This window comes from Colossoma macropomum, unplaced genomic scaffold (assembly GCF_904425465.1).
Source record: "Colossoma macropomum unplaced genomic scaffold, Colossoma_macropomum, whole genome shotgun sequence".
NCBI classification, from domain to species: Eukaryota; Metazoa; Chordata; class Actinopteri; order Characiformes; family Serrasalmidae; genus Colossoma; species Colossoma macropomum.
This window is the reverse complement of record NW_023494806.1, coordinates 10,828,057-11,116,414: the sequence shown is the minus strand read 5'-3', so window position 1 is coordinate 11,116,414 and position 288,358 is coordinate 10,828,057. Positions and strand designations below refer to the sequence as shown.

Genomic DNA, 288,358 nt, shown 5'->3' with positions numbered 1-288,358 from the left:
TGACTCTCAAACAGCTTCCTCCTCAACCGACGCAGAGTCAACATTCAGCAAACATCTCGGCCTGGAAGTAAAATGCACTTATTCGTCCAAACAGTCACCTGTGAAAAGACACTTTAGAGTGGGAAAGAAAGGGAAAGAGGGGTGTGGGTGGGGGATGTGAGGGGCTAGATGCAGAGGATACAGCAAAATTACCGTTATTTTTTTTCCCCCCACTCTCTCTTTTCCGTTCTCGTCATTTTCAGTGACACTTAGGTGACAGCTTCATTTTCACACTTAAATTTTTCATTTGATTTATTTTCTCTCCATGTTGTTCCACCCCTCCCCCTCTGCTCATAACCCCCCACCACCTCCTCCTAGCAGTACAGACTTAATTGTAGGGTTACCGGAGCGCGTATCCCTGGATGCTAGGCGGCCGAACGGGGCCCTACCCTGTCATTTAGCGACTTCAAGCGCCGCTCAGCCACGGGGAAGCCGGAGATTTTCGCGGCGGGCCCTGAAAGTGGAGTGGACTTGTCTGCCCCTCAGCAGGGCCGTAATGACAGATGCCTTTTAACGAGTGCACAGGGAGAGGGGAGAGGGGGGAGAGCCACGGGGGCGCTCGTCAACTTGAAGGGGGATCATTTTTGTCACCAACGTTAGACTGACTCCCCCACAGCTCCCTCGGCTGGCTTTTTTTTTTTTTGTGGCGTGTATGACTCCACATACACCAGCAGTGTGTGTTGGTGTTGTGTATGTGTGTACATGTGTTCTCATGAGTTGTCATTTATGAGAATGACAGTGAAGACTGAGTATCTGCCTGCTCCAAAATTTAACCATCATAGTAATTAGGAGATTATAGATATGTCCATATACTTAAGTTTTGACTTTCGGCGCTAATACTTAACTTCATGATACAGTTTCAAAGTCTACATTTTACAGGAATAGTTAGTTTTGTTCAATATATTTCAGTATTTCTTTTTCCTGGCAGTGTGCACTGGTTTGCACTAGTAAAATCACACTTATACAATTTCACTTCATCTAAATAGTCTGAGCAAATTGCTAATATTAAGTTTTGCATTTATTAAAATGTCTTGCTTATGACATTTTAAGCCCTTGGTCTAGCTCCAGCATATCTTACTGATCTGCTGAAGTATCATAGACCATCCAGCAAACTCCTAGCATCACTCACAGCTCAGTTGGTGGGAGGTCATTTTCTAACATATCTTCTAAACTCTGGACTAGCTTTCAGAGAATAAATCCACACTATAAAACATATATGTTCAGGCTAGAATAGTTCTAGTTTGAGGCTTGTTATCCCCTTATGTTTATAATTGTGCTTTCATTTCATTCAGGTCAGGGAATTTTATCTGCAATATGTTTTACATATTTTCTTCTGTAAAGCACTTTAAGATTTTGTAGCTAAATTAAATAGAGCTGTATAACTTTATTATTATTATTATTATTATTATTATTATTATTATTATTTGCTTTTATTGCACTGGTGCCACAAGGCAAATGTAGCTTATAAGTATTGGAACTATGTATAATGTAACAGTAATGTATACACCTAAATTGAGGTGAGTAATGAGAATTTTAATTAATCTCTTAAATTCTTAGGTCCAATACATCCTAGAGCTAATTATTCAGTAATAACATGGCAGGCAATGCAAACTAACTGTTTTATTCCTTATTTATATGTGTGATGAATGGAAGCCTGGACCCTGGCCAGTTAAGGCATTTAGTTAAAAATTTAACAAAATTATGGACCAAATTTGGGCTCCAGAGTTACTGTTACTACTGTTTTTAGCTATGCAATATACAAGAATTTGATGATTTAGACATGTAGTTTGTATTAAGCAAAGTCATGGTGTATAATTTTTTATTACTTTGTCGCAAATTTAGCCTCATAACTCCTGTACAAAAGTAATGAAGCTGAAGTTTGGACACCAAACAAGTCTTGGCTGCTTGAATGACTACATTTGATTTAACTTTGTGTAAATTTACTTTTCACCTCACTTTGTCATTTCTGTCATAAAAGTGCAAAATATATTTTAAAAAGCTATTCAGAAGCATTTTTTCATTACAGCGTGCACTCGTTCAGAGATAGTGCTCGAGATGAATGTGAGAGGTTCTTCTTTTTCTGTCCTCAGGCAGTGTATGTGGGAGTGTGTATGCGATGACCGCAGTTAGGGCTGTTGTGAGCTGGGCAGCAGAAGGAGCCAGATGGTCCCAGTGAAAGCCTCCATTGTTAGGGCCTGTCCTCAGGCTCTGGTCCAGCTGCTGGAGAGCATGCGGTGGGAGGGAAAGGTGAGCCTTACCTGCTGAGAGAACCAGAAACAGGCGACATATGTGTCCGAATCACTAAGCTCATGAAGGAATGGAGCAATGTCGTGGAGTTTGAACCCCTCCCTGTGGGATACAGCTATCAGGGAATGGACTCGGGGCAGGATAGAAACAGCAAACATTACAGAGGTGTGGGATTAGGTCACCTAATGGTCATTTATTAGGCACTTAAAATCTGTGGAAGCTACTCTTTGAAGCTGAGTGTTGATTCGTATGGCACATTCTGTCAAATTGATCTGTTTTGGCTGAAGTGATTCTAAAATTTAATCTATGTTTATCTATATTAGCCCTTAGCTAGAAGCCCAGCTTACTCTCTTCAGAGTTTATGCTTCTATATTAACCCTTTAAACCCTAAGGGCCTATAAGTATGTCCACATTGACCTGACCATGTTCTGCCCACAAATGTGCTATTTTGTAGCAACTGTTGCAAGGTTGAGCAAGATCTAAAAACATAATTTAAAAAATGAAATTTAGACTAGAGTTTAGACTCTCAATATATCATTGAATTTCCAATTTATGGTTTAAAATGCTGTGCTACCAAGCTGGACAATGTAATTGTAGCAAATTAAAACTAGGCAGGTTGGAAACATCAGCAAATTTGCCACCATGCTAACATTTGCTTGATAATTTGAAGGTAATAACACACTCTTATATTAACTGTGCATTACAATTTCTCTTTAGGTTGAATGAGACTTTTGCTGACCTTCTGTAAAGCTTGTCCAACCTCACAACAGTTGCTACAAAATACTTTATTTGAAGGTAAAGCATGAATCGGGCAATTTCACACTCATAACTACTAGTTGGGAACCCTCAAGGTTTTCTAAGCCTTCAGATAAAGCCAGATAATTTCTGAGAAGTAGAAAATACCTGTCAGTGTTGTTTAGTTTAGTTAGACAGGAGCTGTATTGAAGGCCTTGAATGTTAGATCCAACAAAATTACCAACATAATTAAGAAGTGACAGTGGAATCAACCAATCATGTCTTGATTTCCGATTGGTAGGACCAATTCTGTAGCAAAAAAACACATCACTCTAGGCCTTCTTGAAGGCCTAAACATCCTCAAATGTGAGCAGTGATGTCTAAAGAGGTTGAGAGTAAGCAGAACTAGTTGTACTGCACTCTTAAAAATTAAAGTCCCAAAGAAGAACCAGTTTTGGGTTCCTGAAGAACCTTTGAGTTAAATTTTTTGAATGAACCATCCTTTGAAAGTTTCTTTAGGGAACCAAGAATGGTTCTTCTATGGCTTTCAAAGAAACCTTTTTGGCAGTTTTTTAATAGCGTAGTCATTAGCAATAGGTCCAACCAGTTTTTCGTGTCTTGATTCTGTGCCCTAAGGCTACATCTAGAAAGGCCCCATCTGTGTAAAAGCCTCCTCAGACGCCCTCAGAGTTATTGGAAGTGGATGCTTTTGCTTACAACTTTGTTATATCTAACCACTTTCAAACCTGTCGTCCACTAGGCTGTTTGTTCTGTCATCTGACTTCATAACATGGCAAGGCTGTGGAGCAGACAGTAGCAGGAGGTGAAAGCTACTCCCTCCGCTCCACTAAAATGCTGAGATCAGTGTGGAAAAAGCACAAACACAGTCCCCACCTCTCCTCTCCAGCTATAGGTAGAGTTTTAGATGTTCTCTCAGCTGATCTCCTTCACTTTCATGACGTTTGTCACATCCTCTTTGTCCCTCCCCACTTCATCGGTGTCTGTTGATTTCTGCTCGGCTGCTCTCCAAAGCCTTTGAGTGACGGCGTCACATTAGGCGTGGAGCGATGCCTTCGTGCGGCAGAGAGAGGGTGAATGAGAGAGAGATAGAGAGAGAGAGAGAGAGACAGGGAGAGAGAGAGGTGGGAGCTCTTTGGCGCAGTAGGTAGAAAGTACCGTAATTATAGATCACACACGCACACTGGGAAGGAGAAAAGCACGCGGCTCACATTTAAAAAGAAAGGCGCAAATATAAAAGCAAGTGTGTTTTTTTTTTTGCATCGAAAGAAAAGAAAAGGAGGACATAAGGGGGGAGAAAGAGAGGGAGAGGGAGAGAGAGAGAAGCTTTGAGTTTGTAATACAAGGAGAAGAGCTTAAACTGGGCCCGAATTGCTTGTTTGTGACTGATGCGTGGAGGGCTTTGTGGAGACTCTGTGAGGGTGACAGTGTGTGTTTAGTGCTCTTAGGATTGGAGATGCTTTTCTGCTTGTGGATGGAAATACTAAAATCGTGTGTGGTGGGTTTCAGACATCAGCTGGCCTTTTGGTAAAAACACAAGAAAAAGAGATATTTATGGCATAAAAAGAGCAATAGTGAATGAGATCGGTCTGAGCTTCAAAGAGAAATGCACCGCAGACAGGAGTAAATGACTACTGATTGAGCCACATTGATTTTCTAGCATAAAACCTCCTCACAGTTCAACCTGTAACAGTGGCATAGTTAGGATTTTATGGGCCAAAAAAACTGAGTGCAAAAAAATGACATTGTAATTTGCTTGTTTACTCACTATTGACTGTTTGCAAAATTTGATTGACACACCTCTCAGGTAATCTCAATTGCCTTTATATGTTTTTTCCTCTGTGAAGAACACAAAAAAAAAAAACGTTGACAGAACTCCTCAAAACAAACCTGCAGTGAGAATGGCACTGGCAATACATTAGCTATGATTTCCAACTGAGAAATGAATCTTGATTTACATTTCACCTTGATTTTAAAATGCTACGATACGGAGCTGGGCTATGTTTTTGTAGCTAGAAATGGCACTATAACACTTATTCTTTTCTGATACCAGAACAATATTGAAACGTTGAGTATTGGCCAATACTGACACTTATATATACACGCTTATATAAATATGAGTTATGGGTTAATCCCATACTGATGCTGAGTTGAGCACCACAGCCATCATTTGGTTGATTGCACATCTAATATGCTGGTTACTTTAAATAGAGCTATTTTTTAATTGAAGCGCTTCAGCTAAGATGATCATCAAAATGTAGGCTTTCATGCAACCATTCAAATACTCTACTAGCTGACAAGACAAAATACACAACATCACATCACACAATGTGAGTGTGTGCTATTTCAGACTTGTTGAAGCTACATCTTCAAGTCGGGCTATAAGTGTCAAAATTTAATGAAAACACAAGGAAAAAACCCATCTCTGCAATAATGCTAACTTGTGCTAGCAGCCCTATGGGATTCTAGTAGTTTGCTGGCACTAACATAACAGTGATTCATATAAATATGTTTTGGCCATTCTAAATTAAACAGAAATCTGAAGCTTCTAAAAGACAATCTGTGTTTTTCTTGAAGCTTGTAAGATACATATTAGCATGTGTTTAACCATGTAGCTGTTTCACAGTGACTGTTTAAGTAGAGAGGCTGCTATAGAACTGCTGCTGTTTTCCATTCCTAACAACCTACTGATTAGGCTGCTGCTCATATTAATACTCAGTAACATATGTAGGACTTCCAGAAGACATAGACTGACATTTCTCACAAAATTGGTCCTGCCTACTGGAAGTCAAAACATGATAGGTTGATTACACAGTCACTTCATAGTTATGCTGAATGTAATTCTAAGACATTAGGACTTTGCGTCAGCTATTGAAGTTCTAATCAATAGGAGAGCTTGTAGGGGTGGACGAAGTACACAAATCATGTACTTGAGTTAAAGTAGAGATACCCAAGGTAAAATATTACTCCAGTAAAAGTCCTCCCTTTAGAAATCCACTTGAATAAAAGTACAAAAGTATTTGCCTTTAAATGTACTTAAGTATCGAAAGTAAAAGTACTAAAAGATTAAGTATGACTCTAATGTCCTATTACCATTTTTGCAACAAGGCTTTATCAACTCATTTTAGGTAAAAAATACTCTAGTGTCACTCTTGTTAAACCAAATCTTTTAATAGAATGTCATTAATTAGTCTGTCACTGATTTCTATTAAAATTATCATAAGCACAAAACACTGAAGGCAAACAATTTCCCTTAGGTAGAACTAAGCGGCTCTGAAATAACCTTTTGCAAACAAGCAAAGTTTCAGTTTAATATTTATTTGCAACTTAGTTACAAGTTTAAATGTAATAAAAACTTTAAACACAGGTTCACAAATGTGTTTTCCTTTGCTATACTGCATGTTTAGGTCTCTGTTCATGAACATAAACTAGCAAAAACAAATTTACTATAAAATGAAATAGTGTTTGTATAAATTCAGAAAAAAGACACGTGCCAGTCACAACTGCATATGTGTACATATTTCTATATTGTGGTCTATTTACACAAAGTTAGGTTAGTTCCATCATTTATGTAGGAATAGGCGCTCCCAACATTTTACGCTGCTGCACTGACATTGAACCGTATGCTTGCACTGGGTAGGTATGTCCAACAGGTCAAAACAAGCTCAAAACAAAGCGCGCTGTACCCTGATTGGTGTGCTTGCTTTGTGCTTCTTACTATTGACATGTTATGTTTTTATGCACACATAAGCCAAAAGGAACAACAGATTTCGCATAATGTAGTGGAGTAAAAAGTAAGATATTTGACTTTGAAATATAGTGGAGTGAAAGTTAAAAGTCGCCCAAAATGGAAACACTTCAGTATAGTACAGATACACAAAAAAACGACTTAAGTACAGTAACAGATTACATTTACCACAGAGAAATAGTGATGGGCAAGTTTCTGCTGAATGTTTCAAGAATTTATTTTTTCCACCCTAACCTTAACACTACTGTAATACATGCAGAGGTTAAACACAACAGTTCTACTGAATAAAAATGAAAAATGTAGTTCTCAGAAATCATTAGGCCTTATGTAAAGGCCTAGAAGGTCCTTTGTCCATTGATACCAATATGCCATCTTGAGTTGTAGCTAATTTAAACTCGGCAGGTTGGAAACAACAATGATGAATTTACCTCCATGTTAGCTAGATTAACAACAATGAAAGCTACACCAAACAGTGTGACTTTTCACACACATACAAAATAAATATCATTGAAATATTAAAACATACATCTTGCTACAGTTTATTGTCAGGTTGAGTAGGATTTTTGCCAGTGTTCTGTAAAGCTTCTTTGACCTGACAACAGTTGCTACAGAAGAATGCATTTGTGGGTGGAGCATGAATAGGTCAATTCTAGGAATGCACCGAGATGCAAACTGTAGGGCCAATGCCAACATTTTCATGCTGATACTGTTGCTAAAACACTTTATTTTGAGTGGTCCTTTTTAGATTAATTAAACTTAACAGACTCTCAGTAATGTATCAACAACTTATCAATGATGTAGCAGCAGTGAATACATTCAGTAGATTTTCAAGAGACTTAATTAACTGTGTGCAAAAAATATGTTTATAATATGCTGAATTCAGTTGTTTTTCACTTTAGGTGGAGTGTCCAAATTTGAATCTGTAGGTTTTAATCTGAGAGGTCACTGAACATGTAACAGGTCTAATACAGACCATCTCAACATCCTCTACAAGCTGTTATAGACATGTTACTGACACCATTCAGTAACTAGAGCTTAACTGGATTAGGTTTTGGTTGAAGTTAGGGTTAGGAATAGGGCCAGAGTGAGGGTTGGGATTAGTTTTTGGGTTACAGTTAAGATTAGGGCCAGGGTGAGGGTTAGGGATTGGGTTTTGGGTTGAGGTTAAGATTAGGGCAGGATTAGGGCCAGGGTTAGGATTAGGTTTTGGGTAAGGTTGAATAAGGTTAGGTTATGCTTATTGTAAGTAACACATTCACTGATATGTTGTTCATGTGTTACTGATACTCTGTTATGAGTATATGAATCATCTACAAAATAAAGTGTTACCCTTTAGGATGTTATTTGCAATAAAATAAATAAAATGGAGACATTTTATTAAAGTAGCCCAGACGTTCTGCTCTTCCGGAATATAATAAAAATGTCACCAAATATCAGTTTGGGATATCGACCATATCTAAACATCTGTCTGATGCCAATAATTGTTTTTTGAGCAATTAGCTACCATTACTGATATGATTCCGATATCATTGTGCACATCTTGTTGATTCAACATCAGGCATAAAAGATGCATGAACTGTATGCTGTCAGATAACATATATGATCCAGTGGACCGGTTGAACCGTTCGGATTCCTGCTGTCCTGTTCTGTCAATAGTCGGTGCCCTTGGATATAATGGGTCATGCACTGAATTAGATAGTTCTGTCAATAAACAGAATAGATGAAGTCAAAGCATCTTGCTGAGCCCACACAGACCTCAGTGACAGGGTTAGCAACCTTGAGGGCAATGTCAAACACCATCGTTCCTTCAGCGCAGCCTTCATTCATCTCCTCTCATTAAATGAAGCACAGAAAAAAAGTGCTAAAACACTGTGAAAGGCCGTGCACTGCACGACCGAGTCCTGACATTGATTAAACAATGAGCTACATCTGAACTGCTCTGAAAAACAAATCAAGCAAATCAACGTAAGAAAGATTTAAAAATACATTGTGAATTAACAGCTAGTACTTTTATGAGTATTCAAATTACATTTCTAACAAAATCTGCTACCAGCCATTTGCTTTATAACTTCATAGGCTGTAGCAGTGAGTCTGCAAGATGTTACAAAATACTTGAGTAACGTTTTCATCATATTGATTCTGATTATGGAGCTGATTGCTACTCACAATGAAAGATTTCTTGGTGGTAAACGGGTGGGAATGGGAACACTAAAGTCACATTGGATTTTTTTGGGTGGCCATTGACTATAAAAGCCCACCCAACCCTCTCCTCATTTAGTGCTAAAGATGTTTAAGTGAATCTGAAGGTCGTTGTTTATAGCTACGGCCATGGCCAGCTCTCTTTTTTCCCCCAACTCGTGCCCTAATGGCTCTTAGCTGCTGGTGCTCAGCCCGTTTGTAAAAGATTCAGAGGCACCTGCTGCACTTTTGTGTCCAGTATTAAATGCAGTCATGGTGGATCTCATAAAAATAGTGCTCCGATCTCGCAGAGCACGTTTTGTTATGGATTATAATGGTTGCGATGTAAGATTGATGCAGTTAGTTTTTGGAAGAGTCCTAATTCATCCTTTAAGACAACTAAAGTGTTTGGTGTAAAGCATCAAAACCAATAAAACACATTGCCGCTAATAAAAATGAAGTAATAACTATGTTTGTCACTAGTTGTGACTCTTTTATGCTTTTAACATAATTTTATCTGCCTTCTAGCATGATCCCAAGTCCTGTTTATGATTTTTCCAATAACTCAAAGTCCATCTCATACAGTAAAAATATTAAATGGGGCTGAATCTCTACAAACTGCTGCACAATTATTGAAAGCATGTAATGTTTTCAAGCCTGAACGCTTACACTCTTACTTTTTTCATTTACTAGAGAAACCAGGTTTCTGTTCTGCAGAGCAGTCAGGTGTGTGTGTGTGTGTGTGTGTGCGTGTGTGTGTGTGTTTTCATTCATTATCAGGACAGAAATGCCCTGACGTTGATGGAACATCAGAGGTTAACTTATAATGTTAGGATCAGCCAAATGGTCCTGACTTTATAAAATGCTTTATAAAAACTCTTTCATTTTCTAAAGTTAACCAGGTTGAGGTTAAGTTTAGTGTTATCATTACATATATAAATGATCATTACATACAGATACTTACTTATATAGTATATATATATGGGGTATATTGTTATCATGCATAGGTACTTGCATATATGTAGTACTGTACAAAAGTTTTAGGCACTTCAGCAAATTTTAAAAAAACATTTATCTCAGCAGTAACTAATAAATCTTAAGTAATAAGAAATTCTTGCTTTTCAAGTTGTTGATCTTTTGTGAGCAAAGTTTGGTACAGATACAGATACAATGACAGACTTAAAATCACTGCTTATGTTATTATTGCTATTTGTGTTTATTATAACATTAGTATTTTTTTCTCAGCGAACAAATCACTGCTGTCAGGACTTCCGTTTTTCCGTTTTTGACATAACTTGAAAAGGCCAGTTGCGCTTTATGGTGTTTCAAAATTTCATGATGAAAAGACCAACAGAAATGGTCCAAAATTACTTGGAAATAATTATTTTATTAAATAATCAATTATTACTTCCATTTAAAGTTAAGAACATTTTTCCTCATCCTGTAAAATTACCTTTTTAGAGATGTAAGGTTTTGTTCTGACAGTAACAAAATGCTTATTACCCAGTTAAATACCTGTTTAAATATAATTTTCTGGTATGCCTAAGACTCACAATGTTGTGTAATACATTTGGTACACACCTATGTATTTACTATATACAGTAACATATTGTATACATATGAGATGAACAGACCAACAGATGTGCTCCACAATTGTGAAAAAAAAGCTTGTTCTATGAACTTCCATTTTGAGGAAGTTAAGAACATTTTTCCTGCTCCTGTAAAGTTGCTATTTTGGAGATTCAAGTTTTATGTGTGGTACATACAAATTATATGTGCATATATAGTACATATGGGACGTTACCACATATAGGTACTTGCAAATCATTGCTGTTGCACAAAAACCTTGTATCTCCATTTTTGGACTTTTGAAAAGTCCAGTTGTGAATTATGTTCCTGGATGAATTTTGTTACTTTTTTTTTCCATTACATGTTAGGAATGCTGGAATGATATCTCCTTCTCCTCTACTGTTTGGCACATAGGAGGTTTTGTAATATTCTCTGTTACGGTCTGTAACAGCCGAAGGTGTGAATGTTAACTGTTAATCTGCTGTGTTTTAAGAAGCTTTCCAGTTTTTTCTGGATAGTCTGATCATTTGATAAAGAAAGCTCAAAAAGTCACCAAAAAAGCAGCCCATATTTTGAAAAATCCATTTATCCTTTGCATTGTGTTAAAAGTTCAGGGTGATTTTTGTTACATTAACCTTCATTGCAAGTTAGGAATGCTTTTTCCTTCTCCTCTACTGTTTGGCAGATAGAAGGTTTTGTTTTGACAGTGATGATCTGAACAATACATAACAGTCAAATATTATTATATGCAGGTACTTGCATTTATGTAATATGTGTGGTGTTTGTGGTGTTCATGTAAAGAGATTTTATTTCATTTTATTTAAATATTTAAATAATAAAGCATTTCTGTTAGTCCATTCATCATGAAATTTTCACTCAATGGAAAAGACTTCTGTGCTCAAATGGTGGAGAAAAAGAGCAATAAAAATAGAAAACAATGAAGAGCAATGATGTATATGTAATGCATATGGGACATATCATTATATCATAAAGGTACTCATGTCTATGCATATATAAGACATATGATTCCATGTGCTGATATTGTATGAAAACAAGTGTGTGTGAATGTGTGTGTGTGTGTGTGTGTGTGTGTGTGTGTGTGTGTGTGTGTGTGTGAATGTGTGTGTGTGTGTGTGAGCGAGCTGCAATTGACTCACGTTGCATATATCTATATGTATAAAGATGTGAGGTCAGGCCTGGTCGATAGGCAATCTCTCAGCTGTAGCGGAAGTGATAGCACTATTTGAGGCTGGAATGGCTCTGCTCTAGTGGAAGGAAAGGCTAATCTGGTGCAGATGGGAGAGAGCCCAGCAGGTGTCCGCTGGTCATGCAACCTGTTCGGACATAAGCTCACCGAGCGTGTCTGCATGCATGCCACATCAGCCGCTCTGCCCTTCTCCTCCAAAGGAGCTATTTTAGAGCAGGATTTCTTTCACGGCACTGGCAATTGCTAGGCTGAGGTTTACACTGTCATTTTTGTGCCTGGATGAATAGATTTTCTGTTGTGCAAGTTCAAAATGGTCTCGCTTTATGACCCTTTTCCCAGCTCGCTAGCTTGTTCCCAGAAAATAGGTGCAACCTATTTTTGCTATAATATTCTGTGTTGTGCTCTCTAGCAGCAGAAGGTGTGAAACCTTGACTGTTAATCCGCTGTGTTTTAAGCAGCTTTTCAACCTTTTCTGGATGGGCTGACATTTGATAAGGAAAGCTCAATAAGTCACCAAAAAACAGCTCATTCCCTGAGGACTCTCCATCTGCCTAATTAAGCGGTAATTAGCTGTCTGATCCAATCTCTCAGTGAGCTTATCTCTGTCTTTAACCAGCCTCTCCATTACATCAGAACACATCATTGCATAATGAGTGATGCTTCATCAATACCTCTTTAAGAATTGTTTGACTAGACCACACTTGTTCATAAATTCATGTATATATATATATATATACATATTTTTTTTTATATGTTTTTGGGCTTTTATATCATCACTGCCATAAGAAAACCTCCTGACTCCGTTTTGTTAAGTATAAAGTTAAATATAAAGATTGTAAAACAGTTCTTGGCCTAATTCTAGTTCTAGATTTATAGTTCTAAGGAAAAATCTTCAAACTTATGGAAACAGTTCTTCACACTTACACATTTCAGCATAATTAATTGGTTACGATATACATCATTCACATGGTTTGATGTGAAAACTGTTCTAATGAAACAGAGTCAGAACTGTTTACAATGGTGGTGGTAAAACTCACCAAATAAACTCGGCAAATAAATAGAAATTGTGCACTTAAATGTTTAAGGTTGTTCTCTGTAGAGGATGTGTTATTCTATCATTTGACCAGAGGTGTTCAAACCTTTACATACGACTGTTGTTAGTGTTACAAACTCAGAAGATACATGTAAGTTCACTGGTTGTTTTGGATAGTAAATAAAATGACTGTATTTGTGCTGGAGACATTGTGATGCCTGGTTCCTATCACCACCACTGTAAAGAAATCAGAGTCAGTAAGTCTGAATGAATGACTTTCAATGACTTTGTTTACATCTCAGTAATTGAAATGTGCAGAAATTTGGAAAAATAGGTAGAATTTCCCTTTAGGAGAGGACAAAAATTTCTTAACTTCTGTAAACAAAATATCACATCGAGTCATTTATAGTATTGAGTATTGAGTCGTTTTGGATTGGTCCATTTGTCATTAAATGTTCACATGATGTAAAGGCTGCATGCCATTTTCAAACTTTGTAGAATGAATGAATGAACGAATGAATGAATGAATAAATAAATGGAGTTACTACACAGCAACAATATTTTGCAGAACGGTAATTGTAAGCTAGTTGTATCACAGTCTGAAGACACTAATAAGCTACCACAAGTTTAGTGGCATGATTGTGGCCTACAGTGTGGCTCAAATGTGCTGTAAATAATGAAAAACATACTAAAGCTCAGGTACAGTGATGCATTTAGGCATCGAATACCTCAGCTTCTGTCCCCACCTCTGCTCCATCTTCCTCTCAGGTTGCCCGAAGTGCCTGTGGCTATAAGAGCTACCTGTCAGAGTGAGTGAGAAGAGCGGCTTTGAGAGAGGAATTAATGATGCTTGACTTACATCCATTATATCTCATTAACAACAACATGCGGCCCCTGCGACCTCTCATGGGAACCCTTCAAACAATGATGAAGATATTAGGTGCTGTTTTGGGGGGCGAAATAAAGATTGAGGTGAGACACTTGCCCCCTCTTTGTAAATTTCTCTCTCTCTCGCTCACCTCTTGAAAGGTGCCATTGTGCTAGTTTCCATTTACTGTCAACAGAACAGCCATTTCTCCCACAGCTGGAGCTGGAGAATATATATAGTCTCTAAATTAGAACTTCTGATGCTTTGAATGAGCAGCACTTGAATGGTTTGTTTGCTCAATGAGTGAATCCTTGGAAACAAGCCTTGAAATCTAACATAGGGTATTTATTTCTTTGATTATTCATTTAACCTTTATTTTGATAATGAACTTCTATTGAGGTCACAGATTATTCAAGGATACTCCGTTTACAAGAATGAACCAAAAATTACAATTTCTATTTTATGATACAGTATTAGAGATGCATGTAGGAAAAGCTCTTTAGAAATGCATACATTGCTCCATAGTTGTTAATAAATGAGAATTGTACTTTATATCACATGTACATTGCCACTAAAACCCATGCATTTTCCATAAGTTTCTTTATAGGGCTTGGACATATCTGCTTTAAAGGGGTGCTGAAATTTATAGTAATTAAGTAGCGCTTTCTTAAAGGGGAATTCCACTGCTTTTTTCTAAATGTCTGCATAATTCAACTGTTAAAAAGTAAACAAAGTTGCTGAGTCCGATTTCTTTACAGTGGTAGTGATAGGAACCAGGGGTAATGTCTCCAACACAAATATAGCCATTTTATTCAATATCCAAACCACTGAATTTTTATATGCATTTTGCAATTTTCAGAATTGTACAATAGCTTTAAATCTGATAAACAAATGTTTTCTTTGGGTGCTATTTTGCCTAACATCTTGGATGTACCTTTCCACCATGAATGTGCATGAAAAACATGTCTTAGGCCAAACACTGATCTTAAAACTATTGCAAAGCAATGCTTTGGAAATGATGTAATATATTTGTCAGTATTTTGTAACTTTTTGTGAGGCAGCTTTAGGGCATTAAGCTCTTCTGACATTTGGTTCCTATCACCACCACTGTGAGCAATTTTTAATCAGTAAATTTCTCTAGAATGGTGCATTCGGAATGACTTTGTTGACATCTCAGAGATTGAATTTTGCAGAAGTTTTGAAAAGTTGGACTCCCTTTAAGTTAAAAAAAAATTAAATAGCATTGTTCCATGAAGACTGTTATTCAGTACTGATATACTTCACTGTGCTCAAACTCCTATTCTAACACATCCTATAACATCTTTATTTACCTTTAGGGTTAAGTTAAAAATTTAAAACACACAGGGGATAAGATTCAGATTAAATCAACAAGCCATATGGACACCAATAGAAATATCTCTCTCTCTCTCTCTCTCTCTCTCTCTCTCTCCCTCTCTCTCTCTCTCTCTCTCTCTTGCCCACCCCCTCTCTCTCTCTTTTGCCCACCCCCACCCACCAAGACATTCAATCCTACCTGACCTTCATGTGCCAAGGTCCTAGTTTGTTGACCTCATCACTGTGTGCCAGATTCCACCAAAGCCAGAGAACAATCCTAGTGGGCACTCAGTTTCTAAATGAGGGCCAATAAGTGTTTGGCTTCGGTAACCTAAGCCCTGGGCCAGCACTGTGTGGGTGGAGGAGGAGATGGCTTTTTTTGACACAGGGTTAGGACATTAGTCACACTCTCTGCTCTTGTGGAACCAAACTGAGGTCAGAGGGCACTCAAGGTAGAAGCTCAAAACAGGTCAAAAACAAAAATGCACTCACATTTAATGCCCGCAAATGAGTTAGATGCACTATTTTTATGACAGTTCTGCTCTGTAGTTGCATTAGCCATCTATACACTGAATTGTCAGTTAACCTTGTATCTACACTGACTGGCCGTTTTATTAGAAACATCTATCATACAGGTGCACTTTGTAGGTTTACTGTTACTGACTGTAGCCCATCTGTTGCTGCACAGTTTATTAGCCTTCCTCTAGCTCATCCATCAATGGAAAGGGATGACCAAAAGACCACCACTGATCAGATCAGGGTTGCCTAATCCAAGTCCAGAAGATCTGCCACCCTGGAGAGTTCAGATCCAACACACCTGGCTCTAATGTTCAGATATGCCTGAAGGCTTTCATGACATATAACAGGTGTTAATTAGAGCTAAACTACAGGGTGGTAGATCTCCAGGACCAGGACTGCGCACCACTGGACCAGATATTATTTAAGAGGTGGACCATTCTCAACACAGCACTGACACCAATGTGACAGTGGCAAATTACTGTTTACACACTTCAACTGCTAGACTGAGAACAGTCAACCAACCAAAAATATCCAGCCGGAATTGGTCCTGTGGTCAGAAACTGACCAGTGATGAAGGGCTAGAGGATGAAAAACACAAATTATGTGTAGAAAAATGTGTGCTATGATATGTACACCTACAAGGTATATCAGAAGTAGGGGAGAGTGGGGTACAACCTAACACATTTTGGCTTTTGCTAAATATGTATTTTAATTATTTGGGTTAGATTCATATTTTTATATAAAAAACAAAGTTTGTGTGCAGCTCTCATTTCTGAACAATTCTGCTGGAAGTGGGTCACATACAAATAGTTCAACTTACCTTTAGTTTAATTGTAATTGTAGTTAATTATAACAGACTGAGGGACTAGTTGCTAAAAAGTCTGGTAAATCAATCCAAAACAAATAATAAAATTCTATGTTTTAGAATCATATAGAGGAGCTAATATCAGCACAATAAAAATGACGGCTATAGTATGTTGACTGTTTAAAAATGAACAGTTTTTATGTATATAGGGAGACGTGGACTCCTCTTTTTTACACTTCAGGAGTCTTGTTAAAACTAACCCTGCTGTGTGGAGGCTGTAATTTTCCCTGGCTAGATTTCGCTGTGAGTTATACACTACCAGTCAAAAGTTAACAGGTTTATGGACATTTGCACAATATACTCAATACTTAAAAATACTAAATAATGAGAAAATACTCAATATGCTCTGAAATTGAAGCAGAGAACAAAAAATCATTTGAAAATAAAAAAAAAAAGAAATCCTGGAATTATTTTGACAAAATTGCATCTAAATGTTTGACTTACCAAATTAGCCACCTTTTTGTATTACAGCTGCTGCAAAATGCCGTGGTAGCCCTTTTGGTTCAGGGTGACAGTAAGTCTGTGCAAATTGCTGACTCTCAAACTCTTCTTTCACCTAACAGAAGCAGTAATTGTGATAAAACAAAGATTTCAAATTATGATTCGTCATTCCACAAGATCTTCGAGTCTTCAGTCCACTGATGGTGCTGCATGGCCCAGGAAAGAATCTGTTTTTTTATTTGACATCTTAGCAATGTTTTTCTTCCTGCCACTCAACCTGTCAAACCTACAGCTCGAAGTCTTCTCTTCACAGCTGAAACTGAGACTTGCTTACTTTGACTTGTATAAGTGGTGTTAAGGAACATGTCTTCTGATGTTGTTGGGGCTTTGGGTCTGCCAGACCACTTTCTGTCAGAGCTTCCTCCCGTTTCCGAGTGGCTTTCGATGGTGTTAGAAACTGTACTCACTGACACCCTCGCTGTCTTTGCAGGAAAGACCTACTCTTTAAGGGTTATAATGATATGTTTCCTTTGTTAATTGCCTTTTTCTCATCATTACAATAGCAATATGCTACATCCTGCAGTGTAGCATTGTCCGAATACTGCCCTAGAGGGTGTAGTAACCCAATCTGTTCAGCGCTTTTTATACAGACAAAGGGTATATTAGTAATCAACAAGGGTTGGGACACCTGTATGAATTGTTTGCATCAACTTTTAAAGTTTAATTTACTTCTGTGAACCGATGACTTGTTCTGCGAAAAAGGTCGTTTTTATACAGTTTATTGTTCATTTTTTTATTTTTAAGCTTTGGCAGTTTACCACTTACCTTTGTACTGTTTCAGGTTATTCGCTGGACTTTGACAGCTTAAATGTCAATAAAAACTGAAAAATTATGGTGTTCTATAACTTTTGACCAGTAGTGTATGTTTAAAAACAGTGCTATATTACAGCCCATGTAAATAATGCAGGTGGAAGATCTGGAACTTACACTGTAACCTACACAATGAAAAAAGTTCTTTCTTGTCTTCATAGTAAATCTTGAGAAATTTGTCACATTGTCAAAGTTTGCAGATAAAGTTGTTTTGGGAAAATGAGAAGATGACCAGAAGTATGTTCTACTTTAATCAGTCTAACTGCTAAAAAGGTCCATGTTACATATACCCACTGTGCCTCACTCTTCCCTAAGTGTGTAAAAAAAGCAGCATGTTGGTGTCACTACTCTAAAAATGAAGTAATATCTGATCAATGGTCCTACAGTGATCCTTTCCATTGATGGATGGGGTAGAGAAGGGCTGACAAATGATAAAGCAAAAGATGAGTTGCAGTCAGTAACTTAACTCTACAAAGTGCACCTATATAGGGTAGATACTAGAAAGGTGTACCTAATAAACTGGCTAAGAACTAAGAAACAGAAGAATGTTACATTGCTGAAGAATCTGGTTCTCTGTCGGTTTTGTGGAATTCCCACGGATGTGTTTCGGAGCTTCCGTTTAGCGAGAGTAAAATGGGGGTCAGACATTATCAAGGTCAGAGATCTTTTACTTCAGGCCACGTGTGGGGCCATGGACAGAGTCCCAGTGTTCCCCAGCTCTGCAGGGCACAGGTAGGTATCTTATCAGGCCATGGAGATCTTCTCATCCCGAACCATCAGATTACTCACCTGCTCACCCACTGGGTCACTGGGGAAGTCTCTGATTTCCTTCATTTAGAGGAGTTGTCTTTTGGTACTGATTTCAGGCCAGTTTCATTTTGTGCTTTGTAGGTTTTGGGGTTAGAGTGGCGCTTGGAGAAGATGCCCCTAGATCAGAGCATTAATAGAAAGTTTCACTGCCATATCTTGCCCTCAGTAGGAAACCGACCTTTGTGCTGCACCCTTACAAGTAGTAATGACTCTTTTGTATTTTTTCTTGTGGACGTTTTTCCCCACTCAAGTTAAGATGTTGTCTTATGGAAGCCAATTTTTACCACAAAAAAGTCATATTAATGGGAAATTTCTCAGAATTATGACTTAATATCTCACAAAAATGGTTTCTCAGTATTACAAGATACTATCTCTTAATTGTGATTTTTATAATTGTACTTCATATCTCATTAGTATCTCATAATGAGTTAGTATCTCATTATTATGAAATGCTGTCACATAATTCTCTCATAATGCTTTTATATACTACTATTGTATTACTATACGAAGAAGATAGTATTTCAAATAGTCATATTTATGAGATTGTATCATCATTTTGAGATACTAGGTCATAATTACAATACTGCATAATTATAAGAACACCATGAGGTACTATTTCCTAATTATGGGAAGCTTTGCTGTTTTTTTGATTTTCTCTTTTTATTTAATTTTTTCAAAAACAAGCTTCCATAGCCTCAATTCAGTGTTGTTAAGTCAGATGGCACATGGCACTTTGCCTATTTCTAAAATTTAAGCTACCTTCTGAGAGATGTTTTATCCAAAGTAAAGCACTTTGCTGTAGTAACAAATAACTTCACCTCTTTCTGGCAGTCCCTGCAGTAATTTGTGTAAAAAGGGCAGAAGAGTTTATGTTTACTTCCTAGTTTTACTCTAAGAAGTGCATTACTGTACATTATTGGTCTACATGATGCATTGGGCCATAAAGCATTTGGCACTTACCATAATTTTGTTAGATCCTGAAATATTAATATATTCAGCAGCCAGTAAAGTGCTACATTTTGATGTCTCTGCTGTTGAATACAGCAAACACTCTGACTAATCAAAGCTGGTCTGAACTAAAGCTTTTCTTGCTTATATTCTTCAGAAATAAAGGTTCTTAAATGGTTCTTAGCTTAGACATAAGATTTTAGAAGAAAAATATGCCTTTTTAGGAAAAAAACCCTTAATTTAATTCACTTTCACATCTCATTTACCGAAAGGGTTCTTTAAAGAAAACAACAATGAAAGATTTGTTAAGGAACTAAAAGTGGTTCTTCTGTGGCATCACTCCAAAGAAATCGTTTTGGCATCTTTATTTTTAAGAGTGTAACCCTTTCAAAGCGATTTGTGTCATCTATTTCTTTCTTTTCATACAATCTGTGGGCAGCTCTCTGCCTCCCCTGTAATAAGGTTCTTATCAATCAGGCACGAGATGTCATGCTCTTCTGTTTTCACTCTGCCTCCTGCTGAGCACTTGCTCTGATTCCCAGCCTAAATCCAGTCTAAACGCTCATCTAAACCGCTCTCATGTGGACTGGAGTGTGAGTCTAGTGTCAACTATTGACCGGCCCCTGAATGGGGGCGAGTGTATGTTGGGGGAAGAAAGAGTAAGGGGCTAAAGAGGTCTCTAACCTCTCGCCAGCTGCTTTGGCTCTTCAATGGCTTTGGCCTCTGCCACACCCTGGGGTGGCAATAATGCAACACCAGCTTATCCCAATCAATATGCTCATTTCTCTTGTGGGGACTTTACTGAGTCCCCAGTGTCCTGTAGTTTGTTTGTCAGCATAGTTGATTGCAATGTTTGATTTGTTTCTCCTGGCACTTGAGCATGAGGAGGTTGCGCTTGAGTCTCTGAAGGTTAAGTTTGTTTGCTTAACTGTTAGAAGGGAAGGTGCAAAATGTAAATGGTCTGCAAGTTCAGTGCAGATTTTTGTGACTGAGATTGGAGTCTGTGTGTGTGCTTGCATGTGTTTGTTTTCATTGCACTTTCAGGACAAAAATATCCATTTCTTTTTAAAAACAGGCAAAAAGGCAAAAACATTTCTTTTTGGTTACTAAAGTTAATAATAGGGTTATAAAATTCTTATTATATATAGTACTTGTGTATATTATAGAGTACTGTGCAGAAGTCAGAGACCGCCCTTTATTTATTTATTTATTTTCCAATTAAAATGACTATTTAGTACAAGTTATTCATTTTTTAAGTAATTCGAGGCTGATCTCAGAAGTTGGCTGCATTTTCTGCTTCTTACAATACAGTTAATCCCAAACTTATTCAGTGATGTTGAGGTCTGGACTTTGGGGTGGTCAGTCCATTGTTCTGAGAACAACTGCAGCTTCTTTGTTTGAAATGTTCATTTTTGTGTAATTTCTTTTCTCAGTGAGGGCTTCTTAACAGCTACACATCCTTTCAGACTCATAGTGTTAAGATGTCTTGTTACAGTGGAAGGGTGGACAGAAACACTTGTGGATGTTTCAGATCTGAAGCAAGAGTGAAGCTTGATTTTCTCTCAAAGATGAACGCTTTAAGTACTATTTATTTGATGGACAGTTTTGGTGGTCTGCCAGGTCTTGCATGGTTGTTAGGAGTCCCATTTTCTCAAACTTGTACTTCATGACTTGTATACTTGCATTTCAAAGACTTGTGTGTATATATATATATATATATATATATCGCTGCTGTCTCCATTTTTTCCAAAACATATTTTGACGTTTTTCAGTTTTTGACATAATTTGAAAATACCTTTTGCCTTTTACATTGTGTATAAATTTCATGAAGAATGGGCCAAAAGAAATGGCCCAAAATTACTTGGGAAAATATCTCGTTCCATTGACTTACATTAAAAGTAAAGTCAGTTTTTTCCTTTTCCTGTAAAGTTACCATTTGGAGATACAAGGTTTTCTTCCGACAACAGTGATATATACATATATATATATATATATATATTTGGTGCTATATAGAACATCTTTATATGGTAATATGGTAATATGTGTTCTGCATACTGGATTATTTGTGTGCATATGTTCATTTGTTTGTATGCACACTGTTACATATGCTTTGTGAATGAATGAATGAAAGTTGTGTGACGTGTTTGCTTCGTCTGTGGTGCGTGAGGGCTTTGATGAGACACGTATAAAGAAGCCTCGCCAAGTGGAAAATGATGGTCCATAAAGTGCTCTTCAAACAAAAGCAGGCCAAACGCAAGCATGAGAGTGCCTTAGCAAGCTGTGTGGGTCCCATCTGACATCAGCGCATTCACAATGCCTCCGCAGCCCCTCAGCTCCTCTCCCCCCTCTTAATAAAACAATCATAACAAGTGGAAAATGCATGTGTGTCATCAATGGCTACAAGCTCTTGAGTATTCAGGCATTTCCAGATGGGACTCGGAGGATATCAGGGAGACAGTCTGTTAAAGTCACGTGTTTTTAAATAATGAAACAAAGTAGAGAGTAAGAGAGAGAGAGAGAGAGAGAGAAAATACCTGTGGTTTCAAATAGACAATTGTAAGCCAATTACTGCTAACAAACGAGATGTAACATAGAAAGGCATAATGACTCCACTAAAAAGCTATTTCTCTAGGAAATGGATTGACTTCTTTAGAAAACTGCTTCAAGGACAGACAGGCTTCCATTAGTGCAAAAGGATGGATAAAGTAAGCATGTTAATAGTCTGAAAAAAACTGTTGCATATACAGAATAATATACAGAGATACAGTCTATAAGTCTATGAGGAAGGCCAGCGAATTTCCACCCATTAAAAAGTAATGGCTGACTATCAACACTAATAAAGTAGTTTGTAGCAATTAGAGCATGAGATGGTATGAAGTGCATTAGCCACCTGTTATGCAATTGAAAAGGAAAGAAGCTAAAAAAACAATAGCTGGGATCAGTTATTCATTTCTTTATTTAGCTAGCAAGTTAGAAAGATTTAAAAATATTTTCTTTATTTTATTTTTTTCTTTATTAAAATTAGTTTCTATATTTCGTTTTTTTTCTAAAGCGTTCTTGGATTGGACATACAGTTAATTGAAAAACCTTTAATTGGTATAAAACGTTTTCATAACATAGAGGTCCTGTAAGGTTCTTCACACATCTTGGTGACATGGGTGGTTTATTAAAAACCCATGTACCCAGTGTGCTTAAAGGTTATTTGATAAACGGCTCTTCTATAGCATTGCTCCAAAGGAATCCCTTTCTAAGAGCGAGATATTCCACTTAATGGTCCATGGAAATTTGTAACTGATTCTGCTGATACTTCTACATCATTCAGTAATGTCAGATGTATAATGAAACAGATTATTAATCTCAAATGAATAACAGATTTCTTAAAGGTGTCATTTTGTGTCCCTGCATGTCACCATGCCAAAATGGCACACCTATCCTAAAGACATATGTTTCAGCTGTGAAATTGCATCATATATACCGAAATAATCACTTCTTTATTAAAAGAAAAGAGCTCAGGAACAATTTAATTTTGCCTCATATTTTTCCTGCGTGGACACCCACTCCATAATCAGCATGCATTTTGCAACAGATGGAGAAAGAAAAAGCGAGGTGGAGAGAAAGAGAAAGCGGAGGGAGGAGAGGGAGAGAGAGGAGAGGAGAGAGTGAGTGAGCGGGGGAGGGGCCGGGGCAACCTGAGGTCTCCCGTGTCCCAGGCCCAAAAAAGGAAATATGGGGGAAACATGTGTAATTTTCACCGCAGGGTTCTGGGTAATTGAGTCATTTTAAATACAGATACGTAGACGAATAAAAGCGAAGAGAGAAGGTAATAAGATGGGGAGAATGCGCTCAAGAGATCAAATTGAGGATTTCTTACAAGAACAGCAACTGTTTTCTTTCTTTTCATGGTGGAGAGCTTTTATGTGTTATCATTTCAGCCAGATACCTATCCTAAGTAATTTTGTTTTCATTTAGCTGTCTTTGTAATGCTCTCCTTTTTGTCAAAATGAAGGTGATTTGTCTCCTGTGGCCTCCCCCTCGTACCCTTTTTTGGGACACATTTCAGCAACCGAGTGCTTTTGTGATCGGTCTGCCAATAGGCTTTGTTCTGACTGGAAACAGATAAGCTATACAAATACATAAAAAAGATGTATTCTTGGAAAAAAAATTGTTCTCTTTGTGACAATATCAAGGTTGCGAGATTGTCAACAGCGTTATCTGAGAATTGAGATGAGCTGACTGATGTCAGTTGAACTCTTCTTTTTATTTTCTTCATCTCGTAGTATTCATTTTATAATACTTCTTTTTGCTGGGGCTTTTTTGACCATTCATCTGGTTGAACGGCAACTAATAATCTATTTGAGTGCCTTTTATTTCTGTAAGGATGCCTCCAATCATATGCCACTTTCACTCTGTTGGTAAATCATCGCCATGTCACAGTAGAGTAATATGATATTCCACTTTCTCTTGGCTAAACCAGTACTTCCACATCCAAACCACTCACACGCACACAGCGCTACTGTAAGAATGCATCTCTTATCTGCTCTATCTCTCCCATTAGTGCCATCTGGACCTATCTAGGCCAGGTGTCTGACCAGGGCAGGTATAAGGTCAGCCCTCTCAGAGACATCACACCATGGGGTCAGCCAAGTAGCTGCAGTGAGTGCATGCACTCCGGCTCTGGGGTTAGGCTTCTGACCAGTGGGGTAGTGGTAGTCGGCCCTATGAGTATCACCTAGCAAGTAGACTGAAAGGGACATTGTGCAGGTACACCTTTAAAAATCAGGGTGCCTGAAGTGTTCTTTGGAGCGATGCCATAGAAGAACCACCTCTGCAGAATCTGTAGCATATGATCAATTAATATGGACAACAGTTTGGACCCTTAGAAAAAAAACAGAAAAAGCACTGAAAACACCTGCCCATTAACTTTTATAATAAATGTGTTGTGAGTCAGTGTGTGTTTTCTATTCTTTTATTAAGTAAAAGCAAAAGAATTATTGTTTGTAATTGACCACAGCAGCTAGAGATTAGGTTGTATTCCCTTAAAGAATAACCCATTAAATTGTTCTTTAAGGAATATATTTTTTTAATTGCATTGCTCCGAAGAACCTTTATTTTGAAAATTGTACACTTATTTGCTAAAGAAAGTGCTTAAAAATCATAAATCAAAATTTTAAATCGTATTTTTTTTTAAAGTCCATCAAAATAGCATTGCTGTATTTAAACTCTGCAAATATTCTTTGTAATTTAATTTAGTTTTAGTTGAAAACAAAAGGGTTACATACTTACAAAGCCCAACAAAAAATTATCCAATTTTATTTATTTCCTCTGTGGTATCTAAGTAGATATAGCTCTCCCATTGGTAAGGACTTCAGGAGCTGAACAGAAGGCCTTACACAATAGATTAAATACCAGCATAAATAGGAACTGAGAACGGAATCAACTAATCATGTTTTGATTTGCAAATTTTGTGAGAAAATATGTTAACATAGGCCTTCTGGAAATCTAGTGCTAGCCTGACCAATGCATTTCAGACAGACGTTAGAAAATAAAAACAGTGGCACGTTCAGTAAAGTAAAACTGCAGCATATAAACTAAAATATATGTGAATATGTTTGATGCAAGCTTCAAATAAAACATGAAATGTCTTTTACAAGCTTCAAATGTCTATATCTAGAATGGCCAAAAAAATTTTCATGTAAATCACTGTTAGCTTAGTGCTAATATACATTTAGGATCCCATAGGGACATGCAAGTTTTGACATTTATGACCCAAACTCAAGGCCTACACTCAAAAGACGGTTATTCAAGAGTTCTTTAGTAAATTGAATGGTTCTATTTAGAACTATGAGTTCTATTTAGAACCATTTCATATTTAAATAGTTCTTGGCATGGTGAAATGGTGTTGCATATGGTTCTATAAAGAACCTTTTTGAAAGTAGCTCTATATAGCACAAAAAAGGGTTCTTCTGTTGTTACAGTGTCAGGCTTGTAACAATAGAAGAAACCTTTTTGGTGCTATTTTTGCACCACACTACCCTGTTCCTTTAGTCCTATCTCTCAGTCCTACCTGTTCGCCAAGGGCTCTGGCCTTCTAGCTTAGAAGCCACACAGAACTCCAGCCCAAGTTCTCAGAGTTCTCTCCCCAGTCATACAGTTTCCTACCATACTACAACCATACAGTGAGGGCATACTCCGAACAAGCAAATACTTGCTGAAGGCCATTTTTATAAGCAAGATTTCTTTAGACTGGAATTGTTACATACATGTATCCTCTCATTGTACTCCATTAGAGATGAATCATATGAAAGGAGCAAAATCATTACATTTGCATCCAATATAGATTGTGATGACAATAGACATAAAACACTTTCAAAAAAGTCATACGTATAGGGCTAAATGTTTTGCACTATACTTGTTACGATGGAGCTATTGCTTATTTAAAGCAAATGGCTGACGTGTTAGTGACAGTAAATGTATCTCATGCAGGTTTTGAATGTCAGCAGTCAGTAACCACTTAGAATTGTGAATGTAGACAGTATTTACAGTTGCTTTGAGAGGTGTGCTGCATTCCACTAAGACTGGAATATGAGTCATTAAATGTAATGTTATGCGGTTGCTTGGGAGTAATACCTCAGATACAGCATGTTTGTGTCTGCAGCATGAATGTGGTTTGATAGACCTTGCTGAATTAATTGAAACTGTCTGTCGTTTTAAAAAATTACTCACATTTCTGCATCCGAATGCAATTTGAGAGCTGGTGCATTTTTCCTTACTTCAAACATGCGGCTCATTGTGTTAGAAATATCCCATTGGCATCACTGCCAGTTTTTTCATAACTAACCACATTTTGTAAATTGTTTCTAGCAGACCTGCTAAACAGGCCTTTTGGCACTTGTGAGACAAAGTAAAAAAAAGAAAACAAGCAACAGTTGGTGTTCAGACACTTTTATTCATCGCACCATCCATCACGGCTGTGCTATGCTGGAGTCCTACCAGAGCAAACGTAAAAGAGACCTTGAGATGGCAAACATTTGGAGAGTGGAAAATCAGAGCCCAGCCAGGCGAGGGGGGGTGGTCTTTATGGATGCTGAGAGCTGTAAGGCTCAGAGTTCGCCAGCTTCTTCACTTGCAGTGCTGAAGAACATGTCCTGCAGAGAGAGAAAGAGTCCTCTTTTAACCAGTCTTACTGTTATCTCAGAGAGAGAGAGAGAGAGAGAGAGAGAGAGAGAGAGAGAGAGAGAGAGAGAGAGAGAGAGAAGGAGAGAGAGAGAAGGAGAGAGGAGGGGGGAAGAGAGAGATGGAAAACCGTGAAAGTAAAGAGGGTATATAAAGAAGAGAGAAATAGATAGTAAAAGGAAGAGAAAAATGAGAGAGAATGAGAAAGAGAAAGAAAGAGAAAAAGGGCAGAGAGGGAAAAAGCGATAGAGAGACAAAGAAGGGAAAGAGAGTACAGAGAAAGGAGATAAAAAGAGAGAGATAGTAGTAGAAAGAAGGAGAGAAGAAGAAAGAATGAGAAAGAAAGAAAAAGGACAGAGAGAGAGAGAAAGCAAAAGAGAGACAAAGAAGGGAAGAGAGTGAAGAGATTGAGATAAAAAGAGAGAAACTGAGAGTAAGAGGAAGAAAGAATGAGAGAAGAAGAAAGAGAGTGAGAGAAAAACAAAGACAAAAGCAGAAAAGGGAAGAGAGAGAGAAAAAAGAGACCAGGATAAAATGTAAGAGACAGTCAGGTGAGAGAGAATGAGAAAGAGAGAGAGAGAAATAGAGACAGAAAGGAAAGAGAGAGATGATAGAAGAAAAAAAGAGGAGGGACAGAGATTGAAAAAGAGAGGGAAACAAAAAGAGATAAATAAATAAGGAAGAAAGTGAATGATAGAGGGAGAAAAAGAGAGAAAGAGAGAAAGACTTGAAGTCACCACTGAGTGACAAATACCATTGTGCGCTATGATGGCACTGCCCTGCTGCTATGCTAAGTCATATCTTTTCGCGTATTAAGATTGCTGCATAGCTTATCGTGGGAAGAATCATACTGAGGCAGAGAGAAAGGAGAAGGGACACTTTTAATGTGGCTGAAAGCAGAGCCAAGAATCCAGTGGATTAACTTCAGATTGGGCTCAGTGTGAGCAGACATAGTGTAGAATTTAGGATGAGAGCTGCTTCAAAGGGGAGATTATAGAGCGCTCAAATCTCGCTTTTCACACCGTCCCACCACTAGACTGTAGAAATTCCTGAACAGTGAGTGTCCTGTCCCCTACTAAGAGCTATTATAGGATAAGCTCCATCAAATTTCATCTTGGTTGTTGATGTGCAGCATGTTAAGATTGTGTTTAAGAAGGGGTTAAAACTCAAAGATTAATTAACTTGGTATCTGCATTAAGTGTTTACTCAGAGTTAGCAAATTTACCCAGTGCATGTTGGGAAAGGTTTAAGAGTAGTAGGTGGTGTTAAATGAACGTCATGCTTATGTTCCTTTGAAACAGATTTTTTTTTTCCCACTTGACATTCTTAGAAATTCTTTGGAAGTCCAGGACAGGCCTCTCCTCCATGACAGCGTACAGGTTAGCAAGAGTGAATGCCAGCACAAGCCTCCTTTTCAAGGGTAGCCTGCAACTGTCCTTCCAGTTAAAATGTAAACTGAGTCATTCAGAGTGGTTTATTGTGAAGTTTATTATCCCTAAAAGCTACATCACAGAAAGTTATAATATGAAATGGTTTGGAATACATTGCCTGATGCGTGAGACATTATTTTAGGATCATTTTAAGTCAAGGTTTTGGCCTAAAACATATCTTTTTTTTAGATACATGCAGGGCATTGTATCTCAAAACGATATATTTTTTCAGATTTATCACAACTATATTTTAGCATCATCAACAGTAAATATAATAACTCAGAAGACACGTGTAGGTTCACCGGCGATTTTGAATTGTAAAAAAAAATGGCTGTATTTGTGATGTAGACAGTGTGACCTCTCGATCCTATCACCTTCACTATAAAGAAATCTGAGTCATTGATTTTCTACAGAGTACCATTTCACATCAAACCGCTGTAAATGATTTTCTTTACATCTCTACAATTTTATTATGCAGACATTTAGAAAAATCTTTGGAATTTGCCTTTAACCTGCTTTAAGGTTAAGTTGGGGAAGTACTGGGACAAATACTGTTAACCTTTTCTCTCAGTAAAAATGTGACCAAAGATGTTCTTAAAAGAGGGCGAACTCTCTTGCTATAAGTGGTATAAGCACTTGTTCAAGGCCCAAAGTCACTACTGAATAAGGGCTTAGTGTTTGTAAAAAGAAGTGCAGTGAGCTGATGTTTAAGCACTGTTGGCCTTGTTTTATTTGAAAAGATTCAGGAATGAAGTCAATTTTTATAGTTCACAGTAAGTCATACTGTGTCCTAAACTACATTTGCCAGTCTGCACAACCTTAATGAACACCTGGATGTGGTTTGTGCAGAGAAGTTTTTTTCTTTTGGGGTGTGTGTTTGTGTGTGTGTGTGTGTGTGTGATAAAATGTTTTGTATATTAAGTACAATACAAGGCTAGACAAGTTTATTTGTATAGCATCTTTCACAGTGGCACAGTGGCAATTGAAAGTGCCTCACACAAACAGAAAAATAAAAGCATTAGATGATAATACAAGCTTATAACATTCCCAAGATCTAGCACCTCAAAATAGCCAAAGTACATGCTGCAAAATGGAGCAACCAATCTCCCATCCCATGTTGCCTTTTACATTGTGTGTAAAAGTCATGATGAATGGACCAAAAGAAATGGGCCAAAATGACTTGGAAAAAAGTTAAAGTATATTTTTCTTTCTCCTGTAATGTTCTCATTTTTCCACTGCACTAGTACATATTGTACATATTGTAGCAGAGTCTAGCGAGTAAATTGTTATATTACATATCAAGTATATATAGTACTAAATTTGGAGAATTGTATATATTGCAGCGTTATTATCAAGTAGTTTACTGTGTACCATATTACCCCACATGTGGTCTCCTACATTGTATTATTCTGCACATAGTACCGCACCTTTCTACACTGTATATTCAGTGGTGTTACTGAAAATCTACGTGATTTCTCACCGCCAGTCACCTGTACTGTGTGTGTTTTATATGTAGGAGCATGCTGCTGTAGTATAAGGATTTCATTGCATTCTTGAATGCCCTGTGTTCTGAATACATATGGCAATAATCTTGAATTTGATTCGTGAAAGGCTTGTTGCAGTTCAAATGAAAAAAGTTAGCAGCTAATTAGGAAGAATCTTGGATAAAAAGAGGCTTAATTGCTAGCTAGCTAACACCCTTGGATAAGAAGTGTTAGGCTAATTGCTTGCTAGCTAGCTGACACCTGTCTTTGAAAACAGTAGCCCAATAGTGTCATAGACTACATTAAATGATACTTCATTTGTTCAAACAGTAAATATGTTTTTGCACTTTGACTGTAAGAAGTCTTGCTTCTCAAAACAGATGTTTTGGACGTTTTATTGTGTCTACCATAGCATTACCTTAGCATTTCTGAAACTGGGCCCCCAAGTAGGGATGTCAGATAGGGTCTTCAGAAGTTTTGCAGTGGCCCTGGCTGTTGTGGTGCCAGAGAGCCTTTATTTTTACTCGTACTGCTCAGTTTTGCGCTCCCTGAGGTGTTTCTCCATTGATCTCCACAGCCAAACTGTTCATGCCGTCTTAACTTATCTGTGTTATCAGTGGTCAAGCCGTAAGACACTTTATACTTCACACGACCAGTCTTGGACTCTCCTCTGGTTTGTTTTTGTAATTTGATCTCATCTCTGAGCTGTACTTATGAAGCTGCTATACTGTTTCCCAAACCTTTCACCACCCCACACAGCTGTAACTAAGCTAAGTGTGACGCAGCTAGTGCTATCAGCCCAGCTTGCTGTCTCATCTATCGGCAACAAGGGGCTGCAGTACCCACCGTTAAAGCCTGCCTGGATCCATCATGTGCTCTGGTGAATCGACGGCTGCACTAGGCTCCCCGACTGAGAGTCTGTTATAGAAGATATTGACAAAGCCATCTCATTCCATTTTCATCAAATCAGCACTGGGTCATTACACTTTCAATTTAGCGCTTTGGCACTGCGGTCGCTAAATTTGTTTTTGTATTAAGTTTTTTAAGGGAGATGAAAAGTTTGATTAACTTATGATATGATCTAATCTCTCTCTCTCTTTCTCTATTTCAACTTCTGCCTCTACCTTCACAGTAGGTAACCAGCTTGAAGCGATGGTATATCAAAGGTAAGCGAAGCCTGCTCAATTTACCCAATGTACTGACAAACTGTAAATAGGTATTGATTCAGACAGCTCATGAATTCCTATTCCAGAGCACGCGCACACAAACCATATTGTCTCACCATCTAAACAAGTGTGGCCAACTCTCAGCGGGATTTCGCCAGACTATTTAGACAGTGGAATAATGTGTTCTTGGCTGTATTGCCAAGCCATTCAATAGTGCTTATGCACTTGCTTGTACTTTCACCATTTAAATATTTCAACAGCTGCTGAAATGGATAATTATTACTATAGTAGGCTGTATTCACCTTAAATTCAGCTACAGCCTTCACCCTCTATTGCACAATGCTTTAGGGTAACAAACCCATTTTCCTCAAATACATGATTCATATTTAATGACAGATTAAATGATTACAAATAAAGAGAGGAGTTTGAGTAAACCAATATATTTTTTGTACTTGGTCACAATATCTCCTGGTGGGAGTTTTGAACCTCTTTTATGTGGGTGGAATACATTTCTACACCAGAAAAATTCCCTCAGAAAAACAAATTTTCATCACATTTATCCATCCAAAAATATAATTCATGTCTGTTGGAGTGTGACATTTACCTTTGTAACATTAGTGTCCCTTAAATGATTTTAACATTATGAGAAATTGCTTACATATGTTTGTTGCCTAGAGGCAACATTGTGCAACAGTGGAATAGATATAGCTAGTACAGTGTAGTAGCCACTTGAGAGAAGCTGCAGTTATCATTTAGTTTTTCATTTAGAATTATTATTGTGAATTTATTTCTGTTTTATCGGGAATAATTTTAATATTTATAGATCCAAAAATGTGTGCTGTTTTTGTCTCAATATTTAGATTTTAAATTCCATTTTTCACATGACACTGTGTTTCATTTCTTCCCATTGTATTACAATGAAGAGTAGCCCAAAAGAACCCCTGTACACATTATTTAAAAAAAAATGTTTATAATAATCAGGCCTATGTTATGCAAAATGAGTGAATCAGACATTTTTAGACATTGCTCTCATAATGTGTGTGAAAGAAGGTTAAAAAACCTGATTCTTTAGTAAAGGCAATGATTATGCATTAAACTGCAACAACCATTTGAATGCATAAAAGGCTTCTTGCATAGTTAAATGGTGACACTGAAATCCTGTTGTAAGTGGTTCTCTAAAGAATCCTTAAAAATGGTTTTATGTCGTACCAAAAAGGGTTTGACTATTGAACCTTTTTTGGTACTATATAGAACCATTTTTGCTAAAAGTGTAATAAAAGGATAAGACCTTTTTGGAGCAGTAGATATTTCCATTAGAAATGCACTGAATTCCAGTATTTTATCATAATGATACTTTTTGATGTTGTAGGCTACTTTATTTTTTTCTCTGTCAAATACCCGAAGAGAGCAGAACAGTGAAAATCAAGACATGTCATGAAGACATGTTGAAATGGAAGCCTTCCATTGCCAGCCAATGTCCTAAAGATTTCCTCTCATCTTTATTATAGGTGACAAGTGCAGGGTTGTACTTTCTAACTACACGTTGACTTTTCTCAAGTCAGCCTTGAGTAGCATGAAAGGCCTTTATTATGTTAATCCTTCTCAATATGCAGATTTTTTTTCCACATTTCATCTCTTGTAAAGGAAGTCATTTTAAGGTTGTATAATGAGACTGAAGCACCTGGGTGGCCATCTTTCTCTTTCTCTCTCTCTCTCTCTCTCTCTCTCTCTCTCTCTCTTTCTCTCTCTCTCTCTCTCTCTCTCTATCTCCTTCTCTCTCTCTCTCTCTCTCTCTCTGTCTCAATCTCTCTTTCTTTCTCCTTCCCTGGCTCTACTCATGTATATATGGCTTTTAAAAGTGCCATTGGGTCCCTACGTAAAGTGCCTAATGAAGGGGATAATGCATTTAAAGTAATGTGACATTAATTGTTTGAGGTTCATAATAACAGCCCTCAATCATCTGGAAGATTGCCTCAGGCTTTTAATGAGAGCCGTTTTCAAGGCGATGGACTCGAATGAGGGAATGACAGAGTCAAATTAGCTGGTTTGCCATTCACGCTCACTCTATTGCCTGCTATTTAAAAGTCATTGACCATTTAGGGATGGGCCATTGGTCGCAGTGAGCGAGCAAGATCCGCCGGCGCTTGTGTTTGTGTTTTGCAGGGTGGAGGATGGATGGCTGGGCGGCAGCTCCACCTATGATAATGCTTAAAAAAAAGCAGTAGAAATGTCAAGTCCCTTCTGTGTGGAGGAGAATGGGGCAAATAGAGGCGATTTTCAGCGGGCCCCAGCCCTGCATTAACATAAGAAAACGGGCCAATATGGATGGAAGTCAGTCGGTCTGGGCGCTGTCAGTGGAGGCTTTTGGCCGCGAGTGATTAATGTCTTTACGATACCACACGCAGCCGGCGCCACGGCCGTCCCGCCTCCATCAGCCTAGGCTCTCTCTCTGGAGTGCACTTACCAAAGCTGGAGCTGCCCAACAACCTGCAGCCTCCAGAACACAGCATGCAAAGGTTAATGTTTACGAATGCATGTAGGGTGAAGTATCTGTATGCTGTCTCAAAAATGAAAGTGCCGAAAAGGCTCCTTTGGAACGATCGCATAGCTTTCAATGAATGGTTTTTTAGAGAACCATTTTTTATAAATGAGATGTGTAAATGTAAAAAAAAAACTCCTTAAAGGTTTACAAAACCTTCACTTAATGTGATGGACCTACAGTAAGTAAATGTTTCCTCTAAAGCTGTACACCCAAGCTAAGAGGGACCTTTTTTTAAATGGACAGTTCTTTAAAAGCAGTTTAAACCAGTTGGGGTATGCTCTTAAAATAAAGATGCCAAAAAGGGTCCTTTGGAAAAGTCCCATAGAAGAATCACTTCTGGTTCCAGAAGAACTGATCCACAGATGGTTCTTTAGAGAATGATTTTTGTAAATGAGATGAGCCTTTTTAAAAGGTTTGAGATCCTCCACATGATGGAAAGGTTCTGAAAAGTTTTACCTAGAACAAGCTAAGCATCATTCAGGGCTGGTTCTTTTAAAAAAGCTTTTTGAAACCAGTTGTGGTATACTCTTAAAATAAAGGTGCCAAAAGGGTCCTTTGGAGTAATCCCACAAAAGAACATTTTGGTTAGCTCATTAACATTTTCATGTATGGTTCTTTAGAGAACCATTTATTCTAAATGAGATGTGCAAGTAGGACAATGCCTTTTTTTTTAAGTTTGTAGATCCTCCACATAATGTTAAGGTCCATTGCCTAGAACTAAGAAACATTTAGTAATCTTACTTGCTCAAATTTCTCATACATTCATTTGCTTTGGGTACAGCTGCTTGTCCAGAGCCAATTGTTGAATTTCAGTCACTGCTTGAGTCTTGGTAAGTAAAAAGATGACACGTGACATCTTGCGTACCTAACAGTGTCAGCTGAAAACAACTTTTGTGGAACGTTTTGTTTTCACAGTCTTTTTTAATCACGACTTTGCAACTTCTGGAATTCCTTCACATGCAGCAGTCATCCCCCTCTTTCTGCCTCCCTAAAAAACCTGCTTCATTGAGAGTCTCTTATTATGTCCTCTTGCCAAGGCCCACTCCATGAATTGAATAGTCGGTGTCTTTATTTCTCTCATTCTCTGACTGCAGACCTCATAATAGGTTCATTAATGCAGAAGTTGCATTTGCTTGACAATGGGCTAGTGGCCCGAGGGTAGTCTATTGGCACCGGGGAAGGGCCAACAGTAGGAGGAGACTTTTTTTGCGGCCCTTTCAGCGTAGGTTCACCAGGGGTCAACCGAGTGTCACCCGAAAGTGAACAAACATGTAATTGATGTTCGGACATCTCTGGCTGCCTCTTTTGAGGCAAGGCTGAAAAAAGGGGGCTGCTGTCTGGGCTTTGAGTGTCCTTTGCGGAAAAGAGGGGAAACTGATTTGTGAAAGCGTGGGATGAAAAGAGGCGCAATCTGCCAAGCTCCGAAAAAAAAGGAGGGGATACGCTTGAATTTTTCTCCTCTGTCTCTTGCAGAAATGGTTGTGTTTTGCCTGGTGGTTAATTGCTACCCCCCACACACAGGTCGTGAAGAGGGGAGGCATGCACTGCTGGTGTTCCTTTCTCCTCTGTACTGGGACCAGTGTCTGGTTTTGTCTCTGATTTTCATGGTATGTTAGGGGAAAATGTGGAGAGGAGTTGCGGCCCTTTTATCAGGCCGTGTCTACGCCGTGCCTTTTCTATATTCACCTCTGCATAACAACGGACACCAATTTGTACACAAGGGGAAACATCTTGTATGAATGTTCCCCTCCTAAAAAATGGAACCAAAAAGGATTCTTTGGAGAGACGCCATAGAAGCACTTTTGGTTCCATAAAGAACCTTTTTTAAAATGAGATGTGCGAATGTGAAAAGCGTAAAGAATCTTCACATAATGCAACATTTCTAGGCTAATTAATGGTTCTTTAGGGAACCAAAAGTGCTTCTCTGGCATCGCTCCAAATAACTCCTTTTGGTTCCAGTTAAGACGGCAATGGAACTTAAAAGAGTTCTTTGGAGAACTTTTGATTCCCTAATGAATTCTTCAATTAATGGTTCCTTAAAGGGCTAATGTTATAAAGAAGATGCCTGACTGTGAAGAAACTTTTTAAAGTTGAAAAACCCTCACATAATGTAATCTTTCTAGGCCAATCGTACTTCGAAGTCAAGAACTATTTAGGAACCTTTTTTTAAGAGGGCTCCTCTAACTGATATGAAGAACAAAACTTTCTACTACATCAGTTTGTTTACTTTTAAAAGCTGAATGCCTCCAGCAATTTTCACAGAAAAGCAGCTTCCTTTAAATTGTGCAAAACTGACCTCAGATTTCGTAAATGTTTTTTTAGCCTTTCGGATTCCTTAATGATGATCAGGGGCCAACCGCAACAACCCCTAGAAATGTTCTGGAAATATCTTTGAGCAGGACTGAGGAAATTATTGCGCGAAAGGTTATTCTCTGAATAAGAGTTCAGGAACACGAAAGTCGTCGGTTTTTCTTCTTTGTTTTCGGAATATAAAGCAGGTGCATTTCCCAACAAAGCCGTCCTCCTAAGCCGCAAACCCGTCAGCTTGTGTGCCACGCGCCACCCCACTTTACCCTGCGGTCAGAGCAGAGATGATGTCAGCCGGCAAGCCCTTACCAGTAATTACACATCAGATGACAACAACTTAAAATTGATGTTCAGTGCAGGAGAGCTAAGTGGGCATTTTAAAAGTTAGAGACAGGAAGCCAGAGAGAGGAGAGAGAGGGGGCCACGTTATGAGAAAGGCAGCATGGGAATTGCCGGGGCAGCTGCACCGTATGCACACCACACTAATAGACATGAAGAAGCCATTGCTAAAAGCGCATTTGGCATCAATAGCAAATGAGTATTTATTCGGTAATGACCCAGAAGGTGTCCCTTAATTGAATAGTGAGGGTAGTGCCAAGCCGTAATAAAAGCAGATAGATTAGGGCAGGAAATATCTTCTTAAGTGGATCTGTAAATACATATGAACATGCATTTATTTCTCTGACCTTGAGCAAGATAACCACAGATTAAAAATTTAGCCACTGATGGGCTAAATAGGGATTTTGCTTTTAGTTCTTGAAAGTCCTGCGCACAGTAGACCTCCATTGGCTGCCTTGAATATTGAATTGTGCCTCTTAAGTGCATTAGGCATTAAATTGGTTTGTGGAGAAAAAAAACTTTGAATAAAGCCTTTCAAGTGTTGTTTTTGTGGAATGAGAGCTCTTTTGTTTGGAGATCGCATTTGCTGCACTTTTTGTCTTCTAAATGTCACAATCACACGGACCATAAAAATTACCAGAGGCTACCTGTCTCAGATAAATGATATATAAATTGTGTAAATTGGGGGGTGTGGTCAACCAAAGCCATGCTTCTACCTTCTCTACGTAGTGCTCTTATTATTAAAAGGTTTCTCTGGTAGTTCTGAATAGCTTTAAAGTGCAATTTTCTGTGTGTCATTTAACATGATGTGTGTGTTACAATATTGTACTTCTTTTGCTCCATTATCTTCTTGAATTCCGTTACTCTAACATTTCACAGTCAAAGGCATCGACATATGAAAAAATTGTTTGATATTAGTTTTGCACTTTCTGCTCCTCAGACTAACCTAAAAGCATTTTTCTTTACAAAGTTGGTATTGTGAGTCCTACACAAATGCAAGACAATTATTCAAACCTGTTTTCAAAGACCACTGGAGTTGTAGACTGCTTGTTAATCCTATGTCCTTCTTCAAAGAATTACTGTTAGCTGGTGGTTTTCTGTCCGAGCCAGTTGTTTTGTTGGTCATTCAGGTATGTGTAGGCTTTGGTTAGATTAAACCTAAAAATAAGTCATTCAGAGTTGTTTGATGAGAAAAGCAGCATTCTAGAGAAGTCAAAGTTGTTCAGTGTTCTATGCCTCTAAAGACAACCACACAGGACACTATTACATAAAATATGTATATAATGAATATAATGTGGGGGTTCCTGAGACTTTGCTTTAGGAAAGATTTGAGGTAAGATTTTGGCCTTAATTGTATAGTTTTTAAATCCATTCATGGCAGAGAGGTACATGCAGAACACTGTAAGGCAAAATAATAGTCCTAAAAGACAGCTTGTTTATTGTATTTACTTAAATAACTTGTAACTATATTGTACATTGAGGGGCTGTACTTGCACTGAGGGTTCCTAGGTGGTTCCTGTCACCACTACTGCAAAAAATCTGAGTCTGTAAGTTTCTCTGCAATGCACCATTTCACATCAAACCACCCTGAATGACTTTGCTTATGTCTCTATGCCTGAATTATACAGATTTCTATAAGAATTAAGTGAAATTCCCCTTCAAAAGGATATTCCTCGCTTAATACCTGCCCATTGGCTTCTATTATAAATGAGTTTTGAGTCTACAGGTTTTCTGATCTTTAGCTAAAGTACAAAAAAGTACAAAAGTCAAAGTGCTATGCTACAGGTATGGCAGATAGATATTAGGCTGAAAACATTGAAGTATTCCTTTTATCTTCATCACCCTTTTATCACTATCATCTGTATGTGTGAGTAACTGAGTTACTAAACTAGATGCTGTTTTTTTTTTTTGCATTTTCTTTTAATTTTGTGCCCGTTTATTGACATTTTCTGGCATATGCTTGCCCCTGAATTTTCTGTAGAGCACACCTTGAAACTGTTAGGCAGTTATTTCGCTGGCTTCGCATTCAGAGGAAGGTTTTTCTTTTTCTTTTTGCATAAACTCATTGAAACTTACTAGAATTGTATACCCACTGGGCATGTTACAGTTCTATGAACAGCTCTAAAGCATCGGATCTAAACAGCTTGGCGTTTTGTAGTGATTTGGCTTTTGTTCATCTCCCTGGAATGTTTTTCTCGTCTCCTCAGAAGCTGCTTTAGAGGTGCAGTTTTATTCCACAATAGGCTCTAGCCTGACTGGTCAAGGTACAGTTCAGTATCACAGCAAGATCTGATAGAAGATCTACAGTGAAGATTGTGTTCAGTACTGCAGTATTCCGGAAAAGTCTGGAGAAACAAGAGGTGCAGAATGTTCATCTGATCATCCTCATGCTCATTAGTGCTGTGTTAATTGATACCATTCTGACTCTTAATGACAAAGATTTGTTCGGGATTTTTTTAAAGAACCATTCAATGAAAGGACCCAAAAGTGGAACCCAAAGTGGTTATTCCATAGTATTACTTTAGTTCACTCTAAAGAACCTGTTTTGTCTCGTTTGTTTTTGAGAGTATATCCTTCATCTTGTATTTTTTATGAACGTGTCATACTGGTTTGTGTAAAAATCCTCATCTTCATGTCAGTGTTGATGTTGTGTCTCACTGAGTTCTTGGTTCATCCAGTAGCAGTGAAGCTTGCTTTTTTGTTGCCTGGTGCTACACTCAGCAGAATATAATGTATGATCAAATTGTTGACAAACTATGTGGTGAAAGTCAGCACTTTTAGGATAAGGATTAGAACCAGGATTACAGGTCAGATGAATAAGTATTAGTTGAATGTACAGTACTGTGCAAAAGTCAGTCACCACCCTTTGTTTATTTACTTTGCAGTGGAAACTTCCATTCACTATTGTTTATTTTTACAATGCAGAAGATATTTGTGCGGAGATAAGATATAAAGATATAGGTTCTAGCTTATTTCCTACTTTCACTGGTACATTTCTCATTCATGAAGGTACAAACAATGTAAATGTACCATCAAAGGTACAACAGTGGTTTTAAGGTCCAATTGTGCACCTTAAATATTTTTTTCCCAGGTGAAAAGTACATATTTGTACCTTTTCATAACCTAATGTTTTAAAACAGAACAATAAAATAAAAAGCCTGGAGACAAGATGGGGTGTGTGGAGTCAATACAACTTCGAAAATATAATTTCAATGGATTATGGTACAGTTATGTTCCCTGACTAAAGGTACTGAGATGTACCACCCCAGTGACAAGAGGGGTACTGCCCCAGTGACAGATTCATACCTTTTTTTCTGAGAGTGTTTAGTGAAAGGTTCTTCATGGAACCCAAAGTGGTTATTCCATAGTATCATAGTATTGGTAATTCCATAGTATTGCATGCGGAAGGGGAAAGACAAATGGAAAAATATATGTAGTTTCCAAAACTGGAGTTCAAAAAAGTATTAAAAGATACAGAGAAAATGGGAGTCCTAAAAATTGTAATAAAAGACCTGGTAGACCACCAAAACTGTCCCCATCAGAAAACAGTACTTAAAGCTTTCATCTTTGAGAGAGAGGAGAAAATCAAGCTCCACTCTTACTTCAGATCTGAAAAAGTCCTCAGATGTTTCTGTCCATCCTTCCGCTGTGAGAAGACAACTCAGCACTATGAGTCTGAAAGGATGTATAGCTGTAGAGAAGCTCTTACAGAGAAAAGGAAATAGACAAAAAAGAAAAACATTTGCAAATGTAAATGAATGTATTTCTGATTACTTGGATCACGAGAAGCAGAAAATGCAACCGAACTTCTAAGACTGAACTGTGGAGGTATGAAAAAATATCCCTGCAGATTTCTCAGAAATTGAAACCAAGTCTCCTGAAAAGAATAGAAACTGTAATAAAGGCAAGGAATGGACACAGTAAATGCTGGAAAATGTTTTATTAAATTTAGTTATTGAGGATTTTGTGTAATGTTCCATAAAATAGATGTTTTCTCTTATATGTCCTGACAATGAAAAATTAATAACTTGCACATAATAGCCATTTTGACAGGAAATTAATAAAGGGTGTCTCAGACTTTTGCATAGTTTTTGCATAGTTATGTAAGTTAAAAGCATGTTAAGCATCTACAAACCATTTCCAATGGATTATCCAAATGAAGTGTTGCCCCATTAATTAGTATAGGACTTTTATGTTATGTGCAAGTTCTTTCAACTTTAAAAAGATTTTTCAAACTCACACATCTTATTTACAAAACCACAGAATTGTTTTAACATAAGGAACAAACAAAAGAACACTTTTTGGCACCTTTGTTTTTAATAGTGTATCCATCAACTTTTCTTTTTAACATTGTGTCATTCTGATTTGCCAAATCCATCCACAGTGAGCTTTGTCATGTCCTCCTACTGAGCAAGCCTGTCTCCATCTCCCACTGACTCTGTCAGCAGCTGTTTCCAAATCCAGCTCCTCGACAAATAAACCCCTACCAAGCTAAATCTAGTTATATTGCATAAACCATTATATGTCATGTCATACATTTTGACCTTTTAGACCTTTCAATGAGATGAAAATCCAAATGTTTTAAGCCTAATACTTTTACACTTTTCTAAACACTGGTTTTAAAGAAGAGAACATTTACAGTGGCTCTAAAAATATTTAGATATTTGTGCCATACTCAACCCCTTAATACAACAGGGCCCACAAAGTTTTATTACACACTTCTATAACCTAAGAATAGCTCAGCCAGTTTGCATTTAAGTCCCTGTAGTTACTTAATAATGAGCCTTAGTATGTACTAAGCCTGGGATTTTAAGGGGTTAAACAGGCTATTTGTGTAAATCCAAATTTTCTTTGCTTTTTTGGAATTAAACACTTTGATTTAATATGTAAACACTTTTAAGATTGCAAAATGTTTCACTTCTCAGTCCATACAGTCCATATATAGAACATAAGTTGCAAAAACAGCCCATTTTTAATTTATTGCTTTTGTGATGTCATGTAAATCCACACATTTACATATATTCACCTATTAAGCTTACAGCAGTTTAGTCCCGCCCATTCAAGCTGAAGTTATAAGGAGTGTTTCAGCCATACTGCCATTCAAATTGAGGTCCTTTCCATATATCAGTCTTTAAAGGCACAGTACCAAAAACAGTTTAATTTTACAGAATGAAGAAAGGTTGTAAAATAGTCATGTAAAATGACAAAATGACCAGCCATCATAAGTGGATCTCAGGAGAAAAAATACAAAAGAGGATATGTACCTATTACAGGTGTAAAAATGTAAAACCAAGTGGCATTTATTTTAAACAGACCCTTCCAGGACCTTTCCAAAGGAGGCTGGTGTGTTTCAGATCATTATCCTGCTGAAAGATCCAATTCTGTCATTTGGGCTATTTCTTTGCAGACTTCTGCAGGTTTGCATCCGGAAAGCCTTTGTACACCTGTACAAGAAAAACAGCCCCAGACTTTCCACCTCTGTGCTTTACAACATAAATGAGGCGACACTGTTTCTTTTTTCTGACATTAGGCTGTGTTATTGTCCCTCGTGGCCACATGGTGTGCAGTAAGATCTTATTGTTAAGTAAATGTGTCCCAAAGTGTGTAACCTGAGGAATTGTCACTAACACAAATAATTTATGCAATTAAGTAAACCTTTTTGTGTGTTATTTGTGTACAACTGTTCAAAACTGTGCTTGCTAGTCATGCACCAGCCATCTTTGAGTTCTGCTCAACATTGTCATTACCGAAACATTTAGTTTCAGTTGTGACATGATTGCTTGGTAATGAAAAAATGAAAGATTCAATAATTTGTTTTAATCAAATAAACATAAATAAGGCATAATCTAAGCAAAAGGATTTTAGACTGAAGTTCAAGTCAGTTAAACATTTTTAATGCTGCCTTTGAACCAATTCGGTGAAGCGGTCCTTGTACTAATCTACAAAGTCAGCTGTAATAATGTGCTATCAATTCACCTAAAAAAGTGACGACATTCCAAAAATGAAAAAAAAAATCTATGTCACCTGACATAGGTGTTACGTCAACTTGACAATAAAGTTGACAAAAGCAGCCTTAACGACAAATGATGTCTATTAGACTAAGCCTTTAGAAATGCTTATTGTAGGTTTATATCAGTTGTTATGACAGTTTTATGTAGGTATCACGTAGCCTTATGAACACCGCCCTACAGTAAAGAAATTTTTGGGCCGCTGTGCTTAAAAAAATAATAATCAGGTGTTTATTTGCTGTTACAATTTGTTCTCAAACAGTGGAGCAGCACAATTAAACACCATCATGCATTAAAAAGTGTTTCAGGAATTGTTTAGAGCCTAAACTTTTGGATTTACAGCATGAAATGCAAAACAAACATGTTCATGTATCTGTAAGTGGATGTGGCAGTGTTAAAGTAAGTCCTCCATCCGTGTCACTTATGAACACTTTTCACACTCTTGCGTCAATCTGCAACTCTAATCACTGGTCACCAAGTTCAGTTCAGACAGAATAAAATTATCTAAGAAGAACATGTACCCAGTCACAGTGGGCTTAGCTCCCATGCTGGGCTCTGGAGGCTTATGATGCATGCTGATTGCTTAGCCTACAGGGCCATGCATTATTGCTCAATAATACTGCGAGTCAGAAATAACATGGAGCACTGGCACCGAATGAGTCTAATTAGCTCCCACTTTACTAACCATATCAATTAGTCAAAGGCGATTAAACCGCCCTGGTGGGTCTTGATTAAGACTGCTGGCTGGTGGGCCAGGGGGCGGGGGTGGTGGAGGGAGACTTGGCACATTCTTTCAACCTCTGTCTCCATCAGGTAGGTATTTTTAAACATGACTTTGATGAAACATTTCAGGTTTAAAAGAAAGTAGACCTGCAGCTGTGCAGGTGCAGTATGGACTTAATAGAGGCCAATAAAGGTTCTTTGGAGCGATGCCATATAGGAATCAAACCTTTTAATGGGCAGTTCTTTAGAGAATCATTTTTGTAAAGGAGATACGAGTGTATTTTTAAAGTTTAAAGAACCTCCAGATGATACAAAAAAAAAGGTTTCTCTAAAACCATACACCCATTTAGGAACCGTTATTTTTAGTCTATCTTGAAAATCAGAAAACCTAAAATGTTCTCCACAGAAAGCATTTGATTTTTATGAAGAACTTTAATCTCCAGCTGTTTATCTTCCCATTTGGGACTTTTGTTTTGTTTAAGGAATAATTTATATAATATTTTGAGGGAAGGATTAGTTTAGATTAACCAGAATATCAAAAAAGGAAAGAAAAAGTGTAGCATGTAACAACTATGCATGAACATTGATTTTCATTGTGTTTTAAAGCTACGCTGTGAGTTTAATGTGATTTTTGTTAACTTTGTAGGTCATCAGATGAGGTACATCTATCTATCTATCTATCTATCTATCTATCTATCTATCTATCTATCTCATTAAAAGATTTTCTATATGTAAGTGTCTCGTCCAACTTTGCCAGCTGTTGTTCATTGCAGGTAGCTGTATACAGTTTAAGCACAACTTCCACAAGCTTTGTTGAGTAGATCACTTTAGTGTAAAAGTCACTCTTCCTCTTCACATCACTGTTAATGTGGTGTCTCACTGAGTTTGAGTCATTTGGGGCAGCCAGTACCAGTGAAACCTTTTATTTCCCTGTTCTGCACACACCAGTATGTAATATATGCTCTTTAAAATAAAGATTCCTCAGTGGTTCTTGGATGCAAAGTTTTAGGGAAAACAATAATGATCCCATATAATTTGAATGGGTCCCTATAGATTATTTACAGATAATCAAATTATTAATAAACTATCTAGCGAAACTCAGTTGACTATATTGTTTATATATTATACTTCTAATAAAAATCGTTCTGCATAGTAGCAAAAAAAGTTATGTGACAATAGCAGAATGCTTTTTGGTGCTACATAGAACCATTTTTTAAAGGTTCTTTAAAGAACTGTATATTTATGTATTCAAATGGTTCTTTGAGTTGTCCTGGTTCTTTATGTAATCCTTTTGGCTTTACTGAAGAACCCTTGAAGAACTCCCTTTTAAGGGTGGTAGGATTAGGACCAGGGTTAAGTTTAGGATTAGATATTTGGTTGAGGTTAAGGTTAGGCTTAGGCCTAGGACCAGGTTTATGCATTAGAAAAGTCGAATTTCATTGATATTTAGTTGAATGTGTCTAGTTAGTATTCTATTTAGTTGAAAGTATATTATAGTAGGCTCTCCAAATAAAGTGTGACCCTTTTTAATTGTTTAATTGTTCTAGAGCATTTACATCATGTGAAGTTCTTTAAGCCTTGAAATAGACATTTCACAACCACACATTCCATTTATAAAGTGTTCCTTTTAAATAATCATTCATCAGTAGGATATTTAGGGAACTAAACTTGGTTCTTTTATGGCATCACTCCAAAGAATGGAGGCATCACTCCTGGTTTGGCGCTTTAAAGAGTGTAAATCAGACACTGTAATCAATAATAAAGATGTGATCATTATGTGGGTTTTATTTTTGATCCCATTTGTCAGTTTACTGTGTTTGATAATTGCAGTATTTGTTTAAATGCCTTGTTAATGCGTGCGCTATACGTCATCCATGTCATGCTTTTTATTTATTTACAACGATAAAGAATACCATAATAAATACATCTCTCCAGATGAATGAATTGCTGTCATGCAAATGTTTATTTTTATTTGTTTTTGTTTGTGTGTTTATTTTCTTGCATGTATTGACAGTAGTAATTAACTGAATGAAACCGTACTTGACCACCGGCCTCTCCACACACAGGTGCTTATTTTTCACCACTTTACTTCTCACCACACACACACACACACACACACACACACTCCCTTCAGAATATCGCTGATAGGATAAACCAACACACACCCCGTTCACACTTTCATCAGTCCGCGCTTAACGGCGACGATTAAGGGCCAATTAAGGCGCGCGCTAGCCGGAGACCAGATGCGCGCATTGAAATCGCGCACGTGCTGCAGCGCGGGCCCGTTTCCCCAGCATAAAGCCGCTCGAAGGACCGATGCTCGCCTTTATTATAGTTTTAAAAAAAAAAACTCACATGATGAATATGCATAATACTCGCGCGATGCTGCTTGATGTCCTTTTGGCGACAGGCTCCACACCGCCATGTGCGCGCGCTCCCAAGAGCGCACGGCTTTCTGTTTGCTCCTCCACTCCTCCACTCCTCCTCTTCTCTTTCTTCTCCATTCATTCTCTCGCCCGGGCCGGTCTGAGTGGGCCAAACCTGAAGAAACCTCTATTTATTTTTTCCCCTTTTTTCTTTTTTTTTTTCTTTTTTTGTTGTTGTTTTTGGGGTTTGGTTTTGTCTCCCTCTTTCTCTCTCTCCTTCTCGCTCTCTCTCTCTCTCGCTCTCTCTCTCTCTCTTTCAAATAATCAGCTGTGTGCCAAAAGTGTCCCCCTTGTTTTTACGCGTGCCAGTCACCTGCCGTCTGCCTCGCTCCTTCCCCCTTTTCTCTTAAAAAAAAAGAAAAAGAAAAAAAAACACAAAAAAGCAGAAGCTCGCCTTTCTCTCTCCACTCCTTTTGACTTTCCGCGCTTTGGATCCCCAAGTGAGATTCAGACTGGGTACATATTGAGCCCCCCCATTGTCTTTCAAGGGCTGTACTACGCTAATTAAATTTTATCCTCCCATTAAAAGCACCACGTCTCCTCCACGCTCCCGATTCAGCTTTTTTCCAGACCAGCTCTCCTCTCTCTTTTGCTTAGGCTGACAAAAAAAGCCATCCAGTGTTCGTTGAGTCAAATGAGTTGAAAAACATTTGCAAATCTCCATTATGGTGGGATTTCTGTCCCCCTTTTTTCTCTGCGCTGCGCTAAAAGCCCCAACAGCTTTACTGCTTTGTGCCCCTGCAGCGCCATGAATGCTGAGAGCGTTACGCACGGGGAGCTCCTCTTGCTCTCCTCCTCTTTTCCCTCTATTCCTCTCCTCCTCTCTTCAGCACGCTCTCATCGACCTTACTTTTATTTCCACGACTTCATTCGCACCTGAATTTTACATTAAATGTTAATTGAAGCCTCGTTAGTGCCCAGCTGAGAGCCTCTTTCTCTCTTTGTTTGTGCGCGGTGTAACTTCTCGTGCAACTTTTTTTGTCGCAGCGTTTAAGGCTTTATAAACGATGTAAAACTTTATTTATTTGTTTAGATTCTGTTACTAGTGCTTTTATTATTTTTATTTTTATTTCTTTTCCACTTTTTTGCAAGCAGGTGCGTCTTTTAAAAGGATTTAAAAGATGTCGATTAGATCAGATGTTCATAATAAGCAATAATCGATTTTTTTTTCAGCGCTCATGTTTGAGATTTGTAAATCAATAAAAATAAAACAGGGGTGTGGATCGTGTGGTAATGGCCATGAAGTTTGTACTAAAGCAGAATAATGACATTTTAAAGCTTTCCGTTTTAGTTTTGTCTCTAAACTTGAGAGCTGAACTGCGCGTTTTTACGCATAAGTGGAGACGGTGGAAAAATTCGTTAATTAATTAATTAATTAATTAATTAATATCAGCTTAGAAATCTTTAAAAGAGCACGTTTAGTCATTTACAAATCATTTACCTCACTCACATTTTAAAAACTTTTTTCCCAGCTTTTATGACTGCGTAATCAAAACGGTGTTATTTACTAAATAACACAAACATAAATAAATAAAAACAGTAATAAACCTGGTTGCTTTACATGTAATTTCTATACTGAATTTTAACCCAATGTTATCTATTTCTTTCTATTTTCTCACCTTTTTTTCACTATGAAATAAACGACACTGCAATAAATGTTTAACTCCAATAAATATAAATCAATCTCAATGTGTGCAAATCCTCTTCACTGGGGAGGAGCGAATACTAATGGGACAAAAAAGAGAGAGAGAAACCTGAAAGGGGTTTGGGGTGAAGGCCCCGAAAAAAGCAGCTGTTGAGTCGTATAATCTTTTTTCGTGCCCTGCCACTCACCTACACTCTCTCTCTCCTGTCCTGGTCCCCTCTCTTTCCCTTTCTCTCTCTCTCTCTCTCTCTCTACATTTTTGTTTTGGCCCCCTTCCCTCCCCTTGTAGGCAGTCCAAAGAAAAGACGAGTGCATGGATGTCAAATTGGCCTCAAAAACGCCGTGAAAGATTGATTTGCAGCACTTTTCATTCAAACAACATTAGTAGGGAGAGAGTTGAGTAGGAATAAAGATGTCCTCCCTGTTGGAAAAGAAGGAGGGGGGTGCCCATTTAGGCTCAGTCCATCAACCCTGGAAAAAAAAGAAAGAAAGAAAGAAAAAGAAAGAAAGAAGAGGGAAAGACGTGGGACTATTCAAAGAAAAGCCCATATTGCCTCCTCTCACAATGCTAAAGGACTTTAAATTAATATCCATGAATATTAAATCACTTTGGCCTGAAAAGGACTGAAAGAAAGATACACTTGACCCAGACGGCTTTGCATATTACTGAGCTCGAGCACATCATTAAAACCTGGTCTCGAGGAATCGGTAACATCTAAACATCATTAAAGTCTGCTCAGTTCTGGATAGATGCTTTTAACTGCAGTATGATTAGCGCGCGCTGGTAAAGATGACGCTGTTTTATATGTGCAGTATTAAGCGCAACTTGAACGCAGTTTATATCTACTGTATTAGGGCTATAATAGAACTAAAATATTGGGTTTTTTATGTTTTTTTGTTGTGAAAATGTGCCGTCATTCATTAATGTATTTTTTTATCTTTAAATATAATTATTTCCTAGAGAAATATACTTTATTTTATGAACTATGTATGCAACTTTTACGTAATATGTACTATAACAAAACATTATACATTGTAAATCAATTAGATTTACTTCTATTTTGTTTTTCTATACTCTAATTAATTCATTTATTTATGCTATTTTTTTCTTTCCTGCAGCAACGATTTCTTGTGGATTTTCTACGCTTATAAATTGATCACTTTGCCATTATAAATATTACATTTTCCTCCATTTCTTAATTTATTTATTTATTTATTCATCTGTCCATTTTTTTATACGTTTTCTGTCCAAAAACATTTACCTGGCATCCTTATTTTCTCTTAATCCATCACTCCAGCTTCGTTTTCATGCTGGGACTTTTCCCTGCCGAGAGCGTGCACGCGGGTGCGCGCGCTCCAGAGTCTTCTTATAATTATTTAAGCCAGAACGTGTTGGAACACTAACACCCCCTCCACCCCAACCCCAACACACACACACACACACACACACACACACACACACTCCATCCTACCTACACATACAACCCCCCACCCCTCCACGAGTGGCCACTCAATAAAGAGCGTCTCTCTCTCTCCCTCTCTCTCTCTCTCTCTCTCTCTCTCTGTCCGTTAGAACAAGTGTCTCGCACACAAGGGGAGCCTCATTAATAACTAATGACCGCACGTTGGACCTCACGCATATAAAGCCCACCGGGACCCTGCGAGGGCGACACATTTCCAAACTCCCTCGCGCACCCACCACCACGAGAGCGCCCACCAATCGCCTCCAAACTGCCTTTGCAGCCTCGTAACTCCAGACTCTGCCTCCTCGCCCGCAGACCGCAGTCGAGTCCTCGCTCTGCCATCATAAGGACGCTCTTCCATCAGAGAGAGGACGCGATGGGCTCTGTGCTGCCCGCTGAAGCGCTGGCCCTCAAGGCTGGACTCAAGCAGCAGAGCCTGGCCCTGTCCGACATCATCACCTCGGACATCCTGCACAGCTTCCTGTACGGCAGGTGGAGGAGCGTGCTGGGGGAGCAGCTGTATGAGGAGAAGAGCAGCACGGTCAGCCCCAAAACAGCCTTCACCGCGGAGGTGCTGGCGCAGTCCTTCTCCGGAGGTGAGCTTCCAGAAACGCTCCTGCACTTCCTCTCACTTTAGTTCATTTTGATAGTTGAAATTTAGCCTGTGTGCTTTTTAAAGCACTGCTCTCGTTTGTCTAATCTAGTTTAGTTTGTTAGTCTTAACATACACCCTTAAAAAAGATGGTTCTTCAAGGGATCTTTAGTTAAGAAATGGTTCTATTTAGAACCATGAACACTGAAAGAAGCCTTTGCATGATTGCATCGTGAAAGGGTTCCTCAGATTGATGGAGAATGTGCTGTGGATGGTGCTACATAGAACCTTTTTGAAAAGGGTTCTATATAGCACCAAAAGAGGTTCTTCTAATGTAAAAAGCTTGACATCGTACTGATGGAATAACCATTTTTGGTGCTATATAGAACCCTTTCACGATGCAAAGAACACTTTAATCATGCAAATGGTTCTTTAAGTGTTCATGGTTCTATATAGAACCATTTTATCTACTAAAACCCCTTAAAGAATCATCTTTTAAGAGACTAGTTTGCTTTGATTTACTTTAGTTTGTAAGCTCTTTCACATTCTTTCATTTAGTTTCATTTATGTTGTTTAACTCTCTTTTATTTAGTTTGTTCAGTTTTACAAGATATAGTTCGGTTGTTTTTTTTTATTTTTTTAAGTTTTGTAGTTCTGTTTAGTTTAGTCTCTTAAACATCGTTTTTCTCTAGTTTTATTTATTTGTCAGTTGTTAAAAAGCATTGTTTAACATTAAAACAAAAGCTTTTAAAAGTAAGAACTCAAAAGCATTATTTTTCTTAAAATAAACATTACTTTAAAGTGTAATTTTGTTTGTTTGTAAGCTTTTCAAACTGCTTTTTATTTGAGTTTTTAAAAGGGCTGTTTTAACTTTGTTTTGGTTTAATTTGTTATCTCAAATATTCACTACAGCACAGCTGAAACACGTAAATCTATTGTATCTAGTTCATGTGAAGCTCCCGTGCTTTCTGTGGAACTGGACTTTTTAATCTGATTTAATTCTTACAAACTAAATCAAACTGGACTAAACTAATTCAAGCTACTATCAGAACTGGTGTTTTTAAGTTTGATCAATTTTTTGACACAGCAAAATCAGTGTTGAATGACAGTGTCCACTTGGACGTATTTGAACAGTGTAGAGTTTCATTCAACTGAGGTAGAAAGAAACGAACCCATCTAGAACAATTATTTAAAAAGCTTCTCTGAACTCCAGTTTGTTCAATGTGTATCACTATGCGCCTCCATAAAAGCCACGCCGTTCTGTCAAACTGGATTTCAGGGCTTCGTCTGGTGTTGGAGCCTAACAGGAGCTGACTTAAATAAGGCTATTAAATTCATACGTTTGCAATGAGAGCAGCACTACAGACAGAGAAAAGCTCTATTCTTCACGATACCCCTCATTCATGAAGCCACGGACAGCCTTTTCTTTCTTTCAGCAGCCTTTAAAGTTTGCTGTCCCGCCGTTACTGTACCGTGAAGACTAATTCTGTTGCTATTCACACCATGTCACACCGCATCTAATCTCCTTTCCATTTTTTTATCGGTCTGAAATTCCTTAGCCATCTTTCTCTTTAAAAAAAAAAGCCCTCATTGCTTCCAGTGCAAATTCATTGCTCCAAACTTCTTTAAAGGCTAAATGAGTGTGGAATGAGCCATTGCTTTGAGAGCATGTCTGACCCGTCCCATTCAGGCCATAACTAATCGCTCCTTTCACTGCCTTAAAGGGGTATTTAACATTCATTTGGCAGGGCGCGAGGCTTTCGGGCTCCCGTTGCTGCTGCATAGGCGTGTAAAACGCGTTTAGACACCAATGTGCGCTAAAACTTATACATTCAAAGGAATTCATGAGAGGATTTGCGTTTGTACACCTTCAGTGAGTTGAGTGATCGCATGTTCTTGCACATATATCGCTGTTTTATTGGCACAAATTTGTTTGGTTTTATTGCTTTTATTTCAGCATTTGTGTTCATTCACACTGTTTTTTAAAACAAAGTCCCTCGCGCATCTGCAAAAAGTGCTAAAAGAAGGGTTCCTTGGAGCGATGCTTTGTTCCTTATAGAACCATTCAGTGGGTGATTCTTCAAAGAACCATTTTTGTAGCGTGACAGGAAAGTGTGGACCTTTTAAAAGTTTATAGAGCTTCCATATCACCGTACGTCCAAGCCTAGAACCATTAGGAACCTTTATTTTTCATAAACTTGTATATGAACTCACCAAATCACACTCTTCCTCTTCTTCTTTTGCAGAGGTTCAGAAGCTCTCGAGCCTGGTGCTGCCCAGCGAGGTGATCATCGCGCAGAGCTCCATCCCTGGAGAAGGTCTGGGCATCTTCTCCAAGACGTGGATCAAAGCGGGCACGGAGATGGGCCCCTTCACCGGCAGGGTCATCAGCCCCGAGCACGTGGACCTCTTCAAGAACAACAACCTCATGTGGGAGGTGAGCGCAGCGCAGTGCAGCAGGTGTCCGGAGCGCGCAGCGGAACAGTGCGCTCATGGCTCTGTGTGGTGCCTCGATATCAGGCTAACTCGGGCTGTTGGTTCTTCTAGGTCTTTAACGAGGACGGGACGGTGCGCTACTTCATCGACGCCAGTCAGGAAGACCACCGCAGCTGGATGACCTACATCAAATGCGCTCGCAATGAGCAGGAGCAGAACTTGGAGGTCGTGCAGATTGGAAGCAGCATATTCTACAAAGCTGTAGAGGTACGTTTGAAAACAACAGCATCAACAATAATAATGATAACAATCTTGATATACTCTCCTAAAAAGGCTAAATGTCCTGGCTCCAGTTACTTTTCTCGTTCGAAAAGTATGAAAATATACAAATATGCACCTTTTCCCTTGAAAAGAGAAGATAAAGTAAACTTTACACATTGTTGCACCCATAAAATAGAGTTTTTGGAAACTTTTCTAGTAAAAGCAATGGTTGTATGCAGAACAATGATTCAAAGTAGCATTTGAAGTACCATATATATAGGTTCTTCCATATATATATATATATATATATATATATATGCATGTAAGAACCTTTTTAAAAAATGGTTCTATGTAGCACCAAAAAGAGTGCTACAAGTCACTAGAACAGTATGAATTGTTCCTTTTTGCACCTTTTTCCAACAGTGTAATCATGCTACTAATAAGATAAGGATGCAGATGGGTTTGCAACATCTGCACCAACATCTGTCACGTTTTAAAGAACTCTGAAAAATCATTTTTTTAATTTGTTCTCCTCTTTAGACCATACCCCCAGATCAGGAGTTGTTGGTGTGGTATGGAAATTCCCACAATACGTTTCTGGGCATTCCTGGGGTTCCTGGCACTGAAGAAGAACATCAGAAGAAGCATAAGAATGGTAAGATGCTTCAGGGTTGCCTCAGGCCTGATGACTGTTTACTGGGCCAAGAAAAGCACACAGATGTTTCTTACAGCGCCTCCATGTGACAGTAAACAAGACCCTCTGGCCTTCTTCAGATCTTCTGAAGTACTTTAGTAGCTGGTCATGGCGTCTGCTCTGTCATGTGGTGTCGTTATCAACACTGTAAAGCCAAATGTTTAGCATCTAAACAACAATTTGTAACACTGGATGAGAGCATCCATGCTAATTCTTTTAAAATGAAAAGCAGCTGACCTCTTCCTTCTCTCTCTGCTCTCCTCCCAGAAGACTTCCACGTGTGCGACACGTCGTCCTCGAGCGCGTCGCTGGCCACCGCGGGGCGCATGCGCTGCGTCATCTGCCACCGCGGCTTCAACTCGCGCAGCAACCTGCGCTCGCACATGCGCATCCACACGCTGGACAAGCCCTTCGTGTGCCGCTTCTGCAACCGCCGCTTCAGCCAATCGTCCACGTTGCGCAACCACGTGCGCCTGCACACGGGCGAGCGCCCGTACAAGTGCCACGTGTGCCAGAGCGCCTACTCGCAGTTGGCCGGCCTGCGCGCGCACCAGAAGAGCGCGCGCCACCGGCCGCCCAGTTCAGGGCCCGTGGTGGGGCTCCAGACGCCCTCGCCTCCTCCTCCTCCTCCTCCTCAGTTGGCTGCGGTGCCCCATCCGGCCTCGCTGGTGCACCATATCCCCACCATGGTGCTGTGAACTCTGGCCACGGTGCTGACCACCAGGTTTAGAACCTTTACAAGCCCCAGTAGAGCGCTCAGCGGGGCGCGGCTAATTGCTAGCGCGCCTCAACACGTTGGCATTGTGTCTATGGATGCTGTTTGGTGGCTCGCGGGCTTGGCAGCGTGTTGCTCGGTGGCTATGAAGGTAGACTAACTTAATGCCCAGAGAATACAGATTGTGCCAATATTATCCAAAGCCCCAACATGTGTGGCGCACTGGCCAAAACGTCGTGACTGACCACGGTCTCATTAGCGAAGCGAGCGCCAGAGGGCAGCCTCTGCTCTGTATGGTCAAGCTGAACGTTCTCCAGAGGCAGAAATGGCAGCGAGAGCCGAGTGGAAGCCCTGAGCTAGGACGCACTGAGGCATGACGATGCATTGAAGTTACTTCATTGAAACGTAGAGAAAAAATGTTTGCGAACGCAATAGCTACGTTAAAAAGGAGAAAAAGTTGTGTTGGCGTAATATATTTTATGCACGCAAAAATTATGCGCACATCTGAATCCAGTAAATTCAACACATCACTTTTTCAGTCTGAGTCTAAAAGTGGTGCACTGAAGTTCATTCAATCGCGCGCATAATTTCCCAATTGAATAAAAAATATTCATTTATTGCACAACCAATTATCCAAAGTGAGTAAACTCAGAGGCGACATTGCGTTGATACATTTTATTCACGTGCAAATGAAGCAAATCTGATGCATTTTCAATGCTTTGGTGTTTTTTTTTTTCTATGCTAGGCTATGTGTTATGTCTGACTCACGAAAGAGAGAGCAATGTCACGTGCGGCGCTCAAATTGTGTAACTGATTTATCTTTGCATGCACAGTTGTAACTTACACTGCAGCCTGTAAAAATTACCCACGATTAAAGCCTACGAACGTTGTTTCATATGGTCATAACAAAATCTGATGTATAAAGAACTTAATGCCCATTAAATACAGATGGAGTCAAATCCACCTAAACCCCCCAACTTGCACACTTGAAGGCGCAACAGACCTTTGGCCAAATACTGATAAGTTTTAGTGGCGCCATCTAGTGACCTGTATGTCACTCCGTCATGTCCCTAGAGAGCCCCACCCCCCTCAAAGCTTCAGAGCACAGTATTGTAAATGATCAGTGTAAGGTATGTAAAGTAATGTGAATATGATTTTAAAATTTTACTTCCACAATTTACTGAGCAGTCACTTTATTTGTGTATGTATGTAAACCTAAAGTTAAATGAGAATATTTGGCTCTATTATATTATGTATACTATGTTTGCAGAGATAAAACTCTTTGATTATTCATCTTGTATGCTAATAAATGATTACTTCCAGAAATGTTTTTTAATGCTTTCTGTCACCTGCTTTGTTAAGTTGTCTTTCTTTCTTCTTTGATAGTGTCTTTGATATGACCAAACATACAAGTTTATCTAGACTAATAAGGTAATTTCACCAAATAGAAGAGGAGAAAAGGCTTAAACAAAAAAAAAGTAGATTTTAATAAGTGAAATACTAAATTCAAGGTTATTATTAGAGATTCTGCTGTAAAAGGTGTCTTCATGTTCTGTTCTCGAACGCAGTCAATCAATACTATGTTTGTAAGTTGCCGGACAACGTCAGCAGAGGTTAGTGTGTTATGCAATGCTGATAGGCCCCAGAGTGGGCAAATTCACTTTGATGTTTGTCTCCACGAAACCACCTTCAACCCCAAATTCACTCTCTGCATTCAACACCTACCCCAGGTACAAACATATGCAAATTTAAATGACCTCGTTCAGCTTACACTGATAAAAGGCTCAGCTGACCACTGCCCTTTTTGAACACTGAACATCCCCTGCATTGCACTTGCTTAAATATTTGCAGTTCTGTAAAACAACAAATGTTGATCTGTGGATATCCCAAGCATAATGTCCAAGATTTGGACTGAAAAAATAATGAAATACCTTATTGTTAAGAGTTCTACCACCACTACTTCAACTAGTACTACCACTAGTACTACTACTTCCACTACTACTATTGCCAGTACTACTTCTACGACTACTACTACATCCACTACTAGTACTACTACCACTACTTCCAATACTACTATTACCAGTACTACTACTTCTACTACTTCCACTATTCCTTTTGCTTCCACTAATACTATGACCAGTACTGCTTCTACTGCTACTGCTACTACTACTACTACTACACCCACTACTACTGCTACTTCAACTACTACTAATACCAGTACTACTTCAACTATTACTACCACTAGTACCACTACTTCAACTACTACTATTACCAGTACTACTTCAACTACTACTATTACTGCTACTTCTACATCCACTACTATTACCAGTACTACTTCAACTACTACTATTACTAGTACTGCTACTTCAACTACTACTATTACCAGTACTACTTCTACTACTACTGCTACTACTACTGCTACTTCTACTACTACTACCTCAACTATTACTACCACTAGTACTACTACTTCAACTACTACTATTACTACGTCTACTACTGCTTCCACTACTACAGCCACTGGTACTACTACTTTAACTACTATTTCTACCGCTACTTGTATTACTGCTAAAACTTCTACTACTATTACAACTGCTTATGATAAAAAATATCATAATCAGCATCATCATCATAAAATTATTAATACAGTACTGTGCAAAGAACATTTATTTAATTTCCAGCCATTAGGTTGTCCATTTTCAGGATATTTTTCTGAGGAGATTACATAAATGAGATAATCTACTTGCATAAGAAAGAGGAAAATCAAAGGGAAATGTGGGAAAAACAGAAAACTGAGAAAAGAAAACAGAGAAAAGGAAAAGTGCAAATCAAAAAAAGAAGCTGTTGGTGTTCTCAGCAAAATGGACTGACCTAGAAACAGAAAACGTAACCAACTTCTAAGACTGAACTTGGAAGGGGTGAAAAATATCCCAGTAGATTTCTTTGAAAAACTGTCTGCAGAAAAGAGTGGAAGCTATAATAAAGGAAGACACACAAAATACTGAAAACTTTGAAGCTTCTGTGTAATGTTTGCAATAAAAGTTTTTTTTCCTGATGCTGAAAAAATGAATAATTGTACATAATAACTCTCTTGACAGGAAATTAAATAAATGCTGTCTGCTTTTTGCACAGTACTATGTATATAAATTATATTAACAATAATGTCCTTAACCTATCTAATAAAAGTAAACAACCAGTTTATTTAAAACTTTACTTTATGACCTTTACAAGTTAAGTGAAAAATGTACATATTTTCCATTAGTGAGAATTTTGGAAGGTCTATATCCTCAGTTCACCTGCATTTGTGTTACAGAAATGAGTGCTCTGACAACATTTAACTGATTTAGGGTTAATAGTGCAGACCAAGGTCCACCTTTCGTCCCTACAGCTGTGTTTTTGGGAAGCTCTTACACCATGACACACTTGAGCTGATGATTAACTGAAAGCAAGCAAAGCCATCCAGAACACATAGCTGTGAGCTCGGGCTTAGTTTTTCACTAAGTGGATCAAACAGTAAATGATGGGCCTTTTATTTTTGCTCTGTGTTATGCATGTGCTGTGGGGGGCGGAGGCTCAGGAAAGAACGTAAGTGTGTACTAAATTCTATGTACATATCGTTTAATTGCACACGACTGCAATTTAATAGCGCAAATATGGTGTGTTCAGAATGGTGGTGATAGGAACCAGATGCCTGAAAAGTCAAACTTAAAAAATCTTTCATTTAATTTGGTATTAATGTTAATTCATTGCATTTTATTAAAAAAAAATCATATTTTTGTTAGCAGTTAACGGAATCACAGTCCTAATGTCAAGACTTTACTTTGTGCAGCTGAGACATGAACACTGAACTCACATGTTTGGTGTGTTTGTTGCACTGAGACAGCATTATTGGTGCTGTTTCAAAGCAACTTACTGATATATTGGTATACTGAGAATATTGTCTGTTTTATAGGTATCTCATCACGGCACCCAAACTGTGGCGAGTTGATTCTACTGAGACCGTATTGGTGCAGTTGTTTGGCTACGACCAAGAAACCACAGTGAATCTTTACATTAAGGACTCTCTGGCCAAAGATGCCAAAATATTTGCTTCGCAGACTGTGAAGCTCAATGCCCAGAATTACTACCAAGCTGCAGCTACTCTACGGGTATCAAATCACACCAGACAACATTAATCTGTGTGAAAATATCTAATATCACTGAACCTTATACAGTCTTATCTAAACCTGTACATCATTAGCTTCAGAAATATTTAATAGACTTTCCAAGGTGCTGGAAAGGAGACTATTTAAATATTACAAAGTGCCATCTGGAAATCCATTGTTAAAACTGCATAACCCTGTGAAGTGAGCACAAAGTGTAATGTAGATTGTGTCCAATTATTTATGCTCTCTTGAAATAGAATGACTACATAAAAAACTGAGATTGGTACATAGATTACTGAATATGGTCGCAATTACCCTCAAAATAACAGAATTAACAGAACAAACATTTTGTACATTGATCGCACAGTCAGGGTTTCATTTCTCATTAAATGTTCTGTAGCAAAGAGACTAAACAAAAGCTGTGTCACTGTCCGAGTGCACTCTGAAAGGGGAATTCCTAAAGGCCAAAAACCTTTCACAAAGCTATAGTAAAATACTATCTCAAGCATTAGATGATGTATTGATATGTATTTCATGTAATCACTTTCTGCAAGGTAGCTTAGAGGCATTAAAAAGAAACCACCAAATCCACCAATTTTTCAAAATTTCATATTTATGCATATTTGCATATTTAAATCATTATTGTGTAAACAAATTCATTCAGAGGGGTTTGATGTGGAATGTTCCACTCTAGAGAAACTCACAGAGTCAGAATTGTTCACAGCAGTGGTGATAGGAACCAGACATCTGAAGAGTTTAGTGCATCTGCAAGCTACCTCACAAAGTTATTGCATGAAATGGTTACAGATATGCTACTGCCTGATGCCTAAAACATTGTTTTGTTTGTTTTTTTTTTTCAAACAAAAAAGAGCGACATGTAAGGTGTTGTGAGGCAAAACAGTCCCCAAAGTTTTACCATTAACATTATTTTACCAATATTTACCATTTTTAGAGATGAAATCTCAGAAGAAACATGTAGGTTCACTGTTCATTTTGGATAGAACACAAAAGTGTCTAAATTTGTGTTGTAGACATTAGGACCCCTGCTTCAGTCAGTTAGTTTCTCTACAAAGAAGTATTTCACATAAAACCACTCTGAACGCTTTTGTTTATAGTTTAATGACTGAACTCTGCAGAAATTTCGCAAAATCCATGGAATTCCCATTTAAATTCTTCTGATGTCTGATTCCCAACACCACGGTTGTGAGCAATTCTGAAGTAAGTTTCTCTAGGAGCGTTAAAGAAAACATTCTTGCTTTGTTTACATCATAACAATTGAATTATGCAGACATTTTGAAAAATCAGTGGAACTCCCCTTTAAAAATAAAGGTGCCATATCTGTAGCTTAACATCTTTGTATTTTACCACAGACAATGTTTCCCTGCATCTAGTAATAGAATAGAAAAGCCATTAACTCAAAACACAATTAAAATGAAGGCAGTTTTTAAAATTGTATTTATTTGTTTATGTATTTATTTGTTTCTAAGCACATAAAAAGTATCTAAATTATTATTCATGATAATCTATCAAAAAATATCTCCATTTTGCTGATTTTTATTTTTCATTTGAACATGGCGGCTGTCCATTACAGGGAAGAGAATGATTTTGCTTTCTCCTGCAAACTTACAGTTTTGCTGCTGTCCAAACAAAAATCTCCAAAATGATAACTTTACAGGAGAAGGAAAAAACATACTTTACTTATAATGTAGGTCAATGGAACCAGACCTTTTACTAGGTCATTTTGGGCCATTTTTTTTGGTCCATTCATCATGAAACTCACATATAATGTAAAGGACAACAGGCATTTTTAAATGATCTCAAACACTGAAAAACGACAAAAATAGAGATACGAGGTTTTGTTCTGACAGCAGCGACATATTTTTATCTGACAGCGATAATATGCTAGTACAAATGCAGAAGAACGTTGTAGTATTACTTTAAAGAATCATCCACTGACAGGTTCTTCAGAAAGCAGTTACTTCTTTCACATTACTCTAAAGTATGAGAACTTTTTGGAACATTTATGTCTAAGATTGCACTCACAGACTGTGCAGTATAAAATGTTTCAAGAAGAAGAGTTACTCTTGTAAGGTTATTCACTGTTTATTCATCTCAGTTAATCAAAGCTGACTCTTTGCTCTCAGATTTTCCAGGGCATCCGCAAAGAGGACACTGAAGTCTACCTAGAAGCAATGTCTGGCAGCTTCTCCACACACATAATAATACCACTCTCTAGAGAGAACGGCTTCCTCTTTATCCAGACGGACAAGCCTCTGTACACACCCGAACAGAAAGGTCAGTATGTTGTGAACTATGTGTCATGTTTGTAACTTCATATGTACATTTGAACACCATACACAATGAAGAGAGAGATGAGAGCAGAGATCATTTCATGTTTTCTCCTGTCATTGTGGTTCTGCAGTTGAGGTGCGTGTGTACTCTTTCAGTGAAGAGTTGAGGAGGTCTAATAGACCCGTCACCCTCACATTCATGGTGAGATGATCTTCACATTCAAGCCTGATATTATCAAGATCTATGTGATGGTATACACTGATTACACCTAGACAATAGTGTACCAGACATCTAGGTTCTTAAAGGTTCCTGTTTGGTTCCAATGAAGGGACAAAGGTTCTTTATAAAAAATAACTCTCACTGGCATACAGCTTTTACATTGCGTCGAAGTTCTGTAACAAAAACAGTTCTTCAAACTGTTTTAACAAAAAAAAGGACTACAAGTATTATTTTAACAGCATTTCTCCTTCTTAGAGCCTTTATTTTTAAAGAGTGATAGATAATGCACCCATGATTGTTTGTGTATTACAGGACCCTGATGGTATCAAGATTGAAATGATTGAGTTGACAGACATCAATGGTGTGAAACCACTGCTTCCACCATTTAAAATACCCCTGAAACCCAAGTAAGATACATTTTTTCGAGTACTAACATTTTTACTACAACAAGGCTCTGATTTTTCAGTTCAAAAATTCTGCATTTCAGTCACTAACATGTAAACAAAGTCATTTAGAGTAGATTTGCATCATTTTCTTGTACAGTAACGTCCTGATTCACAATGGTCAGAAAGTCTACAAAGCAAATATAGCCATTTTTTTCCTATCCAAAACCACAAGTGAACCTTCAGATATCTTCTGAATTTTATATGTATTGTTGATCCTGTTAAAATTGTCATAGATCTAGGGGGACTTGGGGACTATTCTGCCTCAAAATGCCCTACATGTGCCTTTTCACCCTTGAAAGCAAAAAACACATTTTAGGCCAAAAGCTTATCTTAAAACTATCATAAAAAATGTCTTAAGCACCTGGCTGCATATTTATAGCAATTTTACAATTTATAACAATAATTTTAACAGTTCCGACTCTAATTTGTACTAGAAAATTAAAAAAAAAACACTCTGCATGTTTACACCTAAATAAATGGAGTTATAAGGGAAGGAAAACTGGCGATTTTTCAAAAATTCTATATAATGAAATGGTGTTGTACACAGACGTACAAAGTCAGAGGGTTTGATGTGAAACGTTTAATTCTAGAGAAACTTACAGAGTCAAAATTGTTCAGAGTGGTGATGATAGGAACCAGATGTCTGAAGAGTTTAAATTCTCTGAAAGCTTCCTTGCAGAAAGTTATTGCATGAAGTGGTAGATATATGCTGCCAGATGTCTGACACATTTCCTCGTTTTGTGATAAAGTTTTGGCTTACAATATATTTTAATCCATTTATTTTAATCCATTCATGGGGCACATGCAAGGTGTTGTAAGGCAAAATCATTATTTTCTCAGATTTATGCCTACCTTACCATCATCAACATTACAAATAAAAATATCAGAAGACACATGTAGATTCACTGGTGGTTTTGGACAGTAAACAAAATGGCTATAATTATGTTGTAGACATGGTCACCCCTGGTTCCTATCACCACCACTGTAACGTAAATCAGAGTCTGTAAGTTTCTCTACAATGAACCACTTCACATCACACCACTCTGAATTACTTGACATCTCAAGGGCTGAATTATTCTTAAGAATTTTTTAAAAATTGGTGGAAATCTCCTTTAGGTCATCCAAAATACCTTCACCTCTACCTTCTACGCCCTATCAATTCTTCCCTCTCCCTTAATTTTTCCTTGATAAACATTTCTAATCCCACCATCACCCTGTCTCCTCCCACTCTTCTATGACTGCTCTCTCTCTTGCTGAGGGACAGGGGGGTTAGTCTTCCCTGACCTCAGCAAGCCTCTGTGCCCAGCTCAGTTTCAGGTGTGATTCAAACATGTAACTGTACTTTTACTATTTAGTGCCTCTTGTTGCTGTTCTTCTTCTTTTACCTTCAACTAATCCAAGCATAATTGATTTTTTAATGAATTGGTTGTTCTTATAATACATCCAAAATAAGACTTTCAGTTTATCAAGTTTGATCAAGAATCCACTTGTTTGTTTTCTTTGCCATCCTAGGTATTATCAAAAGTCTTCACCAGCACCAGATTTGAAAGGCATCAATATTTTACCTGTCCTTATTTTTTTTTCATTGCTTTCACATTCATGAATGCCTTAATGATTTAATTATGCAGAAATTCTAAAAAATCCTTTACATCTGTTACTAATGCTGAAACTCCATCCTTAGATTTGGGGTCTGGAAAATAGAAGCTGCTTACACTAAGGACTTCAGTACAACTGCTACGGCGGAATTTGAGGTCAAAGAATATGGTAAGAACCAGAGCCAAAAAGAGCTGATCGCTGAATTGTTCTTTAAAGAACCATTTTTTATTAAGAAATGTAGGTGTGAGAAACACTTTGAAAGTTTAAAGAACCTCTACATAATGTAAAGACTCTATACCAGTGGTCACCAGCCCTAGTCCTGGACATTGACCTTCCTGTGGAGTCTAGTTTCAACCACAGTTTGCTCTGCCTGCTCCAGCTAACTAACTTCTTAATTTACTGGCTGGATCAGATGCATGCATGTTAGGTAAGGGGAGGGGCATTTTAATTGGTTGTAACCAAAATTTGCAGGAAAGTAGAAGGAATTGGTAACCTCTACTCTGTACCATTAAAAGTTTTTCTGAACATACTCCCAAACCACGAAACTGACTATTTGCAAAATTCTGCAATTGTTGCTCAGCTTCCTTAATTATTCTTGCAACATCTGTCAAACGTTCAGTACAGGCTACCAGGCAGCATCTGCAGTGCTTGTAAGATTCTAACAGACTAAAATCTTCAGAAGTACAAAGGAAGTAGTAGTACACAGAGGAGGACATTTGAAACATTTTATATTCAAAAATAAACGGCTTTAGATGATGTTCAGTGCAGAAAAACATGTTTGAGAACTGGCAGAAGTTAAATCACACAAAACAGATTCAAAACACCATGTTTACATTAATCACACCAGGGAAATTGTTTAGCCACACAACGTTACAGCAGTGGGTTTTCGTGTTCAATAAGAGGGAGGTTTTAGCGACAGAAGCTACATTTTCAGATGAGCTAATGCTAAAGCTAACACTGGAGCTAGTCAGAGCAGTACTAGATGCTGAGGAGGAGTCATCATCTTTTAATTGAGGTCTTGCAGCAAACTTGTGAACAATGACTGGAATGTGTATCAATGCATTAAAATGTATCTTTGTAAACAATGAGTCTCGTTCATCAACCATTCCTAAGAACAAAATTCTTCTTAAAACCCACTTATGCAGTTTTCACAAAGATTCTGACATTCACCACTGTTTTCTTATTCGGGATTTGTTCTTACTTAAGAACAGAATCTACGCACACTCAAGAGCACAAAGGTGTGAATAATTCTGCGATTTAAGAACACATCATGAATCTGACGTAGACTTTTTCTTAGGACCTTTCTCAAGAACAAATTTAAGAAAAAAACTTAGGAAGATATCGGTGAATGAGGCCCATTGTTTTAATTAAAAGTTTAAGCACTGTACAGACTGGTTTAATTTGACTGATGTATCAAGTTAACTGTTAGCAGCTAAGTAAAGCTAGCTAGTTAGCTAATTGATCTGAACAGGAAGGAACCTTTAGAGATCATTGTGACTGGCTGAGAGACGTGTCAAAGATAATTGTGCAAATGTCAAATTCCAACTACCATTCAAAATTATGTATGCAGTATTTATAAATGATAGTGACTGAAACTTTGCTTTTCAGTGTTGCCCAGCATCTCAGTGCGCATCCAGCCAGAGGCTAACTTTGTCAGCACTGTGAGCTATGAGGCCTTCAAATTGAAGATATTGGCCAAGTGGGTTTTCCTCATCTACTGCATCATATTAGACAATTTAAATAATGAATTATTACATTGCCATTTTCCAACCCCTCTTTTCCCTTAGAATGAAAAAAGCTGTTTTTGTTACTAAACCTTTATGACAGATATGTTAATGAGCTCTGTACTAATTGGATGCCATGGACAGTGCCTTGTTTAAACAAGTAGTCTAGAATGAAACATTCCTTATAATTTTAACGTGATGGGCAGAACTTAATTGCTATAAGCTAAATATGATATTTGTAATGTGTTGGTTTTCATGACATCACAAACAATGAAATTAAATTGGGCTAATTTCACAGCTTAGTTTCCTTATATGTACTGAATGGACTGGGGAGTGAACAGTATGTCATCAAGCTCTTATAAAAAAAAACAGTTTTCCATGATATGGGCCCTTTAAGCATCTCCATCGCCTATGAAAACCATGACATTATTGTACATAATCCATATGAAGAGATTAAAGAAATTCAAATGATTAAAAGACTGAATCAGTTGGTTGTAGGCTTTTATAGGTGTAGGTGAGGTTAGCAGCAATTTGTGAGTTTTATGTGTAATCCATGTGTATGTGTGTGATATTTCCTGGTGTTTTTCTCTGCAGATATATCAGTGGAGCAGTAGTTGATTCAGCAGAGGTTTTCCTAAAGTTTGGATACATCAGTAACCATGATGTGGTCATGATACCCTCAACCTTAAGACGTTACACGGTAAAGTCAGCATTAACTTAAATTAAGTGCTTTTGTTGATAAATGAACATATAAAACACCTTCTAAACCCCCTAGGTTAACTAGGTTATTTCCTCTTTTAGATGTACAATGGAGAATTGAATGTGGTATTGGACATTAAACGTGCTCTGTCCAAGATGGGTTCTGGGCCACAGGACCTGAGCGAAATGAAGGACCATTTCCTCCGTGTGCTTGTTTTGCTGCAAGAGTCAACTGGTCAGTCTCAAAACCTGCTCAATTGAGTGCAAAAAGTACTGATATGTGGTATAATCAATTGATTTAGTTTCAAAAGTGATTGTAATTGTTGAAAAATGTCTTACCTCTCTACTCGCTCCATCACAATAAAAGGTATCTTTGCTGATTTTTATGTATTGGTTAGTGTCCTGCAAGTGCAATCTCTCCCTTCATTGTTGTCAGGTGGTATTTCCCAGGAAGCGGTACTGTCCAATATAAAGTTTGTTGATGCTCCATTTACCTTGAGTCTAATAGCGACTCCTGCTTTCATCAAGCCAACCTTGCCATACAGCATTAGAGTAAGTCATCTGTAGACCACTGTTAAGAAGCAATGTGTATTTAAGTATCAGTTCAATGTTTATGTCTTTTTACATATGACAACTCTGTCAATGAATCTGTTCTTTACACTAGAAATGAACCAAGGGGATTTCTTGACTTACATTCTGAAATAAATTTAATTCATTGTAATTGTGTTTTATGCTGAGGTTACAAAGTCTGTACACTACACTAATGAAAATGTGACTTTTTTTTTTTTTGAGTAGGTTTTGGTGAAGGACCCACTAGGTGAACCAATAAGAGGAGTACCAGTGAAGGCGAGGGGAACTTTAACGAACACTAATCAAGAACAGGAGCCACTCAGATTCTTTGGATACCTGAATGAAATCACACAGAGATCTCAGCAAGATGGTGTCACATATTTCATTTGCAACATTCCAAGTAATGCAGCAAAAGCTGAATTTACTGTGAGTAAAAATGTGCAATTCTATATATTTTTATGTAATATAATAATAAAGATGTATTTTAATTCTATATATACACTTATGCAGAATATTTCGGCAGATACTTTTTTACTGTTTTATAAAGTACCATCAAGGAAAATTAATAACAAAACCTAATGGCAGTCCTGGAGATCTACCTTTCTATGAACTGTAGATTCAGCCAAATTCAGCCACAGCTGCTCCAGAAAAGGTTGGAATTAAATTCTGCAGGAAGGGTTGGTGACCACTGGTCTATTGTCATTTCATGCCAGATCTTTTTAATAAGAGGTCTAAGCAAAAAATGTAGGACATGATGTGGTGCTTGAACCCCGTGGATTGCCACTTACAGCTAAATGCTGAATTATTTTGTGTTTCAGTTTGAGACTGCTGATCAGCAGTACCCTCCTGATAGCCAGGCTCACCTTCAACTCAGAACTGAAGTTTACCAGTCTGTCAATCAACGCTATCTGTATATTGATTTACCCTCCGACTTGTCATCATTTGAAGTGGACGACTACGCCAATATCAAGATCCACTTTTCTTATCGTGATTATCTCCCACTGAAGACCTTCAGTTATCAGGTAATGAACACTAGGATGAACACTCTTCACATGAACTGCGTAAGAAGAGGAGTACTATCTTGTCCATTTTGTTTATACATTCAAGCACTTATTCATTCTTGCCATAGGTCATCTCAAAGGGGAAAGTGGTAAAGTTTGCCACAGAGCAGCGTGTAAGTGAGAAGTCCCAGAACATCAATTTCAAGATTACTGCTGACATGGTGCCATCTGCCCGCCTGCTGGTCTATTACATCCTGTCTGGAGAGCAGAGAGCTGAACTGGTGGCGGACTCCGTCTGGCTCGACATCAAGGCGAAATGTGTCAATGGTTTAGACGTAATATAAAAGACTCTTCTTGGCTTATATATCATACTTTTATTAGTATGTTTCATTTGCACTATATATTTCATTCTTACTGATTGTGAATGTTGATTGTCTCTTAAAAATGAATTTGCCAAAAAAGGTTCTTTGGAGCAATGCTATAGGAGAACTACTTTTGATTCCTTTAAGAACCTTTCAATTGATGGTTCTTTGAAGAATTGTTCTATGAGATATGTCTCATAAGGCTCTAATTCCATTGTCTAACTTCTCTTTATCTCTTAAAATGAAACAGGATGTTTTTGTTACTGTGCTTTTAAAACTGATGTAAGCCAAATGAGCTGTGTTCTGATTGGCTGTGATGTATCTCATTTAAAAAAGCACTCCGAGCTGAAACACTGCTTAGAACCTTAATATCAATGGGTGGAGAAAACTGCTATAGGCTGAACAGGTGGATAGCTGTAAATATGTTGATTCTCATGACTTCACAGAAATGAAGTCAGTTTGCAGCTTAGTTTACATATAGGGACTGTATGGGAAGTGAATGGTACATTTTGAAGGTTTAACAATGTTTACACTTTACTTCAATCTTCTTTACTCAAAAAAAAAACAAACAAGGGAATATGTTTTTCCATTATATGGGCCCTTTAAAGAATCTACATAATGTAAAGGTTCTAAACCAGCTTTAAAGTTTTTATTAGAAGCAAAAATCCAACCCATAGACTTTTATTTTCAAGAGTGTATTTCTCAGCATACTTATCAATTGTTTCTTGATGTACTTGGATCTAATATTAAATTCATAAGGAATATCCTATTTAAAAAAAAAAACATCTGAAACATCTTACACTTGATTGCATTTAGCTTACTGTATTGCCAAACTCTTAACCATTTTTTCTTGCCTCTTAGGTAAACCTGGTATCCACAGATAGGGACTACAAACCTAAAGACATGGTCCAGCTGTCAGTAACGACTAAGAGTGGTAGTCAAAGGCCCCTCGTGGCACTGTCAGCTGTAGACAAGGCTCTGTATGACCTGCGAGCCAACGACAAAGACCCAATGACCAAGGTCAATATGTTCTATCCTTTTAATCTTGTTCAGTCTCCAAGGCAGCATTCGTTATCCTAACAATGATCATAATAATGGTATAATACTAATAATGGCCATGATCTTGGAAGCAATGATGATGATAAATTTTGTGTTCATTGTGCTTTTCTCACTCTTACAGGTGTTGCGACACATCGAGCACAGCGACCTGGGCTGCGGAGGAGGAGGAGGCCGAAACAACATAGATGTCTTCTACCGCACTGGTCTGACTTTCCTCACCAATGCAAATGTCAAGGCCTCCACTGCGGGTAAATAAGGTCTTATGGCATGTATCTGGAAACATTATCAACAGTTTGTTGGGTCTTCATGTCCGGTTAATGATAGAGGCGAGTTGCTTTGGCCACAAGAAATAAATGTCACATATGTCACATTCTGTCATAACCTTGTCTTGTCCTCCATTTGAGCAAATAGAAATTTAATACTTTGTAGGATTGATGTTGAACAGATTTGGCCTTATCTTCCAGATGAGGCCTGCACAGCTGTGGTCAGACCAAAGCGCTCCACTATTCACCCCGAGGAGCTGCTGGAAGAATTAAGTGAGTTTAGATGAATGCTCAGTTTGAATTGATCAAAACTGTTAGAAACTAGCTTAATAAGGATGTTATAGAATGACTGAAATTAAATGAATGGAGGATAAATGGTAAAATGACCATCAGCTGCACTATGTGAGTTTTGGGGATTTGGAGACCTCTCTGGTAGAAATGTGTAATTGCATACAACATGCAGAAGAACACTTTCTAACGTGGGTTGTACTCAGTGGAAGATGTAGAAAATTTTGCCAGGGGTGGCAAAGGGGTGGGAGTTATGGAAGAGTAGCAATATGAATGTCTCAGAATCTCAGGCCACCCCTTAAAAACGTGCATAGTTGTACCTCGAACTCCTCCCTGAGCATACGAATCTGGTGATTGCAAGCGCACACTTCTACACAATTTAATGCACAATTACTGTTTATTTATTGAATTTAAAATCTTAGTTGTGGCCTGTGCAAAGGTTATGACATATTTCATGTTTTATTTTTATGAAAAAAAAATTCTCCTTAAAATGCCATATTTAAGTATGTTTCTTGCAGAGGATGTGTAACAAGTAAGTTGATGTAACTTTTGCATACAACTGTGTGTCTCAGCTAAGACAGCTTTGGAAATTGGTGGTAGCAGTCAAGTGGTGATAGTGTCATTGTTGGATGTGGGTTGGAAAGTCACATTTAGTCAGTGGCTCATATAACTTAGTAACTTTCTGTTTTTGCATTAAGCAGAAGTTGCAGATGATATTGATGAAACTGCACTCCAGAGTAAGCGCTCTACTACACCTCTGAGTGATCAGTTTGAGGAAAGAGGTAAGAGGTTACTGAAATGTTACAGCTACTGATGGCTGATATTTCAGTATATCAATACTGGAATACCAGTATTGCTGTCACATTAGTTAATTGTAATGTATGTCATTCACTTGGTTCTTTGGTTTTTATAGAACACTTCAAAACACACAAAAAAATGAATAAATGAAGGAATCTTTCTGGAAATCTGGTTTCTATCTGATTAACATTAGCAGTACTGTTTAAGGTTCCCTTTGGCGTGAACAAAACCAATGAGGTTTATGATCAATGCAAACTAATACTTAAGCATAGAGTAACATTTGTCTGGAAGAATGGGTTCATTAAATTTATTAATACATACTTAAATGATATCTGATACAGTGATACCACGACACAAAAATGTACTAATATTGAATTTTCTCACTAATACCCAGCACTACTCATTTCTGTGAGATTTTGTTGCTGTTTTAAAACAGAATTAACAGTTTCTGTGTCCCACAGCCAACCAATATGGGGTTTATAAGTTATGGTGCCTGGCTGGAACTGACAGTAGCCCAACTCTGGAGTCCTGTTTGGAGCGCACCAAGCGATTAACCACCCAGGACAAAACATCTAAGAAGGTGTTCTATGACTGCTGTAACTTCGCCCAAGAGCTTCGGGCAGAAACTTCAGTCAAGATCATTCTTTCAGGTATGTTCTTGTTCTTGGGTACAGACGTACAGTAAGAGTATCATAATGTCCCTGTTGCTAATTAGTTGACTTTTAGCATGTTTTAATTGTTTTTTTTTCCATCATCCAACCAAATTCACATTAGTGTAAAATAAAGCTGCCCGCAGCTGTGCTAATTCATCTTCATCTTCGCTCTTAATTGTATCAGCTAGTTGCTTTTATGTACTTGAGGATGTTTACATGACCATAATTTTTGACTTTGCCCTCAAATATATTTTTGGTCCCATTTTTACACTTTTAACTGAGTAAGTAGCCGTTCTTTCACGGAAATATAGTTTCTCTGTTGAAATATAGTTTCCAATATTGTTTCTACAGTTGTATATAAATGTTTGGGCACCCCTGGTGAAATGATCTGTTTTGTTGATTGTCTAAATGAAAATATGTTAACACATCCTCTACATAGAACACACTTCAGCACATTTTTAATGCACAGTTACTGTTCCTTTACTGAATTATTGCACTGAATTTATTCACCAAATTTACTGAAAATTTATCTTGTGCAAAAGTTATGGCACATTTTATGTTTTGCATTTTTTTTTTCAATATTTTAACCCCTTAAAATCCCAGGCTTATTACATACAAAGTCTTATTATATAGTAACTACAGGGACTTTAGTGTAAACTGGCTGAGCTATTCTTAGGTTATAGAAGTGTGTAATAAAACTTTGGGCCCACCAGTGGAGCCTGGCCATTTAAGGGGGCTAAACTCAGAAAACAAATTTTAAAATATGCAGAAATGTAAGTAAATAAATATAAAAATATGCAGAAAATGCCTATTTAAATTTGTTCTCTGTATGTGAGGTGTTAACTTATTATTACTTAGAAAATCAACAAAACATGTTATTTGACCAGGGGTGTCCAAACATTTGCATACGACTGTGTATCTCAGCTAAGACACATCTGGAAATTGGTGGTAGCAGTCAGTTGATGATGGTATCATTGTTGTGGATGGATGTGGGTTGGAAAGTCACATTAAGTCAGCAGCTCATACAACTTAGCAACATTGTTTTATTGCATTAAGCAGGACGTGAAAGTAAGCCTCATGAGACTGCAGTCAGGACAAAGCGCTCTACTACACCTCTGAATGACCAGTTTGAGGAAAAAGGTAAGTAGTTACTAAAATGTTACAGCTGGATGATGTATCAGTATATCAGTAGTGGAATAGCATAATTGCTGTCACATTACATTACTGATTTTTACTTTTATCGATATTGATAGAAGACAAAAAAATAACTTAATTCATTACAGTGTTTGTCATTTGCTGGGTACTTTTTTTTGAAAGAACAGTTCAAAATACACAAACACTGAATAAACTGTGAGTTTCGTTTCTGGAAATCTTGTTTCTATTTCGCTAATATTGTATACTGTATAATATTTCCTTTGGTGTAAAACAAAATGTAAAAGTTTTGTAATCAATACAATCCATATCAGGTTTTGAGACAATATTTTAGCGTAGAGTAGCAGTTCTCTGGAAGAATGGATTCATTAACTTTATTAATACATAATTAAGTGTTATCTGAGACTGTGATACATTTGGAAATGTTGTGATGCATAATTGTCTCACTAATGTCAAGCACTACTTATTTCTGTGAGATTTTGTTGCTGTTTCAAAACAGAATTAACAGTTTCTGTGTCCTGCAGCCAACCAATATGGGATTTATAAGTTATGGTGCCTGGCTGGAACTGAAAGTAGCCCAACTCTGGAGTCCTGTTTGGATCGCACCAAGCGATTAACCACCCAGGACAAAACATCTAAGAAGGTGTTCTATGACTGCTGTGGTTTCGCCCAAAAGCTTCGGGCAGAAACTTCAGTCAAGATCATTATTTTAGGTATGTTCTTGTTCTTGGGTACAGACGTACAGTCAGAGTATCATAATGTCCCTGTTGCTAATTAGTTGACTTTTAGCATGTTTTAATTGTTTTTTTTTTTCCATCATCCAACCAAATTCACATTAGTGTAAAATAAAGCTGCCCGCAGCTGTGCTAATTCATCTTCATCTTCGCTCTTAATTGTATCAGCTAGTTGCTTTTATGTACTTGAGGATGTTTACATGACCATAATTTTTGACTTTGCCCTCAAATATATTTTTGGTCCCATTTTTACACTTTTAACTGAGTAAGTAGCCGTTCTTTCACGGAAATATAGTTTCTCTGTTGAAATATAGTTTCCAATATTGTTTCTACAGTTGTATATAAATGTTTGGGCACCCCTGGTGAAATGATCTGTTTTGTTGATTGTCTAAATGAAAATATGTTAACACATCCTCTACATAGAACACACTTCAGCACATTTTTAATGCACAGTTACTGTTCCTTTACTGAATTATTGCACTGAATTTATTCACCAAATTTACTGAAAATTTATCTTGTGCAAAAGTTATGGCACATTTTATGTTTTGCATTTTTTTTTTCAATATTTTAACCCCTTAAAATCCCAGGCTTATTACATACAAAGTCTTATTATATAGTAACTACAGGGACTTTAGTGTAAACTGGCTGAGCTATTCTTAGGTTATAGAAGTGTGTAATAAAACTTTGGGCCCACCAGTGGAGCCTGGCCATTTAAGGGGGCTAAACTCAGAAAACAAATTTTAAAATATGCAGAAATGTAAGTAAATAAATATAAAAATATGCAGAAAATGCCTATTTAAATTTGTTCTCTGTATGTGAGGTGTTAACTTATTATTACTTAGAAAATCAACAAAACATGTTATTTGACCAGGGGTGTCCAAACATTTGCATACGACTGTGTATCTCAGCTAAGACACATCTGGAAATTGGTGGTAGCAGTCAGTTGATGATGGTATCATTGTTGTGGATGGATGTGGGTTGGAAAGTCACATTAAGTCAGCAGCTCATACAACTTAGCAACATTGTTTTATTGCATTAAGCAGGACGTGAAAGTAAGCCTCATGAGACTGCAGTCAGGACAAAGCGCTCTACTACACCTCTGAATGACCAGTTTGAGGAAAAAGGTAAGTAGTTACTAAAATGTTACAGCTGGATGATGTATCAGTATATCAGTAGTGGAATAGCATAATTGCTGTCACATTACATTACTGATTTTTATTGATAGAATACAAATATTGATAGAAGATATTGATAGAAGACAAAAAAATAACTTAGTTCATTACAGTGTTTGTCATTTGCTGGGTACTTTTTTTTTGAAAGAACAGTTCAAAATACACAAACACTGAATAAACTGTGAGTTTCGTTTCTGGAAATCTTGTTTCTATTTGGCTAATATTGTATACTGTATAATATTTCCTTTGGTGTAAAACAAAATGTAAAGGTTTTGTAATCAATACAATCCATATCAGGTTTTGAGACAATATTTTAGCGTAGAGTAGCAGTTCTCTGGAAGAATGGATTCATTAACGTTATCTGAGACTGTGATACATTTGGAAATGTTGTGATGCATAATTGTCTCACTAATGTCAAGCACTACTTATTTCTGTGAGATTTTGTTGCTGTTTCAAAACAGAATTAACAGTTTCTGTGTCCTGCAGCCAACCAATATGGGGTTTATAAGTTATGGTGCCTGGCTGGAACTGAAAGTAGCCCAACTCTGGAGTCCTGTTTGGATCGCACCAAGCGATTAACCACCCCAGACAGAAAGCGTAAGAAGGTGTTCTATGACTGCTGTAACTTCGCCCAAGAGCTTCGGGCAAAAGCTGAAGAGAAGATCACTCTTAGTCGTTCAGGTATGTTTTTGTATTTGATTGCAGTCATGAAAAAAGTACACTTTTGCAACAACTCAATCTCCTGCCAAAAAAAATTAAAGATTTAGTCAAAAGGCAAACTGTAACTGATGTCTCTTGAGTGCAGAAGTGGAGTTCCTGCTGGATATCAAGACAGTGCAGGTTCGCAGCTACTTTCCAGAGAGCTGGTTGTGGGAGGAACATGAAATTGACAGGTGATAATATTTCTATAACGTCTTCTTTAACCCCTTATTACTTCTCAAATCATTTACAGTCTTATATACTGCCTATCTCAACAACTCAACAATCTCAAAAAAGTGTTGTGTTTATTACAGCTGAGCATGCTATTAAAGACGTGTGTAAAATTATGACAATAAAACCTCAGGTATAATGATATATCACATGCATTTTATACATAATTGATTTGATATCAGGACTCCAGCGTTTAAATCACATTAGATTTTTTTATATGTGCTTTCAACAATAGTTTGGAAAACAAAACTGTTAAATCATTATTTGAAGTTATTTCATGACTTCATACCAAGGAAGACACTTTTTTAAAGTGTTAGTAAATAACTGTGGAATGTTTAGGTCATTTAGGTAAGGTAGGTGATCTTAACTGAAAAGTAAATGTTAAGTGAATAAATACAGTTATATGCAATAGTTTGAACACTTCTGGTCATATTAAGTTTTGTGGATTTTCTAGGTAAAAATTTAGTTAACACATCTTCCATAGGGAGCCAGCTTAAATCTTACTTTCTGAAAATTTTTAATGCACAATTTCTATGTATTTGCAGAGTTTAGCATTTTGGGGGAAAAATAAATAATTAAATGTAAAACGTAAAATGTGCCATAAGTTTTGCACAGGCCAGATTTTAGATTTTATTTTTCCCCAATATGTTAAATTCAGAAAATATACAGCAATTGTGCATTAACATGTGCAGAAGTGTGGTCTCTATAGAGTATGTGTTAACTTACATTCACTTAGAAAATCAACAAAACATGTCATTTGACCAGGGACTCCAAAACATTTGCATACAATTGTATATATAAAGTTATTGATATCTGAGTCAGAAGAATACAGGTTTGGTTCCTGACATTTTGGTGCACTCAAGGGAACCTGAATTCACTTCAGGACTCATGTATTAACTAAATTTTTACCTAGAAAATCCACAAAACTTAATATGACCAGAAGTGTTCAAACTATTGCATATAACTGTATTTATTTACAAGGACTCATTAGCCTATAACTCTAGAGCCTGTGGGCCTGTTGTGGATTTCCATCCAAATGTTCAAGCAAAATCTTCATTTTTATTCATGCAATCATGCAACAAAATACATTTACAAGAAAATGCCTACAAAATAGATTTTCAGAGGTTATTGTGTAGCTTTTTGATAGAAATTGGTAGAATTGTATCTTACATAAAACCTTTGTTTTGTAAATATAATTCTGAAAACTCACTCTAAGATTACATTTCAAAGATAAAGTATTGCACAATCATTTATCAAGTCCAAAGTTTTCCAATAAATAAACCTGTTGTAGGATTTTATTATTATTATTTTATGATTCAGTGAACTGATTTAAAGTGAAATATTATTCTTAGTTTTGTATTTATACCCAGCTAATATTTCAGCTCAGTTCAGTCATTCTGTAAGCAGTTAAACTCATGCAATATAGAACCTGATGGGACCAACTTGGAAAAAATAAGTAAAAGTAAAAAAGTAAAACTCTATAGTTAGCACTATTCTGCTATTCTAGCACATGTAGACTCACTGGTTGTTTGGGATAGTAAAAATAAAAATGGATATATATGTGTTATAGACATTGAGACCCCTGGTTCCCATCATCAGCATTATGAAGAAATTTGAAATCCAGTAAGTTTCTGGTTGGAAATGCAAGGATTAGGCTCATTAAACACCCAACAGAAAATGATCAGGATTTTCTTTCTCTGTAGTATCTAGGTAGTTAAAGCCAAGCTAGCTTTTCCATTGGTTATTATTTCAGAAAAGGGACTGAAGGCCTAACCTGTCAGATTAACCACTAACATAATTAGGAACTGACAGAGCAATCAAGGGTAAAAATTAATACTGCTTCTTTCATCAAATAAGCAGTTAAACTCATGCATAAACTCATGAAAAAATTGACACTTTTTCAAATAAATTAAAAGAAAAAAAACTAAAGAAAAAAATGGGAACAGCCTTAAAGGTTTGCATGACTTCATGCAAACTGAAGCTTTTGCTTAATTTTTTTCATAGAAATCCATAATATGACCAGGCAGGAACTAGGTGAATTGGCATAGAATGACTCCACTGTAAACAGTGGGTCTACAAATGGTTAAGCTAAAATTCACAATCATTATACTAATGTTAGTGGCTTTTTAACAAATAAATGCTCACCGTCCAGATAAATTGTTTTACATACCCTTTTTTCTCAGACTGCCTAGACTTTTACACGCCACTGTATATTGATTTGAACTTATTCTTCTAGGTCTGGATCACATGTTCTGACTAAAAGTCTTCCAGATTCTCTGACTACGTGGGAGATGAAAGCTGTTGGGGTGTTCAACAATGGTGAGATAAGGCAACTGCTCTGTGCTAGCACCACCAGGTGGTGAATGAAGGAGGTACATTTGGTAGAACTTCTTGACTGTTTAAACACTGACCCCAGTCAAACTGCAACTGCTGACAGATATTGAAAATAAACTATTCGGTATTAATTGAGACAGCGTGCCCTTAAATAAAGATGTTGATTGGTTTTATTGTGCTTTGGTGTTAAGTTCTCATTCTGTTTGCTCTGTGCGACTCTGCAGGGATATGTTTGGCAGATCCTGTGGAGGTGCGTGTTTCTCAGGCGCAGAGTATAGATGTACCTCTGCCCTACTCCATGGTGCGTGGGGAGCAGATTGAGCTCAAAGGCTCAGTCTACAATAAGAAAAACATAGACACAACGGTATGATTTCCAGCTTATTAATTAACATCTGCTGACTTCAAATGACTCTGAAAGTATCCCAAACTGTTGTAGTGGATTTATATCCTGTTTAAAAAAGGGCACAGCACTGCTCAGTTTGAGAATGAAATGGGAAAAAAATGAAATCATTACATTTAAGTGGCCCTTGGCTTGTAAAACAGGGAAAAAAATTTGAAATAATTGATTTGAAGCTTTAGTATGTACTGTTCATGCCCCAGTACATATACTTGTACGCAAATGTGCAAATGTTTGGGCGATCCTAGTCAAATTACATGTTCTGTTTGTTTTTCTAAGTGAAAAGAAGTTAGCACATCCTCTACACAGAACACACTGAATTAGGCATATTGGGAAAATAAATAAAACATAAAATCTGTCCTGTGCAAATGTTATGGCACATTTTATATGGTTTCATATTCATATTTCCAATTTAATAACTATTCTTTTCCAATATGTTTAACTCAAATAAATAAATAGAAAATTGCACTAAAATATTTACATTTGCTGTAAAGGAACCCATTTTTCTTCAAAAATCAATAAAATATCATTTGACCAGAGGTATTTAAACTTTTGCATACAACTCTATGCTTTATATATGGAAACTAAAAAACACATTTACTTATATCTATATATACAGACTAAAGCAGTTCAGTTTTATTGTTTTTTTTTTTTTAAATCAATAAAGCCATAACAATTTCTGTAAAAATACCAAGTGGCCAGCGTAGGGTTCTCCTTTTGCAGCTGTAGCCATTCAGCAGCCTGTCACTGTTGTCCACCCTCACACACACAAACACACACACACACACACACACTAACAGCAGGCCATGTAGGAGGAGAACAGAGTGAAGGGACACAGCACCTCCACACTTTTATTCCCCATGGGTTCACCCCTACACATTTATATTACACATGTGGTGTTGGGGTGAACCCGTGGGGAAAAAGAAGTGTTTGAACAGTGTGAAGTCATTGAAAATGTGCTATTTTATATGTTCTTAACAGAAAAAAGGCCATGGAATCTGAGGTTGAAATAATAATAAATCATATCTTTTTTTCTTTTGGTAAACATTGAAAATGGGCCCCACAGACCCGAACACCACACAAGGGTTAATTCTGTTGGTTTTATGTTTTTGATGCATAAAACTACACAATATCATAAGTGGACATCAGAGGGAAAACATATAAAACCCAAACAAAATGTAGAATATGAAGTAAACACCTTCTATCTTTGCTTTTCTTCTCATGGCCTTTAGAAATGTTTTGGACGTAATATTGTGGTCTTCTAATACAGGAAATTCAGCTGTACAGTTCTATTGAACCGTCTGACAAAACAGGCTGTAACTGTAACTGTTTTTCTCTTTCAATTATCAGTTCAGAGTAACTCTCTCTGCATCTGACGGAGTTTGTGTCTTTCATGGAACTCTGTGGACAGATGATGGAGACCCTCATGTAAACAAAGGCAAGATTGGGGCCCATTCTGTGGCACTGGTCCGATTCTTTATCATGGCGTTAGAAGCTGGCACTCATGAACTCACATTCACCCTCTCAACCAGGTCAACAGTGGATACAGTGGTCAAGAAACTGAGAGTAGTGGTAAGACAGATTGAAATGGTCATTATTTTAAAGGGAAATTTAACAGATTTTTCAAAATTTCTACATAATTACAGGGTTAAGATGTAAACAAAGTCATTTAAAGTGGTTTGATGTGAAATACTCAGTTCTAGAGAACGAAGTTCTTCCAAAGTCTTACAAAGTCAGAATTATTCACAGTGGTGGTGACAAGAACCAGATGTCCGAAGAGTTTACTGCCTCCCAAAGCTATATCACAAATAGTTATTACTTGAAACGGTTAGGAATATGCTGCTTAATTCCTGAGGCTTTGTTTTAATTACTTACTTAGTTATTTCCTTACTTATTTATTTACTTATTTATTTGGATTGGATTGGATTTACCATTTTTCTGCTATTACCAATAGTACATATAAAAACTCAGAAGACACGTGAAGGTTCACTGGTCATTTTGGATAGCAAATAAAATGGACGCACATGCATTCTAGACATTAAGACTACTGGTTTCTATCACCATTATAAAGAAATTTGAAATCCAGTTTCTCTACTATGCACCATTTTACATCAAAACACTCTGAGTGGCTTTGTTTATGATTTAGCAGCTGAATTATGCAGACGTTTTAAAAAATGGTTTTCCCCTTTAAGGCAGGTGATTACTTTAAATCTGATCTGCACTTGCACTCTTTTCTGATGCACTGAAAGAAATGATGCACTGAATCTGCTGAATTCAAATGTGTCAAATTTCAGTATGGCCACCACTATTAATTATGCTTCAGCTGTGCATTTCACTGTTACTTGTATATATGCACAACCCCGTTTCCAAAAAAGTTGAGAAGCTGTGCAAAATGTGAATAAAAATAGAATGCAATGATATTCAAATCATTCAAACCCTGTATTTACTTGAAAATAGTACAAAGACAACATTTCAAATGTTGGAACTGAGAAGTTATTTATTGTTTTTTTGAAAAATATATGCCCATTTTGAATTTGATGCCAGCAGCATGTTTCAAAAAAGTTGGGACAGGGGAATGTTTACTACTGTGTTGCATCACCTCTTCTTTTAACAACACTTTGCAAGTGTTCAGGAACTGAGGAGATCAACTGCTGTAGTTTTGCAAGTAAAATGTTTTCCAATTCTTGCTTGATATATGATTTCAGCTGCTCAACAGTTCAGGGTCTCCTTTGTCGTATTGTTCATTTCATAATGTGCCAAATGTTTTCAATGCATGTCTGATATAGAGCCATGCTGTTACAATACGTGCAGAATGTTTTTTTGACATTGTCTTGCTGAACTAAGAAAAAAGGGCTTCCTTGAAAAAGACGTTATCTGGATGGCAGCATATGTTGCTCCAAAATCTGAATATATCTTTCAGCATTAATGGCGCTTTCACAGATGTGCAGGTCTCCTTGGACCACAGGATGCTTTTCCTAATTGTCTCAGTCCATCTTAATTGAGTTTGGGCCCAGACAAGGTGGCAGCATTTTTTGCATATGGTTTCTTCTTTGCATGATATTGTTTTGCAGTGGAGAACTGAAGAACTGCAGTGAAGAACTGTGTTCACAGATGTTGTTTTTCAGAAGTGTTCCTGAGTCCATGCAGTGATTTCTACTACAGAATTGTCTGTTTTTAATGCAGTGTCTTCTGAGAGCCTGAAGATCACAGCCAGCCAATACTGGTTTACAGCCTTGTCTCTTGCATAGAGATTTCTCCAGATTCTCTGAATCTTGTAATGATATTATGTATCGTAGATGAGGTGAAGGAAGTTAATGTGCTGTGTTGTGTGTGTGTGTTTTGAAGTTGTATTTTAGGTTGCCTATTGTTGTCTTTCTCCTTATATGGTCATGTTGTCACACCTGTTACTTGTCCTATATACGCTGGGTCTAAACTTGGCATCAGTCCAGCTATAAAAGTGTGACAGTCCATTGTATAGGGGGGCTGGCTGGGTGTCTGGAACCTGCGCGCGCAACAAATAAACTTCACCTGTCCAGACAACAGATCGAGTCTCCCGGGTTTGGATTTTATCAGAGGAAATCACCAAGTTCTATGCTATTTTACATTGAGAAATGTTATTTTTCTACAAAATCTTTCACAGAGTGGTGAATCTCTCCACGTCTGGGCAGTCATGGGCTGGAGGTTAGGGAACCAGCCTTGTGACTGGAAGGTTGCTGATCCCCAGAGCCGACAGACTGAGGTGCCCTTGAGCAAGGCATCTAACCCCCAACTGCTCCCTGGGCGCCATGGATAGGGCTGCCCAACCTCCGGACAAGTGTGCTCACTGCCCCCTAGTTTGTGTTCACTAGTCCGTATGCACGGATGGGTTAGAATGCGGAGGTGAGGGAGGCGTTGTGGGATTAATAAGAGTCACTTAATCTTTACTTCTGAAAGACTCTCTCTGAAAGTCTCTCTGGGATGCTCTTTTTACACCCAATCATGTTACTAACCTGTTGCCAATTAACTAAATGAGTTGTGAGATGTTGCACCAGGTGCTTTTTAGCATTACACAACTTTACCAGTCATTTGTTGCCCCTGTCCCCACTTTTCTGAATTGTGTTGCTAGCATCAAATTCAAAATGGGCATATATTTTTCAAAGAACAATAAAATAGGGCTTAAAAGATTTGCACATCACCAGCGTTCTGTTTTTATTTACATTTTGCACAGTATCTCAATTTGTTTGAAAAGAAGGTTGTATATATAAACTCAATAGCAGTTTTAATGTTCTTGGCCTTTCACAGCCAGAGGGTGTTAGAAAGGAAATCTGGATTGGAGGTAGACTTGACCCACAAGGTGTCTATGGTAAGGACTTTTATACATCTATTTTATTTTGTTCTGACAACATTTAATTAACATATATATATATATATATATATATATATATATATATATATATATATATATATATATATGTTCTAGGGGAGTTGCTGTCCATCATTACTGATCCTATATATATATATATATATATATATATATATATCAAACATTAACATTATCTGGCTGCTTCTAAAAACACAGGAAAATCTGCAAATCGCGTTGAGCTCAGAAATTCCCTTCCTCCTAACCTTGTGCCCAAGTCAACTGTGGATCGCCTGCTAATAGTAAATGGTATGTTTGCTATATAAGTAATGTCTGCATTGAAGTATTATGTGGCGGCAAGTTCTGCTAATAGTTTAAGAGTTTATTTATACAATGCTCGTTTTCAATTAGTAGTGCAATTAGTAGTCAGAGTTGCGTTAGTATGAGCTGTACTTTTTTCATTGTGTCCTTCTGTTCAGGTGAGGTTTTGGGGGAGTTGCTGTCCATCATTACTGATCCAAAGGGGATAATGCAGCTGATTAACCTGCCCAGAGGCTCTGCGGAAGTGGAACTTCTGGGTCTTCTTCCCGTCTTCTATGTGTATGATTACTTGGAGCGGACCGAGCAGTGGGGGCAGCTAGGGACAGCTGTCAGTAGCATTGGTTTAAAGAGAAAGATAAAGGAAGGTATGACATGTTTTATACTAACTGGATTACATAAGCCTAGACTAGATTTAAATAGAATAGAACAACTTCATTCATTGAAGTTGGCACAAATTCACCTTCTACTGTATAAGTCAGCATTTCATAGTACTACAAACTGTGTAACATCATATACTAGTCCTAAATCAAGCTATGAAATAGACGACTGAAGTCGTGCATCATCCCTTATTAAGGACTCTGGATCTGAGCAGGATTTATCTATGGCATTTCGCAAAATCGCTGCTATCGTACCCTGTGGTGAACAAATACTTTCCAAACTCAATACGTTTTGTCCTAGATACATTTTTCTCTGAAGGTCACTGGATTCTCAGAATTACGAGGTTGTTAAGGAGACAAAATTGAACTTTGCTACATACGAGCTAACACTGCTGTGGACTGAATTAACATCATAAGATGGGTAACCTCACTAAAATACCTCAAACGAACTAGCAGGCTTTGTCAAGTAGTAGCAGTAGTAAAGTACATTTAGAATAGCTGGTGTTTTTATATAATAGTGCTGAAGTTTAACAGTAGACCTATTTTCACGCAACATCCGTTCTGTGCACAGGAGTAGTAGCTTGCTATTAGCATAGATGTAGCAAATTTCATGTTTCAATTCCTTGACATGGCCAATTGAAGACTAGAAACATTGTAAAATAATTTAAAAAACACATTTTCAACAGCACCAAAAAAATGCATCTGTAAATAATGCAGTAGTTTAAGAACAATGTACCTCAATAAGCAATTGCAAGGATTTTTCAGGTATTTCACTCTATGGTACATAATATTATTAAAAGATTCTGGGACAATCTGTGCACATCAAAGAGCAAGGCCAAAAAGCATAGTGGAATGGCTGTATTTTCAATCCCTCAGACAGCACTGCATTAAACACCACCATGCTTTTATGATGGATATCCCCACATGGGTCTCAGAAATACTTTGACCAATAAGCACTGTTTATCGCAGCAACCACAAATGCAAGCTTGCATGGCCGATTAATCAGTCCAGACCTAACAATTAAACTCCTGCCACCCAACCCCGCCCCTCTACTTCGTGTGTCCCTGCGAGCAGCGTAACAGGCGAACCAATGTTTCTGTGATTACACTGTTGCTACTGTCATAAACTGTAGTAATGCTGTAAGTGCAATGTATGAGGAAAATACTTTTTATATACAATCGAAAATGTATTTAAGTATGATGTATTTAAGTAGCTGGTGCTTCTCCTAGGTATCACCAGCATCATGTCATTTAAGTTAGAGCGGGAGCACGGTTTCAGTTTATGGAAGAACAAAGAACCCAGCACATGGTAAGTTCAAGCTTTTTTACTTATAGTTATCGACAGGGCTACTTCTGAACATGCGAAGGCCCTAAGCACCTAAAATGACACACATTTAACTGTAATTAAATGTATTGCACCTGAACCTTTGCCTAGGTTGACTGCTCTTGTGGTGAGAACTCTGGCTCAAGTGGACAAATATGTGACAGTGGATCACGATATACTGTCCAACACAATTCGCTGGCTGATCACACAGTGTCAGAATCCAGATGGCTCCTTCAGTGAGAAATCCAGCTACAAGCCAAAAAGACTCATGGTAAACTTGCCGAACTTTTTATACTTTTATTTGACAGCAGGTTTGTGAGAAAATCTAATTAAATTTTAATTTTTTTCCTGAGGTTCAATTATGAAGGTTGTATAGATTTACATACCTAAAGCAGGCATGCTAAATCTTACATGATCATTTTCTAACCTCTCTTCATTCTACAGAATTAAACAGGCTGTTTTTCTTACTGTGTCTCTAAAACTAATGTGTGTGTGTGTGTATACACCGATAAGCCAAAACATTGTGATCATAAATGAAGAAATAATGTTGATTATTTTGTAACAGTGGAGCATGTTATGGTCTGGGATATATTAGATGGTAAGTAAACAGTTCACATAGTCGACGTGCTGGATGCAGGGGAAACGGGCAGGCGTGAAGACCTGAGCGACTTTGACAAGGGCCAGATTGTTACGGCCAGACAACTGGAACATCTCCGAATCAACAAGGCCTGTGGGATCCTTTTGGTCAGCAATGGTGATTACCTACCAAAGGCTATCCTGTCTGTTTGAACTGACAGAAGGGCTTCTGAGGCACAAGTCACACAAATTTTTAATGATGGTTATGGGAAGACTGTGTTATAACATACAGTGCATAGCCCCATATATAGCAGGGTGCAATGTAACCACAGACTAGCCAGAGTGCCCATGCTAACCCTTGTCCTGCTTTGTTGAAAGCGCCTACAATAGGCATGCAAGAGTCAGAACTGGACCTTGGAGTAATGGAAGTAAGTCACCTGGTCCAATGAGTGCCGTTTTCATTTACATGTTCCATTTACATGGGGACGTGATGGCACCAGGATGCTCTGCGGGAAGAAGCCAAGCCGGTGAAGGGAGTGTGATGCTCTTCGCAGTGTTCTGCTGTGAAACCCTGGGTCCGGGCATTCATGTGGATATCAGTTTGACACATGCCATCTACCTAAACATCGTTACAGACCAGGTACACCCTTTCATGGCAATGGTAGTCCCAGAAGGCAGTGGCCTCTTTCAGCAGGATAATGTGCCTTGCAACACTGCACACCTTTGTTCAGGACTGGTTTGAAGAACATGCTCAAAAGTTTAAGGTGTGGACCTGGCCTCCAAATTCCCCAGGTCTTAATCTAATCAAGCATCTGCGGGATGTGCTGGAACACGTCTGGTCCAAGGCAGCCCCACTTTGCAAAGTAATGACTTAATGGATTTGCTTCTGATGATTTGGTGCCAGATACCACAGGGCACCTTCAGAGGTCTTGTAGAGTCCATGACCCAGTGGATAGGAGGACCAACAGCATATATACATGTTTTGGCTTGTCAGTATATATACACATTATATATATATATATATATATATATATATATATATATATATATATATATATATATATATATATATATATATATATATTTCAAACTGCACAGCTATGTATTGTAATATACTTACGTATTATATATGCACAAATACACTATATACAAACATGTACATTTAAATATGTATATATACATTAACATTATATGTCCAAAAGTATTCAAACATCTTTCTAATTACTGAATTCAGAGCTACCCATTGCTGACACAGGCATTCCAGTTGCACACAGTTTGTATAATCTCCACAGAAAAGAATTTCCAATAGAATGGGACACTCTGGAACAGCCACACATAAAGCTAAGGTCACCATGCCCAATGCTAAGCATCTCCTAGAGGGATATAAAGCCCCCCAGCACTGGGCTATGGTGCAGTGGAACTGTGTTCTGTGGAGTGACTGAAACGCCATTCAGTACCTTTGATGAGTTGTAGTGCCGTTTGTGAAAATATCAACATCAATACCTGACCTCACTAATCCTCTTGTGGCTGAATGCAATCAAATCCTCACAGCAATGTTCCAACTTCTAGTATGAAGCCTTCACAGACGAGTAGAGACTGTTAGGTTTAGAAATTAGGTTAAATTAGTTAAAATTAGGTTAGATAAATATGTCAACACATCTCCTACAGTAAACAAACTTAAATTGTCTGCAAATTTTAGAGCACTTACTTGCTGAATATAACATAGTAGAAAAAACAGAAGTGTGTAGAGAAAGTGCTAACTTACATTCAAACACAACATAACGTAATGTCAACAGTGGCACCCAAACGTTAATGTATAGACAGAGGTTTTGAAACTTTTCCATTGTAAACATATTACATTAAAGTCTGATATTTAAAAAAAGTGTGTGAAAAATCAGTTTGGGCCCTTTAATTAAACAATGTTTGATAATCAATTAGTTACACCTTGAGTTGATACTCTAAAGAGGTAGTTATTCTACCATTTAGTAAAAAACAAAAGCCTGGATTCACACCACCTACTACCTCTCTAAGACAACAGAATACCTCTTTAGAGTATCATGACTATGGATGAGACATATTGAAGTCATTCGTGTTTTCTTGTATTTCACAGGGTGCGGGAGCAGATGTCACAGAGCGAACGGTCTATCTCACATCATTTGTGGTAATTGGGATCAAAAATGCCTTAACAGTCCCCAAGTCCAATTTACAGGTAAGAACAGAACATTATGATAAAATCTTAATATAGAATACTGTAGTTTAGTCATTTTTTTTCACAGTGAGGTAACAAGATGTGTCTCTGCAGATATATCAAGATGCACTGGAGAGGGCTGTGCAGTACTTGTCTTTACAAGTGCCAAAACTGAAAAGTTTATATGTGAGAGCCATAGCAGCATATGCCATGACACTTATCGACCTCAACAGCTGGCACGCAGTAAACCTGTACGAGAAACTTAAGAAAGAATCTCAAATTAAAGGTGAAAGGTTATGATTTTTACAGTCATTCAAAGCTCACAACACTTGAATATACTTGTATATAAAAATTGGTAGGCTTCTTACACTATTACAATAACATTGTATTTCATACAGGCTACTACAATAAAATACTCCTTTGCACTAATTGTATCACATATAATTAATCTCTGGATATGTCCAGTGTAATTCTTCTGCATTGTTGGGGCCCAGATATCACTGCATGGTAACAACTCTTGTAATATCCAGAGATTTAATAGCTATTGGTTTGCTTTGTGAGTTTAGGAAGCCCAGTTATTGTTCGCTTCTGGCAAGAAAAAGATGCCCCTCAGGATCCACTAAAGCCAAACAAGGCCACAGCATTGACAGTAGAGACCACTGTCTACATCCTGCTCAGCACCTTGCTTCGAGGAGACATAACATACGCTAAGCCTATTGTTAACTGGCTGACCCAGGATCAGCGCTATGGAGGAGGCTTCTTTTCAACCCAGGTATTCAGCCACAGTGAACTTATTTAAAGGGTCCATATCCCACATTTTTGATGTATTTTATTTTTTGCTTGAGGTCCACTTGTGACGTTTATGCAAGGAGAATTGTTTGTGATGGTGGTGGTGATAGAAAACAAGCATACAAAAGGTTTAATGCCTCTAAAAGTTACTTCACAGAAAGCTTTTACATGACATGGTTCCGAATTTGCTGCCAGATGGCTAAAATATTGCTTTATAATAATTCTGACATAAGCTTTTGGCCTAAAATCCATTTATGGTGGAGAGGTACATGCACGGCATTGGTAAGGCACACTAGTCCCCAAAAAAACATATTTCTTCAGATTTACCACTATTTTACATCATCACATTACATCTGGTTCTTATCACCACTGCTGTAAAGAAATTGGAGTTGGTTATTTTCTCTACAATTAACCATTTTGCACCAAACCACTCTGAATGATTATATTTCTTTATACATGAATTATTAAATTATAATATTTTGCAAAACCAGTGAAATTCCCCTTTATAGAGGATGATATATGTAAATTATTTGTGTTGTGACAGGCTGCCCTGTACTGTACTCACTTAAACCTGGTATATTTGCGGTTATTATTTGTCTCTGTCTAAACAACAGAAAACAAACATTATTTATGAAGCCACTGCATGTGTACTAAGACTTCATAATCTTTAGCAATTCTAAAATCTGTTACTCTAATCTGTTGCTCTATTTTCTAGGATGCTATTCTAACACTAGAGGCTGTGACCAAGTACAGAATCTTAGCTCAAAAAGCCTTTCTGCAAATGGAGGTCGATGTGTCCTACAGAAGTAAAGGCACAATCGGCCATATTAGTTTGTCCCAGAGTAAGCCTGTGGGGAAACCTATAGAGGTAAGATTGCTCCTTTTTCCAATTCAGTAACAGCTGAAAGTTTTTAGTTTGTGTATTTGCTATTAAAACAGCTGTTTTATGTTACTTTGAAAAGGTGGCCTATGCTGATGATGTCATACTGAAAACAGCGTTCAGTTCTGGGGTGTCATTTGCTAATGTAAGTGCATGTCATGCAAATATAACCTAAATGTCTTTTAATATGTACACTCCTAAAAACACATGCCAAAAGGGCCTTTGAGCAATGCCAAACTTTTTTTCTTCGGGGGCCAAAGTGAATATTTCTGGTGGAAAGAGGGCCAAAAGGACAATCTGAATCATTTTACCAAATTTGGATTTTTAATTGACTTGGATTTTAGACTAAAATCCTTTTGCTTGGGATGACCATATTCCTTAATTATTTTGATTTTATAAAAATAAATGATTGAATATTCCATTTTGTCACTACCAAAACAATCATAACACTACCAACTTTCAATAGTGACAATTTTAGCTAATTTTGAGCATAACTAAAAATGCCAGCCAGTACATGACCAGCAAACACCTCTTTAAACTGTTGTAGACATGTAAGATCACAATAGTTTTCATTAAAACAAAATAAGTTTACTTAAGTGCAGAAAATATGTGTTTTGGTAGTGACCTTTCTTAAGGTTACACACTGATTTTCAGACTTTGGGACATATTTACTTAAAGAAATGGGATCTAACAGCTCCCCATGTGGTCATGAGGGACAGGGATGTAGTCTTACTTCCTTCTCTAAAATGCAGGGTGTGGCTAAAATAAGGTTCCTCCTGTGGAAAACTCTTTGTTTCTGTAGTGACATGAAAATGTGGCACAGCATTTTTTGAATAAAGCTCATGATGATTCTAAATCTTTCAACTTCACTTTAAAGGAAATTAAAAAAAAAAAAAACTTTTTAAAGTTTAAGGCTATTTTAAGGACACTTTAAAGAAAGTATTTTTGAAAATATTTTTTTTTCCACTGTGAGACCAGTAACTAATTTGGTAGAATGGTCCATATACACATAATAAAGGTAGGTAAGTTAAATGAGTATTTTTATAATATTACACTATATGTTGTTGCTAAAATACTTTAAAAAATTTGATTTCAAAAATAAAAATAAGAACCTAATAATTCATGTGAAGTATAAAAATATGTTTGTTCTCTTATTGGGTGAGGGTGGCATTAGGGTCACTTTCTGGCAGACCAAATCAAATGTCCTCTTGGGCCAACATTGCTCTGGGGGCTACATTTTTGCCAGCCCTGCCATAGAAAAACCACCTTTGGTTCCCTAAAGACACTTTCAAGACACACTCCAACATTTTTCAATCTAATTCATATTAGCTTGATCTGTAGTTAAATCAATAACCTCAGACACTAAATTAGATCCCTGTACTTAGTAAAAGAACAGAACAAACATCGACTCAAAATATTAGAGAAACTAATGAGCAGAGGTTTTGAGTCAATGAGTTTTCTATTCTTTTACTAAGTACAGGCAAAAGTGTCCAAATTACTGTCACTGTCTACTGTCTTGGTGGCCATACACTGCAGATGTGGCAAATAAAGATTTGGTTGGAAACACTGGAACGTCCCATTAAAGAATCATTCATTTTTAGTAGATGTTGAATGGCACTGTTCCAAAGAACCCCTTGGACACCTTCATGTGTAAGAGTGTTACTTAAAAGGTCTCTTTTAGGCAACATGTTGCTTTTATAGATTCAGTAAATCACAAACACACAGTTCAGTCAGTAAAAATACTTATCAAAACCACTGTATGAACACTAGGTTATGCTTTTCCTTTCACAGTTAAGAACAGTGTACTATGAAACCATACAGAAAGATGAAAACTGTCACTTTGACCTATCCATAGATGTTCACCCCCGTGACCCAGCTGCCGATGGTAGGTTTATATGTGTCATACAATCAGACAGGTTTTCTTTTTATAAATGAATGTAGTTTAATGTAAAGATGGACTTCTGTTTGATCAGAACCTATGAAGCGGTCACCACGGATTGTTGCCTGTGCAAAGTGAGTTCTCAATTCAAATCACTTCTTTAGCAGTTTATAGTTAATGTTGTTTTATTAATCTGAGTAAGAATACAAAAATTAAAAGGACTTTATTGTGGAAATAATTTTTGCTTGTTGTTTTTAAATATGACTTTGATGTAGTAAGTTAACACTGCTAAAGCTTCAAAACACACACTTCACTCCATAGTCCAAACTGTCCATATAATGAACCAAACTGCTGTTCATTGTTTCTGTGAAGTCACAAAAAAAAATAACAACACATATGGGTCATTCTCCATTTCGAGCAGGAATTCAGGTGGATACATTTTTAAAAAAAATCTATTTCTTTCATCCTAAAACTAAATATTCTTAATATGTCCATTAACATCTCATATTATCATATATGCAAAAAGGAGAGCTTAATTCCAAACATATTTTACAGTCACTGGTGTTATATGAATATGGTGTAACACCAGTGACTGTGACACCAGTGACATTCTGGTTAAAACTGAGGATTTTGTAAAATGGCTGACTCATTGGTGGTCAGGTGACCTTGTGCAACTATTTAAAATCAGTAACAAAAATTATATGTGGTATTTTTTGACAAAATTTTAATTATTCAGCCATTAAAGCACATAACACCTGTGACACACAGACGTTACATGCTGCTGATAAACAAAATTGTTAATAAATTCATTAAATATAATAAGTGTCAACTTGCCTTTTGATGCCTTGAGATGCTTCCTCTGATGAGCCTTGACCCAAAGAAGCAGACCTGAAAATACTGTTAAAATGTAAAATAAGAGTCCTCATAACACTAGCGACCGAAATCTCCATTTTTTAAAAATAAAATACATACTTTTTAAGCAGTATAACGTTGATGATATAAAAAGTAAACATGAATCTGTTTTATACAAATTACTAAGTTAAACCTCTTAAAAATATTGTTTCATATTAAAAATTATTTCTCAAATGTTGAAAATTGTGAAAATTGGTTTTGATGAGCTGTTTTACAGATGCAGAACAACTATGAAACAGGATAAAAAAGAAAAATCAGAGAAATCATAAGGGAAAAGTATTATTTAATCTTAGGTCAACAGTGTAAATGTACCTACTGACTTTTGGAGCTGTGGCTAATATTTTAAGCATCTTTTTAAGCCCTGCAACCTTTGTGACATGGTTTCCCACTCCAAATGGAGAATGACCCATTTACATATATCCACCAGTTCAGCCTACAGCAACATGGCTCCACACATTCACATTGTTCACATTCACAAGTTATAAAGAGTGTTTCAGATTGGACTGCTTTTTGAATGAGGCACAATACAGAACAGCCAATCAGAACTGAGCTCATTTACATATAACAGTGTTAAAGACAAAGTATGTTTAATGCTAATGGAAAAAAAGAGGGTAGAAATAATAATGTAAAAAACAAATTAGGACTGTTTCCAGTACATAAAACCACTATAAATAACCATTATAAATGGATAATTACAAATTGACAGATTGTACTTTTCTTTTATCTCACAGATATAAGCCACATGAAAACGAGGTTGAGCTAGAGGCAGGACACACAGTAATGGAAATAAATCTGCCCACTGGTGTGAGTCCAGTCCTAGAAGATCTAAAAAGGGTAAGAAACTCCCCTCAGTGTTTGTGTTTGATGTTGCTGATGCCCAGAGATATTCAGCATTTAAGATAACGAAAAAAACTTTCTCTTTACCTCTTTACACTTTCCAGTTTAGGGATGGACTTGAGAGTCGTATCTCTGACTATGAAATAAATGGGAACGTACTTGTTCTCCAGATGGATTCAGTATGTAACTGCATTTTTTTTCATTAATAATAAAGATAACATTGCCCATCAGTACTGATATGTAAAATTCTCAAGCGCTTCTTGTTTGTCTTCTAGATACCCTCAGACGAGTTCTACTGTGTGGGCTTCCGAATTCAAGAGGTGTTTCAAACTGGCATGAACAGTGCCTCCCTGTTCAAAGTGTACGAGTATCATGATCCAGGTAAAGTGTCTCCAAAAAGCTTGCACTGGTTCTTTCTGACAACGAGTTTTGTTCATAATAGAAGTATAACAGTTAACAGATTTCTAGGTTCCATGTGTTTTTTGATATTTTGTGTTTAAAAATGTATTGATTGTACAGAACTTTAACTGTACACTACATTGACTGGTTTGGCTCAAAGTATTACAACTTTTATTTTACAATAAAACACTTTAAAGCAGCAAACTTGTGTGTAAAAAGTGATCTTATAAAATAGTGCCACTTAAGCTATAAATAATCCAAAAATCCTAACTGCCAACTAAATATCAATACACCACAAACCACAAGTTAAATATAGGCAAAACCTATGCTGAATCTGACAGTAAAGCAGTAGAGCAGTAAAGAACCTATATTCTACAATTTTGTTGTATTTTATTATCTTTTCCCCTCAACACCATTTATAATATTTGTGAGGTTTTGCGTGCCAAAAACAGCCATAATTAATTTTTACATGACTATTTTCCAGCCTCTCTTTTAGGGAGAGGAATTTGTGCCAAATTGAAAACCACTACAGTGGAAAATCATGAAATGCCATTACTTTTTCATAGTGACATACAAAATACGTGAAAAGCATTGTTGTTATTGCATTGTTTTCACATTGATTGCCCTCTTTACCGAAGAACAATGCATGAGGATTTGCATTTTGAAAACAAAATGCTGAATTCATGTCAGAACTGAATGCAATCTCTTTAAAATGTAATGAGGGCACAGCTATATTGCTTTCCACTGTACTTTAACAGAATTTCCTCACTGAGGTGCAATAATAACAGTGAGAACAGTGAAATACAACATATACAACATTACTTTTTCATAGGTGACATGTGAAATATGTGCCAAAATGAAAAGTAAAACCTCAATTACAATGTTTTCACATTGCCCGACCTCTGTTTTGGACTTCAAATGTATTTGCCTAATTGAAATGCAACCAAAACAGTGAAATGCAATGCACACACAAGATCGCATTTAAAAAGTAACATGGAAAATGTGCCAAATGAAAAGTAAAAGATCCATTATACTGATTTAATGTTGTTTTAAGTACTGCAAGGTGCAAAATAAAGCAATATAGTTATGCCTTAATTACATTTCAAGATGCAGTGTAATAAATTCTGACGAATCCAGCATTTTGTTTTTAAAATACAAATCCTCATGCACTGTTTTTCAGTAAAGAGGTCAAACGACATGAAAACAATGAGATTTTGTTTTTCATTTTGGCACAAATTCTGCATGTAACTATGGAAAAGTACTGTTAAGCCTCCATTGCATTTCACATTTTGTCCACTGTAATGACTGCTTTTCAGTTCTGATTCCTCTCCATACTCTTCATCCTTTAGAATAAAACAGTATTGTGACGTCAGCAGACAGTAAGACACAGGGGTGGCCATGATCCGCTGCGAGAAGTGCTCTTTAGTAAACACACCAACAAAAAGACACATACAAAACGTCAACCCCATGAGGGAGATCACCTGTAGCTACACAGCTCTCCCTGACAGTGACCCCCCTACACAAAACACCCACACAATGACCCCATTTCCCAACACAGATTGACACATTACCACACATAACCTAAACTAACAACAACCAATACTAAACAACACAATAAGTCCCTTTGTCTGAAGGCGCGCATACCATGAGCCTTTGCATGTGGCCAGCTGCATAACCACACCTTCAGAATCTCTTGGCGCCAGCGCAAGCCAGTAGCCGGTCGCTAGAGTCGGTTCTTTTACTGCACCTTTATGACCAGTGGATGTGGATGAGCTCTGCTATTACGGGCTGCCCTATTTGTGCCTGACATACAAACTGACATAGTTAACACCTAAAATAATTTGGGCATTTCAGTGCCATTGTCTTGGAATGTCCGATGATGTTACCCAAAATAATTACCCAGTACTAAATACCCAGAACTTACGGGACTGTAAAAGTAACCAAAGAGTGTTATCAAAATTGTTCCACTCTGTCCATACTAATTAAATAAATAACATATGCTGTATGCTGCATTATAATAATGCTCTTTACTTGCTTTTCTACAGACAACCAATGTTCGAAGTTCTACTACACACAGAGCCGCAGACTTCTCCGTCTCTGCAGCGGTACACAATGCCAGTGCATGGCAGGTAACCCTTACTGTTTCAAACTTTTCCTTTGATGCTGACTTTGAACCAGTGATTGTGACCTTCATCAGTTTCAGCTTCAAGACAAACATCAAAAGTAATCTTGTGTAGCAACATTGACTAACACATCACAAACTAACACATGGCCATAATACAAAATTCAATGTATTTTATTGTATATGACTGTCACTGTTGATAATATTGGTAACTGAGAAATGTATCGATTATTTCCAAGATTAATTGATTCATCCGTTTTTTAAAAGCCAATTAAAAAAAATGGGATTATATGAGCAACAGCAAACTTATGCATAGCTTTACAAAGATTCTAAAATATTTTACTGGAAAGTAGATCAACTAAAATATATTTTAAAAGATTTGTATATAAATAATACGCTAAATGGCCAAACGTATGTGTATGTGAATTGTTGAGATCAGGGGTTTCAGCCCCATGCATTGCTAACAGGTGTATAAAATCAAGCACATAGCAATGCAATCTCCAAAGACAAACAGTGCCAGTAGAATGGGTTGTACTGAAGAGCTCTGTGACACAGAAATGCAAAATATTCCGACTATTCGAATATCTAACAAAAGGGAAACAGGAAACCTGTGACACTGTGCAGGATGCTTTCCATTTTAGAAAAGCAAAAGGTGAACGGAGAGTTTCTCTGCCTCATTCAGGAGCTAGCACCTTCAGGAACTCTCTCACTCACAGCTCGGAAATCAGTAAGATGTTGGAGATGAAATCTGATTGCTGTGTGGTATGAAATATGCAAATCTGCTCATTACATGGCAACAAATTACTGTTTATTAAGTCGTCTGCATTTTGTTTTGCACAGTAGTCTGTCCATATTGCTATTAAGCATTTGTCATGTTCCTCATGTTCTTCTGATCCTCAACCATGTGCTCACAGACACAGATCACATGCCCGGTGACGTACTGCATGGGGAAGAGTTTTGGTTGTACTGGGAGGGGTTTTGGTTGTCAAATGTGTCTTAGAGAGACAGATGCGTTTACACTGCTATAACATGTGACTCAATTGCATCTCAAACCACCTCCTGAAGTGGTTTGAGCAATAGGATTAGCATCTGATTTAAATATGTCTTGGGTGCGTTTATACTTGCATTTATATGTGGCTTGGCCTCATCCAGATATAATCTTGATACTCAAGACGCATTACAATGACCAGGTGTAAACGGGGTCTCAGGTATCTCTAGTTTGAGCTGCTTTTAGAGCTTCTAATCATTCTAATCATTCCAATAATCTAATTAATCATTCATCATTTTAGTTACCTCCATGCCAACACCAGAGACAACAGTGATTGTTCAGCATTTCCTGTCTCTGGCGAAAGTTCGCAAAAATCGAAGAGGGTGAATAAATTAATGACGCATTTTCATTGTCTGAAAAATCGAGTCTGGTGTACAAGATACCATATATATATACATGCTCTCATTAACTTAATGCCATCCAAATAAAGTGCACGAATAAGTCACATTTGGTGTATAAAACCCTTTGCTGTAATAAAGACCAGTAGGAGAATTTTAAATAGTTGTTATCATCAAATTGTGAACTAATCACTGCCAATTCATCAAAAAAGTCAATTTAATTGATGATTTTTTTTTTACACCAAGTAGTCATATCAACTCTAATGCATCTCTATCTGTATAGGTCAACACTATACATTGGAGAAATTTAGGTGGCAGTTGGAAATTGGTGACAGCTAACACCGTGGTCATTTTAATGTTGAAAAGATAATTTAACAAACTGTTTATTGTTAGTGCACTGATGTGAATTATTCTTGAACTGCTCTCTTCTGTAGCGGAATGCTGTAAGTTCAAAGCCAGCATTGATGATAAGATTACTGCTAAACAGAAAAAAGAGGACGTGTGCAGAGACAGCATAAAATATGGTAAATAACAACATACATAGTACATAATATATAATTCTATATAATTTAAATTTATTTGTCATTAAAGACATTCATGTTTTGAAATTTCCCTCAGCTTTTAAGGTGAAAATTACATCAACTACAGCCGAAGGAGATTTTCTGACATACAATGCAAATGTGGAGCAAACACTTAAAAAAGGTAGCTACAGTGTTTTACTCCATCTTCTGGAAAATACAGTACCTTGCTGAAAATTATCCTTATCTAATTTCCTACTCATATTCTCTGCCACAGGATCAGAGGACATTAAAAAAGACTCAGAGATCGGCTTTGTGAAGAAGGCAACTTGCAGTTCGACAAATCTGGAGATTGGAAAGCAGTACCTGATTATGGGTGCGGAGATCATGCAGCTTCGAGTGAACCGCAGTTACAAGTGAGTTTATCAACTTTACATAATTTCTTCTAGCACAAAATAATTCAAACTAACTAATCCAAAGATAATGGCCATAGGCATTATTCATACATTAGATATAGATATAGAAATAATTACATTTTGTTCTTGTAACCATGTTTTATCAGGTATAAGTTTCCTTTGGACTCCCAAGCTTCAGTGGAGTGGTGGCCAACTGACTTTGACTGCCTGGATAGCCGTTGCAGAGATTATGTCAACGTTTTAAATGACTTTGAATTTGATTTCACTTTTGAAGGTTGTAATGGCACCTAGATAGCTTCACTCTATAGATCTGCTTAATTCCATATTTACTATATTAATGCTGTAATTTCTGGAAGGAGATATGTTTAAAATATGTACATTTTCCTCTTTCTAGCAGAGTGGTTAGGTATCCCTGATGTTTTTGAACAGCATATGATAAAATACTACTACATCTGAAATTGTAGTTTACATAAAATGTTGCATAATAAAAGTCTTGATTCATTTGTCTGTGTCTTTCTTGCCAATTTATAGACTGTCTTTACAAAGGAAATATGTTACTGCACATTCAAGGCATTGCTCTAGCATGTTTTAGCATGGAAAGGAAAAAATAAATAACATTTTATATTTGATCATATTTGCTAATTCAGAACTGCCCTATTTAGTTCAAAGAAGACCACAACTGAAAGAAATTTTACAGTTTTCCACTTTAAATACTTGAAATGGAGACCATCATTATGCAGGGAAGCAGTATTGGTGGCCACATGTCCTACAATATATAACACATCATATTTTTATAGGGGGTGGGCAACATAATTATAAAATCAGTAAACTATAATGGAATTATGTGAGACTTACATTTTTCACTCACTGCTCTATATGGTTATGGAAAAAAATACATACCAAGCAGACTCTAACCGCAATGCAATGGGCATGCTTTGGCATGGCATGTTCTTTATGTGATACAAGGACACAAACTGAACACTCAAAGTTGCAAAAACATTCACTGGCTTGTTGAAAAGTAAATTAATACCATAAATATGCATTTCATTCCAACTCATTTTACACTGTATATTGCATTTATTTGCCCTGGATAATGTCCAGCAGAACATTAACCTTACAGAGTAAAATGGGTAATTATGAACCTCTTGGCTCGCCATACACAAGGTCACGTGACAAAAACACGACCGCGAACTATTTGATTTACAGTTGTTTTTAGTGAACGTGTCGTCGCATAACATGCTTACGAAATCCTGCAAGTTTAATTAAGCCTTTACTAATAAAACGGTGTCTGTTTATTGTATTTCTCTCACTTCCCAAAGATGCAATGCGAAAATATCTCTCTATGTTTACCTGGACAGCTAGCTTTTAGCTAACGGCAGCTAATGTACATCCCTTTGTGTATTTCAGTCACCATGGAGACGGCACAATTAAGTTAGCAATCCAGCTTTACCCACAAGCTAACGTTAGCCTGCTAATTCGCAAGCAGAACACAACGCTGAGGAATGGTAAGTAGCTAACTAGCTAAAATACTGTTTAAATTATGTTATTAACTTTACAGTCACTGGCATTAATAGAGTAAGCAGCCAGGTTGTTTAGCTAGCTAGCCAGCTAACCTAGCAGACGAATGGGCCATTTACTCAGCTTACTTTAGCTAACTGGGACTAAAGGGCTGTTATTAATTATAACTCTCACACAAACACGTTATCTGAGCCGCTTTTCCTCCTGGGTCGCGGGGGTGCTGGAGCCTATTGAACTAAAACAACATGACGTAATATTTAAACCAAAAGTCTCGTAACTGCTTGAAACATCCGCGCTAGCTAAACTAGCTAGCTAGCTCGCTAGTTAGTCGCAGCAACGTAACCTTAAGTTAGCTTTGTTGGTTTTGTGTTTAGGTTTGTATTGTAACTGCAACGAAAGCTATTTTTGACAAGCTATAAGTTAAACCTATCACAGCAGTTATTCTCTCTTTCAGTCGGTTAATATGAAACGAATAAGCGAGTCCCATAGGAACCCGTCCATGCAGAGACAGAGAGCCTCCCGGAGAGTGTTAAGGACAGGTTCCCCACCGTTCGATGACCGCAGCAGGTGTTTGACCTCATCCTACCTGAAGTCGGCTAGCCATTTGGATTTGACTGGAGAGAGTGAAGATGCAGCTAAGGATGCACTCAGTGATGATGGTAATCAGGACATTACATTTTTTTTTTAATCTTGGTTTGGCCGTCTGTCTGTTTCTTTGAACCTTTCTGGAAATTTTCAGAAGGTTCCAGATTGAGAAATTTTTAGTGAAATTTCCCATAACCTGTAATTTTAGCATCAAGTGAACACCTTATAAACGTACAAAATATGGTTTATCAAGGGTTCTTTAGTAAAGAAAATGGTTCTAGATAGAACCATGAACACTCAAAGAACCTTTTGCATGGTTAAAGGGTTCTTTGCATCGTGAAAAGGTTCTTCAAATTAATGAAGAACATTTTAGAAAAGGGCTCTATAAAGCACCAAAAAGGGTTCTTCTATTATTACAAGCTTGACATCTTCATAACTGAAGAACCCTTTCTGGTGCTGTACAGAACCATCCACAACACATTCTCCATCAATCTGAAGAAGCTTTCACAGTGCAAAAAACTTTAATCTTGCAAAGGGTTCTTAGAACCTACATAGAATTATTATTATTTTTTAAGAGTGTAGTATCTCTACAGAATCATAGGACTATAGAATAATGGCAGTGCTGGTGTCACATATACACACTTTTGGTTTGTAGATGAAAGGAAATGCATGGGAATAAGATACATTACAGAAGATCTGATTAAGAAGTTGACTAAACAAGATAATTTAGCCCTTGTGCAGTCCTTGAACCTGTCCAGTATTCATGGAGATAAATACTTCAGGGTAAGATTTTTTTGACTACATATATACATATGTTCATCAGACAGTTTGTTCAGTAATGAGATGATTTTTTATTGATTTGTTGTGCTTTTTACGTGTCCTAGTACATTGAAAACTTGGAAAAATGTGACCGTCTTCAGGTTCTCAACCTCAGTTACAACTGCATTGAAAAAATTGAGAAGCTGGAGAGGCTTCATAAATTGCGAGAGCTGCATCTTTCCAATAATAGGATAAAGTAAGTGGTTACAACATTATCCTTTTTTGAACCTTTTCAGAAAAAAATGTGATTAGTATATTACTGAAAGTGTATTTATAAGGTTATTTTCTATCCTACAGGAAAATTGAAGGCCTCGAGCATATGGCATGCCTTCAGATTCTGAATCTGGCCAACAACAGTATTGAACAAGTGCCTCTCTGGTTAGCAAAAAAGCTCAGATCCCTTCAGACGCTGAACCTACAAAACAACAAGATATTTTCGGTTGGTTCAGCTTTGACATCATAATTTGTGCTTGTTTATTTGTGAATGCCATGACATAACTTAAAACATACATTGTCTTGTGTTGAACAAAGGCTGGATTGTGTTGTTAAAATTGGAATTTAATGGTAGTTATATGATTATATGTCACTTCTCACTATCACTTTTTTATCTAGCTGCATGAGCTGTCCAGACTGAAGCATCTGAAAAACCTTACCAAGCTGATGTTAGCAGACAGTCCTGTATCTGACCTAGCCCACTACCGCCTCTTCTTAATTTTCCATCTGAGGTCACTAGAGGTGCTGGATGGAGAGAGAATCAGCGAGCATGAGAGAGAGCAAGCCCATCTGCGCTTTCACACTGGTACAGCTACCTATCCTATTGCTTTGCACATTAGCTCCCAAAGTAAATTGGTGTTTCACTGACTTGAGCCTCTGCTTTCTGGTTTGCAGAGGAGGTAGAGCGTCTGGAGCAAGAGCTCGAGGAGAGAGGGGCAGAGATAGAGCAGCTTCAGAAGGACAAGGCTGCAGCTCTGGAGGAACTGGAGCAGCAGGAAAAGCTCCAGCAAAGGCTGTGGGTGCAGAGTGAGGAGCAACAGCAACATCAGGAAGAACTCGAAAGGGAGCTAAATACCAAGTCTGAACTGGTGGGAAATAGAGTTTGCTTGCTCCCCCCAACATGCTGATAGTAATATTAGTGGCTAATATACTGTGATATAAAAAATGCTTATGCTTTTTCTCATTTCTAGGTTACTGTGATACAGTGGATAAGCTCCAGAATTTTTCAGACTGTTTAAAAAATTATAAGTTTAGGAGAGCTGCTCAATGTCTCAGTGCTTAAAGGAGTAATAGGGTGTTTTTTTCAACTACACCTCTGTCTACCACGTGTTTGATAGTGTCTATGGTAATTGAGACCAATCTCAGTATGTTTCCCTATACTTAGACTTAGACTTAGCAAATAGAATTCAAAACATACTAGAAGTGCTGAAAAAGCTGCCCAGTTACTTCTGTTTCAGTTGTTATTTTTCATATATTGACCGAACAATATAGATCCAGCAGATGGAGCTTAAATTGAAAAATGCCAGAATATTCTTTTAACTTAACTCTAACCTCTGCTTGCTTGCTTCCTTCTCTTTTTCCTTTCTCTTCTTTGGACCTTAGCCACTTTCTTCTTCCATTCTTTCTGCTCCCCCCTCAGTTCTGTCAGCTATTTTAAAGGTAGTGCTAAGTAGTGGATAGAAAATACGTTTTTTGTTGTATTGACATTCATCAAGCAGTCTTGCTATGATTCTTCATTCATATATTAACTCCATTAGCTCTCCATGCAAGCAGTGCTGTGGACCATTATTGGTGTTCTCCAGAATCTTGACCTGTCTACATTTCTGAATTTCCCTGTCTGTATATGTTATATAGAGTCTATACATGCTGTTGTATAAACAGTTTACATGCCTCTTCTGTGTGCATGACCTCTTTTCTGACTCTGCTCTTCCATGCTGCATTATTCTCAGCCTCCATTACCTGCTCTACTGCTGGATTCTTTCTGCAAGGTATTCAGTTGTGCCCAGCCAGTTACTATTGCATCATATGGACCAATGCTCAATGTCCTTGTGAAGTGACACATACATGACTTTCTCCTGTGCTTCCAGGTGCTTACTTAAAGGGTGATATTGATGGTATGGCACTGCCATATTCATAAGCATGCTCCCATAGTTCCTGCATGCTTAAGTCAACATGTGGAAAATGTTATTGCATAGACCACATACATCAATGTAACTCTTACTATTAATGTGTACTTTTGCTTACAACTAATACTGAATAAGATTTCATGGAATTTGTTTGCAGTGCAGTGCATGTGTTGAGGCTTGTAACTCGAAATATCGACTCTAAACCGTGCTTGGTTCATTTTCCAGCTGAAGCAAAAGACCTCAGAGCTGACCCGGGCCTGCCAGAAGCAGTATGAGCTGGAGCAAGAGTTGGCCTTTCATAAGATTGATGCTAAGTTTGAGCCAATTCCATTTTATCCAAGTCAGGTAAGCTTCATCAAAATCTTCTTCAATGGTTTGAAGCTAGTGCTATTAGTACATGTATTTGTTTAGAAATTAGCTGAGTATATTATAGATTGGTAAAGAGTTCCATAATACCATATGTTTAATTTTCTGTCTGCATGCTGTAGCAGCTGGGCATTGAAAAAGTGTCTGGTTTACTCTTTTTTATGTTGTTTAGGAACTAGAGGAGGACATTCTGCCAAATGAGAGTCCTTACATTGGAAAGGCTCGTCATAAAAGGAGCATGCTCACACCAGACAGCATAGATACGGGGGACAGACATTTAACCCCAGGGGGTTTGGCACTGACAGAAAGCCCAGGGGAGGATGCGCCCAGGCATGCCATAGAGAGAGGTACTGAAACTCAGTTCAAGTACGTGTTGTGTCCACTTAATGTTACTTGACCTTTAAGGTACACTATGTAATATTTGGCAATTTGGAGACCTCTTTGGTGGAAATGTGTAATTGCATTCAACGTGCAGAAGAACCTTTTTTTTAACGTCAGTTGTGCTTCTGATAATTGCAAGCATGTTGAACTCGAAACTTAAGTTTAGGACGTGTCTTCCGAGGATGTAAGTGAGTTATCTACTCTGGCATCATATCCTCATCAGTATAATGTTGATTTTGCATTCAAGACCTGAACATTGAGCCGGACCTGCTTTTGGAATCTGCATGTGACATTAATGTATTAATGTGATATTAATGAAAACTCCCACAAAATCCACCCTGACACATTTTTCAGTTGTTATTATTATTTTAGGTTTTACAGGGTGACTCAAAGCAGTGCACGCACACCATATTTTCATGTGTACTTTTTTCTCTTGACTCAGTAAGACTATTTTTTCCTGTTTTAGTGATAAAACATCTTACATAGTGCAAATTTGTTTGCATTGCTTTTACATAAGTGCTTAAGAAAGTAACTGATATATCAATATTTTTGCAATATTAGTAGATAACTGGCAATGAAGCCATTATAGTTACTGTCTCTGATGTCCCTAAAATAGACATATACTATGTAAGGGTTGGTCTGATTTTAAGAGAAGAAAATGGAACAAAACAGTCTAATCAAAACACACTATGTCAGGTTTGTAAGACATTCTTTTAGCATAAGGTACCAGCACTCTGCATGAATTTGTGAACTATTAATGTGAACAGAAATATTATCAATTCTTTCATACCATCATATATTTGAAAAATGTCATGATATTGGATTTCATCAGTAACGTCTAGCACTAAGAGTAACTGACAGTATAAAGTACATGCTTTTCCATTTGTACATCACACTTAACAATCTGGGTGTACCCACACTGAAAACACTTGCTAGTTTTGAATTTTTTTTGTTATCGGTATAGAACTGAATTGTATTACTTTTATGTCCATGTTAATAGTTTGTACATTGGACCAATAAAATTGACCCAGCATGTTTTTTAATCAGTAATACATGCTGCATTTGTAGCAGAAGAGAGGTTGCAGCAGCTGCATAAGGAGATAGAGAACAAAGAGCAACAGATCCTGAGAGCCAGCGAGGAGCTACGCCAGCTAGAAGAGGCAGCATCCCAGAAAAGAGTAAGATTGCTGTTGTCTAATGAATGTAGACAAAAGAGTGACTAATAAAGCTTGGGATCAATGATCAGTTCATAGACTTTAAGAGGTTAACTAGAAAATTCAGATTTCTTTTTAGTCCAAGGCTTAAGGTAAGTTTGTAGAAACTTTCCCACAGATCCATTTAAATTAAAATGTAATGATTTTGAATGTAGCTTGTGTTTTTGGTAATAGTGGCAGACATTGTAGTTCCACTACTTGTGGAATCTTACAGATTTCTGAGGCAGAGAAGGAACATCTGAGGCAGCAGCTGCGTGGGAAGATACAGGGGCTGGGGGAGCTGCGGAAAGAGGCGGAGGCCCTAGAGAAACAGCTGGAAAGGCACAGAGCTGAGTATGGCCAGACTCAGGGGGAGCTGGAGCAGCTCCAGAGCTTACTGCAGTCGCTGGAGCCAGAAGACCCCAGACATGTTAGTAACACTGCTGCCACCATGCCAGCAAGTTATACCTGTTGCTACCCATTAACTTTTATGTCTTATTAAGCAATATATCTTTGCTGACATATCAAAATCTCATCACTCAATTTCATATTTTTGTTTTTTTATATTTTTGGTCCCATTTGAAGACACCAGCTGCTTGTTACATTGCCCTGTAGAGCCTGAAATAATAATTAAAAAATCAGAGGTGTTGGGATGGATTTTGCAAGAGTTTTTCAGACCATATCATACATCTTTGTGTATTAACAGCACACACAAAGAGTCTGGATTTGAGTACTGTTTGAGTACTGTACCGCAAAATGTTGTTCAGCATGTTGCATGCAATTACAAATTTCCAGTTCAGAGGGCTCCAAATCCCCATAAATACACATAGAGAATTCAGTCAAAACTTGGTGAAGAATGTAAGTGAATTATCTGCTATTGTCTTCATAATATATATCCTAATTTAATGTATGCACATATTTAATATAATGTTGATTTTGTGTTTGAGACCTAAATCTCGAGTCTGACATTCATTTTAAGCCTGTCCGTGTGACTTAATGATGTATGACGTGGTCCAACAGACTACCACAAAATCAGAACCGACACCTCTGATACCTCACTCGATACTTTTTTCAGTTTCAACAAAACAACTTATATAGGGCAGCTGTAAGGACATTTTTTCTCTTTTAAGCAGCAATGCGTACAATATAAGATTAAAGGTAAAGGGGCAAAGATGCCTGTTTAAACTGCAAAGATGTTATGTTCATATATACCATGTCATTTTGTTTGCTTTTCCTCATCTTTTCTCTGACAGACTTGCTCTCCCAGATCAAACAGCCTAAAACAAATATTGAAACCTGGTTTCAGTTAGAAGTGTATTTGTTTATTGCTGAACAGTTGCAATGCAATAAGAAATTTCCTGCAGTAGGTGTTTCTTGTTTCCAAAACATAGTGAGCTTGAAAAAAGGATCATTTAAGTCTTAAAACAGATGTACTTGCAAGCTTGACAAAGCAGCTGCCCGTAATGTTGCCCTGGTTTCATACTGAAAACAAAACTTGTGCATGGAAAACAACATGATAGGCATCCCTATGGAATACATGGTTAGTTAGAGGCGCCTAATAGGAGTGTTGTAAGCAACATGATGTAGGTGTATGTCTCTTTAAGAAAAAGGGAAGACTGTTCTGTGGGGAATTTGGGAGGAGTCTAAAAAGTTCCTCACTCCCTCTTAGCAGGGTATTGTCATAGCCCAGTCTCAGGCAACGATTGGTGGGACAGAGAGTTTCCTGTGTTGATTCAAAGCAGGCGCTAGAGGGAGAGGGAGGAAAGCACAGAGGATCAGTGTGTGTGCATTGAAGGGGGGGCTGAAGTCCAAAGGAGGGGGCAAGTCAGACGAATGCTTCCTAGCTAAAAGTTTACAGGGAGAAAAAGAGGAGCTAACAGAGGCAGGAAATGCTAGAGCTCAGCACAAAGCCACCCCGTAGGCTCTCCTGGGGCAGTTACAGTGGAGAATGGGATTTGTGGTGATGTGAACCAAACAACGGCTCTGTTTTAGTAAGTACCCTACTGGAGCAAGGGAGGGGCGCATGGTTTGCTTCTGACATTTTTTCCGCATGATATGCACATCTGTATTTAATATGTTTCTGTTCTTGTGCTTGTTTTTCGCATCAAGTTGCATTATTTTATAATATGGCGTACACTGGCAGTAGTTGCACACGTCATGTAACTTTTTTTCTGTTTCATTCTGTTTGGTAAGTTTGGTGCTCTGGTTATATTCTGGGAATGTAAGATTTGAGAAGATCTGAGATTTTAGTTTTGACATGAGTTTTGCCTATAAAAGAATGAAAAGTTTCTTTTTAGCTATTATCAATAGGCTAAATAAGAGTTCTTGTTATCTATCTTTTAAAATAGGCTGCACCACAAGTACAGCGTCATGGAAGAAGCATGAAAAGATAACACAAAGTGTTCCTTCATTTGCACAATATGCAGCATAGGATCAAAGTAATGATATGTTGTTCATGCTGTGGAAGCGTGATGGTGGAAGTAACGGATGGGGAAGTTGATGAGGTGGTGTAATCTCAGAATAAACAGTGCAATGTACGGCGGTGCAAAACATGTTTGGCTATATGTGATTGGAGATCTTTCTTTTTTGGATGTATATGGTTAATGTAATGGGTTAAAGTAAAATATGACCCGTTTGACCATGTTCTGCACATTGCGCTTTCTTGTACCTAGCCCTTTGTCCTTTTGCTGTTCTGAAAAAATCTGTCCATTGACAGTTAGTAATGTACCCAATGTCCACTGATTTATTTATTTCTTTATTTTTTTAATCACCTGTTATCTTAGAGAATCAGCTCCTAAGAATAAAATAATGAGCGTAGATTATAAAACCCATTCCCAGTGTGTTAAACCTCTGTGCCTCCTGCTTTCTCACAGACTCATGTGAAGGCTCAGGTGGCCAGTAAGAGTCAGCTGCTGGCCATGATGAGCAGGAAGCATCGCGAGCTGGAGGGCCGGCTGGATGACATGCTTACACGCATCACCAAGGAGACACAAGAAATCAAAGATTTGGAACAACAGCTCACAGAGGGTGAGGTTGGAGAAACGCAAATTAAACAAAACAAATCCTTTCTATGTTTTGATTTTTGATCATCATAATTTAATTTCTAGCAAAATAAAAAAAAAACTCTGGGAAATTTACAGTGACAGAGTGATGGATCAACCCCTTAGGTGACCAGAACCTGTCAGCAGTTTCAGACCTTTACTACTATAACTTATAAATATCTCAGTTGGTTACAGTTGTTTTCCATATAATTCATGGAATTAGCCAAATAGTAAGCTTGGGAATTAAGGGGTTAAAAGGGCATCACATTCTGGAAAGAACATATGGACATTTTTCAGATTAAATTGTTTTTGATTATTTTCTTTACACTTCCAGGTCAGATAGCAGCTAACGAGGCATTGAAGCAGGATCTAGAGGGCATAATCTCAGGACTGCAGGAGTACCTGTATGGGGTGAAGAACGAAGCTCGACGGGCCCAGTCTGACTGCCTGCACCTACAGAGGGAGAGAGACGCTCTGCAGCGTCTCCTACAAGACAAAGAGCAACAGCTCAGCCAACTGCAGCGAGAAGCACTGCAGATTAGTGAAAGCACAAAAGAGGTGACAGAGGAACATTGTCGTATATATTTGCTTTGCACTGAAACGCACTCTTCCGACCTAGTAAATCAAATAAAGAGATTAACCAGCACCGGCTTTTCATGAGATCCATCCTTTCTGATAGTTGGAAAAGTCAGTACTTATTACAAGTAGCAGCAGAAACATGTGCTTGTGCTTTTTCTTACTTTTGCAGAAGAGTGATGTTGATTGTTTTAAACAGACTTGTTTGCATTAAAATTACATGATAAAGTTCAACTAAAGGTAGTTGGTGTGATTTGGGCAGGAATTGTTGCAACACCAGGAGGAGTTGGAGGCTCTGAAGAGGGAAAATGTGGTGCTGAGGCAGGCTCAAAGCCGGGTCAGCGCCTACGAAGCTGAACTGGAGGCTCAGCTGAGGGAGAGAGACACTGAGGCTGGCCAGCTGAAAGAAGAGTTGGGACATCTGCATCGGCTCAGTCAGGTGCAATACGTACCATAACCATATTATGAGGTGTATCTGTTTTTTATATCCATTTATGCATTGCCTGGTTAGCATGTAATCAAATATACATCACTGCTGTAAAATTGAATGGGCAGTTCTTTCTGAACGAGTAACAGCATTACTTAAAGTTGTCTTTTAACCCTAAGAAGGCACATTCTTGCATGCAATTTACAAAAGACTGGTCTAACTTGAAAGTATTGAAACAAGCAGAGAAATTCTGTAGAAAGTGTGATTTGTAAACTTTTATCTGATACCACTAGATAAAACATACACATTATGACTTGAACGTGATGAGTTATTTCTATGCAAAAAATCTTGTTAATCGAATACTTAACTAAATAATAATTGCATAATTATATAATTAATTTTATATACTATAATTTGATAGCTTTACTTCTACAAATCTACACTTATAAAGGTTAACTTACAGTTCATGGTGTACCATATATTCCAGTGACTGTTGTTACTGGTTGTAGCCTCAGATCTAACTTTGCATGCCACTTTCTAAGCTGTGTTATTACTTGTAGCTGGAGCATTCTGCGCTGCAGGCGGAGCTGCAGAAGGAAAGGCAGGCTAAAGAGAATGCTCTGGCCCAGCTGCAGCTGGCTGCAGAGAGAGAGTTGGAGAACAATGAGCTCCTGCAGCAGCTCAACACAGTACAGGTGTGTTCCCATATACAGGTGTAACAATTGGCAAATGCAGTCTTATCTGTTTGCTGTTGCCATGATCACTTGAGCAGAAATAATGTAACTCATAGACTGTAGGCTGTTTGCTTTTCCACCTAATGTGTCTATGTGTTACTGCAGAGGGAGAAAAGAGATCTAATGGAGAAGGTCAGTGTCCTCCAGAATGACTTGCAGAAGGTCAGGAGGGAGCTGTTGTGCCCTAAACAGGTGGCCAAACGTTTGGGTGAGCTAAGGAGAAGCATAACCAAAGGACCAGGAGAACTAAGGTATAACAACCTGGTAGTAGACAGAATTACAAGCCTGAACACAGTAGACAGCATTACAGGGATATGAATCTCTGATTTCGCAATAATTTGATTTGATTATTTTGGTATGATTCAGAATTACCTTTAAAAATACACTTGAAGATCTATTTACACAATTTACACAGTGGTTAAATTACAGTACACAAAGCTTTTTTACCTCTATAAATATATATCAATATATAACCCAAGAAATAAATAACACACGAAATAAGCACATTTATTATAAAACATCATTATAAACAATTATAATTGGTACTAAAATGAATATAGATGAATCATCACCTAGAGATTGAATTTTTTATGCCCCTAATGCATTAAGATATACAAATGAATAGGATGGTCAGCTGAATAGGCTCATAATTGATGGCTCTGCTCACAGCAGGATGAGTGAGGATGGAGATCTGCTGGGTGAGAGCTTGTCTAAACTGCAGGAGGAGCTGCATCGCACCATCTCAGCTGCTTTCAGAGACCGTGAAGAGGCCCAACAAGGTCAGGACAGACTAGCACATGAAGTGACTTCCCTCAGAGACAGGCTCAGGAACTACCAGCAGAAATACCAGAATGCACGTGAAGAGGCTGAACAGGCCAGGGTGAGTAGAATTTTTTTTTTTTATCTGGCCTTTCTCTAAGCACAATTGGCAAATTGGTAATATCAATTGTTATTTTCAAATGATTATTTTAGGTCACAGAGTGAGTGCTATAGTTTTATAGGGATTGCTAAAATTACAGTTTCTCTCAGTGTATTTTAATAAATTTGAACTCATGTGTTTTCCTAATATCTCCACCAGTGCTGGGAAGTGACGGTTCTACAGTTTATTGTTCTCCCCATCTAACATACCTGATTCAGTTCTTCAGCTTCTTAGCTAGTCATTATAAACTGAATTAGAAGTGAATCCAGCTGTTGCATGCAGGGATCTACTGTTCACTGGTCCATCCATCAAGCATTCCATATATGGCATATGTTTCATATGTAGTTGCCATTGGCTAGCTATTCCAGTATGATGCCACAGCCACTTTCTGTTCCCCCAGCAGGCAGCAGAGAGGCGTGGGGAGGAGGCTGAGCTAATCAGCCTGAAGGAGGAGCTGCAGGAGGCACGAGAGCAACAGTACCTGATGATGCAGCGTCTGCAGGAGGCTGAGAGTGAGAGAGACCGCCTCATCACTGAACTGGAGGAGCAAGACAAGCAGGTGTGTAAGAACAAACTGAATAGTTCATTTGTTGAGGAGGGGAAAAACGTATTAATATGTGATTGATTTAACCTTCTAAAAATGCTCAGAAACTAATGTGTATTTATTGAAGATATGTGTATTTGTGTGGGTAGATGAAGGATGAGGAGACTCACACCCAGGAGCATCTGCAATCTCTGGATCTGGAGTTACGGGAGCTCAGAAGATCCTTCACTGCTGCAGATCAAATGGCTGCCCAGCAACTAAACGCTGCTAAGGATCAGCTCCGCTCACTCCACAGCACTGTGCAGAAAATCAGCCAGGAGAGAGCAGAGGTACAGTCAAACAGTTTGAAACCAAATGCTTTTATGTTGAGGATTTCAGTCGTTTTGTATCCGACACACTGAGAACTTCAATTATGTTATTTGCGTGTATAGGATGCAGAGGAACTTAAAGAATCAAAGATCCAAGCTGCTCAAGCCATGCAAGATCTAACTAAGGCAGAGGCTGAAATCCAGGTTCTGCAGAAAATGCTTCAAGACAGGGTAACATAATCACTCATAATGTACATACCAAAGCACAGCCAGAACATTTACAGCTTACTTGAATTACATGGTTCTGAATCCCTACAGTTCTCAGTAACATTTGAATTTTAATCCATGTCCTAATTTATATTTTGTGTTGTAGGCTCATGTAATGGAAATGGATAGCCCTGGTGTCCCACACTCCAGCATGCCCCAAAAAGAGTTAGCCAGACTGAACCGAGCTTTGAAAAGACAACAGGCTCAGACCAAAAGGCTCAGAGATCAGTTGGCGCAAGCCAACGAAGGTAACTGTCTCAAGTAACAAATCCCATATCCTATTGCTCATAAAAGAATAGTTTGTTTTATTATTTCTATTTATTGTCTTTCTAGATAACAGTGGAAACTTGGAGGAGCTGCTTGAGGAGATAGAAGCACTAAGAGATACTCTGCTGCAGCAGAACAACTACTTGTCTAGTTTTGTGGATGCTCCACGCGATAAAGGCTACTGGTACTATGTACCACCAAACCAAAATGTAAGCGATTATATACAGTTTTAAGATCAGCAGTACTGGACAGCTTTGTTCATGAGTGGTATGAATGTTCATGCAAGACTTATTTTTTTTATGTAAATGCTTAATGCATTTTTCTGAATATCTGTTCCAACATTGTCTTGTTTTGAAAACTGATGCTTTAAGCTGATACACCTTTCTATGATTGCTGTTCTAGCCACCCAGTCTGGGTTCTCAGGGCACTTACGATTCTGGATTGGGCTCTCAGCATCTACCATCCCCAGATAGAGGCAGGCATTCCAGAGGCAGGCATCGCAAAGAGACAAGACCTCCTTCCAACACAGGATACTGGGTCTACTCCCCTTGTTCACATGACCCACTCACTCATGGAGGAAGAGGTGACACATGTAACATTGAAACTTCAGTCATGGACTGAATCTTAATCTTTGGCTAATTGCTCTCTATAAAATACACTATAGAGATAAACAGTGCAAGTCCAACATGGCAGCAACATACATTTTGCACTAATTGGATCATTCTACCTAATTAGTTCAATATTAATGATTCTGTACCTTATTTATGTTTATGATATTAAAATAAATGATTGCACATTTCATTATGTCACTATCTAAACTATAATAGTGCTACTGAAACTTTGTCAAATTTTTCAGTAGTGACTGTTGCAGTAGTGATTATTTAAGCTAATTTTGAGCATAATACAAAAACACTAGCCGGTACATGATTAGCAAACACAGCTTTAAACAGTTTACATAGTTTAAACAGTATACGTATTAAATCAAAATCATTTTATTTAAACACAAAAAAAGTTAATTTAATTGCAGAAAATATGTGGTTTGGTACTGACAATTCTTTATGTTACATACTGATTTTCATACTTTGGGACACATTTACTTTAAAACAATGGAATCTCACTGCTCATCATGTGGCCATGAGAGACAGGGATGCAGTCTCACTTCCTGCTCTAAAATGCAGGGGTGTGGCTAAAAAAAGGGCTCCGCCTGTAGACTAAAACTTATGTTTCAGTAGTGACAAGAAAACACAGGACAGTGTTTTTTGGATAAAGTCTTTATTTGAAAATTAAAATGATGATTTTGTATATATTTAGCTTGTTACTATCTCATTGGGTTTAAACAGAGAACAAAGTTGGCGTATGAGCTTCAGTCATGTTCTTAATTTGTCATGTTTTTCACTGCAAGTCTAACAGCACGTTGCTGAAAGACATTTACAACTTCTGTTGTAAAGCTCACCATTGTTCATACATGCTTAGATATACATTATAAACTTACCTGTGTTCTAAACCTCTGTCCCCCTTTCCGGTAGATCCTCCCTATGGAGTCAGTGATGGTGAGAGTGAAGAGGATAATGTTAGAGGAACTCATTTCACTCCTCCGCCAGGCTCAGTCATCTACACTGTGCCCCCTGATGGCACCCACCTCCCTCCAGGCACCGTCATCTACGCTCCCCCTCTACCAGGCGTGTCTGTCTTCCCTGGTGCAGTATTCTACGGCCCTCCTCCTGACGGGGCCAGGCTGGTGTTTGGCCCTCCTCCTAGTGGACTGCAAATCCCTCTGATTCCTAATGGGACTCTACACTGTAATGTGCCTGGCCATGAGGATATGGTGAGCCATATGTGGATCATCTAGAGGCTTTTAGTTATGTATATATCAATCAAGATCTATCGTGTTATGTCAGGTTTTGCCATATTGTGCTACACTACGTTCCACTTTGTGCTGTACGAAGTTGTGTTATCAAATGTTGCATGTTCATATTATAATGTGTTGATGATTTTTTTGTCTAGGAGCGCTCTCTGAGAGAGGCAGAGCTTTCTTTAAGAAAGCAGCGGTCAGGCACAGCTGTCAGTGAGCGAGAGCTGCTCAGGTTAGAGGAGCAGAGATCAGATCTACAGCTGGAGCTTAAAGAGCTGCGGCGCACTGTGAGCCGACTGCAGCGCCACAGGTTAGTGAACCCACCTGCTCTCAGCCTACACAACACTGACAGCTCTTTTCAGCATACAACAGTTAAACACCTGCTCAGCCTACTTGTGGTTGATTTCAGTGGGTGGATGATTTCCAGGACCTAGTGACATCTTTAAACCAAGATGTTCTGCATTCCTGACACCAATTTGAGTGAATTTTTATATAACTTTTAAGACTAACTCTCTCACTCCATGACACCCTGTTGCTTTATTAAAAATTCATCATATATGTGTGCATTAGCTTTATTGGATTTGAGCTGTGTCTGACCATAGGAGGCTGTTGGAGAGTTCAGTAAGTCGTGCAGAGGAGGAGCAGTGTGTAATGGGGGAGGTGGAGTGCCTAGAGAAGACTCTGGTAAAACGCAGAACTGAGCTACGAGAGGCAGAGCGCCTGCTGCTGGAGGCTGAGGCTGACCTGAAAGATGCCAGAGCTAAGGTCCAACATAACCTCACTGTACTAATTTTCCATGTATTGTATAAGGTGGCATATTGAGTCTTTATGACTACTTTCATTATGTCAAGTTTAAAATACTAATGTACAGTACTGGCAAAAGTAAGAGACCATCCTTTCTTTTGTTTAATTTCCAGCCCTTAAGTGCAAGTTATTCATTTTTTCCACAACATTTTTCATTCCATTTTTTACACAGAAGCCTAAACAACTAAATATGACATCACCTTTTCAGTTTTCAGAGTTTTTAGTATGTCCACTCTTTGCCTTTATTATCCCTTTTATTCTTTTAGTTTCATTCATTCATTCAGTTTCTTGCTTTCTGTTTTTCAAAGAAATCTGCAGGGGTATTTTCCACCTCCAAACTCCAGTCTTAGAAGTTGGTTACGTTTTCTGTTTCCCACAATCTAAGAAATCCCGATTACAAATTTAGACTCATCAGTCGAAACATCTACACATCTCAGAGGTCAAGTTTTGGCATTCTAGTTCTAGTCAAGCTTCTAGTCTAGTCTCCTTTTTTTGTCTATTTCCTCTCGTCCTTTCATGCCCACAGCATTAAGTTGTCTTCTCACAGTGGAAGGATGGACAGAAACACCTGTGGATTTTTTCAGATCTGAAGCAAGAGAGAAGCTTGATTTTTCTCTTCTCTGAAAGATGAAAGCTTTGAATACTATTTATCTGATGGTTTCAGTTTTGGTGGTCTACCAGGTCTTGCATGGTTATTAGGAGTCCCATTTTCCTCATTTTATCTTTTAATAATTTTTTCAACTGCAATTTTCAAAAACCATTTATTTGACTTATTTTCCTTTCCTCTTTCTTATGTAGGTGGATTATCTTATATCTTATCTCCTTAGAAATATCTCCTTTAGTCACTTTAGATACACATGAAAAAGAAATTTGCAAGGCAACTAAGGTGTGTTTGGGAATTTGCTTGTGTGAATGTTAGTGTCTTTTTGAAGGGGAACATAATGTCAGTGACAGTTTAGGAAGAGCTTTTGTTGGGAGGACTATAACCTGTTGGATTTAAGATTGGAAGGATTGAAGGACTTAAATTGTCAGTAAGGTGCACAAAAAAAAAGTGGAAACTGATTTGATGTTATACTTTGTGCTGGAGGCTTTTGTGTATTTTTCTGTTAAATATAGTTTCCTACTTTTTTCTGAAACTGAAAAATGAATAACTTAATGGCCCTTTTGACTGGGAATCAAATGAGCGAAAGTTGGTCTGTGACTTATGCACAGAATTGTATATTGCTAATTACTGTTGCATGTGTTGATTTGTATGCATATGTGTGCTTGTAGACCAAAGACACTCTGCAAAGCTGTGGTGAAGCTAAACAGCGGTTACAGGCAACAGAACATGAGTTGGAGGAGATTGAACTACAGACTCAAGACAGCGCCAAACAGCTAGTACACACCAAACAGCAGCTCCGGTACCACTATGACCACTCAATCAATGTTTTATCAGGATTGAACAATAGACTGTCCTACCTTTGCAGAGTATATCTTGGCTTTAAAATTTCATGTTCACCCCTTTGCCACAGGGATCTCCAGGAAGAGATTAAGGACCTGCACAAACAAAAGCAGGACAAGGAAAACACACTACAACAGATAGAAAAAGTGATTGCAGCTCAAGATGCAGAGTTTCAAGAAGTTAACAGAAATCTGGAGAGAACAAGGATTAAGTAAGGGTCCCTTTCTTGTACAAAATGACAACTCCTCTGAAGGTTTTATTTGTTTCTTTCTTATCATAACTATTGTCTGTCCGGGATGCAGATTAGACACAACGCAGGAGGAGCTGAAAGAAACACAGATCTTAGAATCAAAACTCCTGAAAAACTGCAGAGATGCAGAGGTCCTTTTAACCCAGCGGAAAAATGAACTGGAACATCTCAACACCCAGGTAACATTTACAGATTGTCTCAATATTGAACCATTGTTATCTGGTATATTGAAAAGAATGTGTAATGTTCTGCAAGAAATGGAAATTTGTAGTTTAGTAACAACTTTGAACAACAAACATTTTATTAATGTATACCTAGTGACTTCATTTAAAAAAGAAAGAATCTAGCCCAAACTTTATTATTAAAATATTATTAAAATTAAACTGTTCTAGACATTGTTTCTCATTAGTTACATTTTAATATGAATCCCCCTGATCCAATCTGATCCAAAATATATTTTCCTTAATTCAAATTCACTTGACCCACAGACAATTCATTGCTCACAAGACTCTGATACCACAGACACCACACTGCACTCCATCAAATAACCTGAATTATTTTCCCAGACATTATTCGCTATTTTTTGAACAGTAAAAAAGCAGTAATAACTACATACGTTAATCACAAACCTCAATTCCAAAAAATGTTGCTACACGTAGTATAGATACAGTATAGTTGCAGTATAGATACAGTTTGTTAAATGCACGTTTTAACATACTTAACGTCTGTTTGACATGTATTCAATTCAGTATGAATGCTGTTTATTGACAATGGTTTGTCAAAGTATTGAGTCCGTGTTGATGCAGGCATCAATTTCAGAATGGGCTTATGTTTACAAAAAGTAAGGTTTAATAAATAAAACATTAAACATCTTTTCTTTGGACTGATTAAAGTTACATTACACACTTCTATAACCTAAGAACAGTTCAGCCAGTTTGCATTTAAGTTTTTGTAGTTACTGAATAATAAGCCCTGGTGTGTAATAAGCCTGGGATTTTAAGGGGTTTGAATACAGATCAAAGTGGATTTACAAATCACTGCTTTCTGTTATTATTTGCATTTCTCTTATTTCCTAACTCTCTGACTTCTGTCTGTTTGCAGATGCTGCTGCAGCAGGAGGAGCTATCTCTGCTGGGCAGGAAGCTGGAGCAGTGGCAGGAGGAGGAGGCTGTAATGAGGGAAAGTGTGGAGAAACACAGGAAGGGCCTGGTAGAGGTGCTGAGAGAGGGGGAGCAAGAAGCACACAGCCTACAGAAACGTATTAAGGTCTGCCTTCACAGACTCGCTGATTATTGAGCTTCAACAAATATTAACAATGCTAATAATTAATACCAGGTAGCTTTGGTGCAGATAATGGTTCTCTCTGTCTCCTGTCAACAAACCTGAATCAAATAATGAATGATCAACCTCAACCCCTTAATGTCCATTCTAAAGCTGATGATTGTTATTCACTAACTGTGTGGGAAACAATGCAAAATGAAGTTATTCTTATGTTAGTAGTGAGGATGGAGTACTTTGATGTGGTAAAAAGTTTGTGTATGTGTGTGTAGGACCTGCGTGTTGATGTGCAGGCTCTGGCTGTGCAGAAGGGAGAGCTGGACTCTCAGCTCACAGAGAGGAAGAGCAGATTGGCTCAGTTTAAAAAGGAGGAGCAGCAAGAAGAAGAGGCCATGCAGAAACTGCGCTCAATCATTAACAAACATAAAGCAGGTAAAGTCAAGCACTGCTGAAACACATGAGCAAAAAGAGCTGTCCCTTTTCCACGCATAATGAGTTTGTACCCCTGTTCTATGAGCAGAGCTGAAGCATGTGTTGGAGATGATCCAGCTGAAGAGTGCTGAGCTAGAGGGAGTGAAGGTTCAGCACAACAAGAAAGTGGACCAACTGGAGAAGAGCCAGGAAACTCTGCTCCAGGTGAGAACTGTAAATGGCTTTGGGCTGTGCTTTGAGGTGGGCGGTCTATTTGTATCAGCATTTATACATAGTAATTTTTTTTTTGTTTGTTTTTACCCAATTTTCTCCCCAATTTAGTCGTTTCCAGTTCTGAACTTATGAAAAATACTTGCTATTCGCATACTTTTGAATGTACACATCAACTGAATTCAGTATTGATGCACAGAGAAAGTGTTTCTTGTATGGTCCGTAGAATGTAGCACTGATACGTTGATAGGCCAGGCATAAGTGTGTATATGGTGGAAAGAGCCCAAAAGTATGGTTTTGGGCTCTATGTGAATGATTGGGTGACCAAATGAAAAGTTGATGGAAAAATTTGAATATATAATGATGGACGACTGAAAGATAAATTTACCGTTCGATACTAACCTAAGGTACAATGATCATAAATACTATGACTGGGGCAGCTTCTTTCCACGTACCTCAGTAGCTCTCAAAACACATCCATGCCCACCATGTCCTTTTCTATAATTTTGCACATGTGGGATTTCCTCTTACTGCTGTGCTTCACATTTTCTCTCTCAGACAATAGAGTAAAAATAGTTTTATGTCTTATTGCTTGTGGATGTTTGCTTTCAAGATGGTAAATTGTAGGTTTGCTATTGTCTGAAAATGGTCCCTAACAGCACTATTATTTAGCTACATGCTTAATTTTTTTAGTAGGCCTATCTGACAGAACTAATTGCCTATTTTGCTCTCATACATACAGTTCAAAAACGTTCTTCAGCTCAACATAAATCCACCTATTTAAATACGAACAGTTGTTTACTGGAAATGACACGATTAAATGACCAATAGCCTTGGTCGAACAATTGTTTACTCATTGGCTGATGGTTAATCGCTTAATCATTTGTTTCCCTAGTTCATTTTATCAACTTTTAGCTCAAGATTTTTTTTTTTTTAACCTTTAATGTCGGAAGCCCAGGTTAAAACTGAAAGACATAAGATTGAAAAGATAATGAAATTAATAGAAGAACAAGGAGAAAAAAAAACATGCTAAAATATGATCTTCTTCATACATGAAGTAAAAGGTATCACTTGTCTTTAGATATTAATGTCACATGCAAATGCGCAAAAAGAATATTCAATGTTTAGGTCTCAAATGCAAAATCACCATTATACTGATGATGTGATGTGATATATGACATGATAGAAAACTCTTTCAGCACACACGCAGTCATCAGGTTCATACACTTGTGGAAGGGGTCCAAAGCACAGCTGTTGTTACAAAATGTTCTTCCATGCATTGCATGCAAATACACAATTCCACAAGAGTTCTCCAAATCTCCAAAAGTTACATAGTATTGCTTTTAATTCTAAGGGATGAAGAGAGATTGGAGATGTTAGTTTTTGTTACCTAAAATTACACATAAATGAACAAAAAAAACAAGAAAACGTAAAATATGAGCCCTTTAAGTTAGGTGTATATATCTTGCAGGTGCGTATGGAGCTGCAGGTGGTGCAGCAGGAGCTGCAGGAGCAGCAGGAGAGGCAGAGGAAGCTGCAAGAGCAGTGCACTAACTTGGAGGCTCGCCGCACGCACGCTCAGAGGTACAAACTCTGTCATCCAAATGTCCTGACTGATTGCTGGTTTACTTTCAGTGATACTGCTAATGCTGTTGCCTTTCCCTGATAATAACCACTATTGAAAAGTTTTAAGGTTGAAATTAAACAAAACAATATTATTCGCTTTATGAACTAAAGCATTGCTATGAGGGACTGAAGCATTGCTATCTGATTGGGCAGATGTTTGGAGGCAGCAGAGGAGGGAGCGCAGGCAGCAGAGGCAGAGCTATTGAAGCTGCAGGCAGAGCTGGCCAAGCTGAAGCAGGAGTACAGACATGCCAACAGCCTCAAAGAAGAGGTCAACAGAGATACTGACACGACCCAGCGGCAACTAGAAGGTACAGATCAGCATCATATTAAATTTTGTTGGATCTAGTGTGTTAAAATATGATGTGTGGGTAATTTGTGCCTGTTGTCTCCTGCAGAGAAGACTGAAGAGTTGAATAAGCTAAAGGAGCAGGTTGCACATTCACAACTTCAGCTAGAGGAGATAAGAAAGGTGAACTATAGTCTATGTGTTTGATTAAAACTTACATTGTTAGGTTAAACAAGTCCTGACTGAATTCATCTTGCTTTGATTTCTGGCATACAGGAAGTAGAAGACGTTCAGAGAGGGCGGGATGATCTGGTAAAGCAGCAGCGAGAGCAGAAGGCTGAGCTGCAAAACAAGACTGAAAAGATCCAGAGGAGACAGCAGAGAGTGGACAAACTGGAGCAGCAGCTGAAGGATCTAGAGGTGGCGTTGGCCAAGAAGGAAGCCCAACTTGAACAACAGGAAGAGGTGAGGGGGCTTTTTGTGCTGCCATCGAATGGCTGTCCATTGTAGTTTAAAGGAATGTTTTGACAAAAAATCTAATTTACACAATTTTCCACTTATCCCAGATCCCAGTCGATCGGCCAAGACATGTTTGGAGTTTTTGATTCTTTAGTTTGGAACTGGAACGGCAGGACAAACATTGTTAACAAACGCTTGAACTAAGTAGTCATCCAAATAGCCCACATAATTTCTGTAAAATACATCACCAAAATTTCTCTTATAAATTCTAATTACCTGTTTTATGTTACGTTCATTTCATCATCTGAACTGTTTCGTGATCAGTCATACCACTTTAAAGCATTTTATTTTAGATCTAAAGGATCCCTTTTCTGATTAAAACTGGATGTACTAAAAACATTTTACTGCAGTTCATCACTTACTCAGTACTTAAGAAAGTTTTTTTATCAAGTCGTTATTTCACCAAAGTAACAACAATTTTACTTAAGGCTACTATACCCACTTTTGCTTGTCAGGAGAAATAACACTGGATGACAGCCAGTCTCCCAGTACTATCAAAGTGCATTCACTGTATCCCTCTGACTTTTTTCTGTCTAGCACATGAAGTCGCAACAGCAGCAGAGTTTAGAGCTGGAGGAGCTGCAGAGACAGCAGCAGCAGAAGCTGCAGTCTCAGCTGCAGGCACTAGAGGGAGCACTTACCCAGCGTGTGGAGAAGATGGAGCAAGTCTCAGCTGCTGTGGAAGAACTGGAGGAGAAGAGATGCTTTCTGCAAGCAGATCAGCAGCACAGTGCTTTGCTACAGGACAGGGCAGCACAGCTTGGTGAGTTTAGAGGACAACCATTCATTTTATTTTGCTTTTGTAAAGAAGGATATGGTCTCAGTGCTAGTTATAACCCCTCAAGCCCTAAGGGCAAACATGGGCCCATACCTCAATTTCTCACTCTCACAGCTGTTGAAGTTACATATTAGTTTAATTATTTTTGTTATTAAACTATTATAAATGATTTAGCCGCTATTATGAAACTTTCATAGTAGTTATTGAATCATTGTTTAGGTGTTACTAGAGATAGTAGTCATAAGGGATGTAACGGTATAACATATTGCATTGCAGTAGTATTGCAGTGTACTGTATTGTTGTATTGTGACTAGCATATTAGTTGATGGCTAATTTGTTAGACTGGGGCTAACATATTATCTTGTGGTAGAGTATTAGATCAGGACAGTGTAAAGGAAAACTTTAGTTTGAAATATTAGACATTTATATAGTGAATGCTGTAATAAACAGAGAATGAAAAAAATATCATTGCAAAAATAATTTTGCAAATTGTTACACATCTAGTAGTTACTGCATAAGTCTTACGATTAATAACAGGGTATTGTGCTGGTTATTAATACCTCCACAGCCAAATGACCCTTAATAATTCAAGGATGTCTCACGGATATGTGTGTATGTGTACAGAAGAGGAGTTGGCTGACAGAGAGGTCAGGCTAAGGGCCAAAACAAAGGAGGCGAGGGAGGTCAGGGAGGATCTGGAGACCTGCCGCTCTGAGCTTCAGCGTCTTCAAGACACTCTGGCTGCAGAGAGGAGGAGCATGGAGGCACGGCTTGTAACTGCGAAGAACCTCAGTCTAGCTGAAAAAGAGAAACTGCAGCAGGCTGAGAAGGTGAGAAACACTGACCTTTCTACCTCTTCCTATAGCCTTTATGTAGTGTTAGTTGTTGATTTTTATAATTTTGCAATGCCTTGTAGTAGGTGGACTGAATACCGTGTATGTGTGCAGGAGCGGGAGAGATTGCACAGGGAGCTGGTGGTGGTGGATCAGGCAGCTCAGGAGAACCACGAGAGAGCCACAGGCCTGCAGCTGGAGCTCAACTCAACATCTCAGGAGCTTCTTTGCCTCAAAGACAAGGTACCCTAACCACTTTCTTCAGAGCAGTATTCTTCTGTGACTTGCGTACAGTTTGCACAACACAACTGAAACTAGTTGAAAGTTTCCAGTGACTATGGACAGTAGGGTTGCACAGTAAATCATTTGCTAATTGTAATAGTGATATCTGCCTTATTTTGGTCAAAATAACAGGCTGGTCCATACTAAGGGTGGGAAATTAATAGATTTTTAGATTCATCAAGTATCTGAATCAGTTCACAAAACATCAACAGAGTTTCCCCTACTATAAAATAAACATATGCGCTGCCAGGGACTTTATAAAGTTGTCTGGCTTAGAGGAGGAAAAAAATGCAGAATCTCACAAATGCATGCATGTTTGTAGTCACAAATTGCTCACACTTTTCGTGTATATAAAGTAATGGGCTTGAAATCATAGTAACTTAACGTACATAAGAAAGAGGCTTTGTTTAACAACCACCTTGGCAAATTGCTAACAAGCGAACAAGCTCAACCAGTAGTATTTAGAGTTAGGTATTAAGTTTTTACTGAATTTACTAAAGGATTTGGTTATATTCAGATTCAGCTTAGTTTATTGCAAAACATGACAGTCTCAATAAGTAGCAATATAATCACAATGTGCTATTTTGGCCAGATTTTGCATAGTTCTGTATTTCTTCTATATGCATTCTCAGCTACGGCACCAAGGAGAGGGGAAGAATCGTCTGCGAGAGATCAGGGGTACAGTCCGCTCTCTGAGGTCAGAGGTGAGAGCAGAGTTGGACACCAGTATGAAGGAGTTGGCGTTGCAATCTGCTGCATCCAACGATGCAAACGACCACAAGGAGAACCATGTCTTGTCACCATTAGCTGTGAGGAAGTCCACCTACAATACCAAAGTATGGGCTGAGTTTTACAAGGTTCAGCACTTGATTGCTAAATTTTTAGTTGTTAATAAGTAGAAGAATTTAAACTTATACAGTCATTAGTTAACATCCCTGGTCAAATGACGTTTTGTTTATTTTATAAGTGAAAATAAATTAACACATCCTCTACAGGGAACAAATTTAAATATGGCATGTTTTTGCTAATTTTAGTGCATAATTTCTATTCATTTGAGTTTAGCCAAATGTGCCATAACTTTTACACAGGCCACGTTTTATGTTTTTCTTCAGCAAATAAACAATACTTGTGCCTTAAAATATGCAGAAGTGCGTTCTCTGAAGAGGATGTGTTAACTTATTTTCGCTTAATCAACAAAACATGACCAGGGTCGTCCAGACATTTGCATACAAATGCAAATCTTCATTCTTGTCTGCTCTCATTCTTGTGTGCAGGACGAGCAGTGGCGGGGAGAAGCACAGAGAGAGCAACTGAGGCAGCGTGAAGATCATCTGAAGGTTACAAGTTCATCTTCTGAAAGTGTCATTTAGTCATTCGCTTCAGGATATATTAGCACTGTGTTTACTATGTAAGAACTTGTTCTGAAAGCAGTCGCATAAAGTGGTTTCTGCACTCTTTCATCTCAGGCTCAGCTGCGCAGGTCGATGTTCTCTCAGCAGGAGGTGCTGAGTCTGCGCAGGCAGCAGACAGAGGGCAGCATCCAGGGACTACGCAGACGGGTAGACAAGCTGGACCAGCTACTGGGCAAATCCAGCCATGAGTCCCCATATCTAAGTGACTCTGAAATCTCTGCTAAGTAGAGCTCTGTAAGTGAGGACTGGAGAGCTCCTCTTAATTACTTTAAAGCAGGGGTGCACAACTTCATTCCTGGAGGGCTGGAGTCCAGCACAGTTTGGCAATTTACATGCTCCAACACACCTGATTACACTTATCTGTTAATTGCACAGCTTTCTGATTCCTCTGCTCTTACACATCAGTTGAAGCTGGCAGTGTTTACTCAGTGTGTCTGAGCAGGAAAATTATAATACTGTGCAGACCCTCCAGGAGCAGAGTTCCCCACCAATGGATTACAGCCTCAGTTATACCCTTTCAGTTCTGCAAATCAGAGCAAAAAAGGCAACAAAAAAAAGGAAATAGTCTGTTTTGCTTTTTTTTCCTGCCCATTATGTGTGTTTAGCGCATTTGCACTGGTGAATAATAGTATGGTAAGAAACATACCAGTAGTTTAGTAGTTTGATTTGTGTTTCTTTAAACTTGCACAGAGAGCTGGCAACACCAGAGAAGATCGTTCTTATAGTCCTATTAGACTGGACCCCTCTGTCCCTGAGAAAGACTAAGCACACCTCCTGAGCCAAGTACACTAAAGCCATTCCTGTTCAAAAAGGAAAATTTCTCTTTCTCTGAAGTTCTGAAGCCAAGTACCTCTCAACTTTCAGAGGAGATTCTCCTATGCACTTTCACCTGTAAATGAGGAAAGTAAAATTTGGGGTGAAAAGTATTTTTTAAAATTAAGATTTACTTTCTCCTACCTCAGGCTACAAGGAGAGGCAGTACTCCTTTTTTGAGATATTGTTTGTGTGACCTGATTTTCTTTTATGATTTTGTAAAATGTTTTTAGCAAATTAAAAATTAACATAGCTGTGTGCCTTAAAGCTACATGCTACATGTAAAATAAGCATAATAACATCTAAAATGTTCTACATGGCGCATTCAGTACGTTATCATGGCAGTTGATGCAGGCCCTGTGGAAGTCTTTTTACTGTTTTGTACATGCCTTTCAGAAAATATACTGGTATCTAAGTAAATTATTTATTATCGCACTTAAAACATGCATTTTGTAACTTGTGTACTGTTATAATTCTATGTGCAATAAAATATGTACTATTTTCTATTTTTTACATCATCTTTTTCTTTTCACTATAAATACTTGTGGTCCTCAGCAGCGCTGCTAGTGTAATACAGTACAATGATGTATGATCAGAGACCGTCTACAGCATTGTCTTTATTAACATAATTACAAACAAATGTCACTTACAGAAGACATACCTCAGAGTTTCAGAGCAGGTTATATATGACTTTTTATAGTCACTGAGACATGGAAAAATGCAAGAGAGTGGGCTCAAAAAAAAAAAAAGAATTTTAGTTCACAAAACTCCACACACACTCCTTTACAATCTCATCATAAGACAGATTTAATACAATTTTCTGGAGTGCTTCCTTATGCCTTTCCATCCCCTCCAAATGTCTACCAGTAAAACATTCTGTTGCATGTCAAATAAGTTGTGTTCTTTAAGAAGGGCATGTATATTTTACTGGTACCTAAAGTCAATTTGAGTCACTTAAATTGACATGCATTTGGGATAATTCCCAATGCATAACTCAGAAATCCAGTTTATCTGAATTCACTGTGAAAAACTAAAGGAATGTTTGTGAAGGGTTGAAAAGCCAAAAATTAGTTCTTACTTTATAACGTTTAAGTTTAGTGATTTTTTTGATTATGTACTGTATATTACAAACTGAACAGGATTTACAGAAAAAAGGACGAGAGCAAACACAATAAGGCAACAGACGTTAAAATTCAAAGAATAATACTCTGATATGCTATGAGTTTACACTGAACTTGAAGGGCACTAAATTTCGACTGTAACAACTTAAGAGGTTCATTCCCTCATCAAGGTCAAATAGTTCTGGTCTGTTCCGTACATCTCTAAACCCAAAGTGAACATTTCATTGTGAATGTTCCAGGATGGACTTAAGACTAATAAGATGATAAAAAAGCTCCAGGCCTTTGAAAACCAACTACAAAGTGCAAAAACATTCTTATGGACTCCAAATGTGTGTCCGTTCAATATATTACTATCACTGTTCTACAACTTAAAACATTTTGAATCTGAAGCAACCAAAAGAACAGCAGATTTTTTTTTAAAATGGAACTTCCATTTGGTTTTTAACAATACTCATCTTGTATAGTACTTGTATGTTATGTCTTGAGTAGGTACAAACAGGGATAAATATGTGGTGATTTGTTACTTGTGACACTGCATAAATCCTAATTAAAACAATACAATATCAATTAAGTTTTTTTTTTCTTTTTAACAAAATGTACAATAACAGGTCATCATGCACCTCCCCTCAAGCACATTCTAAAATCGGATTCTGCCTAAACGTGTTTTTCACTTGAACGAGAATAACGTATATCAAAATTTTCATCTGTTTAAATTATCCCAATATTCCAACAGCTGCTGTACACGAGATGTTTCATTTACAGTTATGCACATCACTCTGCTTATTGATAAACTCAACATTTTTCTTTTTTTCAGTTTATCAGCCATCTAGATTAGTGTTCCGAGGAGGAAACTTCCTCCAGTGAGTGCTCGCAGGGTGCACTGGGACGTGTGCGTTATGAACAGGCAAAATGAGTGAGGGAGAAGAAAGGAGAAAAGAGATGAATGTGGTGGAAGCTGACTGCACTACTCCTCCGTTGTTTGGAGCCATCCAGCCCAAAAACTGTAATCTCCAACCTCATGGCCAATCAGAATGGAAGGAGGGAGGAAAAAAGAGAAAGAGAGCGACAGAGAGAGGCCAAGGTGTAGGGCTGGAGGGTAGATACGGAAAGAGAGAGAGAAAGAAAGGAAAAGGAAGTCTTCATGGTCATTAACAGCTGCAGCCCTCCTTCTGCGGCTGTGCGTCGCTGGAAAGCCGGCCACCCTGCGGGGCAGTGGGCTTGTGCTGGACCCCTGACTCGGCTGCATTCAGGTCCAGGCTACCATCCTGAATGTTCTGGTAGATCTTCTTGGCTGCCTCCAGGAACGCATCTTCCACATTCTCACCTCTGTGCAAATGACAACATTCAGCATTACTGAAAAATGCATAGCGATGGCAGTGTAATGTTGCAACCTTGTAAACTATGATGAATGCAGTGTTATTGTATACATGCACTACTAATAAACAAACATCAGGAGATTAAAACTTACGTTTTTGCACTCGCCTCGAGGAACAACAGGCCTGTTGCGCAACACCATGGGATAAAAATGAAAATTAAGACAATGTATTTACTGTAAGAAAGTAAATAATGCAGTGCCAGAAATTACCAGGTGCAAAAGGCAAAAATGTCCCACATTTAACATTCAACTCAAACACAGGGGCAACTACACCTCCAAAATAACATGATGCAAAATAAATCAATATGAACTTACTTCTAAATGCAATTATTTGAACTAATTTGCATTACCATGACAGTGTAAATGCACATCTGTAGATAGAATGGACTGCTATGTTATCTGTTACAAAGTAAGTCTCAATTCAAAAGTATCTACCACCACCATTCTGCATTTCTGTCCAAAAAACAGAAAGAAAATAAAATCTATGCACTGCTTAGTTGGTTGTTTTGGTAAATGAAACTGCTAGTTAGTGTTCTGATTAAGTTAAAACCATTTCAGTCCCAGATGGCAAAAACTGCCCTTTAAAAATGATCTCAGATCCTGAAATAGTATCACTGTATTGTAGAGACATTATATTCCATACACATTTTTCCTACCATTCTCTTCAGCAAATTGCTTGGCCTCCTCATATGTAACATCTCGCTGGGCTTCGAGGTCCGCCTTATTACCAATAAGAATTATCACCTGCAGAAAGAATGACCAGACTTAGAATCTATTAATTTAATGAATATGATTGTGCCCATACTTGACTGCATAGCAGCAAAGTTATGACGATTTTGCATGGACTCAAGTTAGAGGCATCGAGAATACAAACTTACTGTATTAGGGTTGGTGAGATTCCTTGCATCAGTCAGCCAGCTGCTGAGGTGGTTGTACGTGCTTCGCCTGCAAAGGAAGACCACCAGGTATCAGAGTAAGTCTTATAAGTGTTATTAAACATGCAATCCAATAAAAATAATGATGTTATTTTAGGGTTCTCTAGTTCTTTCATATGATGAGAGCATCCTTTGGTACAAGATCAATAAGAAGTGGTATTAAACATGCAATCCAATAAAAATAATGATGTTATTTTAGGGCTATCTATCTATCTCTATCTATCTATTTATTTATTTAGAAGGCTTTGTGCTGATGTCAGAGTTGAAAAGAACTGAATGAATGTAAACAAGAAGCCATGTTACCTGGTGATGTCATACACCATGAGTGCTCCGGCAGCTCCTCTGTAGTAGCTGCGAGTGACTGCACGGAATCGCTCTTGACCGGCTGTGTCCCAGATCTGCAGCTTCACTTTCTGCCCGCTCACCTCGATTATCCGTGTGCCAAACTCCACCCCAATCGTGTGTGGGCAGTCTGCCATAACTGATTCAGGCAAGAACAGGTGATGCTCAAAACAGTCCTTTTCATGACATGATGGCATTGCATGTTTCCTGTGTGCATCCAAATTGTTACACCTCCAATTCATGATGGCAAATATATATGGACCCATTTTTACAATAATAAACATCTGTACACTCTTTCCCTATGAAACAGCCAATGGTGTGCCCAGTTGAAAACAGGACAGGGTGGACAATAAAGACAATGTATGCCTGAGCCTAACAAACACATCTAGCTAGGCTATAATGATCCACGGTCCTTTGGCATGTGGTGCACATGTGACTAGCTGGCTATAAGTAAGTGTTTTCTGAACACTGATGAGAGTACTTACATTTCTTTTCTGTGAATTGGTGAAGCAAACATGACTTTCCAACCCCCATATCACCTTGAAGGATATGAAAAAAAAACAAAGTCTCAGTATCAAAAAACAGTAAATCTGGAAAATATGAAAACATTCAGTGGCATATGACTTAACACTTGCCATTTAGCCTTAAAAGAGATCTTCAAGGGTTTTCTAGTAAAGGCAATAGTTCTATTTAGAACCACAAGTTCAATATAGAACTATTTCATGCGTAAATCATTCTTCGGGACTGATGAAGAATGTATGGTATATGGTTATATAGCACCAAAAAGGGTTCCACTATTTTTATGATGTCAAGCTTTAACCATAGAACCATACACAACACGTTCTTCATCAATCTGAAGAATCATTACACCATGCAAAGAACCATTTAAGCATGAAAGCTGTCTTTGGCCTGTAACAATAGTAAAACCCTTTTTGGTGCTTTGTAGAACCTTCTTCAAAAAAGTTCTGTATAGAACCATCTACAGCACATTCTCCATCAATCTGAAGAACCATTTCACCATGTGAAGAATCATGCAAATGGGTTCTTTGAGTGTTCATGGTTCTATATAGAATGATTTTCATTACTAAAGAACCCTTACAGATCCATCTTTTTAAGAGTGTATAGGACTCATGGTTCTAATTATCTTTAAACGTGTGGGATGTCAGATTTTCACTCACCAATAATGATATATTTGAAAATATAGGAATAGTTATACGGTGCAGTCGTCATTTTGGGTTCTGAAAAAGAAAAGAAGATAAACCTGTTACAATTTAAGACGTCAGAACACAAATGGCAGCGTATGTTTACTCTATGTTCAACCTGAAGCTGAGCAAACATTGGGCTAAGAGGCTACTACTAATAATACCGCAAGCTAATGTTTATGTTAGCCAGCTGGACAGCTATTGTTCAGGGCATCAGCCAAGCTAACGTTAGCAAGTTGCATTCTTTCCAAATGGTTAGAAAACTAGTTAGCAAACGTTAAACACAAGCAGAGCAATAAAGTGTGACAAGGCTCGTCATCTCGGGACATTTATCTGACCTGGTTGACACGCTGACAACAGAATGATATACTACATTACATTTTCACAGAACAACAAAACACTTGGCTGTCTAGTTAGCTTTGCTTCCGAATGACATCTTATTAGCCGGGCATGTAAACAGCTAATGTTAGCTGGCTTAGCTAACTCCGAAGAGAGTCCAATGTAAGTGAACCTGATTTGCCATCTAGGTTAGCTGGTTAGCTAGCGAGCCTAGCAGAAGCAGAATCTGTTAAAAAAGGGCCGGGACAGCTGCTTTTCCGTGTCAGTGTCTAAGGCTAAATAAACCTCTGCAGCTTTCTGGTGAAGCGAAAATCCTAAAAAAAAAACAGTTAATAATCAACAACTCGGGCATTTCCGTGATCCTTCTGCTAGGAAGGACAGCTTAGCTGTGGCCACAACAAGCGCAGAAGAAGCCAGTCTTACAGAGCCGGGCTAGTTTAACCAAACCAGCCAACCAGAAAGATGCTAAAGCTGCGTGTAGCGCTGACCTTACACGCGATTCAAAAGCGTCAATCTTTATAGTCAAATGTTTGAAACAACAGTATAATGAAGGCGTTTACCTAAAATGTTAATATCCAGCCGGCTCTTCGAGATCTGGGCAGGTTCGCACGTATGGCGGCCACTTTCTTCCTACACGGCTTCTATCAAAACAGTCATTCAGGCGCCCCCTACTGGACACGCAGCGCCTCCCAGAGGACTCACTGAGCTTAGTGGATCCTTTAACCACCCAAACCGGCGCTCAGGCGCTTTTTCATTGTTCTGATTCCGAATATGAGAGGCGTCTAACTGACAGATTGGTCTCCTTTAGCTGATTAATGTACACGTTTACTTGGAAAAACAAAAATAAATTATGAAATATGTGTAAATCCTTTTAAACCCACGCTCCGGAAAGTACGTCACGATGTACCGAGAATGAAAATTTACATAAAATTAGATTTAAAAATGTAATGCTACATTTAATTGACTGTATTATTTATTACAACCAAAACATTAATATTTTTTTTCTGAAACATATTAAAAATACGTAAAATAAAAACAAACAATGAAATATATGAAAATTCTGACGTGACGTATCATTTTTTAAGCCCACTAACGCTCACTAACATTCAATATATAGTGATAATATAAAAATATAAAAGATAGTATACATTAAGGCGTAAAATTAAATTGATGCGCATTTTTATTGCTTGCAAATCATTTAATATAACAAACAAAACGTGCCTACATTCTTCACAGTCTGCTCAGAGGAAGCCAACGTAATGTATTTCCCCAGCGACCCTTTGTTTTCTTTGTATTTGTTTTTCTTACTGAATAAATGCAGAGTGCACAGTTTAAATAATGAATCATTTCTCCTCGGACATTTAGGGCGTGTGGGCGCGGTTTTGCCCCATTGGGAGGGGCCTGGAGTGCACGTCAATAAAGCCCACCTGCCCTCTGCAGAAGGAACCTTCCGTCTTCAGCTTATCCTGACTGAGGCGTGTTGTCTACACCGCTGGTAACAGGTAATCAGTGTCTTATGTGAAACAACAGATCAGTTGATCAGCTGAAGTGACTTATTGCGGCTCTGATGCTGCCTGAGATCTGCTGGCTTTTCTTAAACAATCAGATCTGTTCAAAATTTTAGCAGCCTCTGGGCTGTTTAACGTAGAGATGGGACACAGATGGGGATGCAAAAAGCCTATTCAGATCACATTTGTGCTAAAGGGTACCTCGTATAGTATTTATATATTTTTTCCACAGCAAATGAGGTTAATAGCTTTTTTCTTTTCTGCAGCATGGTTTATCATCCTGAGTTTAAGAGTGCTGGGCAGAAGCCTGGACTTCAAGTATGGAGGATTGAGAAAATGGACTTGGTGGCTGTCCCAGAGAATCTGTATGGAAGCTTCTACACAGGAGATACCTACATTGTCCTCAATACCATCAAGCAACGTTTAGGAAGTCTACAGTATGACCTCCACTTCTGGCAGGGTGAGACTGTGACCTGTTATTTGATACACTTATAAAGTTCTTTGTCTCCCTTTTTTTTGATGTGCACTAGGACCTAGACAAAACTGTATGCAAAAGTCTGAACACCCCTGGACAAGGCAGATTATGTGTTGTTGCTTATCTAAGTGAAAATAAGTTAACACATTCTCTACAGAGAGCAGACTTAATTATAGAATTTTTTGGTAGGTTTTAGTGTGCAATTTCTACTTAGTTTTATGTACTGGAAAAATAAAAACATAAAGCATAAAAGGTGCCTTAACTTTTGCACAGGCCACACTTTAATTTTATTTTGCCCAATATGTTAAGCTCAGCAAATAAACAGTAGTTGTGCATAGAAATATGCATTAGTGTGTTCTTTATAGAGGATGGGTTAACTTGTTTTCATTTAGAAAATCAACAGCATGTGATTTGACCACGGGTGCCTAAACTTTTGCATGTCCATACAGTGTGTTTTAACCATCTCCTCTTTTTTGTTCAGGCAGTAGCTGCACAATAGATGAGAGTGCTGCAGCGGCTATTTTTACTGTCCAAATGGATGATCACCTCGGGGGGACACCTGTTCAGTATCGCGAGGTCCAGGGCTATGAATCAAAAACATTTGTGGGCTACTTCAAATCTGGGCTGACGTACATGGTGAGCAGGACTACATGTTTAAGCATAATAACGATTTACATATGGGGGGAGGGGTATCCTGCCAGAGTGAAATGGGCAGGGAAGGGGGAGGGGCTTATGCTATGCACACACCTGGGCTTTTTTTCTGAAGTCACCCAGAAGTTGTAGTGGTTGCAGTTTTTGGGGACTATTTTGTTAGATGGCTGGTGCTGCAAGACAATTACAGTCATATGCAAAGGTTTAGGCCCCTCTGGTCAAATGATGTTTTGCTGATTTTTTTTAGGTGAAAATAATTTAACAAATCTTCTATGGAGAACACTCTTCTGCACATTTTAATGCACAATTGCTGTTTATTTGCTGAATTTAGCATTAAAAAAAGATAGTGTGGCTTGTGCAAAAGTTATGGCACACTTTATTGTTTAATTTCTTTTTTCCAATATGCTAAACTCAGCAAATAAGTAGATATTGTGCATTAAAATGTGCAGAAGTGTGCTCTCTGTAGAGGATGTGTAGACTTATTGTCACTTAGAAAATCAGAGGGTATTCAAACTTTTGTATACGACTGTGTAATTAGAGCTCCAAGGAGCCCTGCTGGTGACATAAAAGTATAAATAGGTACAAATAAAAGTAATGAATGGCCACGACTTAGTAAGGTGTGGGAATGAGATCCTAAAGTTGCATGGCCACAACTTTGTAAGGCATGATCTTATTCCCACACATAGCCACACATTAGGATGTCGTTTTCACGCTTTAATAAGGCGTGGCCATGACTTATCTCGTTCCCACACCTTACTAAGTCATGGCCACGCATTTTTTTTTATTTATATGGGATGTCACCAGCAGGGCTCAGTAAAGCTCTGTAGAATTAAGAAACACAAAATATCAAAAACTCTAATTAAATATTAACTCAAGATTGAAAATTGTCAAACTTATGTGAAAATATGTCTATTGTTACAACCCTAATATGGTACATCCTTTGGACTGTATGTTTCTTTATGGGTGTTATAACTGTCTCTTTTTACCTTAGCAAGGTGGAGTGGCCTCAGGGTTCAGACATGTGGCCTCTGGTGAAGTGGAGATACAAAGAGTCCTCCATGTTACCGGCAGACGAACAGTGAGGGCAACAGAGGTTCCTGTGAGCTGGGACAGCTTCAACCAGGGAGACTGCTTCATTCTAGATCTGGGAGAGGCAAGAGAACATCAGTGTTTCGTGTCAGTCTTGCCTTTCACTGCAAGCTGTTATTGTTTATATGCAAAAATCTTTGATATATTATAGTCATTGTATAATCTGCTATACTGTTACTATGAAATGCCCCAGGAACTATACCAGTGGTGTGGCACCAAGAGCAATCATTTTGAGAGATTGAAAGCCACCAATATTTCAAAAGCTATCCGTGATAATGAGCGGCATGGAAAAGCAAAATTGTACCTATGTGAAGAAGGCTCAGAGCCTGGCAAGATGCTGGAGGTAAGTTTGGACAGAGCAAGCATTCATGTCACCATTTTCCTGTTTATGGGCTAGTTTTCCAGAAATAGACCAATGTCATCTAAAATTAGGCCTTACGTGTCATTGTAAAATAGTTTCATGCTAACTTTTTAGATTATGCACACAAAGCTGCAATAAGCAGTGTATATTGTAATTCTATGTTTATTGAAGGGCTATGTATGTAATACATGTTAGGTATGTATGTATGTACAGTAGTGTGCAGAAGTCAGAGACCACCATTCATTTATTTAATTTCTGGTCAAAATGGCCATAATGCTGGATGAGAGGAGCTCCACTGTTGCTTCAAATATGAAAAAATCCACAGGTATTTCTGTCCATCCTTCCACTCAACACTATAAGTCTGAATGAATGTGTAACTGTCTGAAGCTCTCATTGAGAAAAGGAAATAGACAAAAAAAAACAAACAAGAAAACATTTGCAAGTTAAACAAAAAAGCTGCTGGTGGTCTTAGAACAATGGAATGACCACCACAGAATTCAGACTTCAGCCAACTTCTGAGACTGAACAGAGGTGTGTGGAAAAAATATTGGCTGCATTAAGTAATTGAAAAGTGGTCTTTGAATTTTGCACAGTATTGTTTGTATGTATGTATGTAGCAGCTTGTGACCAAACATAACAAATTCCTAATACATCGTAATATTTATGATCAAACAACAAGAAAGTAAATGTGGATGTTTAATTTTTCTGTTTCTGTGCATTATCCTAAAGCCATTTATGTAAACAGCAATCCTTTTATGACCTCTAAGATTCTTGGACCAAAGCCTGAACTTCCTGACACAGACTGTGATGACACTGAAACTGATGCATCAAATAGGAAAATGGCCAAGTTATACAAGGTAATGCTCAACCACTGCCATTTCTTTATTTGACTTTTTTTGTTTTTTTTAATAAATTCAACTGAAATTGGCGAGAGGGTATAATGCTCTATAAAATCCAACATCAAGGTGTCCGATGCCAGTGGAGACATGTCTATCACTCTGATAGCAGGAGAGAATCCCTTCTCTCAAGATGCACTGGAGTCCACTGACTGCTTTATCTTGGACCATGGCTGCAGTGGAAAGATCTTCTTCTGGAAAGGTCTGTAGTGAACTGTAGTGTATTTGTTAATAACCCCTACCTGTAAATGAGAACATTTTACAGATTAAGCATTAAAACAATCACAGGTAAAGAGGCCAGTCCAGAGGAGAGGAGCGCAGGGATGAAGGCTGCAGAGGAGTTCATCCAGAAGATGGGCTATCCAAAACACACGCAGGTCCAGATCCTGCCTGAAAATGGGGAGACTCCTCTGTTCAAACAGTTCTTCAAGGTTTGGCGTGATGTGGCCCAGACAGAGGGGATGGGGAAAGCCTATGTGCCCAACAAGGTTGCCAGGATTGAGAAAGTGCCCTTTGATGCCTCTACACTGCATGACTCAAGTGCCATGGCTGCTCAGCATGGGATGTTTGACAAAGGGGACGGAGAGAAAAAGGTAAATGTCATATTTAGGAAATGATTAAAACATTAACTTGTATATGTAAACATGTCACCTTTTAAAGGACCCATATCCAACATTTTTCCTTGAGGTCCACATACAGTTGTCTGATTTTCTGTACCATAGCTCATTTTTACATGACCATTTTCCAACCTCTCTTTATATTTAGAATGAATTCCGTAGAATTAAAAAGGCTGTTTTTGTTACTGTGTCTTTAAGACTGTTATAAGATAAATAAACTCTGTTCTGATTAGCTGCACTCTTATACATCATTCGGATAGTACCCAGAGCTGAAACACTGCTTAGAACTTCAGTATGAATGAGTGGAGCTAAACTGCTGTAGGTTGAATAAGTGTATACATGTAAAGATGTAAACCTTTTACATATTACTTGCAAAAAACATAAGGAAAATTTGATTGTTAATTCTATGAGTCCTTTAAAGAAATGGAATATGTTTAGAAAAACCCATTGCAATGGAAACAAGCTTTCCAAGAGAGAGCTTTAATGATTTCTGAACATATGAATGTCTTAGTATATCGTTAAAGCTGGCATCATTTAACTGCATCTCTCTGTGCAGATTTGGCGCATGGAGGGATCAAACAAGGTGGAAGTTGACCCCTCTACTTATGGACAGTTCTATGGAGGAGATAGTTACATCATTCAGTATGGCTACCAGCATGGGGGGCGTCGTGGCCAGATTATCTACATATGGTGAGACCTAAAGACACAGCTAGTGAACCACCCATAGTGAACAGCTAGGATGGTGTACGTTTTCAAAGGAAGATTTGGCTGTGGGCCAGCGGCTTTGTCTGTTCATGTTACATACTCTTGAGTAATAGTATCCGACAGGGTCACCTAACAGTATCATTTACCATCATTATATGTATCACTTGGCATGACTTCAGTTGTTGCAAGAGTGAGTCATGACCACAAAATGGCTATTGTGAAAGTACATAAAACATATAGTATTATAACACTCAGGCAAGGAGAGGATTCAAGCCAAGATGAGAAAGGAGCTTCCTCGATCTTGGCTGCTCAGCTGGATGAGGAGCTGGGAGGAGGAGCAGTGCAGGTAGAATACAGATTCATCATCTGTCTTATTGACATACTGTTTCACCACTATATTGTAGCTAAAATCAGGGGCAGCACAAGGTAAGCTTTAGTGGAGGGCCCTAAATAAACGTACATTACTAGTTTAATTAAAACAACCCATTTAGGCACATTTACCCCTTTATTCTTCATTACATAAAGGGCCCGTATCATGTTTTGCTTCTAATTTTTTTTTATTTTTATTTTATTTCATTTATATGCACCTTATAACGTATATATGATTTTATGTTCCCTCAAGGTCTTTTTATGAAGTTGTGTGGGTTTTTGTTCCAAAAAACTTTTTACAAGACCATTTTCTAACTTCACTTTATCCCTTACAATTAAACAAGCTGTTTTTTGTTATCGTGACTTTAAGACTGATATATGTAAATAAGCTCTAATTAGCAGCCCTGTATTGTGCCTCATTCAGAAAGCAGTTTGCTTAGTATATAGTATTTATCTATTTTATTTTATGCATTATTTATTTCTTACAAAATAATAAATATTATTATTTTTCTTAGCATTTATTAAACTTCTTTCCTAATCAAAATGAATAAAATATCAAGGTGGCCCCCAAGTAGTATGTCGCTTAGGGGCCCCAAATATTCAGGAACTGTTAGCGTTGGAGATTTATGCAATGGTAAGGAGGGACTTACAGAAATATCGATATAGCATATACTTGTCAAGATGTCTCAATGCTATAGGTGCGAGTTGTTCAAGGTAAAGAACCTCCCCACTTCATGAGTATTTTTGGAGAAAAGCCAATGGTGGTGTACAAGGGTGGGACTTCCAGACAAGGTGGCCAGACAGAGCCTGCAGAGATCCGCCTCTTCCAAGTGCGGTCCAACACTGCTGGACACACACGAGCCATTGAGGTAAATGGTTATGTAGATTGAAGCATTTCAGGGACTGTATTTTGTATTTTCATACATATTGCATTTATCCTGGAAAGCTTTTTCATTCTTTTCCACTCCCAATAAAGGTTGATGCAGTGGCCTCCAACCTCAATTCCAATGATGCCTTCATCATGGTGAACCCATCAGGCTCAGTGCTGTGGGTGGGTCAAGGCACCAGTGATACTGAGAAGCATGGAGCTAAATACCTGAGTGAAATCTTAGGGTTGGAGCTTTTTGAAGTGGCAGAGGGTGAAGAGGGAGGTATGGTGACAGTCTAAACCTAAAGGGACACTCCTTCCAAAATTAAAAATTTAATCCTGGCTGCATCTGTTGTGAACATGCATACTTGAGTGAGATTTTCTGATTAAAGTACTAGGAAATCCTCTTTCTGATAAAGTGCCTTGAAGGTGGGAGAAACCGCAACTGCTTTTGCCCCCTCTTGCCCTTCTTCTTTTCACCATTAAGCTCTTGATGCCAGAGCTCTAAGGGCTAAACATTGAGTCAGAAATCTTACAGAAAGCATAAAATTTGATTCAGATCTGAATTTCAGCAGCCATGTAAAACGAACGAAAACAGCCCTTTACTATTTTCAGAGTTTAAAAATTTCATGTCACAACAGGACTTAAAAACTAATTCATGCATTTATTTCCAGCAGGCTGGACTACTGTAATGGCCTCTTTACTGACCTTCACAATGCAGCTGCTAGAATGCTTACGAGAACTTTGAGATCTTAGCACATTAGTAAAATCCTTAAGTCACTGGCTACCAATTAAGTACAGAAGTGACCTTACGCTGCTTCTAATTGTATATAAATTGCTAAATGGCCTTGGACCAAAATACATTATTGATCAGCTGGAAGTATGTGAACCCAGTAGGCCTCTCTAATCACTCGTGGCCAGTCAGTTAGTAGAACCCAGAATCAGAACCAAATATGCCGAGGCAGCATTCAGTCACTATGCTGCCAACTGCTGGAACAAACTTCCAGATGAGATCAAATACACTTTAAATGCAGCCATTGAAAACGTTTTTTGCCTTTCGCTTTATCGTGATCATTTTAATTTCTTTTAAGCCCTTATTTTAGTTGCTATTTATTGTCTTTCATTTTTAGCTCTTAAAGTGCAATTTAAGTTTTTAACTTGATTTTATTGTGTTTTATAATTCTCTTTTATTTGAGCTATGTACATTCTTTTAATGAACTATCTTTGCAAAAGCCTTTCTGAGGTGTTAGATCTCAGGATATGATAGGCTCCCTTATTTTTGCTGCACTTTATCTTAGCACTTAAGTTCTTTTAATCCCTTATTTTATTTGCTATTTCATTATCTTTCATCTTTTAGCTAAGGCTGCTATTCAACTAGTTAAAGTGGTAACTTTTGGTGCTGTTCCCCACTGAGCAAACTGGAAATGACTGGAGTATGATTGCAGTAGCATTTCTTAATTCGTATGCACTTATGTCTTTGTAATAATCCTTGCAAAAGCCATTCTGAGGTGCTATTATTTTCTATTTGTGTTGAATTGCCACTGTGTATAAAACCTGCTATACAAATAAACAGGCCTTTCCTTGGCTTGCCAAGTGAATGCAGAAGGAAGGCAGATGCTAATGTCACTCCTAGGACACAGTATATCTTAGTGCAGCCAAATAATGGTCTTCAAATCATCATTATAATGGACAGAATAAATTACTGAAGTGATGTAAAAGAATTGAGACAGGGAGAACAAGAAGATACAAGCTAAAATTGGCAAGCTAGATACCTGGCTATCCAGGTAAGTTACCTTAGTTGCTTTTTTCCCTGTGGCTGAAATGGGGCAGGGACTCTGGAATCAATTTTGTGCTGAATAAAGACAGAATCACTATTTTCTTGCTCAACCACCACTAAAGCTAGCTTGTTTGCATTTATTAGCCTATAGATCAGTGCCTCTGCCAGCAGTCAAAACTGTTTAACACCATTGCGGTTTACAATGGTTGTAAGATGTGTTTGTATAATGCATGCTGGGTACTGTAGAGAGAGAACACTAAATTAAAAATAACCAATGAGGCTGAGCAAAAGAATTCTGCGCTACAGCATACCTTATACTGTGACAACAAATCCTAATATTAAACTAGTTTTAGGCCTGAAATGCCTCATTAGGTGATACCATAGCCATTTCTATGTGTCTATTCCTAATCACTCTTTTTAAACTGTAGAATAAAGTGGTTATTGTACAGGTGACATGCCTTTAAACTCAGTGTTTTTTTTTTTTTTGTTTAGAGAACTTCTGGGAAGCACTTGGGGGGAAAATGGAGTATCGCACCTCAGAAAGACTGAAGAGCAAAATGGACTTGCATCCTCCTCGCCTGTTTGCTTGCTCTAACAAAACGGGACAGTTCCGTGTAAGTTTTTCTATGTTCTCAACCAGCATGTGCCTATTAACCCCATTAAATCTAAAGCAAATACTTCCATCACAAATGACGGATAATTCAAAAGAAATGCCTCCCGACATGTCTCCTCACATCAGATAGAGGAGGTACCAGGGGAGATGACTCAAGAGGATCTGGCTCCTGATGATGTCATGATTCTGGACACATGGGATCAGGTAAAGTCTGAGGAGCTTCATGATCAAAACTTGTTTGCTTGTTTACACTATACAGTCCATATACACTGTGTGTAGGTGTATATGTATGTATGCATGCGTATGTATAATGTATGTGTGTGTGTGTGTGCGTGTGCGCGTGCATTTGCTTCCAAGGTCTTTGTTTGGATTGGAAAGCAAGCCAATGAAGAAGAGAAGACTGAGGCAATGACATCAGGTACAAAAAGAACTAAAATTAGTGTTGATTTCATAAAAGTCTTTTTTGAATAATTCAGCTTGCATGCAGTTATGTCATGAACAGTGAAGAACATACTTTCGTACCTTGCGACCATGTTCATTCATAGCTTAGTGCTCTTTCCTGTAGTTCCCAATCCTCAAGCTGTTCATTGTCTCCTCAGCTGCTCGATACATTGAAACGCACCCTGCCATCAGGGACAAACGGATTCCTATTGTGAAGATAATACAGGGCTTCGAGCCTCCCACATTCACTGGATGGTTCCTAGGATGGGACTATGACTACTGGAGCTGTGGTCCACTGGAACGAGCTATGGCTGCACTGCAGCACTGAATCAACCTTCGCAGTGGGAGCACCAGTTAGTCTGATTCAGTATAACTCATCAGATATACTGTCTCAAACAACAGTGTACTACTCCAGTTTTGTGGGTTGTTTCATGTAGTTATGTACTACGGTTAATAGGAATAAAATGCTGTATATTGTTATAACGATATGTGATCAGAATGCCAACCACTGGCACTATTCAGTATGAAGCCACAAAACATAGCACTGCAAGAGATGTCGCTCTTAAACTTCTGAAAACTTCTTGTATGTGGGTGTTGACAAATATGCATTAGACTGAACCACACCAATAAAGCAATTTCTTATAATCTATCATGTCAAAAGTCTCAAGAATTAAATGCATGTTTTAGTACAATAACTCAACTTACAATAAAATATAGATTTAAGTAATGAGACTAATTTTCTATTCACTAAAACTTTTAATCAAGTAATTGGCCTTGAGTTCACCACTTGAGGCATTGGATAATAATTTCACTAGAACTTACTGATGTTATACAGCTTCCTCTGTAAGAAAACCACATACACAAACAAACTGTCTAAACCTCTGGGTCGCAGGGGGGCAAAAAGCAGGAAACACCCTGAACAGCTCACCAGTCTGTAAGAAAACTATGATCTAATTTTTTCAGCGTTAAAAGGCAAGAATATCCACAGAAATGAGGCACAATCCTTGATGTTTCACATAAAAGTATATGTAGGGCAGATGGTTACACAAGAGATGTTTACAAAAATAGTACAGTAAAAAAATGACTGTGTCTCTTTCAATTAGAATGTAAACAAAAGTGACCATTTGGTCATAACAACCCTGTTTCATAGTGCAAATAATCCTGAGGCGACTCCTGAAAAAGGCTCTTTTTTAAAAAAAAAAAAAATCCGTCAAATCCTTTATCCTTTGTGTGTTCTCTTTTTTTTTGAAAGGTGACAGTCGTTTCTATTCATGTCAGTACACTTGCTGTTCTGTCAATGCTCCTTTTATCCCTCTGTATTGATATCAACTATGTACTGGATGATGTCCTCATCGTCATCATCATCATCATCCTCATTAATGTCCGGGAAGATTTCAGAGAGAAGGAAGGTCTCTTTTTGGTTTTCATTGAGCCGCGTCTCACCACCATGGTGCTCCAGTTCCTTTTCAAGGTGTGGCAGGACATTCTCATACAGAAAATCGATTGTATCTAGTAAAAACAAAACAGAATATATGAAGCCCAACATGAAATGTTTCCAGTGCTGAAAACGTTCATTTTCTCTAACTTTCCATGGCTTTTCTTGGTACCATTTCAGCACAAAACACTGTTTTAATCTTAATTAATTTAAGAAAGCCTACTCGGCAATGTAAACAGTGCTTGCAACTTTAATTACAATGCTTTTCTAAAGTAATAATGGTCTTACCTCCAAAAGACTTGTTTTGCCAGTTTGGCACATGACAGACTTTCAGTTTGTGCCATTTTCTTTGCACATACGATGGAGGAACATCCCTGTAGAGGAAGAAAATAAGAAACGACATTCCAGATAACACATGTGGACAGAAATAGCCATTAGAATTTTACACTTGACATGGACACTGATTTGATTATCTATCAAAAAATATGTCCTGAAACGGTGGGTATGCAATGTTCATACAAAAAAACTTCAAGATGTAAAACTGATGGGGAAACGATTAAAAACCTTAAGGATAACAACCTCTTTTCAAAGAGCTGTCAGATGTTATGATTAATACTACCCTGTCAACATAAACACACAAGTTTGGCTACCTACTCTAAATACTAAGAAAGCCTGATTTAAAAAAAAAAAAATTCCAAAGAAAAGTTGCTGAAGCTCACAACCTCCATTAGTCAGGGCATGTTGGAAGAAATTCAGCACTGTTGCTACCTTGACTATTTTACCTACTACAAACTTTCTCAGAACTGTAAATAAATTGTTCAACATCACATGTCATGCATAGCCATATATAGTTTTATGTTATTCAATGTGGGTGGCAAGAGCATCACATGAAAATAGTTGCTCCTCTATGATCATGCTTACCCAATCACTGTTGTCAGGTCATCCCAGTTGACATAGGCAACATCATCTACTTGCATTTCATACATCCTACAGCGCAAAGGACATATTTTAGCAAACAATACAACACAGCTTCAAAGTTAAGTAGACATCCCAAACAAATGCAAAGAGTGTGGATCTTGTTCTGCACAGCTCCACCCTCCAGTTTGGCTTTGTTAGTACAGCGAGGTAAATTGGATTTATTTCTCAATTCAGATTTTTAGTGTTCAGATTGCAAGATACAAATGACCACTTTGGTTGCCCGTATGGCCACATTGTCACAGTAGCAACACATGCATGCAGGCAAGAGTACACCTGGCAGATATTCCACGGAGTGAGCTTATAAAAGCTGCACATATTTAAATTAGCCAAACAGTTCACTCCAGACTAATCAGGTTCCACTAACACAAGGAGAGATATGCTCCTGCTAATTTACAGATGTTTAGTGTTTTATGCAAGTAAATAATACTTATAATAATACAAATAATACATACTTTGTACTTAAACATAATGCTTAAACTTTAGTCTAAAACGCTATAGAAAAATTACTGATTAAAATAGAGAACTAATTAAAAATTATTTAAAGATTTAATAATTTAAAGTAGCAATATTTATTAGACTAACTTTTATCCATTACTCCACTGAAATGATGTTAGAAGCAGCATGTATAAAATACACATGGCAGCAGGTGAAGGTGAAACATAAAGAGAACTCCAAACTGTTAAGTGTAAATGTAGATAATCTTTATATATATAGAAACCAAATGAATATTACATCACATATTACATCTAACCAAAATGAAGGCTCCTGTTAATGTCTCTGGTTGGGTGTGGCTCCCTCAATGGACCCGATTCCAGAAAAAAAGCAGCACTAGATTATAAATGGAGCTGCCCCATCATTTCAGAAACACACAGAAATTTTCAGAGATAATTCCCCCAGTGAAAGAAAAACATCTTCCAGTATTGGGAAATGTCCTGACTCTACTGATCCTCTTGGGGATGCACATTCAGAATTTGTAAATGATATTACTATGAAAAACCTGTACGATTGTGACAATGTTCCCCAGAAAGCCTGCAATGTTCAGTGGTACTAATTATCCTCTGATAATGCAGGACCATCCAGGATCAGCAAGGATCAGCAAGTGGAAGCACATACTCACATGACTTCAAAAAATTTGCTACAAAAAAACAAAGTGTAACTGCAAATGAGAAAGTTGGAGTGGAGCTGGAATTTAAGAAACAAAATGAAAATGAATATGCTCATTACATATAAAATTGAACTGAGGCTTTATTCCTGTCACAGACTCACTAATCACTTTTCTTTTCTGCTTTATTAAAAGATCTTTACATCATTCAGCCTACAGTGTTACCGTTCACACTATGTAAAATGCACAGGCTCTCTGTGGTGTAATTAAGAGATGCTGCAGTTGGTTGAATCTTGACTTTAGGTGCAGACTTTGAATAGGGTGTATGCAGAAAAAACACTGCTAACTCCTCAGAGTAGGCTAGAAAATACAAACTCACGAGTAAACATTAGTTACACTTGCAAAGGCAATCGTAACTTTGGGGCTAATTTTGGGGTAGCTGTAATATCTCTACCCTGCATAAACAGGGTAATCTGAACAGGCTGAAAACAGACTTGATTTAAATCACCTTCATGCAGTTAAATACCTAAACCTTCTCCATATTAGTTTATTAATCCATACCCGTTTATATTTGACTTTTTAATTGAATGTCGTTTTTAAAAAAGTAATTATATCTCTAATGTCAAATCTTATTAGGCCCCACAGTATATTCGTAATAGAGTATGCTCTGTATGCAGAGCAGGTCTGTCCAAAAGCATATCTTGTCATGGTAACTGAGTGAGGCTTAATATTAGCTTCTTTCGTGGAACCAAAATTGAAAACTAACCGGGCTTACTGAAACAAGCCAGGCTTACTGAGTTAGCACACTTTCGTGGAATACTGCCAGGTTCTAACATCAAGAAGCTCTGCACTCCAAATGATAAAAAAAATAGTCCGAGATCTGATCTGAATTGATTTTAAAACCATGAACAAATATGACTTGAATCTAACTGGAACATGTATTATGTATAAATATGCATGAAATCTTTCATGCACACAGCGAATATGTAAACTGTTTTGCAAAGGGGTAGAAACTGTCAATTCTTCTCAATAAGAACCAATAAAAGGTGCAAAAAAAGAGAAAACCTTAAGTTGTGTAGGCAATAGGATTCACACACAGGCACTTACGCTTTTATAAGCTTTACTTTGACTTCGTCAGAGTTCTCCCCTGCGTTCACTGCTCCAGACGACATTTTCACAGCCAAAACTGACATCCTTAAAATCGCAAAAGAACAAAAAAAAACACGATTGTACAGCAAAGAATGACAGGCAAAAAATACTTTTGTATTAAAAATGTATTTTAAAATGTTCCAAAAAAGTTCCCTTACCACTTCTCTCTGCACTTGGTCCAAGAGCGGGTTTCCACCTTTGCAGCAATTTTCTGCCAGGGAAGTCTCTTGTACAACATCTCCCTGCTGACTATGAATGAGTCTTCATTTGTAGCTCCAAGCTGGAGTTGGTTGACTATATGATCTCGCACAGCTCGCAAAAGCCTTCGTATTTCCTTGGGGGACCATCTGCCTTCCTTAACAGCTAAGTGACAAAAAGCATATTAGGACCACAATGTAAACAATTATGGCCAAGATAATGCACAAGAAACTTCACTTACCAATCTGGGAGTATCGTTTCTCAAGTGAGATGGCACTTCGACCAGTCAACTCTGAAATCCTCTTCCAATTATTACCATACATTGTGTGCAATTTGCACAACGTGTGAATTTCTTCCTCTGAAAATCTTGGAAAATAAAATGAAGGGAAAAAAAATCTATTTAAAGAAAAAATATTTGGAAACACTTGGTTATGTCTGCTGCACCTCAAATTTGTCTCTTACTTTCCCTTGTGATTGCTGCTATCAAAGACTCTTCGCCCACGAGCATAAACATCATGACAGGACCTGGGAATTCCCTCTGCTGTTATGACAAACATTACACAAATTAGACAGTGGACAGCTATAGTTATAAAATAGTTATAAAAAAAATAATTATATAAAAAAAGGTAAAAAAAAAGCAGTAGACATCAATAAAGGTTTATATTTTTGTTGTAGCCACTAATACTCCGCATAAAAGTGACTCAAATGCACAAAACATCCATGTATAGTGCAAAAAGGTGACCGTACTGAACAAAATCTACTGGCATCTAAGTGACCCCTCAAAGCTCCAATAACTAATTATTGTGTAAGTCTGGGACTATTCAAAACTATATCATGTTCTTTATCACGTTCTTGAGTCACTTCAACGTGAGTAAATTCATGCTGTCCGATTTAGGTTGTGCACCACTGTAAACTACTTCAGGTGCAAAATAAAATGCACACACTTACCAATCCTTTCAAAGAATTTATGCACCCTTTTAAGCTTCTTTATGTTCTCCTGCTCTTCTTTGAAGTAATGAGTAAAAAAGAGCTTGGTGGCACTATCTATTCCAGTGAGGGCCATGAAGTTTTCAACGTTCTTCCGTAACGTCTCATTTTCTTCCACTGTGAACCTTCCACGATTCAGGGGGAAACCTGGAAACAAAGATCAAGTGAAGCCTCTGGTGTAGTTCTTTTGTCTGCAGTCAGAAATACAGTTGTATGCAAAAGTTTGGGCACTCCCCTCAAATGATACCTTTTGCTGGTTTTTGAAATGAAAAGAAGTGAACACAAAAGTCAACATCTCAAGTATGTAAAACAACATTAAGTTAAGCCAGTGGCATTTTGGAAACTAATGGTTTTTCATATTGCTTGTGTTAATGTTTTGCTATCCGGTGTCGACCAGAGGAGGATGGGCTCCCCTTTTGAGTCTTGGTTCCTCTCAAGGCTTCTTCCTCTTGCTCTTAGAGAGTTTTTCCTTGACAATGTCGCCATTGGCGATGCTCATGAGGGCTTGGACCTGGATTTTTCTGTAAAGCTGCTTTGTGACAATGCCTGTCGTAAAAAGCGCTATATAAGTAAACTTTGACTTGACTTGCTATGAACTGATGAAGTAAAAATGGAATTTTTCAGCCACAATCACAAAAAACATACGTCACAATCCTCTGACTTGAACATCATTGTAAATCTGTGGCTACATCTTAAACATGCTGTGCATGCAAGATGGCCCAAAAATACTGCAGAACTAGAAGCGATTTGCATGCAACAGTAGAAGAAAATATCTGAAAGAAGAATAGAAAAAGTAGAGAGTTCAAATGTTTGCACATCATAAATAAAATTGTTTTTTTTTCCCATTTTTTTAGTTAATCAAATATGTAAATGCATGTAGTTTATTTGCAGTTTTTTCTAAATAGGTTCCTGCAGAGGTTGTGTTTACTTCTTTTCACTTCAAAAATCAACAAAACAGGTGACTGGTCTAGGGGTGCCCAAACACTGGCATACAACTCTAAGTGTCTAAGGATGTCCTCCAAATAAGCAACTAAAACACATCTTGCATTAGCATACACATTCAGAAATAAAAAACGTTCAGCTTACCCTCTTTCTTGAATTCCTTATATCTCGGCAGGTCATAATTAATCATTTTATTTATATCATTCAAACTTCGTGACTCTACATTTGGAACAAATTCTTTGAGTTCCTCCAAAAGATGTCGATCAATCATTTTTTCATCTCCTTTACTATATTTCTTCTTTGTAAATGCGGTGCCAGTTTGTCTCATCGGACTTGCTGGCTCTTTGTAAACTTCATCAGTCTCAATCGGAGCTGTGTGTGTGTGTATTGACTCCACATCCTTGAGCTGTTCTGCCAAAATACTGGAGTCCTTGCGTTTCACTTTATTTTTCTTTTTCTTAACATGTTCTTCACGTTTCCCATTGTTTTTTGTCTCACTTTCCTCCCACTCCATCGTTACGCTCACTTCTTGTGTGTCATGTGGGTCTACGGAACTACTCCTCCTTGAAGACTTTTTCTTCTTTTTCCTTGAAGTCTCTGAGGCATCTTTTGTGGATACTTCACATGTAATATTCACTTCTGTCTGTTCTAGCTGCTGTTTTTTTTTCTTTCTTGGAGACGCTTCATGAGGTGATGTTTCACCTAATGAGCCATCTGCACCCTTCAAGTCCTTCTCATCTTTTAACTGTTTCCTCTTTTTCAGATTTCCATTTTCCTGGTGTCCCTTGGCCTGCAATTGAGAACATTCATTCTCACCTTTCTTTTGCATCTTTTTAGCCTTTTTTGAACTGCCAGTCAGTGTCATAAGTCTTGCTGAATTTGGTAAGTTGCGAGTATCAGTGACTGTCGGCCATGCATCTTTGAGGGGACTTTCATGTGTACGGGTGGGACTCATCTCCAGGAAAGAATCATCGAATCCCTTAGAAGTGTTCTTTGTTTTTCCCATCTGTTCACCTTTTATAAGTCTGCATTTAGATTTCCTCTTCTGTTAAGGAAAGAAAGAGGCATTACATCCCCTACAAAAAAGAATTACAGCAAAAATACAAACAATTTATGTAATGCTATAATCCTTTGTACTATTTTCAATTCTACATAATATCCATGTAGCACTATCCTATAAATCTAGAATGTTTGTTTAGTAGAGATTTATATAGTATTAAGGGGAAACGAGAGAAAAACAATAGGTCTCATTCACCAAGAAAAGTTTTTTCTTCAATTTGTTCTTGAAAAAGGTCCTCAGAAAAAGTCTACATTAGATTCATGACGTGTTCTTGGACCACAGAATTGTTTGCACCTTTGTGCTCGAGTGTGTATAGATTCTGTTCTTACTTAAGAACAAATACCAACATACTGTCGAGCTAAATCATATCTATGCCTGAGATGCCGGAGTTTTGTGTGTACAGAGTGATGACACATAAATCTACACACAGTTTGGGGAAATAAACTAGAATATTAGTTAGTTTTGATTTTATGACACATAAAACCCACCTAGAATAAGAAGCCCCCTGACGAATACTGCCTTAAATACTCATTGACGTTTCACAGAATGAAAATAATTCTTAAGTAGCTAATATGCTAAAAGAGGGGTTCTGCCTCTGGTCTGTGTGGCCTTCTTATCCCGACAATCTAACTTTATATTTTCACTTTAAACGAAATAAAAAATATATCTTCACCTCCTCAAAAACAAATGTAGCTTACTGCTCTCTCCACCACATTACCATGGTGAGCTTCTTCCCTCAAGTTAACCTACACTTTAAAAAAAATCTTCAAGGGTTCTTTAATAAAGAGAATGATTCTATTTAGAACCAAGAGTTCTATATAGAACCATTGTATGCTTAAATGGTTCTGTGCATGGTGAGATGGTTCTTCAGATCGATAAAGAACGTGTTCTATATAGAACCAAAATAGGTATTATTCTATATCTATTCTTACAACGTCAAGCTTGAAGAACCCTTTTTGGTGCTATGTAGAAATGCTATATAGAACACATTCTTTATCAGTCTGAAGAACCATCTCACCATGCACAGAACCATTTAAGCATAAAGTGGTTCTATATAGAACTTTTGGTTCTAAATAGAGTCAATACCTTTACTAAGAACCCCTGAAGAACCATCTCTTATGAAAAACATCAATAGCACACCATAATAACACCGTAATAAGAAATTATTCCAAGAAAATAGAAACTGGGAGAGGTGAAGGGTTGTTATGCTCGTTAACTCACCTTGTCAATAATTAGGTTTAGCCCGCCAAACACCACGTGTTTCTTTTTCGGTCAAACTAAGCGTTCTAGCTAACATTAGCTACTTACATATCTACAGTTCCTTGCAGCAAAACAGTTGCAACATTTCGTATCACGCCTCGCAGTTGTGAGATTAAAGTGTAGTATGTTTTTACCTGCAGAAAGTCGCATGTTTCACAAACGTGCCTGCCTGGGTGAGTCGAATGTTTTGTTTCCTGTAATTTGACACGAGGCGCTCCTTTGCTGAAATGCGGCACTGGATCCGCGCTACTGCCACCTAGTGTACAGGAAGGTAAGCGACAGCAGCTAGAGATTCTCTAATACAGCGGTCACCAGTCCTCGTCTTGGAGGTCTTCCTTCCTGGACGTTTCACCTACATCCCACGTCTAACACACCACCTTCAAAGAATCAAAGAGGCATCTGAAGGCAATAATTAGACTGATCAGGTGGGGTCTATTAGGGTTGGAGCTGAAGACTGCATTGGTTACCACTGCTGTAATATAAGTGGCAATCCTTATTTCTGTAAGTTTTTTCTTTATTTTGTTTTATTTTATTTACCTAATTAATTGTTTTTATTTTACTTTTTTATTTATGTGGGGATTTATGCATTGTCTTTTCATTTCCATATTAATCTGTATGTTTAATTCTTCCAAGCTGTAATTGGAGCTGTACATTAGCCCTATGATTGTTTAATTATTATTTTTTTAAGTGGCAATCCTTTGCTGTTTGACATGGACCACTGTGGTCGTGTCCTTATTCTGTAGTGGGTGCCATGCTCTTATGGTCATATAAGAACTCCGGGTCCAAAAGGAATTTCTCTGTGAGAAGAACAAATGGAGTTTTCGAAAACTGCCTTTGTCGCATCCTGTGGTAATCAAAAATGTTCCAAAGCTGATACATTTTTCCTCTCAGTGGATCCTCTGAATTACGAGGTTGTTAAAGAGTCGAAATATGAAGGTTGCTATGTGTAAGCTGATGCTACTGTGCACAGAATTGACGTCATTAGACTGGCAGCCTCCTTAAACCATGCAAACCAGCACACTTTGCCAGTGTGGTAGTGTATTTCCATGTGCAGACTAAGGGCAGATGAAAAGAATTCAGGAAAAAAGAAACTGCTTTTCCTGTTCAGCAGTTATCTGTTCTTCATCTGAATCACAAAAGCACTTCCCCTCCTGTTCATATTAAGCTTAACATTACTTGCACCCAGGCTAATTCAGTACAGACTCAGCTTAACATTATTGCTTACACCCCTCAAATGATCCTAATTATTCTCTTAATGCTGGTAACATTTTCTCCAGCTTCTTGTAAGAATTCTTTCGTGCCACCTTAAATGGTGAGGCGCTTTAATAACTGCTGTGCCATTTAAGGTGGAACAGGAACATTTAAACTAGAAGCTGGCAACAGGGGCTAATCAACTTCATTGAGAAGTGAAAGGCTAGAAAAGGAGTTTAAAGGCTGCTCTGTTTCTGCTTGACAGATGGGTAACATTAACTTAATTTTGCTGTTTCACAGAACCAACAGGTCAGTGATTGCTAATCACAACTGCTGCACCATTTAAGGTGGAACAGGAAAATTTTAAAAGAGGACTTCAGCCTTTTCGTTTCTATCTTTGATAAGGAGATTTAGGCCATCAAAATATCCTACACGTTTATTTACCACAGGGTGTGATAGAGGTGGTTTTTCGAAAAGCCCATTCATTTTGGCCTTTGAGAAACTGAGCTTAGAACCGGAGTTCCTAATAAGGCAGACTACAGAATGATGCACATCTACGGTGGTCTACTAGAGCACAGGACCCCAGCACTTAAACTACAAAATACAAATATTTAAATTATACCCAGAGGCTGTAACTGTAGTTAACCTACATTTACTTAAAAGTGCTCTAGTAAAATGTTGATAGATTTGTTCTTTCCTATTTTCAAATGCTAATACTTTTACAGTAGCGTTATGAGATGTACTTTACACTCAGATACAGTCATGAATACTTTGTGGTTAATTCCTTTTTGTGTTTAATTCTGTATATCTATAGGAAACATTTGGATATATATTAATATGCAGTTGTAATTACTTCTCAATACTTAAGCATTTTAACTTGATATTTTGTACTTTCACTCAAGTTCTTTTACAGAACGTACTTTAACTTTTTTCTTTTCCCCTCTCTTTGTTGTCACATGTCCTCAAAGATGTGAAAGAGCGAAATAAGCTTAAAATAGGTTTTTCCTCCTCACGTAGGTTCTCAGGACTTTTTTATAGATAGTCTGTAAAGCCTGGATTAACACCATGTATATAAATATATTTCAGCAGGCTAATTAGCTGACTTATACTTTGGTGTATATCCACTTTTTTTCAAAGACAACAGATATCATCAGGTGTTAGGTCGAATGTCCAAGTTCTTTTTTTTCTTTTTGTTATCACATGCGATTTGATCAATCCACATCAATACATGAAAACCATTTTACGTTTAATGTCAAAGTGAGTTCACTAGATGGCGCTCTATTGTATCTGTTTGTGCAGTGGAGCCTTGTACTGATCGACCAAGCAACGGCCACGCCCACTGAAATCTGCATCATTTGTTAGACCGTCCGAAGTTACATTATTGTTGCACCTTTTGTATTTTATCTGTATGCTTAATGTTTTATGGGCTGACATGTTTTGCATTGATGTGGAAAGTTATGTAAGAAAAAAAACTGGACATGTAAATGGGCTATTTTTGTTGTTTTAATGTAACTTTCCGGAGCATAGAATGGATGTTAAAGTTATTTTTTTATTTTATTATGTACAGTATCCAACCATTATGGGAAATGTCAATTATGTAAGAAGGAATGGTTAGAATGTACGTCAAACTTTACACATTTCCTCCATGTGATCAAAGAAAATAAGAAAATTGCACTACTTTAAAAATAATATTAAAAACGAGAAGGAAATTTATGATAATTTATGATGTTTATAAAGATTGGGACCTATTTAACGTTTAACTATACCCTCTGGATGCCATATATTGTCGTATACCTATGTGTTATTTATAATAATGAAGGGGAAGTATATTACTATTATTATTATTATTATTATTATTATTATTATTATTATTATTGTTGTTGTTGTTGTTACTTTTTTATTTATGTTTTGAGTTTCATGCATAAAGTCACTCTGAAGGAATCAAACAATGCCAGTTCCTGGGTCTTGAGAAACTGTTTTCTGAGATGATTTAGTTTTCAATTCCACGTTAGATAAAGCAGTTAAATCCATGATTAAGAGAAGATGATTGTAAACCTGAGGAGAGAGAAAGATCCTCTTCTGTTTCAGCGAGGAAAAAGGTTAATGAAGGACAGCGTCACGTCTCCATGACAACGCACAACGAGAAGGGCCTCGCTAGTCGGGCTGTATGCTACAGGCCATTAAACCGATCGGTTTTACAGTGTTTTAATGAAAATCGAGCTCTGGATCAAGCAAAGGCAAACGCAGTCGGCTACTGAACTCGTTAATTTACAGAACTGTGCAGGTTATTGATCTGCCAGACCTCCTGTTTGTTGTTTGAAAGGTCGTCCAGGTAGGCTTCGGTTTCGCTCTGTTGATTTCGCCACATTCTCCTGTGAAATGCCTGCATAGACATGTGAATGCCTGCACGGTTACTAGCGCGCTCACAGAGACTTTGAACAATGTGTCATGTTTCATATTATCTCAAATTTCATTTGCAGGATTTGTTCATTAAAACTTGGAGATGGAAGGTGTTCATGTCGGAGTGGTCAGAGACTCAATGCTGAACAATCCTCTTTTAATAAGGGTAAGGATTTTGGGATAGCTTGGCTAGCTAGCTACATGCTACGTAGTCCCTAAGACGACATGGTGATTATTTTTTAATAAGCCGTGGCCACAAATTGATATAGTAAGACCTTTAGGACCTTTAGAAACCGTTAGGATTAAAACCTAATGGTTTTGCTTTCTTAAGGGAATTGGCTTAATGGTTTCCAACAGAGACCACTAGTTTCCTGAATAACGCCTTCAGATCCCATCAAATGCATTTAGAATCAGCCATTGGTCACCTGTTAAACCTTTAGGATCCTTTACACTGTGATATCAACTCATCAGAAAAGCCAAAACACTTTACAGAACCATTAGAAACCAACAAAAACAATGAATGGTTTTATGTTTTGTTTTATTTATTTATTTTTTTTTCAGCAAATCAATACGTTGAGGCCTTGTGTTATCAGAAACTTAACTTGTGGCCTCAATATATTAATTTGTGGCCACATCTTATTAAAAAATAATCACCGTTTCACCTTAGGGGCTCTGTAACATGGCACTTGCTCATATAAACAGAGCAAAGTTAAGCTGCAAGCAAAGACAACAGATATCATTTGGTACTAAAAAGCCTCCCTTTCATCATCATGAGTTTTGGTAATATTTCACTAGTGTATTTAAAGGGGAATTCCACAGATTTATGCCCAGTTCAATCACTGAGATGTAAGCAAATGATGTGAAATGGTGCATTGTTTACTGACACAATTCCTTTACAGTGGTGCTGATAGGAACCGGGGGTCATGTCTACAAAAACCATTGCAAAACAATGTCTCCAGCTTTAGGCAACATATTCATAACAATTTCATGTAATCTGTGAGGGAGCCTTTAGAGACATTAAATACTTTACCTGTCTGGTTACTATCACCACCACTGTGAACAGTTCTGTAGAATGATGCATTTCACATCAAACCACGCTGCATGACTTTCTTACAGTCTTAAGCATTGGTGGAAACTGGTGGACTTCCCCTTTAAGACAACCACCAGATGGCAGTATTTCTCCTCAACTCAGAGAAGGTGTTCATAGACATTCATAGTGTACAAATGTTCTGTTCTCAAGCTTATTGTTGTGCACAACCTACCATCTACTTATGTCTCAACTAAAACAATGTATCACTAACTATTCAGAATGACTGCTTCCTTTCATCCCTCTCCCTCTAATCCCTCTCTGTTCCCCACTGTCCTTGCTATCCCACTTCTTTATCCACTTTGTTAGGCCATCATGCTGAAGTCTGCATTCTGTGGCCACCTTGATCAGCATATCCTTCATCTAATTCTGCCTCATTTTAACTTCATCAACTCTTCCAGTGGAGCAGAAGGGAGGATGAAATGAGCCAACTCAATCCTCTACTTCTCCTTTTGTTATCCGCATTACTTAAACATAATGTCCTCACACAGCCGAGCCCTCCCACCCCTTTTCTCTCTTTTCACACTCATCCAATCATTCTGTCCATCCCTGGTGGGATAAGAAGCCAGCGTTAGACCTTTGCTTGCTTGCACCCCTCCCTCTGTCTCTTGCTGTTCTCCAGGGTTATTTGATATGCCCCTTCTGACTGATGCAGAAAATAGGATTACTGTATTTAAATGACTATGATAATGAACTGCGCGTATCTTGCTATGGTCCCACAAGATCAAGGATTTCTCGTTCGTTGCCATTGTGAGCCGTTTTAGCTACAGCTTTTTGGCCTTGCTCCGGAACAATGGTAGAGTCATCTGTGAGGATTTGGGCTTTTGTTGCCTTGGCGTTGCCTGATGTTACTCTGTTTCTCCTCTCTTGTGACTTGCTTTTTAGCTGTAATGCACAATATTCCCCCTCCAGCCCTCCAGCAATAAGCAAAGACTCTCTTTCCTTGTTCAACAATAAACCTGTGATGCTCTCGCTGCAGAGAGATGGGCCTACTGCTGCTAAAAACATGGAGCTTAGGAACAAAGTAGATCCTGTACTTAGCATAGCTGCTGTAGGTTTACTGGTATAGTGTAGAGGAGCAGTTCATCATCAGTGGAGTTTTGTCTGCTTTAGGCAGTTTTGATGTATGGCTGTCCCACTGGGAAAGGAGGCATATATCATAGTAATATACACCACTGCTAATGGTCCTCAGAGTGTACAAGAGATGGATTGGACTAAGCTGTATGTAGTATGAAGTAAATATAGAGTCCAGAGCCTTCGTTTTGTCTTTAAGAAAGTGCATTGTACTGGCACTGCAGTCTTAAAAGTAAAGATGTCAAAGAAGAACCATGTTTGGCTTTTAATAGATGGTTCTTTAAAGAAGGTTTTTTTTGTAAATGAAGTGTGTGAGTGTGAAGAACCTTTTTAAAATCTTAAGAACCTCCACACATTCACAGAAAACAGGTCACTGGGGTGGTACCCTCAAGTGTACATCTTCCGTTCCTTTAGTTAGGGAACAAAATTGTGCTATAATCCATTGAAATTATATATTTTAAAGTTGTATTGACTCCAGACACCTTATCTTGTCTCCAGACTTTATTTTATTGTTCTGTTTTAAAACTTTAGATTATTAAAAAGTACAAATATGTACCGTTCACATGGGACAAACTTGTTTAGGGCACATTTACACTGTTTGTACCGTGATAATCAAAAATGTACCTGTATAGTACCTTTTTTTTCTGACAGTGCATAATGTAAAGGTTCTGTACAAATTAACTGTGTTAGCTAGAACCATAGATTCTAGCCAGTAAGCATTTAGGAACCTGTTTTTAAAAGTGAGTATGAAATGGGTTATAAGACCGAACAAGAAATTCAAAATGCTAAACAGCAAGCAAAAGGGAAAATTTCAGTCTCTTCTCTTCTCTTCTCTTCTCTTCTCTTCTCTTCTCTTCTCTTCTCTTCTCTTCTCTTCTCTTCTCTTCTCTTCTCTTCTCTTCTCTTCCACCGTTAATTCCCTTTTGATGAGGCATGGCCAATAAATCCCATTTTCATGCCTGTGTTCCCTGATGGCCAGTAAATGAGAGATCAGGGGGGAAGATTTGGGGCTTCTGTTGTTCTCAGCACCCTCAATGGGCCCTGCTGGGCAGCAGGCCGGCTGGGTCCCATTCAGATCCTCCTATTCATGCTCATTAGCGTTAGCTTAAGCACACTACGTACTGTAGCCTGTGTTAGACTTGGGGAAATCTCACATTCTACCATGTTGTGTTTATATCTATGCAGTCTGTAGCCTATTTTACGCTGCAATGATCAGAGCACAAATCCATCTGTACAAACTGATATACAAGCCTGCCAGGCCAAAAAAAGGCCAGAGAGCCTACTTATGCCCAATATGACATGATGTAACACCAGTAGGGAAGCTCTAGCTGGACATAATCAGGCAAAGCACCACCCAAATCTCTATTAAGGTCAGCTAAAGCATACATTAGATAAAGATACAGCACATAATAATGTAGTTAAGTCCATAGACGCACTAGCCTCATGTTTCCACCACAAGTAACAAGCCATTTCATCTTCCACACGGACACTGTAGCAAAGCAGAGGCTCATTATTAATGGGATCCAGCTGGGCCCACTGTAGGTACAAGCACAGCGACACAGATACATAAGCACAAAGCCCAATGCATAACCATAAACCGCTCCCTTAATAAATAACCTCATGTAAATGAGCTGTGTAAAGTGACCATTGCCCATGTGTAGTCAATCATAGCCAAGGCAGCGCAGAAGCAATGCGTCACATTACTTGCGAGACATAATGAGCGTGCACCTGATGAATCAATGTAATGAGGAAGTAATGAAGGGTAAGCACATCTATCATTGTGATTTACCAAGTTCCAGTGGTGGACGATATTCATGTAATTATACGTTTAGGTTTTGCATGAACTGATTCTAACTATGTCTGGGTTTAGAGAGACAATCATACAAATACTTGAAATACACAGACGTGCAATTTGAGACTTTTGTGTTTATCAGAATGCGTTAAACTGACCAAATCAGAATGGTTGCAAACATAAAGCTTGGCTAAACTTACAAGTAGATAACTCACATCCAGGCAGCGTGGAAGCAGCTCAGTTTACGGTTTCAGGTTTACAGTAGCAGTATATACAAACAGAACGGACAAAACGTTGATAATACTGGTAAAATCCTGTTGTGTTTGAGGTTTTTCTCATTTAACAACTTTCAAAAGCAGGTAGAGCTGCTAGTATTAGTCCCAGTAAGGGATGCTCTGTCTTTGGTAACACTCAAGCCAGAGACAGTTTAGTGAATTTGTTTTAAGTCACCCAGCACTACTACATCACCAAGAAGAGCACTAGAATGTGAAACAGAATGGCATGTTGATGTGTTGATTCCTATTTTTAGAATTATCTTTGTAAAAAGATTTTACTTTGTAAAAAGTTCACTACAGAGTGACATGAGCTTGTTTGGAAACTTAGACTTTTAGCAGTTTTGCTAGCCTCCACACGTGTGCAGAGCAGCACATTATATCATTCTAAATTTTAAGAGGTACACACTATCTGAGTATTTTGATATTCCATCACAAGAAAGTACTTTGCTTTAAGTATTTCCACCCAGAATTAAGTTTTTTGCTGTTGTGATCTGCTGATTTTACTTTTTTTTTAGCTTGCGTTTAGACAGATTACCCCAGAGTGAAACTTTTTATTGTATCTTAGTGTACCTTTTTATTTTTAATGTATGTTAATGTAACCCAATTTTTTTAAAGGGCCTGTATCACAGAAAACTGAATTTTCCTTTTTTTTAAAGAAAATACTTACACTTGACATAGTGTATAAACATTATGATTTAATTTAAGTTTCAAAATGTACCATTCACCCCCCTGCCCATACAGTCCATATATGGAAATTAAGCTGCAAAAAAACAGTGCCTTTTTAAATTTTTTAAATTTATGTCACAAAAATCAGCATGAAAAGCAGCCTATTTATACTAAAGTTATAAAGAGTGTTCCAGCCTACAATATATTTTGAGTAATGCATAGTGATGTAGCTTATAAGCCTATAGCTACACATAACTACATCGGTATGCATATATAAGCAGTACGCATACTGATGTAGCTTATAAGCAACAGCAAGTAATGTACACTCATGTAGTATAAAGGCTATATCAAGTGCTCATGTAACATACAGGCTACACAGAAAAGGAAGAGGGAGTACAACAGTAAGAGAAAGATGACCTTCCTAAGATCCCTAGGCCACACAAAAAAATGTTTTGCATAAGATCTGAACCAAAATCTCCTGAACCAAAAACTAGATCGTTTGGTCAAAATTTGCTGTGTGCAGAGCTGGAAAGTGTGGTTTAATCCATTTGGTCATCCACCCAAGTCTGTTCATTTTGCCTCATTCTTCTCTGACTGACTGATGACAGGCCTCTATTTTATGAGAGCCACATGCATACCAGCCAATCAGAACAGTGGTTATTTGCATATATTTACATTTGCATATCTATATTGGTACATAAAACAAAGCAAACATAATAAAGTTTGACCTCAAGGGAAAAAAAATCAGGTACAAAAAGTAAGATAGGGGCCCTTTCATTTTTGAACCATATCTGTTGGTCCATAAAACATTCACATAATGTAAAGGGCAGCTTTTGTTTCCAGATGTTGTAATAAAAAAAGAAAAAATGTATACACCAAAAACACTGAATAACGAGGTTTTGATCTGACACTAAGAATATACTAATCTGTATTGTGAGGGGTAGTTAAGGCATTAAGACGTACTGAAACACATGATGCTAATTAGCTCCTTTTGTATTTAGAAGTACCTCATCACTCATACCCAGAGCTTCAGGATTAGCGCCTTATAAAGGGAGCATGAGCATTTTAATGCATAGCCAAGTTGTGCGTGGAGAGGAGGACTGGGTATATGTGTGCGTTTGGGAGTGAGGGGGGTGAGAGGGAGGTGTGTGGGTGCGTTTGACAGAGTCTGGGGTTGTTGGGGTCGAACGGAGAGATTTGAAGAGTTCAGAAATAGTAATTTAAAGTTAAAAGATTTTGCCCTGGTGATAATCGAAAAGTGTGATGTGAAGTGTGAGGGGTTATGATTCTTGTTTCTCACTTTCGAATCAACCTTATGAATAAATGTATATTTTATCTTAAAAAAGCTATGGATTTACACATTGCCTTGTAAAATCTAGGAGGCTGTAACTATTTGAAATGAAAGAGCGATTGTGTCATTTGTGCATAAGATTGCAATAGATGGCAGAAGTCTTGAGTCTATAATTATGTTATACATTTATCCCTTCATGACAATGTTGGGAGAGACATTGGGAGAACAAACAAATAAAAATCCCCTGTTTATTGTGCACATTATATATTCACAGCTTCTTAAAGGATCCGTATCATGAAAAAACAGATTTTCCTCACTTTTTTTAAATAAAAGAATTTGATGTAGTAAGTAAACATTGTTAACGTTTCAAAACTAAGCTTAAGAAGCAGCTAGTTTTGAATTCATTGTTTTGTGATGTCACCCAAACCACCACACTGACCATATATATATACCTTTTCAGCCTAGCAATTTAGCTCCGCCCATTCACACTGAAGTTATAAGTAGTGTTTCAGCCTGGAGTGCTTTTTGAGTGAGGCAGCCAAACAGAACAGAGATTATTTAGATATATCTGTCTTCAATGCACAATTAAATAAACAGCCTGTTTAATTCTAAGGGATAAGGAGAGGTTTGAAAATGATCCTGTAAAAATTAATTATAACTGTAACATAAATCCACACAACATTATAAGAAGGCCTTGGAGGGGGAAATGTAGGATGTGTACCTTTTAACATAAAGTTGATGGGGAGATTTCGTTTTACTTGAGAACAAAGGCAGAAAACACCCTCCCGTACACAGTACATACACATACACTCTGAGTTCCAGTTTTAAGTAGTGAAAGCAGGAGATTAGTTTTAAGCCTGTAGGCCTGCTGTGCTCTGGCCAGGCACCAGATGGCGCTGAGCTGAGTTAGAGGAGCCAGTGAGTGCAGTGAGCGTAGACAGATCGGCACGCATTACTGCCATTATCTTCTAATCACCTCTATCGACTCCTCTTCTCTGTGTGGCTCTCATGGAATAGAGGCCTGTTGTCGGTCAGTCAGAGAAGAGTGAGACGAGATGAACAGGCTTGGGTGGATGACTGAAAGGATTAAACCAAACTTTCCAACTCTGCAGACACCACACAAATTTTGGCAGGCTAGGCCAAATGAATCCAAAGAGCTCTTTTCGGAAAACCACATGATCTAGTTGTTTGGTTCAGGAGATGTTTCTTGTGCAAAACAACTTTTTGTGTGGCCCCAGGATCCTAGGAAGATCATCTTTCTCTCACTGTCGTACTTTCTCTTTCTTTTCTGCTTAACCTGTATGCTACATGAGTACTTGCTGTAGCCTTTATACTACATGAATATACATTACTTGCTGTTGCTTATAAGCTGCATCAGTATGCATATCTTGCTATCGATGCATACAAATTACTTGTGTACCTCTTTACAGTAAGACTACACTAACAGAGGGTTTATGAATGGTTAAAAACTGGTTTATTAATGGTTAATAATTGGATCATAGACACATTAAAAATAAGCAGTTATAACACATGAATAAAAAGGACAGTAGTGACCTGTTATTTTCCGAATAGTGAGTCCATGTTAATCCATGCTGTTAAACCTCCACTCTTCCTGGCTACTTATCCTACTTTATGTTGTCATCAGGCAGCATTATACCTGTCAGTTTCATCAGATATTCATATTCATCAGACTTAACAGGTCACTGTTGCCATTTTTATTTATGTGTTATACATCATTATTAAGAACTAAACATGTGTTTATTTCCTAATTAATTGCCATTAATAAACTAATTTTAAACAATTTTTGCACCTGATGAAGAAGATGGTGGAATGTAACATGAGCTATCTGTCATGTCTGTGTACATCACTGATTGCTCTCCTCTTTGCGGATTTGGTTGTCAGTCTAAACAGATCAGCTCTGTTAAACAGAGGCTGATTGGTGTGCTCACATGACTCAGGTGGCATATCATGGATTGAGTAAGGTGCTCTTTGGTAAAAAGGTTGGATAACCCAGTATCCCAATGTCTTTATATCCAGGGCAAGTCCATGTAAAAATGTTTTTTTTTTTTTTAAAAAAAAGGCTGGGGCAGAACAGAGAAAGCTACCCCCCACAACACAACAGGCAATTTTAACCTTGTAGTGAAGTGAACTGAAAACATTGAGATTATCTTTGTTTCTTTAATTTGCTATAGAAGAAGAATTAATGTATTACATTTCCACAAATAAAATTAAACTATATTATAATGGTTACTACATGGGCACCAAGTTCAATAATGGCTTATGTTGCAAACCTAAATCCTTTTACTTCCAGCTCTGTTACAAACCCATAGGTAACAGACCTGACAATCTAAAGTAATTTATTTTAAATTTGGGGGATGTAAATTGGCCATTTTCATAGAATGACCCATACATTACTTGCTGTGCTGTGGAGAATAACTGTAAGACTGTGGATTAGATCTGGAAAGAGTGGACTGCTTGCTGCAGAGGCTGATGGCAAAAAGGCACATAGCAGTCTGGAGCCACGAACACCAACTGTTTATGAATGGCTAAATGAAAAGGGCCCAGTAGTCTAGCTCAGACAGTCACAGATGTCATCTGAAAGAGGCTGCCCTTGTAATGATAGGCCAATATGTGCGTGTGTGTGAGAGAGAGGGAGAATGGGGGAGCAACGAGGCTGTAGGCTGCAGAGATGGGCTCTTAGGGTCAGCGCTAAGCTAAGCTCAGCTCAGCCAAATCCTAAAAGCATACATGAGCGAGAGTGGGACAATAGCACAGTGAAATTAAAACCAGGGAGAGTGAATAGACAGAGGACAGACAGGAGGGGCGTCTTCACTAAGGGATGATTATGTCCCCCTATTCTCTGTCTCTTTAAGACTGTGTGAATAATATGCTCCCACTGACCCCTCCATGGACTCTCGTGGAGCAGCCCCATTCTCTTACGGACTCCCCTCTTTTTCAGCAGGTCCATGCCTGGTTAATCAAAACACAATAAAGGGACAGATCACCAGTAAATGAGAATATAAAAGGAGCTTTTGCTTAACATAATCCCCCTCCTGATTTGCCTTTTTTGTTGTCCCCTTCTCTTTCAGGCCTTTATTGAGCCTGAAAGGCACAATAATGTTTGGAAGGGTCCGATTAGCCGTTTTGCGCCAGCAGTCAACACGTTCCTTCAGGCATCTCTAAGTGATCCCTTCAAAACAATCTGCAGATTGGAATTGCTGAGAGGATTAAAGGGACGGTTTAGAAGGACAGTGGCCCAGACCCAGAAGATTGGCCCTTTAAGGGGAAAATTTGATGGGTTTCAGCAGAGATGTTAACCACAGGGGCTGGATGGGTCAGACTGGGGGTGAAACCAGAAAAGATCTATTGGGATCTCCAGCCTTTGGTCAGTATCGGAGGTCTGCGATTATGGGAGAGCTACATCTAGTTAATCGGTGATTCTCAGAATCGGTTTATGGATGACCTTAGAAGGGAGGATCACTTGTTGGGGGGTGAAGGGGTCCAGTGAGGAAAGAATATCTAATCTGGTTTTCCACCTAGACAGTTCATATGAAAACTGTCTGTGGGGAATCCTTTGCTATTCAGCATAATGAAAGCGCCTTAAACCAGTGTTGAGATGAGAGCAAGCATATGCATCTCCGTGGCTGATTGAAGGGCCCCTTTCTGCCTGACAGACAAGCATATCACAAAGCCTCGTCTTCCCCAAAATCACAAACGACAGCGTTGAAGGGAACCAGCGCGCTGCGTGACTGACATGCTAGCGCGCTACCTTCATGCTAGCATGCCGCCTTCATGTTCCATCTCGCGATAAAGAGACAGCGGGATCAAAGGCACATTCGTACCACCGCACGCAGGTAGTGTATCCGGTTGTCACCCTTGCCGCGGTTTGATTCTCCATTTTCTCACCTTCTCTGTAGTCACGCGTCCTTTAAAACGAGGCCTCGAGACGTTCCACTTTGAAAGCTGTGAAGAACAATGGCGCCATGTTATCCCGGGCTTGTAGCAGGCCCTTGGCCCCAGGAGATACTCGCCAAGCCGGCGATGACAGGCTAGCAGTGAGCCCTACTGCCTGCTGTTGCTGTCGCTAACTCTTTACCTGTCAATCACCCCATAGTTATGGCTCTGGAGAGGCAAGCAGTGTATTAGATGAGGCAGAGTGGACCACAGTTTGACAGCAGTGCAGACTGAGGCCTACACCTACCTGACTGAGGAACGGAGCCATCAGCATCATCCACCTTATTGAAGAGCTCAGATGAAATGATTTTTACCATGTAGTGTCTTGTCACAATAGTCTTTTGGGTATATTCTATGCTAATTAATGAGATTTTGCATATTGAAGATTGGATTAAATACAGTGGTGGTGATTCTTTTATGGGTTTATGGAATCTGGTTATGGTGGTGGGGGGATGAGGGGTGTCTTGACAATCAATCCAGCTGTGAAGGCTGAAAAATATGATGTGCTGACACACTGATTCTCTTGTGACTTAAATGCTTTCTCTGAACTGTGCTTTAAATTATTGTATTCAAATGGCACTATTTAAACACGCTTAGGGTGACTACTGTATGCTTGACAGCTTTTAGTTATTCAGGGAAACTAGAGCTTCTCAGCCTTGATGGAAAGTAGATACAATAGAGCAGGAGTGCCAAAACTTTTTCTTTTTGGGGGGGGGGCAGAATGTTTGTACTGAGGGCCGAAAAGACAAAACCACTTTATAAATATATATATTTTTAATATTACACTATATTTTGTTGCTAAAATGCTTGAAAAATAAATACAAATCAGAATTGAAAGGTTATGTACAATATAAAAATGTTTATTCTTTAATTGGGTGAGGCAGGTGGGAGTAGAGTAGCTTTCTGGCTAGCCAAATCAAAAGCCCTCACAGGGCCAACTTTACTGTCCTAGAGTAGTTTGGGTAAATAAAGAAAAAATGCATGGTTTCATCTCTAGTCGAAGAGTTAACCTGTCTGTTATTCTCCATTATCTGCAGCCTACACTTGGTAAGACCAAATCCAGAGGACTGCCCTGTCCAGGACCTGACTTTGTTTATGGGCCAGTGACCACAGTTCATGACGGAGGAGTGTCAGAGGGTAAGTGACAAAACTAATTTGGGACTGTGGGCCTTCAATGCCAAACAAACAAACATAATAAAAGTTTCCTGACTTTCCATCCCTAACTAGTTCCCTCTTGTCACAGAATGATGTCGCATTACATTACTCGGGCGCTTGGCCCTCAGTGTCAATGTGCTCCTGTTAGCACACACGCTAAACTGTGTTTGCCTTCTAGCAGCTCCACTGTCTCTCACTTTAATTATGCACTTCCCAACAGTCGACAGGTAGCGGCTGCCAGTGTCAAGGCCTTTTCTCCTCATAGCCATGTGAGCCTCACTGGCAACCCCAACTGGAAGTACATTTACAACTGATCTTCACTCAGCCTCTCAGTCAAATCCTACTAATAACCATTATAATCTTAACAGCAGAACTGATCTGAGACCAGAATAAATGCACAACAGTGCACACTGCCAGTACCCTGCTGGCACTCTTGCCTTTTCTGCCTTGTGGGAAAGGGTCCAGAAAAGGGCCAGCTGTCGATCATCATGCTCTCCTTACTCTCACAGGCACACTTCTCTTGTTTGTGAAATGAACTGCTTCTTGGAAGTAAAGAGAAATTGCTGGCAACCCGCTGATGTATTAAAATGTTTGATTCCTGTAATTGTGACAAGGTGAAGAAGAGGCCTTCTGCAGCTGCTGCTGTGGTAAAAAAATCAAGAGCAGTGAATCAGCATCAGATGGGAATTGACTAAGTATACGGAGAAATGCACCCTACAAGTTATGCTTAAGTGACAGAACTATATAACTTCTTATTCTAGTAGAATATAAAGAAGCAGTCGGTATTTTGGTTCTGCAGGAGGGCAGACATTTCACTTTTGCATCCAGTTTGTGTCTCAGAGGCACCTCTTATATAAAATGCATTGTTTAACTGACATCCACATTTCTGTGTGGGGTGGTGGGTTGTTCTTCAGTTGTTCTTCAGTTTCTGTACGTGTTTCTATCTCTCTCTTTTATTCTCAGCTATTTCCAGCTGGCACACTCCCTCACTGTCCTCAAGTAACTCTGCCCGATACAGAAAGGCAGAGCGGGACTTTGTGGCTCTGAACCGTGAGGGGGTGAAGTCAGGCCTGGTGACGGCCAAGGAGCTGCAGCAGTACCGTGCAACTCATGATATCAGACGCCCAATCGCTTCCAAAGATGCACGCAGGTCTGCTCCAGCACGATTACCACAGGATATCACATTCGGTGTATCTACACGGTGAGAGTGTGTGCTTGTTTTTGTACGTTTTCAGGAAGTTGTCCTGACTTTGTAAGAAACCTAGAGCAACTTGGGCTTAAAAAAAGTTGATAAAAATTATTATTACGCACACACACACATACACACACACACACACACACACATACATACATATGTGTATATATACGGTGCAACATTAAACTTTGACAATGGTAAGCGACAATAAGTCCTACACTGTAAGTTGATCCGTGAATGTAAACGTTTGCAATGTTTTTATTGTTTGCAAATTCTAAACCAGCTTATGTGAATTTTTATAACTCTGTCAATGTTAGCTAGATGCAAGGCTGGCTATGTATGGCAGCCAAGATGGCATTAGCCAGCACTAGTTGGGATTATTCACCTGCTGTGTCTCAAATACTTGCTGCCTTGATAACCCAGCTGCACATGGACCACAGAGTATGAATACAAGTACTTGAATATTAAATTATTTAAAATGCCCATCCCTACTAATAACCCCATCCCATGATAAATTAGTTGAGGTTAGCTAACTTTAGCTGAAGCTCAACACTTACCTGTTCAGGCATTCGTCTTAAAGTCCTTCTGGGCTCTAAGCTATTTCCATCTTTGAAGTGCGTCACCAATATTTACGTAATATTTTGCTTTTTAAAAGGATGCTGAGGCTTTTTAGGTTGGATGGAATTTAACATTATATCTTTTGATCCTGTTTGGTTGCTTGCTTCCTTGGCTGTTTTTGCTGGCCAGTTATTTTATATCTGGCAACCTGCGATGTCGAAATGGTGCTTGGAAATGGGCAGTGGAAAAGATCACTGGCAAAACACAGACTTACCGCTCCTGAATGAAAATTCCAAAGGAGGAAGTACTGGCTGTAGCATTGCCGTCAGAGAAGCCAGTATTTCAACTTAGCATGTTTCCTTAATCTATGATGACATATCATGGTGATTTTATGATTTAGTACAGTAAATGTATTACATATTGTTTCTTTAAAGATAGCCTGAGACCTTTTTAGCCAAAAGTATCCATAAAATTTTTAAAAATAAAGGTGCCACAAAGGGTTTATAGAAAACCACTTTTGGTTCATACAACGCATTGATGCATCTTTACATCTCTAGTGTGTGAGATAAAGAAAGAGTATTCTTTAATTAGAGACTTTCAATTGTACAGTGCATTCTCTTCAGGGAACCACATGTCCTATATATGACCTTTACTATTTAAACCATTTTCAGAGTTAAGTGTGTCTTGTTCCCTCATTTTCTTCAGTTTAAGTCATTTAGAAGAAGTCTATGTCCCAAGATGCAGAGCCGCAATACACATATGAGCATGGTAATATCTGTAGGGACTTTAGACTTGTTTCTCTAGGGAACAGAGGCTTGATAATAGCTGTTGTTTATAAGTTAAAACGAAGGAAAACCAATGAAATAATAAAACTGTAACCATCGCTACATGACTAAGTGCCATCATGGATCCCATTTCACTCACTCCACTCTAGACACAAAGACGCAAAAGATTTCCCCACACACAGCGCAGTGATTGTTAAATCGCTAATCAGAGGAAAGAGGCCCATTATCGCCGAGTAAAAACAAATGTCAACACTTAGCGCAGTGAAAATTGTCATGCATATTTTAAGATAGGCTTTAATAAGCATTATCCTGGCGGGCGTCGAGTCTGATTAGGACATATTTGTGTTCATTGCGCTCTGTGCGGATGTTCATTCACATTTACAAGGTCACTACTGTGCTATCAGAGATACTGCATTAAAACCTAGCAAGGTTAATATTCCATGCTTGTCTCTGTTCACATAACTACATGCTGCGTTTCAATTTCACTGCCTACTATGATATGATTTTGATTTCTCTCTGTCTTTCTTGTTCTGTCTTTCTTTATCTTTTTCCACTTAGCACACAAATGTTTTTTGGTGAAGGGTGGCTGCAGGAACAAGTAGAATGACCATATTCTGTGGCCCAGTACTTGGGGGGTGGTTGGAGGATCATTGGTGTCACACAAATATGTCTACGATTTTTAGGCCACATTTTTCACCTCATACCTTTACCTTTACATTGAGGGAAATGCAGTTCTATGCAAAGGTTTAAACAATGTCTATCAAAATACATTACATTTCCTCTACAAGGTACTTGAATATGGTATTTTTTACACATTTTAGTTGAGAGTTTCTATATATTTGTTTGAAACATTGAAAAAAAAGCTTTGCACAGGCCACATTTTAATGTTTTTTTTTTCACAATATGTTCAGCAAATAAGCAGTAATTGTGCATTATAGTGTTCAGGAGTGCGTTTTCTGTAGAGAATGTGTTCTAATTTTCACTTACAGACTCAACTATTTGACCATGGACAGGATTAGTTTTCCATAGGGAAGGTGGATAGTGCCAGTTTACTACAGAACATCAGCAATGCTTATGATCACTTCACACAGGATAAGATATCCTCAGTATAAATAACAGAGATAGGAGTGGCTACTCCATTTACACCCTGCCTTCACTCCAGAAAAGAGTAAAAAAAACATGTTAAAATTTTATTTTAGGCATTATTGTGTTTACTCTGTTGTGAATGCAGTGTCATTAGCATCGTCATTAGCTTGCAAATTCAGCAAACATACAGGTCAGGACCCCCACATGACCACCAGAGAGCAGGTATTATTTGGGTGGTGGATCATTCTCAGAACTGCAGTGACAGTGATGTGATAGTGGCATGTTATTTTGTGTTGCGCTGGTACAAGCAGATCAGGCACCTCAGTGTCCACTTACTGTCCACTCTATTAGACACACCTACCTTGTTGGTCCACCTTGTAAATGAAAAGTCAGAGACAGTAGCTCATCTGTTGCTGCACAGTTTGTGTCCTCTAGTCCTTCATCAGTGGTCTCAGAAAGCTGCCCACAGGACGCTGTTGGCTGGATATTTTTGGTTGATGGACCATTTTCAGTCCAGCAGTGACACTGAGGTGTTTAAAAATCCAGCAGCACTGCTGTGTCTGATCCACTCATACCAGCGCAACACACACTAACACACCACCACCATGTCAGAGTCACTGCAGCACTGAGAATGATCCACCACCCAAATAATAGATGCTCTGTGGTGGTCCTGTGGGGGTCCTGACCATTGAAGAACAGGGTGAAAGACAACAACAAAGTATGCAGAGAATGCAGTATGCAGAGAAACAGATGGACTACAGTCTGTAACTGTACTACAAAGTGCTCCTATATGGTAAGTAAAGCTGATAAAAAGAACAAAGAGTGTAGATACGAGGAGATGTACTTAATTACTAAATAAAGTGGCTGGTCAGTGTGTGTGTGTATAGGTCCATCAAGGAGATTGTACTAGATGATGATGATGGAGATGATCTGTGCAGTATATCATCACTGTCCAAAAAAATCTAGTCTCCAAAATAGTAACTTTACAGGAGAAGGCAAAATATAATATACTGCCAATATAGTGTAAATAATGTAAAGAAAGGATGTGTATGCGTAAACATAACCTTTATTAAAAACCCTTGAAGAACCCCCTTTTTAGAGAGAAGGAATAAGAGGTCAGACGGTTATTCTCAGAACAGGTTCACTAACAACATGCTTGGACCTCTCGCACAGTATCCTGAGTCCCATACTAGAGTCAGGAGACGGAAGGTGAGAAGTGCTTCAGGGACGGGTGTGTTAGTGTGCAGGGAAGAGAGAAATAAATAAAGAGAGAAAGACATCTGCTTCCTCACCAGTGCTGAATGTCTGTGGAGATATGCCATGAGGCTTGTGCTCAGAGCAAAAGCAGGATTATTACAGCAGATAGCAGAGTGAGCACTGCCACAAGCTTTCTCTCTCTCTCTCTCCCCTTCTCTCCATCTCTCCATCTGTCCCTCTGTCCGTCTGTTTGTGTTTTCCTTTCTGTATACATCTAGTCTTGCTTTTTTCCCATCTACCTTCTGGGTGTTAATGCTGTTGCAATAGAGCTGAATTATTTAACTAATAACACACCCCCTCAGTCTCTCTCTCACTCTCTCGCTCTCTCTCTCTCACACACACACATTACTCTGTGTCAGATTTATTCTACGCTTGATGCATGGGGTGTGAGAGAGGGGAGTGTGTGTCTGTTCAGTCAGGAGAAAGGGATGGAGCAATAAAAGATAAGATCATGGCTCCTCAGGGACTTGTTTGGTCCTGCTCTCTATCCATCAAATGCTACTCACCAATGCCAAGGTCAGCCCTAATGAGGAAGCACTACAATTCTAGCAGAGAGTGTCGCCACAGCCATATTTTTACACACACACACGGTATACTCACATGTATAATGCAGCACACACACACACTCACACACTGTACATTCACATGTATAATAGAGCGCACATGCACACACACATAGAAGTTTGTACACCTGGTGACTTACAAAACCTGACCATTTTTATCACTGTGTTACATTGAATTTCATCATATCAAAACACTGTATCTCTGTTTTTATGGATTATTTATTAATTTAAATGAATGAAAGTACACTTTACATTGTGTGAACATTTTAGGAAGAATGGCCCAATAGAAATGGTTGAAAATCACTAATATAAATAGATAAAAGTCATGTTAGGGTAGCCCACTAACTCATTGTGTCATCAGTATTAGATTATTAGCATGAGTATAAGTTGGGAACATACTAAAAAAAAAATTAGTGGTATTGGCCATCGCCTAAAGGATGGCATGATCAATTGACCTATGCCCTATAACAAAGAGCCCGCCCTCTTCCCAATTTCCCCCGTTATATCAAAAACAGAACTGCAGAACGCCAGAGGGCACCCGCAAGCGAGTCCTCAATGAATAGGGGTTAATGGAGCTAAACAGCTAAAAATGAAAAGTTAAAAAAGTTTCTAATCACTCGCCCAGAACTTTCTTTTAACTGTAAAAAGTAGGAGCTCGTATTTCATTAAAAAAGCAAAGAAAACTTACCTGTAGGTTTTCTAGTTTCTACAGCAAATGGGTTTTGGGCCGCAGGACGCTAGCATTACTGCTACTGAGTGCTGATTGGTTGGGGAGCAGAGCAGCTCATTGGCTGTTCACGCACACTGATGTCGTGAATGTACATGAGGCGCCGTTTCAAACCCCTATAACTCGAGTTCAAAAGCTCTTAAAAATATCACAGCGGTGTTAAAATGTTTTATGATGCTCTGTGTTCAGGAAATGTATTCTTTGGTATTAAAAAATGTTTAAGCATTTCTGAACTGTGATTTTTCTCAAATGCACCATCTTAACCCATTCATTTTGGGCTCACTTGGGAGTGCCCTCTAGCGTTTGAGAAACCCAGAAGACTTTACAGAGTGGTAATTTTCCTCTCTACAAGTTCTCTGGCTGGATTATATTCTTTCAGCTAAAAACTTGTTACATTAACCCACTTAGAAGTTACATTGTCAACAACTACATTTAGAGTCATAAGGAAAAATATCACAGAACTTGTTCTGATTGTTCTAAAGTGAGGAGATTTTGTATAGTTATACTAAGGATACATGATGATATTGGGATCATATCAGCAGATAATTGCTTAAAAGCTTTTATCTGCATCAGACAGATGTTTAGAATTGACAGATTTTGCAAATCAATATTTGATGATTTATTTATCGTACACTGGGAGAGCCGAATGTTTAGGCGAGGTTTAGGCTGGGCTACGATGCTTAAATATGAGACTTGTACCACTACAAAGACCAATGTGAATTTTTACATTTCACTTACTGTTATGGAAATGCAAAGTTTTGTTAAGACAGCATGTTGCAGCTTTAAATGAACTAGACAGTGGTCTCCACCCTGGTCCTGGAGAGCTACCTTCCTGCAGAGTTTAGTTCCAATCTGCATGTGACATTGCTGCTTCTCCTTTTACTAAACAATAATACATCTGACCCAGCCAATCAGGAATTTCTGGAGCAAGTGTGGCAGATTGTGGTGGTTGGAACTACATTCTGCTGGAAGGTCCAGGACCAGGGCTGGAGACCACTGAAATAGACAAATAAAAGACATATAAAAAGACTTTCCTTCTCTCTCCTCAGATCTAAAATCAGTCATGTTTTCCATCATTTCAGTCTGAAAGCAGTTTTCCCAGCTACAGTGTTCACATCCAGAAAAAAGGGGTTATAAAGGGTTATAGTTCACTGAGAGGACATCAGAGGATAGCGGCAGCCAAATGTGCTCGGTCTAACCGGATCGCTCTGTTTGGATTCTCAGTTTTTGGATGATCCTGTGGTCTGGAGCTTTCTCAGCTGTCTCTGTCCAAACTCATCAGGATGCTTAGCTAGCGATCCCCGAGACATGTGGTGTGTACTAATGATGCAATAAAACTAACAGCAGGGGGTAGAGCGGAGATCGGCTTCTTACCAGGGACTATAATTGAGATGTAGCACAGGCCCATATTACTCAGCTGTGGTGTGGTGTAAGATACCGCTTACAGATAAAGAGGTGGATGGAAGAAAAGGAAAAAGAAATGATGGAAGGATGGTGGGCAGTGGGTGAATGAATACTGAAGTTTTGACATTAATTTCTTGTTTGAGAATCGATCCTTACATGAAGATATAGGCATGTTTTACATTGTTTTCACTGATTTGTTATGCACTGCAGTTTCTCATTAGACATTCTATTTAACTTGCCTAACTTCACTGTAGTAGCTATGAAAGAACGCATTTGTGGGTTGAGCATGGACAGGACAATTGAAAGTACAGTGAACTAACTGTTATAAACTGAAGGTGGTTACTCTGTCCTCTTACAGACCTTCTACTCCTATCTCTGAGCTGATGGAGTATAAGTATGCTCAGAGGTGGCTGGAGGAGCAGCAGGCCAAGGACAGAGCCCTGCTGGCACGCCAGCATAAAAAGGTGAGATAAAATAAAGACATCTCAAGCTTTCTTCAAGGCAGACAAATATATACACTACTGTTGGAATCACTCATCAGATTAATAAATGTTGTTCAGTAATGACTTGATCAGTATAGACAGAAATATAAATATACACCAACAGGTATTGTTAGATGTTTTATTCAATATTTCAAGCTTTTTGGGATCAATATGAAGTTATTAAATTGTAACACTGCAACTGTCTATTCATAATAGTATGTCAACTTATCTGCCTTAACATTTTGATCACTTTGCAATTTTTAGTAACTACTATTGCAACCTGCAAATTGTTTATTATATGTTTCTCAATTATAATGAAATCATCAGCAGCATTTACTGTTTGTCCATCTGGAAACATGTAAAATTCTTAAATATTTATTACATTTTTTTTAACAACTTCTTATATATTATATGACACCTATGAAGTGGCTGATATCATATTAGAATCATGTTATAAGTATCTGCAACAAAATTGGGCTTTTGTTATTGAAAACAGCGATTCTAAACTTTAATTGGTTTTTATGGTAGTGCAAAACAGTCTTCTTTTGTAAGGAATTTCTCATTTATCTGCCGCTGTTCCTCATAGGTTCAGCTCGGCAGGATACAGGACACCCGTACCACCCTCCTCCGAAAGAGTCGCCCTGTGGAGGAGGCCCCATCCGTGTGGAAACTGCCCCGCTTCCAGCAGGTAAAAAGGCCCAGCGCCCTTAACTCCACATCTTCCAGGACCTGGCTTCTCCCAACCTGGTCCTGGAGTCTCCCTGCCCTGTACAGCTCAAGAAGATCTTTTTAATTAGCTGATTAGTTGGATCAGTTGGAAGCAGGTAAAACTATAAAATGTACAGAGCAGGAGGCCTCCACAACCAGGGCTGGGAACCAGTGTAGTATATGTATTACATATTAATCCATTTACTGGTATTTTAAAGATCTCTTGCACTCTAAAATGTTCTTTTTAATTAGTTAACTCCTCTTTCATGGCTTATTGTAATTACATTGATTAGTATTTGTGTCAAATCTGTTAACATAGTGTTGAGTTTACAGTTTTCCATTGAAAACCTGAAAACACAGGGATTCTCAGTACTTTTGTTAAAAAGTGATTCTTGGAGCACTATATAAGCTTAGTTTTCTACATTATGAATAAGCTTGAGTCTATCATGGTCCAGTATACTAAAATATGGTGAATAACGCATGTCAGTGTGGTGACTGGAAACCTATAGCTACAGAACATGCCTGTAGCTAACTTGTTTCAGATTTTATAACTGTGCAAAATTCATAAAAACTCGTCTAAAAAAGAAGAGTCTTCTTAAGATTCTACTTAAGAAGATCCAGAATATCTTAGAACAAAACAAAAATCCATACAACAAACCTAAAGGGAAAAGTCTTAAGATTCTTATTAAAACATCCAGAGTTTCTAAAACAAAGCAAAGTTTATTCATAAAAACACATCTAAAAAGAAAAGTCTTAAGATTCTTTTTTAAAAAGAGCTAAAGATCCAGAATTTCTTAGAGACTCAGGAAGCTTGTTCCATAACCTTGGGCCCAATATTACTTACAATGTTACTTAATATTATTACAATGTTACTGTTTAAAATTGTGCTGGTGTTATTTTTATGTTCCACGTCTATCTAATAATCTGTAACATATATAGAGCTATCCCAGTAGCAGGTAGCTGTAGAGTAGCATGCTACAGCTTTAAACACCACAGTGGAGGGCTCAGGTTTGACTCTGACTCACTGAAGCTCCACTGATGCAAGTTTTGAGGATAAAGACTCAAATCTGTTGGAGAGAAACTGTTTTAGTGCGTAGAGTCATTGGTGACCGTGTTCTGGCACCTCAATAATATCTTACTTAGCACTAGAAGCTCCATTAGCTTAGTAAGCCGGCTAAAACAGCTTCTCACACAACCACACAAGCTCAATTCCAGTTGCATTCCACTCATGTTTAACTGATACAAGTCTCAAATTTGAGTTAGTGAGCTGATGGTTTGTGTGGGGCTGTTCTCAAAGCTACTGTACACAGAGGCTATTGTTAGCTTTATGAGCAGACTAGAACAGCTTCTCACAACACAGCACAGGTTTATTATCAACAAGTTCAGAGATAAAGACTTAAATGTGTGTGAGTGAAGTTGAATGACTGGTGTTTGAGCGACAACAAGACAGAATCTAACCTGTTCTGTAGTGTGCTGAGCTAAGTAATAAGCCTGCTAAGCTAGCGCTGTTCAACATTTAGCAATAATTCAATGTTAAAAGTTATGGTTTAACATATTGTCGTCGTTGCGTTAAAACCTCCATTTTTTAATCTTTTTTACTTTTTGCATAATTTGGAAACTTCAGTTACTGTTCATGCTCATTATTCCATGCTGGACAGACCTACAGAATTGGCCCACATAGCTTGGAATTTTTTTTTTTTACATTAACTTCAATTATAAGTCAATGTTTTTTTCTTTTCCTATAAATTAACCATTTTGAAGATACAAGATTTTGTAATATTTTGTAATAATAATTTTGTAATAATCAGAAAATAAACTACAGCAGGAGTTTATTTTGGTTTCTGCTGTGCTCCATCTCAGCTGCTTAATATGTTCAAAAATAGAGGGCTGTATTCCCCATTAGGGATGCTCCTATGCCATTTTTAGTAGTTTCCTGGGCGTAGCAATAATACATAAAATATTTATCAATTATTCAACACAGATCTTTTTTTATGGTTTAAGGGTACTTTAGGGGTACTTTAACAGGTTAAGCCTGGTCAAGCAGGTGGTAATTGGTTTATATTAGTAGCTCATTAATCTCTGACAGTAAGTAAAATATTGATTCCATTTGATAATTTTGCCCAGTTAAGAGTGGTTTATGGGGGGGGGTTAGTTTGGCTTCTCTTAATGTTTCATTTATGAGAGCATACATACCAGCCTGGACTCCGAGGAGGTAAAGACAAGATGAATGCATAGTGACTTTATTGCTTATGTGTTTGGTTTGGCTAGACAGTGTGAGGTCAGAGGATGCGTCTGAGAAAAATCGACAGTGAAAGTAATGATTTCTTTTCAGATTCCCATACGACACGCACAAACTCAGGCACTCATCCACTGCAGCAGCCCTGCCCCCACCCTCCTTATCATCTGCCCCGCGCAAGCCACCAATTAAATCAAAAGTGCATTTTTTTTTTGTCCATTGGTCTTTTGCACTGACAAGCAGGCTATCATCCTGACAGCTCTAGCTGCCAGTGAAGCTTGAAAATCCTCCATTGACAATACCCAATGCTTCCAATTATGAGGGAATCAGACTCCTGCTGAGCTAACCAGCTCCCTCACACACATACACACACACACAGCATGCACATGCCTACAAACACACACACACACACACACACACACACACACACACACACTTCCTCCATACTTGTGTATGTGGAAATACACATACATATGCATGTCCCCCCACTCACTCTCACACGCACAGTCTCCCGTCTCCTATTCCACACCTCTATTTTCTTTCCATACTTTCATTCCACCTTCATCCCATCCTCCTCTCTGCGTGCATCCTACTCTGCAAATTATCCACACAACCCACGGCTGCCTGCGCGCGCCTGCCAGTCCTGTCGTCCGGCCGCAGTCGGCTCTAATGAGTGTGGGGGGGCTCCTTGTTTTGGCTGCACGCGCGCGCTAAATTCTCTCTTGTATGACAGCTGACGGCGAGGAGGGAGCGTTAACCTTATAAAAGATTTACCTCCGCTCATTATAGTCTGTCAGCTCACGCTCCCGATGGCTGTGGGTTCGACATTTGCATCGCCGACTCCTCTCCGGCGCGCGACGCTTGTTCCGCTTCCCCTCCATCATCTGTTTGTTTGTGTTGTCACTCTTCTTCACTCCTCTCTCATTCCGCCTTTGGTGGGACGCGTGTTCCTCCTCTTTAATTCAAAAAAAGTACCGAGGTGCCAAAAGTGTTTGAAAGAGAGAGAGAGAGAGGGAGAGGGAGAGAGACGACAGGATTTCTTACAAAATAAAACGAGGAACAAAATAACAAACAAGGAAATTATATAAATAAACCACGGTGACACCGGTGAAGTTTTGGTCCGCTCGCACATCTTCCCACAGATTTGATAAGGGAGCTTATTGGAGCAATTTTTTTTCTTTCAGTGTTTGAAGCATCTATCAAGCATTTGAAACATGTTACAAACATAAGCTAGCTTTTTTGGAACACATTTAACATCTGAAAAAAACAGATAGGTAAGCCCACCGGGCTGACATGTATGGTGTTTTGAGCCATTTTTTCAACTCCTAAATGTGTTACGCCAACAAGCATTTTCTTGTTGCCTTCTTGTCAGTATCCATTTCTGGCTGCCAGCCTAAATGCTTTAGGGAGATTGAAATAAAATGTTTGTGAGAGGCGTTTGCCACCTTTTTTCAAACACATTTATTCTGCCTTCCATGTCTTTTTTTGTGTGGATATGTGAGTCAAAACCAACCAAGTCTTGAAATGCCATCCAAAATATCAGTAAATTCAAACTAGAGAATGTTTGTTTTGCAGTTTATTTGTCAAGCGTTTTCCTTTAGGCCACCTTCTACATGTATTGTGACTCTTTCACCCTCTCCTACCATCTTAAATCTCACCCAGACCCCCACTGCTGCAGCATATCAGGCTGTTGTAGTGTCCCGCCTGCCATCAGCCGAGTTAATGGCATCCACCACAGACATGTCGGACAAGCAAAACAGCCAAGACCACCCCCCCCCAGACTAACTGCTGTTATCAAACTATGCCTCGCTGCAAACAATGGCAGAAGACACATAAGCACCACACTGGACATCTGCAAATCATCACTGACTCATAAGGCCCCAATTGCAGACATAGATTTTGTCCTGTATTTAAAATGGATTTTCAGTGGAGAGTCCTTATTGACTGTGTACATTCAGGCCTTGTTCTAGGACAGCACAGTAGTCCGTAGACTAACAAGTCATTCTGCTACACCGTGTTTATCTTCTTGCGGTGCCTTTTCTCTCCCGCAGATCGGACCAGCCCTGGACACCTTTCGAGATGCTGAAGTCCGGAAGAGGGCCATGGCTGCACATTACTCTGAATCGGCAGCCAGAAGAGGGCTGCTGGGACAGGGCACTTACACTGTTGACTGACGGATAGACTCATAACCCCAGTCTTTATCTCTATAATCTACCAGTCTGTGCTTCAGATCACTCATACTTTGTCTAGCAGGCTTAGTGATATCAGCTCATTTTCAAGAGGGGCTACTTGTCAATCCTTACAGCCTGATTAGTTATTTTGAGTGAATGGTGCAGATATCAGTGCATCACTGTAGATGCTTTGATGCTCACTGAGTCTTTAACATTCAGATAAAGGTCTGTTAAATGCAACTGAACTTTAAGTTGAATGTAACAAATTATTTTGAATCCAATGCTTGTTTGTTAATAATTGGAGCGTAATCTATAGGGGGACTATCAAAATAGTTTGCACCACAAATCATGTACTTTCATGTGATTTCCTCACACATTCTGTCTGTCTTGGCTGGATAGAATGTAAAGCACACATGGTTTGAATGTATTATTCGCATTAACTATTAAAGGGCCCAGATCATGAAAAACTGGTTCTCACTTCTTTCCCCACAACATACTATACACTCCCCAGTCCTTACAGTCTTTATATGGAAACTCCATGCAGTCTTTGTATGGAAGCTAAGCAGCAAAAACAATGCATTTTGAATTCATTATTTTTGTGATGTCACAAAATGAATACATTCACTTATATATAAACAGCCTACAGCAGTTTAGCCCCGCCCATCAACAATAAAGAAGTTCAGGTTTATACTATGTTTGCATCAAGAATGCTTCAGCCTGATCTGCTTTTTCTATTGGGCACACTATATGGCAGCCAATCAGAACATAGCTCGTTTACATAAATCACTCTTAATGGTACAGTTACAAAAACAGGCTGTTTAATTATTAGGGATAAAGTGAAGTTGCAAAATGGACCTTATTACTAATTTTAGTACATAAACCCACACAAATGTCAAATTTGGGATTATGGACCCTTTAAAACAAGTAATTTCTACCCACATAATCCTCAGTACTTGTACAGTTTTTAGCCTGCTGTTGTATTATAAAATTTTTGAAATGTAAATCAATAAACACACTATATCGTACTGCTCCTATATATATATAAATAAATCTTATTTGTTGAGATTTAACATATAGTATGTGAAGCAATGCAAAACGAAGTATCAAAAAGTCAAAAAGTGTTAAATAGAATAGAAGAGGGACTATAAATGTCCTACTATGTGAAGAATAAAATTTTTACACTTTCTCCCCTGAAACTAAAAAGAATGAAATGATTAATTACCATTAAAGGGCTCATATTCACAGTTACTATATTTTAAAAGCTGGTTTCTCTATTCAAACAGTGTTTTCAGGTAGTTCTAATATTTACTGTACGTTTGTCTGTTTGTCTATGTGTGGCGTTCAATAAGGGCGTAAAGGAGGAGGCGAGGGTGACGAACTCCCCCTCCCACAGCACGTGGTACTGGTGTCTACCCTTAACAAACACCACTCAGCCAATAACGAGGTTCCACTCGGGACAACCTCGTGCCGGACACCTTTAAAAGCGTGCGGAGGTGCTGCGCTGGCATTGGCTGTTTTTTTTTTGAAGGGTGTTATCAGAGGCCCGGGGAAGACTCGTGCACGTTCATACGCTGCGTTAGTGCGCGCAGACTGAGCTGAACTTTCCTCGCTGCACTTCTACAGCAGTTCTGCAGGAGGATTTAATGTCGCTGCTCCAGTTCAGTGCTGCACCTGCGCGCTGTCCGTGGTGCTGAAAGTGGACGATGACGAGGGTCTGGCTGCTGAGGGTCAGTCTGGAAAACTGAGGCTGAGTTTGCTCTCAAGAGGCACTGAAAGATACCAAGTAGCCGGACCAGGACTGTCCAGGAGTAACTGACTCTGTTTTCAGTGGAATCGTCTTCTTGTTTTCGGGGTCTGCTTTTCAAATTTGAAAAGTGATTCTAAACGGAATCAAACTTTTTTTGTGCGATCGTTTTGTAAGAGTTTTGTGCAGAAGAAGAAATGACCACACGGGGATAATACCATCGTTCTCAAGTCCACGCTCCGTCTAGACGTTCCCTCGCTGCTGGACACTCGGCTCTCCACCTCATGCACAAATGCTTGCTTGAGCGCGCGGCTTTCTCCCGCCTTGCTGCGTTCACCATGGACGTGCCCACGAACGGCTCGAGCTTTGGGATCGAGTCCCTGCTGTCCCGCAGGCCCGCGAGCCCCTGCATGTCCAGGGGCGGCGCTCTGCTGATGGGCCCGTGCGGCTCTCCGGCCCCGAGCGCGCGCTCTGACCTGGACAGTGACTGCTCCTCGCCCCCGTCCCCGCGCAGGGACTGCGTGGAGGAGGAGGAGGACGAGGAGGTGCAGAGACATGCGCGCGCGCTGGGGCTCGAGTCTCCCGGTCCTCAGGCGCGCACCGTCACCTCCTCCTTCTTAATCCGAGACATCCTGGCGGACTGCAAGCCTCTGGCGGCCTGTGCCCCGTACAGCAGCGCGCAGACAGCGCGAGACGCGGAGGACTACACCGACAAAGTGCACAGCAACTCCTCCTCAGACAGCGAGTACAGAGGTGAGACTTATTTACAGGGAAGAACAATATCATAGTGTTATTCTGTCTACTGCATAACCACACAGACAAACGGCTTCTATATGGTTACCATATTATTATTATTATTATTATTATTATTATTATTATTATTAATCATAATAATAATAATAGTAAATAAGAAATACGAATATGCACATTAAATATATTATTATATTTATTCTTTTTTAAGGCAAAAAGGGTTAACTCTAATTAAAATTCCTGAATAGTGATTGAAATGCGAGGCATTTTTTGCTTAATTCAAATGTATCAAAAATATCTTTCATATCGTGTTTTGAGTGGATAAAAATGTTCTTATTTTACTAGAAACTTTTTTTTAGATCAATACAGACGGGAGAAGTTGTATTTGTACATAGACACACACACACACACACACACACACATATATATATATATATATATATATATATATATACCACACAAATCCTTGACGTTTTAACAGCTGCAGTTATTTAATAATGTATTTTCACTTTTCAAATTATGGTGTAGTTATGTAGTTATTGTACATGTATTTCTTATACAATTCACTGTGTATTTCTTCTTACGTCACCTTAATAAGTTAATAAAAACTGAAAAATAAAGAAAAAATCAGAATTCATATGTGGCTGGGTTTTGATGAGACAAATATAAATGATAATTTAGTAACTATAGCTAAAACCTTTGCTGATAATTGATTTTGCATTAAATCTAAAATTTAAAATAACATTAAATATCATTAAAATATAAAAGAATAACATTACAATAAAAAATATAAAATGTAAAGAGTTGTAATCTTGGGGTTTGGACTGCAGCTCCTCCACACTGCTGCTGCTGCTTAATTAAAGCTCTGTTGGTCAAATTCGAGCAACTACTTTCCCTCCTTAAGAGCTCTAAACATCCAGAAATCAGAGCCCCGCAGAGCTCCGCGCTGATGTGGAGAAATCTGAGCTGATCTGACAGGAGCTTGATGTTGGTTTTCTGGCTCTGCTGTTGCAGTGAAGGACGAGGCTGAGAGGGAGATCTCCAGCAGTGGAGAAAGCCCCTCGTCCCGGCTGAAGAAGCCCCGAAAAGCGCGCACGGCCTTCACAGACCACCAGCTCGGCGAGCTCGAGCGCAGCTTCGCGCGACAGAAGTACCTGAGCGTGCAGGACCGCATGGAGCTCGCGGCCTCTCTCAACCTGACCGACACACAGGTCAAGACCTGGTACCAGAACCGGAGGTGAGGACACACACACCTGAATTACCATAGAAAAACCGCTACTGGCTCCCTGAAGAAGCTTTCACTGATTTAGAGACGCGTGTTCGTAATGAGGTGTCTGAATGTGAGGAGTCTTATTGAAGTTTACAGAACCTCCATGCGATGTTCTTGGAAGAACACTTACTTTAGTAAATAACCTTAACATTGTGCGAAGGTCCTTCAGGCCTTTACAAAGTTCCTCACACTCACACATCCCACTTACAAACACGGTTCTTTAGGGAACCAAATAGGTTCTTCTCTGACATTGTTCTAAAAACCCATTGTGGTGCCCTTTTAAGTGTTTTTTTTTTTTAATAATAGTAACTTATATTTAGAACTATTTAAATGTTCAAATGGTTCTTTGCAGGGTTAAATGGACCCTCTCTGCGATGGTGAAAGGTTCTTTAAAGAATGTTTTTAAAAATTGTTCTATTTCGCGCCAAAAAGAGCTAAATACAATTTTTAGTTACAACATAGAATCCTTTTTTTTGTTTGTTTGTGCTGAAAGTGATGATTGTTCCCTCTCAAAACATTTAACCCAACCCTGGGAAACCAAAAGCTAATGTTTAGGCTCCTTTGATTAATTGATTGATTGATTGATTTTACACTTACATATACATACGTATGTTACATATAAACATACAGATAACAGCAGCCATTAAACACTGAAATCACAGTAAAGCTTTTAAAGCGTATTTCCATTGTGCTCCTCGCCACATCAACAGAGAGACAGAATAAAGGAGACTTTTAATTATAAAGGTGCATATTTTGGACGAAAGTCCCCAAAACATTTTCCTGTGTTTCATCTTCCTGATGCCGAAAAATGATAATAACAATATAAACAAACAAATAAACAAACAAACAAAATTCAGCCGCATTAAGTTTAAAGCATGTCTTCTTGTCTTTGACCTGCACTGCAAATGCAGGAGGGTCCTCGTCTCTGTCCGTTTGTTGCTGAAGCTCGTGAACAGCTGTGATTGTTGTGAAACAGGTTAAAGGAGTGCTGGACGCTGAACGTGGGTTTAATAAATTAGACGTTAGCACTGTAGCTCTGATGAGCACCTCATGTCTCTGAGCGTTGTTTCTGTTGTGCTCTGGATCACAGAAGAGCGAGAGTTTGGTTCGTTTAAGGGTCCTAATCCTAAAAGCTTAATCACTCAGGTTAAGTAAGGTTAACTGTGAAGCCGTGTTAGTTTTACAGTGTGAGGAACCGAATAAATATTTTTTTCTTCAGTTTATAAAGTTGGTGCTTTGTATAAAAAGCCACAGGCGCGCAGTAGAATAAACTCAGCTCACTGTGGGACATGAATAATAAATTACTGCATGGGGTATTAATAATTAAGCCACCAAGCTGTAATTACACAATTGCTATGATGATGAATTATTTAGATGAAAATGGCTCTCTGCTGAGTGACAATTTGACGGATGAGTGTTCGGCGGCAGATTAACACGGGTTAACATACGACAAAAAACTCACTGCAAATGCTTCTAACTAGCAACAAAAAAGAGAGAAAAAAACTAACAATTAAGCAAAGCCTCAAAACAGCACGTATTCACTAATATGCGAAAATAAATAAAAAAGTTTACTGTATAAAATTATGCCCGTCTTTAAAAAGGCCTTAGTGCGTTATTACTTCTCTAACGAGCGATAAAGGAAAACAATAGTTTAAATACTATTTAAGCTTTACACTTGAAGCCTTGAAACATTTTTCTTCTCTAATATAAAAGTAATACGTATACTAAAATAGAAATAAATAAAGTTTACTGTATAACAAAACAGCTTCATAGCATTATTTTTCTTGCAACACATTTTTGTCATAATGAAATGAAGAGAAAAAATAGGAAAGAAGGAGAGGATACTGTATAAAATTATGTATAAAAAACTCATCATTATTCTGTTTTTAAAAATGTGTGAAATCATCAGCATCACTGACGCGCTCTGTTTTTCTCTGATCGTGCTCAGGACGAAGTGGAAGCGGCAGACGGCTGTGGGTCTGGAGCTTCTTGCTGAAGCGGGTAATTACTCAGCTCTCCAGCGAATGTTCCCGTCGCCCTATTTTTACCCGCAGAGCCTCGTGTCCAGTCTGGACCCCGGAGCTGGACTCTATTTGTACCGGGGTCCTTCTGCGCCCCCGCCGCCGGTACAGCGGCCGCTCGTGCCGAGGATCCTCCTGCCTGGGCTGCAGGGAGGCGGCGGTGAGCCTCTAGCCTCGCTGCACGGGACCTTAGCGCGGCCCACCCCGCAGCGATGAAGCGAAACACGGGCTGCGGAGACGCGGTGCGTTTTTTCCTCCTCCCACCCGTATTCGGGCAAACGCGACAAGCCCCGCCCCTCATGTGCTGCGTTTGGCTAGTAGTTCTTACAAGCACTCCGGTGTTCTAGAGCGCTGCGCTTAGCCGGGCAGGGCGTTCTCGAACGCTGCGCTTGGCTAGCCAGTCGTAGCACTGAAGACGTAGCCAATCCCGGCGAGTGGGGGTGGGGTTTGACGGAATATGGGCGGGAAAAAAAGTCACATCGCGCTCCTGCTCGTACCTGCTCAGGAATGATAAAGGCGCGCGCTCGGGTAGGTGACAGGACACTGCAACGCCTTCCCGCGTTACTTAGCAACGCAGAACTTTCCACGTCACTTAGCAACAAGACAAGGATGTTAAGTATCTGTTATTTATTTTTGTTTGTTTTTTACATATATATAAATAATCTAAAGAAGAAAACTCGCTTGCAAAGTTTGTAAAAAGTTCCGTCACGAAGCTCGTGCGTGTGAAGCCTCCTGATACGAGACCTTATAAAGGAAAATCTCATCAAATAAACCAAAAGATTTATTACAGATTTCAACAATGGGTTAAGTGTCTACCAAATAATGTGAACGATTAGTAATAAAGGAAATCGAAATATAGGCACATTCATATGTAATAATAATAATAATAATAATAATAAGGGTCAATAAATAATGAAGATACATTTTGTATATTATTATCATTATTATTATTATTACCATCATTATTTTTAACAATAGAATTTCTTGTTAAATTATTTTGTCTGGGGCCACTGGACGCAAAGATCTGTACAGACTGCATTATAATTTGTAAGAGGCCCACACATTAAACCCTGTTTGTCACAGTTGTGTTGTGGTTCTGTAGTTTATAAATGGTTTTGTTGATGACGCCAAAATACTTTTTTAAATAAAGATTGTAAATAAAGTTCTATTGAAAATGTTATTTGAGTGTTCATTTTTTTTCATTGTAAGGTGTATTTATTTATACAGGCAGTTTGCATTTCTTTGTATTTATTTTCCAGTAAAAACATCTACTTCACGTCATGAAGCATATTTAATGTAATCAGGGCGTTCAAATTAAATGCTTATTGTTTCTTATTGTGCTCCACATTAAGAAAAAAACATCTCCTTATTAAGATAATTTAAGACTCATGTTTACGATTTTGTGTCAAAAAGCACCAACTATAGATCTGAGAAAACGTTTTAACAACTCCTAAAAATAAAGAAAAAAAATAAAGCGGACAAACGGAACCAGAGAGGGTCTTTTGGAGCGGCGCCACAGAACCAGTTTTGGTCCCCTAAAAACCTTCAGTGGATGTGAATTTCTGTAAATGTGCCAAAACACATTTTGCACATTGTAAAGGCTGAAGACCAGGGGTGCCCAAACCTTTGTCTTGAGGGGCCAAAAAAGACAGAATATAAAAACAAATACGGTTAAAATCGAGTTTTGAAAAATGGATTTTACAACACTATATTTTCTTACTAAAATACTCCAAAATACAATTTCAAATAGAAAATAAGTGAGTAAGGTTTATACAGAATTAAAATGTTTTTCTTTTCTATTATTGTGTGTGTGTGTGTGTGTGTGGGGTGTTGGGGCTAGGGTAACCTTCTGGTGGGCCAAATCAAACGTCCTCACTGGCCAACTTTGGGTAGCTCTGTTCTAATTAAATGAAAGTTTTTTTTCCCTAGAACCCTGTCCAAGCCAAGAACCATTTAGGAACCTTTATTATTAATTGTGCAGTTTAATAAGAATAACCTCTCAGATCACAGAACCACTGAGCTCACACTTTTCCTTCCTCACCCAGCACACTGACCTCATCAGCAGACTGTTCGGTTATGAAGTCCAACATTCGCGTCTCGTTTCTTTAAGTGCTGTGAGCGTGTCCGGCTCTGCAGATGGATGCTGAGGGCCAGCTGGTCACTGCGCCCCGCCAGAGCCACACATAACCACACTGCAGCCAACAAAAGCCTGCGAGAGAGCGCTTAAGAAGGGGACAAAAAGAGTTAAATGGCCGTCCATAATGAAGGAAGTAAATAAATTAGTGAGATCATCTGGTCACCTGGTGCAGAGCTCGCTGTGCACATGGCCTGCTGGGCTTCCACTGAGGAGACTGGCTCATTAAAAAAGTCCTCTCAGCAGCATAGATGAAGAGCAGGAATGCAGTCAGAGACTGTAGATCAGCATGTTTACCTCTAGAAACACGCGCTTTCTTTTGATTATTTATAGGAAAAGTGCCTCTATGCCAGCGCATAGAAGCAGTAAGAATGTTTGTTGTTGTTAAAGGTAACAAATCATGCTTTTATTTCTAAATAATGTTTTTATTTAGCATGACCATTAATGCACATTATCTAGAAATAAACCTTTTAAAAAATAAAGATCCTAAATATTCATGCATCAGCACATCTACATCTAAAAAATGTGTTAGAAAAAATAAGCTTTTTATATCTTCTGTCTTAACACAGACAAGGTAAGCAGTTACAGCTTCTAAAAGTCATGCTTTAGTAGATTTAATTTTAGAAAAATAATGCTCACATTTATGTCTAAAAGTTTTTATATCTGATCTCCAAGTACAAACACTGAGGTAAATAGCTGTTCATTTTTACTAAACATACTAACAAATCAAGCATAAGCACATGCACTACTACAAAAACAGCGTCCATTTATTTCTAGGAACGTTTTTGTACTTGACTGTTCAAGCAAAACATTGGAAGAGAGCTGTTTGTTTATATTTTGTTTATATTTGTTTACTACCTAATAATTCAGCAAATTTACTTTGAGAATATGTGCTCCTCATACCTGATAATCCAAACACAAACACTGTGGAAAACAGTTGTTTATTCATATTTGTTTCAAAGGTCATATCAACAATTAATTATTCCACTTATTAACACATAGTATTGAAAAACAAACCATAATTTTTTTAAGTCCAAAACCAACCAAGACATTCCATACAGTCTTAAAACTTCATGAACGCTCCTGTACTGCACACAGCTGAAGTAGTTTTGGGGCTGCACAGCTGCCCAGCCGTGGTGTAGCTCAAGCAAAAACGTCCCGCATTAGGCTTAAACACCTGCGACTCGACCCAGTCTTTATTGCAGCACCGCTCCACTGGCCTGCATTGCTAAAATGGTCAGCACAGTGTTCTTTTCTACTGCTCCATCACATCCTCCCCTTCTGTGCTCTCTGTGTTCGTTTTCTTCTTTTTCCTCTTCTTTTTGGACTTGGACTCCCCATCTAATCCACTGCTGTACTCAGAGCGGATCAGGCTGGCCACTCGCTCTCTGGACGTGAGCTTTTTGAGGGGTCTGGAACAGATATGTAGTGTGTAAATACACTGTGTAAATGACTATACAGTCGTATTAATATGACAAGTGCTTCCAAACTTTCATCTGTTCACTCTACACACTGTTGTATAACCTTGAAGTCAAACTGAAATCACAATGGAGCTTATCTACCTGGTTAGTTTATGTCACAGGTCATAATAAGTACAACTCTTCACATTTAATCATGCCAGACACTTTCAGTCAATCAAATACAGTGTCATCATACAGAGACTTCTTCACCTGAGTATAAACTCCAATTTTCAGTCTCCAAGTCGAACAACTCCTTCAGTTCATTGTTGTGAAGAAATGTACTGATTGATAAACTGAAGTAAGGGTGTAAAATATGGCAAAATGAAGCCACAATATTTGACAACATTTTTATGATACACAATCAAATAAACATATCACAGTATTTCCTTTTTCGGGGATTTTGATAAGTTGGAAGAGACATAATGTACCAGCCAAACAGTCCCAAATATAAATGTCAAAAACTAGCCATACGTAAAAGTTTGAACATCTCTGTTCAAATGACATTTTGTTGATTTTCTAAGTGAAAATAAAGTAACACATCTTGTACAGGGAGCAGACTTAAACACAGCATTTGTCTGCAGATTTTAGTGCATAATTCATATTTATTTGCTTATTGTAACACACTGGAAAAATAAAACATAAGTATATATTTTGCACAGGCCACATTTTATGTTTATTTTTTCCCTCAATATGTTAAATTCAGCTAATAAGTAGTAACCGTGCAATGAAACATGCAGAATGTGTTCTCTGTAGAGGATATGTTAACTTACTTTCACTTAGAAAATCAGCAAAACGTCATCTGACTGGGGTGCCCAAACGTTTGCATACAGATGATTTTTATTTTATGTTTTTCTCACACCAAGCTGTGCTAAATGTAATTAAACAGGACTAATTATGCTCTTTTTGAAACATGCAGTTGTTCAGTGTTGTAATGATTTCTATATTGCACATAATTTATCATCATAACAGTAAAAAGCCATCATATTGTCCACCCACAGACTGATTTATGATGAACAGATCTAAAACCTTTGGCAACATTATGATTTGAAAATATATTCTCAATGAACATGTACACTTTTCTACAAAGAAGCAGAAAAAGATGATCAATCAAGAATCAAGGAGGACAGACCAAAAATACTTGGTGTATAGAGCACCACGAGTGGACCGAGAGGCATCCAAGGCTTCCCAGCACTTCTGAGGCAGCAGACAAGGAAACACAATCATGCATGTGAGGGCGGCTAAGTGGATCAGGCTGCTGCGAGAAGTTCCCACTGTTGTCGATAAGAGGCGTGTATGCAGCAGCAGGGGCTGATGTAAAACCAGCCTCTGTTTATCTAATCAATAACTCTGCAGCCTGGAGCTGTGCTCTGTCCCTCTGGGGCGGCTTGGGGACGGAACACGCACACACCCGCACACACCACATGTACACATACATACACACACTACCCTGAGGGCTTGGAGGAGGTATGACATTGCAGGTATTGATCTTTTGTAGGTCCCTGAGCTCTCTGCAGGGATCCCTACATGAAAAGCTCTGGATATACAGGCAGGTGTAATTGATATACTGTACACATTATGTGATCACAGGGATGTCGAATGCCAATCAATGGTGGAAAGAATAAATGTACTTTGTTATTGTACTTCAGCAGCTTTTTGAATGTGTCTAAACTTTCAGAAGTATTCATTTTGCTATGCTACCAAAATGCAATTAAGCAATTACAATATTTATTGCATAGTAAGTTACACAATGAATTGTATTTATATTTACATTCTGCATCAACCTAACTGATAACCATCAAACACTGCCTAAATTGTATAAATTTATATCTGGCTTATTATATATTTCTGATGATTGGATGCTTATCTGGACATCTATTAGGTTAAAGTTTAAATTATAGATATGATTTTCAGCATTAACCCATCCAGGGTTTGCAGTATCACAATGCAGTATTTCTTACATACCCAGCTACCTGTAAGCTTAGTTTATCTAACACTGGTTGCTTTTTTACTGTTATAACTCTATACATATTTACCTGCTTTTTCCCCTCTTCCTAGAGCATCTTAGACAACATAATGGTTTAATAAAAACCCAGAAGTTGTTAGGAGGGGGTCCCCTGGTGGCCATGGGGTCTTAAGTAGCTGCTTATGTCACTTGTTAGGCAGAGCTAGCAATACTGGGGGAACTACTCAAAGTAGCATTATGCGAGAATTGGTATTTTTTGCTCTTGGTCTCCCCCTGCAGTTGCAGAGTGTATTTCACTTTTACATCACTGCTGTAAACACAACTCGCACTGTGAGCGCCCGCTCATGTACATTTGCATTTGTTGACAAGGACACAGAATCCGACTTTACTTTGCATACACGTGCATCACGCAGGCATACGGACATTACAGATTACATATGCGATTTCTATGTTTCTATGTGTAAACAACCAGAATCGGGCACATAATCTATAGCGTTCATATGCCTGAGTGCATTCAAAGGGGAGTTGGATTCTGGCGTCGAGAAAACATCAGAAGAGACTGAAACATATTGACTTACAAGGCAGAGCAATATTACAGGATTTTATGGACTGAGTAGGGTGGTACATGGTTTATCTTTGTCACTCTGAAGCAGTGTGCACCTTTTTTTGGTTCTTGGATATTCATTCCTACTAGAGACGGAGAAATTGCAGCAGTGATGGCAGCAATCACACAGACCAAACACTGTCTGCTTCACATACTGACTGAACAGATATTAATTTCTTTTTTTAAGGGATTAAATTATTTTTATCAGGAATGCATCTGGTTTGTACTTCGCGTCAGTGAAACCACGGCGTCCAATGGCGTACACAGACGACGAGTGACCAGCGATTTGGGTGACAAGAGGTGAAAAGTCGCTGCCGGTATGAATGCAGGGTTTTACAAAATCTGACATTATTGGCTTAAGCAAGGCTGTAGTTGGCTTCTTATTCATAGACGTGAGCACAGGGGACACGTAATGAGAAAAAAAAATGTATGATACTAGACTAGGATACATATTTAATTCCTGATCCATGATTACAGTTATCTGCAGTTAGCATTCAGTGGTTTTGCTGTGTGATGCAGAGCAGGCAGTAAAGGCATTATGGTCTTTGTTTTTAACTGTACAGTGCAGCTGTTTTTTTATAGTAAAACATACTACTGTGGTAGAGATTAAGTGGGATCCATAAAAGCCAAACTTCCTTGAAACATATTTGTCCAGAATTAACAGAATGGCTTGAGCTGTATCTAAAGTACAGGGTGATAATTAAAACAATTATGATTAACTGCATTATTTTGTGTTTTTGTTAGTTATATGAGTTCCATCAGAATGTATTTAATAATTCACATACCATTATTTATTTTCATGTGTGAACCTGAACAAAAAAAAAAAAGTGATTTCCACAGAGTGAAGGGAGTTTCCAATTTTCTCACTGATGTCCAGTGAGAGCAATATTAGCTCCATGTTCCAATCACTAAGTACATATCATACATACCACATATACAATCAGTGAAATCAACTCCTTTGCTGCTGTAGCCTCTTGATGTAGCTGTCTTTCATACAGCTGGTGGATTCTTGTTACAGTCGAGGCTCTCAAAGGGAACTTGAGGTTTCCACTTTGCTATTGCTTTTTTAATCTGCTGCTCGCTGATTTGCCCAGCGTAGAGTGCTGAATAACTGATATTGCCAAATTCCATCTCCCCGGCAGAATCTCTCTTTCACGTGCATGTGTGTCACACAGTTACATGGAGGCTAAAGATCAGGTTTGCGATTGGTGTTGTTCCTGTTTGAAAGTAGCACCTGCAGTGCGTTTTGCTTGTACTTTAGACTGGATGTATTTCGGTGATAAACAAATTCACAGCATGGCAGTAGCTGGAAATAACTTTTAGCAGGAGAGACATCAGTGCAGCCTGCCATTTAAAAGTTTCTGAACAACAGGGCCACAGATGTAGAGCTACAGATGTGGAGGTACTGCTTGCAAGCAGCTGGGCTTCAGCCAGCACTACTACGAATGTTTCAAGAGGTCAAAGTATGAAAAATACATTAACATTAACACGCAAGAGCAATAATCTAGGTCCACAGTCAAAGAAGATGAATAGTTAAATCAGAGAAATGATTTAATAATTATGTTCATAGTTTCTCTCATTTGACACCCCAGATTAGTCACTGCCCTATGTTAGAAATGAAACCATTATCATTCCCACAATGCAGGAAAATCATTTAAAAGTTATAATGTGAGTACATAAAACACTGAAGTTAGTGACTCTGAAGTCACAGAAGAAAACAAGGCCTGAAGACATTTGGGCCACAGTAAAAGTTAAGCCAAAATTATCTGTGCAAACAGTGCTGCCTAATTACAGCAACAACCGTCAGTCAGAGCTTCTTAAAATAAATGACCTCAAACAGGTGTGCACACTCCTTATGTTATGAATATCAACCAGCACACAGAAAAACGTCTAACCTCACAGCGGAGCTGGAGAGTATTTTTGGTGTGTTCTTAGTGATAATTGTCACACTCCTGAGCTCCAGAGGACTTTGTTGTTACGGAGCATGTTTGTGTGTGTTTGCATGTGTATGATTGTAGTGGTGTGATAGAGCTCATTAGAGAAGTCTTGTCTGGACATGGGCAGTGTACGCCACGGACTGCTGTAATGAAGTCTCCACTGACAAGGCGGCCAGTCCCTATGAACACAACACAACTATATACACAGGAGACTGGAGATGGTCACTATTATCGGCCCAAAGTCCTCAATCAAGTTATGCAGACATTATCCGTGTACAAGACAACAGCAGTGGTGTTAAATATTAGGGACGCATTGACGATTCATACAGCATGAACATTAAAAAAAGGCACATTCTGTTCTTTGCCAAATGAGAAAAACAGCTAGAAATGTGACAGAAATAAAGATTTAAATAATTGGCCCACAAGAAACTGTTAAAACCCAAAATCTTACAAATTATTTAAATGAAAATGAGAAATGCTGTTTGTCCTCTTAGTCAACACAGTTTAAACAGCTGGAGCAGAAGCAAACCAACAGTAAAAACACTGGCCATGTGGAACTGTTTCACAGATTCTACAAGAAACATTAGAAAAGCAATTATTAATCACTTTCAGTGTAGTATTTGAGAGATCAGTCTAGAGACCATAAACAAGTGGTCTTGCTCTCGTCTCGGTCTCAAACTTTTTTGGATTCAGTCTTGTCTTTGTCTCGGGGTAAGGTGGACTCAGAAATTGTTACTGAGACCAGCCGAGTGCAATGCCTTTATCTGAGGTAACTGGAAAACCAGAATAAACAGAATAAAATAGTCCTTTCAGTGCATTAGGGGATCCCAAACCTTTGCGACTCACGTCCCACACAAACAACTACAAAAGCTTTCACGGATTTAAGCCATCAGTTTTTTTTCAGACTCACCGAATAAGAAGGCTGATTTGTCAGCTCTCGTGTGCTCGATGTCTGGCTGAAGAGAGGAAAGCTGCAGAGTTCTGGCTCAATTCATCAGGTTTAGATACATATTCACTGTGTTTAGTCTCCGAGTGACAGTGTAAATTGTTGGGTTTCGAAGCTTTATTTGAAAAGACCCCTGAGCAAACAGCCTCTTACTCAAGCGACAGTTACTCGTTTTCAGTTCCTACAGATGTGAAGCCCTACTATGTACTCACTGCTTTATGTTCTTCTTTTTGATTTCTGCTTGCGCTAAAAAATCTAAACATAACTACCATTTTGCCAGAACAATCAATAAACTCAAAACTCAAATAATAAATATGTTTTCTTTTTGCAAATACTCAACAATATCTGTCATATTTAAAATTGTGTATGGCTAAATCTGTGTATTGTAATGCATTTTGTCACTAAAAAAGGCTGAAAACCACTGTTGCATAGGTTTAAATAAAATCTGTTTGTTGAGAATCTAATTCGAGCTTAACTGAGTATTCTTTGTTTGTTGATGTTTATTGGTTCCAAAATTCTAAAGTTCAAACATCCTTAGAGGGCAGATCATAATGTTATTATTACTATGTTTTCATTTCATAAAAAAATGGATGTAGACTAACACTTGATGTGTCCCGGTTTTGATCTTGACTCTGAGTCAGTGCTAGTGGTCTTGATCACAACACTAATCACTTTTAATGCCACGTATCAGGAGAGGGTACAACACTCAAGAACATCCTGCTTTATATGCAGAACACAGCACAACAACAGAAGTAGAAAAGAACGACCTGGCTACCACACTGGTGCCATCTGTATCCACAGTTTTTCAAATGACAAAAAACAAAAAACAAAACAAAACAAAAAAAAACATAACAGTGCCTAAGTGCAAAGTACAACACATAAAGAATAAAATAATTAATAATTAATTGCTTTTGTCATGGACATCAGAGTTCAGGGCACATAATGTAGCCTACAGACTGTAATAATTTTGGCAAGTTTATTTCATGTAACGTGTATTTACTTACTTTCTGACTTTTTGGTTGTCAGTTTAAGTTTTCAGCTCAGTGTGTCCTGAATTTCAGTTTTGGTTTCACCCAAAATTTTTATTTTGGTGCATCGCTAGACAGATGTAAATTGAGATGTATAGAGATATATTCATCAGCTGTCAGCTATGACAGTTGAGTAATACACTATGAGAATCATCTGTTGTCTGGACATCAGTGTGTGTGTGTCTGTGTCTAAACGAATGCTTGGGGGTCTGACCCTCAGGGACAGAAGTCCATTGTCCTGCTCCATGGGCTCCCTTCACAGGTCTTGCTACAGGTCACCCTGCCAATTACCAGTTGTTAGACACACACACACACACACACACACACAGCTAACAAAGAGAGGGAGGAGTATCAATATCTCTGTGAATAAACTCCAGGTTTATAAAGTTTTACAACATAAGCACCATCATCTACATTACAAAAACAATAATGTTGCTGTCGAAACAAAACTCCAAACAAAATGTTCAACATACTAACTTTACAAGAGAACAAAAAACAAATGCTGCCAACTAGTGATACACGACGATTTATTATTTATTATTTTGCTTTTTATTTGGCAATTTTATGACAAATAATATGTGGCAGGGAAGCACACTTGCACTGTTTTTGAAAGCTGCTGCTACAGCTATACAAAAATGTTGTAGTATAATATACATGAGTCATTGTGCTAAATTTAGTAATGTTATACTGAACATCAGTAAAGTTGCAACACTACTGACAAAAAAAAGACTAAAATATGAGCTTTTCTACAATAAAGTCCACTTATAATTACATTAAAATATTGGATTCATGTTGTTACTTCAACTTTAAAATCACTTGATCTTTTTGCGACATATAAAGCTGGAAGAATTTTAGGCAAATTTATCAGAAATATCAGAACAGATATCACCAACCGTGAACTCGTTAGTCTTTCCATACAAGACGTAATTCAAAAGGTAATTCAAAAAAAGACTTTGTTTTTTTAATTTAAGCTGACGTTTTATGTTTCTGTAACACCGCCGATAAAAATGTACACGATTTATCATTTATTAAAATAAAACTATATATTTCAAATAATTTTAACATAGGACAGACGTTTTAATGCATTTTTACAATTTAAACTGAAAGAGAAGCATCAAAATTGTTGTTTCACTTAATACTTCAGCATCTGTGAAGTCACTGCTGTGACATTGTTTTTCATGCATGACGCGACTAAAAATGATTAAAATAAAATTTCAAAAAGAGGAATCATCTAAATCTGTGTTGGTTAACCGAAGAATAGAACAAAGAATATAAAACTTTCTGTGGTTTCTTCATAATCTAAGCTTATTTTTAAGACCTTAAAGGTGTGGGAGACCATTTGCCACCACAAAGATAGAATAACCCAAAGCATAGCTGCAGTTTTCAAATGATATAAAAAAAAGATAATTAAATAAGTAATAAAAAACAAAAAAGTAGTAAAGCTTTTGTTACGACAGCAACAACACAACTGTCAGCTACAAAAATTACAAACTTTTAACACTTTCAGGAGATCTGCAAGCTAAGCTTTAAAACAAAACCTACAGAGACAATCACAAAGCTCTCTGCCAACATGGAGTGGGAATCCATGAGCACTGTGAAGTACAGACATTCTTAATACTAAAGACCCTGTATCTGAGTATTAACAAGAGACATGTAAAATTTCACATCTTTCTAGGTAAATTGCATGTGCCACAAACCTGGAGTTAAACAAGTTTAACGTGCAATTTTACTTAACGATACTTGACACTTTCTTTCTGTTGGAGAGCATGAAAAGAAAGGCTTTCAAGGCTGCTTCTCAAACACTCCACTAACACAAAAGAGGGGATGAAAGAGAGCAGAATAACAGGACCAAGAAGACCCAAAGCAGCGAGAGGTACAACAAACACTATTCCTTCTGAAATACAGCCAAACACTGAAATAATAGTTCACAATTTTAAATGACACTTTCTGAGATTAATGGTCTGTGATTTGCATATGTGCAGGTCAGCTACAAACCCTCGAACCGCGAGAGACTGAAGAGAAGCTCAAACAGACACAGGTATGTTGGTGTGAAAGCAAGTCCTCCAAAAAGAATGGAAGCTGTAATAAAGACAAAGGATGGACACACTAGATACTGAAAGATGTACTAATATTTTATGCTATCCAAAGAAAAACAAGCATCTCCAAAACAGTAACTTTACATGAAATTTTCACACAACGTAAAAGACAGCTGCTGTGTTTAAATGATGCAGAAAAGTTAAAATTGACAAAAACTGAGATGACAGCGATGACATGTAGTTCCTGTGATGCTTCGGTGTAATTTTCTACAAAACACATATTTTCTGTTTTCTTTCCCTGATCATGAAAAACGAATAACTTGTTCTTAATGGATTTTTTTTAAATGGTAATTCAAAACTCTAACTATTGCACAATACTGTATGCTTTACCTCACTGACCAAAAGACAACCTTTTGGCTCTTGTTTTGCTTGATATCAACAGCATGATTTCAGACAAAAATGTTGTGACTTCTACAAAAGTCATGTCCATCATTATGAAGACATTTAATCCCAACTGATCACTTTTGGTCATCGCAAAGTTCTAAAAACAAACACACACCACTTCGTCCACTTTGCCTTGCTAGAGTGAGATATAACGCACCCTGCAGAGAAGACTGACCACACACACGTGCACACACACTCCGGGACCAGTCTGGACGTGGCCCAGCTAACCAGACTCAGGTTGCAGCTTGTATGTTATGGATCCTGTGGGAGGCCATTCTGATGACCACTAATAACCCTGCAGCGTCCAGCAGTGGCCAAATCTCACAGCTTCTGCCTAGCAACCATGCTGCAATGTCCACGCACAACAGATCGGATACATCTGCCCATTAGCCTTCATCTTCATGCACCACCTGTACTCCGAAATGACCTCCTTTCTCTGACCAAGCCAAGCTCAAGACACCTTTACTCTCCATAAACCTAATTAATCCAAGTTTTAGAACTTCCAGTCAGGGGTCTTGATCAAACTACTTCGTAAAGTCCAGGCTTTTGCTGGTTTCCGACGGTCCTCATAAACTCACAAATGTGTGAATTAGTGATTTATTCCCAGTGAAGCTGAACATCTAACAAAGTTGCAAATACAACGCATACAACTATATTCATAGTAATTAAAATGACTGCTTAATACTGTAATATCTTCAAACCATAAAAATGGCTAGATAATCATACCATGAAAATGTCACCACAACAACCCTACATGTAGCAGTTGGTAATTTTATACCAAATATCCAACACAATATTCAACCTTTGACAAGACACTGTCTTACATAAGGTTTAGACTTAAATTCATGGATGAAAAAAGAAGGAAGGTATTTCAGTCAATAGATGAAAGTCAGTTTGGACCTCTGTTTCAACAAAAAACCCAAAAAACAAAAACAAAATAAAAGAAACTGGTGATGTGGAGTTAAGCTTTGGCCAACAAGACAATTTTCTGACTTCACAAGTTCTCAAAGACGTCCGAATGCACCATAAGTTCATCTCTTTCCAATAAACTAGCAATAGGTGTGTCAGCAAAGACAGAGTTTGGCCAGAACCACACTGCTTATGCCAAAAAGCAGCTCCTACTGGCCCGCCAAGCGTTAAACGCAGGAGCGAGAGGAACGAGAGAAGTGTAACGTCTGCCAAAAAGGAGGCAGGGAAAGAACAGAGCAGGTAAAGGCCAGGACTTGACTACTCTTTTTTGACCTTCTGCGGCCCCAGGATGGGGAAAGATATGCAGCTGCCAAGCCTGCTTGTCTTCTGGCACAGAGCTCTGCTCCGTCTCTGAGGAACAAATGTGGCCAAAAGAAACTAAACGATAAAGTACATTCATTTTCTCAATCTTGTAGTGTTGAATAATTGAAAATAAAAGACTTGTAATAATGAAAATATAAAAATGTGGATAAGGTAATAATTTAGAAGAGGTAATTAACACAGGACATCAAATATGATCATAAGGAGAAATGCCTAAATTACTAATGCTTGTTTAAGAAAATTAAATCCAGTAAAAAAGGCAAAAACTGCAGGGTCTAATTTTAAAGAGCTGACGAGGAAAATACAGACTGCATTTGCATGCAGACAGATAAGGATGAGCAAAGAGGGAAATCTCTTACAATAACTGGTAAAAAAACTATAACAGTAAAATACAGCTCGTGCTGCTTTTAGAGCTTAATGGAATGTAATCCTTTAATTGAATACGCATATTAAAAAAAAACCTTGTGCTTATGCTCAGACTATACAGCAAAGACAAAATACAAATCCTAACACCATACCTCTTAATGTCTTTTCCTTTGCCCTTTTTCTTCTCCTTGCTGTTAGCCGTGGCAGCGGACAGACCCTGGGGCGCGTCCCTCAGGCCGAAGCTCTTGGCAGCGTGACCCAGGTGGAGGTTACGGATGTGGAAGATGTGTTTGAGAGCGGAGGGGTACGCCGTATATGCTCTTACAAACGACTGCAGGGCTGAAGGACGGTAAACAAGATAAACACAGGATTCAGAGCAGATGAGCGGTGAGAGTTAAACGAACATAAGAGCTTGAAAGGAACACAAATGAGTAATATTGAACCGAATAAATGATCAACATTTTTCTGGTTAATTAGGACTTGTGAGTGAATTTCTCAGCCCTTTTTCCTTTATACCAATTTTAGATTTTGTCTATTTTTCATAGATTACCTTTCAGATCTCTCTTTTCCCAAATATAGATCAGTATATAATTCAAATTTGGTTACGCATCCAGAGCATTAATAGGCAACATGCAATAAATGATAACAAACCCTGTCTCACTGCTGGAGCTTCTACCTTAGTTTTGGAAATCTCTGTTTTTCCAATAAGAATTTTTTTTTTAGTTTGTATGTCTGAAAAAAATGGCACGTTTACATACTGGTATATGCCTCCAGTGGTAATATGTTATTTGCATAGAAAAACGGCATGTTTGCATGTTCCTGACAAAGGCCCTGCAGGCCTGAAATCATTCTTACTGCTAGAAGCACATCAGAGTACAGTTTACCCTGTCTTTTCACCAGTTAGTCTTTCATACTTGAGCTAAACTGAGTTGAATCTGTGCATAACACCACAGCAAATTCCATTTAATATTCAGTATGGCCCTTGCTTGGCCTGAACACCAGTTCTGTATCTGTGCAGATCAGACTAAACCTACCTTTCTTAGCAGCCTGCACTGACTCTGCACTGCCATGGACATAGTTCTCAAAGTCTGTCTGTAAAACCGTGGCCCTCTCTCGCACCTCCTGCTCTCGCGCACCTGCAGATCTCTGACCAGACATACAAACACAAACACAAGCTATAAAGAAACAAAAGACTTAAAATAAGATTCATTAGTTTTTTGTCTGAAGCGGTAATGAGGCTATTTTCCTAATTCATGAGATTATTTTCTTAAACAATAGTCTTTGTTATACAGAAGTAAACATACTGCACATTAACCAAGTATTTTTCAGTCAGGATCAAATTTAATCAAATAAACAGTTTTCCAATGAGGTGTACTTGTCAAACTGAAAAATAATAATAAGGCATGTGTTAAACACACTGTATTTTGAGACACCTCCCCCTCAGTCCCCCGACCTCTGACCTCCCAGCTGACAAGTGCCCACAGGGGGTATTAGCAGAAGCAGCCAATTGGTAACGGCAGGGAAGAGGAAATTAAATGAGGATTAAGAGTGCCTGGGAGCTGGCCGAGGCCTTCTCTCACTATTGTGTTTAGGCCCTCATTGTGAAAGAGGTTGTGAACAGAGGAAGGCTTTCGAAACAGCACCATGTTACACTATTAATGTGCTATATATACCTTATATGTCCAGAATTCAATTTAAATAATTCAAGCCAAATGTGTTGGGTGTGTTCCATAGAAAACCTGGCCAAGTAGATTTGCACACAGCCAAGAAGAGCAGCATGAGTCGCCAAGAGCTACAGGGAGTCAAAATTACCCTACTGTCCCATTTCCCCCTGCCTTTGAACCGCTCGTCCTGCTTCAGAGTGGACAAGATGTCGTCCATCTTCATCTCATGGAGGCTGGAACACAGAGAGTAAAGGTCAGGCTGGCAGAACAGACTTAGAAACAGACTAGACTTAGTAAAAAATGCTTTTTTTGTAGCTGATGGTGAAATAAATATCTGATCATTTTTCTTTTTTGCTGATATAAATATCTGATAATTTTACATTTTTCCCATTTAAAAAAAATTCACGCTATAAGCCATATATTAAGGGAATCACTGATTAAATTCACGTAGCTGTGATACAGAAGGCAGAGCTTTGTCTGTGGCAGCCCTTAAATTATAGAACAGCTTATCCTTTTTATGAAATCGTCTCAGACAAGACACTGTGAGCCTAATCAAGTCCTACAGAAGTGTGTTTTGTTGCTCCTTCTCATCTTGTCACCTGTATTTTGTTGTTGTATAATTTAATCCATTTTAATTATTTATTTATTTATTTAATGTATTATTTTTCCTTTGTCTTTTTCTGTTTGAAATTCCTTGATTTTATTGTACAGCACTTTGTTGTCTTTATTCAGAGCCGCGTACAATGATAGTTAAATGTAACATTAGAAGTAGACCATTCAATCTCTCAACCTGCGGGCTGTGGACCACCAGTAGGCCGTGAAATATTCTCTAGTGGTCCGCAGGCCTGTACTCAGGGGGAGGAAGTAGTTTCTAGTGGGCCAGTAATGTCACTTTGAATCATAAAGATAATTAATAATTAAATATCAAATTATAACCAATATAAATATCAAGAGATGAACAAATAATACGTCGCATTACTAGGCTAATGAAACAATGCAGCCGAGGTGCGCGCGATGCAAACAGCTAGCTAGCCACAGTTGGAGAAGTTTCTAAGGGTGCTTTCACACCTACGTCGTTTGGTGTGGACCCATCAAACTTTTTCTTTAGTTCGCTCCATTATGACATGTGTGAACACTCCACCCATCCTCGGGTCTGCAACAGACAGCTGAACCGGTCCGGCAAAAACTTGTGGGTCTCGGTCTGCTTCTAAACAAACCCTGGTTCAGTTCACTGCTGGTGGGAATGAATTTTATGATGAAACAAGGGGATTCATCAACTGAGCCTGCATTACCTTTTCTTCTAGCAGCATGTCAGCACTGTACTGTCAGCATGATCTGCCTGTTTTAACGTCTGGCTCTGGCATAATGCAGGCTATAAATAATGACAATCAAGCTACAAAATAATAGCAAAGATCCGTGTCTGATTTTACCAATTATTTTTGACCATGTATCAGCGACCTGAGTGGTTAAACTCCGTGATAAACCAGTGACAAAAGAGCAGATATGAAGTAAGGTTTATTATTGTGGGTTGTGACAGCACTAATCCAAAAGCCCAGTGAGTGGACTGTGATTTGGCTATTTCAGATGAGGCGCTAAAATCTCAAGACCAAACAAATACTCTTGTGGAAGAGCCAGTGCAGTATTTTCACTGAAAATGCAGTGGAGGCAGCACCAAATCACAGTCCAAAATCTATGTTGTATATTTTTATACACATTTTTCAGAAGTTAACAAGCAGTTTAAACATCTAAAGTGGTATGAAGCTTTCAATTACATTAAAGTGGGAAATGAAAACAGTGCCAGTACCGCAACTGTGGTTAAGCTAGCCTTTCATCAAAACATGAAATTAGCTAAGCATCAACGTGAGTATGTGGCTTTATGCTTCAGTCTGTTTTTTTGCTGCTTGCTCGTGTAAAAGCAAAAGAAATTTGACTTTAATGTACTTGAAGTGTGCAGTATGTGGCTGTGTTATCCTTGAAAATACAAGTTTGGGATTGGACGTGTTATCAGCAGACACCCACTATGAAAGGACTTAGATCAGGATAAGGAAAAACAAACTGGGACATTTGGACATCCCTACCAAACTAGACTATGGCCCTCCAAGACTGGAGCTGGACCCCATTTAATAGCTAAGCTTAAACATAAAAATTCGCTATGCGTTATATTTATAAACAGCTGGGCCTTGGGGTGGAAAAGGTTAAAAACCCCTGCACTATGCTGTCCAATTCAGTGAATGATCCATGGGTAAATTTCTAAAAAGGCCCTTTTACTAGTAACTATACATGTATCAATGTGTGCAAAAGCAGAAATGGAGTACCCAGCCATTGACTGTAATTATCAGTTATGATGATTACATTTTTCTACGTACTGGTGAAAATACATCTCACTTATATATCTTGAATCTCTAATGAACAGACTACTGTGGAAACTGATGACTATGGCTGGGTATCATTCCAATTTTTTTGATAGTGATACCTTCAGCTTCAACACCACTTCCTGAGCTATACTCTATACCCGACACCATTTTAAAATTACAAACTGACATTACAAAATTACAAAAGTTGACATTATTAATGTATATACAACATATATTGACTCATTGACACTGATAAGACTTTAAAATAATGTTAATGTTTTTGATATTCAGTAGTACTGAAGTAATCCAATCGGTACCATAAAAGTATTCAACTTCAAGAAACAGCCCTACTGATGACCCCAGACGTTACAATATTTTCCCCTACAGCAACTCATTACAAACTAACATAACATGGGCATTAAAGTTTGAAGACTTTATTCCTCCCCTACATCCATCTATTGCTTCCCTCTGGAGACTGAAGGTTTCTGTAATCTGTAATGATCTGTAATCTAAGATGGAGTGCTGTGGCTGCAGGGCTTCCAGCAGCAGATCCATTCTGTCTTTGTGGTTTCTCCATTCACGCAGTGAGAGCGAGAGTGTGTGTGATGGCTCTCATGGGCTCCGTTCAACGGCTGCCAGTGTGGATATCATGGAAGATCCATCAGCCTAGCTCACTGCTGCTCGCTGCCATACTGTGGGCTTTGGAAAGGAGACAACAGAAGTCTGACCACCTTCCATTACATATGACAGCATCTCTCTGTCCACTTATGCCACATTAATCTTAACCACGAATTCCTGTGTTTGAGACTAGCTATAAGATTGGGTCCAGCTCCAGTCTTGGAGGGCCATAAGCCAGTTTGGTAAGGATGTCCCAATATCCCAGTTTGTTTTCCCTTATCCTGATTCACATCCTTTAATAGTGGGTGTCTGCTGATAACACATCCAATCCCAAACTTGCATCTTCAGGGGTAAAACAGCCACATAATGCATACTTCAACTACATTAAAGTCAAGATTCTTTTTTTTTTTTTTTCCCCACACCAGTTTTGAGTTTTTGTACATGCTTTAAGTAGCATGCCACTCAGAGCAAGCAGCAAAAATAGACTTGAAGCATATACCCACATGCTCATATTATATGCTTAGCTAATTTGATCTTGTTTGGATAAAAGGCTAGATTAACCACAGTTGCAACACTGGCACTGTTTTCATTTCCCATTTTAAAATAATTTAATTCTTCATATCACTTTAGATGTTTAAACTGCTTGTTAACTTCTGAAAATTGGCTTCATCAGAGCATGCTGAATAAGGCTTGTGTGTGTGTGTGTGCAAAAATTGAAAAAAGTTTGGAATGGAATTAGAATTAAGGTATGTCTGAGCAGCCATGAACCTGTGCTGGACTCCAGCCCTTTAGGACCGGAATCGGGATAAAGCAATCAATCCACAGACCTGATGTTGTGCTTGGCCAGGACATCTATATAGGTGGTCTCAGAAGGTGTAAGAAAAAGGAGACCACTGCCCTTAGCTCCAATGCGTGCCGTTCGGCCCACACGATGCACATATTCTGCAGCGGAAGTGGGAGGATTATACTGCAACAGAAATGCAACATGTGAGACAACATAACACACAACATACTTTACTTGATTTGTTTATATAATAGGTACAATACACTCAGTATCTTATGTAAATATGACAGATTTAGCCTGATTTTCATCTACTGCCATAGCTGATGTTTACAAGTATGAACAATAATTCACAAACAGGCAAAACAAAAAGTAGACAACATTATAACAACACAGCAGCAACTGGTGATCCCAAAACATTTTGATGTGCAATGCATCAGTGGGAGTATGTTTAACATTACCTTAACAGTACCTTAACAAATACTACACAGTGTAACTGTTGAACAATTGTGCAAAATCTACAATCATGATGTTTTTGTGACATGATGTTGATTTTTCAGTTTTCTGAGGTTGAAAATTGAGACTTGCCATATAATGTATAATTTGAGACCTTGTTATGACATAACATTTGTATTATTCTATGCAAATCTGTGCAGTATATAACTGGAGCACTGAAGAATTAAGGTATTTTAACACATTAAATATTTCAAATCAAATGTTGACTTCAGAACAAAAATACTTCTGAATCTGAATGTGTATCGTTTCACTCTTAGTTATAGGTGACTTGAAAAGTCTGAGGGTATTTGGAAGACACTGCACCTGTATTATCCACGTGACCTGAGGAAGATCCAACCCACGTGCTGCCACGTCCTTTACAAAAGGAAAACACAAACAATACGTTAACAGAAGAAAAATGCATAACATGACACCTTCTCCTGAGGCAGTTTCAAACAGCCACCAACAAACACAGAACAGCACAGGCAGCGTGACAGAAAATAAATCCATCTCTAAACAAAGACTGTTTACTCTCTTGATTTCTCTCCTTTATCCCTTACAGATTTGTGGTGCCCAGCCAAGATAAGCTCTTTATTAATAACTGCTGGAAGAGAGAGAGGCTGCAGCATGGCACTCTGGGCCAGCACCCCTCCCTCTCCTGGTCCTGCGGCCCAGTCGGGATAAGCCCTGGCTGGGCAGAGCTCAGAGCTGCCTGGGGTCCACTGCTCCTCTGGAGCGGAGTGCAGATGGAGGCCAGTGCAGGGCCAGGCCAGTCTGTCAGTGCCATTAAAATGACTCATTTATTCAGGGAATAATGTTACAAAACGACGGGACTACAGACAGAGCCAGGGACAGCTGCCACTAACTTTTCTGTCTTCTCATATTTATGTAATATTTTATCATAAAATATTTAATATCCTTTTACTGAAATCCTTTATTTTGGTGAGCATCTCCATTCAAAATTCAAAATCACATTTTATTCCTTCTTATTGATTATTTTTTCCTCTTCAGTAGAAGCATCAAACTACTCACAACAGTATGCACTGACAATGAAGAGAATGAAAAGTCCTCTTTTTAATGTTTAACCCCTTTAACCGCTGAGGACCAAATGTGCACCAAACTCCGTAGTGAAAGTGTCCGGGTGCTAAACTGGCCTGCCTGCAGTCTAGACAGGTCACTCATTGAAAACACGTCATGAAATGAAAAATATGACAAAGGAGACCCCGAACTGTTGACCAGCTGAAATCCTATATCAAGCAAGAATGGGAAAACCTTTCACTTTCAAAACTACAGCAGTTGGTCTCCTCAGTTCCCAAATGCTTACAAAGCTTAAAAGAAAAGGTGATGTAATACAGTGGTAAACATGCCCCCATCCCAACTTTTTTGAAATGCGCTGCTGGCATCAAATTTAAAGTGAGCATATATTTTTCAAAAAAACAATAAAATTCTCAGTTTCAACACCTGACCACCATGTTATCTTCACACTATGCTCAGGTACATATAGGATTTAAATGATTCGCACATTATTGCATTCTGCTTTCATTTACATTTTGCACAGCAACTTTTTTTAAAAACAGCGTTGTAAAAAGGTTGCGAGAGGCTCCAAAATGGTTGTGCTTTTGGTACATAAAACCACACAAGTAACATGACATAAAAATATACAACAAAAATGCAGGATATGAGTCCTTTCAGATTAAAAACAGAGTAATAAGCCTAGGGTTCAGAGTGTTCACAACACTCACAAATTTCCCTAAAGACGAAAGACTTTCTAAGTAAGTTATTTATCGACAGGAAATCTCAGTAAAGTTTATGTTTAATTCCAATTGCCAATAACTGGCTGAACATTTCAATTTGCCAGGTTCCAGTAAAACACTCAAATCCTGGCCTGTGAGGTTAAAAGGCTCAGGACAGGGACAGCAGTGAGTCCCTCTGAGAGCAGTAAGCATATGTGGTTCAGTGAGCGAATACAAAGCCTGGCAGACAGTCAGTGGGCACCAGTCACTAAGACCTTTCACATGCAGGGAGACTGCTCTGCTGCGGCTGAGGAGAGCAGGCCAGGCCTGGCAGCTTCAGCCTGGAGAGACGCTGCATGGCCGCCAGAGCTAACACAGAACTCCCTCCCTCAGGACCTCCCCTTATGGCCCTACAGCCAACAGCTGGGCCAGGGGGGTACACAGAGAGAGAGAGAGAGAGAGAGAGAGAGAGAGAGAAAATAAAGAAAGAAACAGAAAGAGACAGAAAGACAACAAGATAGAGAGGAGAGGGGATAAAACAAAAAGGAAAAGAACAGAAAGGGTGAGAAAATAAGAACATAGCAAGAAAGAGCAATACAGAAAGAGAATGAGCATAAAAGACTGAGAGGATGAGAGAGAAAAAAAGAGACGGAAAGAGAGCAAGAGAGCAATAGAGAGGAGAGAAAAGAGAAAGAAGAGTTATAGTTAAGGTCTCTCTGTCCTCTGTGGCACCCTTTTGTTCACTCAATGCATTTGTTACATTTGATGCTTTTATCCAAAGTGATTTACTTTGTGAAGCAGGTACAATCCAAACATGTAGCTAAAACAGTAGCCATCTTTAATGCAAGTGCTAAATGACTTTCCATTTTAACAACAGTGAAAGATGGTCCAAAAAGGTAAGAGAGGAACCTTCAGTGCAGGGCAAAAGCTACAAGGTACAGTAAGTGCTGACAAGCGCAGTGCAAAAGACAAATCAACAACATTTTATTAAAATGAGAGAATTACCATACACAACACTTGCATTACAAAGTAGTGAACAGGAAACAGTGTCTCTTGCTTTACAGACTCACCGTACACAGCAGGACACCAGTCTTACTCTGGGAGAACTCCTGAAACACCTCCATCCGCTCCTGTTCAGAAAACAACACTCAAGATCAGTATGCACTGCTGTATGACAATACAGCCTTCTGCCTTAAAGGGTAGACGGTTCAAAATGCCTTTTCATAAGGTCACATGACTCAAATGTAGTCCTTGAGAGCACAACTTAGTTTTTTCCTCCTGTCTCATGAAAGGCTTAACAATTGGTTGATGAGCTGAAACAGATGTGTTAAAATTGAAAAGAAGCAGGAGCAACACTACACTGTGTAACGCTATGACTCATCAGAACTGGCATTAACCTGTTCTAAGGGCATGCAGAAATGGACCTGACGTGAGGCCTAGCACATTTATTACATTAACACTGTAATTACTGAATGAATCATTCAAGCTGACCACATTTATTTGAGCTGACAGTGGCCGTTTTTCACAAGTGTTAGATATCACAGCATACTCTCTAATTATACACAAAAAACAATGAAGTTGATGAATTAAAACAGTACATATCTACGTCTTTCTACTGGCTTTGTTCAAATACGGGTCAAAGTAGACATTATAAATCATGGCTTTACGTTATTTTTGCATTTTATCTACTGTCCCGACTTAGTTGCACTTTCATCTGTAAATCATAGGACTTTGCAGCTGAGTGACAAGTGGCAAATAAACAACTGAACATGAGGTCCTTTGCTGCTTAATGTCAGCATATTAGTTCAGCCAGTTTTTGTCATTTTCCCCTTACTCATGTTTGGTGTCCCTAAGTTTGTTTCTTTAGTTTTGCACTGGAGCTTTATAGCTAATGTAGCTAACAAGAAATTGAAGTTTATGTATAAAATACAATATGACTATATAATCTCTCTAATTATTTGCACCTACACTATTTGGACAAAAGTACTGGGACAGACCTCTTAATCATTGAATTCAGGTGTTTCATTCAGTCCCATTGCCACAGGTGTACAAAATAAAACACCTAGCCATGCATTTTACAAACATTTGTGCAAGAATGGGTCGTTCTAAAGAGCTCCCTGAATTTGAGCGTGGTACTGTAATAGGTTACCACCGTTGCAACAAGTCAGTTTGCGAAATTTCTTCCCTCCTTTATATTCCTTACTCCACTGTGAGTGGTATTATTGAAAAGTGGAAGCGTTTAGGAATCACAGCAACTCAGCCATGAAGCGCCAGACCATGTAAAGTTACAGAGCGCATCGCCGAGTGCTGAGGCGCATAGAGCATAAAAGTCGCCAACGCTCTACAGACTTAGTAACTGCAGAATTCCAAACCTCTTCTGGCATCAACATCAGCACAAAAACTGTGCAACGGGAGCTTCATGGCAGGGGCTTCCATGGCCGAGCAGCTGCATGCAAGCCTTAAATGACCAAGCAGCGGATGGAGTGGTAAAAGCACACCGTCACTGGACTCAGCAGAGCAGTGAAAACACATTCTGTGGAGTGACAAATCATGCTTCTCTATCTGGCAGTCTGACAGACGAGTCTGGGTTCGGTTAATGCCAGGAGAATGTTACCTGTCTCACTGCATTGTGCCAACTGTTAAGTTTGGTGGAGGAGGGATAATGCTATGGGGTTGTTTTTCAGGGGTTGCCCTCGGCCCCTTAGTTCCAGTGAAGGGAAATCTTAATGCTTCAGCAAACCAAGACATTTTGGACAACTGTATGTTTCCAACTTTTTGGGAACCTTTTCTGTTCCAGCATGACTGAGCCCCAGTGCACAAAGCAAGGTCCATTAAGGCTTAGTTGGGTGAGTCTGGTGTGGAGGAACTTGACTGGCCTGCACAGAGCCCTGACCTCAACTCCACTGAGCACCTTTTAGATGAACTAGAACGGAGACTGCGAGCCAGACCCTCTCGTCCAACATCAGTGTCTGACCTCACGAATGCTCTTCTGGATGAACGGCCAAAAATTCCCACAGACACACTCCAAAATCATGTAGAAATCTTCCCAGAAGAATGGAAGCTGTAATAGCTGCAAAGGGGGGGACCAACTCCATATTAATGCCTATGGATTTAGAATGGGATGCCATGAAAGCTCCCTTACTTGTAACGTGCGGGTGTTCCAATACTTTTATCTATATGGTGTATAATTTTCAAATTTCATTTACTCATATATTCCAATGTTGAGTTTTCAGTGAATGAAGTTCCCTGTCTTTATAAGGTTTGTGTCTTTGTGTAATATTATACAAGTCACTGGGTTATGCTATAATAGCGGCATAAAATAAACAAAAAGACAGTGGGTCGGTTTCTCATCAATCAACCCTAGTCTTGGTCTAAACTGCAGTGACAATGACCGATAGCCATTGGAAATTCTTTAGTACAAGCTTCAGAATAATCTGGGTCTGTAAAAAAGGCCCAATAAAAACTAAACTGTCACCTGGAATGATCTGTATGACATGAACTCAGGTTTAACTAGAGGAGAATTCTGCACTTTCAGGAACGAGAGAAAGATGATACCTGCTGCATCTATGCAGACATGCTAGCTAACTTCTTCCTACAGGAACAAAGAGGAAGTAGCAGTGCCATGGATGACTGCCCAGCCAACAACAGAGACAGACAGCACATCTCTTTCTCTGCCTCTCACTCTCTCTCTCTCAGTGTGGAGCACAATCTGTTGTGTATGCTGGAACAGCTGTGCGTCTCCTGCAGCTCTCCTCATCGGAGGAGACGGCCAGCGCCCGGCCTGTGCTGTCCCATTACCAAACCCATCCATAACGCTGCCGGCTGCCTTGGCTGCTGGAGCCGCTCTCGTTAATATCTTAGGAGGGACGGGCAGGAAGGCCTCGAGCGCCAGGGCCCTCCTGAGCCCGCTGGCCTGCTCGGGCCATATGGGCAGTCCAGGCCACGTCCATTAGCGTGGGGGGGTGAGGGCTGGGACCTGGGCAGGGTGGCCCGTGTGTGTGCGTCCCCTGGCACTGCCACGGGGCACCCGACTGTTGCTGCCACTCCACCAGCTGGTCCTAGTCAACCTGACCCTGACTAGACAGCAAACAATCATCCGTTTAGGCTGTGGCATCATTGAGCAATGCAGCTGGGGAACATACAAATACATAGATATAAAGGGTTCATAACTATCACTCTGAGAAGAGACTCTCCAAACTGGTTTTATCACAAGACTAAGCTAAGTAGTTTTAAAGACTGAATGTTGACATTGTGTGTTAAAGAAATAGCCTGGTGGTTTGTGGTAGAGGTCAGCACTGCTCCAGCTGGACCGTGGGACCCACCACAACATTTTGTGTCATGGGACTAATTTTCAGTATTGTGTGCGGGAGCGGGCAGGTAAACAGCCACTGCGGGCGGGATAGGGACGAAGAATGCATGAAGAGAAAACCCGCAGATCAATGAATATCGCAGCAATCGGTCAGATGAACAACATGCGAATTCTCATAGCTTACAGAGACGGTGGAGCCTTCGGTCCGATGGCCACAGCTGCCGAGTCCAGCAAAATACCAAAAATAACCTCTCTGTGGTTTAATTCTTGCTTTGTGTTTACTGGGAATAAATGGTGGAGTGGGACAAATGATTCCAACTTTCTGTGGGAGCAAGCTTAATCTTGCAGGAGCAGGCCTGAAAAAACAGTCCCACACAAAACTCTAATTTGCTGTATGTGAATGCTGGTGTCTCGATTTGATACAACAAAAATAAAGCTTTTACATTTAAATTATATGCCTTACATTAACTTGTTAATGCTTCCATTTTCAGTTTATTAGATCATTAAATAAAATGACAATACTTGAAACAAAAGCTGTGCTTTATAGCATTTCAATCTAATGCCTCACACTAACTTGTTAATGTTTCCATTTTCATTTTATTAGATCATTAAATAATATAAAAGTACAACACTTGAAACAAAAGCTGTGCTTTATAGCATCCTAATCTAATGCTTTAGCCACAAGATAATAAACCAGCTCCAATATACAATGTGATACAATACAATATGTTGTACTGTTACATGCCTAGATTCACAGATATTAGATTAGGCTGGAAAAACGCTGGAGTATTCCTTTAAAGTAAGGAATAATAAGAAAATATCTAGAGCCTAGTCTTGGATTAACACCAATGTTGTACTGCAAATTCCATTAAGATAAAGTTTAGGCTTAATCAGTGTCTGGGAAACAGGCCCTAATGGTTTTAAGCAGGGCGCCAATGAATATATGACAAAATGAGATGACTAAAATATTCAAAAAGGAATGCAATTCGAATAACTGGGACTTTTACCCATTTTTATGAAAGCATGTGCTTCAGTGCATCAGGTTTCATCAGTCTGATGGGAAACAGCAAATCATCAGTAGCGTGCGGAAGCAGCGCATCTAAAAAGAGCAAGATAATTTTCCTGCACATCACACAAAAAACAGAGCTTTATCGTTAGACTTTTTCATGTCGATCAAATGGTCCTTTTACTGTCATGGTCATACTGCAAAGATATCAACCCCCATGACAATGAAGAGGTGGGGCTGTCAAGACTCCATTCCTACCGGCCTGTTCTAGAGCTCTAATTTGAGGCAATAATAACTAGGCTGAAGTCAGTTTATCTATTTGACAGCTTTTTGTTCCACCTTAAACGGTGCAGCAATTATACTCCGACACCTGCACCATTTAAGGTGAAACAAAACATTTGAATAAGAAACTATCGAATGAGAAAGTCTCCAGCTTTGTGCGCTAATGTCAGTTTTAATCACCTGGTGCGGTTCAAATGGTTTTCCTGCTGCTCTAGATTGCTAGCTGTTATGCTCTCCACTGCATTCACCTGTGAGAATAAATAAGGTGTTTTCACACCTGAAAGTCCAGACCAAGGCTCATGCTACACTGGATACATTTGATCCGGTAAGTTTTTGTTTCACATCGCAATTTTGCGAGTGTACTAAAGAACTGTGCAAGACAAACCTAGGTCCTGTCATCATCACATACGTGGGCTGAAGTCTTCCTAAACTTGACACTGACTGGTGTGTGGAAGAGCGCAAGTCTGACGTTGGCGTGTTGACAGTTCGATGAGTAGCCTTTTCCGTTTGAATGGAGAAAAATGAATGAATGGATTAATTTTATTGCCAGTATACTATCTTTATATACTGCTGCTGCAGTTTCTTTATTTTCAGAGGGGACTGCTCTCCCATCCTATCACAACCTCTCTCCCTCTCATCTTTTTACAAAATAAAGTTTCGCCATTTTTATGTTATTTTTGAAGTTGACTTTTGACTTTCTCGTCAGACCAAATTACAGTTAAATGTTTCATCCCTTCTCTCCGTGTGCTACCGCCGCTCATTTTTACTTCTCTCCCTGTTCTTTTTCTTTTTCTATTGTTTAATGAGTGCCAGTAGCCTGCCTTAACTTCCTGTAATTGGTCCAAAAGTCCAAACCATCCAAAAAAGTTTTCACACCGCAAATTAACCAAACTATGGATCAGTTTGGGCCAGATCGAGACCACCTCTTTTGGTCGGACCAAATTCTGGTCCTTTGGTTCAGAGCGTGGCCCGAGCCACCTTTCACACCTGCTTTTTTTGCTACCAAACAAAGTAGGTGTGAAAGCACCCTAAGAGTGTTCTGGCCAGCAAACAATCCATCTATCCTTAGTTTTAACATGAAAGATTTAACATGAGATTCTGTCTGTACAGCTCTAGTAAGACAGCTCGCGTGCTGCACATTTGTAGACATAAGACATCTCACCTCTTGTTGCATGTTGCCATGGAGCCGGAGGAAGTTGACTGGTGGCTGGTGTTTGGATGTGGTGCTGGGTTTGCCACACAAAACAGTAGAGAGGAGCGTGACCAGGAACTCCACTGCTTCACAGCTGGACACGAAGACGATGAGCTTCTGACTTTTCTCAAACTGACAAGAACCATGAGAGAAGTTAAAAACCTTGCCTCCAAACTTTTACCTCTTTATTGTGTCCATTAAAGAACTGAATTTTTCATGGTCTACATTATAAGCAATGGACACATTCATCTCTCGCATACTTGGACCTGTTAACTTGCTTCCAAAAAAGGCTCCCACTTGCATCATTCCACAGACTATTTGAGGTCACACCTGCTGTTCATGTCTCACCCATATTTTTAGGTAGACTACACAATATAAAAACACTGGACCCCACAGCAAATCTACATGACATCTGGAAATCAGCAGGATCAATACTGATTACCACTAAATTCCTGAGGGGTCATTTTGGTAATTACCTTACACTTGGCCAGTATAAATGCAGCGAGGCAGACTAGGCGCAGTTTACTGGGCACCACCACCACATGCTGCTGTAGCTTGTCAGGAATAGCGTAGCTGTCGGTCAGGTCAGGCTGGGGAGCAGAAGATTGTATGGCAGTTTGGGGAGAGGGCTCTGCTGCCTTCAAACTCCCATCCACATCTGAGACCTGGATGTACACTGGGTCAGTCATACTAATGCTGGCTAACCGCGACAGCCCTGGAGAAGAAAAAAAGGATCAGTGAGGAAAGGTTTCAACAGTGTGAAGATCAGGGTTGTGCCCTTCAAGTCAACAAACATTCTTGACTGACTAAAGATTGTCATTTGACTAAAGGAAGTCATTTATTTCTTAATTTTTGCAATCACATGTTTTTCTTCAATTTTCCAAGAGAATTAAAACTAAAACTGCACATTCTCTGCAAATTATATTCAGACCACAGCTAGTGAGTATAATACAGCCCTATTTAATGTAGAAAACTGTTCACACATATCAGTGTTTCTGGTAAAGTTTCAATACAGAGTACTGAAGATGAAGGTGGTGTGTGAGTTCATCATAAAAACTTAAAACAAAGTAAAACAAACTTTAAATTTCAAATTGAATACATCACTTAAAAACCTAATTGCCATGTTTAACAGTAGCTGGCTACACTTAAATGTGTAATAAAAATATTCTGCATGGCAGAATGAAAGTCTCCAATTAAAATGCAAACAAGGGATGCCCTAACTCATAAACAACAAACAAACTAAGCAGAAGAACAAGCCCTTGTTTTGATGATAATTAGTCCGAGCAGCTCTTAGCTGTTCATTATTAGAACAAGATGAAGCCGAAAAAGGGTCCGATGCATTGCTTTTGTAACATTTACTGGCTCTAACTTCAAGTTAGGCACTGCTGTCAGGTTAACGCTGAACAATGGCACCTGCGCAGTGAAAAAAAAGCCACTGATCTGAGTGTTCTCATTAAGGCCACATGGCCAGGAATCAGACATGTATGTATGTATGTTTGACAACCAAGTGCTAGATGACAGAAATGAAAGTTGCGAAAGGACGTCTCTTTCTGTTCAGCTTCCAATTGACGGCTTCATCTGTTTGGCTTCAAAGCTTAATTTAAAAAGACGTCTGAGCTACAGCACAGAGCGGCAGTTGCCTAAAGGCCTTTACACACTGAAAGCAATTTATTCGTGTAGCTTTCTTGGACAACAGTAAATTAATCTGAGTGTGTAGAACTGATAATATCCTGCAAACCAAACACACAACCAACATTATTTTACTCATGCTCTGTTAGATTTTTGCAAACTTTTTGAAAGCAACCTAAACTTACTGACCAATCAGTCATCTCTGCTGTTGGCTTGACAACAGCCAAGCTGATAGAGCAGAAGTATCCCAGCAACTTTTTGACCAAAATCAGACGATTCATTTGCCTTCTGCTTCTTCACAGATGCTGTTAGCATCTCCAAACACAGATAAACTGAGCTCAAACTGAGTTATAGAGCTGTATCTGAAAGCTCTCATAAAGTTCCCACTCCTGAATGAGGTGGTGAAACTCTCTGTGCTCTTTTTACTTTTCTAAATTCAAAAGAAGCCCATTCAGTGTCATCATCTGCTTGTTTTGTGAGGAGCATAGGAGATCTTTGTCACCTGAAGACATTCTGCCTGTATGTTTGTTTTTGTAGCACAATAAGGCTCATCACTCACTCAGGTATTTTCCCTTAAGCTTCATTTTCGTTCTTCTCAGTCTCAGATAAGGTGGCTGTTTCATTTGTAGGTGGTCCAGCCTCAGGATCTTTCTTTTTGAAAGACTCTGTCTGTGACTATTTATCCAGGATGGGTGAATTTTATACAAATGGAAAGAGAAACGTTTTGCTTTGCACTGAAAATCTAACCATAGCTAGCATTTTGCCAGACTAATAAATGAGGTTGACCTAAATAAGATGTTCTATTTTTTGCAAAAAATGTCATATTTAAAATTTCTTTTGGTTAAATGTCTATGTACTGTGAAATTGTATATAAATAAAATAAAAAACGTCTATTATAGCAATTACTGCCGTGGCCCCCTTGCACTACCACTGCAGCCCGCTGGGATGCATGATCGTAATCGGCCAATACTCAACATGACTTCTGGGGTCCAAAAAACTGGATTGTGAAATCTCTAGTGCAAGCAAATTTTAAGATTAGTTGACTTTTACTCTAAAAATCTCAAAGGTTAGCTGTGTTATTAGCTAAGAAACTAAAGGTGAAGGCAGATGTCCATTCTACTACAGTGACAGGGAAGAACAGGTTTAAAGGTGCTTGACAGTGAGGCAGTTTGACAGAGAGAACTCTGATCCTCAACTCCTGCTTCTAACGGCCAGGCTTACCCTCAGTGAGAGTGGCAGACAGCAGCACGTTCTGCCTAGCAGGTCCAGCAGCATTCAGTGCATTCAGTATTACAGTCAGATCCTTCTCAAAACCCATGTCCAGAGTCCTATGAAAACCAAAGAACAGATGCTTCCAGGAACTGTTACCTCTAAAATAAAACATACATACATAAATCATAAATGAGATACTGTCACTCTATCACACACAGACCTGTCTGCCTCATCCAGAACGAGCCAGCGAACAGCACTGAACACAATACTAAGAGTATTCTTGATGTGGTCCACCAGCCTGCCTGGGGTGGAGATCAGAATGTTTATTCCCTTCCGCAATCTGAAACACAATCACAGAAAAATACAACGAACTTCACCATGTTAACGTTCAGATCACTAAAACACTAATCTTCCACTGGATAAATGGATATTCAGTTATTTTGATCATTCTTATACTGAAGAGCTGAATTCTTTCTGAAAAAGAGGTTCAGTATGTTGCTCTTGCCTGGCTTTCTCTGATTTTCTCTTTTCTCCTCCCATCAGGACTCCAGGTACAATCCATGTGAAGGGCTGCAAAATGAGGAGAACCAGAGACAAATAAAAACAGGGCAAACTGGTTTGGGAAAATCAAATCAACTGGCAACACTAGAAATGGCACCAATCTAATACGGAGTATCGGTGTTGGGCCGATATTAACAGAAAATGCTGTCAGATATCAGATAGTAAGCCTGTCATAATTATGAAATAATCGCCTGATGGCAATTTTTGAAACCGTCTCCAATCATTTTTCCACAGTTGTTAGCTTTTAAAATCACAACAAATAGAATGTGAAAGGGTTTCCACAGTTAAGGCAAATACAGTTGTATGCAAAGGTTCTGTTGATTTTCTAAGTAAAAATCCTCTATAGAGAACTGAACTTAAGATAGTCATAGTGTTCATTTAAGTCATTCGGAAGACCACGTCGCCATTTTGGAAGGCAAGCTGTGACTCTGACTGTGCTATAATAGAGCTCGTCTCATCACCGTTACTGCAGCTACAGCCCTGCAAGTGAATAAAAACCAAGCAAACGCTAAGAGACGAAGATTTGTTAGATTGGTGGACTGGATCTGTATAGCCTGCACATCTCCAGAGTTCAGAACATTCCAGTGCGTGACATTTAATAAAAACTAATAAAAGTGCCCACCAAAGCTGCCAAAGCTCTTAAATAATAAACTCACACATAAAAAGTAATCTTGTCAACTTCATATTCACCAGTTTCTCATGAATTTTCCGTTCCACTTTAAATGGTGCAACTATACTGAGGTGCCTTGAACGAACAAATTTTGAAAGTTGGCAAATATAAAGCTAACATCAGCTTACCTCAATAAATATATTTATTTACCTTAATAAATGATCCTTAATCAACAAATACCCCAAACCTTTGCTTGGAGATGTTTAACTGTTTCTGAGAAGTTAATGTTCAGCACAGCAAAGCTATAATCAGCCACTGGAGCTGTTGAACGCGTCTCACTGGCTGATGTAACACTGTGTTTCAAACCACACACTTCTGTACTTCACCTACTACACGAATGAGTGCACCTCTATTGGTCTATGCACTATTTTTGTATACTTTTTAGTGTGCTAGTATGTAGATTGGAACATGAAAATAATAATGCAGCCGTTTAGATTATAGCTTTAGTTTGTCATCATTACAACCACAAATCAAATGAAATCAAGCCAGTACTCTCAAATACATTGGTTTATGTGCTTTAAAAAATTAAAAAGGTTTAAAAATGTGTTTTACTGCCTTTGGATCAGTTACGGCTTTATTATCTCATTTATTTATCTCATGTTATCTACAAGGACAAACACATTTCTGCAAATATTGCAAAAATGTGTAAAATTTATTTTTTTGCTCAATTTGAAATATTGGAAAAACATAAAATCTAAAAATGTGCCATAACTTTTGCATAGGCAATTTTTTTGTTTTATTTTTTCTCCTCAATATTTTATATTTAGCAAATAAACAATAATTGTGCATTAATTTCACATAGAAAATAACAAAACAGCATTTAAGCACAGATGACCAAACTTTTGCATACGACTGTATTTTGAGTATGAAGGCCTACATCAGCAACTCAAGGGCAACAGTGAGCCCCTGAAATGGTATGCAAAAGAAGCAAGACAGCCACTCTCTTCAGTGTGTAATGGGATCATTACGTCATCAGATATAATTTTACCTTTAAAAGCTTCTGGAAGATTTGAAAGCTCTGCTGGGCCAGCTGAGGAAGAACAGGAATGAGAAGTTAAAGCAGACAGCTCAAAGAAGTAATCAGGCATCACATAATGAACACAAAGCATCCTTATACAGCAGGAACAAGAATGTAAAATAATTTTTTACTGCATACCTCTCTCGTAGGTACAATCACTATAGCCAGCGGCCCATCTGATCTCTGAAATAGCGTTCAAATAAATAATAATAAAAAAAATGTGTTAAATAAAATCTAACGAGCACTAAATCAAGCAGGAGCGACAAAACACTAGAACACCCACTGGACCCATCAGTATAGCAAAATGACAGTATGACAGCACACATCCCCTAGCTAACGGCTCTGTTAATTCACTCAGTAGATTTCTATGAAACGTTTCTTAAGAACACATCTGATGTGACAACATCGTCTCTATCTAATCCCTGCTGAACATCTATCTGAATCTCAAACAGATGCTGTTCCATACTGAGGAATAACAGCAGGTTTTCAGTTTTAATTTAAGACTGTTCTAAAATGTAGGAGGAAATGATCAGACAGAGCAAGACAGGAAGAGTAAAGCAAAGCTTTCTGCACCTCACTGAGATCCAACATTCAAACTACTCACACCTGGCACAAAACTACAGTGTGATTACAGTACTGTGCAAAAATGAGAGACCAGTCTTCCATTTTTTTAAATTTCCAGTCAAAACAAGTACCAGTTATTCAATTTTAGTGCCAGAAAAAAGCAGAAATCATATTAAACAGAAAATTACACAGAAGCCTCCACAATTAAATATAAGCCTGTTCCATATTTAGTGGGTCCACTCATTGGCTTTATTACAGCTTCCATTCTTTTCATGAGACTTGCTTTCAGTTTTTCAAAAAAATCTGGGGTAGTTTTTTTTCCACGCCTCCAAAGTTCACTCTTAGAAGTTGGCTGCCATTATCCACAAGTGGAAAAAACTTGGAACAGTGGTGAACCTTCCCAGAAGTGGCTGGCCTACCAAAATTTCAACAAGAGAACAGTGACAACTCATCCAGGAGGTCACAAAAGAACCCAAATGAACATCTAAAGAACTGCAGATCTCACTTGCCTCAGTTAAGGTCAATGTACACAATTCCACAATAAGACACCGGGCAAAAATGGCATCCATGGGAAAGCTGCTAGGCGCAAACCATGGCTGACCAAAAAGAACACAAAAGCTTGTCTGACAAAAAACATCTGGATGACCCCCATGAGTTTTAAGATAATATTCTGTGGACTGATGAGTCTGGGGCTGCTTTGCTTCTATAGGACCTGGACGACTTGTCATATCTGCTCTCTATCAGAAAATCCCAAAGGAGATTGTCTGCCAGTCAGTTCGTGACCTAAAGCTCAAGCGCAGTCGAGTTATGCAGCAGGACAGTGATCCGAAGCACACTAGCAAGTCCACCTCTGAATGGCACTGAATTCCATTGAGATGCTGTGGCAAGACCTTAAACAGGCAGTTCATGCATGAAAACCCTCAAATGCAGCCAAATTAAAACAATTCTGCAAAGAAAAGTGGACCACAGTTCCTCCACAACAATGTAAATGACTCTTCACAAGGCATCGCAACCATTTGATTGCAGTTGTTACTGCCAAGGGTGGCACAATCAATTATTAGGTTAGGTGGCAATTACTTTTTCACAGGGGTGATACAGGCTTTAAATAAAACTTTATTTTCAATAAACAGAATGATCATTTAAAAGCCGCATTTTGTGTTTGTTGTCTTTAGCTCATAATAAATTAGCTGGTTGATCTGAAACGTTTAAATGTGACGTATTAGCAAAAATAAAAGAAATCGGGTAGGGGGCAAATACTTTTTCACAGCACTGTATCTTCTATAGCCACTACAGATGCACATGAGAAAGAAATCTGAAAGGCAGCTAAGGTGAGTTTGGGTAGTTGTTTGTGTGAATGTTAGTGCTTCTTTGAAGGGGAACATAATGTCAATAACTCCTTTAGGAACAGTTTATGTTGGGAGGACATGCTATAACTCATTGGTTTGAAGACTGGAAGTATAGAACAGTTAACAGTTATGAACAGTTAACAGTTACTGGCAGTAGTGAGTACAAAAGTAAAGAGTCGATAAATTAAATGCCAAATGGATTTTCTGGTCAATATCAATCTTTTCTGCTTTTTTTCCTGACACTAAAAAATGAATAACTTGCACTGAATGGCCATTTTGACTGGAAATTAAATAAACAAAAGGGTAGTCTCTGACTTATATAATACCATATACATAATAACAGAAATAGAGCGGTTGCTCTTAATGCAGCAAGAAAATGAAGCCCAAAAACTACACCAAAACACTGTACTTAAAGAAAAATTGCTCATTCTTAGAAATCAGGTCTCACTTGCCTTTATTTTGGGTTGTACAGCTTGTAAGGACTGGACCAGAGGAATTCCGTAAGCCAGTGTTTTACCTAAACAACCAATGACAGGACACGTTAGCTGCTACTGCACCATGAATTTTTGAGAACACTGCTGTTAGAGTTTAGACTATCACTTATGAGTACTTAACCCTTAGAAGTCATAGCTATCATCAACAATAACAAATGCAGGTTGTAATTCAAAATTAATTATTTCTCATTTTGCTCATTGCTCAAAAATCTGGAAGCGCAGATTCTAAAATTTAATCAAATTCACATTTGTGTTTGTAAGTAGGAGAGGACATATTTTATTACGATGCATGTTTGATGAAAGCCAATACAGAATGTTAAAATAATTTATAGTGTAGCCCACAGTCATTAAATATATAATTATGTAATTACAAGGGAATAGCACAACGGAAGCACCTCTCCACTTTTATGGGTTAAAGCATCAACATAAAGTATTTCTGCGAATTGTAATATCTGATTATTACCTGATCCTGTTTGGGACCGAACAACAGCATCTTTCCCTGACATAAGAACTGGGATGGTCTCCTTCTGCACACTGTAAACATGCAGCAAAATGTGAGAATGCAAAAACACAGCTGGCATGATGCTAACACACTGATTTAAATGATGTAGACATTACGCCTGTACCTGGTCATACTGGTCACACTGAACACCTTATTGAGTGTCGCCACCTGTGGAGCAAGCCAGACGCATGGAAGTACACAAGATAATGTCAGTCTAGTCCAGGGATACACAGCTGTAATCCTGGAGGGCAGATGTCTTGCACAGTTTAAGGACTCCCCCGCCCAACCACACCTGATTCAACTCATCTGTTCAGCGCCACGTTTAGTGGATGCGTTTGAGTCTATGCTGGACAGTGGCTCTACAAGACTATGCTGGACAGTGGCTCTTCAGGACCGAACTTGTGCTCCCTTGCTCTAGTCAAATGCACTTTAATTCAAAAACAGACTTGCAAAATGTCAAGAGGAAAACAAAACTTGAAAGCACTGTAGCCATCTTACCAAATGAGGATGCAGGTCCAGCTCTTCAAATGAGTTACTAGTGAAGACCTTCTCCTTCACCTGGGTTACAGCAGGGCTAAAAGAAGAGCCAAGACAAAAGTGTTCATTTGACATTAACCCCCAATAAGAAACAATTCAGAAACTGACTGAAAGGCAGTGACACATTTCAAAATAAGACAAAGTTAAGAAGGTTATTTACCGACCTGACCACCTCAGGGATCTCAGGGTTGTTTCGGAAGAGAGACGATGTCTTGATAAAAGGTCTGTCATGCCCCTTGTCTTCTCCATGTCCTTTCTTTGGAGATGCTTTTGGTTTTAATGTTGATTTGGATGCTGGCTGGTGTCTACGTGCTGTGTTATTCTTAGGGTCTAGGTCTTGATCACTGGTATTTGTCTTCCTTTGTTTAGCAGAGTTGTCCTCTGGATTGCCAAACGAAGCCTTCCTTTTCCCAGTCCCAGACTTTTTCTGTATCATAAGAACAGACAGCAAGCTGTATGAACTGCACTGATAAGCAGGAACTTGGCACTAGAGGTGGGGAATACGTATATCATGGATCAGTGCCTCTAGAGGTGGAGAACTGTGATACTGGAGGGCAGGTGTCCAGCACAGTTTGGTGATTCTCTTGTCCAATACACCTATTATACCAGATGATCAGGTGCTGATTTGAATCAGGTGTTTGAGTAGGGAAATCACCAACGTGTGCCGGACATTTTTATAGCTTTACATCATTGTAGGACTTAATGGCTTTTGTTAAATGTGACAGTTTCACTGGTGCATTTTGTCCGTTCAAACTTGTTCACAAACTCCAGAAAAACTAAATATCGTCATACATATTGTGTACAGTGAATGTGTCTTCAAGTATCGTGATGCATAGCTATGTTTAACCACATCGCCCACCCTCACCTGGTGGAATAATGCTTGTCTGCAGGACACTTTGACAGTCTGGTTATAGGATGAACTCACCTCTGTCCATCTGTGCTGTGAGCCGTGTTGTTTCTGAGAGGAGGTGTGGTGGATTGATGGTGGAGGATCTGAGATGTTGAGCATCAACACGCCCTCAGCCATGGTAATGAACGAGACACCAACTACGGTGAAACAACAACTTCAGATTAAACTCTGACAAACGATCTTAACTGAGTGAACTCGAGATTAAACTAGATTAAATTACCTTAAAAGGCCAAACTGTTAAGCAGCAAGTTACAGCAGTGTATTTAAACTGACATGTCACAACGCAAAAACGCAGCTGAAGAAGCTAAAGTCAGCTTGTTACTTGCCAGCTTCTTATTCGAATTTTCTAGTTCCACCTTAAATGGTGCAGGAGTTCCATTCTGGTGTCTGAGGCGACAGAACGCAACTGCTGCAACATTTAAGGTGGAACGGGGAATTTCGAACAAGTAGCTGTCAAACAGGAAGCCGACTTCAGCCTCGCACACAACTGTGTACTTAAACTGCTAGAGAGGAAGAACAGCACACATAAACCTGCAGTTCGGATAACATTATTAAGCTGTTTGATTACCGTATCTAGAGAAATTCACCACAGCATCAGCTCAGAAAATTCCCACGTGTTTCTCTCCTTCTGCAAACAGCACACGAGTTTTTCCGGGTTGTGTGCATGTCAAAATAAAAGTCCACAAAATATTCAAATAAAACGCTCTAATTATCATTTTAAAACTTTGATTTAGTATAATATTATTATTTGTAACCATACGTTCAATTAACTACAATTTGTAAATTGCACATTATATGAAATCAACTGTAAATTCCAATGAAATGCTTTCATAGAAAACAGTTTCAATGTTTGCATGGCCTTTTGCTCAGCTTCAGGATTGCTGATCCCAATATGGAATAATATCTAGAAATATGGACAGTCTTGGTAAATATGGGCCAAATCTATGAAAAAATGTCTGCACTGAAAATCTGAGAAAATGTTAACCTCTTAGTGATGCAAAAAATAGATTTAAATTTAAACAAAAAATATTTTTTTATCCTTTTTCAAATCTCAAAACTCATGTAATACAATTATAATTACAAACACATGTAATACGTTTTCCTTCATATTTGACCTTCCTGAAGCACCTCTGAATCTGTTTCACTGATGTTTAAAATTACAATTACAGACAAAACACCCTCAATCATCCATCACAAATTAAATGTAACAAAACATTGTTTGCCTTCATAAATCAAACAATGGCTATTACAAAATTGTTTAACATCTAGAAATACCTCTCTGCACTATTTGGGAAACAGTTAAGAAGTTGTGGAGCTGTAATAAACCTGCTTGGAAGAGAACGCAAGTGTATTTTATCCTCACACACAACGAGGAAGAAGTTTCAAGAGTAAAACTTTCTCTCTAAGTATCATAGTTGGACAGTTGCAGGACTTCGTTGCATTGTGGGATCAAGTCTCCATCAGTCAACCTCCATGACAACAAACTCTATGGAAGACACGTCAGAAGAAAGCCTATGCATTTATGAGAACCTGAACTTGTAATAAAACTGCTAAAAGAAATCTTTTTATAATACATTTTTATAATTCTGAGCAGCTTCAGCCAGTAAAAGAGTTAAGGCTAGTACTTAAGGTTGCCATTGGCAGCCCTAAAAAGAAGTGGGACTTTGACTCGAACCAGGTTTTAAAGTAAGATGAGACAAAAACAGACCTTTATTGGTGAAAAAACAAACAAACAAATTAATGAAAAACTACAAACAAATGGTGGGTTTGGCATAAAAAGAGTCAAGATCATGCAGAAAAGAATTCTGTCCTCACTCTGGTATTGTAGTATAGTAGTGGATCTTTGATGTTTTAGAATTACTTTAATTCCAATGGCCTGGGAACTTTGTTGATGTCTGCTTTTTTTTTTATATCAACTTCTTGATATAGTCAAGATTACTGAATTTGTACTATGCTGCAAGAATAGTAATCAGGAGCTTTAACTGAAAAGTGAAGAGTTTTATTGTAGCAAGAAAATAAAATGTTAATGCTTTTTCCTGCAACTTAATTTGTTTCTGCTGTACATAAATTTAAAGAAAGTTACATGGTATATTTATCACTGATGAAGTCACTGAAAATTGAAAGCCATTTTTTTTTGTAGTTTCATGAGCTGGTACTGCATACCGCAATACAGTTTAACATATTGAAAAAAAAATCAAATATTGAATTGTATATATACATAATGTGCCAAAATGTTTGGACAGACCACATTTCATTTTAAGTGTTTACCCAATATGTTAAATTCAGCAAATAAACAGTAATTATGCATTAAAATGTGCAGACATGTTAACTTATTTTCACCTAGAAAATCAACAAAACCTGTGTAGTTTTACACAGTTAAACTGTATTTAGACTCTCAGGCCATATTACATTTAATCTCAGGTAAGAAGTACTTCATATCACTTTTGGGAGCAATATTTGAACAAGCTCACATCATTTTGCACAAACAGTAATAAAAATGTCACTGCTTAATGAAAGAGACCGACAAGCCTTTTACACATTTTATTACACAATATGAAGGAATAAACATGGATAATGCATTAAAATGAAGTTGTACTTGGAATCATCTAACTACTGCAGGCATCTGTGCTAAAAATCTGTACCGCAGCTTTTGGCTTCATTTAGTTAAGCTCATTTCATCAGAATCTCCACACTGTTTTCCCTCTCCCAGAATGTTCCTCTCATTCGGGAAGATTCACATATGTGCTAACAAATTTGGTCTTTCTTTGGAGAGTAAACAGGCTGTGTGCTGAGATGGAGCTGAGATCATAATGCCTGTCTAATTAAAAAACACATCACACTTCTGCCACTAACTCACCCAATGAATATACCCCCTTATCCTTGTGTTTATGTATGCAGAGGAGATTCATATTCTGGACCTCATCAGCTATAATTAAGTCAGTGTCTGCCTGTCATGGCACAGAATCTGAGGGGAGTTTGAAAACCAGGCTGTTAAACATGTCTCTCTAACCAGTGCACTTAACTCCTTTCCTTCCCTTTGGGAGCCAATCCAGTGACCTCTGCGAGTGGAGAGAGAACGGGAGAGAAAGAACAAGAGAGAGAGAACAAGAGAGAGAGAAAGAGAGACGGGGGAGAGAGGGCTTAATAATCAGAGCAGCTCTTGCTCCTTAGCATGAGGCTACCGAAGCGCGACTAATACTACCCCTGACAAAGGGCCCGGACAGGCTGCATTTTATTGCGACATTAATTAAACACGTGTATAATTAGCTGGTTCGCTGTACTCCCCTGTGATCAGCTGGGGTCAACAAGCCAGGAGTGATTACCGACCAGAGGAACTACAGAGGAGCCGGATGTTTAATTCACTTTTGCTTGATATGTAGTATAACTTAGGGCAAAGGCATGTAATTGCCCCTTAGAGGTCTTGGGTGAAGAGTTACATACATGAGGCACTGTATCTCTATTTATAAAAGTATGTGTGCTGCATGTAAATATAAATCTCTGTGAAAGCAGCACAGATGAAAAACAAACCTAAAACACCAAATTGGAACTTCCGTAAACTTTTATTAACAGGATCAGTTTATCTATTTATCAGGAGCACTTGTAAAATGTGAATTATCTAATTACCTGAGACTGCTGTGCTACAGTCTGTAGCACTATAGCTTTTGGTTTTATTCCATCATTTTTCAACCTAATCTCTTCTTGTGTAACTATTACATATGGTTGAGCAATGCTGACAACAACATTGATACATTTCCTTGTACTTAGTAAAAAGACAGAAAACTCATTGGCTGAAGTCAAAGATGGGAGCTGGAGTCAGCAACTCAGACTCAAGTTGTACATGAGTCACATGTTGACTGACTCGTGAATCGACTCGGATTCATCCTCGAATGACTCGAGACTTATGAATAGTGAAATTTCAGCCTGAGAAAAGAAACACACAGGTTTTTTTTTAAATTAAGGAGTTTGAAGTAATATGTAAACATTGTCAAAGTTTCAAAAGATACCATAACTACCCAGTCGACACAGTCCATATATAGAAACCAAACTGCAAAAACAGCCTTTGCATATATTCAACTATTCAGCCCACAGCAGTTCAACCCCGCCCATTCTTATTAAAGTTCTAGGGAGTGTTTCAGCTCTGAGTGCTCTGAGTGCTTTTATGAGATGCAATACAGGGCAGCCAATCAGAACTCAGCCTGTTTCACTTTAAGGGATCAAGAAAGACTGTTAATCTTCATAAAGCTGTGATTACAGACCACAATCCTGTGGTCTAAAATGTACTAAAGTTTCAGATGGATTAGCTGCTAGCTAACTAGCTACCTCACGTGCTATATGAACTATGGAAACTGTTTCAAGTTTTTTTTGCCTCTGTCCTCTAAACACTCCATTTACGTGTAGCAGTTCGGTTCTGTCTGTCAGACTGAAGGTTTTTTTTTAAAATGAAAAGCTTGTTATCTGAAGACATGTCAACTCTGACAGGATTTTATTAGAAGTTTAATTTTGAAAAATTTAATGTCTGCTACTAAAACTGAGAGTAAATCCAAACTTTTACACTAAAGAATGAAGACTCACACCCCAGATACCCAAGACAGGAGTCGCACTTGCACCCCAGAGTCTCGAGATTAAACTTGGATTTGCACCCCAAGGACTTGAGACTTAACTTGGACATGCACCCCAGAAACCCGAGACTCAACTTGGACTGGCACGCCAAAGACTCGGACTTACATGAATCAACTTTTGAACAACTTTGGCTGAAGTAATTGCTAATTTGCTCCTACTATAAGTGTGTTTTGACTCACTTTTTTGACTCACAAGTTTTCTATTCTTTTCCAAGCACATGAAAACATATCTAAATTATAATCTTTGGTAATCGACTGCACTACACAGATGTAGCAGATGACGATTAGGCTGAAAAATGCTAGAGTATTAATTAAGCCTATTTCATCTGAATCTGATGTGTTTGAACACATTATAAACATGTACTAAAATATCCCACTCTTAGGCCCTGTCAGGCAGTACTTTGGGAAGACGGCCGACCAGCCTGCTCTCCAGGCACTCAAACACAGTGTGTGGATCCTGGTCAGCATTGACTCGCACAGCCTGTGGGTAGAAACCCTGTAGGGCAGATGCATGGGTCCAGTACTCCTTCAGCCTCCTCTGAACCTCAGCCTCTGAGTCACAGGGGTTATACCTCAACCGTGCATGCACTTCCGCACTTGGGGTGGGCTTGTACAGAGAGTGATACCTGGAGGGGTTAAAAAAAAAGCCAAAGTAAACGAGTTCTAAAAGAATTCCTGTAATTAAAGAACATGAATACGTGAACGAAGATATTTCTCACCTTTCTCCAGTCACCGGATCAATGGCCCTGAGAGTCAGCCGCTCAACAGCAACATCATCAGTCATCTCCAAAAAGAAGACTCTGAAAGAAAAGAGAAGCTTTCATCAGCACACATCTTCCATCTGAAACTCATCTTTTTGAGCTTCATTTTTTCAGAAAACTCTGAAGAACCACTGATCTTGATCTTGCGCATAGGAGTTTCTGACTGTCATGAATGATATTAGTTCTTTATCGGTGCTTCTGCAAAGAAACCGGAGACAACAATGCCTTTATGCTAGTGCTGCTTAAAATAATGGGAGGTCATGCGAAAAACCACAGGCAAATCCATCCATTACTGCCATTATTTTTGCAAAGTGCATTTAGTGTTAAGTATGGAATAATCATGACGCACTCTTATCAGGACTGAATAAATGATGAGCCGATAATGGAAAAAAGCGATGCTCTCCTGAGTGTGAAGGTACTTTAACACAGGAATGTTGGGGTCTCTACCCAGGGGTCCCTCTGGCTGCACGCTGTCCAGACACAAAGTGGCCCTAATGGCGTGATCAGGTGGGCGAGAACCAATCAGCTGGCCATGCCCACACCCATCCCTCCTGACCTTAAACACATCCCAAGCCTCAAGAGAACCGCAACCTCCAGTGACAACATCTACAACATCATGCAATTTTTACAGCCACCGAGGACGTGTTGTTTGGACCGCTTCAGCCGTGAAAAAGATCAGCAGAAATTGGGTGGCGAGCGGTAGTCCTCTCTAGAGGGGTGAAAGAAAGGAAAACGAGAGAAAATGAGAGAGAGATAGAGAGAGAGAGAGAGAGAGAGAGAGAGAGAGATAGAGAGAGAGAGAGAGAGAGAGAGAGAGAGAGAGAAGGAGATTTGAGATCTGCGTTTGATTAAATATTTAAATGCCTTTGTCCTTCTGGCTCTTGTGGATGCTGTAAAATAGTAGGCCCCTCGTGGAATGGACAAAGGATCCCTTTAACCACGCCGAGCTTCAACTGACCACTGTATTCAACTGAAACAAAAGCATGTTTGATGCATTTTCGAGGCCTGATACTCATCTGTGTGCCAGAGTGTAATCATGGAATTCAGGAAAAAGGAAGGCATTGCTTAATTTTTAATGAATATTTGTCTTAAAAAAGGAAATAATAACTACTCTGCAAAGCTATTAGAATTAATATTAATGCTTCTTCATGAAATATTCATCAATGTAGGGGAGAAAAAGGGGGTTGGGTGAGGGGGTGTCTGAGAAGGGCTTGCACTGGTGTGTATCTTTCCAGTTTTGATGTGGGGGGAGATGTACAATTTACACTGGATGTTGCTTTACATGACAGCTTGATATTCTCAAACAAACGACTGACGAAATAACAAGGCAGCTAACAAGCATCTGTCAGTCCTGGGCTGCTACAAATGATCCAAAACAGCATACATGATAAATATGCCTATGTGCTGATGTCAGAATATGTGTTTGTGTTGTGTTGGTGCATTTTGAGTGAATGTTCTCCAACTTGACGAAGCGGATACTTCCCTTTGACCCTATTATTCTTAACTATCCTCTCTGGGCTGAAGTGATCCAAGTAGGTCTTTGTATACACCCCCCCCCCACCTCTTCTTCCTCCTTTCCCTCCTTTTCCATCTCCCCAAATTAAGAAATTAATGAGGGATAGATTCTTTACAGGCGGCCCCGGCAATGTTTACCACTGATTAAATTATAATGCGGCCCCTGCTGTATAATTCATAAGCCAATTAGAGGAAGTGTTGCTTGATTTGATGGGGAGCGGACACATGAAATACATTTAACTAATAGAGAGCAAGAGAGGAGCGCAGCAACAGAGGGAGGAAGACAGACAGAGAGAGGGGGAAGAGAAAGAGAGGGAGAGGGAGAGAGGGAGAGAGAGCGAGCGAGCAAGAGAGCAGGCGATTGGCCTGCGTTCTCTAGGATTACGTGGCTAATTGCCCTGCTTTATCTGCCTGTCACGGATAGCCATGCATATTTCAGCGCTCCCAAAGACTCTGATTGTTTGCGAGCGTGTCAGGGCTGTAAGAGGCTGCTGACTGGCCAAACTGGAGTGTAGTTAACGACTGGTGGGAGGGGCGGGCACGACACACAGCAGTGACGGACGCAGCGCTCACATCACGTTGGCACACCGCCAAATAATGATTATATGAGGTCTTAGCTATGGGTCAAGGTCAAGAATTCTGTTTAATCACCAGTGGCCTCTTCCCTGACACAGATTACACCCAGTCTTGGACTAAATTACACCATCAACAGAGATTCTCCTTGCAAAAGACGCTGTCAGCAGAGATTACCAATTGAAAACTGCATGGTTAACTTCAGTTTCTTCTTTGAAAATGCCTTATAGGTTCTGCTCTTTACAAATAAAGTTCCTAAATGGTTTTGGTCTGCTCTAGGAAAAATATTTAATTATTATAAAACCTTTTCATTATGTAGACATGCTTTCAGTTTTAAAAAAGTGGTTCCTACTCACACATCTCTTTTATAAAAAGAAAGGTTTTTTAAAGAACCATCCATTGGTTTTCATTTTCAAATAAGCACTTGTTTAGGGGTCCTTTGTGGAATCAAAAGTGGTTCTTCTATGACATCACTGCCAAGGACCATTTACAGCATTTTTATTTTAAGAATGAGAGACTTGTGTTTTGTTCGTTATCACTGTGTATATTTTACATGTAACAGTTCGGCATGTTATAAACTGGATTTTAACATAGTTAATCAAATCAAAAGCAAATCGGGGGTGATTTAGAAAAACCTTGTATTTCCAAAATGGTCACTTCAAAGATCCTGTATCATGGGAAACCATGGGTTTCCTGTCTATTTTGTAATGAAACAGTGTGATGTAGTACGTAACCATTGTTGAAGTTTCAAAACATACCGTTCACACCAAAGTGTATGTATTATAAATACATTTTTGTTGTAATGTCACAAAAAGAAAATCATTTACATATATCCGTCTATTCTGCCTACAGCAGTTCAGCCCTGCCAATTCACACTGAAGTTATAAGGAGTGCTTCAGCCCAGACTGCTTCTTGAAAGAGGCACAATACACGACAGCCAATCAGAACAGAGGGAACTTACATATATGAGTCTCAAAGGCACAGTGACAAAAACAGTATGTTTATTTACACAGAATAAAGAGAGGTTGGAAAATAATTATGTAAAAATGAATCAATACTGTTATTGGTAAATAAAACCATACAAACGGCATAAATGGACATAAGGGGAAAAATATGGGATAATGGCCCTTCAAAGAAAAATAATTTTCTTGAGTTTAGCCCAAGTAATTTTGATTTTCTAATTCATGTACTTTTTGTACATATAGTAGTATATGTAGTATAAATATAGCAGTTGGTCAATCTATAACCATGAGAAGTAAAGGGGCTGTCAGCACAGAGTATATATATCTTTTGAAGACTGAATGAAAGCCTACATTAAATGAATGATAGTAATGTAGTTTTATGCATGATGATATTGAAATTATATCTGTATCAGCAGATAACTAAAAAAAAATTAGCTGCACTGGACCGATGATTAGATTTGATTAATTTTTCAAACCAATGTCTCTTAACACAATGTATTCTGGAAGAGCAGAACGTTTAGTCTCCGCTGGGATATTACACTAAAATGTCAGTATTTTGGTAATTTTACTGCATTTGAAACTTGCTACAAATAATTGTTTGTTAGTTAGTTAGATAGTCAGACTCAATTTATATATAATTTTATAAATGTCATAATAAACTCTCATATTTTCAAAATGGTTCACTTCAATAGGGGAAATGGTCTTGACTTTAATGTATGTTAATGTGACAAGATTTTATTTCAAGTAGTTTTGGACCATTTGTATTGGTCCAAAACATCTACACTGAAATGTCTCCAGGTCAGGCAGACTCCATGTACACATGGGCTCCCAGTGATCGATCAGCTTTTGAAAGGCAATCAGGCACTTATGCAAAGGAGGAAACTAGAGCAAGGCCATCCTCAATTATCTGATGGGGGAAGATTATCTGTAAGGGTCCCTTTCCCGCTTCTTCCTCTTTTGTCTTTTTTCCAGGATCAGGTGGCTTCTTTTACATGACAAAAGGGCATCCTATGTCAATCTGACTGTAGATCCCTTTAACTACTTTAGAACAGTGCCGGTTTTTATAGAGAACATGCATTTTGGTAACAGGTCAAAGTCTTACATGTCACCACCATGGCAGTGTTTGTGAAAGCAGGTATCAGGAAACGGTGTTAGTGCAGCCATTATCTATGAAATTTGATATCACAGTATTTTCCAAATATATCATGTTGTCAGAGCATCAGATGAAAATTGGATGTGCATTAATAAAGTTAGTGAACCCATACTTCTTGAGTTTTTGTATTCTACGTCCTTAAAAAAGGGGATTCTTCAAGGGTTCTTTAGTAAAGGCAATGGTTACTGATACAACAATGACAAACTTAAAAACCCTTTGAATGCCTATTGGAAAAAACTTTGTAACTATTCAAATGCTTAGATTATTTTTAACTGGTTAAATTGAGAATATCTTATATGGTTCTTTAAAGCACTTTTAAAAACAATTTCTATAAGCACCAAAGGGGTTCTAAATTTCTAAATAAAGAAAATGTTTAAATAATGTCTTACTAATGTGACACTGTTAGATTGGAAAGTTTTGTTCTTCTATGCATCTTTTAAAATTAGACCAAAGTGCATCTTGCCTTAGCAATAGATCACAGGAGTGACTTGATTGCAGGCTGTGATAACACACGACCTTAAGCGCTCTACCGCTTTCATACAACAGTCCTACAAAACTCAGTGCTCAGTGGAATGCCAGTTGTTGTGATAAAAAAACGTGCTGTCATCACAAATAACAGCAGGACCAGAATGCATAACTTTTAATCAGGTTTGGGTAGTAATGGAATACATGTAACAGTATTACATAATCAGCATAGAAAGGTAACTGTACTCTGTTACAGTTAAGGAAAAAAGGACAGTGATCAGATTACAGGAGGAACACTATAAAAAAAGGGTGACTACCAGCCGGATTACATTGAAAAGCAAACTTGCATCTTTATTTATCATCTTTGATTGATGTTTGAAATATTTCCATATATTGCTCCACTTAGATTTGGACATTTTGCAAAAAATGAGATGAGTGATTGTTTACATGGGGGTCAATATTTATGTGACCTATTATCATTCTGTTTCAAAAACCAGTGCAGTTTTCATGTTTGCCTTGTGTTAAGTTAAATTCTTGTTGAAAAAGTCTTGTTGACATTATTTTTCTCTTGTATCTATTTAATTATACAAGTTTAAAAATATAAGCAATCCAGAAGTATGGAAAGTAATCCGATTACATTACAGTAATTCTTTGGAATAGGTTACAATTACATTTTTAACAGGTAATCAGTAATCTGTAACAGAATACATTTTTAAAGTAACTCTCCCAACCCTGCTTGTGATTTCCAGGCAGGAAACATATGATTTATATGTAATGTACTTAATGTATTTATATTTTATATACTTTCAGCTGTTCATTCAAAACAGTCTGAAGCATACTTCAAATTACATACTTAACAGAATTTAAGTTTTAAGTTATTTTAAGTTACAGAATAAACTAAATATAAATAGTGTAACACCATTACCAAGATTTCAGTATCAACAATATATCATCCAGCTCTAAACTGTATCATTTTGGAAACGAGGATCTCATTTCAAGTGTTTATTTTTGCTATTAATTACAAAGTCGTTCGACCGGAGTGTTCCTAAGACCAAACAATCCATCTTCAGTTCCAGCGGTCAAGTCGGTGGCACAGGCTAAACATTTGCCTGGCACTTGACACAGGCACCAACTCCAGCGAGGCCTGTTACAGGAGCTCTTTCAGGAAATGGGTAAAGAGATCCTTCCGACCCAGCAGGCATGCCAGCTCTGCCATGCTCCACCATGCTCCTTACCCTCTTACCCTCCTCCCCACTGCTTGCCGGTGGCACCTATTACATGCCCACGGCTTGGCGCTGCGCCACGTCTCTGACTGACTTATTCATTTACTCTAAAGCCTGTGTAACTGGATAGCCGTTAATTAATAAAGCTGTCAGGTAGAGCGCCGCCATCGGGCCATCATCGGCCCATCAAGTAACATTATCTCCTGATTGTTTCATGGCCAGCCTAACTGCCGGCCCCCCAAATCAATTACGCTAATGCCATGTAAATGAGGTCTCCTGCCATTAGCCCAAGCGGCAGAGGCAGCTAGTGGAGTAAATGGAGGCCTATTGTGGAGATGCACAAAGACAGACAATGAGGAGGGTGTTTGTATCAAGTATGGATTGGTAATTTAATGTTAATATTTGAGAGAGGAGGGCTGTAAGCTTATGGTATTCTGATGGGCGAGGCAGGTGAGTGGCAGGAGATCAGAGAGGTGAGATAAAGAAGGATAGGCATGTGATGACTAATTGATGTGGGATTTAGACAGGACAAAGTGAGTGACGTTACCCGAACAAGAGTTCACTCACTACTCACCTACTGTAACTCTCCGGGTGAAGTGTATGTGGTTTAGAATGGTTGATGTTGTAATCCTAGATGACCTAAAACAAGCACACATATCTATTCCTGTACAAATATTAAGAACAACAGACTAGGTCAGTGTACTGATCCTAGCCCTGGTCCAATATGAGGCCTAAACTGGGGCGAAACCTGTCAGTAGTGACCTTAGTTCACTGTGAGGCTCTAACTGGAACCGTAAAAGCAGACATATGCTGAGGACAGGCCGCGCAATCACCAAGTGCTATCAGATCCTCTAGGATAGCTGAGCTCCAGTAATCTGAGTGAGAGATCTGAGCCTTATACTGCTACGCTCACTATTTGGGATAATTGAAGAGGCACAAATCACAGAAGCCTGATGAAGCCACACCAAGCACATCCTTCAAATGTTTCCTTTGGGTTATCTGTCATATAACTGTTGCTGTTGTACTTTATCTATGACATTTTATCGTTTAGAGTCAAAATGTTAAATAAAAAGAGAAGGTTTTCTAAATCTTGTTACATACTGGCATTGGACATATGAATTTTTTCTCTAATGCTATTAGAGGACTTCTAACTTCTACATTTTATTAATGTGTGCATATTGGTATCTGCTTCGACAAATACAATACTGTGCAGAAATCAGAGACTACTCTTGCATTTCTTTAGTTTCCAGTCAGAATGGCTATTAGGTATATTTTTTTATTTTTCAGCCTTAAGGAAAAAAGCAGAAAGCATATATCTAACAGATGATTACACAGAAGCCTCAATAACTAAATAAAAAACAAACTTTTGTCTTACAAGTTGATTACCTTGTAGGCTTATCACGATCCAAGTAATTTCACATACAAACGGATAATCATCAGTCCATAAAACCTTGACCAGTTTCAGTGAACTAGTGCATTTTTGTTCAATTCTCAGTAAAAGCTTCTTGACAGATACACATCCTTTCAGACCCACAGCATTGAGCATCTTCTCACAGTGTAAGGACAGAAACACTTGCTTCTCAGATGTGAAGCAAGAGTGGAGCTTGATTTTCTCCTCTCTCTCAAAGATGAAAGCTTTAGGTAGTGTTTATCTAATGGTGACAGTTTTGGTGGTCTACCACTTCCAGGCATGGTTGTCAGGAGTCCCACTTCATCTATATCGTTTAATAATTTTCGAACCCACAGTTTGGAAACTGTTAGTATGAATGTTAGTGTCTTTTTGAAGGCAACATAATGTCAGTGACTCCCCTGGGAACAGCTTATGCTGGGAGGACACTGGTGTAACTCGTTGGTTTTAAGATTAGAAGAATGAAGTTAAAGTGGCAAGAACAGACAAGTTTAATACTGAGAGATTTGATATTATGCTTAGTGTTTTGGGCTTTTGTGTAGTTTTCTGTAAAATATATAAAAGGTTTTCTACTTTTTTCTGATAAAAATGAATAACTTACACTTAATGGTCATTTTGAGTGGTAATGTGACTTTTGCCCAGTCCTCTGTATACATTAGAAATAAATCAGTGTGACCACCGTTGTTAGTAAGTGTTTGTATCTGATTTTCTAAGTTAACTTTATCATTGCAAGGTGCTTACATATCAGCTGCTTTAGCTCTAGGGTAGCTTCTGAAAATTTCACAAAAAAGAATCTCTTCTGTTAGACTACACAATAAAATAAAAAGAGCTTTAGTAGCAAATAAGCAGAAAGTTGATCAGCTCATCTTCCAAACTCATTACAGTCTGAGTAGGCTCCCACTCAAACAACATCAAGCCCATCAGACCCACTGTCACTAGACAGCCAGAAGCGAGAAACTAATGTACAATCTGGGAGTGTTCTGCAACACTGCTTTTCCAACATATTACAATGTTTATAGCTCAAGCCTGTTCAGCTATGGGTAAGAAAGCAATACTTCTGACAGCATTACCATTACATATCTGTTGCTACAAGAGGCACCTGTCCAGCAAAAATACATTATGATTTAATATCACTGAGCGGACATTATAGACCATGCAAGTAGGCCTGTGACTGCCTAAAGTCAGAAAGTATTGAGAATTATTAATTAACATTGCCCACATTTAAAAATCCAACATAAATTGTATAAATAAAAAAGTATAGAAAACAATATTGTTGTCATGCATGGTAATAGTTTTGCTATTGTTTTTTTATTGTATCAAAATGAAAGTCTTTGACCCTGCTGTGTGTTCATGGAGGGTGGTCATTGTAAGAATAACAAAAAACAAACAGACAGCAGAGTAGATAATTGAACTTAATAAATACATATTCTAAATAAAATACATATATAAATATCGTCCCGACTAAGTCAGTCTCCCAAACTCAAACCTTGGCTGATTGTATAGCTCTATATACAGTGAGCACCTGCTAGGGCTGAAGTTTGACTCCTGCAGCGCCTCGGCCTGCTCCACATCTTGTGGGAAGCTGTGCAGGACCCAGCCTCGTGTGACACAGTCCAACCTGCTCAGCCGCTCAGTCAGGATCTGCAGCACCATGGAGTCTGGAACTGAGGAAATTTAACAGAAACATTAAGACACCATTAAAGGGAGAAGAAGATGTCATCTCATTATCTCTTATTTATCTTCTCCTAGTCATTTTCATGATTACATGAAAAGTACAAAACAAAGAGTGAAGGCATAATCTAAAAGGAGAATGCGCTGTCTCAGTAGGTTCAAACACAAAGCTGTCATCTCACTGTGTCCTTGTTCCATATAGTATTTGTTCCATATACTGTAAACACACAAGGATTGTATACACACGTACCTACTTTGTTTGATTGGAAGTTCTATATCTACACTATTTCTCAGTGAACTGCATCAGGGCAGAAGGTTAAAGATCTAAGAAAACTGATGAGAGTTTGTATTTGTTTACTTCCCTGACAAGTAACAAACAAACAAAATAAGACACCTAACCAGATGAAAAAGTGGAAAAAAGCAATCACCTCTTTACAATCAAGAAACATTAAGACGGAGAAAAAACTGATCTGGGTTTTGTAACTCATTGTGAACGAAAAAAATGGAGGTTAATTTCATCTGATGAGATAACAATGTACCAAGTGCATCATCCTTTTCAACAGACAGTGTAGGTGTGGGGCATGTCACAAATCTTGAGTATTGTGAACATGTGAGGGTGCACCATTAAAAGAACAAATAAGACAGGAGGATGGTCTGAAGAGAAACAAAACAAGATGAATACAGCGTGCAAAGAATTACTGATCTCATCATCAGCCAATATTATCGAGGACATGCCTTTTGTGTGCATATTGATGGGATTTTATTCAGTAAATAATTAGCCAGAATATTGTCATTTAAATTCATGTATGTACATTGTGTCTTTTGAAGCTACTCCACTGGTTTCTCTCTGAAGTCAACAGCTGCCTGACAGGCAACATAAGTGAATTGTTTAAGGGGATGATACTGATATAAAGCTGGGATGAAGACACTTCTTAACATGTGAAAAAAATGCTCACAAGACGAGGGCGGCACATGGAAAAAAACTGAAGGAAAAGCTGAAGGCGACGAGGACAAACAAATAATGGGGGTGAGGGGGAAAAATAGAACGCCATTCTTTAAGGAAAGTGAGCTCGCACCCAGGGGGGTCCCCGCGGATGCTGAAAAATTAAAGTCGACGGTTTCAAACTGTCCAATTTCCACATCAAACGCTCGCAGCCTCTTGCCTCTCTCTCCCCGGCTCTGCTTCAAACGGCAGGCAGCCTGGAGAGGGCTGCTCTCCTCTCTTCCTTCTCCTCCTTCTCTTCTCGTAAGACTGTTTTTTTTTCATTTCCTTAATAATCCCGCTCCCTAAATCCCCAAAGCACTGTATTGGTTCCACTAGCCACCGTCTCTCCATCGCCTAATTATACCCCAGCGAGCCCATTAATCAACTCCTAAATTATTTAGGCAAGCTTCTCTGCCTGAAACCTTCACTGTCACAACGTAAGGGGGTTGGGGGGGGGGTTGGCGAAGGAGACAGAAAGAGAGAGAAGTCACAGGCTTCGCACACAACCCAAAAGCTCTCCCCTAGGACAAAACAGCACAGTTCAACAAGGCAGGGGAGTGCCAGCTAACACAACATTTACATTGCATTCCTTATGCATTCTTTTCTTTTCCCCCAACAAACATGCAAACATGAATTCATGGAATTCATGAATACATCTGGTACCGACAACCACCACAGCAGTTTAGGAGAGTCAACATGCACCATCGGGGTCTAACAATCAGGCATCAGGCCCCCCCACTTCTTCAGACTGTGTATGTGAGGAAGAACGATAAATATGGGTGGCTCATAGCAGCCCTATGGAGTTCAGCTATACTATAAAGGATAACAGAGCTCAAAACCATAATGGCTTTCATCTTTACCACTGCGCCGAGATAGAGAGATAAAACGAACCTTTGATGCAGGTCAGAGGGAGAAGTGTAGCTCCTCTCAAATCAAGCTGTTAGCCATATGCATCACACTAGCAGCATGAGAATACACTAGAGAGTGATCAATGGGGATTCAGCCTGAATTCTCAAGCTCTTTTTGATCCACCCATCCGCGCTCCATATCTCTACTCTCTATCAGACTTAACTGATAGCTCATATTTCTTCACAACTAACTGCAGCATTGATCAACTACACTTTTAAAAGGCCTATATTGTATTTTTTTCGAGGTCCGCATATGACACTTGCCTAGATTTACTATTTCATTTTTACCAGATTTTTTTCCAGCCTCTTTATCCCTTAGAATAAGACAGGTGTTACTGCACCTTTGAGACTGACATATGTAAATTACCTCTATTCTGATTGGCTGCCCTGTATTATGCCTTCTTCAATGGCCTGAAACACTCCTTATCTCTTCAACACAACAAGTGGGGCCAAACTAGTGCAGGCTGAATAGGTGGAGTTCCTTTTGTGATCTCAAAAACAATTAATTTAAAAAAAGGCAGTTTTTGCAGCTTAGATTTTATATGGACTGTATGGACTGGATATGTTTAACAGTTGTTTAACAATAAAGGTGCCATAAAGGGTTCTTTGGAGCGATTCCACTGAAAAACCACCTTTCGTTTCATAAAAAAAACTCACATCCTATTTACATATAGGATCCATGTATGTAAATAGGATGTGAAATGAATTCATTAAAATTAAAAATTGTCATAATTCATTCTTACGTGACCATTTCCCAATCTCTCTTTATCATTTAGAATTAAACAGTCTGATTTTGTTACTGTGCCTTTAAGACTGACGTAGTCAAATGACCTCCGCTCTGCATTGTGTCGCATTCAAAAAGCAGTAGGTGGGTTTGTGTAAAGTAGTTGCTTTTTGTGAAAAAATTTACTCAAAAGAAGCTGTTTTGGCAGTTTAGATTCCATATGAACTGTATGGACTGGCAACATTTGGAGACTTTATTACAATACTTTATTACAATATTTACATTTTTTGTCAAAAAAGCGAGGAAAATTCAGTTTTCCATAATAAGGGCAATTTAAAAACAATGGTGCCACAAAGGCTTCTTCGTGACCACTTTTGGTTCTCCAAAGAACCTTTCAATAGATGATTCGATGTGCAGGCAGAACCACCACATAACACAAAGGTTCTTTATTAATAAAGGTTTTTCCTACAACTGTAAGTCCAAGCCACAAACCGCTTAGAAACCTTTATTTTTAAGAGTGTAATGTGCGAGAGCCTCGATATAATCTGTCAAAACAGTCAAGCTAAGCTCATTAAATGTGAGGCACCATTGTGTTTCTCAAAGCCAAAGGTAGTGCTCATCTCTGTGGCAGTTCATGCACAGTTGGAGAAGAGCTAACTGTAGGAAGTTCAGCTGTCAGTGTTCTGCACAGTCTCCGTGGCCACACTGAGGACAGAGTAAACTTAAAGCAGCTTCAGCACAGAGAGATCCCACCTCTGTGATGCTGCGTTCGAGTGTCAGTCTCATTAAACACACACACTTACACACATACACTTTGTAGTCCATCGATTCTCGGGGGATGTTTATTAAATTAATCACATTTTGCTCAAGGCAAGTTTAGACAATCAGTGGCAGTGATTGGCAGGCCTGGCAGCTTGTGATGCAGTGCGAGGGGTGGGCCTGTTTGGATAAGCTAACAGGGCCTGACTTAGACGGGATGCCGTGGCAGTTTTACACCTCGCCTTATTGAATTATTTTCCCCCCGGGGTTTCACAAGGAGAGGACGCTGAGGGCTTTGTAGAGAGCTGCGGACAAGGGACGTGTAACAACTGACAAAAATATGCAAAAGCATATGGACCTGAATGACTAAGCGGAGGACTGATGTGCAATATTTTTTGTAAGTGCAGTTAGAATATGACCCACTATACATACAATAAGGCTTTAAACTGGTTTGAAGAATACAAACTAAAAATACCATCCAACAGTAAATTACACTGAAGCCTCAATAACTAAACATAACAGTTGTTATGTTTTTCAGTATTTAGTGTGTTTACACTTTGTCTCTATTACAGCTTCCATTCCTTCTAGGAAACTTCAGCCCTTTAAAAAGGAATCTGCAGGGATATTTTTCCACACCTCCAAGGTTCAGTCTTAGAAGCTGCTCCACACAATCCAAGTAATCCCAAATACATTGAGTGATGTTGAGTCTGGACTCTAGGGTGGCCCAGTCAATTGTTCTGAGAACACCAGCAGCTTCTTTGTTTGATTTGCAAATTTTCTTATGTCTATTTCCTTTTTTCAGTAAAGGATATCTTGTCAGCTACACATCCTTTCAGGCAAACTGTGTTAAGTTGTCTTCCTCTCATAGTAAATGGATGGGCCTGAAATTTTAAATTTATCTGATGGTGACAGTTTTGGTAGTCTACCAGGTCATGCAAAGTTGTTAGGAGTCCTATTTTCTGTTTGTTTTAATGTTTTTTTACTCTAGTTTTTCCACTTATTTTCCTTTGACTTTCTCCTTCCTTACACAAATTGTATTATATTCCTTTTCTGGGAAGTATCTCTTGAAAAATGAAAAACTGGTACTTTATGGCCATTTTGACTGGAAATTAAATAAATGAAAGCAATCTCTGACATTTGCCTAAAGCTGTATGGTCATATGCAAAAGTCTGAACACCAAAGTCAGATTACATGTTTTGTTGTAAATTAATACATCCTCTACGGGGAACAAAATTGAGTACAGAACATTTCTGCAAATTACGTATCAGCAAATAAACAGTATCTGTGCATTCAAATGTGCAGATATGTAGAAAACACATGTAGAAAATCAGCAAAAACATGTAATTTGACTTGAGGGTGCCCAAACGTTTGCATACAACTGTATGCTGAAATAACAGCCATATCTAAATGGTTATGGGCCATCTGAGAGCAATATTTTGGAGAAACTGATTCACAAACAGGAAAATTCCATAGTGTTTGTCCTTCGATACAAACACAAGTGCTGGATCTAACAGCTTTCCAAATTTACTGATTAATTGTATGAGGCTATGCACAACTGATGTAAAAAATGTGGTTGGAATGCAAGAACAGAAAAGTTAAAAATTTGGGTCTGCTCAGAGTGAACAGATTTGTTTTTACTCAGTTCTGAGGTAAATTTATACATTATATATACAGTATATCCATTAATCCTAACCCCTAAAACCCTAAGGGACTGTATGTGAGAAGTCTCTAACTACATACTTTATATATTAGTTTCATAGTATTTAGAGGATAACTCATAGTAGGTACTAAATAATCAGTCGTGGGATCAGCCGACCAATAAACAAGGGGTGAACAGTTATCAAAATGCTTTCTTTCTATAGTCTTGAGCTATGGCAGGTAAGGAACAAGTAATAACAACGGTAGTACTTCACCACTCACCTGTCTGATAGCTGTACTGTGATAACAACAGAGAAATATGACATGAGGTACACTTATTTTTACCATACCAACAAATATAGATATGCAAACACCATAATGTATTCATTGGCCACATGCGCATGGCGTGGGTGGTCTAATTATTTGGCCAAAAGCAGAAATTTCTAACAGAGGCAGGGGACTCTAAATAAGCCACATACACCGAGGCTTCAGCTCTCCTCAGTGCGTGACCTGTTTGACAGCGTGCGAGTGTGAGGAGGTGAGGAAGTTTACCTCGCCGTCCTGACTCCAGGAAGGGTTTAATGAGCTCTCCCATACTGCTCTCATCCGCTGCCACTGCCTTCAGAAGCTCGCCACAACAAACTACAGAGAGAGAGAGAGAGAGAGAGAGAGAGAGAGAGAGAGAGAGAGAGAGAGAGAGAGAGAGAGAGAGAGAGAGAGCAAGAGAAAAGAAGAACAGAAAAACAGCAAGAGAGAAACAGACAGCGAGGAAGAGAGAGCAATGGAGAAACAGAGAAAGTAAAGTTTTAAATTTTAAATAAACAGAATGCACAATGTTCAGTGTGACCTTTAAGGCAAGTCTCAAGACAGAACAAGAAAGGATAGGTCTTGAGCTTGCAGCCCAGGGCAGCAAGAAAGGACAGGTAATGAAAGTCAACATGCCAGCAGAAGGAATTGTGAGGAAAATCGGGGAAAAAAAGTAAAACTTAAACAAAGAAACTGGAAAAGTGTGTACATTTTTTATTTTCTGCATGCACAAACAACAAATGAAACCTTACTAGCCAAATATAGCTAGATTTCAACAGGCACAACCTAGTGCACCAACTCACTGCTGACAATGTTGTATTTCTGGGCAATAAGCCTGGCCTGCAGGCTTTTCCCAGATCCTGGCGGTCCGAGCAGGATGACTCTGGGAGTGTGAGGTGCGGCAGAGCGGTGCCTGGATAGAACGTACGTCAACACTGCAGGACACAGACAGCAAAAGAATTAATGTTAGGATTTATACAGTCTATGCTTACATATCTCTGTAGACATGGCTATGTGTTGAGGGATGCATATTCCCTGATGTGCATATGGTAGTTGTGCTCTGGGAAAGCTAATGTATTTCCGGTAAATGATGAACAACTGTGCCACGTAACAAATGCAACTAATCAATAATCAACTGTTAATGCCGTTTAACTTAATTGTAGTTAATATATCAGTGCCACCATCCTAATGATACAGGTCACACATTACACATGTAATTAGAGTACTTACTGAGGACAGATTACCGAGCACATGCTCAGAGCCCTGGAGACTAAAGAATCAGCATAGCTTTTGGGCAGGAGCTAAAGCTAGATTATTTTAAAGTCACACATAACCCACATGCCAGAAACAGATGTCATCTAGAATTCAGTATATGTTACTCCAAATGTGTTTAGCAATAATGGTGCCTTCAAAGATGTGCAAGATACCATGACCCTTGCTTGTGAACTTTTTCGCAGGTAATAATCTGGAAGGTCCTTTTTATCTTTCACCTGAAGAACACAACATCCATTATTTTCATAAACATCCTGAAAAGTTGACTTGCCCAACCACAATACATGTTTCTTTTTTTTTAAATCTTTGAATACAAGAAATCATCAAAAAGGTTGCTCTAGCTCAAACCAGTTAAGTACAACAGACTTAATTTATTTGGGTATGCTTGTCGTGATAAGGTAGAAAACTCATGAGACTTGTAAAAACACAATAGCTCAATCCATTTGCATTGAAGCCTTAGTATGTAAAAAGCCAGAGATTTTAAAGGGGTTAATTCTCTCTTATTTGACTCCTTTGACTTTGGCTGATTTAATGCTGAGGATAATTACAGTCTTTGAACTGTAATGCTTCAAGTACATTTTAAAAATGGGTCAATTCAATTAATATTGATTTATATAAACATGATTTGTTTTCTTAACACATACTAGAGCCAGTTTTATGTTTTTTTTAATGTACTAGGGCTGATAAATGAAGAGCTACTGATCTAATCCAACTTCAATATGTAGAAAAAACAAGCAGCTTTTTATACAGCTAGATGCAGCTAATTTAGACCACCCATAACAAAACTTCCCAACTCCCCATACAGCAAACTGATGTCTGCGAATTTGAGTTTTAAGTTGGTAAATGTGCATAGTTGGTCAAACAAGCAACAACAAAAGTTTTAACAAAAGTTAACCTCTGCTATTACAGTGCAAATGAAAGTACAAAGCCAAAACGTTGGCCAAATTTATTAGTAGGGGTGTAATGATTCACAAAATCTGACTCAATATGAAACAGTGGCGTCCTGATTTGATACATTTTTTGATGCAGCAAAAACAAAGACTAGTTAAAAATACAGCTTATATGAATATGCTAATGTTTTAATTTCCAGTTTGTTAGAGCAGTGGCTCCTGACCCTGGTCCTAGAGGACCCCTTGCCCTGCACATTTCTGTGTTCTCTTGCCAAAACACACCCACTTCAACTCAGGAAGGGCTTGTTAATAAGCAAACTGATTGGGATCTTTTGTGTTAGAAGCAGGGAAAACACTAAAATGTGCAGGGCAAGGGGTCCTCCAGGACCAGGAACCACCTAGAGCATTCAGCATTGTATGATATAACATGATACAATATGCTGCAACATTCATTTGATCTTTATTGATATGTTACATTGATACATCCCTTTCATTTAGCGAAATAAGAAAGATGCTAGACAAGCGGATAAAATCACAAATCAATGTAAATCCATGCCTAGTGGGTCAATGCTAAGAAAAATGAAAAAGTAAAGAGAAGTGAGAGATGGCGTGCCTAAAAGTGCCAACTATCTCATCACTGATTACTAATGTTATCTATAAAGGTGGAAATAAAAATGATATGCATACAAATTTTGAGGATGTCTTTATATGCACACTGTACTGCTTTTATAACATCAGTTCTAAGGTTAGAGAAGTTTAGAAAGTTTAAAGAAATCTCACTAGAGTGAGCAAACCAAAACTACTTTTGTTAGAACTTGTCCTCCTGTAGCCTTAGCCAGCATACTGTATTCCTAAAACTGGGCTTCAGTGTTTCATACTGCAAAAAGAACACAGAGATCTTGGTTAAATGTTTAATGCAGATAGATAATACAGCACTTATGTGGGTGCAGTGAGAGTCTCCCTTTTAAAGACCAAATGCTAACAGTGATTGAATATAATCCACATATAAGGCAGCTTGATTAATAAATCATTAATAAATCATTCCATATTTCCTTTCACCTGCCATGTGATACTGCCACGTGGCTAACATCTGTTAGCAGCTGGGCCTCACTCACAATGCTGTTTGCCTAATGTGTGCTAATTAACAACGGCCTAATTGTGACTAATGAGTCTCCCTCATCCAACGCTTTGTGCTGCTTTAATTGCAAGACAACAGCAGTGATAAATGGTTCATATGCAAAACATGTTAATGCGCTAAAAGGCGACGGCAGGGGGAGGCTAGCAATGTCGCAATCAAACTGCATGCTAAATTAGCCAAAATCAATATTTAAGATGACAGCTTTATTGCAGTTTACGGCTCAGTCTGGAGTCATGAATGTTTTATAGCAGAGAAAGACTCCAAATATTTGTTTTATTTCCTCCGTTTAACTTAATCAAGCAAACTGAGTGTGATTAAATAAAGATAGAGGGAGCAGAGCACAGTGGTCCAAACCTTGCATTTTAAAAATCAAGCTAGAATCTTTATACCATTAACAGAAGGGTGGAAGCGTTGCTCTACTCTACATGACAATCTGAATGCAATACTAATATGCTAATGCTGGCTGAAACAGCAATATGAGCACACATTGCACTGTATATGGTTGGCTATGAATATGAATATGAATTAAGACCATTTTCTGGAAAACCTGCCATTAAAGTAGGTGCTCTCTCATAAATGTGCTGCTCTTTATTCTAAGATCTCTAAGGTAAAGAGATACTAAGTTTTAGGGATGTACAGATGATTGCAGATTCATACTGGCATCAGCTTTTATACAACAGCTCTACAAAATAAAGAAAAAAGTGAAGTAAAGAAGCCCCGAACATTGTAACAAATGTGCTTTAATATTGGCAGTTCCTTCTATCATGAAAAGAAGTATCTTCACGCTTTGTGAATAGACACATAAAACTGTCACAATATCAGGTCTAGCTCAGCTTTTACAGTATTTGCCAGATTAATCTGAATGTTCCAGCCAGACTTGAAAGCATTTTGCAACCCATCTTGTTTGTTGGATGGTATTTTGTTTGTTTCAGACCAATTCCAGTTTGTTTATTTGTTCTGCCGTTCATCAGCTGACCAGAAACCTCACTTACAATTCAATGTAGCTTCTTCAGAATCTGACTAAACTAGTTTCGGGACTCTATCATAATTAGTTTTTTAGAATTATTTAATTTGTTAATGAATTGTGGATATTGTGCTTTAACATATTCAAAAGTACATAATTTCAGCTATATTATGACATATCAATAAAACGTTGTGTCTAACTGAACAAGAGCAACCTACAAAACTTTCATTAACACCCATCCCCCATTTTATTTCAAAACAAATGTTGGGACACTGATCCCAATTCATGCATGTTCAAAGTAGAGATTTCAAATGTTACAACCTGTAACAACAAGGACAAAGACACTACTGTTTGTCCCGCTTATGTTTCAGTACTTTTACCTGCCTTACTTAAGTTTTCAGTTAGTTCGGTTTGGTTTGCTGGTTGTTGTAACTTTTCTGATGGTAGGAATAAACTGATAGATTTATAAAAATAATACATTTATCATGGCAAGTTATAAATAAACAAGATGTAAGTTGTATTCAAAGTTATTCTGAGCACTGTAGCTGCAAGTGTAAAGCAAGCTGTTAACGAGCAACTGGTGCTCAGCAGAATGATAGTTATTGTGAAAAAAAACGCTTCTCAAACAATCAGACTGTGTCGTTGGAACTAACTGTTGCATAATTATTCGTAATGCTAATCCAGGTAGATGTAAGTCCATTTTCTGGGATGCTTGTTCTGACGCCCATACAACATGAAAATAAAACAAAAAAAAATCAGATATTGGCATTGACCCAGATCAGTGCATCCCTTCTAAATTCTAAAAAAATGCAACTCTGAGGATTTAGGGAGGAAATAGCAGGGTTCCAATTCAGACCATCTGGTCTGCATAATATATTTTTTATTAATCATTGCAAATAAGCTCTCAACTCAAAAACAATATTTTTTTTTCTGTGCTATGAACACTGCAACCCATTGCAGTTCAAATAAGTATTTCTGTGGATGTTCTGATTAATCAAGGCACAACAAAAGCAAATTTCTAAGGTCAAAAAAATTAGCATTATTAATTATCGCACATTGAGTCTCCAATGTGTTTTAAAATATTGCAGGCCATATCTCAATGACATATATTACTATCATTGCAACACTAGTATTGATCCATATGATGCAGCCTTACTGACTATATAGAACAATAACAAACATGCAATCATATTCAGACAGAAACTGCAGCACTTATTTCATACCCCCCTTCCAAAAAACCCAGCCACACTTTACAGTCAAATGATGTATGCAAAGGAGATTTAAAATATTCAGCAGACACTGCTCTCCTTATCCCACAACAAAAGGAGGGAGAAAGTGACAGAATTATTTTGTCAAGTTGAGCGGTGTAATATTGAGACAGGTTGTACTGGGCTGGCTTTAATGGCTCTGGTGAAGACTGCACATCGTTCCGCGGGTCCTCGCGGGACGGCAGGTGCCTGCAGCACAGCCTGAGGCAAAGTCCCCCAACCAGCCGCTGGCCTGACAGCTCGGCCAATCACTGCCTCTCAGAGCGGCTGTACTGCTGACCTGCGACCAGAGACTGGGTCAGCACAATGGGGAAGTACTGTACGCTGAGAATGGGGAGTTGTAAAAGTGTATGCTAGTGAAACGTGGAAGACTTTAAATGTGGTTACTGAACAAAAGCAAGTGGGGAGCAGTGATCTTGATCTCATTTACACAGTGCTAACTTTACTGCATTACTTTTTACTCATTAACAGAAAGGTCTGCATATAACAGAAGCTCTCTGTCAGTCGATGTACCTTGTTTGTTATTGTAATAAGGCAAATGAGACCAGCTGGACATGCTAACAAACAGTAAGGAGAAAAGTTAGGCTGTATTCATGCTATGCCTTTTTTCCTAAACCATCAACATATTTTACATGTGATACTATCAAAAGTGGTAAAAAAGCAACCTCTGCTCCTTCGTAGTATCACAAGCTATGTCACAGCTATTGGCGCCCCCTCATGGAGAATTTTTAGCCTGCTAAACGTCAGTGACTGACTGAGCGACTGACTGAGATATAAGCCACTACAATGAAGTGCTTTGCATCAAACAACCAAGATGGAGAGTAGCACGCCAGTGTAAAAATCAGCCTTTTTGTCTTCAGCTTGCAGAAGCACACTTGTTCTTCGAAGTCAAATATAAGGCAAGCAGCATTCTCCCTGCCCCAACCCAGTTAAATGTAGAGGAATACATCTAACCCAATCTTTTATTTATAATAAATCTAATCTAAATAGCCAGTTAAGCTAACTCATTGGTGGTACAATTGTACAAGGAAGAACAAGAGGCACTAGTGTTGTTGTACCTACAGTATGCACATTTTTGCTGTTTTTAATTTCAGTAGTGAATCAGCTCACCTTGCGCAAACACGTCAACATGGGGTTGGTCAGCATCAATGATCTTCAGGCAGCTCTGGTAGGTGTGCTGTACAGCATGGGCTTCCCTGTGGTATGCCTGCAGCTGACGGGATATTACATCCTCCGAAATCAGGCCCTGTGGCCTCTCAAGGCGCTGAGCCACCTCTGCACTCTCAGGCCACATGAATGTAACATGATACACATCTGAAGTCACAATAAAGGAAACAAGGAGTTAGAACGTTGATGATGATGCAGATTTCAGATATGCAATGTAAGTATAATAAGTAGGGTGACCAGATATTCTATGGTCCAATCTAAAACAGAATGGTCAGGAGAATGTTGGCGGTTATGTATATCAACATTTACTAGACCACATAATTTTTTGTCCAACACTAGGGAGATGGTGTACAGACCCATTCTTATCAGACATGGTTAAGTACTGACCACAATAGCAGGCTACTGCACTGACATAGAAATAGAAATGGAAAGCTTTTAACAACGTCCTTCAGATCAGCCAGGACCGGAGAGATCATTTCATAGAAATGTAAACTCTTTCTGAAAGTCCTCCAAAAACCATAATCATCCTTTAGATATTTTGTTACCATTCATTACATTGCTTAATGAAGACTTCTATCAATTTCTCTAAATTTCTGCATGATTAATTTGTAACAAAAATGTAGCGATGTAAACAAAATAATTTAGAGTGGTTTAAGGTGACTTCCTTCAAAGTGGTGATGATAAAAACCAGATGTCTGCAAGATCAGAGAAAGTTACTACACAAAATGGTTCTGAATACAGAGTCTGGTACATGCAGTTCATTGTAAAACAAAATAGTACCTAAAAAAAACAGAAAGGAAAAAAAAAACAAAAAAAAAACTCTTAACTGTTAATGTAAGGTTAAAAAGATTTCATTTTAAGCCCTTTTTGACCATTTCTGTACATCTGATTGTGATTAAACATTGACACAGTATAAATGACAACAGGTGCTTGTAGATTGTGTAAAAAAAAAAAGTTTTATTCCGACAGTGGCAATAGAAAAAGAAGACACATGCAGTTTTGCTGTTTGTTTGGTCTAGTAAATAAAACAGATAAAAATATATATTTACATAGTACACAGTACAATTGCTGGTTCCTATCACCACCACTGTAACGAAATCAGAGTTGGCAAGTTTCTTCATGATGCACCATTTTATTTCATATCAAACCAATCTAAATGACTTTTCTTTACATCTCGAAGATTTAATTACGCAGAAATGCAGAAAAGGTATTATGTGCATCAGTGTGCAGAATGAATATTCTCTCCACTGCTCCAGCAAAGAAAATAGTGAAAGAAAGGGAACAGATAAACAATTTTTGAGAATAAGTCAGAATACGTACTGAAATATGGCACTATTCTGGGAATTTTGGGACATCTTGTCACCCTAACTACATGCAAAGTACAGCATAAAATCTTACAGTCTGAGACAAAACTGATTAGAACTGTGAATGCACCTTAAGACAGCAGTCAAACTTTGATTCTGAAAAAGAGAAGATGGCAATTATATGGATAGAGTGCATCCACCCTTTAACAAATCTGTGGGGAGCAAGAGCTTTTGTTCATTATAACACGGCTTTGTTATACCCAGTGGACCTGCTGCCATAGTTGGGATTCAGCAAACAGGTTCTGTATGGCTGAGGTCTACAGTTCATGAAATGCATTTTAAATCAAGGCTGTGGGTTAGTTGTGTGTTTCTCAGCCCAGCTCTCTGCACTGAAAAACTGTGGTGATCATCCAGATATTACCTCCTGTGACAGGGTCTATCCTCTTGCCCAGACTCCTTTCAATCAAGACGGCATCAGGTGCCTGCAGTATCACTGAGACAAAACAGATAGAGCAGTATACATAAAAATGTAGTTCTCTAAGGCCCCATCAGTGGATCTAGACCTTAATTCCTCACTATCATAGCTTATATATTACTTTCCCAGTAAGTAATTAATAACTCATAGTGGTCACTGAATAATAGGCTAACTAATGTAAATTGATGCAAATTGTCACTATGTCATTAAGATGTAATTACATAGTTACATACTTAAACAGTCTAGCAAAAATAAAGTAATAACTTATAAGCATTAAAATGTTAAGTTTAAAGAGGACAGCTTCATTCTCTGGCGATAACTAATTAAATTTCTAGAATGAACATTGCTATCAGGCTTCTTAGTTGTTCAGTTTAAGTGTAGCACTGACCAACATGCTCTGGGGCAATGCCGGCCTCCTGAAGACACAGAGCCTCTTCTCGGGTTTTGGGGATGGCTTCTAGTACCCAGCCCTGTAAATACAATACAGGCTGCAATACTGCAATCTGTCATTTCACTCTCAAGATCGTAAACAGACATACAGCGCAAGCCAATTGATAAAAACCATCTAAGGCCTAGAAATCATAAAATAGGCATTCAGCTGCTTTCCCCTGGTCAACTGCTGTACTTCATCAGTTCTTCTTTTGTCTGTTTGATTGAGCAAAAAGTAATCTTTCAGTGATAAATAGTTGTTTCAAGCAGCTAATGGGCACCCAATGTATAATTCATACAAACAGTGTCCCTGTATGAGACCATGAGAGCTAAAACTAATGAATGCATAAATTCATCTATAAATGCAGGGTAAAAGTGGCCTATATGAGGTTTCATGCAGTGAGGCAAAAGGAGGGTTAAATCCATAAAACCTTGAAAATGTGCCTAATTCTCCAGCTCCTCTCCTCCGCTTCTTACATGGCCATAAAAAGAACATAAGAAGAAAGGGAAAAATCGCATGCATATCATTCATTAGCTACAAATCCATAAAAAAAAATCTCTCTCTAATAGTCTCCTAAATCCCAAGGCTTGCTGCGCAATGGTGCGGTAAAATAAAGAAGCCTCAAAGAAACCATCTCCCTCAAGTGCTTGTTAGGGGCCAACTTATTACCGTGGCGAATAATCTTAAAATAAATAAATATATGCAACAAACATTTATAGATCTAAGTATTATCAGAGGAGCTGTGGGTTTTTGCTGCCGAGATGCCTGTGCCTGTTTGAAATCAGCCTTTGTTTTTTCCCGCTTTGATCTTTAACAGCGAACCTATCCTTTGCTTCACCTGATCTCAGTGCGCGAGTTTCCTCCCACTTACTTTCCCATTAAGCATTTGATTGCCTCTGTGGCGGTTAGGCCCATGGGCTGGGCTCGCTAACTCGCGCTGAACACTGACTCCGAAGCCTGGCATTAAACAGTTCTTGACGGAAAAGAGGCCAAAGACACCCGAGCACAAACCCTCCATCCTGGACAAAGAGGTCAGCTGGGAGGACCCTGGATGATTAGATCCTTAAAAAATACCAGAGAAGTTTTCTTATTGAGTCAGTAACTGTTTCAGAAGGCTACGCTGAAGCTAAGTTTAGCTGTATATTGAGAAAGAACATCCACAGGCACGGCATGTATCATAGCTATCATAAGAAAAACTCATATGTCAAAAATGGTAACTTCATAGGAAAGGAGAAAAATGTAGCAAGATTTTATTCCAAGTAATTTTGGAACTTTTCTATTGTTCCTATGTGCAGAGATGTTTAGCAGTGTACCTTTGTTGTTTGGATCCAAAGGCACGTGTGTCCAGGGGCCTCATAAAACTATGATCCATCCCTGCACATAAGGACTGAACGGACTGTGAAGTGAATTAAATATTTTGAAACTGTAACAGTGTTTGCATATTACATAAAACTTTTTTTTATTTGAAAAAGTACAGAAAATTACGTTTTCCATAATATGGGCCCTTTAAGGATATGATACAACAGAAGAACAACTTTTGGTACCCTACAGATCCTCTATAAATAACCACTTACATAAATGAGATGCATGCTGAAACAACCTTCACACAATGTAAAGGTTCTATAACATTTTTTTCAAGAGCCTTACATCCAAGCTAAGAACCCTTTAGGAATCTTTCATTTTAAACGTGAAAATTTATGATACTTTACATTGTTTTGTCAGAGGCCACCCTGTGTTTATTTAATTTCGAGTCAAGTACAAATTTTTCTTAAAAATTTTTTTCTTGTTATTTCTGAAAAGATTACATCTAAGATAAATCAACCTGTATAATAAAGGTGAGAGTCAAGGAAAATAAATAAAACTGGAATTTAAAAAAATATATATTAAAAGTTATATAGAAAAGAACTCCTAACAACCATGCAAGACCTGGTAGACCACCAAAACTGTCACCATCATATAAACAGTACTTAAAGCTTTCATCTTTAAGAGAGAGGAGAAAAATCAAGCTCCACTCTTGCTTCACATCTGAAAAACGGTGTTTCTGCCCATCTGTTCACTGTGAGAAGACAACTCAGCAATATGAGTCTGAATGGATGAGTAGCTGTCAAGAAGCCCTTAAAGAGAAAAGGAATTAGACAAAACGACTTCTAGGACTGACCTGTGGATGTGTTTACAAGAAAGATACCATTCTCTCAAAAGGCAAAAGGTGGACACACTAAATACTGAAGCTTTTGATATTATATTTAGTTGTTGAGGCTTCTGTATAATTTTCTGTTAATATATGTTTTCTGCTTTTTTCCTGGTGCAGAAAAATGAATAACTTGTACATACTAGCTCTTTTGACTGGAAAATAAATAAATGAAAGAATGCTCTATGACTTTTGTACAGTACAGCACAATGTAGCATGTGTGTCACATTTTCGAAACCAGGTGAGTTAGAAAGTGAAGCAGCTCTTCAAGGATCTAGACCTGGATGGCTGAGGCCAGAAGGAGAGTCCCAAGCCAGGTCGAAATTGTAATGAGACTGCCTCTCTCACACACACACACACACACACACACACTCTCTCACTTTCTCATTTTCTTTCTCTCTCTCTCTCTCTCTCGTCCCCAGAGCCCAGCAGCGGCTTGCTCCATTCCTTTTCATCCACACATCAAAAGGAGACGTGGTATTGGGGCGCCAGGCTCTGACAGAGACCCTAACACTGGAACATCTGCAGCGAGGCTGCGTATCACAGGAGGGACACACATGCAGCAGATGTCACCCGCTAGCTCAACAGCAGGCAAGGCACGCGAACTGCCGCCGCGACCCGACTTAACTTACATACACCTGAACACGCTGCTGGGGTCCTCACACAAAGCCTCCATGACTTCCCCCCCTGACTGTACAATTAGCCAATTGAGCCATCCTTCTGCTAAACACATAGCCATTGTCTCTGTATTATTATTTATTTTTCCTAAAAATCCATGTTACTTACAAATTTTAGTGTGTGTGAATGTATACGAGTGTCCTTTCAATGTATTTCTATGAATATGCTGATGATACTGTATTGTTAGGACATAAGATCTTTTCTTATATGATTTTTTTAAAAGACAAACTGCGAGTTTTAGGAACAAATGCAGCAAAAATATTAAGATCCATTTTTTTTTCAATTTAACAGATTATAGTATATTTTAGAAAGATAAAGACAGCAATGTCTCAAGCAGAAATAAACAGAGTGGTGGAATAACGTCTTATAAATATTTAGCTGTTCAAACTGGTGAACGTTAAAGTGTAAGGACTACACTATTGTCAAGAGTCAAACCTCACTTCTTGCTATTTAAAATATCAGTTTTTGAAAATGCAATTATAGACTGCTGCATTGTGCAAAGGCTTCCCACATCTGATTTGCAGTATTTCATAACTTTTGGTTTGTTCAGAGATATGATACTGTGTAAAACTCTGAGATCACCCTTCATTTATTTAATTTTCAGTCAAAACAGCCATTAAGTACAACTTGTAGATTTTTCTGCCTCAGGACTAAAAACATGCAGAAAACATATACGTAGTAGAAAATTACACCCTTTTTATTACAGCTTCCATTCTTTTCGGGAGAATTGCTTTAAGTTTTTAAAAAACATTTGTGGGAATATTTTTTCACCCCATCAAAGTTCAGTCTTAGACATTGGTTGCATTTTCTGCTTCTTACGATCCAAGTAATTTCAAACACATTCAATGACGTTAAAGTGTGGACTCTAGGGTGGCCAGTCCACTGTTCTGAGAACACCAACAGCCTCTTTTTTGTCTATTTTCTTTTTTCAATAAGGGCTTCTTGACAGATACACATCCATTCAGAATCATAGCATTGATTTGTCTTCTCACAGTGAAAGGATGGACAGAAACGCTGGTGGATTTTTTCAGATCTGAAACAAAAGTTGAGCTTGATTTTCTCCTCTCTCTCAAAGATGAAAGCTTTAAGTACTGTTTATCTGATGGGGACAGTTTGGGTGGTCTACCATGAGTTTTATTCTCTCTGTATTTTTTAATCATTTATTTAAACTCCAGTTTTGGAAACTCCTGTTTTTTTCATTTATTTTCCCCTTTCTTATGCAAGTGTATTATCCTACATCTAATCTCCTCAGAAATATCCTCTTAAAATTAATAACTTGCACTTACTGTCCGGTTTGACTGGAAATAAAATAAATGAGGGTGGTCTCTAACTTTTGCACAGTACTGGATTGAGAATATGATGGCCCCATATGGTTAATTTGCAGTATTTGATCAAAATAGCAGTAGACTCATTTGAATTTATCAAAAGTCTAAGGAGCAGTTACATACAAAGTTAATATTACACAACGTATTAATTTAACTGGAAAACAGCTGAATGTTGGACGAAGCTTTTCCTGTTTTTATTTTTTTTTATATTTTATACAGTGTCAATTGAGCAACATAGATTTTGCAACATGATAGATATAACACATCTTTTGTGCCCCCAGCTATAAAATTTTATAATGTAATTTTAGAGATACAAGATACAGTGCACATTATAGCTCATGATGCCATGTTTGTATCCATGAATAAGATCATTTTGCGCCAATGAATTTCCTAATGTCCCCTTTTTAGGATGAAGAAGACTATTAAAATCTGGTATGGTAATGGACATTTGACCAAATCTAAAACAATCAAACAATCACAAACAACTCATAAGTTGGTATTACTACTATCCACAAAAGATTAATTCACCTGTTTCATGTACTATAATCAGAAAAGCATTTTGAATGGCACTGAATGGCATGGTGCTAAAAACACCTCATCTTTGAAAACCATTATTTGCGTGTCAACTACAGGGGAAAAAATAAAATAAAATAAAAAACTTTCCAAATCCTATTACATTTCAATTGCAAACTTTCCTGCATATTTCCCCCATCTCCCTAAATATAGAATTAAAGGCATTATGCAAATTCTAACAGTCTAACTTTATATGCAAGTCTCATTAGGGATCTGGATGACTGCAACACTTGCCACATGATCTTTCAGTCTTTCTCTCTTTTCTTTTTTTTTCCCCCAATTTACTTTTGGGGTTCTTTTTCTGGGACTGCGAGGGTATTCATTAAGTTGATATTTCACTTTAATTCTCTATTCATTACCTGTGCTTCCTTACATTTTCTACTCTCTTGATTTCCCCCTAGATTACAAGTCTAAAGTTTTACAAACAGCAGCCTCGCGAGAGCGAAGAGGAAAGACGCGTACAGTAAGACAGTTTGAGAAGCAGTGACAGGCGGAGATGAACTAGATGACCTAGATTAGGCATGATTAACATTCAGTGTTGCTTAATTTGGAAAAAAAAAGGAAACAGGTACAAACACGAGCACGCATTCACATAGGCGACAGAGGCACAGCAATTAAGCTTAGCTGCCTCACTACTTCAGTGGTGGTGCAGTGTGTCAATCATTCCATTCTTTAGCCCATTAAAGTACGTGTGAAAGCATGAGACCAGGAGATGAAGGAGCATCATGGTGTGACAGAGACATTTGCAGCCCAAACAGAGCACTGATTGAGATGCTTTGTCAGGTGTCTTCATCTACAGAGAAGAATCGCCTCCGTTTCTCACTCATTTCGCCGCGCTTATGCAGATCAGAACAGGGCAGAAAATAATTAAATAAGTTGATAAATAGCATCAGACAGTTTGCCTGCAGGGATAAACATCCATTACCAGATTAAAAGCAGATACTAATCATAAACTACTGAGATTAAAAGGGGAAAGTTAAAGGATGCCAAGTGGAAAAAGTTTAGTAATGAGATTCAGGGCTAAGTAAAGCCATTTGCAGAGTTAAAAAAGGAATAAGAGGAAAACGTTGTTTGCAGTTTTTAATGATTTACATATTTCGCTGTGCGCTCGCACAGGGGAAACTGACACTTCAGAGAACGGAGGGATCAGGAGGAGAGGGTGCTGGGACGTTTCGGAATGACAGGCAGACGGACTGCATGATGTGATGGCGGGATGAAACGAGGAATGAAAGAGTGTGAGGTTTTTGGGGGACAGCTGGATGGAGGACTCTTTAGTAGCGTTAGTGAGGAGATCAGGTGAGCGGAGGCGGGTAAAGGGCCCAGTGATGAAAGGGTCCCTTAAAAAAACACACACGCGCACGCACACACGCATTAGAGGTCCCCTGAGACCACTGCTACCGCTCCTCAGGGAACACAGACACACACGTGGGTAATTAGCTTATCATAGTGCACTTGCGTAAATACACACAGAGTACCAAAGAAATGATTTGGACATTTGTTGTTGCTTACAAAACCCGTATGAGTAAGATGTGTGATGTGCCTAACACCTGTGCGTGTGCATGTGTCCATTAAAGTTGCCTTGTGCTTTTACATACACCTTATGGCTAGGTTTGCCTCATCACAAACTGAGCAGAAACTAGTTTTATTAATATTCCATACATTTTGTACATAATTGTACATTAGATAAGCAAATAAATTCACCAGATTAACTGCGACATCTTGTATCAAGTAAATGCTTACCCGCCTCACGCAGTCAACCTTTGACAGACGCTCCTGAATCAGCTTGATCCAAAGCTCTCGTGGGATCTCCTATTAGAACAGCAATAAGAACAGTTAAAGTAACCCTCTAAATGTTTACATGTTTAAAATATGTTGAAAAAAGGCAGGGAAAAAAAACTTAAGCTTAATTTTACACAACAGTCTTTCAAGCAAGAAGAGAATTTTAGCCTTTGGTTCACTGAGAGGTGAGGGCTCACTACAGAAAAAGATTCTATTTTAAGTCTAACCAGTCCTTTGCATTAGCATGTAAGATGTAAAAACTGACAGATACAGATACAGTAACAGATGCAGATACAACAACAGATACTGTGCAAAAGTCAGAGACCATCCTTCATTTATTTAAAAGTTATTCATTTTTCAGCATCAGAAAAAAACAGAAAACATATATTTAACAAAAGTACAAAGAAGACTCAAAAATTAAATATAATATCAACATTTTCCATATTTAGTGTCTCCACCCTTTATTACAGCTTCCATTCTTTTTGAAGATGTCTGCAGGGATGTTTTTCCACACCTCCAAAATTTAGTTCAGTCTGAGAAGTTGGTTGCATTTTCTGCTTCTCACGATCCAAGTGATCTCAAACACATTCAGTGATGTTGAGGTCTACACCCTGTGTGGTCAGCCCTCTGTTCACTAACACTGGCCTATCACAAATGTGTCAGCCTACATCTTTGTGTGTAAATAAGCTAAGCAGACAAAACAATTATCATCAAGTCAAAACACTGAGTTCAAATATGTCTCAGATCACATATACATAATTAACCGCCAGATTACTGATATACTGCAGGCCTTTAATCACTCATTCCATTATGGATTCCATCAAAATGATAATTGTGTCTTTTTGGACCGTTCCATTTTAAAATTGAAGGCCACGTTGAGTTTAAGTGGGAGGATAATTAGAATAATTAAGCCACTGGGAAAAGCTTTTTCTAAGCATGCCTTTCTTTTTCCTCCTATATTCAACTTTTCTGTTCTACTAGCTAACTATTTTGCATACCATTTGCATGAGGAGACTTCAAACAGAATCAGCAGAATTGGTTAAACCTCAGATAAAGCTATTGTTTTGGAATAAAAAAACTTTTTATTTTTCTGTATGTCTAAATAAAAAGTCAAGACAAGGTCAAAGACTAAATCTAAATATATCCAAGTCATTTTTAAATTGCAGTTTAGTTTACTTAAGATGTTTTGAAGTGTGCAAGCTCCATACGTACACATGCATAAACAGACTGAAACAAGTGATGAAGTCCCACCTTATTCTTCTCTGTGTATTCTTGTGCAGCTCTGGTCAGGTCAGTGTCATCTTTAAGGATATCACTAGCAGTTATGTGGATTGCACCAATGTGCTCACACAACTTTTTAGCCTGTAGTAAAACAAATTAAATCAGTTTTAACCAGCATATAAAATGCAAAACCACAAGCAGTAATAGAACTGAGGATTATAGACAGAGACCATTTCATGGCAGAAGTGCAGCCAGCATAAATAACTGAGAGGACATATTGCTGCTGTTGGAGTAAAACCTTGTATCTCCATTTTTCAGTTGTTGACATAATTTCCAAGTACATCTTGCCTGTTACATTGGGTGTAAAAAGGCACTCAAAGAAATGGCCCAAATTTACATGGGAAAAACTCTGGTTCCATTGAATTACATTAAAAGTAAAGTGTGTTTTTTTCCTTTTCCTGTAAATTTACCATTTTGGAGATATGAGGTTTTGCTCTGACAGCAGTGATACACTAATCTGAAACTCTAACTGTATTCTTCGAGATATAAATAAGGAAAAGCTTTTTTATCTTTGATTTCAAATAAACTTATGTATGAAGTACAAATATGAAATCTTAAATGAATGCTAATCTCCTCGACATTTGCACAGCTAAAAGTGAGCATATCTGAAAATGGAAATATTTTATCACATTAAAAAGTACGTACGATGGTTCTTTTCCCCGAAGCTGGTGGTCCCAATAGCATAATCCTTGGCACTAAAAATAGAAGCTTCTTTAGAAATGAGATTTTGCTATTGACAATAATCCGCTATTTGACAATTTGGAATTTATTAGAACTAACCTAACTCATAAGATCAATTCAATCAAAGTTAGTCAATTTGATTAATGTTCTGATCACTGTTCTTCATGGAATGGCAATTTCATCTTAAAAATCTCCAACAGCAGTGCAATGGTGAGAGGGTGCCATCTAGTGGCAGTTTTGAGAAGTAACATTCAGAAGGTGAATAAAATGCTGCTGTAAATAAGCCTTTAGGAATACACAGTTAACTTCTTATTTGAATTTTCTGTTTCACTTTAAATACTGCCGCAGTTACATTCAGTAACAGCTGCCAGAATATAGCTGCAGCACTATTTAACGCGGAACTGAAAATTCCGATAAGAAGCTGGCAAATACAAAGCTAACTTTGGCGTTATGAGAAACAAAAATCAAAATTTGATTTTTGAACAAACCAACTGGGCTTTTACCTTCTATGCTTTCTCTTTTCAGCATTTCAATCAGGTACTGAATAGGATCTACAGGCTTGTCTACCACGAGGTTTCTCACAAGTGTCTGTGCAAAAGAAAAATGTGTATGGGTTGATTTCAGAGTATGAATTCATTGAATACATGATGCCAGGATTCCACTAACCTGAATAAGGTCAAATATTTCATGCTTCTCTGCATAGATAGACATTTCAGGAGGAATCCTTAAAGGTTTGACTGTTGCATCCATCCTTAGCTATTATTATTTAGTTACCACCAAAGAAGATTACATTCAGTGGGGCTGTACATCAGTCTTGCCTTTTGCAGAAGTTGCTCTAGGGAAGAGAAGAGAAAAGAACAGAAAAGAAGAGCTTATCAGCACTGCTGATAAGGCCTACTAGACTGAATCTGTGAAGCAAAAACAAACTGAAAGGTCTCAGGATTTGTTATTGTTTTTACTAGAACATCTGCACTCTTAAAAAAAAGATGGTTCTTCAAGGATTATTTAGTAAAGAAATGATTCTATACAGAACCATGGACACTCAAAGAACCATTTTCATGATTAAGGTTCTTTGCACAGTGAAAAGTTCTTCAGATTGATGGAGAATGTGTTGTGTATGGTTCTATATAAAATGTTTTTGAAAATGGTTCTATATAGCACCAAAAAGGTTCTTCGATTGTTACAAGCTCATATTGTAACAACACCAGAACCCTTTTTGGTGCTATATAGAATCATTTTCATCATGATGCAAAAACCCTTTAATCATGAAAATGGTTGTTTGAGTGTTCATGGTTCTGTATAGAACAATTTTCTTTACTAAAAAACCCTTAAAGAACCATCTTTTTTGAGAGTGTGGAACACATTTTCAAAAGTTATCCATGCGTCATTGTGTATTAAACTGGTGGTTAAACAAGGAGAAGCAGGCAGGGACACCAGTCTGGGGAAACTGCTTCTGTTTTAGTTAATGTATTGCCTGTTAGGGGAATAATTCACCGAAAAATCTAATTTAAACAATTTCCCACTTAACCCAAATGCAGCTGATCAAACAAGATATATTTGGTGTCTGGAGTTAGCTTCGTTAGTTTTGCACTGAATGCTGTGAGGATAATGTAGCTAAAGATAACGGACGTCTATGACACCCAAATACATTTTTCAATGACGCAGATTTATATTACATTAGCCTTACAGCTCCGCGGCAAAACTAAAGAAGCACAATTTAGACATCAAACATGTCTTAACCTATAAACTTAACTACGTTTGGGCTACGAGGAGGCTTGGTCTTGAGTATGGCTAGAATAACCAAAGCACACCATCCTTCCTAATTTCATTAAGCAAGAGCACAAAAGTCGGATATTAACCTAGCTAGAAATGAAACAAGTTACAGACGTAGCAGCAGAGAACTGTTCTGCTTAACGGTCACTACAGGCGCGTAAGGGAGTCCTTGGAGGCTAACTTGGCTGGAGTGCCTCAAGACATCAGCTAAATTCATGTACACAATCAACATCCTTCTAGTTACTAACCTTTTTTATTCGCTTTCTGTCACCAGGGGTACAGACCACAGCGTTATTCTCCGCTTTATGCGCCCAAAGTGAAATTACGTAGCTAGGACTAACGCAGCGTCGGTTGCTAACGTTAACTGTTGTGCCAAACCGCGCGCACGCATCTTACTAGTTGCCAATGGTTACCGAATAAGCCAATCACCCCAGTAGCAGCAGTCACGCAGGCGCAGGGAACCGTTACTTGTTGCCGAGCAACTGCGCGACAACAGTTCCTTAGCCTGGAATAATTTCCTGGGAGGACTGCAAGACATCGTTAAAAGTTTGATATCCAGTGCAAAAACACGCTTTTACAAACCGGTAAAGTTAGCTAGAATGTGCTATTTGTGCCGTTTGTGATTGTACCGCCTAATTTAAGGGAATATGGGACGTTGTTGTTGACCTGAATGTTCAGCTTGCAAAACTGAGATAAGACTTAAGTTGGCTTTTATCTCGAAGTTTCCGTTCCACCTTTAATGATGCAGCAGTTACATACTGGCGCATTGCAGGCACTAGAATGTGACTACTTTAGGTACCATTTAAGGTGGAACGGAAAAATCGAAAAACTATCGTCTTTATTTGACTATACCAAACATAACTTAACTTACTTAACGTTAGTTAATGTTTTTTTTCTAACTGGCAATGGCATGCGGTCAACATCTACCAAGCTGTCATTTCTAAAATTTGACAATTCTTATGAACAGTTTTAGATGCAGGTGGCGGCAAAATGAACGAGGTGCGAGAGAGATTGCTTTCCATCGAGCAGAGGCATAAAGGCTTCAAGCAGCAGCAGTTTACGTTCATCGCGGCTCTGGAGAGATCCAGGGAGCGCGCTCATGACAAAACGGAGCCTGTCTCTTCAGTAGCTCAAGTAAGTCAGACTCGATGAACTAAGTCACCTGTATCTACATATCGTTTTTAACTAGAGGTGGACGGTACTCACTCTTTCAAAAGGTTCTTTAGTAAAGGAAATGGTTCTATTCTATATAGAACCATTTCATGCTTAAATGGTCATTTGCATGGTGAAATGGTTCTTCAGATTGATGGATAATGTGTTATATATGTATGTGTTGTATATGTATTGAACCTTTTTGAAAATGGTTCTATACAGCACCAAAAATGGTTCATCTATTGTTACAAGCTTGACATTTGACATTCTTTAAAAAAGTTCTATATACACTTTCTCCATCAATCTGAAGTACCATTTCAGCATGCAAAGAACAATTAAAGCATGAACATTTTCTATATAGAACTCATGGTTCTAAAAAATAACCATTTACTAAAGAACCCCTGAAAAACCATCTTTTTTAAGAGAGTAGCCTAAACCCATACTCAAGTAGAAGTACTGTTGCCCCAGTTAAACTACTTAAGCAAAAGTACCTTTCAGATGGTATTAAAAGTAAAAAAGTACCATGTCAAAAAACTTCAAATAGCTATAGAACTGAATTGGATTTTCTTAGTACATCCAGCATCAGTAACTAAATGTTAATGACCAAAATGTAGCTAAGAGCAGTTTATGTTCCTCACAAATATACTTGAGTACAAGTAAACGTGTCATAATAATCAGGAAACTACAAATATCAAAATTTAACCTGAGTACATATAACTATATAAATGTAACTAGTTACTACCAGTCTCTGTTTTTAAACACACACCAAAAACCTTCTTCATGTAGGTGCAGAAGTACATGACCCACCACTGCAGCAATGCCACGGACAGGCGGATCTTCTCTCTCTTTCTGGACATCATGGCTGATCTTGAGGTGGTGTTCAAACTTGTGGAGTTCACGTTGTCTGCCCAAAGTCACTCAAGTGAAGCTCTGGAGACCTGTAAGAAGCTTCTCAGCCCAAACTGCAACATCAGCCAGCTACGGGCAGAGTTGTGTAACACTCTTTATTCATTTTAAATAAAATAACTGATTGGAGCTCATAAACTTAACTAGGGTGGGAGATGAGGCCTCCTAAGAAACCTGTTTATTGATGCTCAACTAGTGTATTGCTTCTATTGAATAGATGGAATGGTAAACTGGCTAATTAAATTGAAAATGTGTTTCTTTTGTGAAAGAAAATTAATAAAAGGCTATTCAGGACCCATATTATCTAACACCAACCCATAAACCCAGAATTAACTCGAGTACATGCACACTACAGCTTTGATTGTATGCATGCAGTTAAATGCATGATTCACTGAGCAATTAAATTTACACAAATTGTCCCTTACTCATAACACAGCAGATCAGCCCAGACATGCTTGGTATCCAAAGTTTGCATCTTTAGTTTTGGTTACTGATTCTTGGTGACAGACTTTACTTGCTTGGGCACTGTGGCCGATCTAGTACATCTGGTATAAGGGAGAAATTGTCTAATTTTTTTCAGTAAACCATTCCTTCAATAATCTACACGTTTTAAATAACATCTGTTATAAATGTCCGTTCTTTAATACCTTCTCTACAGCTACCCCCACGATGAGATCAACCGGCTGAGCTGTAATGAAGCAAGAAACTACTATGGTGGGGTAGTGAGTGTGATTCCCTTGGCTCTGGACCTGCTCAAAGTGGCCAGCTTCAAGCGCACAAGCACTGCTGACCAAACCCTACCTCCTCCTACTCCAACGACCGCAAACAGGCTTCCCCAGCAACCAATAGCCAGCACTGCAGGAAACATGTTTGCAGATCAGAGTAAGAAAACCACACATACTTCCACTCAATCTGCAAAAGCTATGTCTAAAGGTACAGGTAGATGGCATGCAGGGAAACCTGCCTGGAGACCACCAGGCCGCACAAGGATATGACTCACCAGCATTGTTTTCTATACATTGACTGACACTGAAAAATACTGAATCACCTTTTCCTCAATTAAGTATTATACAGTTGCATGCAAGTTAACACAAACTTAAGTATGGCATTTCTTCTGCTAATGTTAGTGCACGATTTCTGTTTATTTGCGGAGTTTAACATACTTGTAAAAATAAAATATAACTTTTGCACAGGCCACATTTTAGGTTTTTTCCCCTCAATGTTACATTTAACAAATAAACAGTAATTGTGCATTCAAATGTGCTGAGGTGCATTCTCTGTGGAGGATGTTAACTATTTTCACTTAGAAAATTAACTAAGCATGTAATTTGACCAGGGGTGTGTATGCCAGTTACTACTACTTTTAGCAGTAATTGAGAAGTGTTATATTTTTATTAAAGCAATATTAAGCAAGAAAGAAAACAGTGAAATCAAAATGTGCAAAACATATATTTTTTTATTTTTCTTGATCATAGCTTAACAAGTAGAATACCTTTTCTCTGTGTGTCTATTCAGAATCAATACTTTTTGAACAGAGTCCCTGAGGACATCTGACTCCACTCCAGATTGTTGTCAAATTGTACCATAGTTGTAAAAACCATTGGAATTTGGCCTCTGGGGCAAGGAGAGATGTCCTATTCATATTAAGGCATTTTGTGAACTATATAAATCACACAAATGTCTGGGAGGGCTTTTGCTCGCAAAACAAGCAGTAACAACATTTATGGATACATTTCATTAAAATGAAATATAAGCTGCAAGATCTGTAATTGTGAGCAGGTGCAATAGTAAGTCTTGGCAGATATTTCTCATCCACAGGGAGCACTCAGGGTTGGTTTCCTGAACAAAATTATCCTAGTGACGCACCGCTTAAAATCCTTTCAAGTCCAAGAATAGGCTTGAACAGTTTACAAGAACTTCCAAGACTTCCTTACCAATGCAAATCTGAGGCATTTCTCTGAGTTACAGGTTAAAGCTGTGCTACTTCAAGCAATATTTCACATTTTCTTTTCTACCTGTTTTCACATTTTAACTGACATTTTGCATTGGATCTTTTTTCTTGGGCAATTCAGCCCATAGATCTGAACTGCAAGAGATCATAAATAGCCTTAATTTGGCTAAAAGGAGAAATGCTTTTACTTTGACGATTAGAAAGCTATTCTGTCCAAAAGATTTGCAATGTGTAATAGAGAGAATGAACGGAATATGAAAAAAAAAAAACTCCTGACATTAGTCCATTCACATGTGAGCTTAGATTTCCGTTGTAAGTTCTTCTATTGAGTTTTAGTGTATTTTCTGTAGCTGTTGTCTGTACATTGTTACCATGGAACATTCACATTTCACATACATTCCAAGCAGCGATGGTTTCTCATTATGCAACTGTGATAACTGTAAAATCAAATAGCCTAGACATCTTTCACTGAAGAGCCTGGAGGGGCCAAATGTGAGGCACTACATCTTTGCAGGATGAACTGAACAGCAGCATAGCTCATGTGGAGCAAGACTTTGATGTGTCTTGCCAAGCAGCGAAAACACCTATGTGGCTTCATCTTTCATGCTTTTGAGCTGGCATGAAGTGTAATGCTAAGAGAAGTATTGCACTGGTGACTGGGCTATGCAACCCCAGTATTAAACTGAATTCATAAAAAATAAAATCTCTATCTTTTAACGCTTGCTTCATCTTTTCCTATTTGGGCAAAGCACATAAAGCAAGGCTACGACATCATACACATCTGGCTAGCTTTTGCAATGCAATGTATGATTTTTCTTTCTGCGCTACTTACCTTTTTCTTTTTTTCTTTCAGACTGTTTGGGTTTGATTTGGTGATGCACAAACTATTTACAGTGCTCAATTTGTAGGGGAACAAAATAGTCTATTGCACTGCTCCTTCTGCAGCGAATCATGAGTCAGAAAAGCTTTCTGGTAATTAATGATATTTCCATGTACTTCATCTAACCATGAATCACAGAGACCCTTTTGGTTTGGCCAAATCTGAAAGGGCCCATTATCCAATTGGGCAGTTACAAAAGCAAACACAATGATTGATGCAATAGGTTTGCTGGGAAATACAATGAGGGCCAAACGCAATCCAAACACAACAAAACCACCACTGCAGGTTGCTTTCAAACGAGCATGTAGCCGAAATGCCTATAAAATAATCCATTCCCGCAACAAACCCCTGGTTAGGCAATTACCTGAAAAGAAAAACACTAAAACATCAAAATGTTCTGATTTCATCCTGTGATGGTTACAAGACTGTCTAAGGGTGAATGGATTGGTTAAAGCCACAATCAGTATGTTCCAGGAGCTAAATGACATAACATTACCTAATTCAGTTTACATACAGGCTCTAATGGAAGAGGGTTACTCTAAGAGAAAAGTGCAGACAGAGACTACAGTAAACTACAGTCCAAAACAAAATCCATTCCTAAAACATACTGACAGTAGCTTTAAGCCCTCAGTATATACATGTTTCTTTTTTTGGCCATTTTTGTAATACGATAGAGCTTTTAAAAATTAGCTAAAACAATGCAGTCCACTCTTTCATTAAAAATAAAGAGTGCTGCAGAGTTCAAAACATCTGTTCCTCACCCTGTCTAGTGTTCAAAGCAGAAGTCCTGCTAACCCAACCTTTCAAGCTCTCCTCATGTCTTCTTCTAATGTGTTTCGTTGTAGTCCATGATCCGCAGGTCCTGCTGCCTCCGTCTCTGAATGTTGTAGGCCCGGGCTCTGGGGCGATCCACAGGCTGGAGGTCAGATGGCTCTGGCAGGCTCTGGGTTGACATGCCCTCAGTGTTCAGGCAAGGTCGGGGTTTTTCTACAGGTTCTGAGTTGTGTTCCTGCAGATCGTGGGACAGGCTGGTAAGGGGTGCTGGCTCCTCCTCATGCCGGCTCTTCCTCTTATTCAACAGCTCTTGGTTGTGAATTCCCAGGAAGCTCTGGGCACTCGGACAGGAGCCCACATCCAGTGGGGAGTTGCAGGACAGGAGAGACAGGTCTTCTTCCTGACTGCCGTTGATCAGTGCAGTGGAAGGTGGAGATCCAGGAGAGAAGTCACCATTGACACATACGTATGAACTCTCCTCTCTCTTGCTTGGCTCAGAGATTTGGGCTGGTGTGGAAGGCCCTGCATTATTGCCATTCGGGCTAAAATACAAAAACAAAGGGATATTTGTTTAATATCTTCACAAACTGATTCACTTATTACAGTCTCTATAAGGTTAACCAAGGAAGAACATCCTAGAGAAGCAGAGCTTTCCGACAATATGCCATACGTGTGTACTGGGTCTCGTATATCTCTTAAATCCCACAACAGAGCTCCAACACCATTTGCCAAGTCATCTGTATTGCCTGTCCATTATTTCAGTGTATACAGACTAAAGTTCACTGGCCATTTTCTCTACAAATTTTTATGTTTTTCCCTAGTTAGCCAATCACAGGATTGAATAATACGTATCAGTACAGTAATATGTGTCACCTATATAAAAAATAATATTACATACATACATACATACATACATACACACACACACACACACACACACACACACACACACACATATACACACACACACACACACACACACACACAGTATTAACTACAAGTGACTTTTATAAGTTCATTAAAAAAAATGTTTTTTAGGAAAAATAGAAAAAGACATCGGCTTTTGGCCTTCGCATACTATTTTAATTTTTAACTTTTAATATTTTCATCCAATAACTGATACTACAAAGTCGAGTTTGTGCTGATAATACATTACAAAAAACACTGTTAGACAATGTAATTTATCAGTATAAACAGTAGTTAAAAATGAAATATGTCCTTATAAAAGGTTAACTTGGACTTTAAAAACCTTAGTATATACAGGTTTAAGCAAATTAATTTTTTAAAGACCTTTTTAATACCTGTGTAATGAGCCAGATTTGGGTCCAACATAGATGGAATCTTGGAAAACATTCTGCATGCATACAAGCAGTAAAACTCATAGAAAGGCCTTACATCGCTTTAATAAAATCTATGAGGTTTTAAGGACCCACAAATACCACAAGATAAAGACTATTTCATATGATGAAATCAGGGTCTGCATTCAGACAGCCTAAGTCTATAACACCTGCTAAACTTTAACAAGTAAGCATTCTTTTTAATATGCATTCCTTTGTTATGTTTTATCCAACAAAACAATCAGAAACAAACAAGTTTCAAGTAACTCACCTCTTGTTTGGAGGGCCGCTGGGCTCAGCGGCACCCCCTGCTGGTGTACTGTTGGAAAGACTGTTTATCTCTAGCTGGCTGTAGAGCTGAAGCAGTTCAGATTGCAGTGCCTGAGTCACATGCTTTTGGGCCAGATACCTGTTCTCTGAAGCTTGCAGCTGCCCCCTACAGGACAAAACACAAATCATCAAGAGGAATTTACAACTTTATAAATAGAAGGAGACAATCTTAAAACCAAGAGCTCAAGCAGAGGTGTTACACACTGCAGTGGGGAAAAAAAAACAAAACAAAACATATACATCAAGCGTTACAATATCCAAAAACAAAGCACTGCCACTCAAAACCATGATGGATGGTGCATTAAGAAAGAAGCATGTACTTGGCCTGGGCTTTGACATTTTCCAGAAGTTTCTTCTGCTCCAGAATGAGGTGTTCTTTCTTGGTGAGTTGGGCCTCCAGGTCTGCGATGCGTTGCTGAGCTGCCTCCAGCCTCTGGCTCTGCTGCATGGAGCTCTGTCTCAACCTCTCAACCTCTCGTGCAGAACACGCCTGCAGCATCTTCAGCTCCTAATACCAAAGAAACATACAGGAATTAGAAATGAAAATTTCCATCATCATCATAATGACAGGAGCAAATGCACGCATATAAATTAGGGTGCTTAAAAATGTAATATATTATACAACAGTTAGTTCCGGCCACGCAAGCTGATTGGTTGAGATGCATTCTAACCGAAATAACACACATTACACGCATATAATCACATTATGATATGTGTAGCTGTAATAATCACTGAAAAACCTTCAGTCTGATAAACAGAAAGTGCCAAAAGCAGTAAATGCAGTGTTAAAAAGAAAGAGGCAAAATAACTTGAAACAGCCGGCTGCATGTACTTTGGATAACAAGTATGCTAGCTAGCGCACTGGCTATTATAGCTGAAGTTATCATTTAATCTAGCAGAAGTTTTAGTAGGTTACAACTCACATTCCTTTAAAACGTAATAAACTAGGCAGCATCCAACTCCAGACTATCCAGCCCTCTTAGATTTCCTTCTTTCTTTTAAATACTGCATATAGCGGTTAAGAGACTCGAGACACAACTCGGATTCACAACTCAGACACTCGAGACACGACTAGGACTTGCAACCCAGAGACTCTAAGACTCAATCTGAACTTGCAACCCAGAGACTGAAGACATGACTTGGACTCAGAACCCAGAGACTCGAGACTCGACATAGACTTGCATGAAGTGATCTGTGAACATCTAAGGAACACTTCCTAACCTGTTGACCATGGATTGTTGGCACAAGTACTGTTATGTTGTGCTTGTCTCACATGAGAGGGGCTGTATATTTACCTTATCTGCTTCAGGTCCTAAGCGCTGGATTTCCTCCACACACAGTTTGTTGGCTTCCCCTAGCAGCAGCAGCTGTTTGTTCAAGAAGGCCATCTGTTGCTCCATACTTTCACTGTTGTTGAGCTTGAGTGTGCATAAGACATATTAAATGAATCACACTGCAGAACAGTGATTACACAAATGCATGTGAATTCTTATTCATGCGCTCTAACTGATAACGTAGCTGATTTTGGAGACAGTAGTCTCAAAGTTCAGCTCACCTTGATAGACAGCTGGCTGAGCAGGTGTCCTGTATTGCACAGTTTGTTATTGGCTCTCTGCAGCTCCGCCTCCATCTCACCCATTCTTTTCTGTCTGTCCTGCAAGTCACTCTGATAAAACAAACAAAAAAAAACACTTATGGCACTTTTAATCTTTAAAACAGATAGCCAGCACTTTTAAAAAGCATACTCAAAAAGCATACTCATTGCCATTTAGGCGATTTACACAATTTTAGCCTTACTCAAAATGTAGTCAACATGCTAAGACATGTTTGGTGTCCAAAGTTTGCTTCTTTAGTTTTGCACTGGAACTACAAGGCTAAAGCAGGTAACAAATAATGGAAATTTATATCCCACCACTTAGCACTTTCTAAAATGCATGCTGCCTATATTGTCACTTATTTGCCTCAATGGACACCAAATTGTTGAGTAATCTCAAAGAAACCTACTTAGGGGTTTCTGATACTATATGACAACACTGTTACAAAAGTGCTTAGTAAAACTAAAGAAACTACAGAGAGTAAATGTCATGTCTGATTGACTACATTAGTGGTGAGGGAGAAATTTCTATCATGGTTTAATAAAAAATCAATAAGTGTAACTTATTTACTCCAAACAGGAACCACTCAACTCTATGTTGGCCTGTTAAACTGTTCCTACAAAATCATCAGCACTCTTGTGTATTTACTATTAGCTTCCACCTTGGGTACATGACAATTCCATCAGCACTACCAGTTGTCTGTGCTCATGTCAGGGGCTGACCTGCAGTTCCTGAGTCTTGGTGTGATAGTCATTTCTTTCCTGCTGGAGTTGCTGGACCTGGCTGTGGAGCTGCTGCACAAGCGCCTCACTATCCCGCTGAAGATGCTTTGAGCGCTGCCGTTCTTCCTGCAGACTCACCCGCAGAGTCTGGATCTCCACCTCCTGCAGCCGCAGCTGAGCCTTCTGCACCACAAACACAGAGATACAAATGCATTAATTCATCAGATTCCTGAATTATATTGTTAAAGGAAAAAAAAAATTACACAATTTTCCCCTTTTCCCAAATGAAGCTGCTCAGCCAAGTCATGCCTGGTGTCTTCAGTCTGCTAGTGTGGACAAATTAGACAAAGATATGAACAAAATTAAGGCCTTTAAACAGCTGCTTTGTAGCTGCACATTGTATTTTTGCTCCATTTGCTCCAAAGGGCCGGTGTGGCTGGAGGTTTTTCGTTGCAACAAAGCAGGAGCACACTTACTCAGTTTGAAAACTGAGACTGACTGAATAACAGAGTGGGATCAGGTGTGCTCTCTAATTGTTTGGAATGAAAACCCTTTGCGGATAAAATTGGAAACCTCTGTCATGCAGTGTCAGAAAGCACATAAGTAAATCTGTTTGAGATAACTTCATAACTTGCTGCAGTTTGAGGGAAGTATGTGCTGATTACGTACACAGTTTTGACAATGATAACTGGTGACTATAAGGCTACATGCTTCCATTACTTGTTAGCTACATTAGTCCTGTAGCTTCTGCGCAAAAGTAAATATGCAAACAAATATTTGTTCTACCATTTACCCAAAATACTTTTTTTTAATATGATGTTTGCTCACAATGCTCCCAAAATTAGTAAGGGATTTGTAAATAGTCATAATAAACAATATTACAATGAAGGAATAAAGTGACCAAGAACGTGGTTACAAATGGTCAAATGCATGAATCTCAAGACTTTTCTAATTTCATAGTACTGAGTCTCTTTACCATAGAGCTGTTCTGCTCCTCCAATGCAGTGGCGTTGATAACACGGCGGAGGAGGCGGCGATTGCGCAGTGCATGCTGCTCTCTTTTGTGCCTCTCATAAAGCAGTTGGTTATGCAGTAGCAGCTGTTGACTGCGCAGCAATGTTAATTCATCTGGAGCTCCTGGACTTATGCCTGCAAAATATACACCAACCTTAGTAACACAGAAAGTCCACTACTGGTCTGTTACATAAGATTTATGTATTTCTGGCACAGATGACCCAGTCTGATCTATAAGACCTGGAGCCAATCAAAGCATATTTTAATTGACTGACGTCAGCTCTATTAAATCCAATGAAAATGCTGATCTTTTATTAAGGCTATTTTGTTTAAATGTGCTACATTTACGCCACTGTTGTAGGTGTGGCAAACATCTTGCGTGGCGAGGCATGTTTTCAGAAGATAACAAAGCAGTTTAAATGTCTGCAATGTAGACAGCCCAAAAGCCAGTGATATCCGCAATGCCAATGTTCTGATTACAATTGAGCTAGCTGCCTTTTGTCAGATCAGACAGTATGGGAGAATATCCAACATTAAATGACTGACAGATTAGAGGCACAAAAAACCTGATTGGGACTTCCCTAATTTCTAGGGTTATGGCAGTACGATTCTAAAGCTACAATGACGGACACTCTGAGCATACGTCTGATAAACAGGTAGGAAAAGATATTAAATTTAACGTTTTAAAGGGCAAATACAAAACAAGAACATTAGGAACGACAGAATATCAGTACTCACTTTAAAAGACAGACAAAAATATAGAAATAGAAAAAGATACACACAGAGAAGCAGGAAAGGACCCAAAGGACAGGCGGGAGGATAGAATCTTCTCGACAGAGTGCAGAGTCTATTTGTATATTAGATTACTAAATACCTTTTCCTTTAGCGCTATGATGTTTACCTCCTGAATGTGGCTCAGATGACTGACTTGACAGAGAAGGAGATCTGAAAGACAGCACATGCAGAACTTTCACACATTTCTCTGTTGGAACAATGTTACAAAATTGCAGTTGAAAAGAAACCTCTAAAACCAGGCTTAAATTGGTATCTATCAAAAAAAAAAAAAGTACATATTTCTTAAATTCTTTTTTTATCTTTATGCTTAACAATAATTCTAATAATAAAAAGGATCTACAAAGTCCCATTCCTAAAAAAATAAACTGTTCTTGAATATTTTCTTCAATGACAGCATTACATGTCTTAGACTGAAAGAGTTGACAAAATAACATCTAAAAGCTGTAGAACATTTAATAACTTCTTAAGTTTATTTCCTTTTTGCATTTAAATTGCAGTGTTTGTCTTAAGACCTTTTGTAAAACCCTCTCATGGACATTTCGTACCTCTTCAACACTTTCTCGTGGAGGTCATTGCCTTGCTGGATGAGACGATCCAGCACCTCAAGAGGAGACGTGGCAGACAGGTCCTCTCCTTCCAGTTCTTCTCTGTGTTCCTGCTGTCCTCCAGCATTCCGCTGAGCCTCTGCTGTCCTCTTCTCCACAAACAGAGAGGCCAGCCTAGGTAAGGCCAGGTCAAACAGCGGCTCGTAGGGACACAGTCCCTTGGACAGCTCCACTGAGGGGTCCTCAGCAGCGCAGGGGCTGAAGGAGTTCTCTATAGGTGTGAAACAGGGCCAGGAGGACATGGGAGGATGCTGACCCACTCCTTTAGCAGCGCTTGGGCCTCTATCCGGTGTGGAGGCCAGATTACAGGGCAGGGTGTCATGGCTGGGGTTTAAGGGGCGGGGAGCATCAGCAGCATTAGAAAAGGAGGAGTCCTGTCCTGGTGTGGGCAGTGGGTCTACACTGCCATGGGTTAGTGTCTGCAACTCTGCTTCTGTGATGGCATCTGAGGTGCAAAAAGGGTGAACAACAAATAAAATGATTACTAGTCAGCAGAGCTAACAACAATCAAACTTTTAACCATGGATATTTATCATACAATAGATTTTTCCCCCAATAGTTTCACTACAGCTCTAATCAGTAGGTTAACTATTTGAATTAGGCAGAAACAAATAATAAAACAACAAAGAAAAGCAACACAAAAAAATGCAATAACAAAACACAATTTTTCTCTCCATAATTTGCAGCCATTTGTAGCACACCGGCAGGTAATACAAGTGGTATTTGAAGGTGGCTTTTAAACTGAAAGGAAACACAACAGAAATGTATTTTCCCCACTTATGAAGGAGCCATTAGTAAAGAGTAAGACATTCATACCAGTATCGTTAGAAATGCTTCTTCCTACTACTAACACATTTAGCACACTTACAAATGAAAAACTATGAAGCCAGATTGTGGCACTTTTCATTCATTTATTTATTTATTTATTCAGCACTTAACTGTATCGTTATTATTTGTTGCCTGTGTAAATGTCAACTTTAAGTAATGTGTATTGTTAGCCTGTTGGTTTCCACCCTTACCTTCCTCTCTGTCTCTCTCTGTTCTCTTCACAAAGTCAGAAAGCTCCATCAACGTAATGGGACTCAAACCATCTCCTGCATCCCCTGAGAAACAGTACGGAGGCAACAATTTTTTTAGGCTGGCTTTACATAGTGAAACATACAGTAACCTCAGTTGCTTGAAACTTACATGAAACTAAATTACACTTGACATGTACAATGTAAGGCATCCTGACTTGAAACTCAGTAACAGCTGTAAGGTATAACAGCTGTAACTTTGTAAAACAATCAAAACACTGTTACTGCACAAAAAACTGAAGATGGTTCATTAAATGGCTGAAAAGAGAGCCTCCTAATAGATTTTATGTAAGGCCATTCATTTTTCCATTTTGTGATTTTCCTGAGAAATGACAAATAACACAGAGTTTTTCAACGGTAAACAGTTGCTTGTGCCACTGCCTACTCTTAGCCTGTTATCGTCATCGACCTAGCTGGACTATTCTTTATTTTCTGCTGACACCCCCTATTTTCATGCATCCTTTGGGAATTCATGGATGAAAATTACTACAGAAGAGGAAACTAAGATGTAGTCCCTGAAGAGCATATAATACAACCGTAATGGCTACAAACAATAATTTTAAAAGTTTTAACATACACAGAAGAGACAAAAAAATGTAAATAACCAGTATAGAACCAGATAGACAAGTAAAACACAGGCATATAGATATAGAAATGTAATGGCAATAATAGATGTAAAAATTATACAAAGATGGTAAAAATGCTGCAAATATGAAAACACAAAATGTAAATGTCTTTATATAGCAAAAACAAAGGTTTGAAAAAAAAATAATGAGATGGTAATATGGCAAACTAGTGCTGTATGAAACTTTCCTTGCTTGTGTAACTGTCAAGTGAAATGCCAGCCTTAGCGTAACGTCAGTAGGTTTGCTATACCAAAACCATAAAGCCAAAACACAATAAAAACAAAAATACAGCTAGCTAAAACTGAAGCTGCTGCATACCTTTGCTGTTGATATTTGTGGGCGTGCCTTTTTTCAGCTCTTTGATTAGCTCCTGGTTTGCCTGGGCAAGTTCCGTAATAGGACAACGAAAAGCAAAAAAGGAAAAACACAGACATGCAGATTGTCAGACATCTCCAAACGGTCTTAAATGTGGACCAACACAGCATTAATTATTCCATGTGATCTTTTACCTTTGCAGGAGGAAGAGTAGTGCTGGTGATTTGGACAGTGTGCTCAAGCTCTTCAGAGAGTGAAGGGAGAGGAGAGGACCCTGAGGGCGTGGAGGCAGATGGAGTCCATTTTCCATCCACTGTGGAAGATACATTACTCAGTATTAAGCTCTCGCAAACATAGCCTCAGGTCAAATAAGCACTGACAGCTAAGAACATATAAGCCTTGCACTGGCTAATCTTTTACTTTTTATCCTGAAGAAGTGCAACCAACCACAAAATACCACTTCTGCTCTGACCTGGTGTGCTAGGGACCCGTCCCGAGAGGTGCGAGGCACTGTGTGAGAGATCAGAGACAGTGGTGGGGGACATTCCCCTAGAACTGGGAGGGGTACTCATCCCACACGCAGAGGAAGGGCTCCACAAGACCTCCTTCATCCCTGAGGACGTCGCCTCAAGACCCTGTCATCATATCACACAAAACAATCAGATACTGTTATACAATATACTGTTATACACTATATACAATATATCATAATGTCAAAACATCACAACACACTTGGTCGTGATCTCAACTATATTTTAGTAATTTTGCCATCTGCTGCAATTGTGCTGTTTAAACACCAAAGGCTGCAATCAAATTAACCTACACAAGCATGTTCAACTTACAGGGGGAATTCCACCAATTTTTAAAAATTTCTAAATAATTCAATCTTTGAGATGTAAACAAAGTCAGTGATAGTAGTTCAATCTGAAACAGTTAATTGTAGAGGAAATTAGCATCTTTAAAAAAAAACAAAAAAACAACAACAACAAAAAAAAAAAACAGTGGTGGTGATAGGAACCAGAGGTTGCAAGGTAAAAAAGCAGATATAACCATTTATTATCCAACCATCCAGTGAAGCAATGTGTCTTCAAAATTTCTACATATAATGTTGATAACAGTAAAATAGTGGTAAATCTGAAGGCCCTGTTTTGTCTTACAGTGCTCTGCGTGTACGTTCCGCATCATGACTGTTTACATCTTAAAGTTTGGAGTAAGCAGAAATTTTGAGAACTCAGTGGAATTCACCTTTAACACACACCAATACAGTTAGTGTCATATTACACTCAACTCTAGTGTCATTAGTAGGTTGACCCACAAGGTGGATACAGTCATTTTTCTATAAATTTTGTTCAAAATATTGTAAGAACATCAAAATAGACAAATCAATCCAGGAGATGAGTGTATGATTATTACACACAAACACTTTTTACATTCTTCATTCATAATGCCACTTTTTCACCAAGCTTCTTAGAGTGCTGATCTAGAACCAGACTGAATTCTTATTTTGGATGATCTTATTTACAAAAGCACATCTTAGATCGGCACTTCTACTATGAGGAGCCTGACAAATATGGGGCCAATGTGTTCGAGTGCAAGCATTTATTGGTAGAATGGTTTACCTGCCCGCTGGGGGTCTGTGGGCTGAGGCATGCATGCTGGGTAACTGTGAGATGGGGTAAGGAAAGAGAGAGGGACTGGCGGACTGTGGCCATCGAGGTGAAAGAATTTCCTGTAAAGACAAACACAAACAAAGAACACATTCAGAAAGTGAACCACAGACATCCATGACCAATCTATGAATTTTATGAATCAACAGAATTATAGTGATTGAATCACTTCTAAGAACAGTCTAGAGGAAAATAACTTTTTTAAAAGAAAAAAGTATAGTACTAGGTCATTCTAACCATGGTTGCTGAGGTCTGACAAGGACCTGCTGTAATCAACAGGGCGCCGTGGCACGTGGTCAGGCAGGGACGAGTAGCCCTCCTCACAAGACGCCTCCTTCGGGTCCAGGGAAACTTTGGCACATTCAATCACAATGTCGTGAGTTTCGAACCTCTTCCACCTGAAGCAGAGATGGATTGCATGAAGGAAAACATAACAGAATACCAACACATTAATACACAGACATGACACAGACATGAGGAAGAATAAAACCTACCTATTTGGGTCCAGTTCATAGTCTTTGGTTCCAGTGACAAGCTCCGGATGTATCCGTACATGTTCCAGCATTGGCTGATTGGAAAAAGAACCATCAAGCTATCAATATTTTTCCCCTCGTCAACAATTAAAAGCTTAGGTGCTAGATATGTGGGTGGACAGTGACCTGCATGGACATTTAGCTTTGTAGGATGTTTAGCAGTAATTGAAGTAAACCTACAAGAAAACATAAAGGAGCTAAAAAGCAGAAGCCTTACCTTGACCACCTCTTCAAAGGTGTCCACATTTTCCTTCATACTATAGTGGGCCCTCAGGTAGGACACAAAGTTGCAGGGGTACATGCCATAAAGGCGGTGGAAAAGTGAGTACACGCTGGCGTGAAGGTGAACTGCATACACTCCATGAGCATGGCCTGGAAGACACATATTTAAAGATATAATTCTAGAGTTCACATAAAAACTGACCGGTATGAAGAGTCTTGAGTCTCGAGAGACTTTACATTGTGTGTTCGTCTAGGCTGCTGACTAGGACCAAATGGTTTAGGGAAACTATGTAATTGCTCATTTTCTGCTTGATATAATGACCAGGATTTGCAATTATATTCTGTCAACTGAGGTCCAGTCCAAGTTATTTTTATAGGCTTATGAAGGCCAAGTTTATTTTTATAGGCTTACGTACCGTGCCAGATTGCCAATTAGTTGAGGTTGTGATGTTGTGGTTAGTTATTTGCTCCTGACTGGTCTAACCCATTTACACGCATTTTACAAGCTCTGACATTAAGTAAATTTTCCCACTTAAGACAATATTGTTGATCATTTAAATTGTAATTAAAATTGCAGCTGCTGCAATTTGAAAATTGCATTTTTAAATTGCCAATTCGACCTAAAGCCAATTAATATTTCATCCCTCCCACCGGCTGACAGAATTTACATCATGGTCGGGTAGTTTCTTTCCCTGCCAGTGGGAGAACTGTGCTTTATGTGTTGTTAATTTGTTGTAACTGTGAAGCAGCCTTACATTTAAAAAAGGCACTATATGAATTAAACTTACTATTGATGTCTTAACTCAAGCATACAAAGGAATTTTGTATGCCAACCTGCAAAGAAACTACTCAAAGGACAATAATTTCACAACACACCAGTCACACTTTGAAAGAATTCTTTCCCAAAAAGAAAATACCACTCTTGGAATGGTCTTAAAATAAAAAAAATGAAATAAATCCACTTAGATTGACATTTTGTTTCCAACAACAATGATATTAATACATTTTTAAGTATGGCACAATTATCTAAATACTTTTTATTGCCATATTTTGATTCAGAATAAACTCGACCTTTCAGTTATACCAGTTATTTGAATACAAATGTAAATTATAAAGGACAGGAATTGTGCCAAAAAAATATAGTGACTTAAATTTGATATACTAAATGCTATTTTGTGTTCTGACTAAAGCATGTTGAGATCACATACAGTTGTAAAGTAATCTGAAAGTTGAAGATATGGTGTATCAACTCAGTGTTCCTAAAAGAGTCAATCTTAGATATCTACAGGACCACATATTTTACTGCAACTACAAATAAAGGCACTTTTTTATAAAATGACAAAAGTTGAAGTATTCTTCTTAAGATTTTGGCATGATTATCATAAATTACCAGGGTTTCTCTGATTCCAAGCTGCCAGTCTTCCAAAGATGTCGAAAAACTCAAACAGGAGTTGTTTGCTGGTCTGTGGTATCATGGGTAGCAGGATGATCAACACCAGCACTCCAGTTATGAGAACTGCAATATCTGATTCAGTCTGGCATAGCAGCAACATGCACCAAGGAGAAAAAACAAATGACACTGAATTAAATGTTGATATGTTTTTAAATCCTACTCTGGCAACACTTTTATTCATCATTTAGCAATAAGTTTACCAGAATGCATAATAACACTGAGACACACTAATGCAGGATTCATTTCTGCACTTGTGTAAGTCATGTTTCCCTCACCAGCGTTAAAATAACCCTCCATATCTAGGACATTATCCATTTTCAAAAACTCCCAGTTCAGTGTTAGTTCCGCCTGGCTGGCCTTTCCCCCCAGTACCTTGAGGCATTTGAGCAGTGAAGCGAGCAGCGGGAAGCGAGGGATCTTGTGGATCCACGACGGCTGCTTACGAATTACATGGCCAAGGAGGGTGAGGGTTGGTAGTCTGAAGCTCTGCTTGGCCATACACTCGTTCATCTTGTCTAAAAGGTGCTTTAGGGAGAAGGAAAAGCCATAATGATTAATGGGAGGTTATGACATCAAAGTCAATGGAACAAACCAGAAATTCTTAGCTTGATATATCAAATTCGGTTTCTATATCGAAAAATAGCTTGAAGGCACGGAACACTATTTCACACTTCTGATACAGTGCATTCTAACTCCTCCAAAACTGTCAGCCCATGAGAGAGTACAAATGCTTTCCTCACCTTGTCGTGAGGCTCCCTGACAGAAGACAGGATGTCTGCAGCCTGAGGAGAGTTGGTGTCCAAATAATAATCCACAAGGTCATTGACAAGCACAGATCCTTTATCTAGAACACACATTGACAGGAAATACATAGAAGAACTTATTAAGCTCAATATGTAAAAAATACCTGCAAGCCCTTACTGTATACACAATATATGCCCTAAAGTATAGACACCACTTCTAATTAGCAAATTCACCCACACCAATTGCTGACAGAGGAAATCAACTGCACACACACAGCTTGCATAATCTCCATTAAAAAGCACCACCAACAGAATATGACATTCTAGCGCACCCACAGATGAGCCTTGCCCAATGCCAAGTGAGGTGTAAAGTTTCTCGTCACTGGGCTGTTCTCTGAAGTCATGGAGCACCATCCAATACCTTTGGGATGAGCTGGAGCAGCATTTGAGATCCAGAGCTAATCATTCAACATCAGTACCAAACCTCTTTAATGCTTTTGTGCCTGAATGCAACAAAATCCTCAAAGTGCTGTTTCAATATATAGCGTAAGGCCTACCCAGAAGAGTAGAGGCTGCTACTACAGTGAAGTGACCACAAATTCCCAATTAATACCCTTGATTTCAGAAGTAACGATGGATGAGCAGGTGTCTACAACCTTAGGGACTTAACGTGCATTTTTGTCCATGTGGTACCTTCAAAGAGTGCATTAACAAAGTTATGTGAATGTTACAAACCTGTGCTGAGGCTCTCCTGTAACAGACTTCTGACCTGCTCCAGTTCGTGTAAATCTGTGGACTCCAAAAAGGGGAGGAGGTCGAACACGTTTGGCTGGTCCTTGGCCATGGCAGTGCTGGTCAGGGGGCAGGAATACAGGCTTTGTCACAGTATATTCTAAGGCTCTGCTGTGTCAACATGGAGTGCCTGGGCAAAAAAACAAACAAACAAAAAAAAAACATCAACGTTTCTATGAGAGGTGAGCCAGATTAATGCTCTTAGTAATCTGACAGTTCAGCTTATGCAAACGAATGCCTGCCTGGTGCATGCGCCAGTGTGTCTGTGCTAAACTGGCTAGCAAAGCTGGCAAAATCTGTATGTGAAACACTGAACCTGCTCTAAACAAACCATGGCGCGCAGACTGTACGTAGCTGCTCACTGGCAACGTGTTTACTGCTTTTTTATGAGTTACATAAACACGTTACACGCTGTGTACCTGTCTCTACGAGGCCGAAATTGCCTTCTTATTCGAATTTCCCGTTCCACCTTAAACTGTGCAGCAGTTACATTCTGTCGCGTTTGTGTCAAAGCGTAACTGCTGCGCAATTAAGGTGGAACGGAAAATTCGAATAAGAAACCAGCTTCAGCCTTGTTCTCTCTGTGTACAGAGCACCACGTGATCAAGCATTGCTGCACTTTAGTACAACGAAAGAAACAGGGACGTTAATAAAAGAAACGTTAAACAGTTTTAACGGCCCTTCACTCGCAAAGTGTACAACACTGTGCACAGCGACCGACTGACAGCCAGCAAGCTCTCAATCACAGCTAACCTCAGCTAGCGAGCCACCACAAAGCCATCGGTTTAGCTCAAGCTATCGGCAATGACACGTCCCTAATGGCTACGTTTACAACATCGTAACACACACGAGGTCTAACCAGCTCGATTAAAAATTCCGAACTGGCTTAAAAAACACTTTATTTGCGATAGTTACCCTTTAAAAACTCTGGACCTTGCGCGCTGCCGCCATCTTGGCCACCTCACGACCTAACCGGGGTGACTGCGCGGACGAAAGAAAAAAAATAGTCCGTCCGCAGCACCTTCGCGATAAGGTTCCGAGGGAAAATGACGTCCGGCGACCACCGTACTGTTGACTGACACCACCAGCCGGACACTAACAGAGTCTTCTGCCACACTATCGCAAGACCATGGCGTTTGTAATAAGAAGGTGTGAGTAGCAGCACGACTGCAGCCAGCTTAGCGTGGAGCGTGACAGGAGCCCAATGCGCATGCGCCATATAAAAACAAATTACGTCAGTCATGTTTATTCATCAACGTCAGGTAGCGATGAAAAATAAATACAAAAATGTTTACACTGAGTGTTTATAGTTGTTTTTTTAAATTACACACCAAATGTAATATCCCATATAATATCCATACTTTACCCCTGAGGTACATTGTTTGTCAAGTCAATGTAAGAAAAGCAGTTTATATATATATATATATATATATATATATATATATATATATATATATATATATATATATATATATATATATATTACTTTTTTGTTTATATGTATTCTTCTCCATTATACAATTGTTACTTCAAATAAATAAATCAATAAATAATAAATGGGGTTGGTGGTGGTCAGAGGCTGATACTGATTATGTAAAATTGTTTTGAAAAGACTTTTTTGTAGTTTTGTAGTTGATCATTACATACTTATTCTGTACTTGGAAAATGTTTTGTTTGGTTTTAATGTTGTTTATAAGGATAAAGTAAAGCCCTCAGCAGATAAAGTAAAAACCTCAGCAAAATTATTATTTCAGCAAAAGCACATACATGTAAGTCTAGCAATGCCTGTTCTTGTACAAGAAAAAGACTATGTTAAAACTGTGCTCTTGCAGCAAAACAGAAAAGCTGCAAAAACTGTGGACATTTGTAAATCACTGAGAATGTATATAGCTGTACCCCCACACCCATCTTTTTTAATGTTCATTAATTCTATTCTTAGCACATTTTTGATACTTTATGCTGAAGCATTAGCATTTTTTTAACCACTAATAAAGAGAAGTGAGAAAAGAGGCCACAAAACAGTGGAGCTACCAAAGTTCACCCAGTGCCTTCAACCCTCAAACCACCCTGTTATAACATTTTCAAATGTGGGTTTTCAAATTTGCTTTTTTATACATGTGTTGACGTTGTGGAAAACAAAAGCTAAATGTCAGAGACCAAATGAAATAAAAATGAAGGCAGGCTACACTTTGCTGCAGTAAAAACGAAAACTTACATTTGACCTGCTTAAACAGAGTGGTTTACTTTTTTCCCTATTCATTTTGTTATTTAAACATAGCTTAGGTTATGCTTTCAAATACTATGTACACACTTGTTCTATTTATAAGTACAAAGTCAAAAGACCTTATGTGTGAAAAACATTGAAGTGGACATGCAGTAATTTTTTTTTCAACACATAAGGTCTTTTGACTTTGTACTTATAAATAGAACAAATGTGTAAGTATATTAAAATACAAAAATATTTTAAATAACAAATATGTAAGTATATTAAATAATGAAACCAAAAGTGTCTGAATACTTGTTTCCCCTAACCGTTAATACAACTAAGCAAGAATTAGCATAAATCTTATCTCGTTGTTTAATAAAATCTTAAAGAAAATAGTGATTATATCTTTATTCAGGAAATAAATGGACACCAGAGACAAGATTTTTTCCCTTTCAGCCAGAGAAAAGGAGCTAAACTGAGGTAAATTATCTAGATAGAACACTGTCAGAAGAACAGCACAGTCTAAGTAAATTTTAGCCCCCCCAAGGTACAAACAAACAAGGTACAAATTTAAATATACAATCAAAAGTATAACATGGTCCTTAAGGTCCAATTGTGTATTTTAAATGAGTTTTTAAGGTACATCTACTACATCTACTTTCTCTGGAAAAGGGGAAAAAAACTAAATAATGCATGTGTGTCATTTTTAGTTCATTTTTATTCAGTAGAATCATGCTTGTATTTAAACTCTGCAAGTATTACAGTACTGCTCTTGTTTCATTGTGAAGTTTAGGATGGAAACAAAAGGGTTAAATTCTTGAAGTGAAAGAGGAATCAACCCATCACATTTCGGTTTACAATGGTTATTAATAGTTACATGAGAAAAAATGCCACTGTAAGTGTTAGATGCACTCACTGAATACCAGCAGCAGCCTAATCAGTGGGTTGTTAGAAATGGAAAACAGCAGCAGCTCCATACCAGGTCTCTCTAACTGAATGAGACACTGTGAAGCTGCTACAAGGTAAACTAATATGTCTGTCACAAGCTTCAAGTAAAGCATGGAATGTCTTTTAGAAGCTTCCAATGTCTGTGTTTAATCTAGAACCGCCTTTTTTCGCGGCTGCATAGTTTAAACTTCAACCTTGTCAGAAAGTGTTCATGCAAATCACTGTTAGCTTAGTCCTAATAAACCACTATAATCCTATTGGAACATTAACAGAAGGTAGCCTTATTGTAAAGGTGAGTTTTTTCCTTATATTTCAACCAAGTTTGTTGGTAATTATGACCCAAATTGAAGGCCTAGCTCTCACAGTCATGGTTCGCCACTGGAAAGGGGACATATATATACTTATTCATAGCTTAACCTTTGTTGAGTCAAGACAGAGTTTGGAGTTTATATCAGCACCTTAAATGCAGCTATCTATTTACAACATAGATATTCAGAGTATTTAGATTTTTACAGTAGTGGTGATTGTTACAGCACAAATCTTCAGACGTCTGGTTCCTATAACTACCACTGTTGTCAGAACAATTCTAACTCGGTTTCTCTAGAATTTACACCACTCTGAATGACTTTGTTAATCTTTATAACTAAATTCTGAAGACTCTTTGACATTCTTGGGGGAATTCCTCTTAAACATACAGCTGCTTCTGCAGTTAGAGGATGTTTTTCAATCATATATAAAATAAAAACATGACTAACATGTCTATAATGTGTTGTAGGTAGAGGATTATTTTAAATGTTTTAAATTTAGCGGGGACTGTATGATGCCATTAATGCTCAGATTCATAACTGTCTCGGGTTTACAAGCACAGTTTTAGAATGTTGTGTTGGGAATAACAAATTTGATCTTTGACCAGACAAAAATAGATTACTGGTGTTTATGCTCTGAACATTTCCGGATTTCCCACTGATAACTTAATTCCCGAAACCACATTAGTCTTGGCAGACCATTTGGCCTCCAGCGATGCACGCATTAAATATGTGATCTGTTTAGTAATTAGACGTCCTAAAGTGGTGGGCCCCTATGGCTGGCTTTAAGAGTCACATTGAACTCGGAGCAATGAGCTGATCTCATGATAATGAACTGCTGTCAAGGCCCTATTAGGCCCCTTAGTTTCCTTTTAGGTGATACAAATGCAGTAATTGCTTTTGCTCTGAGGGAAGTTTTTAAGCTGTCTCTAGTGTCTCCAGTGTATTATGTGAACTTGAAAAATGTTTTGATTAGTGAGTTTATAGTTACTGACAGTGAGTGTCATCTCAAAACCTCAATGCATGAAATTATTACTTTTCAAAGTAAAGTATAGAACAAAATACAGGACAAAGTGGTAATAGATTGATTTAAAAATCTTTCTCTGCTATTTACTGCTGGTGCACACCTGTGAGAGTTCTTCTTTTGGGAGGTTAGCGGGCTCAGGCTATGACTATGACCTGCAGTTTGATGATGATAATATTAATAATAATAATAATAACAATAATAATAATAATAATAATGCATGGTATTGGCTTGATTTTTGTTAAATTCAGTGGATGCTCATGATGCAGTGGATAGATGTCAGTTCAGGTACACAACCTAGTATTATCAGTTATCAAGTTGCAGTGCTGCCTAGTGCCTAAGCATGTCACCAGTGGTGCATCTTTCTGTAATGACTCCCTATTTTTAGGGTAATTTGAACCAATCAAACCTACCTTTTGTAACAAAATGAGTTAATATGATAACATTAAGCATTTTAAACATTTTAAACATAAGAAAATATTTGGATTCCTTTTGTGTCCACGAATGGAATTCTTTTTTTCCCAGACAGACGACCAAAATCCAAGATGATCCAGGAAAATCCTAGGCAAGTGGAAACCCTATAACCAACCCTCATGCTCTCAATGCTTGGAGCTGTGCCATGGAAACACTGGTGTAACTGGGATCTTATGGTCCCTAGTGCAAAAAATAGAGATTTAAGATTTTAGAGATTTAAGATTTTTATAAGAATCAGTTTGAAAACGGTTAGCATAGATAAAACTGAAATAAATAGTGTAGAATTGTGTCAATATCTATATGAGGGGCCCAAATAAGACTTTAGGGTGTCTGCGACACTGCTCCACGTGCCCTCACCTAGTAGTGACACCACTGCATGGAGACACAATAGTGCCTGGAAAAGCACTTTGTCGAGAAGCTCTTCTGTAGCTAATGCACGTATAAATGCAATGGGAAATCTAATTTTCTTTGAATGTATTAACAACAAACTAACTATGTTGTCAGTATATTTTTGAAAATGTTACTAAATAATCTTCATGTCGAAAGATTTCTAATTTATTGATGATATAGTAACTTATGCTGTTAGTGACTGGTATGCCGCTTGTATTGAACATCTTCTGAGCAGATCACTTAATGCAGGATGTACACTGACTAAAATAAACCAGTAGAGACCATTAAAGGCAATATGATTAATGCAACGCTTATGAAATGGGGGCAGTGTATGAATAATGATGTATAGTGAAAGAGAAAGCATAAGATTAGCTGCAGCCATTACAGGAATACTTTCATAGACAAGGTCTTTGCTGATAACCTTTCCTATCCTGTTTTTGAAAATACTAAGCTGTATACTGTTTTTGGAAGGTTTGAGATGATTTGTGAGTAGACTGCAGATAAGATGTGAATTCTTTCAAGATATTAACTCCTTTGTTTCCTTACTGTGCCTAAATCCTGAAGGTATCATGAAAGATGTCTGCTGGTGACCTTGATAGAGAGCACCACATGGCGATCTGTGTTTCAAAATCTTCCCTTAAGGCCTGCCCTACTGTGCCATTTCTCAGCATGAATGACTCTCATTCCTAAGGTCTTGCAGAAAGAATCCAAAGCACTAGCCAAGAAAGTTGGTTAGAGCAAAAGATTCCAGTGTGGCTTAATCTGGCTTGTATCAACCAAGTTAAACCTCTAAGATATGTTTCTGTTTGTAGATCAGTGCTCAAAAGCATGCCTGCTCTGAAGAAGAGCAGATGGAAGCTCACTTGAAGATCAATGGCCCTTTAGCGCTTGAAAAACTGGAAGATGGCACAGTCAGAGATATTCAAAGATCTGAAGGGTTGAATGGTCTGCACATTTCATAAGCCTTTGCCTAATAGTCATATCATGGATAGGTGGTACCATGCAATGTCAGTAGTGAATTTCAGCATGTACAGTACTATGCAAAAGTCAGAGATCACACTTCATTTATGAAATTTTCAGTTAAAACAGCCACTAAGTACAAGATATTTCTGAGGAGATTAGATATAAGAAAATCTACTTGCATAAGGAAGGGAAATGTCGAAGGATGTTAAACGAAAAAATAGAAGTTTCAGAGTTAAAAAAACACCCCACAGGGCCTGGTAGACCACCACAGCTGTCCCCATCAGATAAGCAGTATCTTTGAGGGAATATCAAGCTCCACTCATTTCAGATCTGAAAGTATCCACTGAACTTTTGGGGTGTGGAAAAATATCCCTGCAGGTACCTCTGCAAACTGAAAGCAAGTCTTCTGAACAGACTATGGTTCTTCAAGGGAAAATGACTCTATTTAGAAGCATGAACATTCAAAGAACACTTTCCATGATTAAAGGGTTCTTTCCATCATGAAAGTTTCTTCAGATTAATGGAGAATGTGCTGTAGATGGTTCTATACAGAATCTTTTTGAAAAGTGTTCTATATAGCAACAAAAAGGTTTCTTCTACTGTTACGATGTCAGGCCTGTTACAATAGAAGAACAACTTTAAGTGCTATATAGAACCCTTTTCAAAAACAGCACATTCTCCATCAATCTGAAAAACCCTTTCATGATAAAAAGAACCCTTTAAACATGAAAAGGGTTCTTTGACTGACCATGGTTCTATATAGAACCATTTTATTTACTAAAGAACTCTTAAAGAACCATCATTTTCAAGTGTGTAGAAGCTGTAATAAAGACAAATGGTGTATATGTGGAGTATACATTACATACTAAAAAAATTTACGTATGTACTTGTTGAGGTTTCTGTGTAATTTTCTCTTGAATATATTGTAGTAATGCGCTACAGGCTGGCGCTGGCTCTGACGAGCTCATATTAGGTGCACATTCTCCGGGAAATAGGATTAAATGTTGTTAAACGTCATTGTCTGTTAGTCAAAAGGTAATTGTGTATGTGTTATTTGTGATGTTCTGTGTTTGGGGGGTGTGGGTGTTTGTGTGGGGGGAGTCACCAGTAGCATGGAGCCTGTGATTAGTGGTGATCTCCCTCTCGAGGTTGGTTCTCTATATGTGCCTTTTTGATGGTGTTAATAAAAGAGCACTTTTCACAGCAGAATCATGCTGTCCCCTGTGTCTTACTCTACGCCAACGCCCACAATATGGTTTCATTTTTTTCTGAACACTGCAAAATGAATAGTTGTATGAAATAAATGAAGGCAGGTCTCTGTAAATTTTTTTATCTTGGAAAAAAACTCATAAAATGAGTTTCTAAGGACGTCTGCTGGTCATGCATACATTTTCTTGTAGTATACCTGTTGGAGTTCCCACCTGTAGTGGATAAACATTCTCTCCAAGATGACTCTAGCACACTATTCCACAGCACTGCCAACATCAAATCCTTGCTGGCATTAACTTCACGGACAGCCATTTTTTCCTGGCAGGGATGCGCTTCCAATTAATCAGACACACAAGACCATTAATTGTGTGCCTCTTTGTGCTTTTGTTCCATTTGAGAGCACTAGGTAATGTACACTGTGTAACGCCAAGTCTATTGTTAAGAGAATTTGTGATGTTCTTTCTAATGAAGATCTTCATCTTTGTCTAAAGGGAGGACATTAGTGAACTTCTGGCAAAGCTTACCAAGAAGACACCTAAGTACTCCAAGTAACTTCATATAGATGGTAATTTCTCTTTTGCTGCCTAGTTCATAACCCTGTGGTACACTTCAGTTTACATTTAATAATGGGATTATTTACAGTGGAATAAACCATTACGCTTCCATCCAGCAAACACAGCCCTCATTTCTATACTGAGTACTAAATGTTCATGCTTACCATTAGGAGATTACATGGCCCAGTAATTCTGGCTATGCTTGATCATTTCGTGGAAAAGCATGGAAGTACTAACTTGTCTTCAGCATGCCCACTCATGTGACTGGCTTCAGCCTGGATGGAGGCGGATGCAGGGACACAGTCTCTCCGACTATGTGATTGCTTGTAGGACCAGGACTTGCCAGGACTGCATGTACAACACAAGCAGTCATCATGTTTTCTACTTTTTTGCCTAGACAAGGAGCAGCACATCTGGAACAATGTGCTATGGACAGATGGGTCAAAGATAGAGCTGTTTGGCCCCAGTACCATAAGCCATGTTTAGCAAAAATCTCATACTGTAAAGCATGTTCATGGAAATGTTATGGTTTGGAACTGCTTTGTTGCCTCAGGGCCTGGCCAACTTGGACTCACAGAATTGACTATGAATTGTCCTTCATGCCAGAGAGTGCTTGAGGAGAACTTGAGACCATCTGTAGAAAAGTTGAAGCTGAAAAAGCAGACCTCCCAACAGGATAATGGTCCCAAACATACAAGTAAATCCACCAATGAATGGTTTAAAAGGAAGAAATGGACGGTCATGGAACGCCCAGATCTGAATCCCATTGAAATGGTGTGAGGGGTTTGAAACAGGCTTTTCATACAAGAAATCCTGCAAACATTGCAAAGCTGAAAGAATTCTGCATAGAGGAATGGCTAAAAATTTGTCCCAGTAGATGTCAGAAACTGGTAGACAGTTATAAGACAGTTATAAGAAATGCCTAGATACAAAGTTGTTTCTGCCAAAGGGGGCAATACCAGTTACTGGAGCCAGCAGCATTTTTCCAACAGCCAAAATGACATCTCAGTTAGTTTATTTTTTTTAAATAAATGATTGCAAAGTCAAATTTTCATTGTTTCTTCTATTACAGAACATTTATCAATACATATTGTTTAACTATTAATAGAATACTGAAATGTATACTGAAATGTCCGCATATGTCAAAAAAGGAGAAACTTCCTGGGGTGTAGTTTATTCTTCACATGACTGTAAGTGTATATATATATATATATATATATATAAAGAGAGAGAAAGAGAGGGAGAGAGAGAGAGAGAGAGAGAGAGAGAGAGAGTTTGGGAGGCCTTAAAAGATAAAGACCACTTTTTTGCTAGGAGTGTGGATGAAAAGACGGGCATAAAAACAAAATATACTGCTTACAGAGACATCCACATTACAATATGTTGCACATTAGACATACTGAACATTGACATAAGGAGGCATTTTATTTGATGTCCTTCCCCCAGTTTAGTTTACTTTAAATGGCTTCTTCTTTCATCCCTGGGGTCACAAGAGCGTTACTGCTTCAACAGTGCTTATGTTTATTTCTTATGTTAATAGCAAAATTGTGGAATGCTTTATGATTTCTGCTTGTGCCTAGCTTGCACTGTGCATCCATAAGGTGGAGCTGTTTCTCCATAGCAAATGTCTTCCTCACCCACCCACCCCCTCCAATCTCACACAGCAGCCCCACATTAATCCTACTAACATCTAACTGTCAACCAAACAACAGTGTCCAAGTGGTGCAGAGCATCTGAAACGATTACAGTGTGATTACACACAGAGTGCCTCCAAATCAGTGCTGAGAGCATCCTCAGCTTTTATAGAACTAAGGCCAAGAACAATGAGCCCTCTTCATTCACAATTCTGCACATGCTTAATCAAATTTGCACAATACTGTAAAAAAAAAGAGTGATGGTGATACATCAGCAATACTGTTAGACTGATATTGGCGTCACATTAAAATATTGATTTTCAGTTCTATCATAGTTGATAGACAATGAGCATCACGTCCATTAATTATTTTGTCCCAGAAAATAACTGTGTCCCTGTTGCTAAACAGCTTGTTTTTAGTTTTTTTTTTTATGTTATTTTTGTGCACTTTACTTATGCTATCCAGGATTTGACAGTTTAATGCAACGCATGTCATTATCTCGATGCTTCAGGTTATAAACAAACAGTATGTCTGCTTTCCAAAAATGTGGTTTCTGCACAATTAATTTGAGTCAGTGGAACAAAACAAAGCAATAAAAACCAGCGGTGTCAGGTTTACATTCTAACAGCAGGGGAGAGTGTTCTTTGCTGAAAAACTTTAAAAGTATTTAAAGAGTCCAAACGTTACAACTTACTCCATAGGTGGGGTTACCTGTAAGAGGCTGAGAGGCTAGTTGTAGCAGTCACTAAAAAGTCTGGTGAATCAGTGCAAACACAATTAGTTCAATAGGATTATATGTCGTTTAAACTTAATTTAAACAATGTTACAATATAAACAATAAAAACAATATGTGAAAAATTATTCACACAGGCTGTTTTCCAAATGTGGAAAATATATTTCTGACCATAGTGAGGGTGGGCTAATATTAGCACAATAACATTTGCATATATTTTATTTTACTAGACATCTATGGTGCATTTTTTATTGAACTGTGCATAATAATGACCTGTTTTGAATTTATATGGGGGGATATGGAGTTCTCTCATTGTATTCTTTGGGAAGCTCATTAATAGAGCTGTGTTAAAACTAACCCTGCCATGGGGAGGCTGTACTTTAGCCTGGCTAGTTATCACTGTGAGCTATACATGCTTTAATTATGCTATGTTACAGGCACCAAGAGTGTGATTAAAACAATGTAGGCTTAAGTGTGAATACTGTGACTTATACACTTTGCACAATTCATTAATCAAAAACCTTTATGACATTCATATCATGAAATATTTAAAAAATATCATGATATTGAGTTTTGTAACAGCGCAGCACTAATATGACTATGAATATACAATTGTTATTGATTAACAGCCACAGCAAATGTTTATCTTTTATATTGCATAGGGAATCCTCCCTGTGACTCTCAATATTATCAGCCAAAGCACATAGTGGGCTCTTAAATGTTGCATGTTCATGAAATGTGCTTCAGCTTGCAGCCCAATTCTTTAAGTACACTATTTAGAGCTATGGAAATGTGCGCGTGTCGGAGGCGATAAGAGGAGCGCTCAGCCAAGCAGTCTTCTCCTTTACGGCCCTAATGGCTAAGGGACGGAGCAAAGTGTAACTGTTTTGTGTTGCACTCGACAATTGCTAGAAACAGGCGCCTTATTAGGTGCACTTAAGAATAATTAAAGAGACATTCATGGTGAAGGCTTTTGCATTGGGCGGAGCTGCTTAAATTATGCATGTGATGAACATATGCTATAAAAGAAGTCAAATA

General features: G+C 38.4%; 12 protein-coding genes across 20 annotated transcripts; 7 read left to right on the top strand and 5 right to left on the bottom strand.

Moving 5' to 3' along the window:
* The first annotated feature begins 48,361 nt into the window (after positions 1–48,361).
* Positions 48,362–52,817, top strand: prdm12b (PR domain containing 12b). The gene is made up of 5 exons (XM_036598778.1): positions 48,362–48,732; positions 50,975–51,165; positions 51,276–51,431; positions 51,966–52,080; positions 52,387–52,817. The coding sequence occupies exons 1-5, from the start codon at positions 48,513–48,515 to the stop codon at positions 52,815–52,817; spliced, it is 1,113 nt and encodes a 370-aa protein (XP_036454671.1). The 5' UTR covers positions 48,362–48,512.
* A 3,423-nt stretch (positions 52,818–56,240) lies between these two features.
* Positions 56,241–95,430, top strand: c5 (complement component 5). Of its 2 annotated transcripts, XM_036598039.1 has the most exons (46): positions 56,241–56,416; positions 56,784–56,979; positions 59,121–59,271; positions 59,399–59,469; positions 59,800–59,894; positions 61,615–61,697; positions 63,138–63,228; positions 63,848–63,953; positions 64,055–64,187; positions 64,389–64,504; positions 64,748–64,948; positions 65,341–65,544; positions 65,652–65,858; positions 66,747–66,905; positions 67,066–67,192; positions 67,409–67,480; positions 68,197–68,277; positions 68,755–68,943; positions 70,006–70,086; positions 70,623–70,811; positions 71,876–71,956; positions 72,491–72,685; positions 72,810–72,897; positions 75,171–75,253; positions 75,493–75,632; positions 77,016–77,237; positions 79,947–80,007; positions 80,224–80,313; positions 80,484–80,690; positions 81,932–82,010; positions 82,137–82,296; positions 84,712–84,810; positions 84,904–85,075; positions 85,356–85,561; positions 86,294–86,446; positions 86,541–86,603; positions 88,250–88,343; positions 88,432–88,471; positions 89,981–90,083; positions 90,191–90,265; positions 90,362–90,467; positions 92,531–92,614; positions 94,428–94,517; positions 94,612–94,695; positions 94,789–94,927; positions 95,074–95,430. In XM_036598039.1, the coding sequence occupies exons 1-46, from the start codon at positions 56,349–56,351 to the stop codon at positions 95,216–95,218; spliced, it is 5,679 nt and encodes a 1,892-aa protein (XP_036453932.1). In that variant the 5' UTR covers positions 56,241–56,348; the 3' UTR covers positions 95,219–95,430. The 2 variants fall into 2 exon arrangements, with proteins under 2 accessions (XP_036453932.1, XP_036453933.1); XM_036598040.1 differs by lacking the exons at positions 70,623–70,811; positions 71,876–71,956.
* A 46-nt stretch (positions 95,431–95,476) lies between these two features.
* cntrl (centriolin) lies at positions 95,477–121,887 on the top strand. Its single transcript, XM_036598043.1, is given in 44 exon segments — positions 95,477–96,432; positions 96,900–97,104; positions 97,686–97,813; positions 97,915–98,045; positions 98,147–98,288; positions 98,462–98,648; positions 98,738–98,931; positions 99,931–99,957; positions 100,195–100,314; positions 100,508–100,682; positions 101,785–101,894; positions 102,145–102,339; positions 104,783–104,936; positions 105,285–105,508; positions 105,789–105,965; positions 106,514–106,648; positions 106,793–106,938; positions 107,360–107,567; positions 108,010–108,165; positions 108,300–108,479; positions 108,582–108,689; positions 108,832–108,973; positions 109,059–109,201; positions 109,395–109,575; positions 110,519–110,817; positions 110,997–111,154; positions 111,447–111,609; positions 112,921–113,051; positions 113,163–113,303; positions 113,395–113,521; positions 114,444–114,608; positions 114,893–115,052; positions 115,141–115,256; positions 116,734–116,846; positions 117,042–117,199; positions 117,287–117,360; positions 117,454–117,642; positions 118,234–118,459; positions 119,099–119,304; positions 119,422–119,550; positions 120,222–120,425; positions 120,864–120,926; positions 121,056–121,253; positions 121,692–121,887. Coding segments are annotated over 44 exon segments (6,666 nt in total). The 5' UTR covers positions 95,477–96,429; the 3' UTR covers positions 121,767–121,887.
* A 524-nt stretch (positions 121,888–122,411) lies between these two features.
* On the bottom strand, positions 122,412–127,800 carry rab14 (RAB14, member RAS oncogene family). The gene is made up of 8 exons (XM_036598042.1): positions 127,689–127,800; positions 126,766–126,825; positions 126,073–126,126; positions 125,549–125,726; positions 125,189–125,255; positions 124,967–125,054; positions 124,404–124,434; positions 122,412–124,261 (listed from the first exon to the last, which is right to left on the bottom strand). Exons 2-8 carry the CDS (start codon positions 126,815–126,817, stop codon positions 124,084–124,086), a joined length of 648 nt encoding a protein of 215 aa, XP_036453935.1. The 5' UTR covers positions 126,818–126,825; positions 127,689–127,800; the 3' UTR covers positions 122,412–124,083.
* Positions 127,801–128,555: 755 nt separating this feature from the next.
* Positions 128,556–138,148, top strand: gsnb (gelsolin b). Its single transcript, XM_036598586.1, has 16 exons — positions 128,556–128,630; positions 128,903–129,096; positions 129,593–129,747; positions 130,754–130,915; positions 131,045–131,194; positions 131,980–132,069; positions 132,178–132,310; positions 132,397–132,701; positions 133,282–133,415; positions 133,686–133,776; positions 134,498–134,668; positions 134,776–134,950; positions 136,937–137,058; positions 137,184–137,261; positions 137,415–137,475; positions 137,657–138,148. The coding sequence occupies exons 2-16, from the start codon at positions 128,904–128,906 to the stop codon at positions 137,824–137,826; spliced, it is 2,190 nt and encodes a 729-aa protein (XP_036454479.1). The 5' UTR covers positions 128,556–128,630; position 128,903; the 3' UTR covers positions 137,827–138,148.
* Positions 138,149–138,502: 354 nt separating this feature from the next.
* On the bottom strand, positions 138,503–146,839 carry LOC118827291 (transcription termination factor 1-like). The gene is made up of 10 exons (XM_036598587.1): positions 146,744–146,839; positions 144,434–145,334; positions 143,309–143,494; positions 142,823–142,901; positions 142,602–142,726; positions 142,321–142,525; positions 142,121–142,207; positions 139,855–139,920; positions 139,222–139,307; positions 138,503–139,007 (listed from the first exon to the last, which is right to left on the bottom strand). Exons 2-10 carry the CDS (start codon positions 145,293–145,295, stop codon positions 138,805–138,807), a joined length of 1,899 nt encoding a protein of 632 aa, XP_036454480.1. The 5' UTR covers positions 145,296–145,334; positions 146,744–146,839; the 3' UTR covers positions 138,503–138,804.
* Positions 146,840–149,936: 3,097 nt separating this feature from the next.
* cfap77 (cilia and flagella associated protein 77) lies at positions 149,937–175,133 on the top strand. The gene is made up of 7 exons (XM_036599151.1): positions 149,937–150,132; positions 150,281–150,366; positions 161,377–161,476; positions 162,458–162,695; positions 169,428–169,533; positions 170,138–170,239; positions 174,547–175,133. The coding sequence occupies exons 2-7, from the start codon at positions 150,304–150,306 to the stop codon at positions 174,667–174,669; spliced, it is 732 nt and encodes a 243-aa protein (XP_036455044.1). The 5' UTR covers positions 149,937–150,132; positions 150,281–150,303; the 3' UTR covers positions 174,670–175,133.
* Positions 175,134–176,189: 1,056 nt separating this feature from the next.
* On the top strand, positions 176,190–181,077 carry barhl1a (BarH-like homeobox 1a). Its single transcript, XM_036598641.1, has 3 exons — positions 176,190–177,163; positions 178,175–178,397; positions 180,379–181,077. The coding sequence occupies exons 1-3, from the start codon at positions 176,695–176,697 to the stop codon at positions 180,665–180,667; spliced, it is 981 nt and encodes a 326-aa protein (XP_036454534.1). The 5' UTR covers positions 176,190–176,694; the 3' UTR covers positions 180,668–181,077.
* A 2,432-nt stretch (positions 181,078–183,509) lies between these two features.
* ddx31 (DEAD (Asp-Glu-Ala-Asp) box polypeptide 31) lies at positions 183,510–219,182 on the bottom strand. 2 transcript variants are annotated; one of them, XM_036598536.1, is made up of 21 exons: positions 219,105–219,182; positions 218,552–218,673; positions 217,791–218,053; positions 217,588–217,663; positions 217,214–217,257; positions 217,051–217,121; positions 216,546–216,610; positions 214,322–214,366; positions 214,154–214,195; positions 212,440–212,504; positions 212,155–212,274; positions 211,944–212,050; positions 209,570–209,808; positions 209,064–209,225; positions 203,375–203,434; positions 200,896–200,946; positions 200,123–200,262; positions 196,472–196,556; positions 195,694–195,805; positions 194,812–194,998; positions 183,510–183,997 (listed from the first exon to the last, which is right to left on the bottom strand). In XM_036598536.1, exons 2-21 carry the CDS (start codon positions 218,651–218,653, stop codon positions 183,841–183,843), a joined length of 2,193 nt encoding a protein of 730 aa, XP_036454429.1. In that variant the 5' UTR covers positions 218,654–218,673; positions 219,105–219,182; the 3' UTR covers positions 183,510–183,840. The 2 variants fall into 2 exon arrangements, with proteins under 2 accessions (XP_036454429.1, XP_036454431.1); XM_036598538.1 differs by having other exon boundaries at positions 219,124–219,179.
* Positions 219,183–221,140: 1,958 nt separating this feature from the next.
* ak8 (adenylate kinase 8) lies at positions 221,141–257,767 on the bottom strand. Its single transcript, XM_036598199.1, has 14 exons — positions 257,641–257,767; positions 256,286–256,454; positions 256,123–256,207; positions 255,584–255,633; positions 254,909–255,019; positions 253,619–253,687; positions 247,073–247,154; positions 246,631–246,702; positions 244,849–245,052; positions 239,010–239,141; positions 238,453–238,542; positions 232,738–232,879; positions 223,875–223,955; positions 221,141–223,781 (listed from the first exon to the last, which is right to left on the bottom strand). Exons 2-14 carry the CDS (start codon positions 256,367–256,369, stop codon positions 223,535–223,537), a joined length of 1,449 nt encoding a protein of 482 aa, XP_036454092.1. The 5' UTR covers positions 256,370–256,454; positions 257,641–257,767; the 3' UTR covers positions 221,141–223,534.
* Positions 257,768–257,882: 115 nt separating this feature from the next.
* Positions 257,883–260,641, top strand: spaca9 (sperm acrosome associated 9). 3 transcript variants are annotated; one of them, XM_036598200.1, is made up of 4 exons: positions 257,883–257,976; positions 258,360–258,526; positions 259,331–259,533; positions 260,109–260,641. In XM_036598200.1, the coding sequence occupies exons 2-4, from the start codon at positions 258,383–258,385 to the stop codon at positions 260,443–260,445; spliced, it is 684 nt and encodes a 227-aa protein (XP_036454093.1). In that variant the 5' UTR covers positions 257,883–257,976; positions 258,360–258,382; the 3' UTR covers positions 260,446–260,641. The 3 variants fall into 3 exon arrangements, with proteins under 3 accessions (XP_036454093.1, XP_036454095.1, XP_036454094.1); XM_036598202.1 differs by having other exon boundaries at positions 257,923–257,976; positions 258,366–258,526; XM_036598201.1 differs by lacking the exon at positions 257,883–257,976 and having other exon boundaries at positions 258,164–258,526.
* Positions 260,642–260,888: 247 nt separating this feature from the next.
* On the bottom strand, positions 260,889–278,074 carry tsc1a (TSC complex subunit 1a). Of its 5 annotated transcripts, none has more exons than XM_036598194.1 (23): positions 277,796–278,074; positions 276,824–277,010; positions 276,086–276,189; positions 275,718–275,870; positions 275,283–275,427; positions 273,888–274,042; positions 273,632–273,705; positions 273,375–273,535; positions 273,090–273,199; positions 271,943–272,105; positions 271,665–271,783; positions 271,474–271,534; positions 270,473–270,556; positions 269,394–269,898; positions 268,928–268,998; positions 268,016–268,188; positions 267,303–267,365; positions 267,040–267,222; positions 266,278–266,388; positions 266,018–266,140; positions 265,043–265,230; positions 264,664–264,828; positions 260,889–263,597 (listed from the first exon to the last, which is right to left on the bottom strand). In XM_036598194.1, the coding sequence occupies exons 2-23, from the start codon at positions 276,930–276,932 to the stop codon at positions 263,108–263,110; spliced, it is 3,510 nt and encodes a 1,169-aa protein (XP_036454087.1). In that variant the 5' UTR covers positions 276,933–277,010; positions 277,796–278,074; the 3' UTR covers positions 260,889–263,107. The 5 variants fall into 5 exon arrangements, with proteins under 5 accessions (XP_036454087.1, XP_036454088.1, XP_036454089.1 ...); XM_036598195.1 differs by having other exon boundaries at positions 267,303–267,362; XM_036598196.1 differs by having other exon boundaries at positions 268,955–268,998.
* Positions 278,075–288,358: the final 10,284 nt, after the last annotated feature.

Coding starts and splice junctions, on each gene's coding strand:
- prdm12b (XM_036598778.1), top strand. CDS start 48,513: ATGGGCTCTGTGCTGCCCGCTGAAGCGCTGGCCCTCAAGGCTGGACTC. Junction 48,733..50,974: donor GGCGCAGTCCTTCTCCGGAG/GTGAGCTTCCAG, acceptor CTTCTTTTGCAG/AGGTTCAGAAGCTCTCGAGC. Junction 51,166..51,275: donor ACAACAACCTCATGTGGGAG/GTGAGCGCAGCG, acceptor TGGTTCTTCTAG/GTCTTTAACGAGGACGGGAC.
- c5 (XM_036598039.1), top strand. CDS start 56,349: ATGATGGGCCTTTTATTTTTGCTCTGTGTTATGCATGTGCTGTGGGGG. Junction 88,472..89,980: donor CGGATTGTTGCCTGTGCAAA/GTGAGTTCTCAA, acceptor TTTATCTCACAG/ATATAAGCCACATGAAAACG. Junction 90,468..92,530: donor GTACGAGTATCATGATCCAG/GTAAAGTGTCTC, acceptor GCTTTTCTACAG/ACAACCAATGTTCGAAGTTC.
- rab14 (XM_036598042.1), bottom strand. CDS start 126,817: ATGACGACTGCACCGTATAACTATTCCTATATTTTCAAATATATCATT. Junction 126,127..126,765: donor TTTCAAATATATCATTATTG/GTGAGTGAAAAT, acceptor ATATCCTTCAAG/GTGATATGGGGGTTGGAAAG. Junction 125,727..126,072: donor CCAATTCACAGAAAAGAAAT/GTAAGTACTCTC, acceptor TGCCTGAATCAG/TTATGGCAGACTGCCCACAC.
- gsnb (XM_036598586.1), top strand. CDS start 128,904: ATGGTTTATCATCCTGAGTTTAAGAGTGCTGGGCAGAAGCCTGGACTT. Junction 129,097..129,592: donor TGACCTCCACTTCTGGCAGG/GTGAGACTGTGA, acceptor TTTTTTGTTCAG/GCAGTAGCTGCACAATAGAT. Junction 134,951..136,936: donor GGCAGAGGGTGAAGAGGGAG/GTATGGTGACAG, acceptor TTTTTTGTTTAG/AGAACTTCTGGGAAGCACTT.
- LOC118827291 (XM_036598587.1), bottom strand. CDS start 145,295: ATGGGAAAAACAAAGAACACTTCTAAGGGATTCGATGATTCTTTCCTG. Junction 142,526..142,601: donor GAAACGATACTCCCAGATTG/GTAAGTGAAGTT, acceptor TTTGTCACTTAG/CTGTTAAGGAAGGCAGATGG. Junction 139,308..139,854: donor GACCTGACAACAGTGATTGG/GTAAGCATGATC, acceptor CTTCCTCTACAG/GGATGTTCCTCCATCGTATG.
- cfap77 (XM_036599151.1), top strand. CDS start 150,304: ATGGAAGGTGTTCATGTCGGAGTGGTCAGAGACTCAATGCTGAACAAT. Junction 150,367..161,376: donor ACAATCCTCTTTTAATAAGG/GTAAGGATTTTG, acceptor CATTATCTGCAG/CCTACACTTGGTAAGACCAA. Junction 161,477..162,457: donor TGACGGAGGAGTGTCAGAGG/GTAAGTGACAAA, acceptor TTTTATTCTCAG/CTATTTCCAGCTGGCACACT.
- barhl1a (XM_036598641.1), top strand. CDS start 176,695: ATGCACAAATGCTTGCTTGAGCGCGCGGCTTTCTCCCGCCTTGCTGCG. Junction 177,164..178,174: donor CTCAGACAGCGAGTACAGAG/GTGAGACTTATT, acceptor CTGCTGTTGCAG/TGAAGGACGAGGCTGAGAGG. Junction 178,398..180,378: donor ACCTGGTACCAGAACCGGAG/GTGAGGACACAC, acceptor GATCGTGCTCAG/GACGAAGTGGAAGCGGCAGA.
- ddx31 (XM_036598536.1), bottom strand. CDS start 218,653: ATGGCTGAGGGCGTGTTGATGCTCAACATCTCAGATCCTCCACCATCA. Junction 217,258..217,587: donor TGGACCTGCATCCTCATTTG/GTAAGATGGCTA, acceptor CTTGCTCCACAG/GTGGCGACACTCAATAAGGT. Junction 209,226..209,569: donor TTATACTGGCCAAGTGTAAG/GTAATTACCAAA, acceptor GGTTCTTGTCAG/TTTGAGAAAAGTCAGAAGCT.
- ak8 (XM_036598199.1), bottom strand. CDS start 256,369: ATGGATGCAACAGTCAAACCTTTAAGGATTCCTCCTGAAATGTCTATC. Junction 253,688..254,908: donor AATACACAGAGAAGAATAAG/GTGGGACTTCAT, acceptor CTGTTCTAATAG/GAGATCCCACGAGAGCTTTG. Junction 223,956..232,737: donor TCAAACTTCAGCCCTAGCAG/GTGCTCACTGTA, acceptor CTTTTCTTTCAG/AGTCTTCTTTTTGGAGATGA.
- spaca9 (XM_036598200.1), top strand. CDS start 258,383: ATGAACGAGGTGCGAGAGAGATTGCTTTCCATCGAGCAGAGGCATAAA. Junction 258,527..259,330: donor CTGTCTCTTCAGTAGCTCAA/GTAAGTCAGACT, acceptor TTCTTCATGTAG/GTGCAGAAGTACATGACCCA. Junction 259,534..260,108: donor ATCAGCCAGCTACGGGCAGA/GTTGTGTAACAC, acceptor CCTTCTCTACAG/CTACCCCCACGATGAGATCA.
- tsc1a (XM_036598194.1), bottom strand. CDS start 276,932: ATGGCCAAGGACCAGCCAAACGTGTTCGACCTCCTCCCCTTTTTGGAG. Junction 271,535..271,664: donor CTACTCTTCCTCCTGCAAAG/GTAAAAGATCAC, acceptor GAACTTGCCCAG/GCAAACCAGGAGCTAATCAA. Junction 264,829..265,042: donor AATGTCAAAGCCCAGGCCAA/GTACATGCTTCT, acceptor TTTGTCCTGTAG/GGGGCAGCTGCAAGCTTCAG.